At 40.4% G+C, this 283,231-nt stretch overlaps 7 protein-coding genes across 11 annotated transcripts; 2 read left to right on the top strand and 5 right to left on the bottom strand.

The window, feature by feature from the left end:
• Positions 1-3,276: 3,276 nt before the first annotated feature.
• Positions 3,277-16,971, bottom strand: LOC149067870 (docking protein 5-like). Its single transcript, XM_089252390.1, has 7 exons — positions 16,661-16,971; positions 12,295-12,436; positions 11,966-12,188; positions 11,766-11,882; positions 9,460-9,649; positions 9,170-9,320; positions 3,277-6,700 (listed from the first exon to the last, which is right to left on the bottom strand). Exons 2-7 carry the CDS (start codon positions 12,358-12,360, stop codon positions 6,413-6,415), a joined length of 1,035 nt encoding a protein of 344 aa, XP_089108516.1. The 5' UTR covers positions 12,361-12,436; positions 16,661-16,971; the 3' UTR covers positions 3,277-6,412.
• A 5,695-nt stretch (positions 16,972-22,666) lies between these two features.
• Tudor-SN (Staphylococcal nuclease domain-containing protein 1) lies at positions 22,667-39,528 on the bottom strand. Its single transcript, XM_089252397.1, has 16 exons — positions 39,103-39,528; positions 37,284-37,421; positions 37,052-37,196; positions 35,443-35,524; positions 33,581-33,830; positions 31,236-31,376; positions 31,024-31,130; positions 27,445-27,819; positions 27,158-27,341; positions 26,908-27,049; positions 26,710-26,822; positions 26,415-26,603; positions 23,821-23,953; positions 23,534-23,727; positions 23,333-23,440; positions 22,667-23,215 (listed from the first exon to the last, which is right to left on the bottom strand). The coding sequence occupies exons 1-16, from the start codon at positions 39,148-39,150 to the stop codon at positions 22,904-22,906; spliced, it is 2,661 nt and encodes an 886-aa protein (XP_089108523.1). The 5' UTR covers positions 39,151-39,528; the 3' UTR covers positions 22,667-22,903.
• Positions 39,529-51,793: 12,265 nt separating this feature from the next.
• LOC149067868 (uncharacterized) lies at positions 51,794-61,041 on the bottom strand. Its single transcript, XM_089252245.1, has 5 exons — positions 60,830-61,041; positions 58,305-58,549; positions 58,001-58,199; positions 55,592-55,738; positions 51,794-52,032 (listed from the first exon to the last, which is right to left on the bottom strand). Exons 1-5 carry the CDS (start codon positions 60,909-60,911, stop codon positions 51,836-51,838), a joined length of 870 nt encoding a protein of 289 aa, XP_089108371.1. The 5' UTR covers positions 60,912-61,041; the 3' UTR covers positions 51,794-51,835.
• Positions 61,042-63,680: 2,639 nt separating this feature from the next.
• Positions 63,681-80,790, top strand: LOC149067867 (astakine-like). Of its 2 annotated transcripts, none has more exons than XM_089252180.1 (4): positions 63,681-63,832; positions 75,166-75,302; positions 78,908-78,995; positions 80,469-80,790. In XM_089252180.1, the coding sequence occupies exons 2-4, from the start codon at positions 75,258-75,260 to the stop codon at positions 80,666-80,668; spliced, it is 333 nt and encodes a 110-aa protein (XP_089108306.1). In that variant the 5' UTR covers positions 63,681-63,832; positions 75,166-75,257; the 3' UTR covers positions 80,669-80,790. The 2 variants fall into 2 exon arrangements, with proteins under 2 accessions (XP_089108306.1, XP_089108307.1); XM_089252181.1 differs by having other exon boundaries at positions 63,696-63,832; positions 75,218-75,302.
• An 80-nt stretch (positions 80,791-80,870) lies between these two features.
• On the bottom strand, positions 80,871-89,106 carry LOC149067866 (metallophosphoesterase domain-containing protein 1). The gene is made up of 4 exons (XM_089252179.1): positions 88,691-89,106; positions 86,469-86,682; positions 84,760-84,986; positions 80,871-81,144 (listed from the first exon to the last, which is right to left on the bottom strand). Exons 1-4 carry the CDS (start codon positions 88,986-88,988, stop codon positions 81,017-81,019), a joined length of 867 nt encoding a protein of 288 aa, XP_089108305.1. The 5' UTR covers positions 88,989-89,106; the 3' UTR covers positions 80,871-81,016.
• A 796-nt stretch (positions 89,107-89,902) lies between these two features.
• Positions 89,903-215,995, top strand: LOC149067864 (tectonic-2-like). Of its 3 annotated transcripts, none has more exons than XM_089252216.1 (9): positions 89,903-90,034; positions 91,978-92,082; positions 106,924-107,024; positions 107,123-108,116; positions 212,148-212,262; positions 213,296-213,394; positions 215,178-215,363; positions 215,455-215,604; positions 215,690-215,994. In XM_089252216.1, the coding sequence occupies exons 2-9, from the start codon at positions 92,022-92,024 to the stop codon at positions 215,907-215,909; spliced, it is 1,926 nt and encodes a 641-aa protein (XP_089108342.1). In that variant the 5' UTR covers positions 89,903-90,034; positions 91,978-92,021; the 3' UTR covers positions 215,910-215,994. The 3 variants fall into 3 exon arrangements, with proteins under 3 accessions (XP_089108342.1, XP_089108344.1, XP_089108343.1); XM_089252218.1 differs by having other exon boundaries at positions 89,918-90,182; positions 215,690-215,995; XM_089252217.1 differs by having other exon boundaries at positions 89,947-90,095; positions 215,690-215,995.
• On the bottom strand, positions 112,131-210,878 carry LOC149067865 (uncharacterized). Of its 2 annotated transcripts, none has more exons than XM_089252184.1 (6): positions 210,771-210,878; positions 116,864-117,369; positions 116,395-116,773; positions 116,126-116,306; positions 115,885-116,024; positions 112,131-113,691 (listed from the first exon to the last, which is right to left on the bottom strand). In XM_089252184.1, exons 2-6 carry the CDS (start codon positions 117,350-117,352, stop codon positions 113,429-113,431), a joined length of 1,452 nt encoding a protein of 483 aa, XP_089108310.1. In that variant the 5' UTR covers positions 117,353-117,369; positions 210,771-210,878; the 3' UTR covers positions 112,131-113,428. The 2 variants fall into 2 exon arrangements, with proteins under 2 accessions (XP_089108310.1, XP_089108308.1); XM_089252182.1 differs by lacking the exon at positions 210,771-210,878 and adding an exon at positions 190,692-191,049.
• Positions 215,996-283,231: the final 67,236 nt, after the last annotated feature.

Genomic DNA, 283,231 nt, shown 5'->3' with positions numbered 1-283,231 from the left:
AAAAACAATTTGTGGCATGACGACAACTTTCAGTTCGAGAATATTCCCTCATTCACGGTGAGCAGTTTCAAAAGTTTTCGTTATGAAGAATTTGAAAACACATAAATATCAAAACCTTAAAAAATTATTTCAAAATTAGACAAATTTTTAGAAATAAAGTTCAAAGCAAAAAAATGAGAAACTAACGTTGATTTACAAAAAAGAAGTTCTTATATATAATCACCTTCATTCTAAGATGATGCATACAGAACTGTTATTTTCTGGAATGAACGTACCCTAAAATTATATATTTGCTTGTATTTTTTTTTCAAGTTGTCTAGTTGAGCCATGTTGGTTTTGTTTTCTTCATTTGTCAGGAATGAAGTTAATGGAAGCTTTTTAAGCTTTTGCTGATCAAAAAAAAAAAAAAAAATGCTTTGCTGATTTCCTTTCCAGTGCACAAATTCGATCTGACAGGCACAGCTCTACCATTTTTTCACCTCGCCCATTAAAATTTGTATTACTGGTTTCAAATACATTGCAGAAACATTGTTTTTTCTTCGTCTATTGGTACCCCCTAATAATGATGTTCATCACTTGACAGTTATAAAAATGAACCTAATTATGCAGGTGTTTATTGTGTTTGAATGTTTGCCCATCAAGCACATTGAGTGTGAACTCAGCAATCAACACATTGCACCCAACTGACGGTTAATTTAGACGGGATTAGAATTGATTACTATTGCGAACACAAAGATCATCATCATCAGGGTTTAAGCTAGATAAAAAATCCCTTTAGCAAAAGAGCAAAAATGGTAGGGGCGGGGGGGAGGAGCTTTAGCAAAATGCTACGATGCTAATTATTTATTGTTGGGTGTCTTCTCGTTTCGTACCTCCTGTATGCATTTTTGCGAAAGTGGCTACTTCTTTTGCATTTTGCAAAAAATGCAACCATAGCTTAAACCCTGAACAACATAGGCTATAGTTTATTTCACTAATTTATATACAGGGTGATTATAATTAAAATTGCCGTACTCTGAGTAGTTTTTCTTGAAAAACTGCTCATTTGAATACAGCCCAATTTTCAGGATATCTTAAGACGATGGGAGAAAAATTTGTGCAATGAAAAAAATATTTAAATTTTAGGCCAACTTGGTATATACACTATAAGTACCATGAAAAAAAAGAAGAGAGAGAAAATTTAATAACGCAATGTGCCACTTATTTACGTTTCTTTTCTTTCACACTCAGCCCAACTTGGGTCTATCACCATGGGCAATATACTACTTAGTGAGTTGTGCCAGAAGTGTGTGTGTGCCTAACAGTCTGAGTGTGTATCTAGTGTTGTGCTTGATTCTTCAATGCTGCCATTTATATTTCGCAAGTGAATTGATTGAATATTTGTATCATTTTTAGGGCTGTTGCTCTCTGTGGCGAGACTTTCTAACAAGATCGGCTCACATTCGCGTCTCAAAGTTGGGAACAACAGAAAACCAATTCAGCTGACCACCATTGTGGCGCACCAGTGGGGTTTGAGCCCAGGACCTCATGATGCGAGTCTGTCACTATGACCACTCGACCACCACAAAGACATCACTTATTCACCAGGTGGCCAAAAATTAAATTATGGTTCCTTTATTGCGTAAACCTCTCTCCCATGGTCTCATTATGATATATTGAAAATTTGGCTGTATTCGGATGAATTGTTTTTGAGAAAAGCTACCCAGAGTATGGCAACTTTAATTATAATCACTCTGTATACATATAATCAGATTATTATTTTTTTTTAAATCATTCCCAAACTTATCTATATTTTAATATTAATTCAAAAGTGAAATTCTCAAGATGGAAATATTTATTCTTGTAGCCAGAGGTTTTATGCAAGGGTTGCTCAAGGGGCCTGTGCCCCCCAAGTTGACCAAATATATGAAAAAAATTTAATATTTCAGTGACAAAAACGAAATATCAAAAGAAAATGCTCTTTATCTGATACATTAATCAATTTCTGTTGATTTAACACTTTAAGCAGTTTTTGAAATGTTCCTGTGATCCATATCATAACTGAAACAGTTACGATGGTATAGGGGCTTGTAAATGCCGAAATAAGAGGGTTTTAAGAACCCGAGATATTTCAGGATTTCCAAAATAAAGTGGATCGAGTTAGATGAAATATCTTGGGATTGCCACTGAAAGGGTTAGATACTTTTAGAAGGGTGGTAACTGAAAATTTCTCAGAAAGAACATTTTCATGCTCCCTCCAAAGGTCGATCCTGCGTATGCCCCTGCTTGTAGCCCTTCAAGAGATTATTCTCAATTAGAATATTCTCCAAAAGATTACACCACCAAGAATTTTTACATCACTATTCATTCTATTGTGAATAATTATAATCAGAGTACCGATTGATAACAGTTCTGTGCCTTCTGAGAATGGAGGTGTTAGACTTACATATTTTGGACAGTTATGTACTTTAAAGCTTGTAGAAGAATCAAACAAAATATAGCTCTATTTTCGTTTACTAATGTAATAAATTTACTATTAATTGTTTTTTTAAAACAGATGGTATTTTATTAGCATCTCTTAGGCTGAACATACAGTGAAGGGGGCGAGATAAGAGGGCGGCTAGCCTCGAGAAAATGCATAGGGTGTGTTGGTAGAGGTGCTCGTACATACTAGAGGTGGTGGCGGCGGAGAACGAAAATGACCGGAGGGGTATTGAAATAGAAGAACATTTTTTTTTTCGACTTTCTTACCTTGTTGAGTTGTCTTTTTATCTTCTTTGTCTCGATGCTCGAGTATGTGAGGGGTAGAACAAAATAGTAAAAAATTGTTTTCGCCTGTATCTCTTATCTTGCTGCTGCACTATGTGTTCAGCCTTAGACATTCACTCGCTAGTTGAATCCCTAAGATGAAGTTATTATTTTAGCCCCCTTCCCAGAGAATATTCTCCAAATGATTATTACTGATACTTTCACATCTCTACACCAGCGTTAACAGGAAAACATACAAGGGTAATTTACGAACAAAATCCAATCGTTATACAATCCACATAAAGTGCAATATAATATGTGAACAATAAATAACGATATTCTTCCTAAACACTTCAGGAACCAAATCGCAACATTAAAAAAAGAAATAAAATTTAACATACGAGCGGCATGAACTACAACTTTTCATGTTCTCTGTTGACATATAAATACATTTATATATAAAGCAGATTTCGATTCAGATTCATGAAACGAAACTTTTTTTTTCAAAGTTTTAAAAATATTGTGTGAAAAAACATTTTTTTTTGTTTTCTGCTCTAGCTACTAAACCGTTACAAAAAAACCGCTGTCTGCGCGAGTGTGTACATGTCGTGCGTTTCTGTTGCAACAAGACATGTGCAGTCGTCACAATTTAAAAAAGTATCGGTTCTTTTTTTTAGAAAAGAATTTGTGATGCGTTTTGGTAGCAAAAACAAAACGCCATCTTTGTTTTAAATGTGGATGCGTAAAGAGGCTATAATGCTCATCACACTTTTACGATTATGTATATATTTATATATGTGTGTTTGTGAGTATGTGCACATAGACTCCTTAGTGTGGTTTTTTCGGCTCCCTTTTAACCATGAACTCTTTCTATACTTGCACTCCGATCTTTCTCATCCACCAGTTAACGATAAGGTTTTAAACAATATAATGTGTTTTCTGCAATTGACACTACTGGTATTAAGTTCAACATTTTTGGCAAATGAAATGCTGCTGGACATTTTTTTTTCTGCCCAACAGTCAAATCAACTCACGCCCCATTGCCAAATTAATATCACACCTCAAAAGTGAGTCTGGCTTCACGAGCCATAGTAGGCTTTTTTTGTTTTGGCAAGAGTGTGAAACCGGCATGAAATTTTTAAACTCAACTACAAATCGAAGAGGCAACCGTATGCTATGAAGGTTAACTATATATTGGGAACAATGACAGATAAGGACCCTCTAAGTTCACAGAACCCCCAAAAATATTTCAAAGGACCCCCCAACTTGAAGCACACATCTTAAATTTGTTGTCTGTAATCACTGCTTCTTGAGGCTTCCAGGAGTATTTGCTTTCTTTTTTGTACTGTTGAAGATTTTCCAATAGTTTCACTATTTAAGGACTCGTCAATGGTTTCATTACTTAAGGATAGGTTAACGCTTTTATTACTTGAGGAGTTGGCATGTAAAGGAATCATTAATAGTATCAATACTGAAGGATTTGGCATGTTGACTTGCTAATGACTTCAATACTTTAGGGCTGGCATGTCGAGGGGACTCATAGATAGTTGCAGTACTTCAGGATTGACATGTTGATACATTGATAATTTTGAGAGGCTACTAATGCCTCTACTTCAGTGCCTTACACAACAGTGCGTGAAATAAGGAAGGCAGGGTCATGTCTCCAGTGGCATAGATGGTAGCATGCTTGCCTGGATTTGAGTCCCGGCAGAGACCAGATGATTTTTCTTTCAGAGATCACTTCGGCATAATATCCAGAAAATGTTTCGTTGATAATTTTGATACTTGAGGGCTGGCATGTTAAGGACCCATTAACAGTTTTATTACCCGAGGACTGACGCATCAAGGACTCGTAAATGTTTTATCATTTAAGGGCTTGTTAACAGTTTTATTACTCAAGGACTAACATGTGGAGGGCTCATTATAGTTCCAGTACTTAAGGACTACCACTTTACCAAACACCACCTCTGGTCATATTGCTATATTGCAATTTACTGCCATTAATGAGATGAGTTGGAAATGAAGGCACTGTCTAGAGGTGGTCGCCTCAAGCTTGTTAGGGAAAACATCTTATCAATATCCTCCCTCTGGTTTGAACCTGGGACTGTGACAGCAACCTTTACTGTGGTAGACAAGCATCTTAACACCATGCCACTCGGATGCAGTTTTAAAGGACTGGCACATTGAGGGCTCATTAATAGTTTCAGTATGGATTTCAGTAAGGACCAGCACATGTTAACTCAAAAATTTCAATACTTGAGGGTTAGCATGTTGATGACTTGTCAACAGTTTAATTTTTTTTAGTGCTGGTCTAATGAGGACTCGTCAACGGTTTCACCACACAAGGGTTCATCAACAATTTTACCACTGGGAAGCAGGCACATCGAGTCAACTGTGTCATTACTTATGGACTGGTGTGTTGAGGACTCACCGGTTTCATGGCTTAAGGGGACTCATTAATGGTTTTATTATTCGAGAGCTGACACCTCAGAGTTGCCATTTTATTACTCCGGGACTAATTAAGTGATTTTCTGTGTATGGTGATCAAAAAATGTCATGACTTTCTTTGGTTACCTAACACTGGGGAGTATGTCTTAACTGGGTGTCCACAAACCCCTTGGGAGTCTTTTGAAAATTTCCAAGGGTCTATGAACTGGGATGGGAAACAAATTAATTTGCTTTTATATCATTCTGAAAAGAGGTCAGTAGCACATCTTATTAGCATTAGAGGTCATTGGAGCTTGGAAAGTTAAGAACCTGCTGGCTTACACACATAAAAAAAAAACGAAACAACAAATGTAACACGTTTGCAGAGAATCGAACCTTCATCATCATAACATATTCCTGTCAATACATATATACATGCATATATTCACCACATGACCGATATTTTCTCCCCACCAACCTCCAGTCTATGATGTACTCTTCCAATCACAACTGTTCAATGATGAAGGAGGGGGGGGGGGAAAGATCATAAAAAAAACCAAAAACCAACAAGTTCCCAGCCTTGAACGCACAACAACTTTTCCACAGAACTATTGCACAGAAGAGAAACGCTGCTGCTTGCTGCCTCATACATACACACAACACGTGCACGTCAAGTGTCCTGCGAAGCTTTGAAAATGGACGGATATTTTAGCTATCATTTTCCGCCTTTGGAGGAGTCATCTTTTTTTTCTTCTTCTCTCTCCACACGTTATCAATTCTTTTCTTCGAACAGAGTGCTGGTGCAATACAATTGTGTGAGTGAGTGTTTTTATGACAAAATAAAGAGATAACAATCCTTGCTCTCCAATATACCATTAGCCATATAAAGCTACGTTTTTACATTCCACAGAAAGATGCGAGTTCAAATCCTGTCGCTGTTTATAAATTTGATGAGAAAGGGAAAACCAAAAACCAAAAAAAAAAAAAGAAAAAAGAAAACACACAAATAAACATTCCAGCAGCTTTCACAAAACACTCCGAAGACTCATCATCATCATCATCATCATCATCTGTTTTTTCCCCCCTTCAGAAATCACTCAAAAGGTGCAGAAGGCAAAAGAAGCAGAATTTTTCTGCACTGGAGTGAATGGGGAGAAATAAAGGTGAAAAAAAGAGTTGAGAGTTATCACAAAAGCCACTCGACTGACCCCAATGAACCGAGTCTGTTGTTTGCCATCAGCCGAGCGTTCCTCTTTCGTCACTGGCTGCCACCGCCAGCACCGCTGCTGTACTGCAGCAGGTGTGACCTGAGGCTGCACTTGGACCTGGGCCGCTGGGAACAGTGGAGGAGTGCCTCCTCACTCGCGACAAGACGAGACTGCTCCGAAACGGATTGGAGGTTTGATACGATGGCACCGATCTGCTGCTGGTCACTGTCGTCAGCACCGCCATCATCTGCAGGCATGTGGTACGAGGAGCTCGATTCCGGGAATCCGGATGGGTAAGAAAGGCTACGGGAGGATGTCCCTCTTTGCGATATGGAGTCCTAAAGAGGAAACAAAAACAAAATTAGATCATGAATGGAAAAATAAAATCATTTCAATAATACTGAATTTGTTAGTGATAGATAATTGACCACAAAAACAGTGATACTCCAAAATACATTACCATTAAGGAGCAGATATCTGTAGGAAAATTGCTCTACCGGAGCTGGTACAGTATGGTTTTGGTTTCTGAGTTCACAGCCCAACCCTTTCGAAGGGAAGATGAGAAAGATTTCCCACCAGGTTTCAGTAGATGCATGCGGGTATTTAACTCATTCCTACTACAGCATGATCAATGGCTTTGTTACAGTTCAGTCTAGCCTTCAATCAGAGTGCCCTAAACTGATCATGGCGATTTTTGGATAGTGATCAGGGCTATAGGCCCGGCTGTTTACCCAAAATCATCTGAAGTTGAAGCTTTATGTTCAGATTATTTGCTGGGAGTGGTTCCAATCATCCACAGCAGAGTGGGCAGCACAAAATTATCCAATATCTAGTTTAAGCTGCTTTAATACCTGTTCTTCAAATTTTACACCCATTTAAATTTACCACTCTGGCTATAGTCCCCCCCCCCCCTGAACTTACAAGTAAACCACTACCCTGGGAGCAATGTGTCCTGTATTACAGTAATTGATGGCGAACATTCAGCCTGTTGATTATTGTCAGGGAAGGGGAGTGTTACTGATTAGGCTGAACAAACCTCACACATTTCTTAGCTACATCTTAAAAAGGACTTCTAGCTATTCTCATGAAGATACTGGATATGTAGTGGGGAAGGAATAGCTGAAACAAGAGCATATGAGACCAGTGTTAGTCAAACCACCCAAAAACAGTAAAAATTGATATTTAAAGTCAGGTGGGAGATTTTATTAGCTCTCCCCCCCCCCCTCACATTTCCATTTTCATAGCTTCATAACCCATTGTTACATGTGGTGCAGAGGTTTCTCACAATTCGACACTATTATGTTGCTGAACTAATTTCAAATACAGGATAATATTTTCAAGTGTAAATCTATCCAGCGATTTCCATGCAGCATGTGCAGCTCCAAGGAATTTGCATGCCAAAACGCAAAGGCACCACTGTATCTGGTCATGGCAAGGGTCACCCATACTTCCCAGTAATCAAGTTTCATCCGCAGCTGAAGTACTATCAGCAACATTAGTGTCAGAGACGCTCTAGCATACTGCAGTATTTTGTATCATGGAGGTCAAAAATTAATTCAGAAACAAAAATCTCACATAAAACTCAAACTGAGCACCTACGTGTCTAAAACAATTCAGGGCACTTCTTTGCCGATTAATCAGTATGACTGAAAATTATTTAGAAATCAAAATTTCTTATATAAAACTCAAACCCATATGTAAAATAATTGCCAATCAGTAGCACCAAGAATTATTCACAAAAAAAAAACTGAAATCTCTCACATAATACTTGAACCGAGTACCCACATGTCTGTCTAAAACACAATGGCTTATATTGTTTGTATAGGCTCACGAAATTGGTTAGTTGGGCCAGGGATTTTACTAATAACTAGGATTTTTGTGGGTGGGAGGAACAAAACCACTGCATTTGATGGATTTATAATGGCATTTTTATTATTCCTAAAATTTTCTGCCTAGGGCAGTACAGTTCCTCCCTCCCTTCTAGTTCTGAACCACATCCAATCATTGATGGCACAATAAAGTATGCTCAAACATTTAAAACTACTGATAACTAATGGCAGATACAATTTTCACATAAGCTATAGTCAAATCTCTATAAGTAGAATGAGCAGCAGCCGACAAAAAACTTTGTTATCCTTAGTTCGACTTATTGGAAATTCTGATTTCAGAGTGGGGGAAAAGAAATATTTATTAAAAGAACGGTGGTACTTACAAATATTTTATTAGTAAAACACATCAAACTACTGGAAATTCGAAAAAAAAAATAAATGTAATTCTAACTTAATCATATTTTATTATTGAATGATAATGCTTAAAAATAAATTAGACATACATACTCTACTATGTATACCTGGAAACAGATGCATAACATAATACTTATATAAATGAAAGAATTATAAATAAAGTCTATACAAGATTATGCCAAAAAATGCAGTGATTTTTGACCGTTCTTCTCTTCCTTGTTCTTCTTTCATGAGAAAATCATTAACTTTTTGCAAGTAGAAAAATTAATCCACGAAATGAATTTGCCGAACTCCATTGTTAAATGCTAAATCATGTTGCTAATACTAAATTAAATTGATAAATGCAAAATTCTATTGATAAATTTGAAGTTCCGCTACTAAATTCTATGTTTACAATTTTTCTCAATTCTAAAAACTTCACCTTAACAAGAAGAAAACTTTAACACTGAAATTAGGGGAATATTCTGGAGGCGAGTGAAAATGCCCACAGATATTCAAGTTATCAGAGTTTGACTTATCACGAACTGATTGTATTATATTGTCACAGTTACACATGGAACTTACCGGCATGCAAGAAGACACTACTTTATCTGTGTGCTCTTTCATCCTGTGATGAGCTTCTGCGATTGCGAGGGTTGCCTGGTGCACTTTCCTGTAGATCTTATCGCCTTCCAGCGTGTGGAAAACAAACATCCCCTCTCCAGTGATGCACTGCCTGCAGCAAGACAAAAACAAACATTGAAATTAAAATTTAACAATAATATCGAGACATCTATTGAAACAGCGCATCGATAAAATCAGTAAACTTTGGTATAAAAAAATATAATCAAGTTGTTTTTTTCTTTTTTATTTACCTGCCAGCTTCAAACGTGAACTTGGACATGTCGCTCCCATATCTACGCAGCGCCGTCAGGGGCCAGGCGACTAGCTTCACCCTGGAGTTGTTGATGTCCCACAGGTAGATGTTCTCATGGGTCACTTGGAGCAGACACTCGCCAAAAACGTCTAGTTTTGGCGTCGGCATCAGGTAGACATGAAATTGTTCTGCTCGCAGAGGGAAGAGAGAGAAATTACAAATAAACCACTATAAATTACAGAACTTCCCAAATCGACACCAAAAAATTATGATTGTTATATTAGTTATAAGTAGGGCTCAGATTTTTATGACCTGAAACCTTGAAAATATGCAAGTGTTTACGACCCAAAAACCGCAAAAGTATGACCTTATAATTTTCTCGTTATTTCATCTATTCCTTTTCAGTTATTGCTTCTTATCTTAAGTTAAAAAAAAAAATCAGTTTACGTTTTTAATTAAAATTCTCTCACCAGGTTCAAATGAAAACCAAGCCTACCTCATGCACAAAACAAGAGTATAGTAGATTTCTCTTTTCCACCCTCACCCTACGTGTTCTCTTTTGTTCATACATGTATAGTAGCATTGTAAATGGGAGAAATCCTTAACAGGAGCATAGAAAAAATGAGGAGGAACAAAAAACAACTCTGGTTCATAGATTACAGTATAGATTTGGTATGATGACCAGAGGGGAAAGACAGCACAGAGAACTGGATTGAATTTATTCCACTGATGTTTGGATGAAATATTTTGTCCGTGATCGCAAAGCAGTTACAAAATAAAAACTGTTATTGTTTAGTTTCTTCTAAGAAATACATTGAAACCTATATGAAACGGAACGTCCACAGACTGAAATAATATTCCATTTTAGAGACATTTCCATTTCATAAAGGTGCAAATAAAAGCACTAAGTATTGAACTAACTATATTTTGATTCCATTTAAGACAGGTTCCCGTCTCATACAGTGTCCGCCTTAGACAGGTTTCACTGTATTTGAGGAAACTCGAAACTACTTTGCAAAGGCTTCAACTACTACATGCAAGCCCAAGTGAAATGAACGATCCTGATCGAAATTGCTATTTTGTATTTTTGCTGTTATACAGTATACTCTCGACTATATTGACTCCACACTATCAGGCCTAGTTAACCATTTGTTACCATGATAAAATGAGTAATAATTTATACTTTGCCATGACGTCCCACATGTTATCAATTTGTGTAATAATTTATCAATGAACAGTAAAATAAATTTGAATATTTTTTGTAGGAATAATATTTTGTTTATTTTAAAAGTTTACGTATTCATACTGTACAGTTTAACTTAACTGCAGGCAATTTAAAATCATGTAGACATTATCAAATTTATCTCAAAAAATATGTACAATATTTTTAGTCTTTGACTAATATTTTTTTCTGTTATAAGAATTTTTTAAAACGTACAATACTATAGGTGTACGCCAGGAGAAGAGGGGAGGGTGGGTTAGAAATTGTGCATTTTTGCAGTAAAAAAACGAAACAATTGAAAAAACATGAACCATCCCTCCCAAGAAAGTCCTACTTACGCTATTGTACAGTGGTGGTGGTGTGTGTACAGTACATAATAAACATTTATAAAGTACTGGCCTGTACTCGGAGGTTAGAAAATATGAATACATGGGTTTATATATGAGTGGGTTTTGTGGCTGTGCCCACAGCCTGGAGCCTCAAGAGGAGGAGGATGGGGGGGGGGGTCGCTAACAAAAATGAGAACCAACTGAAATTTGAGAATTTTCCGGGTAGGGCCTCATCCTGGCAGATGCAATGCTTTTACATCCTGCCTGCGCCATGCCTGGTTTTACAGATAGGGCCTCAGAAAAATCACTCGGTACAGAGACCCACAATGCTCTTGAGACAGCACTGGTTGTAACCCCCAAAGCAGAATATGCGAAATCTGTGATGTACATCGCAGAGCAATCAGTGCTACTGCAGAACAATGTGGAAGAATTTTTAGAAAAGTATAAAAAACATTATTATGGGAATTTTTATCGTAGATAATTTCCAGCCAGCCGAGGGTTCATTGCAAAACATTCCACTTTGAGGGTTGTAATCGTAATAATATGTTAATGAAACACTGCCATCTATTTCCTGATCTATAAATGAGATATCGGCAAATGAACAAATGTACGATGCTAAAACGTTGTTAAAATTCTTATGCTTGATCTAAATTCAGCAGTTTAAAGCACCTAGACTTTGATTCAATTTCATTCCAACACCTCCAAAAATCCATGTCATATGAACGAAAATAAGAAAAAGGAAATAGCACATACCCTGCAGTTCTTTCTGTATTCCAGGACTGAGTACATCCGGTTCACCAGTTGCTAGTCCAGGCTGGGGAACGAGTGATTCTTGGACGAGTAGCTTGACCCACGTGTCCGCATCCATATCTAAGATGAATATCAAGACATTAAAATGATATTAATCTACACGAAGACACCAAGAGAAACCAGCCATCGGAATTTCAACTCACCTGAATCGCATGCGAGACATTTCGTCGTGTTGTCCAAGAAACATATCGAGAAAGCATATTTCTTGACGCTGGTCGGGACCCTGCACACAGTGCTGACGGATGTCAGTATCGAGACCTTGTGGCCAGATCCGGATCGAGCCATCTTCTCATCCAGGTATTTCTCCAGGCGGCACGGCCCTTTACTCGAGGCTCTCCTCAATATTATCCATCGTCGTTGCCACAACTGGTAGAAAAACATGTAAGTCAAGGATTGCTTGATAGTTAGCAAAAAATATAAAAAATAAGTTGGAAATAACCTTGAGAAAAAATGAAATCATATTTTTACTTACCCCAAGCTTTCTGCTCCGAACTTTTATGTAACCTTGCTTCACTATATCACTTATATCTGTAGCCATGTTGTCCCTCCGTTATATTTCTGCTTCAAATCTTTTTTCCGACCATTTCTTTCGGCTCTCATTCAATGGACATTTGCTGTAAAACAGGAAGAGAACGGAAGATTAGAAACATGACACTTCATTGAAGGCAGATACTAGGAACAAATATACATTCTGTTGGACGCAAGGGGAAACATCAATTCCGTTTCACTTACCCATAAAATAGCTGTCAACTTTGGAGAATAAGAATTAGGAGAAGATTTTTGTGCAGATCCAAACATATAGAGAAAGATGTACTCTCTCCACTTGTTAATGTAAGATATACTGTAATGGAAAACTGGCAACTTGTGTAGACTGATTTTGGGAAAAGTCTGCTGCTACCAGGACTCGAGCCTGGGTCCCTCAAATGCTGGTCAAGTGCTATACCAACTAAGCTAGACATCTTCGACATGATGCTCTATAAAGCACCCAAAGTGCTTGATGCTCAAGTCAGATTTTGTGCTCGCGAGCACTTGATCAACACCCTCATTGAACACCCTGTACAAATTACATTAAAGAAATAAAGTTTATCCTGATTTCAGACATACTCATGTCAAACTTGCTGTAAAAATGTTTTTTATACAGTGGGCACAGGCAGCGCTTGCGACAAGAAAAAGATTGAAGACCTCTGAACTAAGCTGCAATGACAGAATATTCCTCTTTTGAAGCACACAGGATGCTAAAAATGGTACCATTCAGCACCTATATGTGCGCTTGAATTATTCCATTTAGTTCTTGATCAGTTTCTTTCAGTTGACCTGATTCAAATTTCTTCTTCCGAGCCCTAAAGTAGAATATGCCAAAATCTGGCGTACATCGCAGAACAATTAGCGCTACTGCAAAACAGTCTGGAACATTTTAAGGAAAAAGTGCAAAAAACACTATTACAGGGGTATGGGGATTCTTACCGCAGTATATTTCAAGTCAGCCAAGGGCTTGTCGCAGAACAATATAAAACATTCTGCTTTGGGGCTTCCCAGAGACTCTTGAGGGAATGTGTAGAATGTACAGTACAATATAAAAATACAGTGATTCACACATTAGACAGTTTCATTCTAATGGCTCACAATGGCTGAATAAAAAAATGCAACATTTTAACTTAAAGTAAAAAAAAAAGACCTGTTTTAGAATAAAATTGAATGATCGAACATTTTACAACAATTATGTATGTTATGTGGAAAAACAGCTGTCCCGTTTTACCAATACCCGTTCACCATACGGGTACCATATTTAGTGGAACAGGAAGTATGGTCACACTACTTGCGAACAGAACTTTTTTCCGGATATAGTTAAACCCAGAGTCCCAGAGTGTAATTTAATTAAGCGGCATGGACTGTATTTGGTTTTTTTTTAATAACACCCACAACTTCTATAAGAGAAACATTTCTACATACAGAAATATGTTTTTTGAATCAAAACATGTGAACATTATTTTTTCCTAAAAGAGGATATAGTTGGAGTTCGGTCATTTTCACGGTCTCTAGCATGCATTTGTTTAACACATCTCCAAACAGAACTATACTATAGATCAGCGGTTCTCAACCCTTTTTAAATAGCCAAGTGGTTATGACGGCGTTTGCCGTCGCTGCCATATGTAATGTTGGTGCCTACAACTGCATTTGCCGACGCGCAGATTGTCCGATCTTTTTCACAGATATGATGAAATAATTTGTCATACATGTGCTGCCATCTCTGTACAGCCATTCTTCTACTTTATTATCTCATCACTAGATGGAGTTGACAATTATATTTCAAGATCTGAGATTATTATTACTATTATCTTTGTCATGTTTTGTAAACCTGCATCCCCATCGGTTTTTTTTTCCCCGATTCCCTTACGAAGACGCATCTGTTTTATTACTCATATATCTTTTAGCAAAGGTTCAACTACTATGGTTTCACATAAATCCATCAACAGCATTTCTTTTAGTCACAGGAAATTATGACTGCCCCTCACCACTTTTGGGGTGCCATATTATGTCTCGACACATTCGAGCTATAAACAAATATTTTAATATTTCAAACTTCCAAGAAAAGGAAAAAAACGTGCGCCAAAGCGCTTGCAGAGAAAGCGTTCTCACTTCAATCTGGAAACCGGTCATAAGCATGCGTCAAAGCGGACGGGGTTAGAACTACTATAAGACGCACTGCGCATGTGCTGATTTTTTTTTTTTTTAATTTTTTGGATCCCCCATTACTTTTTTTACCCATTCCACGTGGTTGTTGGTGTTTTTCTTACGTCTCATTTCCACTTAGATTTTACCGTTTTTTTTTAACGAATTTGTCAAAAGGCCCTTATTAGGGCAAATGTTTTTTCTTTTTTCATTGATTTCTGTTCTCTAGCTTTTATTATTTTTGTTTTTATTTGTTTTTCTCCCATATTTCATCGTAATTCGAAATGTCGAATCACTGCAGCTTCCCAGGATGCGAGAGGGATTCGAAGTCTGAAGGAGTTCATATGTTTCGCTTTCTGAAAGACCAGATCAGGTTAGTATATAATGAATTTAAAGAATTCATTACCAACCTGATCTTGTCGTTGGAGGAAAAATAAATATTGCGGAGTGGAACTGTCAATCACAAATGGGTAAGGGCGTGGTCAAACCTAGGTGCTAACCCCGGTCGCCAGGTGGCGCTGTAGGCAAATTTGCGGCCTATCGCAATGCACACTGGGGACGCTTTCTCTTCAAGCGCTTTGATGTGCGCATCTTAAAAAAAAAGTGGGCACTGCGGGTAACGCTCGGGAAATTAATTAGACAGTTGACTGGTTAACTTGCAGAGTCCTTTTTTTTCTGATATATAATTTCTATGGCGGAGCCCCGTAGGCCCATGTTTTATTTATTCATCAAAGTACTGGTTGATATATATATTTTTGCTATTTAAAAATATTCACAATTATTATTTTCAAATTTAGTTGTTTTTTTAATTTCCCTCGAGCATCTATGGAACCCCTGGTGAGTGCACACGGGGCTCCACAGAGCATCGGTTGAGAACCACACTGCTGTAGATCATAGTTTAGTTTCCCAAACTTCTTGTTCCCCATTGCCTCTCCTCTTTCAGAAATATTTTTCTCTTATTCTCATTGTGGGGATCACACAAGCTAACCCATGGGATCCTATATTATACCCATAGCTTCTATTGCCCCCACCAGGGGGCAATATCGCCCACTTTAGGAAACACTGCTACAGATGTTCCTAATATGCAAATTTATGAGTGACCTAGAGTGTGCTCACGCATGTGTGTGACTAAAACAGTGTGTGCAAGTGTATGAATAACATGACCTAGAAATCTAAGAACCAAGTCAATCAGTGAGTGACCTAGAAATCTAAGAACCAAGTCAATCAGTGAGTGACCTAGAAATCTAAGAACCAAGTCAATCAGTGAGCGACCTAGAAATCTAAGAACCAAGTCAATCAGTGAGCGACCTAGAAATCTAAGAACCAAGTCAATCAGTGAGTGACCTAGAAATCTAAGAACCAAGTCAATCAGTGAGTGACCCAAAAGAATGCATTGGCATGAGACTGACAAAAAGAGTGATCTAGCGACTGTGTGAGTATGGGATCAACCAAAAAAGAATAACTTGGAGGCACAGGCGTTGAAGCCAAGTTCGGTTCCAGCACAGGGCGGGAAATTCGAGGAATTAATGCTTAAGAAAATTAAACTGGCATGTGAGAAGGGCAGCAAAAAGGGTGTAGCACACGTGCAGCATAACCATAAATCTGCCTGTATGTGGGAGAGGGGGAGGGGGGTGTACAGTTGAATCCCGTTTTAACGAATACCGTTACAGCGAAAATCTCGTTTTAACGAACACTTTTCTAATTCCCCTAGATAACTTTGCATAGGAACAATGCAAAAACCTGAAATTCCTTTATAACGAAGGGATTTCTCCGGTCTCTTGGAGTTCGTTATAACGGGATTCGACTGTATTAAAGCACCACTAATTTGCTCCATGATCTCAGCATCAATATCTAACCGACCTAAGAACACATAGTATTGACCACCCCCCATGGTACAATAAATAAATTCACATTACGGAATCTAAATTGTAAACTTACAATGACAGACATGCATTTGAAACCAATTTCATTTTTACAATTGTAGTCCCTAAACCATCATAAAGGAAATGTTTATGGCCATTACACAAGAGGAAAACAATAATAAGGTCATGGCCATTGCACGATCAAATTCTAGGGTTTATAAAACATGGAATCATGCGAGATATAATTGCCAACGTGAATGGAAAATTAATTAATTGATTAAGAAATTAGTGAAATTAAGAGCTCACCTCAACCCCTCGTGACACGGAAGGAGGATCCCACTTTTCTGATTTTAGCCTTAAGATGTCCTCCTCCTCTCTTTCCTTTTTTCAACAGAGGCAGACGACACAGAGACACTTGAAACGCTTCATCTCTCTTTCCGCTCGTCGTCTGAATTTCCTTTCCTGAATCAATTATTTAAAACCATTCGTGAATATTTTTACGGGAAAACTGAGATTATTATTAAATATATATGACTTTTTTTTTTTCCCCCCTTAACGATTTTTCCGATGTTGTCAGCAAACAAGACAACCTGGCGCTATAGGTGTTGCCGTTGCTTAACTACCAAAGAAAATTCTTCGTAATCTTTTAAAAATCGGTTTTCGTGACCGTTTACTGCTTAATTATGCGATGACCACATTTTAAGAAGAAAGATACGGGACATTGTCGAGTCTTAGAAGGAAAGATTGTGAAACGTGCAAAATAAATCGCCAATTCTTGCTTAAATTGTTTAAAAAATTGCCGAGAAATTAAGGGCTCTTGCGAATCAGTGAATTAAAATGCATTCCAGGTAAAAAAACGTTGAATGTGATAAAATACAAAAGACATCGTCTGATGAATGACCATATTCCGTCGAAAAAAACTACAAGAAATGACATAGCTATAAGGAAACTTATAATTCCGTGGGGGAATTGCCGAATATTCAAAAAATTATGCTAAGGGTAAGCAAAGTTACCAATTATTTACAAAAATCAACTTCGTTACCTACATAGGCGGAGATTGACTTGGATGTCTGGGGGGGGGGCGCGATGATGATGATGTCAATTCATATATATATATACACTGTATATACATTAGATCAGTCATCCAGGAGAAATAAAGATAAAGATTTATTTCTCCTTAAGAGATCAGTCGACTGACGCTGGCCCCCCCCCCTTATCTCCGCCCATGGTTACCTAGCACAGAAAACGAAGCACTACTGCTAATTGCAGTAAATTAAAATGAATTCTACGAAAAAGATGTTCACAGGGCATATCCTACTTTCCATGTAATTTATAACATTAGTTTCCCACCTTAAGGTGGGAAACTAATGTTAACCCTTTCGCTTACAAGGTATTGGTGAGAAATTAGGATAGTCTGTATTTGACGAATGGACGATAAATGTGGTAACCTTGTCCTAAACTAAACGCACGTAAGAAAAAGGGAAAGAAATTGAAGGGGGGGAAAAGAAAACGAAGGAAAAGAAAATGGGAAACCAGTGTAAGTGAGAGGATAGAGATACGAGAAAGTAGGTACACGAAGTAGATTTCTATTTTCACCCTCACCCAATCTGCTCTTTTTTTGCTCTCGTGTATACCCAAGTTGTCGCCTGACGTCAATAAAAACGTTTTTTGGAAGTCATAAAATGTCTCAAACATGACGTGATAAAATGGTCATAATGTCCATTTTGCAAACGTCAAAAAAAATGACCATTTGCAAATAGTTCGACTTTCAGAAGGTAGATGGCGCTATTTGAAGAGACGGGAGGGGGAAAAAAAGTACGACTTTCTGGCGTAGGTCGGACCTTGGTCTTCAGGTTCAGTCTCATGCAATATCACCTACACCGCTTCGGGTTACACGTAAGAGTAGGTAAAACTCTGCCTAACAATACTTAGAAGAAAAAAATCACCAACGAAAAGGCAAGTACAAGGAAAATATGCAAACTCCTTATGCATTTCGACACCCCGAAATGCATAAGGAGTTCGCGTATTTTCCTTGTACTTGCCTTTTTCGTTGGTTTATTTTTTCTTCTGAATATCTGTCATGTCCCACATTTTTCGGTTTTTGAATATTTTAGTCGTCAGAATGAAATGACCATGTGACCCACATTTTCCAACACATTGCTGTATTATCTCGAAAATCCCAGCTCTCTCTCCTTCCTTTTCATCTCATCTTTTCTTTCAAGCTTACTTAATTCTTATTCTTCACTGAAACCAAGGATCAGGACAATTTCATTTTCTTAAAAATTATGTTGAATATTTATTCATCTCGCATATTTCAGTTTTTTTTCGAGAAATACATTTTAATCAGTGAGTTTCAGTAACGCCCAATTACCTCGCCATCGGTTATTTTACCAATATGTAACACATTTTTTTCCTGCTCTCACCTTTTCCCTCCCACAAAAATTAGTTGTACAGTCGTCCCTCTGTTGTGACCACGAATAACCCAAATCCTAAAATTTTGTTCTTTATAAAATATTCATACAAAAAACAGAAAAAATTAGATTTAAAAAAAAAAAGTAATGAAAATTTCGAACTGAAGAAAATTTAAAATTGATCGGAGAAATAACTCCAAAACGAAATAAAATATTGTGACCTATTTAAAGCAATTTTCTGAAATTTAATGAAAATTCAGAATCGATGAATTGAAAATAAGACAAATGATTGACGAGGATAATTCCAGCACCCAAGAAAATTCAGGATAAATGAAATAATTCCAGAATTTATGAAATTAATATTACTAAGTACGGGGAGAGCCCGGTGCGACCGTACCTGTCACACACACCCTAATGCCGGCTGCTCTACGGCAGATACTCAGAAATCCTTTAACTTATTTTCTATTCATTCCCCCACTCAAAATTCTGAAATTTTGTTTTTGAGCTAATTCACACGTGATTTTCTGGGCTGAACATGCTATCAAATACATTATGAAATAAAATTACGAATAACTTACCCTTTTGTTGCCATTCTTTATTATTTACGGGTCAATTTTTATTTACTGCATTTCAATATTCTACTAGTCGGAGATTGTAATATGGATACTGGTAGGAGTGAAATTCTTTCCATTTCGCTTTCACTGGATGTTGAACTCTGTGATGGATTCATGGTTAACTCTACAACCGTCAGATCGACCTTAACGTCCAGAAGCCATAGCTTCTTCCTCCTCGATATTAGAAATCGCATTTCACCAATTTTCCGCTGTCACACCATCCATAGCAGTATCGCTAATAATTCAAGGACTCCTGGATATTTGAAAGTTTTGATCAAAAAATTAGGACTTAGTCCTAAATTAATTCTATTGGGTTCAGCATCCAATGGTATGGAGGTAACCGGAGGACTTCGTGATCTACCTGTTCCGCTAATTCATTTACTTATCACATTCACTTTTGTATTTTTCCACAAGCTGTAGCATTTCCATTTTGACGAGGGAGTCATCCAATATTTCGTTTCTTTACTTCAACCAGTTAATGATATCCTGTTTCTACAGGATGAATTCATTTTTTTCCCATGCGAACGTTGTGGTATGGGAGCGCTGTCCATCAGGTTGACACTATCTGGATGAAGTTTGGGCCGCACGCTCTCAAACCAAGTCTTGAAAACTTCACCATTCGTGCCATCGTGATAATCTCGACTTTTTGGACTCAAATAGAACAACAGTAGGCCGCCTTCGAGGAAGAAACCGCTTCCTATGTGGGCTATGTGATTAGCATTCTACTCTTCCCTACGGGGGACCTTCAACCCTGTCGATAAACCCTACGGGTACGCTTGTCGTTTGGTCTTTATTGTGCTGTCAGACCACGCTTGACTGGTTGTGCGCCTTTCATTGATCCAAGTCTCATATAAAAAGTAGATAGTTTTACATTCATCTCGGAAATGCTTCTGCCATAATATTGTCATCTCTTTCGACAATGATAAGCGTCTTGCTCCATTATACACAAATCCAAGACTTCTAATTAATCTGTAAAGCGTCGTTCTTCCCAAATTCAGCAAATCTAGATCGTCATTAACGCATTGCAGAATTTTAGGGAATGAAAAAAAATCACGATTTTTTAAATTCTAATTAACTCACTTATTAATTAAAACATATTGTTAATCATTAAGAATGCATATTTTCATATATCACCTTTTTTCTCCTAATCGCTCAAATTTAATTAAGAATTAATGAATAAACTACAAATGAACTATAAGCAGAAAATACTAACACCAAAAATCTGTGTTTATGTAACATGAAAAGTCATTGATCATGGATTAACTTTTTTTTTATAGAGAAAAGTGCTTTGTCATGAGACCCCGCCCTCCATTAGAGTGAATGAGTGGTGGCAACTCAGTATCTTACATAGGGTGCAGGTATCTCAATTCACTCGATGCACAACCAAAGGGCCATTCAGCATCAACAAATAAAACAAATTCCATTGATAAGATCGTTTCTTGCACAATAAATGGATATGTTCCCGACTTGCAGGATGTTGCTTAATAGTTTACACATTTTTATTCCTTCACAGATTTAATGGGTTTTGGTAAAAAAAATGAGCGAACTAAAAATTTTAATATAAAAAGAAAAGTTGAAAGCCCAACGATATTTATGTTGGTCCAACATCTAGCAACTAGGGCATAGAATTCAAGGCTTTTATACAAAAAATAATTCTTTTTTTAAATCAGGGGAATCCTTGTGCCACATTGCAATGCATTGAAAATACTTGAATTTGGCAATTAGCTTAACTGCACCAACTCCTTTTCTGCAATTTTTTTCCATGATCAAAATCTAGAAATAGAACAGTTTTCTTTCTAGATTGTATCTAGGGATATTAAGTTCAAGTCTACATTTACCCCTAAGACCTTCTATACTTCTTTTAATAATGAACGTTACCACATATCAATAACATGCTTACCATACCAGGTTACTCTTACCTCAATATCATTGAAGTTATGTAAAGAAAAAACCGAAATTTAAATTTTGTGATTTAAATCAATGACTAAAAAAAAATCAAGTGATTTAAATCGGCATACCCTGCAGGATTTTATTCAAAGTTGGAATTGCATTTCTTCTAAAATAATTGTGAATCATCACCCGAACTGCACTTTGCACAAACTAATCACATTTACCAAGCACAGCTTTTTTTCCCTTTCTTTTCTGGAGTAACAACTGTCCCGGTGTCCTGAAACTCTTTCCAAGCTTTTTGTATGCTGGTTCTTTGAACACCTATTGCTTTTATATTCTTCAAATCGTTCGCAGATGAAGTTGGATTTTTCTTTTGAGATCTCTTCAAAAACATGCAAAATGATTCTCTTTTCTACACTTTTTAGTGGCTTCCGTTAATGGTGTTTAAAGCCCAATGTGCCGGGAACAGATTCTGACATGTTAACTATTTAGAAAATTACATTGGTATCAGAAAAAAAAGGTTAAAATTATCTCGAGAAATGATTAGTAGAAATGTAATGGTCACAAATGTAGTCAAAAATAGATTTTTATATGTACGGAAAATAAAAAAAATATAGAATAGATTGTAAACAGAAAAACTGTGCTACTCAAAAAAGCTGTTGGAGCAGAACTGTGAAGTTTTTTGGAATGTACTCATTATGATAAGAACCCTGCCCATCCTCCCAGTTGCATAGCCCAGGGGTAGGAGAAAAAAATATCTTGTTTACCACAGAGAAATTGTAGCTGCTTGCAGATGCCTTCAACCCAGCCTGCAAATGATATTTCAACTGGTTTTGCGAAATCAGATATGCACATATATGATGGCGAAGCGGATATAATTTTATTTTATGACTATAGTGAGAAAACATGTCTCATGTTCTGTTGACAGTCAGAACAGCAGTGGAGAGAGAGAGAGAAGGGCATATCCTTCTGACACCCACCGTAAAGTCACAAGAGCAAAAATGCTTTGACCCATCTTTAACAAATATTTTTTTCCCCCTTTCTCCAGATAAATTCTACCACCAAAAAAAAAAAATTATACGAGATATTATATGAGGGGCAAATGACAAAGGAATATATTTTTGGCGGTATTGTACTTTAGGATAGGTGAAATGTTCAACCAATCATTTTGAGTACAGCACACATGCTTCTATTTACATTCAGATCCAAGTTAGAAGGAACAAAGTTTAGGAAGGCATAAACACATGGAAATTTTAACAAATTCCAGAAGTGATTGATCATACGCAAAACAATTATGAAAATAAACTGATTTTCAGAAACAAAAAGACCCGATATTTGAAAGTATTTCGCCCATATAATGTCACACTTCAAGAAATGAATTTTATCACATGACAGTATTTATAAATCAATCATTTTCTTTTATTATATAAACTCAAAAAAAAAAAAATAATAATTTCTTTCTTTTTTATACCTGGGCATAAATAAATTGCGATTATTTAAGAGGCACATCCCGATCACAATTAAGCAAGACACGCAAAAAACACGTCAAAATTTCTTTTAAAACAACCTGATGTTGAACCATTTTCTTCAGAGTAGTCCTCTGTGTTATTTATCATATTAAGAGAAAGGGTTATTCACATCCCCCATTCCTTTGCGTCGTCTTCGGTGATGTCGCCAAATTGCCATAGGTTCGCTCTGTTCTTCTTCGCAGTGTCCTGAGCTGTTAGGTACTCATTGACAATCTTCTGGAACTTCTTCTCTCTTCTCTTGTCGACGAGCAGATATCCGCTTTCGACAAGATTTTTTCCTATGTCCGTCTCTGCCTCGTCCGACGTCGTCAGCGTGACGTACTGCGTCGAACCAACTTTGAATTCTGGGTTGAGTAGTAATGGCACGCCGGTCGTTGCTTCATAGAACGCGTATTTCGCATCGTCCGCACTGTCTGGCTGTGATTAAAAAAATCAAACAATTAAATCGTCATTTCTATTAAGCTTAATGTTCAATTAAAATTAACAGAGGAACAAAAAAAAATATATATATAAAATAAAATTTAAAAAACTTACGTCTTTTGGAACATTAATGAATGCCAGCTGATACTCTCGAGCCATTGGCGGGAGACTCTGGTATGTCGATGGAAGAGCTGCCAATTGCGAAGACTGTGTGACCTCCGTCTGCGAGAAAGAAATTTGAGAAATAATAAGACCACCCAATTTTCGGAAAAAGCCTTAAACATATCACACGGTACTTAACACACATGCACTCACGTTTCCGTAGTCGATATAAGTAACTATAACAGATTTCCCATCGATTTTATCGACTTTCGCTCTGTACCACTGACCGTCATCGGAGAATATGGCGGCGCACTGCTCGTTCTTCCTTGGCATGTAGTTCCCAGGCACGGGAGGCTTTGTTGAGAACTCGTGTCTCAGCTGTTTCAGCATTTCAACCAGTTTAGGACCTGAAGACAGAGAGGGGCAGTGATAAAACCTCGAGTTAATACTTTGCTGTAACGCCTGAAGGGTGGTGTTGTGTTTTAGGTAAAGTTACTTACCATCTTCATCGAATTGCGCAAAGAACGAAAGATCAGATCGGACTTCTGTAACTTGAGCCGGTTTTGGATCGTATTTTCTATCGAGTTCCTCTTCCTTGACATCGTGTTCAACTGGAGTGAAATTTTCCCAGATCTGTGGAGAAGTTATAGAGATGAAAAAAAAAAAAAAACCCCAAAAAACATTGCGGAGAATAAAAAAGAACCAAATTTTCCAAAAGATATCAATAATATCAGGAATGATGTAAACAAAAGCTTTTCAGACTGTTTGGCCACCAAGATTACTTATTTTTGTATTTACAAAACATTTCAATCTTTGGCGATTGGCATTTTGAAGGAGAATCGTCAGTTCCTCTTAGATATTGTTTTATTCTTAAAAATGTGTGGGTTTTTTTTTGTATTGGCCTTACAAATCTAGTAGTTAAGTGTTTTAAAATTTTAACAAAAGGAAAAACTTTTTTTAAAGAAAGTTATCATATAAGTATATTTTTATATATGCCCCCCCCCTCCTACTTATGCCAGAAGCACGAATGTGAAATGTCCTTAGGAATAAAAAAGAACATAGGAAATGACATTTGGATGTCATTTCCTCTACCTATACTACTCTATGGAAATTTTCCTAAAATTTTTTGTAATGTGTTTCAATATAGATAGAAAAATAAGGTATCCAAACCAGCTGACCGAAAAAAAGGAAAATTTACACATTTGTGCTTCTGGCATGCGGGGGGGGGGGGGGGGGGGGGGGGGAGAGATGATATGACAATATGGTTCCCAGCTCAACTGGAGCAATGGCTTAAACTGACAACAGTGAATACAGCTGGGACAGTGCGCATGCTTAAAAGGTTGCTTGCTCACCCCATAATTTCCTTGATCACTGACAGTTTATCGTTCTATTCACTAATCAAAGCCTCATACACCATAGCACATGTTGTGAAGGGGGGTGAACTAGTCGAAACAGAAAATCAGAGAAACTAGCGCACATATTTGTTAACGTTAGAATGAAACAAAGACCACCACAGTAATGCATCACAAAAAAGTCTGTAGACTTTTTTCATACAGAAGTAAAAGGATTCATATTCGTGCACTCTTGCAAATTTTAAATGTCTCACAGTACCTCGGTTCGATCATGGTGCGATTCTACATCAATGAGTTCCATATAGTTTTATGCTTCAAGATATCTTACAGAAAAGCTATCTAAATTAGCTTCCCCACTCCACTCCATGGTAAAGAATTTTTTGACCCTTCGAACCGATTTAAATGTATAGAAAATTGCATACAGAGATGCTGCTGTACTCTAATTTTCCTTGTTCCTGAGACATGGTTTTTTTAAAAAATTTCAATAACAAAACAACCCCTTGCAATATGAATGGCATATCCTAAATCTACACATTGTTTGGATAGTTTTTCAACCGGTTCACCAGCAATTCACGGTCAAGGGACTCTCCCTACTACATTGTATATTTAAAGTGATAAAAATCTTCAATAAATTGAGGTTTGGGGGGGGGGGGGGCTCTGTTTGACAGAATGGGTCCTGTTGATCCAACTATTAAGATGCCATTGTCTTAAAACAAATTAGGACCGCACGTATGTTGAATATTTTTGAGATGAATGAACTTCCACAGAGAAGAAACAAAATAATCTTTCTGTACATTTCACATACATAAGGCCAAATGGCAAAACATGAAACACATGAAGCACAAAAAAAGAAAAAAATGTGGCTGGCACCTTCTAGCTCTATACACTACTCCCTATGCCAACATCACATATCTAAATTTTCCCCATATCTGCTGATGCCGTAATGGCATATATCAGTCAAAACTATAATGAAAATATTAATCTAGAGTGGAGGATGGTGCAGCTTGCCTCTTGAGAATCAATGCCATAAAAGTAATATGAAAGTGTGAAATAGTATAATAGGAAATAACAGAATTTTTCAGGTGAGATATCGGATGATTCTGAAACAGCAGTCTCACCAGAACTGTATGGTACCAGTCCTGCCTGTATCTTTGGGGATAAGAGGTTCTTATGACTGGGGGATGCACAACCTCAGCCCCCCCCCCACCAGAAGGTATTCTGGAAGAAACGTGACAATGCACACACAGAATATGCACCTTGGCTGACCATATTTAATTTGGCAATTACTCGAGATGAATAAATCACACGACTAATTTATAAGAAATGAAATCTTGATCTCTGAAATTAGGGAATAATAAAAATTCAAGTAAGCTTCAGTGAAAATACGGGTATAAAAATAATCAGAAATTTATTTTTAATAAAAGTTCGAACAGCCAAAATTACAGTAAAACATCAGATGACTCAGAAAATACAGGTCCCAGCACACACGTTTCTGGCCCGCAGAGTGAAAAGGTTATGCACCCCCAGTTCTTTGATATTTCAAATTGGAGGTCAGCATTTGAATGTTACTGTGCACCAGGCTTCATCTCGATAAAAGTAGGCACTATGAGCCCCCCCCCCCCTCCCGACTAAGAATCTTTGAAAAAAAAAAATATCCACTTAATACAAGTATTTTCTGAAGAATCACCACGACTGAGCAAAACTTATAAGCTTGACATTGAAATAAAATGTTACAAACTTACTTTAGATTTTTTACTTTTAGCATCTGTTTCTGCTTGCTGCAAGGCTCTGAAGTAGGCACTTCTTTCAGCAGTGACGTGAACTTCCGCGAATCCCTCCTGCACCAGCGACACTGAGAGATTGTTACTGTCAACCCAAAGCCATCCAATGAAATTCCCAGCCTTGTCCATGGCTTCGATTTCTATTTCAACCTATTTGGAATCGAAACAAGAAAAATGTTTTATTGGTCATCAGACTCACATTGCATGCCACAGCGAATTCAATCAACAGAGTACTATATATATTTTTAGAATTTACCTCTCTCTGCATGCACAGATCCTTAGTATAGGCAAGAGCTTCATCTCCCCAAGGTTCACCTTTCATCGGGCCACTCTTCAGGTCATTCCTGCTCGCCCTTGCACAATTTATACCTAAACCAGAAAAAAAAACATTACTGAAAAGAACACATTCATGGTCCGAAACACTTTAACGAAAGGAAGGACAGATTAAAGTCACCTGCGAGTAGGAATGTAATGAGGCAATTCTCTCTTGGCACGTAAAGTCTAAGGCGCGAACCACTGGCAATAAATTCAACGACGGCTTCCATGCGGCCTGCTCTTTGAAGGAATGGAAGAAACTGTTTCGATTTGTTTAGATCCTGTGAATGGATGGAATATTGTTGCATCACTGAGTTGAACATCAATAGATACTAGTGAGAGATGCAGCTAACAATATATACAATGAAACGAGAACTACTACTACCAACCCCGGAAAGATCAACAACACGATGGGGAGGAGAATCTTTTTTGCTGTGCAGCCCTTTACCAGACTTCTGGGCCTTCGTCTCAGCTGCGAGAAGCTCTTCGTAATGGGAAGACCTCTGGTGATCGTTCGCACCATACTTAACGACCGTCGCTAGACCTTTACTGACAAGTGCCTCTGCTACATTCCTGTAAAGTTTCAGAGAGGAAAATTAATGTTTGTCAGCAGAACATAAATTGCAAAAGCAAACTGAAACCTCTTGCAACTCGAGAGGAAGAAGGTACTACTCACACTCCTCCGACTAAGACAGTGCAGCAAACCTTCTCTGGAAAATTATCCCGGGCCGGTTGCGTGTAATCGATGGTGATGTTGACTTTCTTGCCGATCAGCTTCTTTCTCAGAAACTCCCTACCTTCGAACATGTATGGGATGTCGTACAGGGGACGGACCCTGCCTTTCTCTCGTGGGGCCTCGTTGTTCTTGTCGTCCAGCCTTGGGGGTCGGATGCTGGACAGGAATATCTTCTTGATGCTCCCGTCACCCAATTTAACCATGAGAGCATCAGCGTTGATGACCTCAACAACTTTACCTTGGCACTCACTGTCTTTTGTGTCTGTCACCTTCGTCACTTCCTTGAAGATTCTCAGACGCTTCTCTTTTGCTGTCCTGTAATAGAGAGCAAGAAAACGAGATATGATTAACAACAATTGTCATCAGGACTAGAACTTGCGGGGGGGGGGGGGGGCGGCGGCGACTGCTTGGGTGGCAAAATTTAAAGGAATAGTTTTAGGAAGGAACAAAAACACCATTATAAGATTTTCAAATTTTGAAGTTGTGGGGGCAGCAAAATAATGTTTCCCCCAGGTGGAAATCCTAGTTATGGCAACGATTTTCACCATCATTAAACTAAACTTGAAACAACATAGAGATCTTTTTCTGTCTCGATTGATTATCATGACATCATTAGGTTATCACATGCCTAATGTGTCATCAGAGTATCATTTTGTGTGGTAAAGAGCATCTGGGACATGACAATGTGTTGTTTGTTGCAATACAGAGTATTGGAAGCGGAATCTGGAACAATGGCAACAAGTCATTTTGTGCAATAGAGCATAATTTTTTTTTGAATCAAACACTGCGGTGTATTCTTTATTTTTCTAGATTGTCAGTTTATTTAGTTTGATTTTGTCACTGGATTTTTTAGGACTTCCATTGCTGGATTTGCAAGATAAATGTTTTTCTTATTGCTCTCAACTTTCTAATTTTCATTTAACTTAAGTTTTATTTTCTCGTTCTCATTTCATTTTCATTGTACTTTTGCCAGGTTTGTGATCCTTGTTTTTTTGTTGATAACCAATTTCTTTGCCACGTGCTCATATAGGAAGGAATAATTGGTTCATTGTTTGTTTCCCGCTATTTTTCATGTTTTTCCCGTTTCTTTAATATAATTTTGAGAGTTTTTTGGGCATTAGTTAGCAAACTTTTTCCCGGGTATCCTCAGTAATTTTTTTCTCTCATTTTGGGTTCTACTGTTTTAGTGTTAGTGAATACAGATAGTTAGCTAATACTAATAAGTATAAATTTTACTTTGTATCTTAATACTTTTTTCGGGGTATGTTTCATTGTTTATATAAATATTTCTTTCTCGTCATTTGGTGTTGAGCATTTCATTTTACTTAATTTTTTCGTACAATCTTTCACATATATTTTGCATTACAATGTAATTTAAGATATTTTAATTTCCTGTCAACGTTTCTCCTATTTTTAAGTGTTATCTAGTTTTTCGCAGTAGTGTTAGTATGCCTCGACTTAGATTAGTGATGTGTAGGGCTTGCGAAGGAAGGTTCCCTGATTTAGGGAGATAGTAGCTGATAGTTTCAACTGTAAGGGGTGTTTGGATAGGGCAAGGTTACACTCAAAGCTGCATTAAGAGTAAGCGTAAACAGTCCTATCGTTAAACTGATATCCAAACGGCATCAGCACCCTCTGTTTAGATGTGTGCCTGCTGGCCTGTGATTGGCTGCTAGCATAGGGTGGGAAAGCGTCATTTCCCATAATGCATTTCCCCATCGAAGCGCCATTTTGTTTACTTACTCACGTGAAGACTCTTGGCTAGGTTGGTTAGCTATTGCTCGTGGTTATTTTGGCAAATTTTTCATCTTTAAAATTATAAACACAGACTTTCTGAGGGCCAACTAAAATTATATTTATTGAATAAGTCAGCGTGCATTTGATGGGTGTAAAATGAACATGAATACAGGTGTTCACAAGTATAGATTTAGCTGTTGAAGTGTCAATAACATTGTTATTGTTACTGAGTGATTTATATTTTTATGCACAAGTACATCTCCTATAAAGTAGTAAAAAATGTACGCTTTAGCGGGAATTAAGATTTTTAGGTTCTGTAGCAACAGACTTTGAAAAATAAGTCAAGGTTGAAATCAGGATAACGCGATCAAGGGAAGGGGGGAAGGAAAGCGTGGGAGCCATGGCATCAATCCGCAAGTTTGACACATCAAACTTCAGATGGCGCTGCTATCAATTCCGCTGCCTTTAACATTGAGTAGGTACGCTTAACTTTCAAGTGGCTTTGGTTACACTCGAAGTCAAAGCATTAAGAGAGAGTTAGGGTTTTAGAGGGCCTTGGTTATTACAGAGCCACCTGTCGATGAAGAAGCAATCTCCATGAACAACAGTTTAGAGGGTGAATGGGTGGTTGTGGATGAGATGGGTAGGGGGGGGGGATAGTGATAGGGGTTTAATCATCGACGATTTTATGGTTAGGGAACGGGGAAACAGTGTGTAGGGATTTTTGGGGTTTTGCGTGCGGTTGTCTTCTTGCGGGGAAGATTAGCAATGTTCGAGATGTTTTTCATCACAGAAAGTTACCCTTGCGGGTAATCTTGTGGGTAGGGACAAATCAGGTAAGAGCAGAAATTAGTTAGACTGTCAGAGAACCAAGATTTAATATCTGCTGGGGGGGGGGGGGTTCAGATGTGGCAGTGATTACAGTACTGCTAAGGGGTAGTAGGGATATAGGACTGACTTAATACTAATCCACCAATTCAATTTAGACCTTAAGGACATTTTCTCCTCAGTTGGGTCATGTTCTTGGAGCTTCCCGCATTTACCGATAGGTGGCTTTTCTTTTCCTCAGCCACCTTGTTGGGCATTTTGCCTGTTGTGGCTTTGTATTTGTATAACATATGAAATTTGGAGGAATGGCAGCATGCTATTTTGGTAAAGGATCATGTGTCATTGAGAAGTGATCATGCATTATTTGGAACAATCATACAAATACAAACGCCATAATGGCAAATTGCCCAACGAAATGGCTGAAAAACATGCCCATGAATAATATGGATGTCAAATACAACTAAAATACAGCCACCCAATGTAAAAGCATAATTAAGGACAATTTTTCTAGAGAAAAGAAAAACATATTTGGCTCCTAAAAGATTTTGCCGGTGACTTAATTTCTTTTTCTATATTTGTCAAGTCTTGTTCTTAAGCGGTAAAAGCTGAACATGCTATGTGAATGTTTATTCACAATGCACTGAAGGGAATTTATTTTCCTGCTATGAACTTCTCATGAACTCGCTAAGACAGCACATACAAACTGAGGAGGTAAGCATCGAGCAAAAAACTTTCAATATCATAGATGGGCAATTAAATCACATGGAGGGGCAGTTAAATCACTCTTGCACATCATATACTCATACCAATCGGTGGTGGGAGTATAAATGTCTATTTTTTAGTATAAGCTTAGTCCAAGAGCTGAACAACAATCATCAAAACTTCCCAAATCGGATTTAATGTGACATTTCTAAAGCAAATCAATCAACAAGGCACTATATAATGTTTCTTCACCTTTCAGCCGCTTTTAACTTTTCTGGTCCACCGGTAACGAATGCCAGGCTCCAAGGGACACATTCGGCAAATCCTTCACTCACTAATAATTCAGCGATGTTACCATTCTGCATAAGTGAACAAAAAAAACAAAAAAAAACTAAGTATGAACTGGATATGTTTAATAAAAGAAATTGTTTTGAAGAAATGAAAAAAAAACAAAGTTTACTTACCGGATGCAAAACTGTACCATAGAAATTTTGATTGACAACACTTTCTAGTATGACTTCTACGTCCCGCTGCAATAATCTACACTCTGTGAAGAATTTGGCTTCTTCGCCATAAGGCTCAACTGGGTTGCTCGCTTGTGGACACTGCAATCATAATACGAAAGAAAAATAAAAAACAGATTCATAATACTAATGCGAGATCAGTACTGAACGCAATCACAGAAGTTACTTGAACAGCTGGAGCAAGCACAGATTTTAACATCCCCGTATAATATAGAAGTTAAAGGGTGAATTCTCGGCGCCTCCACTAGCCCAGTACTCATCAGCTCCCTCCTAGTTGCAGCCCTACTTTTACTGCCAGTGTCGTGACAAGATCCCTCCAGTGTCATGAGAATATCCCTCCAATATCAGCATGGATTTCATGATGAATAAATCCCATTAGCGTTATGTATCTCCAGATATTCGATCCACATATGCAAGAGGTATCAGAGACATCTTCATTGGTGACAAGAGTGGAATTGCTGAGATCATTTCCTACACCAGTGTTTCTCAAAGCAGACACCACCCCCCCCCTTACGGAGAGATAGAATAGTCTGGGGGGGGATAGAAGATATAGATATAGGTATAACATAGAATCCCATGGGTTTGTTTGACTTTCAGGAGGGGCGATTTAGAGCAAAAAGTTTGGGAACTGTTCTATACCAGCGGTTCTCAACCAGTGCTCTGTGGAGCCCTTGGGGCTTTGTGTGCACTTACTAGAGGCTCTGTACAATGCTCAAGGAAAATAAAATATGAATCAGTAAATTTGATTTTAAAAAAGGCCATGGGGACTCGACCATATAAATTATTGTTACGAACTATAAACGACAGATGGCGCAATTCTTTATCGCAGTCTTCTGTTGGCAACGAGAGTTGATACCAGTTTCGGTTTATCGGAAAAGGGTGCGATTGGTTAGAACATTCTAGAAGGTCCCGCCTCTCTAGACAGTGGTTCCCACACCTCTGTACGGTTGCGCCGCCAACTTGGAAACTGTAAAATAAAATTTTGTAGAACATTCTATTTCTTGAAGTTTCTACCAGGGTTATAAATAGTGTGGTGCTCACAAGGCTCGAATAATAATAAGAGAGAGACTGGATGAAAAGTCTGTTATGATTTAACTTTGCGAGAAAGTTGTTAGCTCTCTGATTAGCTTGTAAATACATGTAAATTGCTGTTCTGTAAATAAATCTGTGTTTGTCCGTTGAACTGCTTCTTGTTTTGCAATCTTGAAGACTTGTGAAAAAATTATCCAGAACATTATATATGAAAAAGGCTTTGAGAATAAAAAAGACGTTGAGAGAGCAGCTGTCTTAGACTATTTGTAGATTGTGAGATCAATGCTAGAGCTGTGTTGACATTTACAGGAAAGCAAGTTTAGACTGCATAGAGCTGGTAGACTAATTTCAATAAATTTGATTGGGTCAATCAGAGGGCTGTGTTCTCCCCATTTAGCTTTTAAGATATTACTAGCTAAATTACAAGTCTAAACCTAGCCTTCCCTATTTCTACCAGTACAGCTCTAGCCTTTGTTTTGATGGCTTCCAGGCAGCTAAGCTATATTTCCCTTTTCCATCGCCACTAATGATTTCTCTCGCAAATGTGGGAAAAAATTTCTGGAAGACAAAAAACTTCATCATAGCTTCTTAGCCAAGAGCTTGTAACGGGAGTTTTTTTGCCGAAGAATATTCTTAGGTGTTCTCAAACTTAGCGGGTCAATTTCATCAAGACTACCAAGGGTAAAAAACAGTGATAAAAATATTCTGTTTGATCCAAAAATAAATCCATAAAGTCTATAGTCAGTTTTGCCTGTTCATGCTTGTAGATCACACAGATAGGCTTGCTTTTCATGGACAGGCGATTTCAAAACACAAAGACTAGCAACATGCTTGGCCACTTTCTGCAGAGAGCACACACCTACAACCGATACTGACATAACGTGAAAATTCAAGCGATTCCATTTTTACTTCAGAAAATGGAAGATCGGTGGCAGCATGGACATGAAACAAGAGCAACTCAACAACATAAATGTGTTAGGGATACGCATAGAACAAATCATATTCAGGCATGTGATTTGTTAGAAATTCCATTGAGGTGCACGTATGATTAAGCAGTAGTAGCATGCTTGGTGAACAGCTCTGCAAGTAATAATCGACTAATAATTATGAAACACCTCAAACTTAAATGAAAGAATGTATAGACAGCAAATAAATCAGTTGAGGATAAAGCAAAATATGCAGTAAAAAGCAAAGCTTTGCAAAATAAACACATTGCAGAACACAGATGTCCTTTTCGTAAAAAAAGCACTTACTTTGATTCCGGACAACGACAGAGTTATGTAATGGAAGTCTGGCAGCAGCACCACCCGCATTGTACTGCCATTTCTGACCCATTCAACAATGGCCGGAACGGGCTTCTGATTCAGGGAGTCCATCAAGTACCTTGGATTTTCGACCGTCCATTTAACGTCCCTGACATGTAGGGCATTCGCAGATGTGTCATGCTTGCCCTTGCTGGCTGCTTTAGCAGAGTCTTCGAGTTCTATCAGCTTCTGATGAGCGCTATGAGAGGAGAGAGAAAGAGATAAATAATAAAACTCACTTCAGGTTCATGTTATTTTCACGAGATATTTTCATTTACACAGGATGCAAAGCTGCCAAATTCGGAGGATGAGAGGTTTTCCTTTGATCATTTCTGTTGTAGCACAGTAATTTTCTACACACGAGGGATAATTAGACCGAGACCTACAATTTATTGCAGATTACAAATAGCAGCCTTTTTTTTATACTCAGAAAGATTGGTGCGCTAACTCCTCAATGTGAGACTCCCTGTGGTGAAATTTTTTTTCTGTGGTCATGTTGCAGTTTCTGCGTTAGGATAGTTTCTAACAAAGATGAACCGGGTATCGAACTCGCAGCAGCTCTAAACATCCTTTGGTACTTCAAGCGAGTATCTTATCAGTAAATATCTTATCAATCTGGGCTACCACACTCTACGAATGAGAGGTTTTCGTGTAAATCGAATCCCATATAAGCAGATACAAGTCATCTTGCTAATTTCAGATGCTGAAAGGCCGAATTGATGCTGGCTGGATGGTGAATTTTATCTTTCGCCCCCTGAAAACAAATTCTTTTCATTTCTGATTTGAAGCAATGGTGACAATTTACATTATGCTTATTGCTTTTTTCGGGGATCAAAAATTAAGTATTTTTTCATAGAAAACTGTTTGGAAATAATTTTCCCCCCTAAAAGTAGAGATTTTTTACAAGCACAGTCAAAATTCAAAGTCATAAGAATTTTCACGACAGTCTGGTAGATTTGGCAGCTATGAAGATCATTCGAAATAATATTGCAGCCAGAACATGAAAGACGTAATTCAAGATGCTGTCTGCTTTGCAGGGACACGCAACGAGTGACCGCCCATTCAAAAATAAATGCTTTTATATTCATAAATTTGATATCTTTCATTGATTAATGAATTCACCAGTTATCCCAAGTCGAATCATCTGAGGTTGATTGGAGGTTATTATATGGAAGCCATATTGTGGACGGGAGACACCCACCTCATAGTTTATGTTAAACAACATGACATCATGTTGATGGAAGAGCTCCGGAGGATATGCTAATGAGATGCGACTATCGGTGATTCAACGTAACGTCAGCAGCTGGTTGCATATATAAGGTGACGGAGAGATTGTCTGGGGCCCATTCCAAGTTTACCTGCAGTCATATACTTCTCCATTCGTCAGTAGAGTCCACCTGGGAAGCCGAAGAGTCCACCTGGGAAGCCGAAGCCTCCACCTATGGGCTAATTCTGCTGTTGTCTGCCTTTCCACTCTAGCTGTTTACTGATCGTAAAGCTATAGGACACGAAGAATTGGTTGACCATCCAATGAATGATCAATTGGCTTCAGAATATATAGATCTGCAGAACACTGGACACGACTACACAATTCAATGATTTAGTCATGTTAAATTTCAATCAAAATTTGTCAAAATTTAAATGTTGAAATTCTTTCAATTAAAATTAATATTTTTGAGTTCTATCTTGACTCCAATTGCACTGGATTACATTCTGATACTCATCAAGATCCCGGTTGTGACAAGCGGTTTGTCATAGCTTGAGTAATGACTAGCTCTTCCCCCAATCAGAGTAAAAATGATTCAACTTACTCAGTCGGTCTGACTCTGTCTCTCCTAACTTCGACCAAACCTTCAGAGACCAAAGATTCAGTCACATTCTCGCCAGTCATATCTAAAAAAAATGTAAAATAACAATAACAACTGCACCAATAATCAAAGCAACTATAAGAGGGGCATGTACATGTTATGATAAATGTGATAAATTTGTTATTATGCATACTTACTAATCGTCTTGGTAAGTTTGTATAATACCTAAACGTCGTCAGTAAATTTGATAAATACTAAAAAAACTAACTTTTGTTGGAGGTTATGCATAATAACCACAAGTGAAGTTTGTGAATTAGATAAGTAATTAAAATTTATCACCTTTAACTGTGATTATTAGAGCCAGGAAATTTAGGCAAAATGCCATAAATGCCTAATTTAGCATAGTTTTAAGTTTATTAGTGAATTTCAATGGCCATAATCTATACAACTTGAAAAGTTTGAGCATTGAGAACAAAAGAATTGCTGTTTTTAAAATTTTCCAACTCTCTCTGTACTAATTATCAGAAAGCACCAGCACATTGGACTGCATTGTATGCGTATAGCTGACTGATGACTGTCCCAAGGGAGGTCATCAACAAACGTCATGGCTCACACAAGGCGAGGTAGGAGCAGACAGGGCTCTGGGTCCCATGTTGTTCTACTGATATTACCATTAATGTACTGCAAACAACCAAGGCTATTTATTTTACATACATATTTAGTATTCAATAAAATTGACCAGAATATATGAGTTTTTTGGGCACTGGTGTTAGCAAACTTTTTCCCGGGTATTCTCAGTAATTTTTTTTCTCTCGTTTTGGGTCCTATTGTTTTAGTGTTAGTAAATACAGATAGTTAGCTATCTGTATTTACTAACACTAATACTCACTATATTTAGTATTTACTTACTTTACTAATACAGCCCAGGGGTGTATGACAGATGCAACTACACAGGGTCCTGCGCTCGGAGTCGGGCTTGAAATTAGTTTGACTTGCATTATAATAGTTATTATAAACCATAATTAAAAGAGTAGACTGATTAAGTGCAACCAATTTTTCAGCTAGTTTTTGGGCACTTTATACCTGTTTTAGTTATTTTTTCCATAAATTATAAATGCCTTTTATAGTGCCTTTTTGCCTGCCTATTTCGACCATTTTTTAGTGCCTAAACTTCTGGGATCTAGCGATTATGCATTATACCCTAGTATAATTGGCAAATTTCATATAGATATGAAAAAAATTCCAAACGAGTCTAGTATATGTGATGAATATATAATCAGACCAAGATACAATAACAAATTTTACAATCATACCGATATAATGATACAACCCCATGTATGAATTATGATGCATAATTTAACATATAGTATGATTTATCATGTTTACCAGATGCCACGCTTGGGAATTTCGCATAATCGCCGATAAAAGTGACTTTCTTTAGCACTTACTAAATGTTCCAACAACACTTGGGTACTATGCATAATTGATAGTAAGTGATTTAGGGAAATTTATCTAACTTGCCAAAATGCTCAATGATTATGCATAATAAGTTATGTATAATAACCAGAAGTATCACATTACCGTACATATTATTAAATACAGAGATAATCACCTCGTCCAAGAAATAGAGTTCCGAATTCCCTGTCCTTGCTATCACTGCTGCTCTTCTCTGTGTTAATGCTCCTGTCAGGAACGAAGCAGACTTCTTTCCCAACCAACTTCTTTCTGAGGAATTCTCGAGCTTCCCAGGCATAAGGCTAGAGAGAAATTAACAAAAAAATTATATTGCTTAATTCAGCAAAAATGAAAACAAAACAGATTCAGAACCAAAATATTTTCGGTACCTCGTCCACTGGTTGAGGATTTTGAGGGGAATTATTCGCTAGTTTCGGAGCGATGACGCCAGAAAGTTTTATGGTCTTCTCTTGTGGAGGTTTTCCTCTTGGCTTGTCTCGGATGATGATGGTGTCGGCAGATTGGATCTAGGAACAATTAAAAAAAATACATATATTACTATACGTGTACGCAGTATTTATGGTTTTGCCACCTTTCTCTAACTACAGTCTATTGACCACTCATTTCTCAAATTTGCAACCCTAGGCTGTGAGCTGGCTCAGCCTGACCCTGTAATTCCACCAAGTCACTCTTTTTGTCCCTGCCATGCCCCAAAGTAGAATGTTTAGCACTATTCTGCGACGAGCCCTCAGCTGACTGGAAATGTTCTGCGGTAAAAATCCCCAAACATGTAATAGTGTTTTTTTACACTTTTTCTTAAAATTCTTCCAAATTGTGTTCTGCAGTAGCGCTAATTACTCTGTGACGTACGTGTCAGATTTTAGCACATTCATTGGGCCTTGCCATGCTTACACTCTCTCCAGAACACCGACTTGGTCCTTCGCTCTCTAGATCATTCCTTCAACCATTCACATGCTAGTACACTTTCCAGGTCACACCTATTCCCACATGTGGTTCTCAACCTTTGGAAGCCTGCAGCCCAGTAAATTTTTTTTGTGTAAGTGAAAAACTTGGTCAGGACCACAACTAACGGGAAATAAATGAAACTGAATTACTCATGGCCCGGCGGTTGAGAAACACTACCCTAGGTCGCTCTTTTGGTTGCTCACATGCTTGCACATCCTATAGGTCATTATTCTTTGATAACTCACTGACTGGACCCTCACTCTCTAGGTCACTCCTTTGGTCAATCATTCTTGCACATTCTATGGGTCACCTTTATTTTTACATGCTCTCTAGGTCATTCTGCTCCCATTTCCATATGCTCTTCTGGTCATTATTTTCATTACTTACCACCTAGGACCCTCTCTCCTTTGGTCATTCACATGTTTGCACATTTTCCAGGTCACTCTTCATATGCTTGCACATTCTATGGGTCACAACTATTTTTACATGCTCTTTAAGTCATTATTTCGGTTGCTCACTGACCTGGACCTTCACTCTATATGCCACTCTTGTGTTCATTCACATGCTTGCACTTTTTATAGGTCACTCCCATTTCCACACGATCTCTAGGTCACTTAGCTCCATTTCCACGTGCCTCTAGGTCATTTTTTTCGGTCTCCAATTAACCCAGTTCCCCTTCGCTCTCAAGGCCAAAATACGATCCTTAGGTCGCTCCTATTACTACATGCTCTCGAGGCCATTCTTTTGGTCTTTCATTGACCTGCCTCCCCCCCGCTCTATAGGTCACCCCTGTGGTCATTTATATGCCTGCAGGCTCTACGTCACACTCCCATTCTTACACGCTCTCTAGGCCACTCATGGGACCGCTAATAAATTTCGAACCCTTCGCCCTTTTGATTACATTTTCTTGACCCCCTCACTCCTCTCTCAAATTGCTGCCCTGAATTCAGCCCCCCCCACACTTGAAGTGAATATGTCTATTGTCAACCCTTCTTTTTGGGAGACGCTCAATCGGGGGGGGGGGGGGAACTTCAGTTTCCACCTAAGGGGCACCCCCCCCCCCCGAGTCCTAATTTCAAAATAATTTCTTACCAGGCATATGGTAACTTTTATTCTAATTCGAGATTCAATAGAGACAAAAGAAAATATCCATAATGACCATCTGTGGTCATTATGGCTATAACGACCATTGAAAGGTGTTTACTGGTGGGGGAAAAGAATGAGTGTAAACATCCAACTGACCTGTTTAACGACGCCGTGGATCAAACGTGGCTGCTGGGGAGTTGTCATTATTGGATTTGTTTCGATTAATTAATTGAAATAAGAAACAATTCAATCGATTAATTAATTTATTAATTTTCAATACCGAGGGGAAGGTTCTCGATCACGATATTTAAAATCTAACAGTTGTATATCAGACGACAAGGCAGGAATTATCGCCCTTATAAACCAGACGACATTGTCTCAAAATTAAATTCAGGTATATGGTTTTTTTATAAAATACTTCTGCTTTTATATATAAATGTAAAAATTCTATTCAAAGGGATAAAAAAAATAAAACAAAAAAGGATCAACAATAATAGAAAAGAAACAAATCCAAAGGAAGCAGTTGGTTTCTCAGCCCCAGCGGCATGGAAGAAGTAGCAGATGATGTGGCTACCGGGCTGACTGGATTCGATGAACGCTCACACGTGTGGTGTTCAACCACATCTAGTTGCTTTTCTATTTAGTAACCATACGTCCCGTTGTACTTATCCACTAGTTTTTAGACCATGTTTTTCTAGAAAAATACGGAAGTCAGGATTCCAAATACGGGACATTGCCGATTATCGCCATAAATGACTCTAAATATAAGTAAATTTGTCAATTATTGTAGAAATCACTGAAAAAACTCTAATGGCGGTAAACGAGGCATTAGTGGATAAAAATTATTCCACGAAATAGAACTTTTAACATAACAAAATAAGACGCTTAACATAGGCAGGGCCGGTCTCAAAAAAAGTAATGCCCCGTGCAAAATAAAAATTTGGCGCCCCCAATTCCAAATGTGTGGGGTGCGTGACATGAATAATAAAGGTAGTGCCCTACAGCAGTGTTTCTCAACCGCCGGGCCGCGGCCCAGGACCGGGCGGTGAGCGATTCGCAGTTTCATTTATCCCATTAATTTCTCGTTTATTTGTGGGTATGACCAAAGCCTCCTAGATACTACTAGGAGGCTTTGGTATGACCGGGCTTTTCACTTACACAAAAGAGATTTACACGGCCTTTTTTTCCCCCACCTCGCCGCCTCTTCTTCAGAAATTTTTTTCTCCCATCGCCCTCAACGTAATCTAACCCTATGTTATATCCATTATATATCCTATGCTATATCCGTAGCTTCTACCGCCCCCCGGAACATTCCATCACCCCTTGGGGATCGTTAACGCCCACGTTGGGAATCACTGCCCTACAGGCTCAAATCGTCTCAGCACACACTGATAAGACAGGGGTTCTTAACATTTCTGCAGTCACGACACAAAATCAACAACACGATCAACTTTGCTACCCATTGGTCAATTTTCGATTTGAAAAATGTTTATGAAATATTTCTGATTAATGTTCATTTTTCGAAATTAGTGAAATTGGTCTATGTCTTCATTCTTAAGAAGTGGGGCAACAGGGCCTGAACCCAGGGCCCCGAATAAGGGGCCGTTTACGTATTACGTAAGCAAATTTTTAGCCATTTTTGACCCCCCCCCCTTGTCAGCAAAAGTCAGCAAAATGCTGACCCCCTCGTCCCCTTGTCAGAAAAATTTCGTCATCAGCTCTGCCTCCTCTGAATCCTAACTCATATTTTCATAAAGGGTTGTTGATGACGTAAGCATTATCCAAACCCCCCCCCTCCCCAGGGCCGTCTTAAGAGTATCGTGGGCCCCCGGGCCAAATGTTTTTTTGGAGGCCCTACCTGGTAAATCCTATAAAATTTAAACCGCATCTCATTTTTATGAGGGCCCCTCTTCTCTTGAGGCCCCCGGGCCGTGCGTTAAGACGGCACTGCCCCTCCCCCCTTGTCATCAAAAGTCAGCAAATCGGAAAACCCCCTCCCCCCCCTATCGATGATGACGTAATACTTGAACGGCCCCCAAGACAGGGATCGCGAAAAATTAATGAAATTTTTCATCATTTCTGAAAATATTTCGCTTTCGTGAATTTATCATATATTTTGCGTAGTAATTGATAAAATAATAGTAATTTTTTTTTTCATTATTTCCTATAGTTCGTTTCAGGTAGGGTGACCATACGTCCCGTATTTCCCGGGACAGTCCCGGTATTTTCTCTTTTTTTTGTCGTCCCGACTTTTTGGCAAAAGTGTCCCGGTTTTTCCCGTATTTCACACGAAGCCTACTTGAATTTTTATTCTTTATTGAAGTCGAAGATTGAAATTATTTTTCAACTCGAATTATTTTATGATGGTTACAACTATATATGGGATATTAATCTCCCACATTTGCCTTGGTAAACGTTTTTTTTTCGTGGAATACATTTTAATCCACTGCAATTCGCAGTAATGCAACATTTCCCGCCATTGTGATTTTTTCGTAATTTCAACAATATTTGGCAACTTTGTTTGGTTTTGGCGTCGCTTTTGGTGATAATTGGCGATGTCCCGTATTTTCCCGTATTTGGAATCATGATGCCCCGTATTTCTCTAAAGAAAATATGGTCAGCCTAGTTTCAGGTTAACTTCGCAGTGAAGGGGAAGCTACGAGACAACCGCATCACTCGTTGCTGTGGAAACGAAAGCCTCTTAACCAATGTATCGATGCGCGGCCTTGGCAAGGTATGGCCGATTTTCTCGCCAATTTCTCTGAGGAAAATCTTTTTTTTTACGTGTAACGTAATGAGTGTAAAAAAATTGCACAGTAAATTAGTAATAATTATAGAATTTGAAAGAAACCAGTGCCGATACTTTGAGAAATTAAAGTGAGGTTTTTGAAATCATTTGTTTTGTTTTTTGATTAGAAAGTGCTTTAAAATGTAGAAAACAAAATTATCTTACATAAGCATGTCACTCTTCATTGATGTGCGTAAGTAACACTAAAAATTTCGAAAAACAATAGTATTTTTTGCAATATTTCATTTCCCATCAGCTGAAATTTATTTCAAAAAAAAATTTCAAACAATAATATGAAAGCAACGTATAATTTTAAAATACTGCATGTTAACCATAGCTCTCAAAAACTTGGACATGTTTTCCCATGTAAATGCAGGAATAGCACCAAATAATAATAATATGATACGGAAAAGTTTAGAATTTTTTTACTCACTTTTCTTGCCGAAATTTCCGTCGCTTGAGCTTCCCTTGAACGGTATACATCGATGCCACTTGTTGTTTTCACGACAGTTTTAGTCTTTTGTTGCGGTTGATGTGCTGCGCATGGTTATTACGGAGGATTCTTATCGAGTTTTGTTGACAGCGTGTATTCAAAAACCAAAAATATAGTATTCAGAAATGGAAGAGCAGAGAACTTTTTACGTGGCCATCTCCCGGTGAAAAGAAAGATACAACTGTCACATAAAAGATGAAAGCCTAAACCACTATGGGTCCCCCCACTGTCACTTATTTATCTGAAGAGACACTAAAAGGCAAGGGTTCATCTAGAGAAACGGGTCTCCCGTGAGTGGAAGACGCGACTCGTATCAACACTCTCCGTGATCGGAAACCACTACTGGAAACCGTAACATGGCAAAAAAATAAATAATGAAAAAAAAAGGAGGACCTTAAACCGAAACTGCTGCACCCATAAACAGCCTCTGACAATAGTATCGGCGCTCTCGTGGAAGAGAAACACTTCCTGTTATCTATGAGTGAATATCTGAACTCACTGAAGCCTATTTTCGGGTGAAAATAAAACTGATTGTGTGAATATTCGCGTTTATGTAAGCCTATAACTGCATGTGAAACTGAATGAAAAATTGTATCGTTATGGAAAATTCAACCAAATAACGATATGAAAAATATATATACGGTATATATATTAACGAAAAAAAACACGACAGTGATATTGGCGAGGAAAATTTCTAAGACATCGCGCCAGAATGCCGTTGCCGTTGCTATGGATTTCGAACCTGGATCCCTTTGCATACCGGGAGTGCGCTAACCAATGCTTCACCTCGGTGCTTCTCGCTACTAATGCGTGCTACAAGGAATTGAAAATTGTGTCTCTGGTCACAAGTAGATGGTCGAGCCCCAGAGACACAATTTTCAATTCCTTGTAGCACGCATTAATAGCGAGAAGCACTGAGGTGAAGCATTGGTTAGCGCACTCCCGGTATGCAAAGGGATCCGGTGTATTGGTTAGCGCACTTGCCTGGTATGCAAGGGGACCCGGTTTCGATTCCCGGAGGAGACAAATCACTGTTCCTTCCAAATACGTATTAGTTTAGGCATAACATCCAGAAAATTCAATTTCCTTACATTATTACGAGCCGAAAAAAATACCATCTCTTAATACAAAAGACAAGCAGATAGGAAAGAAATATCTTCAAAAATTTCACCTCACTTTTTCTCAGGGTCGGGCTTGAGAATTTCGCGGTGTGGTGCAAAGGAAATTTTGCGACCCCAAAATTTTGCGACCCAAATTTTGCTCCAAAAGAAATTTTTGTAGTAGCTCCCCGACTTACAAACTTTTCGAGTTACGAACACAAATCTTCAAGATTTGTGGAAAATATTGTTCAGAAAGAGAGAGAAATCTCATTACACTCATTTTTTCGTTATTTCCGGATCGCGTTCATGGTTTGGATCGTAATCAAACACGATCCACTGAGAGGAAATTTTTTATTAATTTGACAAAATTACAATTATTAATGATTAGAGTGGTCCACTTACTCAGGGCCGTCTTAAGAGCATCGTGGGCCCCCGGGCCAAGTGATTTTTCTGAGGCCCCACCTTAGAAATTCCTGAAAAATGTAACTACTTCTCATCTTTCTGAGGCCTCTCTCCTCGTGAGGTGCCCGGTTGGGCCCATCCGTTAAGACGGCACTGCCCGGCTGACCAAGCCTGTTGTAGCCCCGGACTTAATGATGCTCTTAAGGCGTTAAGGCGGCCTTAATGTACCCGTAGGCAAGGGAGGCTAGAGAAAGAAATCTCTACCAGTCCGGGATCTATTTTTGTGCCTCCGACGGCGTTTTTCAGGTCAACAGTTTTTTTTACCTTTCCACTCGGATTTGGCACGCCCCCTCCTAGACAGGTGCCCCATGATGCTTCAAAGGTCGCACGGCCTCTGGGGGGGGGGGGGCTGGAAGGCTCCAGCCTAGTGCGATTCTTCTAATTTTTTTTCTTTCATACTATAAATTCTTTATCGAGGGACCGGTGAAAAATCTGACCTAAGGCCTTCACCAAAGATTCCAGCCTAGGGGCCCTTCCAGGACCGGATCTCGAATCCTGTGAACTACGCGGCCGCAGAAGGTGCCAACTGATAGGGGGCTGATTTTCTAGGCCGCCAACCATTGAGCTTATATTACTGGAGAGAGTATGACGTCAGCGATCTCCGCCTTGGCAGTGCTAAGAACGGTGTCCCCAACTTCGTCGGAAGATCATGTGACTCGGTGAAAACACACACAATCCCCCATTATTTTCTTATGGCATCCACAGAAACTTAAAACAATAAATGAAAGAAATAATTTCAGCACCGATGAGATAATTCCAAAATTAATGAAAGAGATAATTCCAGAATTAATGAAAGAAAATATTCTAGAATTAATGTAAAAGAGAGAATTTCAGCAATGATGAAAGAGATAATAATAAAATTAATGAAAGATAATTCCAGAATGAAGAAAATAGATAATAATAAAATTAATGAAAGGTTATTCCAGAATGAAGGAAAGAGATAATTCCAAAATTAATGAAAGCGATAATTCCAGCATTAATGAAAGCGATAATTCCAGCATTAATGAAAGCGATAATTCCAGCATTAATGAAAGATAATTTCAGATTGATGAACGTGATAATTCTAAAATTAATGAAAGAAAAATTCTAGAATTAATGGAAGAAAAATTCTAGAATTAATGGAAGAGATAATTCCAAAACCAATGGAAGAGATAATTTCAAAACCAATGGAAGAGATAATTCCAAAACCAATGGAAGAGATAATTCCAAAACCAATGGAAGAGATAATTCCAAAACCAATGAAATAGGTAATTTCAGCATTAATGAAAAATAATTCCAAAATCACTGAAAGAGGTAATTTCAGCATTAATGAAAAATAATTCCAAAATCACTGAAAGAGGTAATTTCAGCATTAATGAAAAATAATTCCAAAATCACTGAAAGAGGTAATTTCAGCATTAATGAAAAATAATTCCAAAATTGAGGGAAGAGAATAATTCCAAAATTAATGAAAGCGATAAATACAGCATTAATGAAAGATAATTTCAAACTGATGAAAAAGTGATAATTAAAAAATTAATGAAAGAGATAATTCCAGAACTAATGAGATTTCAGAGTCAATGAAAGAAATAATTCCAACATTAATAAAGGAAATAATTCCAGAATTAATGAAAGAAATGATTTAATCATTTTTTTAGATGAGTGAGTTCTCCATCCTTTTTTTCCTAATCTTTAAAACGCAATGTTATAGAAAGCGAACCGTACATTTCAATGAGGAAATTGTCAGGCACGAACTGTGTTTCCCCTGAGTCACGTGATTTCTTTGCATTTGATGTCGCTGCCGTCGAGGCGACTGTGGCTGCCCTCCTGTAATATAAGCTCGATGGCGCCAACTGATGGGAGGGATGATTTTTTCATCACCAAAATATCTTTCGTTCACACTTGAAAAATGTCCAAAACTGTGCCTGAGCCAACATGTTCCATAGGTGGTGTTGCCTGGGTCCTGCTGCAGGATGTGGGTGCTTAAAAATGCACCCATTCTTCCCCACTACCTCCTATCATAGGCGTCCGCAGAATTTGGAGTTTTCAATTTTATTTTTTCTTCTCAAAGGGGGAGGGGGAATAACACTATAATCTCGGCTTGAGGGGGGATTAGAACCCCAACCCCTCCCCCCTTTGCGTACGCCAATGCCTCCTACAGATATTGTATCCAGGAAATAATGACAATTTAGTCCCTTATATACCAGGTGACACGAAACTTTATGCCCCCGCACGTAGCAGTTTTTTTTTTACTTTGCAGCATTTGCCGCAAAATCAAAATGGCACTAATAATTTTACGGGAATCCAATATTAATTTAATACTCTGGAATACTTTGACTACGGTTCTCAACATTTATCGACTCGCGGAGCCCTTTTTAGTATAAAATTTGCATGGCGGAGATATTATCTTTTATTTATAAAATTTACTTACTTATTTTATTTTCTTCGGATATCTCTGGAGCTACTGGGATGTCCACGCGGATCACCGGTTGAGAACCGCTGCTTTGTCTTTTTTTTTTTAAATATTTTGGTGCTGCCATCTCACGTCAAAATTAGAAGTGACTTTTTAGTGATGATGAAGTTCAGGTTAACAAACTATATTCTTCATTCCATTCAGTTCCTTATACACAAAGCTTATGAACTGAACTGAAAGTTCGAACTAACAGTTCAGTTATTTTTCCAGGAAACAAGGAGACGTCTAAAACAAAGATCTTTCCAACAAGTAGACAACAGGTAAGAAGCGAATTTCCTCACGTCAATTGATAGTGTAGGTGCTGCCATCTAACCTCAGACTTAAAAGTGACACATGTGGTGAAGATGAAGTATCATAAAAAAACTATATTCTTCATTCCGCTCAGTTCCTTACGAACAATGCTCATAAACTGAGCTGGAAATTTGAACTAAAAGTTCGGCTATTTTATGTGGGCATACGGAGACGGCCAAAACGAAGAATCTCTAAATGAGCAGACGACAGGCAAAAAGTAGATTTGTTTGGTTCCTTACAAACTGAAATCACAAACTGAACTGGAAATTCAAACTAAAAGTTCAGTTATTCTTTTATAACATAAGGAGACGTCTAAAACAGAGAACCTTGGGAGAAGCAGACGACTGAGCTTTAGAGGCTTGATTTATTTACGATTGGTGCTGCCATCTAATATCAAAATATCCTTCAACTCAAACGATGATGAAAAAAAGAGAAAGCGGTCGTGTTTCTTTAGAATAGCAACATCATCGACTTCGTAATCAATATGAACCTAAAAATTATTGATCAAAATGAAAAAAAAAACTTTTATGATAATTTACTTACTAAATTATCATAAAAGCTTGTAAAATATGATAAAATTTCTTTATGAAATGAAAATTTCGGTAACAAAATTCGTACATTTGTACTGTGACCATACGTCCCGTATTTTCCGGAAAGTCCTGGTATTCTCTGTTTTTTTGGCCGTCTCGACTTTTTGGCAAAAGTGACGTGGTTTTTCCCGTATTTTACACGAAGCCTACTTGAATTTTTATTCCTTATTTAAAGATTGAAATGATTTTTCTACTCATAAATTATATTATGATAATTACAACTATAAATGAGAATATTAATCTCCCACATTTGTCTTGGTGAACGTTTTTCTTCGTGGATTTCATTTTAATGCACTGCAATTTGCAGTAATGCTTCATTTCCCGCCATTGTGATTTTTCCGTAACTTCAACAATATTTGGCAACCTTTTTCGGTTTTAACGATGGCCCGTATTTTCCCGTATTTTTGCCGAGGAAATATGGTCAGCCTATACATTTGTAATAATCAATTATTTTTTTGTAGGAAAAATATAATTATTTCTTTCCACCCAAAAGTCCTGACAATATGGATGATCGAACAAATAAGTGAAAATACGGACTATGCGGTCGTCGATAGTATTACTAGATTCAAAACTGAGAAAGGAGGACGCCTTATGCTCACCTTAGGTAACGCCACTTTTCCGAATTCTTTCAACAGATGGCGCCACTATACTGACAGAAAAACCACAACAACCTACCATATAATAATTTTTCACAACTGAAACAGAACCGCTGAAAGAAAGCAAAACGGGAAAGAAAAAATGGGAACAAATAACGATCTCTCCGTCTCCCTCACGGTCTGGTCAGCTTTACTTCTTTGCGGTTTTCGCCTATAGCAGCGGTTCTCAACCGGTGCTCCGCGGAACCCTTAGGGGTCCTTGTGCACTCTCCATCAGTAACTTTGATGAATAATTAAAAAATTGGGTTATGGTTCTCCGCCATAGAATTTTTACTAAAAAGGGCTCCGCGAGTCAAGTAAGGTTGACAACCGCTGGCCTAGAGCATAGTTTCCCAACCTTTTTTCGCCCATCACCCCCAACGCAGTCTAACCCACAGGGTCCTATGTTGTGCCCGTAGCTTCTACCACCCACGTTGGGAATCACTGGCCTGGAGCATGGCGAGGTGTTTTTATGGCCAAGAACTTTTTTTTTTGCATTGATTGGCATTTCTGAAAGACTTCATAGCTCTACCCAGTGCCGTCTTAACGCATGGGCCCACCCTGGAGCCTCAAGAGAAGAGGAGGGCCTTAGAAAAATCACTTCGCCCTGGGTCCCATGATGCTCTTAAGACGGCCGTAGCTATAAATTAGTTACAGAAGAACCTATGAAAATCTGCCCGGGGGCCCCGCAAAAGATCCCAACCTAGACGCCCTGCTACAGGATGTGGGGGTCACGGGTCATGCTCTACCGTCGCACATGGGAGAGGGTGGTATTTGCTGAAGCTAAGAGAGACTATTGATGCGTCTATTTCAGTCAACACCACCTATAGAAGATCGTCTTTCCTTCTATCCTTCTATAAGTAAGGTGTTATCTCTCATCGCCTCACTCCATAGTCCATGAAATAAGGAAGGAAGAGCAGGGCCGTCTTAAGAGCACAATGGCCCTCGGGCCAAGTGATTTTTCTGAGGCCCTACGTAGAAAAGTTTTGAAAATTTCAATCAGTTCTATTTTTGTGAGGCCCCTCTTCCCTTGAGGTCCCCGGGCCGAGCCCGGGTGGGCCCATGCGTTCAGACGGCACTGGAAAGAATATACTCTCTACCTTTCTCTTCATTGCAAAGTTAATCTGACACCACTGAGCTATAAGTAAAGTATACTAGTATACATATAGCTAAGTTTACTTATAGCTCAGTGCCTGAAACGGACTATAGTTACGCGTAATTTTTCCAACTCGTGTCGGCGCGCCCCCTATTCTTTGACTGCCTGTGTGATTGCACAGGTAGCACGGCCCTAAGACGGCCTGTGGGTGCGATGGACGGCGACTGAAATCAGCCAATGGCTCGTAAATGACATCCAGGCCCGCAGATGGCGACAGAGGTGTAGAGAACGATAGATGTACTCTCCGTTTATATATAGGGCTACCATCCGTCCCCCTTTTTTGGTGAATCATGTCAAGCGTCCTTCTACGTTTTATAAAATTCGCCCTTTTGTCCTCCTTTTCCAGATTTCCGGAATTTTGGCTTTCTCCGCCACCTCGTTGGGCATTTTTCCTGTTGTGACCTTGTATTTGTGTAATATTTTTTTTTTCAGAGGAATTTTTTTTTTTTCACTCTAAAACATACATGTCTTCATTGGCACGAGTGTTTTTACGCGTATGTATTTTTTTCCCATACATTTATACACGCTTTGACTCTCGAAATTCCCTGAAGAATCCAAGTTTTGCCTCTGCAAGCCATTTCACAAACATCTACTATATCATTAATATTTGTTCTTCGCTTTGACAACTTATTGGGTGAGTTCGGATAAACCTTTTCGTAACTAGAGAACGGATTACACGCAAATGCATTTCGTGCATATGCGTTTGCACAAATTTTGACCTTTTCCCAGTATTAAGGAGCACAAATGCATAAAATTGCGTATTATTCTTCGCATTTAACAATATTTTTTGAACATAAGAAACATCACTGATCGAATCCATCATCTCAAGTTGAAATTTGAGCGAAATTACCAGAAAATCTGAATAATTTATTGACGATTTATCATATTTACCAATACGTGATGGGATTACATATAATTACCAATAACTGTGAGAAACAAAATTGATTAAACTTCCAAAAATGGTTGATGCTAATTATACATAATAGCTGGTAATTATGCGCAATAGCTGATAATTATGCACAATAGCTGGTAGTTACGCACAAAAGCTGGTAATTATGCATAATAGCTGGTAATTATGCATAGTAATCGAATTTATCATATTTCCGTGGCATATACAGAGTGATTCAAAGCTCAACGTGCAAACTTTTTGGGGAGGTAGGAAACATAAAAACACAACAGAATCATATAGGAATAAATCACAATTTTTTTTGTGCATAACAGTGGATAAGTAAGAACTTTGAGCACGTGTTGTTAAACTTAATGTGCTCACGTATTGTCCTCGTGTAAAGTATCGCTAAATAAAGAGTTTTGCCACCCATTATTGGCTTGTCATTTCTGCATCTTCATTTATCTTCCAGCTGATCGGGATGGGGTTTCCGGTCATATGTGATTCTGTTTCGTTTTTGTGTTTTCTACTTCCCCTAAAAGTTCATACGTTGAGTTATGAAGAATCACCCTGTGTAGCGGTTCTGTTTTAGCTGGGGGAAAAATTATTGCGGTGGTGGTTTCTTTTTTTTAATATAGAATTGGCGCCATCCGTTGCGAAAATTGGGGGGGGGGGGAAGGAGGAAATGTCATCCTCTTTTTTCTGTTTTCGAATCAGATAACCCTATTAACATAAGATATAGTGAAAATTGGCTGCGAAATGTAAGTAATTGAAGTTATAATTTTGAAATTTCTTTTACGTTTTTACATTTTCCCGCTGTTTCCAAAATATCTGGCGATTTCACCTGGTTTTTTGCCTAATCATAGCGAGGTTGAATGATGCATTTTTTTTGGCTTTTCAGCATAAAACCATTTTCGACAAGAAATTTCAACACGTCGAAATTAGATTTTCTCTACCGCTTTCTGATCAAGCTTCAGTTCTTTCGCAAAATCTTCAATTTTTCATACACATTTTTTTGTGATGCTTGCCTCGATAGCCGAGCTTGAGAAAATTCCATGCCCTTTGGCAATTTCAGTTAGTTTGCGTTTTTTAATTGTATATTAAAAGCAATGTTTCACAAACAGAAATTATTTCTCGCTCAATGTTTTTTCAACTATTTTAAGACATTGCACGAAGCCATGTCGTTCACTCAGATTTTTTCTTTTATTTGAAAAGTTAGCGAACTCTAAACCAGTGTTTCCCAAAGTGAGCAACATCGCCCCCGGTGGGCCATGGAATCGTCCAGGGGGCGATAGAAGATACGGGTATAACATAGGATCCTATGGGTACGCATGAGTTGGGTGGGGGGGGGGGTTATGAGAGGGAAAATTTTCTGAAGAAGGGGGTAATGGAACACAAATAGTTTGAGAAACTATATGGGCTAAACCAGCGTTTTCAACCTTTTGAAATTCATGGCATCCTTGGGAATAACATTCTTCTTTTGCATCCTCTTCCTTGGGCACAGAATACAGTTGACTATAACAAAAATCACTGAGTAAAAATACATCAGTAGAGTTTTGCTCGATTAATGCGAAACTTGCGATTGATGCTTAGAGAACAGAGGTACTTGAAATCAAGCCTTACAGTTGGCAACGAAACGAGGAAGGTTTTGGCAGCTGGCTGATGCGAAGATAAAACCAAGAAACTTGGCATTGCGGGGAATCGAACCCACGTCCTCTGAGCCTCATTGCCGTGCGAGCACATTATACCATTAAACCAGAAAGTGAATCCTCTTTCCTTAAAGCTCGAGTGCGCTGAACGAATGGGGCCGTATATGGACACCCAGGCCAAATCTCACATAGCTGAAACTGCCACCGGATGGCTACTTATCCGATAAATCTGTCATACACGAGAGTAATTGAATGGACTTGCAGGACGTACGGTCACCCATCGTATGATCATCCTAGCAGTTAGCAGTTCAGAAAATAAAGTAATTCCAAATAAGAAAAATCGAATTGAAATTTAAAAAATGATAATAATTTATTTGGCTTTTCAGTTCAAGATATTTGTGAGTGTTGTATGTTCGGGGAAGCCATTTCCTTTCGAGTCCTGATCAACGTTTTGAGCGTCTCTCGTCGTCGTCGCCTGCGCTTCGCATTCCTTTGGAGCACGAGCACTATGAGCCCGGCGATGAAGAAACATCCGGCCAAGACGCTTGCCACGACGATATACAACGTGTATCCTTTTGATATCTCTGTTATAATCGAATAAAAATATACAAATTCGACAATCAAAAAGAAAGTAATTATCTTAAGGAATGACATTCTATGAGTGCATCTCTAATTGTCTGAAATTTCGATCGGAGGAGGACGCTAGATCGGAACAATCAATAATAATGGTTATTTCGATCTAGCGTCCTTCCTCTGATTAGAATTTGGGCAATCAGGAAAGTTCTATGGCACTCTATATCCAACAGACTAATGATAGCTGTTTCGATCTAGTGTCCTTCCTCTGATCAGAATTTCGGCAATCAAGAAAGTTCTATGGCAATCTATCCAGCAGACTAATGATGGTTGTTTCAATCTGGTTGTCCTTCCTCTGATCAGAATTGCATCTCTGATTGTCTGAAATTTTGATCGAAGGAGGACACCAGATCGAAACAACCACTAATAATGGTTTTTAATGGAGATAATGATATTCGATATACGGGTGTTGCATGGAGTAATAAAACCCTCAACGATATTCAAGTAGAAGACGTGGAGGTCCTAAATCTTCTAAGAAATATATGTGCAAGCAAAGCACCAGGACCAGATGATATCTATCCCAGGGTCCTCAGGGAATGTGCTAATGAATTGTTGGGGCCAGTCGCACAGATATACAGGAGTAGTGTTGCTGAGGGGAATCGTCCCAAGGGATTGGAAACTTGCTAATGTTGTTCCGATATTTAAGAAGGGTAGCAGAGAAGCTGTGTCCAATTATCGTCCAGTGAGTTTGACGAGTTCCCTCTCGAAAATTTTGGAAATTATCATCAAAAGGCAGTTTGTGAAGTGGATAGACGAGAATAATGTATTGTCGGATAATCAGCATGGGTTCAGGAAGGGGAAGTCATGTGTAACTAACCTCCTTTGCTTCTATGATCACGTGACTAAGGCTTTGGCTAAGAGCAAAAATGTAGATGTTGTTTACCTTGATTTCCAGAAGGCATTCGATCGGGTCCAACATGGTAAACTCTTGAAGCGTTTACACGAGATTGGAATTGGGGGCAACTTGCTGAATTGGATAGAATCGTGGTTAAGACATAGGTCGCAACGAGTTATGGTGAACGGGGAATTCTCTGGTTGGACAGACGTCACAAGTGGAGTTCCTCAGGGAAGTGTCCTTGGCCCCATTCTTTTTCACTTTTTATCGATAAACTCGATTAGGGTGCCGATGGGATTACTAGAAAATTCGCAGATGATGTGAAGCTAATGGGGGCAATCGGGAATCAAAACGATAGGGAGTTGCTCCAGACCAACTTAAACAGGATTGCAGCATGGGCAAATGAATGGAGCATGACGTTTAGCGTTGATAAGTGCATGGTCACTCATTTTGGTTCGAACAACCCACGGTTCTCTTACGAGTTGAATGGTGTCACTATCCCGGATGCAACTAGGGTCACCGATTTTGGAATCCTCATTGACGAGCGGCTTAGGTTTTCTGAACATTGTTCAACAATAGAATGTCTCTTCGCGTTCTCCTAAAGTCATTCTTCCGCTTTTTCGAGGCTTAGTTCGTCCTGGACTGGAGTATGCTGTAAGGTTTTGGAGACCATACCTACAGAGGGACATAGACTTGGTTGAAGGGGTGCAGAGAAGAGCTACGCGTGTCCTTATTGGCACACGGGGTTTGAGTTATGAAGAGAGACTTCATTTTTTGAATATGTTTACATTGAATCAACGCGGGTGTCGAGGAGGTATGATCGAAGTGTTCAAAATTTTCAGTGGAATGGATAGGATGGACCATGAACTTTTAGTACACCGCCAATCGACTGCTTTTACAAGGGGACACCAGCATCGATTGGTGAGGGACAATGCAAGGTTATGGTGTCGCAGGGAATTTTTCTCTAATAGGGTTGTTAATAAATGGAATAGCTTACCCCCGGAGGTAGTAAATTTTTAACACAATTGACACGTTTAAAAAGAAATACGATAAACATGTTGGGGTAAATCGAGAAGCTCGATCCATTCTTAGAATAAGACAACCATAAGTATTCTTTATGGGCGGTGTATAATATTTTATCATGTGTATATACATTGTTTATAATTTCTGTGATGGTGTTTTTAATTGGGTTGCTGTATTTTTGAAATATATGACGTCCATATTTGTTATGGGCATCTTTTTCTCAGCCACCTCGTTGGGCATTTTGCCTGTTGTGGCGTTGTATTTGTATTTGTATAATAATGATTTCGATTTAGCGTCCTCCCTCTGATTGCCTGAAATTCTGATCGGAGGAAGACGCTAGATCGAAATAACCACTAATAATAATATCCAACAGACTAATGATGGTTGTTTCAATCTAGTTTCCTTCCTCTGATCAGAATTGCATCTCTGATTGTCTGAAATTTTGATCGAAGGAGGACACCAGATCGAAACAACCACTAATAATGATTTCGATTTAGCGTCCTCCCTCTGATTGCCTGAAATTCTGATCGGAGGGAGACGCTAGATCGAAACAACCACTAATAATAATAGTTATTTCGTTCTAGCGCCCTTCCTCTGATCAGAATTTCGGCAATCAGGAAAGTTCTATGGCACTCTATCCAACAGACTAATGATGGTTGTTTCAATCTAGTTTCCTTCCTCTGATCAGAATTGCATCTCTGATTGCCTGAAATTTTGATCGAAGGAGGACACCAGATCTAAACAACCACTAATAATGATTTCGATTTAGCGTCCTCCCTCTGATTGCCTGAAATTCTGATCGGAGGGAGACGCTAGATCGAAATAACCACTAATAATAATAGTTATTTCGTTCTAGCGTCCTTCCTCTGATCAGAATTTCGGCAATCAGGAAAGTTCTATGACACTCTATCCAACAGACTAATGATGGTTGTTTCAATCTATTGTCCTTTCTCTGATCAGAATTGCATCTCTGATTGTCTGAAATTCTGATCGGAGGAGGGTGCTAGATCGAAACAACCACTAATAATGGTTATTAGTGGTAATAGTACCACTGATCAGAATTTAGGCAATCGGGAAATTTCTATGGCCTTCGGTCCAACAAACTAATAATAGTTGTTGGATAGAGTGCCATAGAACTTTCCTGATTGCCTAAATTCTGATTAGAGGAAGTACGCTATATCTAAATAACCATTACTGGTTCCGTATTCGTTTTCACATGGAGTGTTATAAAACTCCTCTGATTACGAAGAGGACGCTAAATCGGAATAACCATTGTTAGTTCCGTTTTTGGTTGGATAGAGTGCTCTAAAACTTCTTTGATTGATTAAATTCTGATCATAGAAGAAGACTTGATCAATATGATCAAAAAGTATTATAGTTCCGTACTGGAGTGCTCTAGAATTTCTCTGATTGACTGAATTATGATAAGCGCTAGATCGGAATATTCATTATTAGTTTCGTTCTCGTTTGAAGAGAGTACTCTAGGACTTCCTTGATTGGCTGAAAAATGCTAGATAGAAACAACCATCGTTAGTCGTTGTTATAGAGTGCTTTAGAACTTTTCTGATTGGCTAAAGTCTAATCAGAAGAATCATCATCATTAGTTTCGTACTTGTTTGGATAGAAGTGCTCTAAAAAGTCAAACCACTTACTACACTGAGATGGGCCGTCCACACTCTCGTCGCTGAGGTCGCCGCAGTTGTTGTGTCCATCGCACGTCAGACCTAACCACACGTACTTGCCGTTGTCACATTTGAAATACGTGCTGCTGGTGTCGTTGTTCGCATCCGTATGCGGTTCTGTTTCAGAAACGAAAGAAAACTCGTTTTACGAATACTAAATTTTTTTAAATTTTCTTTAGTAGGGGGGGAACTAGAAAACGCGAAACTGAAAGACCGCTGAATGCTAGACAACATCTTTTTACGGCTATCATTTGATCATTCGGCTGTACAGAGTGTCCCATAAATTCGTAAACAGTGTAAAAAATTCATAAAAATTGAAGGAATTCAAATATATTTAAATGCGATTCACAAAAAAGTTATTCTCACGAAAAGGGGCTTTTTTGTTTTTGGTGCAGAAAAAATACTTCAAACTTTTGTCGATAGGGGGCGCTGCACGAAAGCAAGTCACGGGAAATACGCGAATCAGAGTCCTATAAAATACAGGGTGTACTATCAACAGCTCATTTCTGAATTTTCCTGTTACTGGCGCTTATATAAGGTTTTCATCGTGATTTCGATATTGGTGGATAAAGAATTATTGTTGGTGTAGTTTTTTTTTACTTCAGTCACGAATCGCCAGCTGACGCTTTACGAACGTTTCGGACTCAGAGGAGGTTGAAAAAGGTTCAACTCCTGCCACATTGGTTTTTCTCGCCCTCTGTCGACGCAAATTTGAACTATTTGAACTGTATTTTTTTTTCTGGAAAAAAATTCTCCTTCGCAAGAATAACTTTTTCGCAAACCGCATTCAAATACAGTAAAACCTCCCAACAACGGCCGGCCACTAACAGGACCATGGAAATGTGGCCGTTTTATCTTTAGAAAAAAAACAAACGAAATTTGCGAATTACGTAACATGTAAAATGATAATCCGTTCTGTGGTTACGATAATTATATAACTGATTATATTAGAAAGCATGATTATATTGACACTGTAATGGTGTTATAATAATTGATCAATCGACGGGGTAAGGGCTGCGACTAGGGGGATCAGATGGGTCTTGTGCCCCGGGCGCAGGACCAGAGTTCACAAATTTTACCCTTTAAACTCACCTTAACATTACAAGGGGGCGCCAAAATGGGCTCACTCCGGTTAATCAAGAAACTAGTTGCAGCCCTGTTAATCGATCTACAGCGCTATTTTGGCACCTTAAAATTCAGCCTTGAAGTGCTGAAGTATACAGAACACAACAGAAACGACTTGGCGAGAAACACTGATTCGAATAGTGATGGGCAAACTGCGTCCCACTTACAGGTTCTATCCTGCCCGCCAGAATTTGTTATTTATTCGTTTTTCGGTCCGCTCCTGAAAAAGAACTAGCCCCATCACTGAACTAGACCACACGCGCGGGGCAAATATGACCCTCGAAGTTATCTGATGTGACCCGCGATCTCAAACCTAATTTTGCGAGAATGAATTTAAGCTGCAAATTCTCAATTCACATCAGTGACCACCGGTACTTTACAGATCACTTAAGTGACCCGCGGTGCATTTAAATATTACTCAAGTGGCCCGCGCCGCAACTATAGATCACTTAAGTGGCTCTTTTTACCTCTCCATTGCCTTCAACGTACGTATCTAGCATTTATACTCAAGAAGAGAAAGCGCATACATAATTTATTTTTCCCCATAGAAATCAGGAGGGAAAAAATTCCCTCGGGAAAAATCAGCTTGAAAATTATTTTTCTCATAGAGATATGTGTATTTTTTTCCCCCCGACTCCATGTTCAAAGTGGCCCGTAGCCTTTGTTCGGAGGTTACCTGTAATTCTAAGTATATGGGTCGCGTTCGGTTCCACCAAAATATGGCCGTTAGAGGAGGTTTTACTGTATAGCAATTCCTTCAATTTATTCCGTGAACTTTTAAATTATTTAAAAGAATTTATGGGATACCCCTGTACTTAGGAGCCATTTTGTGAATTTCGAATAACAAATCTGATTAATCGATAACAAACATCTGCCAGCTGGATTCAAAACGGAAATCGATATGGCAATCCAAGATGTTTTAGCTTGCTGCAAAAATTTCTGGATGAGATTTAACCTTTTGCGGTCCTACGTCGAGGTGGACTAGACAGGAAACAACGGTACTTCATTGTTACAACGGCCCGTTACGATAAAAGGAAGACCCCGTGTGACTTCCGTCTCTCAGCAGAACTCGTATAAGCTATACAAAAACTGCTGAAAAGGACAAACAAACACCCAGGAACCTTCCTCATTGCTGGGATGCGCTGTAAAGAAAGTACGACGAACCTCTGTACAGCAAACAGTTAAAGCAAAGTCAGGCTTTAGCGACGGCATCATTAAAAAAAAGAAAAAGCAACCAATCACATGCAGACTTACTCCTGTGGAATGCGGTGATCGTGAACTGGAATCCAGCGTACCCCGTCATCGTCTTGTTGTCGAGACTGCCTTTGTCCGTTTCGTAAACGACGCTCATCGGCCCGTCTTCGGAATCGTACGACTCGCTCTCCGTCAGATCCTTATAGTTGACGCAACCAGCGTAGAGTTCGGACCCGGAGCCACCGAATCCCCTGTAGATCTACAAAAATAAAACAAGTACACACCGAGTGAATGACGTTCCTTCACCAATACACATCGACTCTGCAATAGGCATTCACACAAGTCCATGTATAAAAACGGTAACCTTGACGGAATCCTGGCAGATTCCTTCCATTCCGGGCATCAACTGGACCTGCATCAAGCTTATGGTCAATCCGCACCGATCAGTGGCGTCCTTGTCGTTATCGGGCACGAAGATCTCGACGATGCACCTCAGGGCGTAGCGGTACGACGTGTGCCTGGTGGAGCGGAGTATCGCGACCGAATCGATTCCTTCCTTGGACAGCTTGACCGCGAAGGTTCCCTTCGAGCACGAGTCCTCGATATCATCTGTATTTCAAAGGACATAAAAAGAATATCACCGCCATTGTCAGTGAACATCCGCTGATGCACAAGTCTACAAAGTCATTGGTGTCGACAGAGTCGTATTTATGGGTTTTGTCGCCTGTGGGCGCTACGCGGACTTTGCCACCCTTCTCCCTTTTCTAGTCTAATTTTCTCGACTATCTTTTCTTTCCTCGAATTCCTCACCCTGTGCTATGAGCCAGCTCCCCTCCTGCGAGTACACCTATGTCTCTAAGGTCACTCTTTTAATCACTCATATGCTTTCACATTGTTTTAGTCACTCAAATGCTTCCACACTGTTTTAGTCACTCACATGGTTGAACACTGTTTTGGTCACTCACATACTTGCACACTGTTTTACCACTCACATACTTGCACACTGTTTTACCACTCACATACTTGCACACTGTTTTACCACTCACATACTTGCACACTGTTTTACCACTCACATACTTGCACACTGTTTTACCACTCACATACTTGCACACTGTTTTACCACTCACATACTTGCACACGCTCTAGGTCACTCACGTGCTTGCACACTGTTTTGGTCACTCACATGCCTGCACACAGTTTTGGTCACTCTTACATGCTTGCACACAATTTTTGTCACTCACATGCCTGCACACAATTTTGGTCACTTACACGCTTGCACACTGTTTTGGTCAATCACATACTTGTACACTGTTTTGGCCACTCACATACTTGCACACGCTCTAGGTCACTCACATACTTGCACGCTGTTTTGGTCACTCACATGCTTGCACACTGTTTTGCCCACTCACATGCTTGCATACTGTTTTGCTCACTCCCATGCTTGCACATGCTCTAGGTCACTCACTGATCTAGATTTCTCGCTCTGCAGATCACTCGTTTGGTAATTCACATGCTTGTTCACACTGTAAGTCACTCTTTTGCTCACTCAAGTGCTCGCAAACTCTCTAAGTCACTCACTGACTTAGTCCCTTGCTGTCTGGACAGAGGCGGAATCATTGGGGGCTATACAAATTTCGTCGGCCTTCTGCCATTCTATTAATTTTCTTGGCCATTCATTCCTCAAATTTGCCACCCCTCTGAACTTGCCACTCAGGGCTAACAGTGTACAAAGCAGTTTAACGCAGGAAGAGATCCTGTGTAAAACTGCTTTGGGAAGCCGCGGGTAAGCGTTGATTGGGGTAAGGGGGGGAGGTACCGCGATTGAGAAGAGTTTGAAAACCCCTGTGTTCTAGATCAGTTTTTTTTGTCACTCTCATGCCTGCACACACTCTTGGTCACTCTTTCGGTAGTGCACTGGCCCAGTCCGTCGCTCTCTAAGACATTCGTTTGGTCACTCATACTTACACACGCCCTAGATCACTCTTCTTTTTGGTCAGTCCAATGCTTTGGTAACTCTCACAGGCTTTCCCATTCTCTAGAACACTCTTGTCACAAATTGACCCGGTTTCTCGCTCTATAGATAATATATATCTTTTGGTCACTCCCACGCTTACACACGGTTTTAGTCACTCTTTTGGTCGTTTCCATTCTCCGACAATGTTTGGGTAAATCACATGATTCCACAATCTGTAGGATACTCTTTCGGTGATCGCTCACTGACCTAGTCCCTTGATCTCTAGGCAGAAGCGGGTTTATGGTTTTGCCATCTTCTCCAATCCCACTTCAACTGTATTGATCACTCATTACCTAAGTTTGTTGCCTTTGGCTATAGCCCTGTTAGCACCTCCATAATTAATACGCCTTTGTCGCCAACTGTCGAATTTGACATTAGTTGGCATACCGTTACAAGTAGAGTTTTCGAGGGATCTCCTGGACAGAATGAAAGCTAGATCACGCCGCATGGTCCACAACCGCAGTGCTAAAAATCAATTTCTTCTCATTGAAGGCCAAACTAATCTTCCCATCGTCATATACCGGGTTGACCATTTGACCCGTATTTTACGGGAAAACATGCTGTTTTTTTTTTTCGAATTATTCTGCCACGCAGTAATTTTGAAGAAAGCGATCATTTCGTCAAGTTTTTTGGAGAAAGCTTTGAAGTTTTTTTAAACAGTTTATCCGTTATCATACCGCCAATCACGCGTCGATAAAATGCCCCGTTTTTCAAGAATATGGTCACCGCTAACAACTAATCAGTGGTCAGTTTGAATAGGACGTTTTCTTAAAGGCAATTAATGGGTAGATTTTGATATAAAAATAATGCACACAAAAATGACATAAAACCAAATCAAAAGGGGAGAAAAGAACATGATAAATTTCTTCACTTACATTCCGCGTAGGCGTTGCAGGTCCTTCCGAAGACCAAAAGTCCAAAAATCATAACACATTTGGCAGAATCGAGGAAATCCATAGTAACAAATGCTTGACGAAGTTGATGGCGTTCCCAGGAAGTTTTTAAAATGGAATAATATTTTTGGCGTGACGTATAGACGGAACTGATCGATTGATAATGGAACGAGAAATGGCATTTGATACGCAATGATACGCTTTTCGCGGATCTCTGTATTTACTATCATTCTATCGAGTAATCTTTGTATTTCCCGCAGATAAAAAGTGTTCGTCATTGTGTTTTATTTCTGTCTCCTCCCCTCCATTACTGAATATGACTTTTATTCTCCTCCCCTTGTGAAGATATGACAAGTGAACGCGTGGTTTGTTTGTTTTCTAAACGTTAGTTAAATGTGGTTTTCGGATTATCGAGAGACCTGCATCGGTACATATGAAATGGTTATCTTTTGCTTTCTTTTTTTAAGTGATGATATTTTCAGTGACCTCAAACGTAACATCCAGTGATTGTTGTCACAAACTCTTTCATTAGAATAAATATTTGATGATTTGATTTGATATAATGATTTGACGGTGAGGAAAGAAGAAAGTGCACCAAGGAGAGCGCATCTTTCCAAAGGATTGCAAGGTTCCGGCTCTTTTTTGGTAGAAAAAAGTGTTTCGTTCTGCTGTTTTAGGTAGAAAAAGTGTTTCGTTCTGCTGTTTTAGGTAGAAAAAGTGTTTCGTTCTGCTGTTTTAGGTAGAAAAAGTGTTTCGTTCTGCTGTTTTAGGTAGAAAAAGTGTTTCGTTCTGCTGTTTTAGGTAGAAAAAGTGTTTCGTTCTGCTGTTTTAGGTAGAAAAAGTGTTTCGTTCTGCTGTTTTAGGTAGAAAAAGTGTTTCGTTCTGGTATTCTTAGTATAGAAAACGTGTTTCGTTCTGCTGTTTTAGGTAGAAAAAGTGTTTCGTTCTGGTATTCTTAGTATAGAAAACGTGTTTCGTTCTGGTATTCTTAGTATAGAAAACGTGTTCCGTTTTGCTCTTCTAGGTGTAAAGAGTGTTTCGTTCTGCTATTCTTAGTATGGAAAGCATGTTTCGTTTCGATCTTTGTTGAAAGTGTGTTTCGTTTTGTTCGTCTTGGTAGAAAACTCGTTCAGTTTTGATTTTCTTGGTAGAAAACGTATTTCGTTTTGCTCTTTGTAGAAAACGTATTTCGTTTTGCTCTTTGTAGAAAACGTATTTCGTTTTGCTCTTTGTAGAAATCGTGTTCCGTTTTGTTATTTTTTGACAGAAAAGTGTTTTTATTCTTTTTGGTAGAAAAAATATTTCCTTAAGCTAGAAAGAAATATTTCCTTTTGCTCTTCTTTGTAGAAAACGTGTTTAGTTTAGCTCTCATTGGTAGAACAGGTGTTCCGTTTTGCTGTTTTTTGGCAGAAAAAAGTGTTTTATTTTTCTCTTTTTCGTTGGTAAATCATCACGGTGGTTGAAAACATGTTTTGTTTTAATCTCCTTTAGATTAAAAGGATCTCCTTAGATTTCCGCCGCGACGAGCGGCGGAAAACGGGTTTCATCCCCACCCTTTTTGGTTCATATCAGTGTTTCCCAAAGTGGGTAAGATTGCCCCACGATGGGTGATGGAATGGTCCGGGGGCGATAAAAAGCTACGGATAGGATCTTATGGATTCACTTGAGTTGGGGAAAAGATAAAAATGAGTGGAAAAAAATTTATGAAGAAGGGGGTGATGGAATAAAAAGTTTGACAGTTTGAGAAACTATGGCTCATATACAGTGGTTCGTCTCCCTGCTTTTGGCTCATTTGGTTTCTTGTTGGAACAGGGGTTTCTTATTCTTCATTTTAGATGTTACAGTGTTCTTTCCCTCCTTTTACAGAATATAGTGCCCCCCCCACCGCTTCACTCTTTGTTGATAGGCCTCAACTCTCTTTGGTAGAAAAAAGCGTTTCATTCTCTTTTACTTCGGATGATAGGCGTTTCTCGCTTTACTCACTTGATTGATGCGTTCGTTGTCTTGCGCTTATTTACTAATATTGTGTTTTATTTTATCTCATCGGACTGAGATAAAACCTATACTCCATTCCTCTTCAGACCAGACGCCTGAATATTTCTAACGTTTCTTCTCGACGGGATCGGTTATTAAAACTATTCTCCCGACGGCTGTCATGTACTTTGTGTGTACGTTATCGAAATAAATGACCAATATAATATTAGAACTCGATGTGGTCATTAAACATGAATCCTGACGTCCAATTTCATATTTTAAAACATTCCTGAAGAGAATTGTCGGAGAAAAAAAAGAAAACGCAAATTAATGTCAAGCTACGGCACGAAGAAGAAGCGGGGGGGGGGGGAAAACAATAAATATGAATGTATTCGTTCTCTTCTCCTTTATACTCAATTTACAAGTGTCGCGGTGGCCATTTAGAGCACGAATGACCAATAGCCCAGCCGTGGGTCACGGATTGTGTGTGTGTGTGTGTGTGTGTGTGTGTCTAGTTTCTTTCTTTTTGACAGAGGAATACTTTACGACCTTTCAAAAATAATAGAAAAACACACGATGCTACTTCTGACAACCGGTGGTATTGACGAGCATTGTGTGTAAGGGAAGAGAACAAAGGACATGTTATTTTCCCTCTATTATTTTGGAAAACGAATTACGTAGCACGTAAATTGCGCCTTTCGGTGGCAGTTTTCCTCCTCGTTTTTGACTTTTTTAAGTCAAAAACGTAGTATAAAACAAAAATTCTTGAAAAAAAAAAGGAAAAAGGTAGGGGCTTGTTCTGTGGTAAAAATAAAAGAATTACGTCTGAAGTTTCTTGTTGTTTTTGTGGCAGTGGTGTACATATATATGTGCAGTCGGATTGTGCGTGTCCGTGTCCTCTCTCCGTCTTTAAAAATATACCTAAACACAGTCAGTTTCGATTTTAAAGCCTTTATAAAGAGCCTTTGAAATTCAAGCGCTGGGACCTCCCGAGAAGTCGCTTCAATACGTGTGAGTACGATTTGAAACAATTATCACTCGTTTTAATTCAAGTCCTGGTCAGATTAAGATGCTCCAAAGAGCGTTTTCACCATCGTCGTTCGATGGATATCAAGTCAGAGAGTCATTTTTCCATGCTTTCCTTTGGATATTTATCCTCAATTGGTGTAGTGGTTAACGTAAGGGTTTCTTGCATTGAGGGTTCGAATGCCACTCAGTCACTTTTGTACGCAAATGATGACTACTACTCTGTCACTTTTCTATCAGCCACCTCATTGGGGATTTTTGCCTGTTGTGGCGTTGTTTTTGTATTTGAAGGTAAAACTTCAAGCCGATCTCCCCGGTTAAAAAGAGTATCGCGACAGACAGCAACACACCCGCAACAACAAAAAATATTCAATCATTACACTTCACTCATGTTTTGCGAAATAGATGGCAGCACCAAAATCAACGTCCAACACTACATGTACGCCCTCGGGCTGAAAGATACACACACTCCCACTTCTCACTCGGTAGTGAATTTCCCATGGTGATAGGAGCGGAGTTGTAATCGGTTTGAAAGACAGATACATAGGACGGCTTTATAGAGTTATGAGATCTGTTACAAAAGCGTCCTTACAGCGGTTTTCAACCTTTTTTGACTCGCGGAGCCCTTTTCAGTACATAATTTCTATGGCGGATCCCTGCTTGACTAGAGGAGCCCTTAATGTGCATAATTTTTATGGCGGACCCCTGTAGACCTTTTTTTTTAATTTATCTATCAAATTTACTGATTTATTTTATTTTTCTCGAATCGCCGTGGAGACCCTGGGAAGTGCACACGCAGCCCCAAGGGCAGGGCAGTCTTAAGAGTATCATGGGCCCCCGGGCCAAGTGGTTTCTTGGAGGCCCTACCTGGTAGATTTTTTCAACCGGATCTCATTTTTGTGAGGCCCCCTGGCCTTGCCCGGGTGGGCCCTTGCGTTAAAACGGCACTGCCCAAGGGCTCCGAGCAGCACCGGTCGAGAACTGCTGGACTAGAGCAACAAGTGCCGAGGATTGAAAAATTTTTGTGATCAAGAACATGAAATTGGAATGGAAGGAGGATGGGGCAAAATTTCGGAATTACCAGCAGGTGGCAGAGTCGTAAATCTACCTCAGAACCAGCCCTATGATTTTCATGAGGAGGGAGCGCTAACCAGGCTATAGCCTAGAGCAAGGGTTCCCAACCCTTTTCACCTCGCGTACCCCCGACCCCGAATCCTCCAGGCATCCATCCCCCCCCCCCAACCCAAACCAATCTGTTTCACACATTGCAGATTCTGAAAACTTTCCTAAAATAGGTATATGTTTGAATTAAATTAAATGGTCTATTGTTATTCAAGTTAACACAGAGATTGGAAAAAACTAATGTGATGTTTGGGACTGTATTGGAATCACAAAGTTTTGACAAATTAAGCTCAAAACAGGATCAATACAACCTCAAATCCGGAGCTCTGTGCTCAATTTTTGATTCTATATTCATTTTTCATATAAGTGTACGAAGAAAACGCCCGTTCAACAAGTTCCGTGATAACAGACGGATCCCGTTATAGCGAACTCCAAAAGACCGGAGAAATCACTTCGTTATAAAGGAATCCCAGGGTCATCATTCCTAATGTACGTAAACTTATCTAGGGGATTAGAAAAGTGTTCGTTAAAACGAGATTTTCGCTGTAACGGTATTCGTTAAAACGGGATTCGACTGTAAAAACATTATTGTCTTTTTAGAAGGTTCGCTGTATTTGACCGCTCGGCGAGCCCAAAAACTGACTAGGTTCACCATTCCGCCATTGAAGAGAATCTTCGGAGTGGTATCTGATGCGAGCTCTAGCAATTTCTCCTTTTCCGGAATCGACAATGAAGCCGGTTCAAAATAGTCTTCTTTGAAAGGATTAGATATCCACGGATCACCCATTTCCGGATCCGAAATATAAATCACACCCATTTCCGACTCTACAAAATAATTTTCAAACGAGGATTTCAATCCTTCCAAGTGACCGACTGTTATATTTAGCTTGGCTTGTGATAAGAAATCGTGAAGTGTCGAACACTTCCAAAAAAAGAGCTACTTCCTGCCGAAGCTCGAACAATGGACTAAACCCCGGGACAACCACCTGGCATCGGTGTCCAAAAGCAAAGCGTTGTGAAGTATGTCCATGTCTTCACACAACAATTCAAACAACCTGTAGTTGGTAGGATTCACCTTGACAAAGTTGACGACCTTGACCGCTTCATCAATAACGTTTCGCAAATTTGTCAAGGCAAAGGTTTGGATGCAGGGCTCTGTCTGTGAGTATAGCAATGAGTCCATTTCATTTTGGGGGGCGGCTTCTGCCACGCGAAGGCCTGAGTAGCAGCAACCTTCATCCGTGTTGAGCCCAATGCATTTTGACCTTTGAATTCCGTTTTCAATGAAATAATGATCAATTGCTTCAAATAAGTCTTTAACAGTCGGCCAACCCCCCCTTAGGTGACAAATGAAGGAAAATTCGAAGAAAATCTTATTAAGTACTAAGCTTTTACAAGTAGCACACAAAGAATGTTGCACAAAATGTCGGTACTTCCGTCGACTTGGATAGAAAAAAAAATCACTATCTTTGAAGTGACTTAATGACTGTGCTCTCAACAACGTCTGACATGTCCTGTATTTTTCGAGACACCGTGTTATTTGACAGAGGTGTATTAAACTCATTATATGAGGACTCTCCTCTGCAAACATGCATCTGACAGCATCTTTGATGCACGGTGAAAGGGGTGATTCAAGTATTACGTCAGCATCGAGGGGGGAGGGGGGTTTCGGATTTGCTGACTTTTGATGACAAGGGGGGGGGGGTGGTTTGAAGGTTGCTTACGTCATCAACCACCCCTTTTTGAAGATATGAAATATTCTAAGCTGCTGACGAAATTTTGCTGACAAAGGGTCAAACGGTCAAAAATGGCTGAAAATCTGCTTACGTAATATTTGAATGGCCCCAAATTCAATTTTCACCAATGGTGCGATTACTTTCCTCGTCTCGCAATACGATAGCTAATGCAGTAGGAGCCACCGGTAGCTTTGACAGATTCACTTTTGGCAGATTCAAAATATGTTTTAACGTTTACACAGAAATCTGGTGCCCGGTACTTCATTTCGGATTTTCAGTCAACCTCAGCTTCCTTACAGATCCAGTTGTTAGCCACAACTGTTCCAGACTCTGCCACGAAGCTGGGCTGGAAGAGATCTCGGCAACGGGATAGGTCCAGTCGCAAAGATCTGTCGTTCATTCATTCATTCATTCAGTTGTTAGCCACTGATCTATAGCGTAAATCACGTGAGTAGTAGGTGCTTGGTAGAAAAAGTTGACGTAAAAAATTGTTAACACGCACACGATTCAATACAAACACCCACAACGAAAGTTAAACACAAAAAGAATAAATTAATTCTTGGTTTTTACGCACAGCCCCGACATGCGTCAACAATCGAATCTAAAACGTCAAAGAAAAGTGAACCGAGAGAAAAGAGTGCGCGAATTTGGATCATAGGTTGGGCGCGAGCGGGAGCCGAACCCTCCGGTTATCCGAAAAAATAATTTTGACTTCAGCGAATTTTTCACTCCTCTCCAGAATTTCAAAGAGTAGTTTCGTGGGGAGGGGGCAATTATCAAAGAGGAGTATCTGTATTGAAAATTCTAAAATTTGAGGATTATTTTCACTCCTCGAAGAAATATGGAGGAGTAAAATTGAAAATTTGGGTGCGTAGCATCGAACACTGACCAGGGCCATGACCCATTCCAAATGGAGATTATTTAATTATTAATCTGCATTTGGGTCGGATTCAGGCTGAAAACTTGCTCAAAGAAAGGTGACAAAGGTGGGCGGAGATACTGATGTTGCGGAGGAGGGTCGTACAGGACCGACTAAAAAATACTCACAAAGAAAATCACAGTACCGGATCAGAAGTAGATTTATGGCTTTGTCACCGTTCTTGCGTTCTAACCGATGAAATTAGACTATCTTCTATATATTACTGGAGGGAGCATCCAGCCGCCGCGACGGCGTCTACATCAAATGCAATGAAACCACGTGACTCGGTGAAAACAAAGTTCGTTTGCCCATAGAAATGTACGATTCGGTGTCTAAATATTGCGTTTTAAAGGGGGGAAAAAAGGATAGACGACTCATCCAATGATGAAAAAAGATTTAATTATTTATTTTTCATTAATTCTGGAATCATTTATTTCATTAATGCTGGAATAATTTCTTTCGTCTATTCTTGAACTTTCCTTCATTAATTCTGGAGTTGTTTTCTTTGTTTCTTTCATTACTTCCGGAATAATTGCTTTCATCAATTCTGGATTTGTTTCTTTCATTAATATTGAAATTATTTTTTTCATTAATGTTGAAATTATTTCTTTCATTAACGCTTAAATTATTTTTTTTATTAATGCTGGAATTATTTCTTTCGTTAATACTGAAATTTTTTCTTTCATTGATTCTGAAATTATATCTCATTAATTCTGGATTTATCTTTCATTAATTTTGGAATTATCACTTTCCTTCTTTCTGGAATTATCTTTCATTAATTTTATTATCTTTCATTAATGACGAAATTATCTCTTTCATTAATGACGAAATTATCTCTTTCATTAATGACGAAATTATCTCTTTCATTAATGACGAAATTATCTCTTTCATTAATGACGAAATTATTTCTTACATTAATTCCAGAATATTTTTTTTCGTTTATTTTGGAATTATTTCTTTCATTAATTTTGGAATTATCACTTTTCATTAATGCTGAAATTATTTCTTTCATTGATTCTGAAATTATATCTCATTAATTTTGGAATTATCTCTTACATTAATTTTAGAATTATCTCTTACATTAATTTTGGAATTATAATTTTCTTTAATGCTGGAATTATCATTTTCTTGAATGCTGGAATTATTTCTTTCATTAATGCTGAAATTATTTCTTTCAATTACTTTAGAATTATCACTTCATTAACACTGAAATTACCTCTTTCATTGATTTTGGAATTATCTCTTCCATTAATTCCATAATTTTTTTTTTGTGGGAGCTAGATACTTCGAAATTTTGTTTTAAGTTCAAGTTAATAATTTGCCGGTTTCTGCTTCAAAAAATGTTTGATTAAAGCTGCGGAATTTCTTCAATCTAATTTATATGGGCCCATAATTAGTTTCAAAACATCCTAAACTATATGGATTGATGCAATTGGATAATATAAGACAATACCGAGACATTGATTCTCATTTTCGTGCTTGAGAAGATATAAATAAAAAGCTGAAATTAATGTTATTGCATGGGTATCCCCCCTCAGAAGTGGGGAGGGGGGTCTGGCTCATTATTTTATATTTAATATTCTAGGCTCCGTATCTCTAAGTGAACTGAATATTTCGAAAATCAAAAATTCAATTCAATTTTTAAAATTACCTTACTAAAAATTTTCGCATTTTCTATGCTAAAATCGGCAATTTTAACATTGATCTCTATGGGGGGAGGGATCGTGTTTGTTTGCACCGAGCCACGTGATCTTTCGACGGAGATGTTGGGACACTGTTCTCAGTCAGCACGGCCAAGGCGGAGACCGCTGACGTCATAATCCCTCCAGTTAAGACGCCTTCATATACGCCTTCGTGTATTAAGGAGTTCTACCTAAAGTAATATAAGCTCGATTCAACTCCAAACAAGCAGACGACAGGTGAGATCGTAAAGCCGGGTTTTCCAGGAGCAGGTTTTCTGTGCCGCGCGCAACGTGATTCGCCCAGCGCGACACGCCGTCCACTCACCAGTAAGAAAAGCAGCGTGACTGTTTTCCTACAGAGCGCAATACGCCTGACGACAGCGCTTTACGTCGGGCGTGATTGGCCGGCTGCTTCTGGAGGAGTCAAATGCGCCGCGGTTTTGCCGATCAATTCACACTTGTGTGTTTTCTTTTCCTTCCCTTCAAACCGGAGCATGCAGACGACAGAGTAGCTGATTCTAAAGCCATATACTTTATATAGCTGCCCTGATCTGATGCGCCTCGCTAGGAAAACACAAACGCGTAGCGTGATTATGTAACACGTTTCTGTCAGCGCGAAGTAGTCTAATTCGGTTCACGCTGCGCAACAAACCTATTCCTAGGAAAGCCCGGCTTAAGAAATGAATTTCCACACTCCACTTTATAGTAGGTGCTGCCATCTAATTTCAAATTTAAAAATGACTCATGTGGTGATGATGAAGTTTAAAGTAAAAAACTATATTCGTTATTCCGCTCAGTTCCTTATGAACAAAGCTCATAAACTGAACTGGAAATTTAAACTGAAAGTTCGGTTATTTTATTTGAGCATAAGGAGACATCCAAAACAAAGAACCTCTTAAGGAGCAGACGACAGACAAAAAGTCGGTTTGTTCGGTTCCGTAGAAGCTAAGCTCACAAACAGAACTGGCAGTTGAACTTCCAGTTCAGTAATTACTTCAGGACACAAGGAGACGTCCAAAACACATAATCTGGAGAGAAGCAGACGACAGAGATTCTGAGGAGAAGAAGCCCCGAGCTTAATTATTACTAGTGGGAGCATCCAGCCGCCACGACGGCAGCGACATCAAATGCAAGGGAATCACGTGACTCGGTGGAAACAAAGTTCCCACCAGTTGGCAATTTGCCCATAGAAATGTACCGTTCAGTCTTTAAATATTGTGTTTTAAAGATTAAAAAAGGACAGAGAAACACTCATCTAAGGATAAAAAAAGGTTAAATTTATTTCATTATTCATTACTGGAATCATTTCTTTCGTTAATGCTGAAAAATTTCTTTCATCAATTCTTGAATTTTCCTTCATTACTTCTAAAATTTTTCTTCATTACTTCTTGAATTCTCTTTCATTAATTCTGGAATTATTTCCTTTATTAATTGTTATTTCTTTCATTACTTCTCGAGTAATTGCTTTCATTACTGCTGAAATTATTTCTTTCATTAATGCTGAAATTATTTCTTTTATTAATGCTGGAATTATTTCTTTTATTGATTTTGAAATTATTTCTTTCATTGATTTTGAAATTATTTCTTTCATTGATTTTGAAATTATTTCTTTCATTGATTTTGAAATTATTTCTTTCATTGATTTTGAAATTATTTCTTTCATTGATTTTGAAATTATATCTCATTAAGGCTATATTTCCGTAATCGGGTTTCGTGCCAACTTGGCAAATTTTTTTTCTCGCCAATGTGTGATACTTGCTTATATGTGGTAGCTGTGTTAGAACAGCTCTATGTGACGTCATAGCATGTTGTGACGTCATGAATATGCAGAAAAGGTCGATTTTACAATTAAATGAGAACTAATGAATTGAAATTGATTTATTATGTCAGATAATTAATAATAATTTATATTTATTATAAATGTTATTATTAACAATTGTAATTAATAATTTATACTACAATAACAAGAAATACAAATTAATATAATAAAACTAAGTAATATTATTATAATAACTATTATTTTGATGTATATAACCTATGTTATATTTATAGTCAGTAATTATAAGTTATTATAGTTATTAATTACTTCATTGAACTGTCGGTACATTCCTTTCGTCTGATTTTATCCTTATTGGATTACAGATCTCTTGGTGCTGTTGGAACAAAGTCAATAGTTACCCAGGGCGACCGAGCGTAGCGAGGGAGCTGTGCCCCGCGACCCCCACGCCCGAAGGGCGGGTCGCCGCAGCCTGCTGCGGCGAGGGAGCGAGCGTAGCGAGCGGGAAGCGGATATATCCGCGGCGCAAGCGAAGCGCGCCGCGTTACTTGTTGGTAGATTTTCTTGCTTGATTGGTTCAAGCAAGATGGTCATTCTTGATAATATGACCATGATACCTGTAGAAAACCCCTGTAGCAAGTAAATCTACCTACAAGTAACGCGGCGCGCTTCGCTTGCGCCGCGGATATATCCGCTTCCCGCTCGCTCCCTCGCCGCAGCAGGCTGCGGCGACCCGCCCTTCGGGCGTGGGGGTCGCGGGGCACAGCTCCCTCGCTACGCTCGGTCGCACTGGGTAACTATTGACTTTGTTCCAACAGCACCAAGAGATCTGTAATCCAATAAGGATAAAATCAGACGAAAGGAGAAAATAATCTTTATAATCAGTATAATGACCTTTATACTGTTTTTTTAGAATATTTATTTCATTAAATAATAATTAATATTATTATGTAATAAATTAATGTTATTCATATTAATCAAGTGACGTCACAGTCTGGCCAATCGCTGTCATGGTTATAAATACCATTAAATACAGCGAAATTCAAGTATTTGATTCGTCAAAGCCGCACAGGTGGTCAAGGGCGTCCGAATTCCAGGTGTCAACAAAAAAACAAACATGGCGCCCCGGTGGAAGAATATATAGCCAGATTAAAACGCTCATATTACCTTTAGTTTAAATTCATCACTTCAATAAAAGATTATTTATCATAAAATTGATGAAAGGTAGTTATATATAACAATTAAAGTTAGTTTCAGTGTGTGGCATGATCAAAAATTAATAATTTAGGGAATATCATGGCTCCACGTCTTATTAGGGTTACCATAGCTATAATTCTTGAGGAATTATGGGTAATATGAAACTCGCCAAACTTCTTACAGAGATTTCGCCAAGTTGGCACGAAACCCGATTACGGAAATATAGCCCTCATTAATTTTGGAATTATATCTTTCCTTCATTCTGGAATTATATTTCATTAATTTTATTATTATCTCTTTCATTAATGTTGAAATTATCTTTCATTAATGTTGAAATGATCTCTTTCATTAATGTTGAAATGATCTCTTTCATTAATGTTGAAATGATCTCTTTCATTAATGTTGAAATGATCTCTTTCATTAATGTTGAAATGATCTCTTTCATTAATGTTGAAATGATCTCTTTCATTAATGTTGAAATTATCTCTTTCATTAATGTTGAAATTATCTCTTTCATTAATACTGAAATTATCTTTTTCATTATATTTTGGAATAATCACTTTTATCAACGCTGAAATCATGTCTTAAATTAATTCTGGAATATTTTCTTTCATTAATTCTGGAATTATCTCATTAATTCTGGAGTTATCTCTTTCATTAATTTTGGAATTATCTCACCGATGCTGAAATTATTTCTTCCATTTATTGTTTTAAATTCCTGTGGATGCCATAAGAAAATAACGGGAGATCGTGTTTGTTTGCACCGAGTCACGTGATCTTCCGACGAAAGGTGCTGGGGGCAACGTTCTCAGCACTACCAAGGCGGAGACTGCTGACGTCATACTCTTTCAAGGAATATGGGGGCCAGACCACATATATGATCCAGACCATCAACGTGTTCCTGAAATAATGCAAAAAAGAAATAAGTGTAATAAAATGCGTTTTCTCTCTGAAAAAAAAAAAATTTCCCTTCAAGATTTACGTTCGTAACTCGAAAAGTTTGTAAGTCGGGGAGCAACTACGTAAAATTTTTTTAGAGGGGCCAAAATTTTTTTTTTTTTGCATCGGGCGGCGAAATTCTCCTAAGCCCGGACCTGTCTCCGATTTTTGAATTTAAATATCTCAGGGAATAATGCCGTTAAAAAAAAAATGTAATTTGTTTGTTGGGCTCAGAAGGGAAAGAGCAACAACTGTGTGTAATTGGAAGTTACAGGACGGGGATCGTATAAAAATTTAGATTTTTTTTATTTTGTGTACACTGTATTTTCACCCTCAAAACTCATACAGGGTGATTTCTGGTCACATTTTGAGAATTTTTAAAATTAGAACCATACCACTGCGACGAACGGTCGATGAGATAAAGGCTGTAACAACACTCCAAGGAGAAACCATCGAATCTTAGAATGGCCCAGTGTCGTCTTAACGCATGGGCCTACCCGGGCACGGCCCGGGGACCTCAAGAGAGAAAGGGCCACGCAAAAATGAGATTTGGTTGAAATTTTCTATAATTTACTTGGTAGGGCCTCAGAAAAACCACTTGGCCCGGGGCCCATGGTGCTCTTAAGACGGCCCTGGAATGGCCATAATATTACCAATAGGCAGGAGAGCAACTAGTGGGGGGAACAGGCGGCCTGGTGCCCCGGGCGCAATTCAAAAGGGGGAGGAGGGGTGGGTGCAAATTTAACCATTTAACCTATCCTTCAGCATCACGGGGGGGGGGGTACCTAAATGAGTGGTTGCGGCCCTGGCAATAGGTATCTTATTTCTGATGAATCACCGTTACATTGGGTATTTTTTCTTTTACATACATTCACAAGTTTCTAATTTGCATACCTGGTAGCATTTCTTTTACTTCTATAGATCAAACTACTCAGTTGATCCACTAATGACCCACAAAAATCATGTCCTTATTCTGTAGAACTTGGGTTACTGCATGGGGCACTTCTGGCACCGGGGTGTCAAGTGACAATTAGATCTGGTTCCGATTTTCAAGAGTAAATATGCAAATAGGTAGGTAGGAATTTTTAGATAGGTAGTAGTGCCTCTCTCAGGAAAATCGCTTTGTATGTGGGCCTATGATAATGTTAAGACAGCCCTGGGCGTACTTTATGAAAAGCTAATCGAAAAACTCAGCAAAATAATGTGAAGTCTAGTTTGCAATATTATTAGTTTCTCGTCTTTTGTGCCATCCAATATGTGATAATGATCTTCAACTATAACAATCAAGTGTTCTTAAACTTTAGGATCTTCTATCGGATGATCGATGTTGAAAAACAAAAATTGTACATTAAAAAACAATACCATTTGATATCTTTTTGTGGTGCCCCCTTTTGTACTGACGCCCTAAGCACGTGCTTATTTTGTTTAATGGTTAATCCAGCCCTGCATCCCTCTAACAAGTCCTACCATTCTGTAGTAAATTTTTCCTGTAGAGAAGCGGCTACACATCTGGTTGAAAGTTTGAAATAACGAAAGGTAAAGTACCCTCAACGCAGCTTTGCGGGGGTTGTGTCGGAAGTGGAACCTAGCTTTGAGTCATTTAGTTGCAAAACTTGTTGATTGGTGCCATCTAGATTTTCTTTAGAGAACGCCAATTATAGAGTTTATTTTTCGAGTTGACCGCTTGTTAAAATCTCAATGTTATGCCGCTAAAATGTTATTCTGTAAAAAAAAAAAAAAAAATCTGTATAGCACTTAACGAGTTTTGCAACTGGACGACTCAGCTGTGTATTTCATGCAAGTTTCACGCACGTATGTATTCAGGTGCCGCCATCTGAAAACGAAACTGGGAATGAAAGAATGTGCCTATGATATTGTGACGAGATTTTTTATTTTTCACAAAAATGCTAAAAAACGCTGATTGTTGTTATCATTATCATTTCCAGCGTATCCATCGAAGAGAAAAGGACGATAAATTCTTCTCTTATTCCCCAAAAGGATCAGTATTCGATTCCGATTCGACAAAGAGGGAAACCAAATGCCTTTGCGAAGAATATCATCGGTGTTGTTGCTGTTGTCGTTGGTGAGTACTCATTTTTTTTTTTTGGCTACCTGGCGCAAGAATCCTTGATCATACTGCACCAAATAAGTCATTCCATGAAATTAAAATATTAGGGGCCGTTCAAGTATTACTTAAGCAAATTTTTAGCCATTTTTGACCCCCCCCCCCTTGTCAGCAAAATTTCGTCATCAGCTCTGCCCCTCTGAATCCTAACTCATATTTTCATAAAGGGTAGTTGATGACGTAAGCATTATCCAAACCCCCCTCGTCATCAAAAGTCAGCAAATCGTATAACCCCCCCCCCCCCATCGATGATGACGTAATACTTGAACGGCCCCTTATAAATAGGATGTCCCAAAAACTCAACCGCCAAAATGAAAGAGGGGAGCATGTGCACGATAAGACGAACAATTTTCGCAGTGGAACCTATGGTCGCAAATCCCTTTCTTCTTGTCAGCAGCCCCGTTTACATGTGCAAGATTGGGAGTCGCTTTGGTGATTATTACCAGCATGGCAAATTTTTTTCCTCATGGGGCAAAAAAAAAGGGGGGACGAAGATCCATCAAAAGAGTCCCATCTTTGTTGCGCAATAATGGTGGGTGACTCCGACCTCCTCTCCCATAATCCTTTGCGCCGCGAAAACTACTGTAAGCTCCTTCGTCAGCCATCTTGAACCACCCACTTCCGTTCAACCCAAGTAACCAGTGATGACGACTTTCGGAAAGAAGTGGGGGGGGGGGAATACTGGCATAAATTAAACGCCATGTAAACGGGTTGTAGCGAAAATCCCTGTTACCGGGATGTTTCATTGCACATGTAAACGGGGCTATCGTGCAATTTAAGCCACTGGCATCAAAAAATTAAGGGGGGGGGGGGGAGTCCCAAAGTAACCCTGCAAAGTGGGGAGAATATTTTTCCTACACGAAAATTACAAAGTTTTTTTGCTGTCGTTAATGATATGAGCAAGGTTGCCATATTTTGGCGACTTCTTCAGTGTGATAAATACAATTATCCTTTGAATAAGTGGTTTATGATCCTGAGTACCATTGCAAAAACTTTCTTGACGCGTAGTGTCACCCCCCCCCCCCCCAATTTTTGACGGTAGAATTCTTTCTGGGACATTGTGTATATGTTACAACCAAAGCCCGAAGTGCAGCCAATTCACGAATTGGACGAAGTCCGAATTGCAGAAATGATTCAGACTTTTGTCGGCCATTTAACGAAGTTGCTGGAGATACTCGGCCAAAGCTCGATGTGCTGATGTAAGACCGCCCGGTAGGAGCCAAATCCATTTTTCCTTTCAATCGCCAACGTGTCTATATAATATATAGCAGCTTTATTGGATTAAGTCTCGATGTGACGAGAGAAAAAAAAAAACTATAAAATAGCTTTTCCGCCAAATTTTGAAGAAAAATTATTACCGCATTCCGACTGCGGTTTGCCATAACTAACGTGGACATAATTATCACGAAAAAATATGTCAACTTGACGGTGATCCCGAATTATGTCTTTTGCTATCTGATTTTGGCCAGGAATCACCCACGGGCACTTCGCGAACTGGCCAACCAATGTCCGAAATTCGGGCATTGTCAGTAACAAATACATATTAATGTTTCTAATTCAACTTATGTCGAAGACAGTTTTTTCATTGCTATGTAATAAACGTTTTTTTATAGCTAACTCTGTACCTTCGTTGATGTGCACCTTGTTGCATTACACCCACAAGAATTATTTGTTATAAACTGAACTTTCATTAAAACGGCCAACCTTTAGCTCCTATTAATCCGTTATAATGAGGTTCTATTGTATGTTTGAAGGGTAATTTGTACCATGGTTTCGATGGTACTTTTTCAATGACACTGGTAATTTTTTACGGTTGCTTGTACCCAGGGCCGCAACTAGTGGGGGAGCAGATGGGTCTCGTGCCCCGGGCGCTAGACCCGAGGGGGCGCAAACTTCATTCCGAAACATCTCTTTCAACATTACAAGGGGGAGTCAAAATGCGCGCTTGTCCCAGGTGACCAAGCATCTAGTTGTGGCCCTGCTTGTACCATTCGAATCCAATGACATTCCGGATTATAAATTCAGGGAGATACAAGGTCTGTTCAAAAAGTATTCGATCATAATTTCTTGTTGCACGAACCAACTAAGCTAGGGAGGCGTGGTTTGGTACACGTATGTAGGCGATCCTAGTCAACACCCCCCCCCCTAAAGAATATCTTCTTCAGAGGGTGTTGTCCTAACGCGCGTGCTTGAATTATTTCCTGCCAGTCACCGGCAACCCAACTATGAGTGAGGAAAGGTAAGTCGCAACACCGTCGCATTTTCGTTTTTGAGAAAAACTCGAACGATGCAACTGCATTAATCGTGATGGAGTTGCCAATTGCGACGCAGAACACTGTTGGTACCAAGTACCCCTTGGTGATGTGGTTGTGTCGTGCGGTGCGTATTTGTGCTGAACCACACCACTGGAGTCAAAGACGGTTACAGCATGACTTTGGCATTTGCATCACTTGAAGACCAAATCGTCAGTCAAAATAGGAAAACGAATGGATCAACTGCAAGTTCTCTGTTTGTATAACAGAACGCCCTGTATGTTATATAGGTAGGCCGTCGTAAGAGCATCATGTGGGGGCCCCCTGGCCAAGTGATTTTTCTGAGGCCCTATCAGGCAAATTCTTGAAAATTTCAACCAAATCTTATTTTTGTGAGGGCCGGGTCGGCCCATGCCTTAAGACGGCACTGTATATAGGGTGTTCTGTTAATGGACCGACAAACTCGCAGGGCTGTTAGTACTTCATTCATATGTATGTTATACAGTATAAAGGGGTTCTTAATCTTTTTCAGCAACGACCCAAAACCAAAAGCAAGATCAGCTTCGTGACCCATGGGACAATTTGTTCGTGACCGGAAATTAGTGAAACCAATGACGCAATAAGTGATTTTTTTATAGTATAACAGGGCTGTAAGTGGTTTTGTATGACTTATCCAGGAAGTACCCGCGAGTCAACTTTGGGTCGTTGACCCATAGCTCAAGGATCCCTGGCATTAGGGGGGGGGGGTGGGGGTTTATGTGGCCCATCTCAAAAGCCTCGGTAGATTTAGTTTGGGTCGCGACACTTAGTTCAAAAGCCCCTGGCTGTAAGTGGATTTGAACAACTCATCTTGTAAGACCATGGAAAGAAAACGGAAAATTCAATTTAAAAAAAAAGCGCCACTTATTCACCTGGTGGTAAAACATTGAACTATTTTTCCGTTGAATAAATCTCTTCCCCATGGTCTCATCAAAATAGCCTGAAAATTTAGCTGCATTCTCAGATGAGTAGTTTTTGAGAAAAACTACACAGAGTACGGGAACTTGAATTATAATTACTCTATACAATTGTTTCGGTGTTGATTTGAACCATAACTTAGATGTCAGTTTTAACTAGAGTATTTCACAGGTATTTCATAAAATACTTTTACAGATAATTTGTTCTGCGATCCCAAAGATATTCTGCACTGTTACAAAAAAAAAACAACCTTATTCTGTATGAAGAACGAAACTTGCTCGTAAAATTCTAAACGAACAAACATTTTGTTTAATCGCAGTCATGCTCATGAAATTGAATTCTTTTCCATAATAGGTCAGTCTTCTCGTCTGCAAAGATGCGAAGGGAACGAGACTGTGCAAATCCGCAGAGGATTGTGGACCTGAAGAATGTTGCTCATTCGGTATAAAACTGTATTTCTTTAAAATAACTTTCCTGGTCAATCTGAATTTATCTTGTTCAAGCATATCCCCAGCAGCACCACATCGTTGAGGTCGAAATGCAAATAACGATCTTTTGGAATGGCAGCAACGAAGCATGGTGATGTTTCATTGTGGTGATCTCATGTTCTCATTCAGTTATGTTTTATTAATGATAAGTAAAAATTAGAATCCTGGCGGAGTCTCCCAGCACCGACTAGCCATCCACTGTCACATAGCCTTCTCTTCAAGAAAACTGTTGCCATTCCAAAGAAACACAATAGGATATAAAAAAAACCACATAAAAACATGCAACGTCACAGGTTAATGACTGCAGTGCAGAAAAAGAAAAACACAAGTCATTGCTTTCTCCTTGAGAGCTGTTCGACCTACCAACTTTGCAATTATCACGCTTCCTGGTCATTTTGAAAACATGGGAATATCCTCTGATCAACCAGAGATCATTGACTCACTCGCAGCCGCCCCCACCCCAATGTCAAATTTGAGCTTTGGTAGTACAGACTTCATATAGAGGTGTCCATTTCTTGTCCATACCATAACAGAGTAGGTTGAACGGTCTCTGCCAGGTCACACATTTTCAGATTCTGACCAAATGAATGGCTGTCTGAAGCCCCACCTTGGGCCTCCCCCTCCAACTCCGTCTTTGCCCAGGCCCTCTGTCAAAGTCAAGATCACGGATGGCTGTCTGAAGCCCCTTCTCTCAGATTGAAGGGGGGGGGGCAAATTTCTGCTTTGCTCAGGGTCAGGCCCATCACTCGGGTCCCGATGGGATGGAGTTCAAGGAAGAGCGTGCAGAGTCAGTGAGTATGTTCCTTGTTCATACCATGATGTTTGAAGGCCCCCTTCTGAGATTAATGATGTGCTTAATTCTTGCTTTACGCAGCGCCCCCCCCCCCCCATGCCGAATTTGCACCCTGGTAGGACAGACTTCATATAGGGCGTCCATTTCTCGTTCATACCATGACAAGGAAGGTTGAATGGCTTCAGCCAAGTCACACATTTTGAGACCCTCAGAGCCCATGGCCATCTCATGTCCAACTCAGGACCCTGATGGGACATACTTCGTGAATGTGTGTCAAGTCAGTGAGTCTGTTCCTCGTCCTTACCATAAGCAGGTAGGTTGATCAGCCTCTGCTGCATCCGTCACACATTTCGTGACTGACTAAATGGGCAGCTGTTTGAAGATCCGCCCTGGAATTAGATCCAGTTTTCTGCGCTGTTAAAATGGGAGTAAAGCAGCTGAAAAAAACTGTTATCTGACTGTACAGACAAGCCTAGTTGGCTCCTTCTACATGACTAGTAGCTTGTGGTCCGTTGTCGCTGGGCCATCTATTTGCCATTCTCTTATTAAATTGTTATAGGGAGAAAAATCATATTGTGGCAACATAGACTAATGACTGTTATTATAGTGTATAACCTAATAATCTCTTTTGCAGGAATTAACAAGTACTCCGTTCCGTATTGCAAACCCTTAGGCATGCTGGGTTCCCAATGCACGCCTGATGCAATTCCTATAAACCGTGACATGAAGTATCCAGACGGAACGAAAGAAACCTTCTTTGACATTTACAAGCGGAACTGCCCCTGTGCCTACGGGTTCCACTGCAAGAAAAGCATCAACATGTGCATGAAATGAATCGCAGCGTGAATGTTCTGGTTTCTTCGTTATGGTGTAGAGCTTTTAAAGAATGTAGCGCTTCCTGCTCCTCACAGAGGTTTTTAATGTAGCTTTTGAACCAATAAATCGTCGTCTCTGAGCATGATGGTGTGTTCTTCTAGTGTTTTTTCCATTCTAGTCATTATTCTGAAACCTGTCTGCATTTGTGCGACAGACATAATTAAAGGGCACCAACTTTAATTTTAACGACGAATAAATTATGTACATATGCTATAAAATCACCGGTAATCGCAATAAAAATCTAATACAAAAATATCACTCAAACATCACTCTCTGCTACGATTGCAACATATGATTCCAGTTCTATCAGAATTTCTTAAACCCGTTCTTCAGTGGCAAATCGAAAATGATGGGATGCTGGATCGCTTTGTAACACACATCGCAGACCGAACAATTAACATAAGTAGTTGTCTCATCCGTTCTGATGCCATGCCCTATAAGAAAAAAAGAGAGAGAGAGAATATAGTGTCGATGATGAAACATATCGATCGCAATGATGAATAAGGAATGCAACTACGGCAAAAATATATACACAGATCATGATACTGATCACGTCATACTGATCACGTCATTTGTACATACTGATCACGTCAAAATACGTAGATGCAACCTCTGTACTGATAATAATGAGCCCCCACCCCCATCATTTTACGAGACTGCTGAAGCGCAACATGTTAAACTCTTGAAGTGTTCACATGAGACTAGCATTGTAGGCAACTTGTTGAACTTGGATAAAATTGTGGCTGTGAGATAAGTCACAGCGGGTTATGATCAACGGGAGAATTTCCTGATTAAACAGATGTCACAAGCGGAGTCCCTCACGGAATTGTCCCCTGATACCATACTTTTTATCGATAAACTCTATCGCAGTAACGATGGGATTGTTAGCATATTTGCAGATGACGTGAAAGAATCAAAGCGATAGGGAGTTGCTCCTGATGAATTTGAATGGGATTGCGCAGCATGAGCTAATGAACGGAGTATGACCTTCAGTGTTGATAAGTGCATGACCGCTCATTTTTGCTCAAACAACCCAAGTTTCACTTACGAGTTGAATAGTATTACTATCCCATATGCAACTAGGATCACCGATTCGGGAATTCTTATTGACGAGCAGCTTAGGTTTTCTGAAAATTGCTCTGCGGTAGTCAAAAAAAGCTAACAGAAAATGCTCGGCTTCATTCTTTAAAAGGTTGTCTCTGCATTCTCCTAAAGTGATTCTTCCACTTTTCAGGGGCTCAATTCGCCCTGTACTGGAGTATGCCGTAAGGTTTTGGAGACCATGCCCAGGGCTATACATAAAGTAAATATAAAAAATATCTTAATATAAAATGTTTGAAGTTATTTATTTTCAATGCTATATCAAGAGTTTTCAACTGTACCAAGAGACATCACCAAGTAGCTCTGTGACCATGTCCACTGAGCCAAAGCGGCAGGCGTGACTTCAAAGGGATGAAACAGCCTTTACTACCGGGTGTTTCACAAAGGACCCCTAACTTTGAAAATAAATAACTTGGAAGCGGTGATAGATAGAAGCATGAAACTAGTGGTATGTTTATTTTAAAAAATGAAGAATCTGATACAGAAACACGAAAACTTTAGTTACAAATTGCACCAATAGATGGTGCCACGGGCGGTATTACCATAAGTAGCCTCCATATTCACCCGACCTCATCCTCTGCTACTACTTTCTGTGGGCCACACTGAAGGAAATTGTTGTCACTGCAACAATCCTTTAACACTCGACGAGCTGGAGGAGGCTATTTGTCAGGCTTGTGTGTCTATTTCCAGTAGCACATTACAGAGAGTCACTGACAATTTTATTCCTCGTTTGCGACATGTGTGCTGTGCGAAAGGTGCACATTTTGAATTGCTTCTGATGTGAAAGCAATGAGGGCTGTTTGCATCACGCGCTATGTACAGCATTATTATGGTAATGCCGCCTGCGGCGCCATCTATCAGCACAATTTGTAACTAAAATTTTGAGGTTTTTCTATCAGATTCTTACGTTTGTTTTAATAAACATACCACTGGTTTCATGCTTTTAATCTATCACCGTCTCCGAGTTACTTATTTTTAGGGGTCCTTCGTGATACACCCGGTTTACAGTCATTGTATTGTTTCGAGTGTAATAGACAGCCCCCGTGCAATTCATTTGAGTAGATATTCTTCACCATGAAAAGTGCAACGTAAGATAACGTGAACTGTTAACCAACTACTCATTAGGCTATGATAAATTTTGTGGTGCTCAGATATAATAACTATAGCTAGAGACAATGCATGCAAAAACTGTGGTGTGTGGTCCATATATAAATAGGGTTTACTTTTGCGGGCTTTGTAAACAAGCTGGATTACTTAATCAAGAGCACAAAGAAAGCTCAAATGCATCTTTTAGGGCCGTATAAGAGCTGAACAAGTTTCTTACGGATCATATTTAAGGCTGAATAAATTCTTTCAGGAGCATATCAAAGCAGACGTACTTCTTTCAGGATCATATTAAAGCTGAATCATTTCTGGAGGACAGCATAAAAGTTAAATTAACTTCACATAAAGCTGAATAACTTGACATAAAAGCTGAATAACTTGACATAAAAGCTGAATAACTTGACATAAAAGCTGAATAACTTGACATAAAAGCTGAATAACTTGACGTTATAACTTAACATCATAACTTGACATAAAAGCCGAATAACTTCTTTCAGGATCATGAATAAAAGCTGAATTACTTCATGGAGGGTAGCATAACCTCTTTTATGATCATATCCCTGCCGAATTACCTCACAGAAAGCATGATAAAAGCCGTGTCACTTCCAGGAGGGCTGAGTGGAGATAAAAGCTGAGTTGCTCCACAGAGGTCAGCATAAAAACCGAAAAACTTCTTTCATGATGACAAATTACAGCTGAATCACTTCAGAGAAAGCAGTATAAAAAGCTAAATTAATTTATGGAGAGCAGCATAGAAGCTGAATAACTTCTCTCATGATAATAACTGGAGCTGAATTACTTCATGGAAAAGCAGAATAACCTCTTTTATGATCATATTCCTGTTGAATTACTGGGAACGAAGTTGCCATCCATCGGTAGGTAAAGAATTTGTTTCTGATGTCTTTGCTCGGATTCGAACTCCCGGACCTTGATGGTAACCTTTGTAGTGGAAAATGAGCATCTTACGATTGTACCACTCAAGCACTCACAAAGATACTAGCATCCCTTACAGAGATATTGCTCTATCGCAGTGGACGGCAAATTTTAGGAATGAGTGGTTAAGAAAATTAATGCATAATGGGAGAAGGGGCGGGCAAAATTTTATAACCATGAATATGCTTCTGTCCAGAGAGCGAGAGATCAGGTCAGTGAGTGACCCAGAGAGTTTGCAAGCACGTGAGTAAACAAAAGAGTGCTCACGCACATGAGTGAGGAAAAGGGTGAAATAACCTAGAGCTACGCGATCATGTAAATGACCAAAAGAGTGAAGCAAAGCGTGTGCAAGCATGTGAATGGCTGAAAGAGTGGCCTAGAGCATATGCAAGCATGTGAATGGCTGAAAGAGTGGCCTAGAGCATATGCAAGCACGTGAATGACCATAACAGTGTGTAAGCATGTGAATGGCCAAAAGAGTAAGCGCATGAGAGTGACTTAGGGAATGTGTCAACAAGAGAGTGACTAAGAGAGTATGCAAGCATGTGAGTGACCAAAAGAAGGACTTAAGGACAAAGAAGAGACCCGGGCAGGTTATAGGACAGGACGGTGAATTCGGAGAATCAGTGGCCAAGAAAATTAGACCAGAATGAAAGAAGGGGAGCAAAATTTGTGTAGCCCACAGGTGCCAAAACCATAAATACACCCCTGATTGAAACAATATCCCATATACGCTCATAAACAATATCCCATGACGAATCTGTTTTGTTTCGTTATCGTGCTCACAAATACCAAGACCAGCCAATTTCGGCTGTATGCACTTAAATAGGTATTCTTTCCATTTCTCTCTTGTGACTCTGATCGATCGGCAAAATAACAGATTCCATCAAGGACGGTGGTTGGCTGCTTACCTTCGTGGATATGCCCATAGACGTGGTACTTTGGTTTTATTCTCTTCTGCACGCTGAGGAGCAACTCGACACAGCCGGCACGTACAGAAGATACAGTGAAGTCGCCGTACCCCAGTGGTGGACCGTGAGTGAGGAGCACATCCACGTTTTCGGGAATCGCGTTCCACTTCTTCAAGCAGGCTTCTCCTCTTGGCAGACTGAACGCCCAGTCCATATAAATGGGTGTCCTGGTGCAAAAAAAAAAAACCATGAATGATTTAGTGACATGAAATGGTATATATTTTTGACAGAATTCGGTTTTGATGGTCAAACCACTGCCTCGTGATATTACAAGAAGAAAAATATAGAATGATGCTCAACAGCGGCATATTTACGGGGGGGGGGGGGGCATTAGCGGGCTATAACAGGGGAAAGTTTGGAAGGGGAGGGGCAAATTTGAGAAATAAGTGGTCAAGAAAATTAAAGTAGAATGCAAAAAGGGCAGCATCATAACTACAAATCCACCGTTGCTTAAACAGTGAGTTACCAGGTCAGTGAAAGACCAGAAGAATGACCTTGAGAGCGAGTGAATAAAAGCGTGACCTAGATAGTATGACAATTGGAATGATCTAGAGAGCGGGGTGGCCAGATCAGTGAGTGTGTGTGAATAAGCATGGGAATGACCTATAGTGTGAATAAGCATAGGAGTAACCTAGAGTGTGTGTGTGTGTGTGAATGAGCATTGGAGTAACCTAGAGTGTGTGTGTGCGAATGAGCATTGGAATGACCTATAGAGCATGTGAGTGAGCATGGGAGTGACCTAGAGACTATGTGAGTAAGCATAAGAGTAACCTAGAGACTATGTGAGTAAGCATAAGAGTAACCTAGAGACTATGTGAGTAAGAATAAGAGTAACCTAGAGACTATGTGAGTAACCTATACGAAGAAAAACATAGAATGATGCTCAACAGCGGCATATTTACGGGGGGGGGGGGGGACATTAGCGGGCTATAAGGGACCTAAAGAATATGCTAGCATGTGAGTGACAAAGAGAGTGATCTAGAAAGCGAGAGACCAGGTCAGTGAGTGAACTAAAAAAAGTATGAGTGAGCATGGGAGTGACAAAAAGAGTCACCATGAGCATGTCCAAACATGTGAGTGACTTGAGCAGTGTGAAAGCATGTGAGTGATCTAAACAGTGTGAGAACATGTGAATGACCAAAAAAAAGAATCAGAGAGTGTGAAACCAGTTCGGTGACCAACTAAAAGAGTGACCTAGAGTACGTGAAAGCACTTGAGTGCCGAAAACAATGCGCAAACAAGTGAAAAACAGTGTGCAAGCATTTGAATGACCAAACGAGTGAAGTGCAGAGTGTTTGAGAATGGTACTGACCAAAAGATTTGCTTAGAGACACAGGTATATTTACTGTGGGCTACTGTACAGGGAGGCAAATTCGAGGAATGAGTGGTCACGAAAATCACAGTAGAATGGGGGACGGACAGCAAAACCATAAATCAGCCTCTGATGCTATAACATTTTCCAGCCCACTTATCGAAAGCATGGCCTGGGTTGCTTGACCTGAAGGTAGACAATGCTGTAAAAATGGTCCTAATCAAAAGCTAGATGGCATACATCACAAAATTCAGGTCATGTGTTGGACGCAAGTTGACGCTCAGTCTGCAATATGCTGATCAATAGTAATTAATGGGACGATAAGAGAAGAACTCACCAAGGTGATCCATAAATAGTGGTTCCGTGAATATCCGTAGACGAGTCTTCCAGGTATATGCAATTCGTCAAGAGCTCTCGTGGGTCTCGATACAAAGGAGGATTCGCCTTGCTTCCAGGCCTGTGGCAGATGCCAAATCTTTCTGCAGCATTGCGGTCGAAAGTGATCTCATGGTTCCCAGCAATGACAACTTTATAACGATGGGGCAAGGTACCTATAGAATAGAGACCAGTGATGAGCAATTGTCCCTTACATACAAAAGTCTGACGTTTAAATAGATTTAGTGAGGAGGAAACGACCTATGCAACTATAATCACCATAAAACATTACGGATAGCCGATTATAGCCCAAGCCTTCAACAGATTGATCATTAGTGAGTGAAATTGTTGAGTCTTTCTGATAGCTAATGTTACTGCCGAAAATTTCGCCTGATAAAATGTTTGATGCATCTTACATGCATTTACCACAAGAAACTTATATCTTTGATGTCCCCTTTAACCTGCACACTAATCAGGCGTGGATCTAGGGTATATATTTTGGAAAGAAAGAAAATTCAACTGCCCCTGCGGGGAATCGAACCAACACAACAGCCAGTTGTTAAAACCTTCGTATGGTAGCGGAGAGTGACGTCATCCTTGTATAAGTCGCCATCTGCTAGCAACGTCAGCAGTTGTGAGCTTGGCCTGAGTCTGGTCCAGCCGTCCATGTACGGTCCCTTTCAGTGTACACGAGCTCCAAGGAAAGATTGAGAGATTCTGTGCCTCTGTAGTCTAGTGGTCTAGGGCGTTCACCCGGAAAGTGAAAGGACGTGGGTTCGATTCCTCGCAGGGGCAGTTGAATTTTCTCTCTTTCCAAAATATATCTTCGCAACAGCCAGTTGTTAAAACCTTCGTATGGTAGCGGAGAGTGACGTCATCTTTGAACACTTATTATTACATAAGTACTAATTAGTTGCGGTTCACATTTATTTGCATGGTACAATGCACACCAGTCAGACAAATTTCAACTTCACACCCCGCAAATCCATGTGAACAACAACGATTTGCTCAGGTTCGAATACCACCGGTGGCGCAGTGATCCCCAGAACGTAACCTTATGTGAATACAGAGGGGTCAACTGTAATGAAAAGAAATTAAATGTCAATGGGTCTGCAGACTGCACATTGTTGACATAAAGTATACTTACTACATGCCCAACCCATGGGGAACATGGGCCAAATGTCACTGAAGGCATGGGTCCACCCGGCACGGCCTGGGGGGCCTCAAGAGAAAAGGGGGGGGGGGACTCACAAAAATGGGATCTGGTTGAGATTTTCGAAAATTTGCTTGGTAGGGCCTCAGAAAAATTATTTGGCCCGAGGCCTATGATGCTCTTAAGACGGCCCTGGATGTGGCCTGCAACCTCAAACATAATTTTGTAAAAATGAACCAAGTGACACATTTACAGATCACTAAAGTGACCCGCAACAAGTTTACAGATCGCTTAAGTGACCTGCGGTGTAGCTCCACACCACTTAAGTGACTCATAGTGCTTAAGCCGCCCACAGCGAAGTTCTAGAGCACTTGAGTGACTCATGGCATAATTTCACAGCACTTCAGAGGCCAGTGGTACAATTCTAGAGTGACACAGTTCCAGAGCATATAAGCGGCCCGAGGTACACTTCCACATCACTTAAGTGACGCGCAACATATTTACATTGATGCATGAAGAATATATTGGGGGGGGGGAGGGGGCTAAAAGGTGCTGGTCATCCCGTATATATATACAGGACTCAAGCATGTACGCACAAGAGAGAAAGAGCAAAGGTGCATTGCATTGCTTTTTCACAAATTATTGGAGGGGGGGGGGGGGGGGGCTCAAAGGGCCTCAACTCCTAGGTTTCAACGCATATGTGCTGGCGTATGGCTTAGTTTCAGAGATTTTAGCACTTCTATATCACTTAAGTTACCCGCGGCACAATCCCAAATTACTCAAGTGGCTCGCAACGCACTTACAAGTCACTTAAATGGCCAGTGATACATTTCCAAACCCATGAAGTGGCCCGTTTTCTAGTAAAGGGTTGCGCACCCCTGGCATAAAGGGTCCATGGGATAAGAAAGGTTAAGAACCCCCGCCTTGATTTCGGAATACCCCCTCTTTTCATAATCGGGGGGGGGGGGGGGAGAGAGAGAGGCAGCCTGCATTCAAGTTAACCCAGAATCCAGAGAAATGTTCATACGAACCCAGGAAGTCGTTGAACTGTCGGACCTCGAAGTAGTCCCCGAAGTTAGTGAAGTCCCCGGCGTGCAGCAGCACGTCGCCGTCCGGTATGACGTGCTTCAAGCGAGACGTCCTCGCGTGCGTGTCCGAGACGCAGACGAATCGCAACGAGTCCTCGCGGATGGGTGTGTCGACGGGAAGAGGATTCACCGATCGCACTCGGCAGGACAACTCCCTCCAGGCTTTGTCCGGGTACTTCGTCAGGGGATGACATTTCACGACGACACGCTCGTCGTCGTCACCCTTACCACCGGACGACATTTCTGATCGTTTTCCTTATATTAGACGCGCTGCCAGACGGCGGCCTTGAGCATACGAACTTGAACCCTCGCAAACATAAACATTGAAAAGAAGTCGAGTTGCAATACCGAATATTACTGACGGCTTTGACTGGAACAAAAGAAGTTCCGTAGCCAGCGTGACGATATGTCGATCATTTTTACAGTTCACTAGAGTATTTTTTTGGTGACCATACGGCCCGTATTTTTTTGTATTGAGAATCGCATACTTTTCTCGAGGAAATATGTCAGTTTGATCATACTTTGTTGTTTCGCTTACCTTTGCCACAATTGGAAACACTCTATGGGCCGTATTACCGACATGGTTTAAACCTGTAGTTACAATTTTTGGATAAGAGATCAACATAGATTGGTTAAAACTTTGGATTTAACCAATCGGTGTAGATCTCTTATCCAAAAATTGTGACTATAGCTTAAACCATGTCGGTGAATACCGCCCTAACGGCCATATTCACCAACACAGTTTCAACTGCAATCGCAGGTGGAAAGATTGAAGATCGAAACGGATTGATTAAATTAAAGATTTTAACCAATCCGTGTCGATCGCTGATCGTTTAACCTGCGATTGCAGTTGGAACTGTGTTGGTGAATATGGCCGTAAGTAAATCTGGTTTGTACGGGATGTATGGTCATTATATTTATACTCTTCTCTCACAAAAGCGGAAAGGCCGTAACAATTCAAGTGAACAAACACAAAGTAAAAGAGTTTGTCTGGCTAAAAGAGTTTTAGACTCGGTATAAACATTGGAAGACCATCTGACAGGGAAAAAACCGTGAATGACATGAAAGCACTGCTAATGCAGTGGCATAGCAAAAGAAATTAACTGCGATAAGAAGAGACACCGGTGCTGCGGTGCTAGCCGTTACAAAGGCAACGTTATCCTTATCCTTTGTTTACTGTTTACCATGGGCTAACTGTAAACGAATTTGAAATTGTTATCGTGTGCAGAATTTGTTTCCTTCTCAGTTACTTTCCACAATGCAACATGTTTGGTTTTATTCAACAGGGTAATTTTATCTTTTATTCAACAGGGTAGATTGGATCCATTTTTTTTCAAGACATTGTTCGGTAACCATGGTTACTCAAATCAAACAAAATTATTTTTGGTGGGAAGAAAATATCCTCTGACGAATTGTCAAAAATGTCATTAGATAGGTAGGCTTAATAGATTCCCTCTAAATTAGTTTTTCTTTTTTGAATTCCCAAAAATGTTCTTATTTTGAAAAACATGACTTCTTGAATAACTCACATTAAAGTCACTTTTTATGATAAGTAATACTTGAAAAAAAAAGCCATATTTCCTTTATAAATACTTCATATATTCTTCAAATATTCTCAAGGGTTCTTAATCAGTATCTCTGAGAGAGATTGTTAAAATATATTAAATATTAAATTAAATAATTAAATTAAATATTAAAAAATCCTGGTTTATAATGTGTTGGGAAGTATCGGCAATGAATCCACAAATTTGTTTAATCTTCCCATTTACGAACATTGCCGAAAAAGTTTTTTTTAGAAGTCTCTCCCGCCATTTAATCAGGTTGATTCAAGAACGAAACATGGTGGATACTACAAAATGGTACACAGTCATTGAAGATTCCACTTATAGACATTCAAACAGAATAGTTGCTTGGTGAGCATGACAGATACATACCGTCAACTAAGAGCTTAAAGTTTCTACAGAGAAATCACAATAATATCTTTCACATGCACATTAGCTTTTACCTCAGTCATGTGAAGTATTTATTTATTTGTTCAATATTGTTTGGGCCCATAGGCCTTGGCCTATAGCCAAAATTAGTGATTAGATGAGCTAGTGAGTAAGTCACTCACACAATCCCTCTATAACTCGCTTAGCCATTTGCACTGTCACTCAACCACTCACTAATATGGTTACTCACTCTAATGGTCATTGATTCGTTCACTCATCTGGTCACTGGTTTACTCACTCAGTCAATCATTTGGTCTCTGACTTGCTCATTTGCTGGCTCACTCACACTGTTACTCACTTGATCACTCACTCACTCACATGGTCACCAACGTGGTTACTCACTCACACGGTCACCGACTCGCTCTTTCATTTGGTCATCGATTTGCTCATTCACTTGTCCACTCATATTCTGACTCACTTGATCACTCATATGGATACTCACTCACTCACTTACTTGATCAATCATATGGTTACTCACACACTCGATTACTCATGATTACTCACTCTGTCACTGATGTCATAGGCAGAGATCGACTTGGAAGTCTGGGGGTGGGGGTTACGATGATGATTTCAATTCATATATACACATATACATTAGATCAGTCGACTCCACCTTTGACGCTGGGGGAAGGGGGCAATGCCCCCCCATATCTCCACTCATGACTGACTTTCTCATTCGCTGGTTCATTCATACTGTCATTCACTCAGTCACTCATATGGTTACTCGCTCACTGTGGTTCACTCGTACTGTCACTCACCCACCCGATCACTCATGGTTACTCACTCACTCTGTCACTGGCTTGGTCATTCTGCTGGTTCACACACTCAGTAACTTTTGTGTCCATGTCTTGTATACACCTATACCCCAAGGGAGTATTTTGATGGCTTGTAAAAAGTTGCTGCTTAAATTGCAAGTAGGAATAAGATTGCGAGGTTATCGAAAGTGCTCTGAATTACGTCGATTTGAAAAGAGTGTAAAGCCAGGTTTTCCTAGAAGCAGGTTTCTACAGTGCATGTAGAAACTGCTCCATGTAGAAACAGTGCGTCTACAAAAAAACCAGAAATTCAGGTTTTTAACCAATCAGCATTTTCACGCTGCACATGGCGCAGAAATTCTACTTCTAGGAAAACCTGTCTTAATGGAAATTGTTTTGATAACAGTACTGAAACCTGTTTCACTCAAATTATTGTTAGATCAACAATATACTAATTGAAATTGCCTTACTTCTCTGTCATAAGGTGAAACAGACATGATAAAGTCGATGGCATGAGACACTGATGTTATGGAGATCACTCATCATATCCAGAGCATTGTTTTGATAATGTTATTGTGCAGTCATTCATGTAAGTATGAAGCCTGTGTTATTTCATACAACTTTATACAATACTTGCCACAATATTTACTTGACCAATAACATTTATTACTATTATAAAGATCACTCATGCATATTCTGTCGAGGAACTTTCCTCTCGAAATGAGTCTGTACTGTAAATGACAATCAGTGGATGATCATGCGAACCTACACAGTCAGTTGCTCCTCCTGGCACAATGCCCTGGATGGTTTACGGATATTTCATCTCTGACATTTTGCTCCGACGTTTTGTCTCCGGACATTTTGCCCCTGACGATTCACCCCAGACATGTCGCCTGCCTTGACCATATAAGTGATGAAGTGAATGGCTGAGTGACCATAAAAGTGACCAAAAAAGTGTCTGAGTGACCATAAAAGTGACCAAAAAAGTGTCTGAGTGACCATAAAAGTGACCAAGCAAGTGTCTGAGTGATCATATGAGTGACTGAGTTGGTGAGTGACTGTATGGGTGAATGACAGTAGGGGACACAGAGTGTGGTCACTCATACCATCACTAACTTGATCATGAAAATAGTCATTCACACGGTCACTCCCTTGACTATTCATACAGTCATGCAGTTTGCCACTCATATGGTCACTAATTTGATCATTAATACAGTCAGGCACTTAGTCACTTATATGGTTACTCACTCACTCATACAATCACTCACAGTCACTTCATCATTCATATGGTTATTTGCTCAACCATGCAGTCACACTCAACCTAGCAGTCACTCACACTCAACCGTGCAGTCACTCACACTCAACCTAGCAGTCACTCACACTCAACCGTGCACTCACACTCACTCATTCGGCCACTCACCCACTTGTACACTCACTTGCCTACTCATGCAGACAGTGACTTACTTACTCATATGCTCAGGGCAGTCCAATGTCAGGAGTAAAATGCCAGAAGCGAAATGTACCACTGAAGAAACGTACCAGGGACAAAATTTCTGTAAACCATTTCGCTTGTGCTCACTTAGTGAAGATAGGATCACATTACCTCCAGGATGCTATTGGATGTATTTGTCGCCAATAATGCTGGGAGCACTATAAACCATCAGCTTATGGTATTAACTCTTTAACACGCTCAGATATTTCTTGTCGAAGTGGACTCATCCAAGTTTTGACTATTTCTTATCTCCTCATCCCTCTGTGCAACTTACACCTGTCTTTCCTTCCCCCCCCCCCCCGACGAGAGCTTTCATCTCGTGTGCGAGAAATTAATTCCCTGAAAACTCACTGACAAACAATTTGTTGACAAAGTGACATAACGGATGAAAAAATGGGGGGGGGGGGGGTGAGTGAGCAGATGAACAAATGAGCAAGTCAGTGAGTAGGTCAGTGAGGGAGTCACTCACACCATCAGTGCTGTCTTAACACATGGGTCCACCCTGGCCTCAAGTCCGAGAGGAGTCTCAGAAAAATAAGTAGTTGAATTTTTTGAGAATTTCCCAGGTAGGGCCTCAGCAAAATCACTTGGCCCGGGGACCCATGATGATCTTAAGACAGCCCTGCATACCATCAGTCACTCAATCACTCACTCACTTGGTCATTCGTACTGTCACTCACCTGCATAGTTACTTACTCATTCACACAGTCACTCAGGCAGTTACTCACTCACTGGTTTGTTCATACTGTAACTCACTCGGTCACTTATATGGTCACTCACTCACATTGTCACAAACTCACTCACTCACTCACTCACTCAGTCACTGACTTGGTCATTGAATGGTTTGCTCATACTGTAACTCGCTCAGCCACTTATGTGATCACTCACTCACACGATCACAGACTCACTCACTGACTTGGCCATTCATTCATTCACTCATACTGTAACTCAATCTCTGTCATTTATATGATCATTCACTCACTCACTCACTCACTCACTCACTAATTTGCTCATTCACTGGTGTTAACTCATACTGTTACTCACACTCCATTGCTTATATGGTAACTAACTCCGTCACTGATTTAGTCATTCACTGGTTTGCTCATACTGTCACTCACATGTTTACTCACTCGCTCCCCCAGTAGCACACCAATATACAACAACGTAGAGATTTCGATACTATACAACGTCGTTACTGATATCCTTCAATGTACAAATGGCATGCATTTTTCGACATAGTTCGACTATTAATTTAGATTATTTCAAAAGGGACCAATTTTCGTACAAGATTCTATTCTCCTTCGAAACGAATACTAAATACTTGAAAGCAAAACTATTATAGAGAAAAAAAGAAAATGTTTCAGAGTTTATTGAGCCAATATATTTTTATTATATTGTTTTTGATATCGGGCATGTAAAAATTTTCGACCTCTTTCCAATGTTCTGTATTCATTTGACACTTCGACGTCATACTGTCACTCACATGTTTACTCAATTACTTATTTGGTCACTTGCTCAATCACTCTGTCACTCACTCACTGGTGACAAAGTGTTGTCTGTGAATTTTCCCAGCAGTCACAGACTCCCTCAGTCATTCAGTCACTGATTTGGTCATTCACTGGTTTGATTATACTGCCACTCACTCAATCACTCATATGGTTACTCAGACATTCACTAGCTCATTCACTCATATGGTTACTCAGACATTCACTAGCTCATTCACCAACTCATTCAGTCACTTGAATAAACTAACGGACAATGCCTTTTTCTTCTTGTTTATGCTGTTCTTTCCTAACTTTTCTCAGATTAATTAATTTACAAATATGTCATCGAATATTGCACTTGGAAACAGGGAGTTGGTGCTGTGGGTGCAACCATTGTAATTTGTGTCATAGGGATGAGCTCCTACTGAATTGGTTCAGAAATCGAAATTTTTACACTTGAAGATGAAGACGAGCAATCACAGGTATACCAAACACTTCCGACGTCCCTGTACCCCAAAACATTTTTTCATGCAGTGGTGTCGGAGCCTAGAGTTCACTGGGTGCTTGAGCACAGGCGGTAATTTGTGGCATGAGTCAGAGCACTCCCAGAATCATTCAGAAATCAATTTCCTGTATAAAAATACCTATATAAATTCAAACCCCACCGGCGCCACAATGGTGGTCCTATGAAGTTCGTTTTCTGTGTTTTCCAACTTTGAGGTGCGAATGTGAGCCAATGTGCCTGTTAAAAAGTTTTACCACAAATGGTACAAATATTCAATCGCTACACTTCACTCACAGATGGCAGCACTGAAAATTCAAAACATGACACTAGATACCCACTAAGACTGTTAGGTACCTACACTCACGCACAATGTGTGCCAGTGGCATATTTATGGGAAGGGGGGGGGGGGTGCTTAGCAGTACTTTGTCCATAGCCAATAAACAGGGAAAAATAAAATTTTATCAACAAAAATATGCCTTCTAGAAGATATCGAAAACAATTATACAGTACATTATTATATTTATACATATGAGAAACGCATCAATGATTCAGAACCCCTTGCGCCACCTATCAAAGAAGACTTACAAGTCTTCGATTAAAATCAGCAATCAAATTTTGATGAGTTTACCGCAGACGGTTGTGATTTGTCAGAGGCAAAACAACATTAATAAAACTCTCAAACTGGAGCCGTCCTTGGCTTTCATGTTATGTTTGACTGTAATCACAAAAAGCCTGCGATAGCTACACTTTGCGAGTTTTACTAACAATGTTTTACCATGCACGAATAACAACTGTTAAAATTTCGAGGCAAACTTGATAATTTAACTAATATTATCGCTTATAAAATATTAGCTAATATCATATGATAGTGCTTTTTTTTTATATGGCACATTAATCAAAATCCGGTTACTAACTTCAATCGAAGAATTGTAACAGTTTTATTTGGTAAGTGGCGCAGGTGGTTCTAGTTCATTCATGTTTTTCGAACTGTAGAAATATACAGGGTGATACTTAATTCATTGGGAAAACTTTAAGAGGTGATACAAGACACATAAACACGCGTTTTTGATCGTAGAATGTGCTGTTGAATCGCAGTAGCAAAGGTGGTAGAGGGTGTTTTTGGAGAACGATTTTCTGATTTTTTCCGACAGATTTGCTGCGATATGTGCTATTATTCATTTGAGGGTGCATATGCATATTCGGATTGGATTGGAGTTTTTTTTATATAGGTGCAAGGACCATCAAGGTTATGCTGCGCCAAACAATGATTAATAGGTATAATGACTTGTGGTAGAATTTGCGTTACCATATTGCCATGTCCGGAAAATTTACAGATAACAATTCACTGCTAGGAAAATTCACTGACTAACAATTCACCGACAACAGTTCGATTAGAGTCAGCATGGGAGTGAGCGATTGAGTTACTGAGTCAGTGAGAGAGGAGTGAGTGAGTGACCTAGTGAGTATGTGAGTGAGTGACCTAGTGAGTATGTGAGTCAGTGAGTGACCTAGTGAGTAAGTGAGTGAGTGAATTAGTTTTAACCTATTAGTGTCACAAATGATTAAAAAATCTGTTATTAAATAAATTAAAACTTATTCACTGGGTCACTCACTTACTCACTAGATCACTCATCCATTCAGTAGCTCACTCACTCAGTAGCTTGTTCACTCACTCACTCAATCCCTCGCTCACTGACTCAGTAACTCAATCGCTCACTCCCTCTCATCGAACTGTTGTCGGTGAATTTTCTTAGCGGTGGATTTTCCTCGCGGTGAATTGCATGGCGGTGAGTTTTCCGTAAACCCCATATTGCACCATGGGAAAACCTACCACATCACAATATCCTGCGTCCCGGGTGGCAACAATCTTCGTTGCAGGTCCGACGCACATATTTATCCTGGAGAGCTGCGATTGGAAATTTTCAGGCAATTGCAACACTAAGCGCTAGTATGTCAAAAAAAATTTGAAGCAATGAATTTTTCCCAGAAAAAATAAGCAGATCTGTTTGGTTTTTTTTTTTGTCTCTCGCCTTGAGCTGCGTGGAGGGATGTATTATACAGAGCCTGTTGCTCCGTGGTGGAATCGAAAGTAACCCGGGTCCCAATGATCTACCGAAAGGTAAAAAATCTGAGTCAACCTTGAGTCGATGATATTTTCAGACCTAGCAACTACCTCGAAAGAACACCACCTTCTCCTCATGGTTTCGAAAAACGCCTCCGTCGTATTTCAGAGAATGGTGAATTTTCGGATCATTCGTGTTCGGGGGGGGGGGGGGGGGGCTTCCAAGGTATGAATCATCCTGCTGATTTATCTGAAATAAAGTCACTACTCATTCTCATTCATAACAACAATATGCTCAAGGCTTTACGGTATCTATCAGACTACGTTGAAAACTTCATTTTGGAAGAAAATATGGATTTTCATTTTTTTATTTCTTATAAAAGCCCTATTTGTTGTGATTCCAAAACGGGCCTTGTTTTGTTTATATGATGCTTAGAATCAAAGTTACGTTCACTTCAGTGTTGCGTTTTTACATACAAGTAATACGCGAATAAAGACTTTAAACATGCTTTACGAAGAATGTTATTTTTTTGACATTTTATTTGACTTTGTGACACGATTAGTAAAGATTGATGCATTGCATCCTTACGAAATTTTAATGTGATATTTTGCCATATATTGTTGAGGTTATGAACCAAAATCTAAGGTCTATCACATATATTTTTTGAATTACAGTGTGTTATAGACAAAATGTTGGATGAAATTTCAAAAAATTCACACGTACTTAAACATACACTGAAGAGCCAAAAAAACTGGTTCACCTGCCTAATATCGTGTAGGGCCCCCGCGAGCTTTGCAGAAGTGCCGCAACACGACGTAGCATGGACTCGACTAATGTCTGAAGTAGTGCTGGAGGTAATTGACACCATGAATCCTGCAGGGCTGTCCATAAATCCGTAGCAGTAAGAGGGGGGTGGAGATCTCTTCTGAACAGCACGTTGCAAGGCATCCCAGATATGTTCAATAATGTTCTTGTCTGGGGATTTTGGTGGCCAGCGGAAGTGTCTAAAGTCAGAAGAGTGTTCCTGGAGCCACTTTGTAGCAATTCTGGACGTGTCGCATTGTCCTGCTAAAATTGTCCAAGTCCGTCGGAATGCACAATGGACATGAATGGGTGCAGGTGATCAGACAGGATGCTTACGTACCTGTCACCTGTCAGAGTCGTATCTAGACGTATCAGGGGTCCCATATCATGCCAACTGCACACGCCCTATACCATCATAGAGCCTCCACCAGCTTGAACAGTCCCCTGTTGACATGTAGGGTCCATGGATTCATGAGGTTGTTTCTCTCCATACCCGTACACGTCCATCAGCTCGAAGCAATTGGAACCGAGACTCGTCAGACCAGACAACGTGTTTCTAGTCCTCAACAGTCCAGTGTCGGTGTTGTCGGGCCCAGGCGAGGCGTAAAGCTTTGTGTCGTGCAGTCATCAAGGGTACACGAGTGGGCCTTCGGCTCCGAAAGCCCATATCGATGATGTTTCGTTGAATGGTTCGCACGCTGACACTTGTTGATGGCCCAGCATTGAAATCTGCAGCAATTTGCGGAAAGGTTGCACGTCTGTCACGTTTAATGATTCTCGTCAGTCCCGTTCTTGCATGATCTTTTTCCGGCCGCAGCGATGTCGTAGATTTAATTTTTTTACCGGATTCCCGATATTCACGGTACACTCGTGAAATGGTCGTACGTGAAAATGCAAATTTCATCGCTACCTCGGAGATGCCATGTCCCATCTCTCGTGCGCCGACTATAACACCACGTTCAAACTCACTTAAATCTCGATAACCTGCCATTGTAGCAGCAGGAACTGATCTAACTATGCCAGACACTTGTTGTGTTATATAGGCGTTGCCGACCGCAGCGCCGTACTCTGATTGGTTCCATATCTCTTTATTTGCATACGCATGCCTGTACCAGTTTTTTTGGCTTTTCAGTTTTTTCGTGGTCTCTCTGTCTCGACGAAGTCTACTGCAACAGAGTGCATTAATTCTGCGATCAGTTTTATTCAAAATTCACGCGAACTTTCAGCAGATGACTTACTGATTGATACCGCTCATGTGATCCCGCCGAGATCCCGGAAAGGTTCGGACGACAACTCCTCCGATTCCCTCTGTCCTGTTATAGTGCGTTTTGTTCGGCGCGTTGATAGAGACAATGCGCTTAATTCTTTTCGAATCAGGAGAAATACAATCAATCGTGCTGATGATCGTCGGGGTAGGGATCTGGATTTTGTGCCAGTGGTGGACGGTGCCGCTATGGTGGTCGAGTGGTCATAGTGACGGACTCGCATCGCGGGGACCCGAGACCGACCATGGCCCCCGCTCTGTCCCCATAGGGGATATAAGCTGGTCACCCAGAGGGTTTGGGCCATGGTGGAAGAGCGATGCAATATCCGGAGCACTAAGCACAGCACCAAAAGACCACCAGCGGATAATAAGACAAAAAGTTGAGCATGGGCAGGTGCGTACGCACGTCGCCAGCAGGCCACGAAGGGGGGGGGGCCCACAAATAACTATAGACACACATATATAAGATATATAAACATATAAGCATATAAACACACATATATATATATAATATATACAAGACAGGCGACATTCTCCATTGACAGCAACGGGAATCAACGAACTTCATTGTCTATCAGAAATGGCGCACAAAGACACCGCGAGACAACCCCAAAATATCTCATCTCATGCCAGAGGATCATAGTCTGATTCTGATGAAGGGTTGTCATCACCTTGTGAGGTAACTGAAACATTCGTATTTTGGCATTGTTTCGTGACTTATTTTGTCTTCGTTCGAAATGACGTATCTAATAAGGCGCTTAATTCTTTCGATTCTGGAGTGTTTTCTCAGTAACTGTTTCTTCCAAGAAAACATTTTTCAGAAAATCGTATCTTAAGAGCTGCAAAATATTATTCGCGCCTTAGGCGGCAGCTATTTGTAAGACCGAGAGTGAGCAAAACAGTGACTTAGAGCGTGACTCATACGAATGACCAAAAGAGTCACCTAGAGTTTTAGGAGTTAACGTTGATACAGGTAATTTTCAACGGATTGATTTAATGCAATATTATCGTATAGAACTTACGAAAATTTCATGAATTGCGGGCAATATTGCATATTTCGGATCCCCCCCACTCCCCATAGATCCAAGCCTGCCCTCCAGGATCAGGGAAAAAATCATTTCGGTGGGCCGCAAAGCCTTTTTCTCATCGGGCCGCAAAATGCTTCCCTGGTCGTAACTCTGCTCATTTCATGTTCATGTCGATCATGGACAGATCTTTTTTTTTTTCTTTACAGCCGTCTATTATTGAATATTGCTCTTGGGATTGTAATTGTTGAGATCGCGCGTATTGCTCTTGTGAAAGACTTTTCATTTTCCCTGAACAAAACGAGGCAGAGACGTTGCACGTCTGAGCATCCAAACGAAAATCTAGACGTTCCAAAAACATTGGATAATATTTTTTCCCCCAATGTTCTTGAGCTGTCACCAAGCTGAGCCCGTTGTTTATTTGTTCCTTCTCTCGGCCCACTCCGTTTTGAACATTTAAGAAGCAATTAGAAACTGAAATGCATCAGGTGGTGAAATTCACTTTCTTCTACGCGCTCATTCAGGTGGCGAGGATCTTGATGTACAATGAGACGGCTGAGATGCGCGATCTGGAAACTAACAAAACCGCTCTGGACATCACCACCACCACTACCAAGAAAACTTGTGCCGAATACCAAGAGGAGCCCAAGGAACGGGACCAGCCTGACGGACTCATACGCCTCGCTGCGATGATATCACGCGAAGTCACCCCTCCGTTCTTGTACAAGTTGCCTTGGCATCACTTTTTTGGCTCGGCGATGTGCCTGTTCGTTTTCGCCTGGATCTTGAGGAAGATGGATGTTTCCAAGCGTCAAAAACGGGCGAACGCGACTCTCTTAGGCGGCACGCCGAATGCGATCCCGAACCGTGGGCACGAGTACCAGCTTCTCGACGACGAACTTGCCCGCACGCACCTCGGCGATGTACCGGGCGATGGATTAGACCCGCGAGGACAACGCGATGGAGTTCCTGCTTCCCTCGTCCGAGAAATGAAGGACATGCGACGCGCCATGCTCTTCGCGTGCCGCAAGCCCCACATCAACGGGAGCACCCTCGAAACTCCGCACATGAACCTCGGCAACGACCTCGGAAGTTCGCGCCAGAAACTCGGCAGCGACCTGGGAACTCTGCGTCACGAGGTGGATTGCCTGAACCAGAAACTCGGCAGCGACCTGGAAACTCTGCGTCGCGATACCAATCGCCTGAACCAGAAGCTCGACAACGACCTGGGAACTTTGAGCGACGAGATGAATTGCCTGAGAACGTTGGTCGTCCGGCGTATGGCGGAGAACCCCGCAAGAGAAATGTGCAGCGGGTCGTGGACCCTCGAGAACCCGGATATTGGAGTGGTGGAAGAGGATTCAAATCCGTAGAAAACTGATCAGACCACTCTATTTACATGAACTGGAAATTTACACTGGCGCAATATTAAAAAAACAATTGTGATAGTTAAGGTGATCCAGTCGTTGGTGATTTTATTTTATTTCTGTAATCACTAATGCGATACTACATCTTTTTTCTTTTATGTTGTTGCACATTATTCTTTATCGTTTACGTCACTAAAACACGTAATGCAAGAAGGGTCGTATGAATCGACGATCAGCCAGAGGCGCTGGAGCTTTGTGCCACTACCCAAACTTGATTTGCAGGGGCTTTCGAGATGAGCCGTAGAAATTCACTTACAGCCGGGGACTCTTGAGCTATCGGTCACGACCCAGACTTGATTCGCAGGGGCTGTCGAGATCGGTCGTAAAAATCCACTTACAGCCAGGGACTCTTGAGCTATGGGTCCTGATTCACACTTGATTCGCAGGGGCTTTCAAGATGAGCAGTAGAAATCGACTTACAGCCGGGGACTCTTGAGCTATCGGTTACGACCCAGACTTGATTCGCAGGGGCTTTCGAGATCGGTCGTAAAAATCCAATTACAGCCAGGGCCCCTTGAACTATGGGTCCTGATTCATACTTGATTCGCAGGGGCTTTCGAGATGAGCCATAGAAATCCACTTACAGCCGGGGACTCTTGAGCTATCGGTTACGATCCAGACTTGATTCGCAGGGGCTTTCGAGATCGGTCGTAAAAATCCACTTACAGCCAGGGACTCTTGAGCTATGGGTCCTGATTCACACTTGATTCGCAGGGGCTTTCGAGATGAGCCGTAGAAATCCACTTACAGCCGGGGACTCTTGAGCTATCGGTTACGACCCAGACTTGATTCGCAGGGGCTTTCGAGATCGGTCGTAAAAATCCACTTACAGCCAGGGACTCTTGAGCTATGGGTCCTGATTCAAACTTGATTCGCAGGGGCTTTCGAGATGAGCCGTAGAAATCCACTTACAGCCGGGGACTCTTGAGCTATCGGTCACGACCCAGACTTGATTCGCAGGGGCTTTCGAGATCGGTCGTAAAAATCCACTTACAGCCAGGGACCCTTGAACTATGGGTCCTGATTCACACTTGATTCGCAGGGGCTTTCGAGATGAGCCGTAGAAATCCACTTACAGCCAGGGACTCTTGAGCTATCGGTTACGACCCAGACTTGATTCGCAGGGGCTTCCCAGACGAGTCGTACAAACAAACTCTACAGTCTACTTATCGCATCACTGGTTTTACCAGTTTTGAAAAATAAATAGTCCCATGGGTCGCGAAGCTGATCTTGCTTTTGATTTCGGGTCGTGGCTGAAAAAGGTTAAGAACCCCCTGCTCTAATTCCATCAACAATGTGCAGGTTATACGTAGAAAAGTCACCTCGATCGCATCTTGTCTAAACCACGAGAGCCTAGGAGGAATACTATTTTACTGTTTGCCTTATTAGCGTACTTTAGAAGGTGGCTGGGAAAATCCTGGAATGGGGCCCGTCTGAACGCATGGTCAGAAAGGCGCATTTATAGTTTCGCCGCCCGTAGGTCACATGGATTTTGCCGCCCTTCTCCCATTCTCTAGTCTACTTTTCTTGACTATTCTTTCCTCGAATTCGCCACTTTGTGCCATAATTCGCTTGCACTTCCCCCCCCCCCCAACTTCTGCAAGTGCACCCGTTTCTCTAAGTCAGTCGCTCTTTAGGTCACTCCCATGCTCACACACCATCTGAGTCACTCTTTTAGTCATTCACATGTGTTTTCACGCTGTTTTGATCACTCACGTGCTTGCACATTGTTTTAGGCCCTCACATACTCTATGCCACTCTTTTGGTCGTTCACTGACATGGTTCCTTGCTTTATAGGTAACTCTTTTGATCATTTACACGTTTGCGTATGCTTTATGTCATTTATCCTCTGGTCATGCACACGCTCTTGGTCACTCTTTAGGTCATTCACATGCTTGCACACGCTCTAGGTCACTCTTTTGATCACTCACTGATCCAGTCCCTTTGTCTCGTCGGAGGCAGATTCTCCCATTCTATTAAAATTTTTTGCCACTCAATTAAATTTATCGCCTCTCTGAACTTTTCGCCCTGGGCTATAACCCGCTGTATGGTCCCACCCGGTCACGTCTAGGGGACCCTCACAAAAATGAGATCTGGTCAAAATGTTCGAGAGTAAGCGTGTAGATTGGTAGACAGACATTTCTTGCCAGGTGGGGGGTCCTTAGAAAAATAATCACAGCCCGGGATCCCACCGTCGCCATAGTGGTGGTCGGCTGAAGTTTGTTTTCTGTGGTTCCCAACTTCGAAGCGCGAACAGATGTGTATTTATGGGGGGGGGGAAGCTTTGCGGGCTGTAGCCCAAGGCGGTAAGTTCGGAGGGGCGGCAAATTTGAGAAATGAGTGTTAAAGAAAATTACAGTAAAACTCCCTCTTAACGGACACCCCCCTCAGATGCGGTCACCTCCTCTATTATTTCCCCCGTATAATAAAAGTTCAATTTCAAACTCCTGATTTAAGGTCACCCTTGTTTGTCCCACCGGTGCCCGCAAAAGAGTGGTTTTACTGTATTGGAATAGGAGAAGCGTGGTGAAATGTTTTAAACCCCACAAGTGGTAAAACCAGTGCGTCTTAAGGCATGGGCCCACACGGGTACTGCCCGGGGGACTAAAGGTAAGAGGGGCCTCAAAAAAATGAGATCTGGTTGAAATTTTCGAGAATTTGCCTTGTAGGGCCTCAGAAAAATCACTTTGCCCGGGGCCCATGATGCTCTTAAGACGGACCTAGGTAAAACGTCTGCCTCTGAGTAGAGTGTGTGACACTAAATCAGTGAGTGATCAAACGAGTGCCCTACAGGATTTGCAAGCATGTGAGTGAACTAAAGAAGGCGCAAGCATCTGAGGGATCAAAATAGTGACCAAGAGAGTAAAAAACTAGTCAGTCAGTAACCAAAAGAATGAACTAGAGAATGTCTAAGCGTGAGAGTGACCTGGAGATCAAGGGACTAGGGCAGTGAGTCACAAACGGAGTGACCGAAACCGTGTGTAAGCATGCGAATGACCAAAACAGTGACCTAGAGATCAAGGGCACAAGGTCAGTGAGTGGCCAAAAGATTGACCAAGAAAGTGTGCAAGCATGTGAGGGAGTAAGAGTCAGCTAGAGAGCGAGGGATTATGTCAGTTGAGTGACCAAAATAGTGACCCAGGGGAGTGAAGAAGAATGGGGGTTGACTTAACTCTACCAGACTGAGCATCAATACATCTGTTCAGAGGCGCATTTATGGTTTTGCCACCTGTGGGCTACACGCATTTTTGCCGCCCTTCTCCCATTGTAGTCTAATTTTCTCGACTGCTCTTTCCTCGAATTCGCCGCCCTGTGCTATAAACCGCTTGACTTCCCTCCCTCCCACTCCTGCAAGTAAGCCCGTGCCTCTAAAGTCACTCTTGTAGGGGTATGTAGCAGGCTAGCCAAGGCCCGGGCTCTGTCCCTCCCCTGATATTAGCCCTTCACCCCCGCGTGGCCATGCTCGAGAGGACCGGGGTTGTCGGGAGAGGGCACCCACTAGAGAATCGGAAGCGAGCACCCTGACACCCCCAGATCCTCTGTCTAAGTGCTAGCTGCAGGCGTGGAGCCTGATCCTTGGGTACTTGCTGCCCCTCTATTGCAGCGTTACCCCCATCCTGGGACAAGTCCAACACCGGCCCCAAAAAGTCCCCGGATCACTTTATTTGCAACCAAAATTTCAATTACATCATCTGTCAGACCTGACAAGACCCAGGCTCTGTTCCTTCCGGGATGTAAGCTCTTTACCCGTGTGGATTGGTTCATGCTGGGAAGGACCGGGAATGCGCCAGTGAGACACCAGCGAGCGCACCCTCCCGGCCCTTTGTCTAAAAGCCCTAGCTGCAGGAGCGGAGCCTGGTATTTTGGTTGTTGTTGTAGAGGTATCTGGCAACACTGGAGTTGACAACACAACATCATTACTCGGCAGACGATGGCAACACCCAGGCAGAAGGTAGATTGACAACAACGGGAACGAACACGCGGTCCCAGTCTCCAAGAACAAGAATGTTTCTATAAGTTTCTATTTTAGTGTCAAATTAATTGTACAATTTTAGTCTTTGCTCGCTCGGTGTTTCGGTCACTCACATGCCTGCACACTGTTTTGGTCACTCACATGTCTGCACACCGTTTTGGTTGCTGACGTGCTTACACACTGTTTTGGTCACTCACATGTCTGCACACCGTTTTGGTTGCTGACGTGCTTACACACTGTTTTGGTCACTCATATACTAGCAAACGCTTTATGTAACTCATTGACCTGATCGCGTAATTGCAATGCTTACATTCGTAGTTGTATCGGAGGAATTAATACACAGTGATTGGTAAAGAAGATAGCAAGACGTCACGAAGGGCGGAACTTTGGACGAATTTCCGCCAAATAACTCGCCATCTTTGATTCTGCGAAAATGAAAAATCTGGCTTATGAATGAATTTTTTTTTAACAATACGGTTATAATATCTTGTGCCTTTTCTCTCCAACGGGAATCGAATCCACGACCTATGCCTACCTAGCAAGCGCGCTTACCATTATGCATAGAGGCACGATCCCTTTTTTCTTTAAAACAACATGCACAGTAGCATGACTTGCTCTTTTTAACATCAGCTAATGGCCTCCAGGTGGCGACAGTAAAAAGCACCAATTAACTTCGTTCGCCAAATGTAAATTCTTCCAAGTACTTTTCTACAAGTGACGCATTGGTTCATTGCAACCAATCACGAGGCACTAAGGGCCGTATTCACCGACATGGTTTAAACTGTAGTCACAATTTTTTGATAAGAGATCAATATAGATTGGTTAAAAACCTGAATTTAACCAATCCGTGTCGATCTCTTATCAAAAAATTGTGACTACAGTTTAAACCATGTCGGTGAATACGGCCCTGAACCGCTCGTATTATACCTAGTATATTTTGGAATGCAAACTTTGTTTATACGTGACTTGGTCCCTCGCTCTGTAGGTCACACATTTGGTCATTCACATATGTGCTCATGCTGCGCTAAATCGCTCTTTTTGCTCACTCACGTGCTTGCAAACTCTCCGGGTCACTCACTGACCTAGTCCCTTGCTGTCTAAGCAGAGGTAGATTTATGAAGGGTTATACAAATTTTGCCACCCTTCTCCCATTCTACTTATTCTCTTGGCCACTCACCCCTCAAATTTACCGCCCTGGGCTATAGCCCGCTAGGGCCCCCCCCCCGTAAATACGCCACTGCATTTGTTAAGAGGCTTCCGGTGCCATAGAAACGAACGAAGTTCTTCACTCGTAGCTTTCCTTTCACTGTAAACTTAACCAGGAGCAGATGTCCTCCATTTTCAGGAAACATTAATTTCGCAATTCATTGGTTTCTTATCATTTTTTTTTCAGTATTCACAAGCGCAGAGGATAGCATCAACATAACACAGTTCGAGTCCTGCTCTTGCGATATGACTGGCGGGTCGTGCGATATTCGCTGCTGTTGCGATAAGGTATGTGTACGTCCTTTTTTGCAAATTAAATTCAACATTAGTGGTATTAGTTTATTGCGAAGGCTAAATGTTCCTCTAACATTTCCCTGTGATTCCAGGAATGCGACGAGTCCCAGAAAGAGAGTTTCTCTTGCGATCCGATGCCGGTGCGACGGAACCCCATCTACGACACGTGTTCCGATATTCGGGACGGTCCTGAACAAGGTTTCCACCGATTACTCTGCCTGCATAAGGAGAACAGCCCTTACCTAGGCCACCATTTTCATGATTACGGGATCGTCAACGACTTGCCTTCTTTGAACGACATACTCTCGAGAAGAATCGATCCGCGGATAGAAGAACAGAGCGGTTCCGTTACCGGAACCAGGTCCGGGAATTTGAACGTGGACATCGGAGGAGGGTATTATTACAGGCAAGAACTCGTCACGATATCGAGGAATTTCAGGACGTCTTCTTTGAAGCTGCCGTTCTCTGTATTCGGAGGCGTGTGCGATTCGTTTCACCCAGTACGGTATTTGGAAGACGTATCGTCCACTTGCTTGAGGGATGTACGAAGCGGGACTTTGTCCACGAAGGATTTCGAATCGCTTCTCATTGGGCCAGACGGGCAGAAACTGTTAGGCGATCCACACGACGAACTACCTTTACAAGATATAACCATGGAATACTTCTATATTCCACAACCCTGCTGTTATATAGACAGCACCGATTGCAGCAACGCCAGTGGAGGCGATTGCAGTGTAGTATCCATCAACTCAACCGAACACGATCTTGCAGAAAGTTTAGTTCTGAATGCTCGGTATGAATTCAGTTGGCGAGGGGGACGTATATACAGCGCAGACGTAAAAATCGTCTTTGGCAATGCCTCGGTGACAAACGGAGCGGTCAAACAGAAATTCTCTGCCATATTCAAGCACGTAAAGGGCAATCCTGCGAAGAATCGTAGCAACAACAAGACAGAACATCCCTCGTTCGGTTACAGGATTGGCGATTTCATCTTGAGTTACAACCAGAACGATTCAGTGAACGGCGGTTCGGATACTGACCAGAATGTGACTGATTCGTGGTCGTTGTTGAGCGTTTTGGACAGTGGTGAGTATGCCTCTAAAACCTTCCTACTTTAGTTTCTTTTTACACTGTAACAAATCTGCGCCGAAATGATGTAGAGAAGTTATTGGGGACCATACTGGACAATAGAGAGAGCTGGTTGTCTAGGGCAGTGGTTCTCAACCGGCCCCCTTGGTGGTACTGGGATACTTCAAGGGGGCCACACAAGAAAATTGAGAAAGGGGCCCATGAAAAGTGGTTTGGAGGGCTGCAGAGAGCTGAGAAGAAAAATTAAGGTGTGAAGAAATAAATCTTTTATATTAGTTACTATACACTTACAGAATCCAACAAAACAACCCATAAAACCAGGACCGTCTTAGGGCATGGACCCACCCGGGCCTCACCTCCTACATTTTGCAGCAGGTTCCCCAGGATGGGGGTTTTCACAGACCCCTCTATATTAAATTTATAGAGTGAAAAAAAAAACAAAAACCGATGAAAACCATATCAGGCCTCCAGGCTGCACCAGTCAGTCCCAATCTTGTGAGGGGTCATGCCCGGGGTTTCATGTCCATAAGTGACTCCACCTTATGATATTTTGTATATTACAATAAATTTTGATAATAAGTAGGGAATATGTAGGCTGTTTATTTCCAGCTAAGTATGGGACTACCATATCATCACTTTGCCTGGGGGGGGGGGGAAAGCTATGATGTTGAGACGGCCCTGAATAGAACTCCGACTAGCGGGGAGCTTAATAAATAATAGCCCAGTGGCCTGGGGGACAATCTTATTTGCAAAATGTTCGTTCAGTATGAATTCACTGAAAAAAATCAATTCAATACGTATAAAGGAGCTTGCTTCTAGATGAGGGCCGAAGACTCTGGGTAAGACTGGGGAGCCACGAGAAAAAAATACTGTTGAAAGGGGGCCCACGGGCAAAAAAATGTTAAGAAACACTTGTCGGGCACCTTGGAACAGCTGTGTCTGGTTTTCAATATAACATGGGGGGGGGGGCAGAGAACACGCAGAAATTGCAGAACTATACTGTGGACATGATATACGCAGGGGACATCTTAAAAAGTTTCGGGGACCCTGGATGCAGAGTTTTCTGTTAGGTCTCACTGTGAGGCCTCATTTATGAATAAAAAATTGGGGTATGGGAGGAGGGGGAGGCGGGCATACAGGATTTTATAAACATTTATAATTAGGGGAAAGTAAAAATTTCAGAATTATTGAAAATTCAAAATTAAATAAAGGGAATTTCAGATTTCTTGTGGGAAGTGTAATTTCAGAATTGATGAAGATCGAAATTTAATAGATTCAAAATTAAAGGAAGCGATAATTTTAGAGTTAAAAAAAGATATAATTTCAGAATTAATGAATATTGAGAATGAGGCCTCATTCAAGAAAAGAGGTATTGTTTCAAGAATAATGAAAATCTAGTATTGATTGAAGAAATAACTTCAAGATTAATAAAAATTGAGAATCAGTGAATGTAACAATTTCAGAATTGGTGAGGTAAACAATTTTAGATATTACTGAGAATTCAGAAACATATAACGGAAATCTCTTGAATATTGATGATAGAAATAATTTCATAATTAATCAAGATTCAGGATGAAAGGAAGAGAGAGTTTCAGAATTAATCAAGGTTCATGATGAAGGGAAGAGAGAGTTTCAGAATTAATCAAGATTCAGAATGAAGGGAAGAGAGAGTTTCAGAATTAATCAAGGTTCATGATGAAGGGAAGAGAGAATTTCAGAATTAATCAAGGTTCATGATGAAGGGAAGAGAGAATTTCAGAATTAACCAAGGTTCATGATGAAGGGAAGAGAGAATTTCAGAATTAATCAAGGTTCATGATGAAGGGAGGAGAGAGTTTCAGAATTACTCAAGATTCAGGATGAAAGGAGGAGAGAGTTTCAGAATTAATCAAGATTCAGAATGAAGGGAAGAGAGAGTTTCAGAATTAATCAAGATTCAGAATGAAGGGAAGAGAGAGTTTCAGAATTACTCAAGATTCAGGATGAAAGGAGGAGAGAGTTTCAGAATTAATCAAGATTCAGAATGAAAGGAAGAGAGAGTTTCAGAATTAATCAAGATTCAGAATGAAGGGAAGAGAGAATTTCAGAATTAATCAAGATTCAGAATGGAAAGAGGAGAGAATTTTGGAATTAATTAAGGTTTATGATGAAGGGAAGAGAGAGTTTCAGAATTAATCAAGATTCAGAATGGAAAGAGGAGAGAATTTCAGAATTAATCAAGATTCAGAATGAAAGGAAGAGAGAATTTCAGAATTAATCAAGATTCAGAATGAAAGGAAGAGAGAATTTCAGAATTAATCAAGATTCAGGATGAAAGAATTTCAGAATTAATCAAGATTCAGAATGAAGGGAAGAGAGAGTTTCAGAATTAATCAAGATTCAGAATGAAGGGAAGAGAGAATTTCAGAATTAATCAAGATTCAGAATGAAGGGAAGAGAGAATTTCAGAATTAATCAAGGTTCATGATGAAGGGAGGAGAGAGTTTCAGAATTAATCAAGATTCATGATGAAGGGAAGAGAGAATTTCAGAATTAATTAAGATTCAGAATGAAAGGAAGAGAGAATTTCAGAATTAATCAAGATTCAGAATGAAAGGAGGCAAGAGTTCCGGAATTAATCAAGATTCAGAATGAAAGGAAGAGAGAGTTTCAGAATTTATCAAGATTCAGAATGGAAAGAGGAGAGAATTTCAGAATTAATCAAGATTCAGAATGAAAGGAAGAGAGAATTTCAGAATTAATCAAGATTCAGAATGAAAGGAAGAGAGAATTTCAGAATTAATCAAGATTCAGGATGAAAGAATTTCAGAATTAATCAAGATTCAGAATGAAGGGAAGAGAGAGTTTCAGAATTAATCAAGATTCAGAATGAAGGGAAGAGAGAATTTCAGAATTAATCAAGATTCAGAATGAAGGGAAGAGAGAATTTCAGAATTAATCAAGGTTCATGATGAAGGGAGGAGAGAGTTTCAGAATTAATCAAGATTCATGATGAAGGGAAGAGAGAATTTCAGAATTAATTAAGATTCAGAATGAAAGGAAGAGAGAATTTCAGAATTAATCAAGATTCAGAATGAAAGGAGGCAAGAGTTCCGGAATTAATCAAGATTCAGAATGAAAGGAAGAGAGAGTTTCAGAATTTATCAAGATTCAGAATGAAAGGAAGAGAGAATTTGAGAATTAATCAAGGTTCATGATGAAGGGCAGAGGGAATTTCAGAATTAACCAAGATTCAGAATGAAAGAGGAAAGAGTTTCAGAATTAACCAACATTCAGAATGAAATGAAGAAATAATTTCAGAATTAGTGATGATTCAGAATTAAAGGAAAAAGGATATATAATTGCAGAGAGCTAATGAAAGGAGTAATTTTAGAAATATTGAAAATTTAGAAATTCTGAAAACAAAGTGCCTATGAAGGAATGACAGAATCAAAACTATTTCAGAATTACTGTAGGAAATGACCTGGGTGTAAGAATTTCTGATGTATGGACAATAGGTAAAGCCTGCCAAGCTACTAATTGGTCTGCAATAATTTTTCTCGTCCCACGCCTTGTCGTCGTCCCATCCGGAGTACTTACTCACAATCCTAGAAATCCCACTCACGAACAGCCAATCTGAATTATGAACTTTTCGAACACAAATTTTGATTCCATCAACAAACTATTCCGATTTCCACAGCAAATTTCTGGTAAGGAAAGTAAATAAAGCAATAAAAAAGAAAGGGGCAACGAAAGCCAGTGGAAATAACAAGAAATTTTTATTAAACTTCTTCGCTTTCTTCCAAATTAAAATTTTACAAATAACATCGAAACAGCTGCTGGTGACTTTTTTTTGGCACAGGGTAAATTACATCATTTTTCTTTTCAATTAATCATCAAGCGAAAACCAATTCATACATTGGAAAATTATATGTTGACGAATCGAGTGTAATTACAATAACATTTACGCTCTTGTTGATTGTCTATGAAAACACACATTAATATTTCTCTCCATTATTTTCTTGAAATTCCTTTTCTTTCCTGGAAATACGTGCACTACACTCTTGACGAAACTCAGTGAGTCTGTGCCCCGATATGTGAAAAGATATATGTATACAGAAATCTTTTTTTTCCTTGGTGAATTATAGATAACATTGAAATATTACTTGATGGTGGTTTGGAAAGGGGAAGTATTTACATAACGCTCTTCGTATTACCATTTTGCATGAAGTGGGACCTCCATGGTGAGGGGCTTCATCGCGCGGACATCACGTGATTCAGATTTAAATGACGTTTCTTTCATTCGAGTCTTCTTCCTTGCAAGTGCACGCCTCTTTAACGACCGAATCAGCTTCCAAGGATGTCGTCTTATGAGCTGAGCTGTGATTGGTCGATTCTGCCAGAGAGTCGCATCACATAAATCGCTATGAATGGTTTCTACTAGATTGGTTGTTTCGTTCACCGCCCCCCCAAATACTGTAGGGTTAAGTCGCATTCTGTCAAGTTCCGCAGAGGAATATGGACGAGGTACATGTATGGTTTAGTAGTAGTCGAATTTTGTCCCGCTCTGTACTCAGTTGGACATCTTTTGATTTCAGCTCTCATCATGGCGAGAAGCAAAAAAAAAAAAGATGCAGAAATTATTCGTCCACTATTAAGAACCCATTGAAGGCGGAACAGTGTTACCTACATGATTTTACGTTGGTAGAAAGATCAATTGACTGAAGCTTCCTGGCTGCCATCTACGAGGCAACAACCCGAAGCATTGATGCCGGTCAAATAAGCAACACCGAAGGCCATCACACGAAATCTTGACGCTCAAACGGATTTCGTGTCGAGACGCAGGGACCAGGACACCTCGATGAGTGTTTGACACGTATGAGTGAGTTTCGTTCTGTTGTTTCTGGTAGAAATCTTCAACCGACACGTGATAAGTCCTAGAAGCCAGCTTATCACAAGATCATCAGAATGTTTTTCCATGACTGTAATGTTTCACCAAACGAGCAGTCTTAGGCAAATATAAAAGTAGATTAAAGAAACCTGCAGGGACCAATCACAGCACAGCGAGCGAGAAATCCATTTAGATCTGCAATATCGTGAGCTGATGCAATCTATAAAGATGAATGCCCTCTACAAAATCTTGAATGTTGCACCCACTCAGCGAGGGAAGGTGATAAAAACACATTCTAAATATATATTTTAAAAAAGAGCCTGATAACACACTAATAACGTTCCTTTTTCCATATATGTATAATATGTATAAATAATGGGTGTCCTAAAAACTTTTTTTTTTTACACAAAAAAAAGTCACAGTTCTCGGAACCCATGTGCTATAAAATAGACAAAGATTCCATCGTCCATATTAAAATGGCGATGATATTCACTGCAGCGAAAGCGAAACCAGCTTCAAATGTCCTGGTGGTCGCATGGTTACACGGCAGTTGATTATCTGGTATCTCTTGAACCGCGATACCGTGGTATTCCTCTGGTCCTTCGCATCTTGTCTCTTGCGCTGTGGCGACTATTTCAGAACCCTTGCCGACTATCCAGTCCCTGAACCAGGCCACTTTGCAATCACATTCTATCGGGTTTCCTGTCAAAAAAACGATTATAAGGGATTACATGTCAGAATTATGGAATGTCAATTGATTCTACGGAGTAAAATTCTATTGAATTATAATTAAATTTTTAATTTATTATGATTGTTTATTGAGGTTTTTTTTGGCATTCATAATTTCATGGTGATATTCGTATATCCTCAATCACATTGAGTTTAATGGTCGAAAAGAAAGCAATCTCTAAACCAGAACTCAGCTGGAAATACTTCTGAAACGCAGTTTGCAGTCCATGCTTTTATGGCAATTCATTTTCCTAATTTATTAGAGCCCGGGTGTCCAGGGAAGCACCGCCCAGGACAGATATTGATGTGACCCAAAAAAAAGTGTTTTACAGCCTGCATAGTTATGCAAGTCAAAATAGCCCTATTTATGAATTTTCTGATGGATTTCAAGCATATTTTTGTCTCCAAAAAAGAATAAGCTTTGTTAATTTTTCAACACTGGCAAATGGCAAATTTAGCTTCAAAACGCTTCACATCAGCAATCATTTGGATTTCCAGCGCTGCCCATGAAGGTTTTCCCCAAATTTATGGCACGGAATAACTTTTTTTTCCTTCCACAGCACAAATATCTTTTGCGGCTGTATAAAGCTGAATCACATGTTACCGAAAGGAAAGCCGTATTACACATGTCACAGAAGCAAAAAGGGAAAGTCGCATTACACTTGTCACCAAAGCAAAAAAGGGAAAAGGCTGTATAACAACACATCACTGAAGCAATAATGGAAAGCCGTGTTACACGTCACCGAAGCAAAAAGGGAAAGCTGTGTCAAAGAAACTTGACACTCCTGCCTCAGACCTTGGACGTTATATTATATACCATTACATCACAGTTTCCCAAACTTTTTGTTCCACCATTCTTCTTCAGAAAATTTTTCTTCTCATCCCCCCGCCTCAAGTCAACCTATAGAATCCTATGTTATACAAATAGCTTCTATTGTCCCCGGACCATTCCATCACTCCTAGGGGGCGGTATTGACCACTTTCGGACACACTGCACTACATCTTTTCCGACTGGTACGCGCTCTGCAATAAACCAAAACTTTCCATGTAGTAGGTGAAATGTAGTGGTGCACTTATGATCCAATCTTTAACGCTAATTCGTTCCCACGTTCTCCAACACCAAAACTTGATACCATACGTATGAGCCGGAAAGGTTGCCGTTTTTTTCTCATATTTGTTCTTTGCTATCTCTATCGCATGCAATGCAGCTCATTTGACAATGTCGCTGTAAGTGTCAATTTATCGTCGAATCTTTTTTTAACGATTGTGGTAACAACGTCCACACCACTGGATGGCGCTGCCCGCGCGATAGAAAAAGAGCGTGCCTGCGCGATGAAAAAAACTTGACACATTTTGCCGCTTAAACGAGACACGGTTACGCGGTCCGCTTGTATTGACATGTTCTTGTAAGTGCGTTCGGTTTCGCCCGCGGATTGAAGTAGCGGTTTCGCAAGCTTCAGTTCGTCTGCACCAAGCGATCTGATGATGAGTAGGAACTTCGTGAGATTATCTTCGATCTTGTGAATGAAGAACAAGGACTCTGCTTTGCTGAAGAGCTGAAGAAGAGTTCAGGTTCACTGATCCAAAAAAGTGGAAGTTCCACTTCCGCGGTCATGACTATGTAATGGCGGAAGCGAAATGGAAATTGAGGCCGAAGAGCGTTCAGGATTGGTTCGGTCACTAATTATTGTAGGAGTGAGGCAGTTAAGGGCAAACGTTTCCTTCACAATTCAAAGGTAATTAAACATTTATTACACAACTAACGTTAACGTTACAGAACTTACAAGAACGTATCAATACAAGCGGGTTGCGTGACAGTCTCGTTTGAGTGGCAAAACGTGTCGAGTTCCTGCATAGCGCAGGCGCTCTATTTTTCTATCACATGGACAGCGCCATCTAAAGGTGGACGCTGTCACCACACAATATACAGTATTTGAAATCATGTTAACTGTAAACTGCAATGTGAACGCCTGTGTTAAATGCAGGAAATTCAATATTAAAAGGATATTAAAGTTGGCTCCTATTTTTGTCTTTACCGCTGTTTCGCGCTACTCTTGAAAAATTCGGCTTATTGTGAAGTGCTTGGATGAAACCAGGCTGTTTGGCCGAACAATTGAAAATTTTCTAATTGCCTTAAAGGTGCATGAGATTAGCAGTAGTACTTACCATGGAAGTCGAACACCTGCAATGTGTTGAGCACAGGAGAGTACGTTTCATACGGTATTGAAGTCAACTGGTTGTTTTGTAGGTACAGCCACTCAAGGGAGTCCAGGAGTAAGAAGGATGTTGGGTCGACAGCCATAAGCCTGAAACATAGATCATAAGTATCAAAATATCAGTCACGAACATAAATGCTGACACTTGGCGGCAGAAAAAGCTCTTCTCGTAATATAGTATACTAACTCACCAGTTATTCTGAAGGTAAACGAACTTGAGGTTCTTCCCGTACGGCATGAAATCGTCGTCTTTGATCCGACTGATGTTGTTGCCCCTCAAATCGAGTTGCCGAAGTCTGCTCAGATTCTTCAGCGATTGTGACGGGATGTCTTGCAGCCGATTCTCGCCAAGCTTCAACCATTCTAGTGAATCTACGAAGAATAGCCATTTTATATTAGTGGAAAGTCGTCAATAAATAGTACACATGGACACCCAAGATGCAGAAGGTTTCGTTCTTACCTTCGATGCCTTCGAAAGCGTTCACGTGTATGTTGGAAATCATGTTCTTCTCCAGGTCCAGTGAGTTGAGGACTCTTAGGGACACGAACGCCCTTCCTGGTAGTTCGGACACCATGTTGTTGGCCAGATCCAGGACGTCTAGTGATTCACCGCCCATGGCCACGAACTCCTCGGACATGAGCGCCGCGATCTGGTTCTCGTGCAACTGAAGCCTCTGCATATGGGTCAGGTTCCGCAATGGCCTGGAAGGTACGGAAGTCAGCCTGTTCCCTCCTAGATTAATCCTGGTCAGGTTCTCTCCTATGCCGATGAAGGCGAGATTGTCTATGAACTTTATCCTGTTGCCGTATAGGGACAGCCGCAGAAGTGAAGTTAGACCCTGTAGTTGAAAAAAAAGAAAAGAGTAGAAGAATTTATTGAAAGGGACAATGATTGTGGTGGACTATTTGCTTATAGGGAAGGATCTTACCTTGAAAGCCTCGGCATGGAGTATCTCGAGCTTATTGTAGTTGAGGTTCAGCGATACGAGGACGGCGAGTTCTCTCAGGGCGTGGCTCGGAACCTTCTCTAATGAGTTCTGAGCCAAGTCTAGTGACTCAAGCCTCTCGGAGACAGACTCGAACGCGTTCGTGTCCACCGACGACATGTTGCTGTGGTGCGCTATCAGGTGCCTCACGTCGAGTCCCTTCAGGACGTAAGATGCCATGTTTCCGAGCTTGTTGTTCCTCAGCTTAAGGTACCATATCGGCTGTTTGGTCCTAGCTATACTCGCCAGGGCTTCTCTGAGTTGGTTGAGATGAGCGTTCTCGCACGAGACGTCTAGGCCTCGCGATTTCTCCACGCAGACGCATGGTCTGATCTGGACGCGGGTCGGACATCCGTACCTTCCAGCTGCGACTAAAGTCGTTGCGATCAATAACAACGGCAAAAGTCCGGTGTATATTGTAGAGCAAGCCATAGCCGAATTATTTTTCCCTGGAAAAAAACAAAACAAAAAAACAACTCATTAGTTGTTGGTGCTTTTAATTGCTTTATAGAGCATCACTGAAAAGAAAGAAACTATATGATATGCCACTGGAACAAAAGTGAAAGCGATGAAACACGTCACCAAAGAAACAACGAAAAAATTATACAACACTTTAACTGAAACAAAAAAGAGAAAACAGTATCGCTCGTCACCAAAGCAAAGAAAAAGAAAAAAAGAAAAGCCATATGAAACGTCACCGAAGCAAAAAGTGAAGCAGTATTACGTCACCCAAGTAAAAAAGAAAAGCCGTATAACACACTACCGAAGCAGAAAAAAAAGGAAAGCAGTGTTACACGTCTCCGAACAACCCGTTACAGGAGCAAAAAGGGAAAGGCGTATAATACGTCACCAAAGCAAAAATTAGACTGTGTAACATGACGCTGAAACGGGAGTGGGCAAGCCTTTTCTTTTACGTCACTGGAGCAAAAAAAAAAAAAAGAAAAAGAAAAAAAAGCGGAGTAGCACGTCGCCGAAGCAAAAAGAAATCGGTGTTACACGTCACCAAATAACCTGCCGACGAAGTAAAAAGGGAAAGCCGTGTGATACGCCACTGAAGTAAAAAGGGAAAGCCGTGTAACACGTCACCGAAGTAAAAAGGGAAAGCCGTGTAACATGTCACCGAAGTAAAAAGGGAAAGCCGTGTAACACGTGACCGAAGTAGAAAGGGGAAAGGTTGTATGGCACTTTACCGGAGGAAAAAACAGTACATCACACGAAATTATAGCAAAAAGTGAAGACTAGAGGAGACGTGGGCATAGTTTTTTAGTTTTCGATTTTTCTATTAATTCTTGTAATACAGCAAATGTACCGATGCTGCGGATAGCGGTACTTATTGGCGACAAATTAATGATGAAAATATCACTTATTGTACTAAAAATTGTATGCTCAATTCGTCAAGAATTGAGTTTTTATTTCATTTACTTTCATTTTATAGAAAAATTGTTCAAACTACGCCAACTTATCCCAGGTGTGGCGCAAGTTGGCACAACCCCTGGGGTAAATTGGCATAGCGCGATAGCTTATAGCGTCTGAGGAATGAACGTAAGTTAGTAACCACAAAACTTTTATTTTACTACAAAAACACGGTTATGACAAATCGGTAAGTTGGTATATAGAACGTGTTTATGCCAACATGCCCTTCAGCTAAGATGCCAACTTGCCCCAACATGCCCTTCAGCTAAGATGCCAACTTGCTCCAACATGGCTCTCTAGACAAAAGGACTGCCTCACTGTTCTACAAGTTTTATGAAGTTTTCCAGCACTTGAAATGCAATCGTTATTGACCACCCTACCAATCACAACTGTTGAAAATGTCTCAACATATTCATGGGCTTTACAGATTAAAAAAAGGAAGCTTTTAATGAAAAAAATACTTGCCTAGCAGGAAATCAGGAAATTTTTTATCCCTTCTCTCTCTCTCTGGGAACTCCCACCACACTGAAACTACAATGGACGATGCAACACCCTCAGTTTCTTTGAAAGCGACGATACTAGCACGCATTGCGCTAGAAAAGAGATGCTGAATGTCAACTTACCCCCTTCCCCCGCCATGCCAACTAGCAGCGGGCTCCGAAAAGCAGTATTACACGTCACCGAAGCAAAAAGTGAAAGCCGTATAACCAGACCCCGAAGCAAAAAAAGAAAAAGGGCGGACCGTATAACACTTCATCGAAACAAAAATGGGAAAGCAGTACGTGAATTACACGTCACCGAAGCAAAAAGAAAATCGTATTACACGTCACCGAAGCAAAAAGAAAGTCTTATTACACGTCACTGAAGCAACACGTTACAGAATAAAGAGAAGAAAGCCATACATCACAACAAAGGAACAAAAAGGGGGTATCGTTTATCTGAAACAGCAGAAACGAATAACACTTCACCCGAACCATAAAATGCAAAGCCCTTTTCTCAATGGAATCCCAAAGAAACCTTTTAGCAAGCCGAGGAACTTCAGGCGTATTCAGCTTGCTGTTCAATAAAGCACTCACCAGTGCTCCGTGCTTGTTCCTGATTTAATGCTAGCTTGGTGTTGGTTTAAATGTTGATTTCAAAAGGTCACAACATGTTGGTCTGAGTATAAGAGTTGCCATTCTCGACATTGACGATGCTCGCGACTCGAAAAAATGTTATAGAATCTTATGTATGTGGTGTTTCTTAGACGTGACGAAAGGAGCTGAATCTAAAACTCCACAAAAACATACTCATCACGGACATTATTGTCTCCAAGAAGATTCCTGGTTGTTTCTATTCCAAGCTTTTAAAGATCGCACTGAAAGAAAGCTGAGGAATCCACATGGGGAAAGCGTGAGAGCCACTATTGGTTAGGAAAAACTTTCCTGAAGGCACTGAGGAAGGATGACTTAAGCGACGGGATTGTGTCCGAAGCCATTTCTCCTCGACTGAACTAGAAGCTCTTAAAAATCCGTAAGTTATCGAAAATGACTTAACGCCGCCCTCCGGAACGTTTCTTTCTTCGAGTAAAAGTGTAATAACAATCGATGGCCCTTTTTGTTTTGTCTTTAATTTCACGTGTTATTACACTCTGTAATCATCATCTCGCGTGTGTGGGTATCGGGTTGTCGTTGAGGAACACATAGCTACGTAGCCGGTCCCGGGTTTTTATCGGAATGTTTGGAACGCGCCATTAAACCCAGAAGTAGACAAAATTCGACCGCCGTTATACATTTTTTTTCATTATATGTAAGAGATTTATTCATCCATAAATCATATCCGGTGGAAAGTTTCTGAATTTATTGACCGGGGATATGTCCGTTTTTCCTTTTCCCTCCTGCACAACGTCGAGGTCAAGGAATCGAATGAGGTATGACCTAGTACTAAGGGATATCAGTCACCTTGGATGTCGTGTGAAGTATGTATCTCTAGAGGTTAGAATTTTTTGTGGCAAATGGCGTTCGTTTTTCTGATATCTATAACCGATTCAGTGTTTTTCTATTAAAAATTTTTGGCAATAGTGGCTCGTGACGCAACGAAGTACGTTTTCGTAAATTGTCGATATAATAATTTCCTGCTCTAAATACAAATACACAAATACAAATACCACGCCACAACAGGCAAATTGCCCAACGAGGTGGCTGACTTAAGAACATCATGGATCCCCGAGCCCTACCTACTACTGCTACACCACACATGCACCCCCCCCTACATCCCCCCCCCCCGCGGAACCCCCAACGAATCGGTACATGCGGGAATGTGGGGGTACGTGTAGTGAAACCTGACGTGAAGTTTTTTTGTTTCTCTGTAATGCTTGTTATGTGTAGTGCTGCCATCTGCCACCAGTTTTTCTAACTATGAGTGAAGTGTTATGATTGAATAATTTATCGTTGTAGGACTGTTGCTCTCTGTGCACGTCACTGAAACAAAATTGAGTATTTTTATGTAAACCAAAACAACAGGCAACTGCGTCATTGAAATGAACAAAATGGAGATGCGAGAGTAAGTTGATGTTTCTGAGCCCAATAAGCCGCGTTCACATGTACAATAAAACATCCCGGGAAGTTCCCGGTAACGGGGATTTTCGCTACAAACCGTTCACATGTCGTTAAGTTTATGCCGGTAATCCCCCCCCTCTTCTTTCCGGAAGTCGTCACTGGTTACGTAGGTTGAACGGAAGTGATTGATTCAAGATGGTTGACGAAGGAGCTTATAGCATTTTTCGCGGCGCAAAGGATTATGGGAGAGAAGGTTGGCTTTTTTTTGATGAGCTTCTCTCCCACTTTTTTCTTCCCTACTAGGGGAAAAAAGTTGTCATGCCGGTAATTACCACCAAAGCAACCCCCAATCTTGCACATGTGAACGGGGCTATAGATGAAGGAAACGGCTTCTCTCTCTCTCCTCACACTGGAATACTCAAATCGAATTCGAGTAGCCTCAACTTGAGAGAGTCGAGTTGCCCGTTCTCCCAGACACGACCCTACTAGAAAAAAGTCCTCAAAAGTCCTGCTCGAAAATGAGTAAAAACGAGGCAGTTCACCCTCCTTATTAGCCGGAGAAGGGAAAAAATGAAATTTCTAGTGATTCTAATAGCGATGAAGTTGATATTCTATTTATAATTATAAATAATTATCATCCTACACTATTATTTCCGCAAAAAAAAAGATAAATAGAAGAAAATTATGAGCACATCCATGCATTGAGAATAACTCGTCAACTATTCGTTACGACCAACGAGAATCGAATTTCTTGCATTCTGGGAATTAGAAAAGAGACTTATCCGGAATTAATAAATCAGCTGATTACCTGTGAACCCTGATAAGTGACTGCCAATAATCCTTGACGTAAGTCAAATTCATGTTGTAAATATCCATTATTTGGAGGGAAATGTGTGCACGACCTATACGTTACACGCATTCCATTCCAGAGGGATTTGGGGTTAGGGTTGCATCAGAGAACATTCTGTAGAAAATAAAAGTTATATAATATATAACTGTGTTTATCTTGTTACAAAATTCATCGTCGGATCACCCCTCTACAACCTCGACCGTGAAAATATGAAGTAATAGTTCGATATTCGCGTTACTTTTGTTGTGTTCGCAAGCACCACGCAATGTCGCCAGTGACTCCGTCGCGTGGGATATTTCGTCGCCAATACGCCAATCAATGTCCTCGCGTGAGGAGCTGTATGGAAATATACGTGTTCGATCCTCTGGATACTGAGTCTTATATCAGTCGTAAGACTACAGTATCCCCGTGTGAGGAGGCCCAAAGACATTTTTTCTTCTTCTGAATATTATGCTGAGGTGAACTCGGAAGGAAAAGTCAACTTGTCTCCGCTTGACCCATAAAACATACTATGTATAGTTTCTCGATTTATCGCACTATGTGTATCTTCTCTTTGAACGTGTCAATTGTGTTAGAATGCACGACTCCTGGAGGTAAGCTATTCCATTTATTAACAACCCTGTTACAGAAGAACTCCCTGCGGCACCACAACCTGCAATTACCCCCCTTACTAAACGATACTGGTATCCTCTTGTCGAAGTAGTTGATTGACTATTTTACTCTACTCCAACCGATGAATAAATTTACCTATTTCTGTAGACGCTGCCAGAGCTACCCATACGCCATTTTCATTCCCATCTCTACGAGCGCAGAATTTAATCACGTATCTCCCCCCCCCCCACCCCCGTCTTCAAAGTAAACGAAATTTCAATAAAATTTTGCACGGGTTTCGAAATTAAAAAACTGAAATAGAAACAACCAAAAAAACATAACTTCAACATAACAAAACTTTACATTGCGATCTTTTACGAGGGCTGCTTATCACTCAACAAACACACTTAAAAAAGAAAAAAAAGGAAGAGTAAAACTCTTCCCTGCATGTTTGAAGAGGAAACCATTTCCTGGCTGAAGATGATTGATTACTATTCTCTCTTCTCTCCATACCAAAAAAATATATCTCCGAACAACAATAAAACAAACAAAAACAAATTATTTCGCTCCGAAATTTTTCAATTTTTTTTTCGGTTTGTAATATCAATTCCTGTTCGAAAATCAAACAAATTCCTCCGGTAAAAATTATTTAAATATTTATTGTAAAAAATTTTTGTGTGTGTGTGTGTGTGTTATGGGGGGAAAAGATTTAATTTTCGATAGGTTTCTTTCTTTTTTCCCCCCCCCTGTTTCCTTCTCTTCAATCACTTTTCAACGGGATCTTTTTTTTCCATTTCATGCAAATTTCGGATTAAATTTTCTGACGTTCATTTATTTCTTTTTAAAAAAAAAATGATAAAATAAATATAATAAATATGGTCGCTTTGTATTTTTTTTTTTTTTTGCATGGGGATTTTTATCCGTGAAAAACTCATTATGATGTAAACAGAAACCTCTCTTGTTTTTTTTTAAATTTTGTTTACTATTGTTGTTGGCGAATTAAGGTATTTTATTTAAAATATACGTGGAAGGAATATCGAGCGGAGATGGTTATTATTTTATTTGTTGGCATTATTATGCTTGCTTTTTTTGTTTTTTCTTCGATCGTGATGATGGAGTACGTGGCGGGTCTTCCGCTGGTAGTAGAGTTTGAAAAATGTACAGGGTGTCTATAAGGTTCTTCCTGGTCTGAGCTGTCTATTTATTCACCAGCTTGCTTTGAAAAATTGGGGATGTATTTATCAAGATATCAAGAAAGAAACTTCAAGTACGTATTAGCTTCAACTCCACCTATATCTGGAGTTAAGACTCGATACCATGAAGCAACAACATCTGAAGTTAATATACGCTAAACGTTATCTGGAGTGAACAGCATCGGCAAATGCTCCGACGATATCTGGAGCAAGCATTACCCTATTGACAAATGTTGCAAAAGAGGGGGGAGAAAAAGTAACTTCAGCTGATAGGGTTGCTATAAATACAAATACAACGCCACAACAGGCAAATTGCCCAACGAGGCGGCTGACTTAAGAACATCATGGATACCCGAGCCATTTTTTGGAGGCTCTACCTACCTACTACTGCTACACCACACATGCACCCCCCCCCCCGGAACCCCCAATGAATCGGTACATGCGGGAATGTGCGTGTACGTGTAGTGAAACCTGACGTGAAGTGCTTTTTTTTGTTTCTCTGTAATGCTTGTTATGTGTAGTGCTGCCATCTGCCACCAGTTTTTCTAACTATGAGTGAAATATTATGATTGAATGATTTATCGTTGTAGGACTGTCGCTCTCTGTGGCGAGACTTTTTAACGTGGAGATCGGCTCGCATTTGCACCTTGAAGTTGGGAACCACTGTGGGGTTCGAACCCGGATCCTCGCATCTCGAGTCCGTCACTATAACCACTCGGCCACCACCGAGTGAGAGAGGAAAGAAAGTACAAAGAACTTATTTGAATTTTTTCCACTGGCGTTTGGACGCAATATTACCCCCGCGTTGGTAAAGGGGTTTAAATGTTTGCGATTACAGCAACGAGATCTGGAACGAACATTTTACTGCTTGGGCTGACAAGATAACGACATCTATTGGGGGAATTCGACATCTGGAATAAACATCATTCTATTTCCACTGATAAAACAACATTTTTTAGATTAAACGTTACACTATTGACTGATGTAAGATGCATTCTGGAGTCAGGATTGCGCTATCGGCAAATGCAATAACGAAAGGTTGAATAAGCATCATACTATTTGCAAATGCAGCAACATTGCCTGATGCATTCAAGATCGAAAATTGTGCTAGTTGCAATTTGCAAAAATTGAAGGTGGAATGAAAGTCGTACTATTGGCGATTCCAGCAACGACAGCTGGAGTGGCTATTGACGAGTTTAACAAAGGCATCTGAATGAACATTTTTACGTCTATTGCTATTATGACTGATAGGACATTTTTTTGTAGTGAACGTTACACTGTTACGGTTTCTTTGATATAAACTGTATTGGGCTGAGAAAAAGCCGTCTATCTCTATTTCTACCGTTCAACCTGGAGGGGGGGGGGCCATTTGCTGATATTTAGGGAGGCTACTAATGCTTCTACTTGAGCGCCTGACGCCACGGTGCGTGATATAGGGAAGGCAGGGTCGTGTCTTCAGTGGTGTAGATGGCAGCATGGGTTCGAGTCCCGGCGGAGACCCGATGACTTTCCTTTCGAGTTCACCCAGCAACTTCTGGAGATAGAAGGCCTCCCCACACGCTGCTCGTGACGTCACGCAAGTAGTCCATCCTCACTCAGAATATTCAGAGGAAAAAAAAAATTCCGCTGCACGTGCTAGTATCATCGTTTTGTTGAGAAGAAACTATCGGGCACAGAGTTGACGATTTATATGCCCCACATCCAATCACCGTGCTGTATTTGTGAGCCAACCCGGAAGATTCTATGCCAAAATAAGAAGAAACGAAATAGGTGAACAGGTGAACTTGGCAACCCGTCTAGGAGGTGCTGGTTCACCTCGGCCTAAAATCCAGGAAATATCTGCTCCCTTAAACGTTACGCTATTGGTTGATACACCAACGGCTTCTGGAGGGGGCATAGCGTTATCGCAAATGCGACAACGGCAGCTGGAATAAACACCATGGTATATTGGCAAATGCAGAAAAATATATCTGGAATGCATGTTATTTAGAAGACACCAACGAATAAGGCAAATACACAAAAAATAATAAAAGTCCTAATGCATTTCAACACCAATGGGTGCCGTCTTCAGAGGAAAAATTTAACCACTAGTTTCGCTGACCGAGTTTCCCACTTGGGTTGAATACCAAATCTTCACGCTCGGTTGCTCAGCGGAAGAAGTACGTCTGTTCACTTCAAACGTCGTGGTCAGAATGAAGCTGTGAGCCTGCGTGAGATACTAACTTCTTCCGCTGAGCAACCGAGCGTGAAGATTTGGTATTCAACCCAAATGGGAAACTCGGTCAGCGAAACTAGTGGTTAAAAATTTTTCCATTGAAGACGGCACCCATTGGTGTTGAAATGCATTAGGAATTTTATTATTTTTTGTGTATTTGCCTTATTCGTTGGTGTCTTCTAAATATTCTTGGGCAAAGTGGATCAACTCTTCAATGCATGTTATACTATTTTTGCGAATAGAACAACATCTGGAACGAACATTATACTGTTGGCGAATGCAGCATAGGTATCTTAAGTAAACATCATACTATTGGCGAATATACATGTAGAAAAAGGCGTATGGTTTATAGTTTAGATCACTTATTTTAGTTTTTTTTTTTGTCGTTTAACTGAGATAAAAGTCAAGACAAGGGATAAGAATGGAAAAAAGGGCACTGGGATATCGTGTCCCACCGGAGAAGTTACAAAGGACCAATTTTTTTTTTTTTTTTTAATGAGGGATATTTCAACTCGAGCAATCAAAAAACAAGAACCTCCGTGTTTAATTTTCGGATATCTGGCCGGTCCTGATAACGAGTGAAATTAATTCATGGACTATAAATAAATTTTCCCCCTTTCTTTTTTTTTTCGTCCTCTTTTGTTATTCAAGTCACGTGATTTATTTACTGGCTAGCCTTTCTGGGATTCCTATCTGCTAATTAATGACTCGCTCTCATTGAAATATATTCTGCAGGATGTTTTTTTTTTTCATTCAAGTGTTGTCGTTAATCACTGGTTTTAGAACTGAACTGGTTCGTTGGGCGTTCAGGTAGCGCACATCATGCAGTGACCATGGAATTCGAGGTGCTGAATAAGAGCTTCTTGATAAAAAAGATGAATATTGTTCCGGACAATTTCCACGAGAAGCGATTCGACGGACAAACACAGATTTATTTACAGAACAGCAATTTATACAAGTATTTCCAACCTAATCAGAGAGCTGACAACTTTCTCGCGAAGTTCGATCACTATTGACTTTTCATCCAGTCTATCCTCTTGTGATCGCCTCACTATTTGTAAGCTCTGGTCGAAACTTCGGGAAAAAGAATATTCCACAAATTTCTTTTTCGTAGTACCAGGTTTGCGGTGCCGGTGTCTGGAGGGGCGGAACTCTCTGTGATCTCTGCCAACTCTCCGCCAGTTCTCCGCCAATCGCACGTCTTTGCGCTGAACAGAAACCGGTATCAACTGCTGTTGCCAACAGATTTCGATATTTTTGAGAGCCATCGAACAAATCGCGCCAGCTATCATCTATAGATCGTAACAATATCATAATTTTCATTTTCGGACGAGCTACATTATCTGATCATTGATCATTTTTGTCGCACCACGGCCATTTTCTGCACACGAGGGCTATTTAGACCCGGACCTGCAATTTATTGCCGGTTCCGAAAAGCGGGCTTGTTTTTATACTCATCGAGAAGTTGGTGCGCTAACCCCTCGATGGGGGACTTCCTGCGGTAGCAATGTTGCCATTGAACATTCAGATGAATCATCATATCTAGTTCTAGAACTGAATCAAATCTGGTTTTTATTGAAAGTTTGGATAAATCACCTTATCTAGTTTCAAAAATGAATCGAATGTGTTTTCGTTGAGCTAGATGAGCCACTTGATCTGGTTTCAGAACTGGATAGAAACTGACGTTCAGATGAGTGACCTTATTTGGTTTTAGAACTGAACTCGTTTTCACCGAATAGTCAGATGAGACATCTTATTAGTATTCTTTCTTGAATTGTGTGAATCTGTTGCCATCGAACATTCAGATGAGTCGGTATATCTAGTTCTAGAACTGAATCAAATCTGGTTTTTATTGAACGTTTGGATAAATCACCTCAATCTAGTTTCAAAAATGAATCGAATGTGTTTTTGTTGAGCTAGATGAGCCACCTGATCTGGTTTCAGAACTGGATAGAAACTAACGTTCAGATGAGTCACCGTATCTTGTTCCGAAACAGAATTGAATGTGTTGTCGTTGAACGTTCGCTTCAAAACTGAATAGAATGTTCAGATATCAGTCTTGCTTATCAGGTACGCGTCAACTGAATAGAAGATGAGCTTAACTCATCTGGTTTCATTATCGAATAAAAAGTTTTGTCGTTGAACGTTCAGATGAGTTACTCTGTCTAGCTCCAGAACTGAATCAACCCTACTTTTGTTGAACCTAGGATGAACCGCATTATCTGATGTCAAAACTGAATCTAACATCGAATCAAATTAATCGTCGAATCAGATTAGCTACGTTATTGAATTACTATGATCGAATCCAACCCGAGTTCGTAAACTGTTCAGATAAGAACCCTTTTCCGTTTTCAAAACTGAATCGAACCTATTGTCGTCGATGAGGCACCTTATCTGGTTCCAAAATAAAATCGAATCTGGTGTCGTGAACAGAAGCCATCTTATCTGATTTCAAAACTGAAACCTGAATCGAACCTGTTTTTATTGAACGTTCTGATGAACCAACTCACCTTCTTTAAAATTCAATGTTTTCTCTCATCGGACGTTCAGGGGAGCTACCTTATCTCGCTTAAAAACAGAATCGAACTTATCATTGAACAACTTTATCTGATCTCAGAACTATGTCTAATGCGTTTTCGTCGAACCAGATGAGCCACAATATTCGGCTTAATGATTGGATCGAACATCGTTGAATGCTCAGATGAATCGTTCCATATCCTCAGCCAATGAAAGGGTCGTTCTCTGGATAGAAGACAGAGTACACTTGCCATTCCGCAAGGCTCACAGTTAGGCCTCATTCTTACCATAAACTCATTTCGGGTTGCTAAAAAAGAAACAAACTTCTTCAAAGAAATTTCGTTTCTCAAACACTAAGAACTAATAGACGCTTTTGCGTGGAAATACAAACCATGGGCTCATAAAACGACGGGTGTTTGTCCAGTCGCTTGATGTATCTTCGCTCTCTCTCTCTCAAGGTATTCCGAATTGTTATCCTTCCTCGACGCTTTAATAATGATAATAATAATAACAATAACGACATCAAACTCGGTACTTTGCACCGTCACCAAACGGGAGGAATGGCCGCTTAGTTCCCTCTCTTCACAGTTGGTTCTGGCGGTCATTGTGGAATTTCGGAGGAGTTGGGAAATTCCAGAGACACCCCCCCCCTCCCGTTATGACACAGTAATTAAACCTCACGCCAGCGACGATGATGGAAAGTGGGTTCCGGCCTCCAGAAACCTCTGGAATATTTCCCGATATAACCTCCTCCTTCTCCTGACGCCGTAAGAAAGGGTGGAGTGGGATTTTCGGGGCGTTGCTAAGATTCTTCTTCTCGAATTTGCCGGGACTTTGACGATGTCAAGCTCTGGAAATTTCTGTCGCGACGACGAGAGGGAGTACCTTGTGAGATATTGTTTTGGTGGTATGGGAAGGAGGGCTTCATTCCCTACACGGAGAATAGGAAACTAGACACTAGAATGAGATTCCGTGAAACGAGAAAAAAAAAAGGACATTTTCCGGAAAGTGTCGAGACTTTTTTGTTCTACACAGCTATACCCCGAATTTGCAAAACGTACAGTCGAATCCCGTTATAACGAACTCCGGGAGACCGTAGAAATCTCTCCGTTATAACGAAATTTCGTTGTAAAGGAATGCCAGGTTGTTTAAAAATGTCCCTACGTAAACTTATCTTGGGGATTATAGAAAAGTGTTCGTTAAAACGAGATTTTCGCTATAACTGTATTCGTTAAAGCGGGATTCGATTGTATTTTTATGGCCGTGGTATTCAACGTATTAAGCGGACAAGGATTGAAATTTATGTGATATGATCGATCAGGGAGGATCGTACATCCTCCTCGTCCTCAATGTCGGGAAACTGGTCTTTATTGGGTGGCCAGATGTCCCGGTTTTTAGCTATTTTTCGCCCCGGGATGCCCCGTTTGTCCTGGTTTTCGCTCGCGCAATGAAATAGAATTTATTTTCAGTATTTTTCCGATTCAACTTTTAGCTACGTTTTTGCCTACTATATTTGCTGATAGCTGTTATTGATATGGCAGTGTGCTCATCGATTATATTGATTATACTGATTGGAAGCAAGTGACTCTCACAGAAATATGAATTCAGGTTTTGAAGGAATCGTGACCAGATTGCTTAGCAGGCAGAAATTTCGAGAACTTTGACACTTTTTGTCCTTCCGGTGTCCACAAGAGAGATTTTTACTGTATTAAAGAAACCAGACATGGGCCCACTTTAGCTCTGATATGGGATATATAGACCGGAGTTGTGCTCAGTTTGAAAGTAAGAAAGATAATGGGATATAAGCCAGTTACCTCGTAAGGTTGGAATTCAATCTTCTAGGGAGAAGCTCACTAGGGTGACCATACGTCCCGTATTTGCCAGGACAGTCCCAGTTTTTTTTTCAGCTGTCCCGACTTTTTTTTTAAAAATGTCCCGGTTTTTAACGTATTTTCAGCCAATTTGACAAATCAATGATTGCAAGTATCTTCCCAACTCAGAAATCACATTACGATAATACGACTGATTACAAATACTAACAATATTTATTTCACATATTTGTCATTTTTTTTTATTCACTGCAATCTGAAGTGGCGCTTCATTTTCCTCGGCTGGCGACTTTTCCTTGAGTTTAGCATGAGTTGGTGACTTTGCTTACTTTTGGCATCATTTTTGGCAATGTCCCGTATTTCGAAGCCCAATTTTAAGTATTTTTCTCCAGCAAATGTAGTGAGTCTACATCTCAACCTTCATCGCATACGCCCTTCAATCAATCACGTATTCAGGGGACGTCTGGCAACCATGGCTCCCATCCCAATGTTTTACTCGTTTTTGTGCGCCTCTGTGTAGAAGTAGTGCGATAACATTTTCGTAATACATTGTTAGTTTGCAATTTTACACTGTTATGCCCACCAAGCGAGAGTTTTTAAACTGTCCCGGTCTTCAACATCGATTCCCCGGATTTGTCCCGATTTTGCAGGCACCTCATCTGATCAACCTAGGTCGGAGGTGTTCAACCTTTTTCCAGTCGCGAGCACTGCGTGTACCCATTATCAAAAGAAGAGCACCCTTACGCAGGACTGTCATTTCAACTTTTTCCTGGGAGGGCAAAGAACATATACTCCATGTATATAGCATGTCTGGTGTATTTTCTAAAGCTGGGAGGGGGGGGGCAACGGCCCTTTCCCCCACACCCCCAAATAACGGGCCTACCCTTACGGCAAGATTAACATACGAATGCATAAAATCAAAATTATTTCAATCCTTGAACGCAATTTAATTGGAACGTTGGCCAAGTAAGTGCTCGCGAGCAGGAAATCTGACACAAGCATCGAACATTCTGTGCAATTTAGGGAGCACCGCGTTGCTCGCGAGCAAAGGGTTTTGAAGATGCCTGCCCTAGGTCTTTCAGCTTTCTTTTTTTGACCCTAGCGAAGAACAGCGTTTTTTGTTTTTTTAGACCGCAACTGTATGGATAGTTTTAATTCAACATAGCGGGAAGCGGAAATAGCCAATCAAGAGTCTCTCTCTGTGTTTTGAGTGTGTGACGTCGTCGGAGATTTTATGGAAGGACACACATACAAAATTTTGTCTTGTTAAGGGTAACCGTCGTCATATGATACGAATGTAAATAACTCGGCATTGAATTGGTTTTCATCGTCACCAATTTGCGATGACTTATCACTTGGAAGGAGGTCGTTTGATTTGGTGGTTGTTCTGTTCTCAACTCCAATTTCTACACCCATTACCATCTCTTTCTGGAATCTGATTCTTGTTCCAAGAGCGAACTTCAGAAACAATTTAAGAATAGCTGTGCATTTGGAAATCGAAAACTTTTTTTTGGTGTAAAATTTCGTTTCCGATTTCCGAAGAGACTCATTCCTTCTTTACTTACTTTGTGGCTGACCATATTTCATGTAGAAAAATTGTAGTGGATTGAGAGAGATCCTTAATACGGGACATTGTCCATCTTCGCCGAATATGGGGAAATGAAATTCGCTAACTATGGCTAATAGGTGGGAAATAAAGGGCTGATGCAAATCGCAGTAAACCAATTTGGGCTTTGTTGGAAAACGGGACGCATGAAAACTGCAGAAAAATACGTGAAAATGCGAAAATGTTTCATAAAATGCGAGTCATGTAGACACCGTGTTCAATTTATTTGCGTAATGCCCTGCCTTGGCACCGAGTTTTACCTGTAGCCGCATTGAAAAACGTGTAAATATTTGTCCATAAAGTAACATCGAAGGTCTGCATTGTTTCGTCTGTGTATTCTCATTGAGAGATTGCAAAGTTTCGTCTGAGTAGCCGCATCATCAGGTTTGCAGAATCTCGTCTGTGTGGCTGAGTTATAAGTTTACATAGTTTTTACTGTTACAGTCGCATTGGAAGTCTGCAGAGTTTTGTGTGTATAACATCATCGACAATTTGCATAGTTTCGTTTGCATTTGTAACCTGCAGAGGTTCTTTTGCATAGTTGCATTGAAAGTCTGCAAGAGTTCTTTTGCATAGTTGCATTAAAAGTTTCCAAGTGTCCTTTTGCATAGTCGCATTAAAAGTCTGCAGAGTTTCCTTTGCATAGACACATTGAAAGTCTGCAAGGGTTCTTTTGCATAGTCACACTAAAAGTCTGCAAGGGTTCTTTTGCATAGTCGCATTAAAAGTCTGCAAGGGTTCTTTTACATAGTCGCATTTGTAACCTGCAGAGGTTCTTTTGCATAGTCGCATTTGTAACCTGCAGAGGTTCTTTTGCATAGTCGCATTTGTAACCTGCAGTTTCCTTTGCGTAGTCACATTGAAAGTCTGCAGAGTTTCCTCTGCATAGTCGCATTAAAAGTCTGCAAGGGTTCTTTTACATAGTCGCATTAAAAGTCTGCAAGGGTTCTTTTACATAGTCGCATTAAAAGTCTGCAAGGGTTCTTTTACATAGTCGCATTAAAAGTCTGCAAGGGTTCTTTTACATAGTCGCATTAAAAGTCTGCAAGGGTTCTTTTACATAGTCGCATTAAAAGTCTGCAAGGGTTCTTTTACATAGTCGCATTTGTAACCTGCAGAGGTTCTTTTGCATAGTCGCATTTGTAACCTGCAGAGGTTCTTTTGCATAGTCGCATTTGTAACCTGCAGAGGTTCTTTTGCATAGTCGCATTTGTAACCTGCAGTTTCCTTTGCGTAGTCACATTGAAAGTCTGCAGAGTTTCCTCTGCATAGTCGCATTAAAAGTCTGCAAGGGTTCTTTTACATAGTCGCATTAAAAGTCTGCAAGGGTTCTTTTACATAGTCGCATTAAAAGTCTGCAAGGGTTCTTTTACATAGTCGCATTAAAAGTCTGCAAGGGTTCTTTTACATAGTCGCATTAAAAGTCTGCAAGGGTTCTTTTACATAGTCGCATTAAAAGTCTGCAAGGGTTCTTTTACATAGTCGCATTTGTAACCTGCAGAGGTTCTTTTGCATAGTCGCATTTGTAACCTGCAGTTTCCTTTGCGTAGTCACATTGAAAGTCTGCAGAGTTTCCTCTGCATAGTCGCATTAAAAGTCTGCAAGGGTTCTTTTACATAGTCGCATTAAAAGTCTGCAAGGGTTCTTTTACATAGTCGCATTAAAAGTCTGCAAGGGTTCTTTTACATAGTCGCATTAAAAGTCTGCAAGGGTTCTTTTACATAGTCGCATTAAAAGTCTGCAAGGGTTCTTTTACATAGTCGCATTAAAAGTCTGCAAGGGTTCTTTTACATAGTCGCATTTGTAACCTGCAGAGGTTCTTTTGCATAGTCGCATTTGTAACCTGCAGAGGTTCTTTTGCATAGTCGCATTTGTAACCTGCAGAGGTTCTTTTGCATAGTCGCATTTGTAACCTGCAGTTTCCTTTGCGTAGTCACATTGAAAGTCTGCAGAGTTTCCTCTGCATAGTCGCATTAAAAGTCTGCAAGGGTTCTTTTACATAGTCGCATTAAAAGTCTGCAAGGGTTCTTTTACATAGTCGCATTAAAAGTCTGCAAGGGTTCTTTTACATAGTCGCATTAAAAGTCTGCAAGGGTTCTTTTACATAGTCGCATTAAAAGTCTGCAAGGGTTCTTTTACATAGTCGCATTAAAAGTCTGCAAGGGTTCTTTTACATAGTCGCATTTGTAACCTGCAGAGGTTCTTTTGCATAGTCGCATTTGTAACCTGCAGAGGTTCTTTTGCATAGTCGCATTTGTAACCTGCAGTTTCCTTTGCGTAGTCACATTGAAAGTCTGCAGAGTTTCCTCTGCATAGTCGCATTAAAAGTCTGCAAGGGTTCTTTTACATAGTCGCATTAAAAGTCTGCAAGGGTTCTTTTACATAGTCGCATTAAAAGTCTGCAAGGGTTCTTTTACATAGTCGCATTAAAAGTCTGCAAGGGTTCTTTTACATAGTCGCATTAAAAGTCTGCAAGGGTTCTTTTACATAGTCGCATTAAAAGTCTGCAAGGGTTCTTTTACATAGTCGCATTTGTAACCTGCAGAGGTTCTTTTGCATAGTCGCATTTGTAACCTGCAGAGGTTCTTTTGCATAGTCGCATTTGTAACCTGCAGAGGTTCTTTTGCATAGTCGCATTTGTAACCTGCAGTTTCCTTTGCGTAGTCACATTGAAAGTCTGCAGAGTTTCCTCTGCATAGTCGCATTAAAAGTCTGCAAGGGTTCTTTTACATAGTCGCATTAAAAGTCTGCAAGGGTTCTTTTACATAGTCGCATTAAAAGTCTGCAAGGGTTCTTTTACATAGTCGCATTAAAAGTCTGCAAGGGTTCTTTTACATAGTCGCATTAAAAGTCTGCAAGGGTTCTTTTACATAGTCGCATTAAAAGTCTGCAAGGGTTCTTTTACATAGTCGCATTTGTAACCTGCAGAGGTTCTTTTGCATAGTCGCATTTGTAACCTGCAGAGGTTCTTTTGCATAGTCGCATTTGTAACCTGCAGTTTCCTTTGCGTAGTCACATTGAAAGTCTGCAGAGTTTCCTCTGCATAGTCGCATTAAAAGTCTGCAAGGGTTCTTTTACATAGTCGCATTAAAAGTCTGCAAGGGTTCTTTTACATAGTCGCATTAAAAGTCTGCAAGGGTTCTTTTACATAGTCGCATTAAAAGTCTGCAAGGGTTCTTTTACATAGTCGCATTAAAAGTCTGCAAGGGTTCTTTTACATAGTCGCATTAAAAGTCTGCAAGGGTTCTTTTACATAGTCGCATTAAAAGTCTGCAAGGGTTCTTTTACATAGTCGCATTAAAAGTCTGCAAGGGTTCTTTTACATAGTCGCATTTGTAACCTGCAGAGGTTCTTTTGCATAGTCGCATTGAAAGTCTGCAGAGTTTCTTCTATTATTACTAACCGTACATGACCCTCGCACACATCTCTTTGCGGAGTTTCTAACGAATCGGTACAGACCGGAATGTGTGTTCTTAGTGTATGTATAATACTAACTACGCTCAAAGTTTCTTCTGCACATCACCATTCGAAGTCTGAAAGTTCCATCTGCATAACTGCGTTGGAAACTTGCAAAATTTTGACTGCACGACCACATAGGAAGTCCGTATAGTTTTTTTTTTGTCTGCATAGCTACACTGAAAGCTTGCAAAGTGTTGTATAGAGAGTCCCACTTAAAATCTAGCGGACTACTGAGTGCTTGTAAAAATTTCTGCATGGATCTTGGACACGTCTAACTAACGCTCGATCTAAACACGTTTGAATACAGTATTCAAAAGTTTATATATATATTGTTTTGGATAATGTCTCTCGCAAGCACCCGAGATGGTTAAAGACGAAGTAATTTCACTGACAACGCAAATGTATTGTACAAAACAGCTATGTACACATATTCACAAGCAGCGATTCAGAACACGACCTATAAGCAGAGAGAGAGCGATCTGAAAATACGCGACCTTGTCTTCCGACTAAAATTCTTCAAACTTCTCTTAGTTCGGCGGAAGCCGCGCCACTATACGAGGAAAAAAAGGAAACCTTCTAGAACAGGAATCTTCAACCCGTTGCTCGCGAGCACCAGGGTGCTCGATTCTCGTGTCCGATTTCGTGCTCGCGTGCACTTGACCAAAGCTCCAATCAAACACCTTTTAAAAAATTGCATTCTAGGATTGAAGTCCTCCTGATTTCATGCATTCGTAGGCCAAACTTGCCGTGAGGGTGCTCTTCTTTCGAGGATCGGTAAAAAGGTAGTGCTCGTGACTAGAAAAAGGTTGAAGATCTCGGTTCTAGAAAAATATCGTCGGTTCTCGCGTGATCCTTACACTTCTTTTGGCACTATGACATCGACAGTTCGCAAAATTTGCCAAGTTGTTGTGAATTAACGAGATTTGAAGAGAAACAGATTAATGATTATCTACAGTCGAAAAGTGACATAATACATGTTAAATATTGAATATTTACATAATTTTCGTAACAATGTGGTTCAGTCAGTTATCAATCGCCAAATTTGGAGCCAATGCAACGAGAAATTCAGCCAAAAGTTGACATAAAATAGACGATTCATAACAAAAGATGTAATGTTGTCGCGTCTCTTATTATTATTTACATAATTTTCGTAACAATATGGCTGTCAGTTATCAAACGCCAAATTTGGAGCCAATAGAACTATAAATTCAGCCAAAAGTTGACATAAGATAGGCGATTTATAACAAAAGATGTGATGATGTCGCGTCTCTTATTATTATTTACTTGATTTTCATTATATAACATGGTTCAGTCAGTTACCAATCGCCAAATTCGGAGCCAATGCAACTAGAAATTCAGCCAAAAGTTAACATAAGATAGATGATTCATAACAAAAGATGTGATGTTGTCGCGTTTCATGATTATTTACATAATTTTCATTATATAATATGGTTCAGCCAGTTACCAATCTGGAGCCAATGCAACTAGAAATTCAGCCAAAAGTTGACATAAGATAGACGATTTATAACAGTTCCAGACTCTGCCACGAAGCTGGGCTGGAAGAGATCTCAGCAACGGGATAAGTCCAGTGGTAAAGTTCTGGCGTTCATTCATTCAGACGATTTATAACAAAAGATGTGATGTTGTCGCGTCTCTTATTATTATTTACATGATTTTCGTAACAATATGGCTCAGTCAGTTATCAATCGCCAAATTTGGAGCCAATGCAACTAGAAATTCAGCCAAAAGTTGACATAAGATAGACGATTCATAACAAAAGATGTGATGTTGTATCGTCTCATGATTATTTACATAATTTTCGTAACAGTATAGTTCAGTCAGTTATCAATCACCCAATCTGGAGCCAATACAACTAGAAATTCAGCCAAAAGTTGACATAAGATAGACGATTTACAACAAAAGATGTGATGTTGTATCGTCTCTCATGACTTAGCAGCCAATTCCCCCCCACACACACACAAGACACCGTTCCGTAATACGCGGCCACCAATTCTATTATTTAACGTCTTAATCACCCTTTTGTGACCTTTCTTTCTTAATGACAAAGTTTCCATTTAATTTCTGGTTCTCGGTTGAAAGCGGGCCATAATAAATGCATATCATCACCAAAAAAAGGTAAAAAAAATAAAAAATGGCGGAAGAGAAACACTGTTTTTTTGCGCGCAGCCATTTTTTTTTTCGCCACACCTTTGTCGTGTCTATCCTTCATTAAAATTGCATCAACAAGTTCAAAGAAAGGAGGAAAGAGTTTCCATCTTCCTTTTATTATTTTTTTTTCGGCGTGGGTTAAATGAAGAAACGCGTCCCGTTTTTTTTTTATGGTTTTGTTTTGTATTTTCTTATAAGGGATGCGAGAAAAATGGCGGATGAAAGAAGAGTTACTTAAACACTTTTTTTTTGAAGGGTTGGAAGAGAGAGAGAGAGAGAGAGGGAGAAAAAAAAACTGGACACGGTATTGGGTGTGTTGAGAATACTTTGGACAATGGAAGGTGTGTTTGGGTGAGATATTGCGTCCCGTTTTTTTTCTAGAAGGTTCTAGAATGGAGCCTCTCTTTCTTAGAATAAAGATAAATTATCCTTAGCATCTATCTCCTCGTTGTATCCAATGAGAAATGAGGGATTGTTTCTCGAGAGAAAAGCTCGATATCGAACATCATGCCCCCCCCCCACAAGGGTAGGGCTGACAGGGATCCAGCCCTGGGGCCCGGGACAAATGCCATTATTTTTTTGATTTTTCGTGCTATAAATTCACTATGGAAGGGCCCGTGAAGGATCCTACCCCCAGGATGTAGGGGCCACGTCGAACACGTGCCGCGACCAACGGCATACGTTTGCCGTGGATTTTCCGATTCTGACATTTACCGTCGTATTACAGGCAGTATTGCTGTGAGTGCCTACGAAAATTCCGCAGGGGGAATGTGTACGAGGTGCATGTACGGTTAAGCAGTAGTATACAATCTTGTACGTAAGCGTACACGTGTGTGTAGGCGGAGCCAGTAGAGAAACAGGCTTTATAAGCGCGCGTAAGTTAAGACGCATTTCGTTCGCTAGCACACCTCGGCGAATTTCTTGGTGTTATTTTGCAGCAATCGGTTAATTTCAAATTGTAACAGTAAAAATGAGTAACCACCAACGTTTAGATGATGGAATGAGGTGGCGAATTGTGGGGAGGCTAGAAGCAGGCCAATCTCAAGTCCAGATTTGTAGAGAGTCCAATTTAACGCCCAGCGTCGTATGGAAACAGTTCCAGGATACCGGATCCATCGAGAGAAAGTCTGGGCAAGATCGTCCAAGAGCCACAACGGCCACAGAAAATCGCCATTTGCCGATTATAGCGAGGCGTAACAGGAGTGCTACAGCTTCTCAGATCTCTCGTGACTTGTATGCAGCCACAGGAACCCGTGTATCAAGGGTGACTGTTTCCAAAAGAATTCATGAGAGAGGGTTGTTTGCAAGAAGACCTGCTGTTTGCGTCCCGCTCACTTCTACGGACAGGAGAATCCGTTTATCATGGTGCAGAGAGATTGGAGTATGGATCAATGGGCGACCGTTCTCTTCACTGATGAGTCCCGGTTCAGCCTAAGCACCGATTCTCGCCGTACGTTCATATGGAGAGAACCAGGGACCCGCTACCTACCTTCCAATGTCCGCGAAATCGACCATTATGGCGGAGGAGGTTTAATGGTCTGGGCAGGCATTATGTTGGATCGTCGCATACCTCTCCATGTCTTTGAAAGAGGCACTGTGACTGGTGTGAGGTATAGGGATGAGGTCTTGGAGCCCTATGTTCGCCTTTTCAGGGGTGCAGTTGGCCCCGAGTTCATTTTAATGGACGATAACGCGAGGCCACATAGAGCTCTTCTGCTCGACGATTTTCTAGAGAGTGAGGATATTCGCCGGATGGATTGGCCAGCCAGACCTTAACCCTATAGAGCATGTCTGGGACGCTCTGGGGAGGGCAATTGCAACTCGCAACCCCCCCTTGGAATGAAAACAGCGTTGCTGAACGAGTGGGACGAATTGCCACAGGAAATGATAAACTGCCTTATTTCAAGTATGAAATCACGCTGCGAGACCTGTATATCTGTAAGAGGGGACCATACCCCCTATTAACCCATCTATTAGCCCATTTTTTTGTTTATTCTGCAACCGCTGTTTCATACCTTCCGACTCCAACGAGTGTTACGCACGATCATGCGTGTGTATTACAATTATTGAATGGTTATTTGTTTTGTATTGTATCAATGTATGTACATATCAAATTTCATTAAAATCGGTACTAAAAGTAGTTCTAGAGATAATCGACCAAGTCTGCAAATTCTCTTAATTTCTTACACCAGTGTATTATACATATAGTAACAGGATTAGAGAAGCGACAAACCATTGTAAAGGCATATACGCATCTGAAACGCATTGCTAGGAAAACCACGGTAACCAAAGTAAACATTGCGAAAGTGATTGTTGAGGCCCAGGAACTATTGTTGCCGACAGTTTTTTTTTTTTGCCCGAGTCTGACGAACTTTTAAAGTAGCCTATCGTTCAAGTCGGGTCCCGTTTGGTATATATATATATATATATATTTGGTATATTTGGTTTGGTATATATATATATATATATACCAAACGCCCCAAAAATTGCCGGGCAACAATGGTTTTTGGGCCTCAACAATCACTTTCGGAACGTTTACTTTGGTTACCGTGGTTCCCTAGCAATGCATTTCAGACGTGCATATGCCTTTACAATGGTTTGTCATTTCTTCAACGCTGTCAGTAAATGTATAATAGTTTATGCCTTTATAATGGTTTGCCACATTTTCAATACTCTCAGTAATGAGGCTTTTTGAATAGACGTCATAATCACCATCAGCATCGCTTTGAAGGTCAGGAAAAGGGTGATTCTCATAGAAATCAGTGTTAAAATTACCGATTTTACTGTAGAAATGCTGAAATTTGGTGGGGTTTTTTGTCACATCAATAATTTTAAAAATTGTATTGAATTCTCGATTTCTGAAATATATATATATCGAGTTCGCTTAGACATATACGAAGCTCAGGAGATTAAATATTAAGTATGACATGAATGACGCTCTCCACTTGTTAATACAAGATATACAGAAGACTGGATGTTGTGAAGATATTTTATTTTTAGAAGCTGAAACAGGCAGATGGATACCTTGAAGTTCAGGGGGGGGGGGAGAATCGAAATACTTAGCGCCCTTAAAAAAGGAAAAAAAGTATTCATTTCTATGTTTCTTTAAATCTAGATTTTTTTTGTTTATTTCATGATTCGCGCGGGAAGTCGCCATATTGGTTAACTTAGACAAGGTTTGCATGTCCCTCAAAGGAAGAGGGAGATATCACGTGATCCAAACAGCCTCATTGAAGAAAACCCGGGCAGCGCCGGGTATTATAGCTAGTGTCTGATATTTCTGTCCAACTGATCCTGCTTATAACCCGCAAGGGACAGAGCGGGGGGGGGGCATACACACATGTTTGGCGTCCAACTGATCTCTCACTGGAGAGAGAAAATTCACAAAAATATCAGAATATCAAAAACTATTTTTCGGACACGTTTCTTGCAATTTCACGCACAAATGTAAGAAAAAAAAAACCACGACCGATGCATGTATTCAATTTCCCATTTTTTCGTGGAAACATTCTTTCCATTTTTTTTCATCCCGTGAATATTCGCGTGGTGTCCTATAACAATTATGTCTCGCACTGCAGCTTTAAAAAACTACCAGAAACCTAGCCTCGGGGGAAGTATGGAGGGTCCTGCGTATTTGTGAAGATAAGTCTACCAAAGAGCCCGTTTCGGTCATTGGGTTGGGAAACGCAAGCCGAGGAAAATGCCTTATGGGAATGTGCGACTGAACCAAAAAAAACAAACGTCCAATAAGAATTATCCAACAGTCCCAGCTTCCGAACTCGCCACGGAAAAGTATGGAGGGAGATGAGAGTAAAGTCATCAGCTAATCGGGGGGGGGGGGGAGGATACTCCGAGAATCAAAAATCCTACAGAATCCTCGATTCCCTTCCTTTCCCAGCGAGTTAATGTCTCCCAAGGCGGCGGGTAGGATAATATGCAAATGATCTCCTACGTCAGCTGACGAGCATTTAATAAAGAGCCCTAACCTCTACCACTTCCATTACTCAAATCACTTGCCTTCTCTTATCCCCCCTTCCCTTGCTCAGCAACGGGCAAACGTGGCGCGAGAGAGAGAAGGTGATAACATATGCAAATGACGCCGACATGCAAATGAACTCGAGTTTCTCTCTCTCTCTGTCGCACATGAGGCTCTAGCCCCTCTTTCTCCTCTGCATCAAGAGAATTCTGGAGAGAATTCGAGAGAAGAGAGACTATATACATACTACTACCACCGCTACCCTTCAACTAGTTGGGAAAATTTTCGGGAATTAATGCGTTAGAAGTTAAGAAATTGGACATTTCGGAATCGATAATCGTCGAAACTTTTCTGTTGATGGGTTAATGAATGGAAAGGGTTCCCCCCCTCCTCCTCCTCGAGTGTGCCTGGATTTTCGATCGATGGATCTGTTGCCGCCGGTGGGGGTCAGACCTAGGGTTTTTTGAAAAGTCTGTTGTTAGACAGAGAAGCATCTTCGTGGGATGACACGATATGGTGATATTTATGGATGGGATGCGCAGATTCTCCAGTCTAGTTTGAGGTCACGTTCGAGACCCTGATATTGAGCAAGCGTTCTTTGGAAGTCGTGTCTTTGCCACGTGGATTTGTCGTCTTACTGCCCGTACCGACACATTCGACAATGAATGTGGAATTCCCATGGTGTTAAGGGTTCTGGAACACTCTGTGCAATTACGTTGGTAAATTTAGGCATAATGAAAATGCCGCATTGCATCTTGAGTAAACACAGTTTCTTCAGACCATATTCCACTGATTACATTGCGCAACGCCTAAATATTTCATCGATTTTTATGCGAAAGAAATTGTGGAAATTTAACGGGGCACCCTCTCATGTTAGTGGAACGCAAATGTTTACCTCGACATTCCCGCCGTGAACCAACTCCCTCACACGAGCTCCAAGGAAAGATTGAGTGATTCGTTGCCCCTGTAGTCTAGTGGTCTAGGGCAGTGGTTCTCAACCGGGAACCATATGGCCCCAAGGGGGGTCCAGGGGGGGGGGGCATGGAGGGAAATATCGCAAAAGGGGAGCCACGGCTGCTGATAAGGGGGGCGGCCATGAAGAAATTTATTAAAAGAGTGACCAAAAAAATTTAATTTCAAACAAAATGCGTAGAATATTTTATTTTCGCCATTTTTCCCCTATTTAACTAACACTATCATAAAGATTTGAGTCCTTGTCATAAGCTTGTGTTATCAATAATTATAAGGTTTCGAGATGAATGCATATATGCATACAGTGTCACTTTATCGGTAACATTTATTTGAAGACAACCAACCAAAAACACAACATTAAATGCGGATTAAACGGTTTTGTTGGCGTCAGTAGAGACGGGGCAACTTTGTGCCTCCCCAGCGCGACCCAACCCGCAAGGGTAAAAGGCTTATATCCCGGGAGGGACAGAGCCTGGGTCGTGACTGGTCTGTCGAGGCAACTTTGTAATTGAGTTTTTGATCATACGGGGGTGTCCGTATAAAATGTTAACATTTTTATTTTAATAACTATACAACCCCTAGCAACATGAATGGTATATCTGAGCACCACACGTTATTTGGATAATTTTTCCAATTGAAAGTATTCCTGTAGGGTGAACGCGGTTTGCCAGTAAAATACCATACGTCTTGTTACCTATGCACCCTGTACATTACATATAGTAGGTAGGAAATTGATCATGGTCGCAAGGGGGGGCCACAGGAATGAGAAATGGTTGAAAGGAGGTGTGGGGGGGGGCATGGGCAGAAAAGGTTGAGAACCGCTGGTCTAGGGCGTTCACCCGGAAAGTGAAAAAACGTGGGTTCCCCGCAGGGGCAATTGAATTTTTCCTCTCTTTTTCCAAAAGCATGTCTTCGCATCAACCAGCTGTTAAAAACCTTTGTATAGCAATTAGACATACTATATACTACTAAACCACACATGTACCTCGTCCATATTCCTCTGCGGAACCTCTAACGAATTGGTACATGCGGGAATGTGTGTGTACGTGTAGTGAAACCTGACGTAAAGTTTGTTTCTGTGTAATGCTTGTTATGTGTAGTGCTGCCATCTGCCACCAGTTTTTCTAAATATGAGTGAAGTGTTACGATTGAATAATTAATCGTTGTAGGCCTGTTGCTCTCTGTGGCGAGACTTCTTAATGGGGGAGATCGGCTCGAAGTTGGGAACCACAGCAAACCAACTTCAGCCGACCACCACTATGGTTACGGTGGGGGTTCGGACCCGGATCCTCGCGATGCGAGTCCGTCATTACGACCACTCGACCACCACAGCGGCAATTAGACATACTGCAAAAAAAAAAAAAAAAAGCAAGGTAAAGATTTCGGAGGACTGCTACGGATTCCAATGGCTACAGGTGAAGCGGACGACTTCAGTGACGTCGGAGGCTTTCCCCTACAGAAGGTGTTGGCCGAGCCGGGGATGCCGGCGGACCAGTCAGCGAATGAAGCCGGAACATACACGCTTCGGAAATTCAAATCACCCTTCTGAAAGCCGATAACAAACGATAACTTTCGACGCGATCGATAACAACAACGACGACAGAAAAGAATTCCAATTCCTATTTTTCCCCCAAAGAACGTAAAACTCAATGCAATTAACGAGATTATTATTATGATTATTTTTTAAACTTTTAATTCAAAACAAAAACTTTACATAAACCCTTCATCAAGACTCAATTATACAGAGAGGGAGTAAAAGAAAAAAAAAGTTATTGATTATAAACAAAAATAAACAAATTAATTTAATCCACTTGAAAGTGCTCTTAATTGAGTTTCTCTTCCCCCCCCCTTTTTTTTTCAACGCAACGACGAAAAGCGCTCTCTTTTCTCTTCTCTCTTCCGCCATTTTTTTTTTAGTTTTTCAGAAATAACTTCGCGATTTCATTCCTCGAGGCTTAAAATATGCCTTTTTTTTTTTGGAAACTATTAAAACGGTTTTTCTTTTTTCCCCTAAAAAGAACGTGTGCGTATTTAATATTATTTTGATTGGTTAAGTGCTCGATTTTTTTTTTTTTAATAAACGTTTTTATGATGTTAATGCCATTTTTGTATTTGTGTGCGTGTTCTTATATTTTGAGGAAATGATGGCGGATACAGAGAGAGAGAGAGGTTTATCTTCTGTAGTTTTTTCCTGTGTGTTTTGGTTTTTTTTGGTGATGACGAATTAGGTGTTCCGTTTTAGCTGCTGTGTCGTCGATTTTTATATATATATTGGTAATTTTTGCTCCGGAAAATACGCCTAAACGTACTATATCCGTTACGAAATATCTGAGGCGTGACCACGGTTACGGCGAGTGTGTGTGTAACCTTTAGGATCTCATTCGTTGCTTTCATGGAGTCGTAATGTTACCGATGCGTGTGTTCCGATGCACATAGTTTGTCTCACCATTGGAGGGTTGCTCCGAAAAATACGCCTAAACGTACAATATCCGTTACGAAACATCTGAGGCGTTACCACGGTCACGGCGAGTGTGTGTGTAACCTTTAGGATATCATTCGTTGCTTTCATGGTGTCGTAATGTTACCGATGCGTGTGTTCTGATGCACATAGTTTGTCTCACCATTGGAGGGTTGCTCCGAAAAATACGCCTAAACGTACAATATCCGTTACGAAACATCTACGGCGGGTCGTTATGAAACATCTGCGGCGTGACCACGGTCTAGGCGAGTGTGTGTGTAACCTTTAGGATATCATTCGTTGCTTTCATGGTGTCGTAATGTTACCGATGCGTGTGTTCAGATGCACATAGTTTGTCTCACCATTGGAGGGTTGCTCCGAAAAATACGCCTAAACGTACAATATCCGTTACGAAACATCTGAGGCGTTACCACGATCACGGCGAGTGTGTGTGTAACCTTTAGGATATCATTCGTTGCTTTCATGGTGTCGTAATGTTACCGATGCGTGTGTTCTGATGCACATAGTTTGTCTCACCATTGTAGGGTTGCTCCGAAAAATACGCCTAAACGTACAATATCCGTTACGAAACATCTACGGCGGGTCGTTATGAAACATCTGCGGCGTTACCACGGTCACGGCGAGTGTGTGTGTAACCTTTAGGATATCATTCGTTGCTTTCATGGTGTCGTAATGTTACCGATGCGTGTGTTCTGATGCACATAGTTTGTCTCACCATTGTAGGGTTGCTCCGAAAAATACGCCTAAACGTACAATATCCGTTACGAAACATCTACGGCGGGTCGTTATGAAACATCTGCGGCGTGACCACGGTCTAGGCGAGTGTAACTTTTAGGATCTCATCTGTTGCTTTCATGGTGTTATTAATGTTATCTATGAGTGTGTTCTGATGCGCATAGTTGGTCGCGCCATTATTTCATTGAGGGTTGCTCCGGAAAATACGCCTAAACGTACAATATCCGTTACGAAACATCTACGGTGGGTCGTTATGAAACATCTGCGGCGTGACCACTGTCTAGGCGAGTGTGTGTAACCTTTAGGATTTCATTCGTTGATTTTACGTTACCGACGAATGTGTCTAATGCACATAGTTTGTTTCACCATTATTTCATAGAGGAAACTGCGGGACATTTTCAGTTATCGCCAAATGAGAGCAAAATCGCTAATTATTGCTAAAATATAGTACCCAAAAAATCGCCAGTGGCGAGAAAGAGCTACTGCGAAATACAGGAAAATAAGGGGAATGTTGGTGAAAAAAGTCGCTAATCATGGAAAAAAAGTGGTAATTACGGCTAGAAAGATCTCCCAATGCGTGGGAAATAGAGGGGCCACTGTAAATCGCAGTAAATTAAATTGTATTTCACGAAATAAAACCCGTTATATTCCCGTATAACCCGTGTCCAAATTTTTGTTCAAATATTGTTTTGTTAAAGTATTTTAACATAAACTGCTGGCAGGCATTACACATGCAAATGTTTTTCACTAAAATGCGTTTATCTCAAAACCAAGTTTTTTGTCGGTTAAGGAAGGTTTTTTCGAACACTACTCATTCTAATGTCTTGAAAACGTGTGTGCCTCTCAACACTATGGCGTTACATACTATAACACGAGGATTTTTTTATTGAAATTATTAAAAAAAATTTTATGGCACAAAATATGGGTAAATATTGGTGATTTTGGAAAAAGTTGCATGTAGATGGAGTTAAAATCCAATAAAAAAAAAAAATAACCAACCATTATAATCCTAAAAGCTCGTGTTAAAGTATGTAACACTATGGTGTTGAGAGACGCACAAAGTTTCAAGACATTTGAATGAATGGTGTTCGAAAAAAGTGTTCCTTATCTAACAAAAAAACTTAGTTTTAAGGAGGAAGCATTTTAGTGAAAAACATTGGCATGTGTAATGCCTGCCAGCAGTTTATATTAATATATTTTTAGTACGGGCGCATAACAAAAACTTTAACACAGTTAGACGCAGAAAATTTCATAGTATTTAAAAATTGGAAAAATGTGGTTTTTTTTGAGGAAAATTTGCGTGCACCAACCCCCTACACATGCTGTATGCAACGCTCGAACCGCCCAAAAACCGGCTCTCGTGCTGCGGTTGAGGTGATTTCGCCGTTCGAAAACCGCTTTTTTGAGCGGTTCGGCGTAGCGCCGCCGCGGCTGGGAATCAGACTTTACACATATATGCTCTATTAGGTTCGACAAAAACCACGGATACCCGTTACGAGCACCTTCTCCGTAGGAAAAATGATAGTAAAATTACCTCTTTTTGGACGCTAAGCGCTGCATTCCTAGGTGTTTCCTCAGCAGTTTCCTCCGTTCGCCTCCCCCATTTTTGGAGATCGTCTTCCAGACACGTAACAAATCCATAAAAAATGAGACGGGGGAAAGAAAAAACGAGGCGACAATAGGGAACAGGAGAAAAAAAAAATGGCCAGAAGAGATTCCTGTTTGCACTTAACGAGTTTCGAGCATAATCTCTAAAGAAAACTATTTTTTCCGTTTTTTTTTTTAGCTGCCGTCCCTTTTTCCCCTACCCAAGGTGTAAAAAAATCCCTTTGATCAACAGATCAAAGCCGTTTAAGCCCTAAACAATCAAGAGATGAAAAACACGGCCGGGAAAATAAGTCGTAGGAACATCAGGAAAAAAGAAAGAAAAAAAAAAGGTTATTAATTTTGCTGCTGTTTTACTTGCAGATTGGAACGCCGTAGGTAGGTCCGTCGTTGCCCTCCCCCCGTCCCCCTTTTTCAGTCCTGGAACGTCATGCCACAATGACAGGTCCATTACAACAATGATTGATAGAAACTCCCCTTTTTCCTTAACGGTAACAATTGGGAGTTTGATTGATATTGCCGTTAGAAAAATCTCTTTCTCTCCTTTTTTTCCCCTCTTTGGGAATGAAAAGGGTCCCGGAATTCTCCGGGATGAGTGAACGAACGAATGAATGGACGGAACACCAGGTTCCACGTGATCTGGTGGACAAATACCTTCGTGTCGCTGTTGGCCATTGAAAAGAAAGAAACCTGTTATAGCGTTTGGTGAGAAGAAGAATGTCTTGTGTGTGGGGGGGAACAGCGATTGAACATCCTGCTTATTATTATTCTTTTGTGGTATTGTTGTTCTACTAATTTACTGGCATTTTTTTTTTGCATTCATTCTGGAATAAGCTGCCAGATCTCGCATCGGGTTGACAAAATATGCCAAAAGTTTTGCATCATTCTGTGATAAACCGTTAGATTTTGACATTATTCCGATATCAGCTGTTAAAATTTTGACATTATTCCGATATCAGCTGTTAAAATTTTGACATTATTCCGATATCAGCTGTTGGCAAAACGTGCCAAATGTTTTGCATCATTCTGTAATGAACTTTTAGATTTTTGCACTATTCTCACATAAATTGCCAGATTTTTGCATCATTCCCATATCAGTTGTTAGATTTTTGTATTATTCCGACATCAGCGCTTTTAGATGTTGGCATTATTCCAACACCAGCTGTTAGATTTTTGCATTATTCCAACACCAGATGTTAGATTTTTGCACTATTCTCACATAAATTGCCAGATTTTTGCATCTTTCTGACATGAACTGTTAGATTGTGCTTTGTGTAGCTTTCTAGCATAAGCTGCTGAACCCCATGCATTGTTCTGATATAAGCTGCTAGATTTTTGCATTGTTTATTACAAATTGTTGAATCTTTCGCATCATTCCGACTTAGCTGCTAAATTTCTCTCATCATTCTGGGATGAGTTGCTGAATCTCGTGCACCATTCCGGCATAAGCTGTTACATTTTTGCATCACCAGCAAACTGCATAATATACATCATATCATTCTGACGTAAGGTGTTAGTTTTTTGAATCGTTGCATCATTCTGGCATAAGCTGGAAGTTATGTTTAATAGCGCTGCTGAGTCAACAAGTCCTTAGTTTCCGTGGCCTAGTTCATCCTGGATTGGAGTATGCCGCCAGGTTTTGCAGACCATACTTACACAGGGACATTGGCTCTTGACAGAGGAAGGGGGGGGGTGCAGAGAAGAGCTACGCGTGCTCTTGTTGACACACAAGACTTGACCCATGAAGAAAGACTTGATTTCTTGAATATGTTTACATTGGAAGAACGCGGGTGTCGGGGAAGAGGGGTATGATTGAAGTGCTTAATATTTTCCACGGAATGGATAGGGTGGAACATGAGTCAACCAACTGCTTCGACAAGTGGACACCCAGTATCGATTGGTGAGGGGACAATTCTAGGTTGTGGTGTCGCAGGGATTTTTTCTGTAATAGGCTTGTGAATAAATGGAATAGCTTGCCTCTGGGAGTCGTTAATTCTAACATAATTGACACGTTTAAACGTACGGTAAACGACGTACAGTAAACATGTTTGGATAAGTCTAGAAACCATCCACACTTAGATGAGACAACCATAATTTTTTTATGGGCATCTTTTTTCAAACACCTCGTTGGGCATTTTGTCTGTTGCGGCCAGTGCCGTAACCAGCCATTCCTGTGCAAGAATTTTCATTAACTCCCCTTCTGGCCCATTCTTGGGCCCAGAATAGCCTATTTAGTCCCATTCTGGGCCAACGGTTATCCGTCTATGATTCCAGGATTACAAATACAAAGGCCGCAACTAGTGCCGTATTTAGGCTTGTGCAACAGGGCCCACTTGGAGGGGTGGGTCCAGAATGGTACTAAATAAGCTATTCTGGGCCCAAGAATGGGCCAGAAGGGGAGTTAATGAAAATTCTTGCTCAGGAATGGCTGGTTACGGCACTGGCAGCAACAGACGAAATCCCCAGCGAGGAGTTAACCTGTAGCTTAGATTCTAATGCTGTCCTGTGTCGGAATTGCGTACGTTCTACTCGCTCGACGATCGTCGTCAAAAAAAAATGAGATTCCACAAGGTGCAGTCTTTTCACCCATTCCTTCAGAATCAGGTGGTCTGATTGGGGGTCAAACTCGAAAAAGCTGAAATCTAACCAATTCATAGTCAGCCAAAAATTCGATCTAGAGAGTTTTAGTTAGTCAATTCCTCAGTTCGTATCATACATATCTCGGAAATAAGGATATTTCACCGAAGTATCAAAGTCTTGAAGATTTTCATACTTCAATACGTGAAGCGGGACGACGGGTTTTCTATTTCTCCATCTTTGGATTCATACCACGCTTCCTTAGCCCGGAGGAAAATTCCGTCTTCGTAGGAATGGGAGTGTAATCAATAACCTACGGGGGCGAAAGGAGGGTGGGAAGAGGACTCATTGATTGATTTTCGAGTCCAACGAGCATCATTCACCCTCCTTCTTCTCTCTCACTACACTCATTTTCTCTCTCTCTCAAGTAGATCAACATCATAATCAACATCTGGTTTGAAGACTTTTAACATAGGAAGTCAAGTGGGGGTTTATTGGGCGAACCGCTCCACCTTTCTCGCTCCACCCGTTAACCCTTTTCTCCCGTGACTTCCTCGCTCCCGACTCTCCGCGAAATATAAATTCATTTCGGATAGTTCGAACACATACTACATATAACCAAGCAACGCGTTTTCTTGGAAAGAGTTATATAAATCTCGAAACTTCTCGTCTCTCGAACGCATTCGTACGTCGAGGAGGGTTCCGTCGAAAATGAATCGAACCGGGTGGAAAATCTTGCTCCGAGGTGGACTGAGTCGAGGGAGAAGGCGGGGGGGGGGATGTGTAGATGTTTCCCAAATACACATCCGAACATCCATGTGAGTGGAGAGAGATTGTAAGCTATCCGTTTGGAAAAGGAATGACTCGAGAGATTTATCATGAAAACTAAGGTTCTTCCCCCCATTTTCTTAGTGATCTTGATGCGCTAATAAGTTCATGAAGGTTAATTGAGCCATTAAAAAACGGGCTTTGACTTGGTAAACGTCCGAAATGAAAACGTTTATAAGCGTATTTCGGATTTTTACCGACTCGCATTGGTAAAACCTGCGTCTAAGGCCGGTATTGCACTATAAAAGTTTGATAAAATCCCTTTTATAAAACTTAAAAAAATCCAACCAATAAAGCTCATAGGTTACATTCGAGCAAATGCAACAACACTACATAGTGTGTCCCAGAATTCTTTGTAGTAAAAGAAAAAAAAAAGGGGGTGGGGGGGGGGTTGTACGCATCAAGACAGACGTTGAAATGGCAGCGACGGACGCAAATCACTCTTTTAGTCAGCGAAGGTTGGCATTCAATTTAAGTCACTGGCTCCAATAAAAGAGGAAAGGGGAAAAAAAGCTTCCGTTTATATGTGCAAATATTGCGGTATCAATGGGACTTTTTTTCCCCTTCGTAGGGGAAAAACGGAGAACAGGTGCCTTTCACCCCTTTCTTGCGGATCCTTGAGGGTTGTAACTTCCTTTCCCATAATCCGTCGCGCGCGCGAACTTCTGACGACTTCAGTAAAGTTGGATTGAAATGCCGGTCCATGTAAACGGGTTTTAGCGAAAATCCTTGAACCCAGTTTTGAACAGGCTGTACCCATTCCCGGGTCTAAAAGGTCAAGCGATTTTTTTTCCCCAGAGTAGCAACAATCCCTCCGAAAAACAACCAAAGATGTGAGCAAGGTTGATTTTTTGTGTCATTCTGACACAACAGCTGTTAGATTTCTTCAACATTTTGGCACAAATTGCTGAATTTCTCGCATCATTTCGGCATCAGCTGTTAGATTTTTGCATTATTCTGGGTTAGACTGTTGATACACGCTAAGTACGCATCATTCTGACGTAATCCGTCAAATATTTTTTAAGGGGTCATTCAAGTATTACGTCAGCATCGGGGGGGGGGGGGTTCCGGATTTGCTGAATTTTGATGACGGGGGGGGGGGTTTGAAGGTTGCTTACGTCATCAACCACCCCTTTTTGAAGATATGAAATATTCTAAGCTGCTGACGAAATTTTGCTGACAAAGGGGGGGAGGGGGGGGGGTCAAAGATGGCTGAAAATCTGCTCACGTAATACGTGAATGGCCCCAAACCACATTTAGATGGTGACTGTCATAGTATGTTGCGACACTGACGGCCATTCACTCGGCTATTTTGGGATCCGGAAATTTCGCCCCTGGTGCATTTCGCTTGACCGTACCGTGTGAGTGATTAACTGTGTGTGTGACCTTATGAGTAAGTGAGTGTTAGTGACTGTATGGTTGAGTAAATGACCGTATTAATGATCAGTCAGTGACTGATTATACTGCATGGTTGAGTAAATGACCATATGAATTATGTGAGTGACTGTATGAGTAAGTGACCGGTAATCAAGTGAGTGACCGTGTGAGTGATTGTATGGTTGAGTAAATGACCGTATGAATGATCAAGTGAGCGACTGTATGAGTGAGTGATCGTCACTCACTTGGCCACTCATACGGTCAGGGGGGGGACGAAACGTAATATGAGAGAAATGTCGGGGGGGGGGGGAGACAAAGTTTCCGTAAACCGCTTGGACCGTTAACCGTTACTTTTAGTTGCGTCCGACTAGCATGCAATGTCGCCAGTAACTCCATCGCGTAGGATATTTTGTCGCCATTACGCCAATATCCTCGTGTGAGGAGCTTCATAGAAATAAATATACGTGTTCGATCCTATGGATACCGAGACTACTCAGCACCTCCTAGAGACAGCCTCCGCACTCTGCTCGTGACGTCACGCAAGTAGTCCATCCTCACCGAGAAATATTCAGAGGGAAAAAAAACAAAACCCGCTGCACGTGCTAGTGTCATCGTCGTGCGGAAAAGAAACGATCGGGAACAGAGTCGGCGATTTCTATGCCCCAGATCCAATCACCGTGCGGTATTTGTGAGCCAACCCGGAAGATTCTGCGCCAAAATGAGAAGAAACGAAATAGGAAGCTGTGGTTCAAAATATGGCAAACTTGGTAGGTGATCTTACAGGACTACTCTCATGACGTTCACGTGAACTTGGCAACCCGTGCGGAGGCCTTCTATCTCTGAAAGGTGCTGGTCTACCACCAATCGTAAGACTACAGCATCACCGTGTGAGGAGGCCCTTATTTTGAGGTATGACGATGTCCAATACCAAGAATTATTCAAAGCTGGTAACTAGTGCGCATGTTTTTGGACATGGACTACATACTCAATAGTTGCGAAGTTATCGGATATCACGTTCGAAACTTGGCAAAGACAACCGAAACCTAATGGTATGCATTAGCAGCCATTAACCATCGCAAATGACAGAAAATTCGCCAATTTCCTCGACTTTTGAAGTCGGAATCGCATAGACAAAGCTTATTACGCGAGAATAAAACAACTGAGAGTTTGCGGTGATGGATTCGAACCCATTTCCCGAGAATATTTCCATGTCCCGATTATTGCTATACCGATATATCGCTTTTTTTCCCGTTTCGATTACAATCGGAAATACATTATCGATGCAACAACGAGCTGCAATATCACACAGATCAGAGACTAAAGGGCTTTTCGGGAGACTCCGGGCCGAGCTGCTTCTTTTTCTTTTTCCTGTTTTTTGCTCCCTCTCTCTTGGGTCCGGGATTTGTGTCTTATTGAAGGAAGAGGAAACAGGAAGTTATTTCATCCGGGAGGAAAAAAAAAACGAGAGGATTTTCGAGTGCCGGAACGATATATATCGTCGTCATTCCGGGACAGTATTTTCCCATTTTCTTGCTCTCCTATAAGCAATTATATACTAAAGGTGTGGAAGGGGGGGAGTTTCTCCAAGTTATCTCGAGTGGGAACGGAGACGAAAAACGGGAATTCCAGTTTCCTGTTCTCGATGATGTTTCCAGTTTTTTTTTTTGGGAGAGAATCGAAGGCTATGACATGAACTGCTAATTTTTTTTGGTACTTATACGAAACTGAAAATTACGGGAAAAGTACGGGACATTTTTTATGAAAAAAGAAATATTCGGGATAGCCAAAATTACGGAAAAGGAACGGGATATTTTTATTAGAAAATATTCGGCGGCCAAAATCACGGGAAAAGTATGGGACACTTTTAGAAAAAAATTTCGGTATGACAAGAGTTACGGGACATTTTTGGGAAAAAAATTCGGGACATTTTTGGGAAAAAAATTCGGGACATTTTTGGGAAAAAAATTCGGGACAGGTAAAATTACGGAAATTATAAAAACCAGAATAAAAAACAGGAAGTTATATTTATTTCAGTCGGGAGAAAAAGAGAGGATTTTCGAGTGCCGGAACGATATATACTGTATATCGTCGTTCCGGGACAGTATTTTCCCATTTTCTTGCCCTTCTATAAGCAATTATATAATAAAGGTGGGGGGGGGTTTCCAAGTACTCTCGAGTGGGAACGGAGACAAATAAACGGGAATTCTAGTTTCCTTTCCACTATTATGTTTCCAGTTTTTTTTTAGGAGAGAATCACAGGAATTGTATGACATGTTTTGGTACTTATAAGAAACTGGATATGTAATCATGTCTCGATTTAGGTGATGTCTGCAATCATCATCGCGTGAATTCTCACTGAGATCGAGATTTTAATCAGAGGGTTTCTGATATGTTTAGTAATCGCAGTCAAACTCGCTTATAACGTCAAATAATTGGAGGTTTGGGCTGATCCCCCTTAGAGCACCTTTTTTCAATCTGGAATCTGTCAGTACTTTGTGATGGGCCCACGGGATCATTTTTTCATTTACTACCACTTTATTAATGCAGAAATGCGGCATTTTTAGAGGAAAATGTGGACGGCTGAAATCACGAGAAAAGTACGGGGCGTTCTTAGGGGGAAAAATGTGGACGGCTGAAATGACGAGAAAAGTACGGGGCATTCTTAGGGGGGAAAATGTGGACGGCTGAAATCACGAGAAAAGTACGTGGCATTCTTAGGGGGGAAAATGTGGACGGCTGAAATCACGAGAAAAGTACGTGGCGTTCTTAGGGGGGAAAATGTGGACGGCTGAAATCACGAGAAAAGTACGTGGCGTTCTTAGGGGGGAAAATGTGGACGGCTGAAATCACGAGAAAAGTACGGGGCGTTCTTAGGGGGGAAAATGTGGACGGCTGAAATCACGAGAAAAGTACGGGGCATTCTTAGGGGGGGGGGAAATGTGGACGGCTGAAATCACGAGAAAAGTACGGGGCATTCTTAGGGGGGGGAAATGTGGACGGCTGAAATCACGAGAAAAGTACGGGGCATTCTTAGGGGGGAAAATGTGGACGGCTGAAATCACGAGAAAAGTACGTGTCATTCTTAGGGGGGGGGAAATGTGGACGGCTGAAATCACGAGAAAAGTACGTGGCATTCTTAGGGGGGGGGAAATGTGGACGGCTGAAATCACGAGAAAAGTACGGGGCATTCTTAGGGGGGAAAATGTGGACGGCTGAAATCACGAGAAAAGTACGGGGCGTTCTTAGGGGGGAAAATGTGGACGGCTGAAATCACGAGAAAAGTACGTGGCATTCTTAGGGGGGAAAATGTGGACGGCTGAAATCACGAGAAAAGTACGTGGCGTTCTTAGGGGGGAAAATGTGGACGGCTGAAATCACGAGAAAAGTACGGGGCGTTCTTAGGGGGGAAAATGTGGACGGCTGAAATCACGAGAAAAGTACGTGGCGTTCTTAGGGGGGAAAATGTGGACGGCTGAAATCACGAGAAAAGTACGGGGCGTTCTTAGGGGGGAAAATGTGGACGGCTGAAATCACGAGAAAAGTACGTGGCATTCTTAGGGGGGAAAATGTGGACGGCTGAAATCACGAGAAAAGTACGGGGCATTCTTAGGGGGGAAAATGTGGACGGCTGAAATCACGAGAAAAGTACGGGGCGTTCTTAGGGGGGAAAATGTGGACGGCTGAAATCACGAGAAAAGTACGGGGCATTCTTAGGGGGAAAAATGTGGACGGCTGAAATCACGAGAAAAGTACGGGGCATTCTTAGAAGAAAAAAAACCGCGACGTCTAAAATCACGAGAAATCAAAAACAAAACTGAAAGTTATTCTAAATTAAACTATAATAATGTATATATATATTCGGGAGTTATTTCTAATCGAACTCACATCCTATCAATTACCGGAGTCCCCGCAGAGGCATTAATTCATTCGAACCGAGCACAGCTCTGGTCTATCGCCATTTGCAATTTACTACCGATTGAGTCGTGCCAGAAGTATGTGTATAGGTATCTAACAGTCTGAGTGCGTATCTAGTGTCATGTTTTGAATTTTCAGTTCCCGCAGAGGCAGTTGAATTTTCTTTCCAGAATTCATCTTCGCATCAGCCAGCTGTTGAAACCTTCGTATGAATAGCGGCGAGTGACATCTCACTCACTCACTCACACACACCATCGGTTTCTTGACATATCTTCACTGGTTACAATCAGGAACGACTAATTTCTCAGGCCATCAGTTTCTTGGCACATCTCATTTGATTATAATCAGCAGCATGTAAATTTTTAGGTCATCGGTCGTATTAGTGGGTCGGTCATTAGTTTCTCGACACTCTCATTTGATTATAATTAGTAGCTGCTAATTCCTAAGGCCATAATAGCAGAGAGTGACGTGTCACTCACTCACTCGCACACACACACACCCCATCGGTTTCTTGACAGTCTTCATTGGTTGCAATCGGGAATGGCTGATTCCTCAGGCCATCCGTTTCTTGACACATCTCATTTGATTATAATTAGTAGCTGGGCTACTAAATAAAACCTGAATAGTCCGCTATTCAGGCCTAATTCTTAAGGCCTGAATAGCGGAGAGTAGCATCTCACTCACTCGCACACACCATCGGTTTCTTGACAGATCACTGCTTACGACCAGGAGCGGCTAATTCCCCAGGCCATCAGTTTCTTTACACATCTAATTTGATAACAATCAGCAGCAGGTATATTTTTAGCTCATCGGTTTCTTTGTCGGTCGGTCATTAGTTTCTCGACACATCCCATTCAATTATAATTATAGTACCTGCTAATTCTTAAGGCCAGAATAGCGGAGATTGACATCTCACTCACACACACACACCATCAGTTTCTCGACAGATCTTCACTGGTTACAATCAGGAACGGCTAATTTCTCAGGCCATCAGTTTCTTGCCCCGTGCCATTTGATTACAATTAGCTGCTGGTAAATTTTTAGGTCATCGGTTTCTCAGTCGGTCATTAGTTTCTCGACACATCTCATTTCATTATAATTAGTAGCTGCTAATTTTTAAGGCCATCGGTTTCCTGACGCATCTCCACTGATTACAATCAGCAGCTGCTAATTTTTTCAGGTCATTACTTTCTTAACACATCTCCATGTGACAGAACAACTGCAACTGAATTTCGACAGCTCATCTCGAGAGTCACATACATTTCACGGACTGGCAACAGAGAGAGGTAGAAAATACTCGATAAAAAAAAGAACATAATGGAAATTCACACACACACATACACCAGGAGAATACCGGAATCGCCGAACGCCAAAAATCCATGGCGCAGCGATCAACATCAAAACAGGAGAAAATATATACATTCTTTAACCCACCAACCGTTCAAGAGAAAGCTTCCAGTAGAGAGGCAAAAAAGAAGCGAAACTTAAATCGAATTCCCGGACAGCTTCTCACGTACACACACACACCACACACACCTCTTTTGCAGGCGACAGGAAAACCTGTTATCGCCCGAGTCCCGGAGACATTTGTCTTTTCAGGAAAAACGGAGAGCTCTCCAGAATAAAATGAATAAAATTCACCGCCAAAAGACAGAGAGAGAGAGAGAGAGTAGCTACTTGCTTAGGTAAGGACCTTGCCATAAATCTCGTGGTTTCGGTTCCTCGGGATCCTGGAACAAAAAAACAACAACAACAACTATCCCGGACAGAATGTTGGTCGAGGGGAAGGAGGGAGATTGTGTTCCGGAATTTTCCTTTTTTTTTTCTTCGTTTCTTCGGGAAATGATATGTGGTTCTTTGAGTTTCTTCTCGTTCGATGTGTTGTTTTTTTTCCTTCTTTAGTTTCCTTTCTCCAGGACGGCTCAATTCGGAGATGTTCTTGCAGAAACTGCAAAAAACCAAAGGAGATGACTCTCGGTCGTGTTGAAAACGGGAAGAACAAATCCCAGGAGAGAGCGGCGTTCTTCAGCGGGGGGGGGGGGGGGATTCGTGTCCTCAAAAAGTGCGTCTAATTCAGGGGTTCTTAACCGGGGGCGCGTGAGGCAGAAGGGAGAAAAAAATACAGGACGTGTTGAACTGTTTATTCAGGAAAAGCAAAACGATGATAAGAATGGAATTTTTCGATTCTTAGAAAAAAATCATGAATTGCACCGGCATTTTTCGACGGTTTATCTTTTCACCCTTTAAGTTATCCCGACTACGTTCGAGAGAACTTTTCTATGAAATGGTGCTGTAAGACCAGTCCGAGGGATTGGACCACGCTAATGGTACTGGAGCGAACTTCACTAGCAGTTTGGACGGAAAATGTCCCGAAATGGTGGAAACAGTAACAAATTTCGGTCTAACTATGCCATTTTCTATGAAAAAAGTAAACATTTTAGGCACAATTTCGTAACTTTAACAATTATAAAGCAAAATATTGTTCCGTCAAACCAGACACACCCGGGCTCTGTCCCTTCTGGGGGTGTAAGTCCTTTATCCGTGTGGGTTGGATCGTGCTGGGGAGGGCCAGAGGTGCCGGTGAACCACCAACAAGCTCCCCTTCCCGACACCTCCGACTCTGTGTAAATCCTAGCTGTAACCCCTCAGTAGCAGCAGCTTCCCAGGCAAGCCTAGAACCCGAGCGACGGCCGAAGCCGGCCCAGTCACACCGCAGCAACCCGGTCCCAAAAGTTCCCCGGTTGTTTTATTTAAACAGAAATAAAAATTTAACATGGGCGACAGTGCCTTCGTGCGTTTGTTTCAGATTCGGGTGTGTACACTTTCAGTTTCTTAGCCGATATTCTTGTAACAGCAGTTTCTCGTCCTCGTCTAGATGGCTCGCGTGAGTCTCTCAGTAGTTTGTGGCCAGTCCGGATGCTGGGCCACTCCTTCACGGTCCGATTTTCGGCTAAGTGGCTCTGGTGAGGTGCTGGGCCAAATCTGCATGGTCTATTTTCCCGGCTAAGTGGCTTTGGTGAGCCCGTCGATGTTGATTGGCCAGCCCAGGTGCTGGGCATAGTCACTTTTCCGGCTAAAAGAACTTTCACGCTTTCACTTGTTCCGGAACACTTGGCAGGACGTTACAAATTCATTTGCAGAACAGCAATTTTTACATGTATTTACAGCCAGAGATACATGCTAACCAGATCAGAGTTCTCTTATTGAGCGTAAAGCCGGGTTTTCCTAGGAGCAGAACTTTTGCGCTGTGTGCAGCTTGAAAAATGCTGATTGGTTAAAAACTTGAAATTAAGGTTTTTTTCGACCAATCAGCGTTTTCACGCTGCAAATGTTGTAGAAACCTGCTCCTAGGAAAACCCGGCTTAAAGTCACTCTCTGTGACTCGTGTCTTGATCGCATCATTTTCATAGACTCGTCGAACGTTCGAGAAACAGGAGATTCCATCATCACTTCGTAGTTCTCGAAGAGTGGCGCTTCATGACGGTGGCCAGAATTTTCTCGACCAATAGAATGATCTCTTTCTTCTTTTCCTCGTGGCTTTGTGGACTTGAGGGGTCATCAACAAATTACGCTACCGATATTTTTCGTAACGATATCATATTAAAATTTCGCGATGGTACAATGAATAGATTTTTAGAAATCGTGTCACAAAACTCAAGTAAAATGTCAGAAATACCATTCTTCGTAGAACGCGTTTAAAGTTGTTATTCAGGGATTACTTGTATGCACAAACGCAACACTAAAGTGCGCGTAACTTCGGTTCTGAGCGTTATATATAAACAAAACAAGGGCTGTTTTGGTATCACAAAGAATAGGGCTTTCATAAAAATCGACATTTTCAATCTAGTCGGACGTACCTTAACGTACAACGTACTTTAAAGCGGTTTATAAAATTTTCGTACCGCATTATAACTGCCAAATTGGAAGTAAAAGCGTGTTAATAACCGGAATAAAGCGTATGAAGTTTGACGAGTTATCTCGGTATTGCCGCTGTAAGGGTTTGTTTTCGCTTGTAGAAATGTATCGCATGAAAATTCGCGTTGCAAATGTTTTTTTTTTTTCGGTTAGCGGTTGCACTTGCATAGGTGCCACAATGCTTCCGATTGCGGTCGGAAACCACATTCTTTCGATTTTTCGGTCATTATTACAGAAAAATCCCCGAATTGTAGTTAAATATAATGAAAAATCCCTAAAGAAAATCCCTCAGTCCGGTTTGATCATATTTCCTCGAGGAAAAATACGGGAAATCACTAGTGAATGAGAGTCATGATGAGTGACCCAGTGAACTGAGTTATCTACTGAATGAGTGACCCAGTGAACTGAGTTATCTACTGAATGAGTGACCTACTAAGTGCGTGACTTGGTGATTGAGTGCTTGTGAAAGAGCAAATGAGTGCCCTGGTGAGTTAGTGACAGAAAGCGAGCGACCTTGGGAGTTATTGAGTGATCTGCAGATCATGTGAGTGACCGGCCTGCTGAGAGTGATCGAATTACCTAGTGAGAAAGGGAGTGACACCGTGAGTGATAGAATTGAGTGATGGAATGAGCTACCTAGTGATTGACTGAGTGACCTTGTGAGTGAGTGAGCGAATTAGCTCTAGTGACAGGCCGGACTCATTCGCGCATTCACTTGCTCATGGGAAATGAAGGCTCCATCCATCCGCCCATTGGTGGTCGTGCCAGGTTCGGTAGGTAAGGAACTTGCTTCCGACGTTCAATGCCCGGATTCGGAACCATGGACCTTGATGGTAACCTTCATAGTGGAAGACTAGCATCTTACCACTGAGCCACTCGGGCTTAATATATACTTTAGGTTGACCATATGGGTCCGTATTTTGCGGGACATTACCATAATTTGTCGTTCCAACTTCTCTGGAAAATGTGAGACCTTTGACCATGATTAATAACACGTTGACAAATTTTTTGGCTTTTAATTGGCAACCTTACTGGCCTTAGTTAGACAATTTCTTTGGCTGTAATCAGCGACCTCACCTGTCTTGGAAAGGGGTTTTTTTTTTTAACTGCAAATGGCTGATTTACTTGCCTTCAGCAATTTTTTTGGCAAAAAATTTGCAACTTTATTTGCATTTGACTTCTTTTTTTGAGACAATTGGCTATATAATCATATGGGTACAGAGATTTCCTGCGTTTTTTATGAAGGCTCAGAATATGCTTGTATCATTTTGCGTGTATTGATAATTTTCCACCGTGAAACCGAATGGGTCGTCTTGGCGGGTCAGAGGGTCTCAGACCCTCTGACCAAGATGATACTACCCATACAGAGAGATCGCAGAACTCTCCTGATGATGTCGACCTCAGCGATTGAGGCAAAAACGTCGACGATAAATTCCTATCGATGGTGGTCCTTCAACTCCACGATTCTCTTCCCATCTTGGAATTAGATTCCCGATAACGCGATCTAATTTGTCAGTTAAGAAGTGTATTAGTATATAACACGTTTGTATGCAACCCCCGCCCCCCTCTCCAAACGCCTGAAACCCCCCCCCCCTCGTTCCCGATCTCCAACTCCACGATAACAACCGGAATCGACTTCGGACAACTTAATGAAACTGTTGAAGCTCGCCCCCCATTTCGCTCTCTCCCTATTGCCTCGCATCAAATCACTGCTTCATTAAATGGCAAAACAGTTTTAACTCCCCTCCCCCGCACCCTTCACAAGAAGGTGTTAGGCGTAGTAGACATTGGTGGCGGCGGCAACTGCTGGCGTGAATTTAATTAAACTTCTCAAGTATGGGAATGAGGTGCGTGCGTGTGTGTGTGCGCGGAACGGCGCTCTCTCCTCGCTCCAAAACCGTTTCTGGAACGTGTCAGTTGCTTCGATGCTCTTAACTTGACCCTCGAGTAATTGGAGCGTTTGGGTGAAATCATTAGAAATTCATTTGCTTTTTGATGATATCAGTATTTTTGGGGGCGGGGGCGTTATAAAAGGTCTTGTATATGGGAGATTGGTGGAAAGGTTGAACCTTGGGGTATACAGCAACACGAAAGCTTATGTTGAGTTCACTGTCGGTTTTTTTTTAATTTTGCTCCAAAAGTTTCGGGGAGATGTTTTCCAATACAATGAAAGTCCGTTATAACGACAGTTCACAATCAGAGGGAAAACTGTTGTTATAACGGACTTCTCGCTGTAAACGAATTTTAGGTTTTTTTCACTGTAGAGAAACATGCATATTTATATTGTTCCTTTGATTTTTTCTCGCAAGTCCTCGAAATGAACAAAATACGGTACGTCAAAGAACAGCTATTTACACGTAAAATGGCATCGGCAATTTGAACATTGATTTCTATGAGGATCATCCTTTGCCTGTCCCTCAAAGTGATGCTGATGATGATTCTGGCATCCATTCAGGAAGCCTCATTACTGGGAGCATTGAAAAAGTTGCTGACTATTATAAAGGCATAAACTATTATACATATGGTAACAGGATTAGAGAAGCAACAAACCATTGTAAAGGCATATACACGTCTCAAATGCATTGCCAGGGAACCACGGTAACCAAAGTAAACGTTCGGAAAGTGATTGTTGAGGTCCAAAAACCATTGTTGCCCGACAGTTTTTTCCGCCCATTTCGGGTATTTGCACAGCTCTAACGAACTTTTAATGTAGCCTATTGTTCAAGTCGGTATACATGCAAAATTTGGCGATGATAGATCTAAAATTGTAGATTTGTATAGAGATCATACACACACACAGACAGAGACCAAAAATCAATTATAAATACGTATAGATTCTTAAAAGGGAACTGAAAAGATAGTTTTCAAGAATTTCCGTTGTCGTTATAGCGAATGTGTTCTAATTATGAATCACGAATAACTCGCTATAAGCGAACACACGCACACACCTTCGTGTGCAATATATTTTTAGGCAGAGATACCTTAGGTATGGGTGACCATGTCCCGTTTTGAACATTGTTTCGTAGTTCGTTCAACTCATTTTCGCCCCGCGGAACATTGTTTGGGGAATTTAGTTGTGCGAACCCTTTATAGTGATATAGTAATCGGTCTTCGTCGATATAGTCGCTAGTTGGCGTGGCAGTTCACGCATAGTTGCCCCACGTACGTCGCCAATTTCTTCCCCTTCCGATCCGTAATAACATATTCGCAACAGAAAAATAAATTTGCTGTAGATTCTGACTGAAATGCCAATTTTCGGAAAAAACATCGTTGATACAGGACATAATATACAAGGTAGCAAGCAGCAACCTAGTCGCGATTAGCGACTTGATAGTTTCGACCGAAGTCAATGAGTAACTAAATCCATCTATCAACAACAACAAGAAATAATTGGCTCCTCGCCCAATTTTGGCGACTTCCCAAGTCTCTTAAGGGTTGTTTGGTTTCAAACTAATCAGCGGATGTGAATTTATGTTTCCTATAAGAACAACAATTTTTGGCGATTTTCCAGACAATCAGTAACTTGATCCTTCTTTCAAAAGATTTTTAAGTCCTTTCTTGCGTTCTAAGAATAATAAGCAGCCAAATCCCCAACAAGAACCACCATTATTGGCTATTCGAGCCTTTTTAACAGCTCTCCAGTCTCAACTGAAGACAATTTGAACGTGAATATCTCAATGAACGACAATTGGCAAGTATCAATGAACAAATCATTGGCTCCTCACCCATTATTGGCAACTTTTCGAGTTCCTTAAAGGGTTGTTCAGCAACAATTACTGGCTATTTATGCCCTCCTTTTGGCGACTTTTCAGACAAGTAGTAAAACCTTATGGTTCTTTTAACACTGAAAATTATTAGAGACTAGCTACAATACCCGGTGCTGCCCGGGTTTTCCTCAATTACTGGGGTAAGGGAGGGGGAGATTGAAAAACTGACAATCAATTATAAAGGAATAAACTATTATACATACACACTGGCAGCATTAAAGAAGTGATAAACCGTTCTAAAGGCATATGTATGTCTGAAAAGCATTGTTGGGGAACCGCAGTAACCAAACTAAGCATTCTAAAAGTCATCGTTGAGGCTCAGAATCCATTGTTGCCCATTTCAGGCATTTGCCCAGCTCTGACGAACTTTTAAAGTAGCCTATCGTTCAATCCGGGTCCTGTTTCGTATATATGCAAAATTTGGCGACGACTGATCTTGAAATAGTAGATTTGTATAGATGTTGTGAAGTCACACAACTTTCCCGCCTGCAAACCTGCGTGCCGTCGCCAAGAGGCTGGTTTGGCGCAAAAGAAAACCTGTTCCTGAGGAACGAGCAGGAAGAGTTTTCAGTCTTCTTTATTTTGCGCCAAACCAGCCTCTTGGCGACGGCGCAGGTTTGCTGGCGGGAAAATTGTGTGACTTCACAACATAGAGAAAACGCGCGCAAGCACACACACACACACAAAATCAATTTTATATACCTCATAGATTGGGGTATTTTCGATGTATTTTCACAAGTCCTTCTTGGTTTTGTAAGAATAATCAGCAGTGAAATTCATCCCCCTCACAACAACCACCATGCTGTAACCGTATTCAAGTTCCTCTGGAGCATCTCTCTCTATCTCTGTGATTCCCGACTATTCGCTTGACGCCAACAATGCCATCTATATCTTGATCGAGTTTATCAATGAAAAGTCAAAAAGTATAAGACCAAGGACACTTCCTTGACGGACACCCGTGAAATCAGAAAATTCGCCCGTTCACCATAACCCGTTGTGACCTAACCCCCGCCACCCCGATTCTATCCAATTCAAAAAGTCACACCCCCCCCCCCTCAATTCCATACGCTTCAAGTCTTTACCGTGTTGGACGCGATCGAATGTTTTTTGTAAATCAAGATAAACAACGTCGACGTTTTTTTCCATTTCCCAAAGCCTTAGTCACGTGATCGTAGAAGCAAACGAAACGTGACTTCCTCCTCCTGAACACATGCTGGTTTCCCGACACTACGTCTATTCACCCTTCACATTGACTTTTGATAATAATTTCCTGAATTTTCGAGAGGGTGCTCGTCAAACCAGCACCTTCTAGACATAGAAGGCAAGGGGGTTGCCAAGTTCATCTGTAACGTCATTAAGACTACCTAGCAAGTTTGCCACATTTTGAACCACAGCATCCTATTTCGTTTCTTCTTATTTTGGTGTAGAATCTTTACGGGTTGGCTCACAAATACCGCACGGTGATTGGATGTGATTGGGCATAGAAATCGCCAACTCTGTTCCCGATCGTTTCTCTACCGCACGACGATGACACTAGCACGTGCAGCGGGTTTTTTTCCCTCTGAATATTCTCGCTGAGGATGGACTACTTGCGTGACGTCACGAGCAGCGTGCGGAGGCCTTCTGTCTCTAGGAGGTGCTGAGTAGTCTCGGTATCCATAGGATCGAACACGTATATTTATTTCTATGGAGCTCCTCACACGAGGATATTGGAGTATCAGCGAGACAAAATATCCTACGCGATGGAGTCACTGGCGACATTGCATGCTAGTCGAATGCATACGATGATACTAGCACGTGCAGAGGAATTTTTTCTCTGAATATTCTGAGTGACGCACTCCTTTCGCACGCTACGGACTCGTCCGCACGGAGACATTGCATTGATGGCGTCCGAGCGATTGTATGGTGGCTTTCACGTGATACGGACGAGTCGCCGCCGTGCTGCCAATACAACACACGGCTGTAGTGCCGTTTCCAAGAACATAGGGGCCAACGTGACTAAATGCACGCTTTCACACGCTGCGGACGCTCAGTTGTACGGAGCTACTCTGTAATGAAGCAGAAAGCATTTACCCGACGGATCCGGAGCGTGAGGATGGACTACTTCCGTGAGGTCACGAGCAGCGTGCGGAGGCCTTCCATCACTAGGAGGTGCTGGACAAACTCACTGGACGATAATTATATATATACGGTTTCGTCTACAGCCATTTTTTCCCTTCAAATATCAGAACCACATTAGCCAAGCTTCCAATTCCCCCTGGGGCGATACCCTCAGCAACCCTACTTCTATAAATCTGTGCAACTGGCGCCAACAGTTCATTAGGGGGGGGGGGGGGTCATTCAAGTATTACGTCAGCATCGAGGGGGAGGAGGGGGATTCGGATTTGCTGACTTTTGATGATGAGGGGGGGGGGGTTGAAGGTTGCTTACGTCATCAACCACCCCTTTTTGAAGATATGAAACAGTCTAAGCTGCTGACGAAATTGTGCTGAAAGGGTGGGGGGGGGGAGGTGAGTGTTTTGCTGTCAAGGGGGGGGGGAGTCAAAAATTGCTGAAAATCTGCTTACGTAATACTTGAATGGCCCCTAAGTCTAGGGGTATTTGGCTACCAAAATACTTCACATTCGATTTTCTTGTGGATCTTGTTCAGAGCTAATTCCGTGGGTTCAGCTCATGGAAACGGGAAGATTTAAAACGCCACGATCTTCCTTATCAGAAAATTACTTCGGATCAGAACCGCCTTCGGATATAAAAATACCAGTTTCTCTGATATGCTAAAGTCACAGTTGGAGTATACTATGCCAATATAGGCTATTATAAACACTTATCCGTTTCTTGCGGCAAATATTCCCTCTGGGAGATGAAGGGGGAAAAAAGCCTCGGTTCCAAGAAGTAAAGAGGATGTGTTCCTCGGAACTTAAACCTCTTACATACATACTTGGAACGTGTTCCAACCGGAGAGGAAAAAAAAAAAAACCAGCTCGGACAACATGCCTAATCCTAGGCAACGCCGAGGAAAATACGGGGCGAGAAAATCCGGATTAAGTAAAATTCCGAGGGAAAACATGAGAGATTCGACTTGAGGAAAGGGATTTTTTTTCTTTTTCCCCATCCTTGTATACGTACATGTAAAGGATACTTATTTTGTATACATGGAGTTGGAAAGGGATTTATCAAAGGAATTTCATTCCTTTACTCGCCGAGTTTTCGGGGACGAAAAAATAAGATTATTTATTCTATACTATACGCCTATTTTTTATGGATGGGGGTAGAATCGACGGGGCCCACGGGCCGTGCCCGAGTGGACCCCCCATGCCTGAAGACGGTCCCGTATTAGCGTGAGGTTTAGGTGCCAAAAATATTTGTCGAAATCTCTAATTCATGGAGGTTGGTTGTTCATATTTTAGTAGAGTGTGGGGGCCACTTCATTCATTTGGAAACGTACCTCGGGCCACTTTCTTAAGCGATCTGTATATGTGGCGTGGGTTACATTAGTGATGTGTAACTGACACTTGAGTGATCTGGAACCTGTGCCACAGGGATTTGTAAATATCCCGCTGGCCCGTAAAAGTGCTTTGAAACTGCTTCGCTGGTTAGTTAAGTGAGCTGTAAATGCGGCGCGAGTCATCATAAGTCATCTGTAGAGGTGACGCGGGCCGCTTGGGTGATCTGGAAATGTGCCACGGGACACTTGAGTGATCTGGAACTGTGCCGATCGGTAAGGAGCAGATACATTTGCGTCTTATACATCTTTAACCTCTGGAACTGTGCCGCAGGTCACTCGAGTGACGTGTAAATATGACACGGGTCAATCAAGATTTCTGGGGATGTGCCGCGGGCCACTTAAGTGCTGTGGAACTGCTACGCGCGGTTCACCCAAGTCATCAGGAACTGTGCTGCGAGTCACTGAAGTGATCTGTAAATGGCCGCGGGTAACTTGAATGATCTGTAAATGACCCGCGGGTAACTCAAGTGGTCTGTAAATGTGCCGCGGGTCACTTAAGTCATCTGTAACTGTGCCGCGGATAATTAAAGTGATGTGGAACTGCTCCGTACGGGTCGCCCAAGAGATCCGGAAACTGCCGTGGGTAACTTAAATTATCTGTAAATTATGTGCCGCGGGTAACTCAAGTGGTGTGTAAATGCGCCGCGGGCCACTTAAGTGATCCGTAAATGTGCCATGGGTAACTTAAATGGTCCGTAAATGTGTCGCGGGTAGCTTAAATAATCTGTAAATGTGCCGCTGGTAGCTTAAATGATCTGTAAATGCGGGTGACTTAAGTGATCTATAAATGTGCCGCAGGTAACTTAAGTGATGTGGAACTGCTCCACGTGAGTCACCTAAGTGATCCAGAACTGTGCCGCGGGTAGCTGTAAATGAGCCGTGGTAACTCAAGTGGTCTGTAAATGTACCGCGGGCCGCCTAAATGCTCTGGAATTGTGCCGCGGGTAAGTTATTTGATGTGGAACTGCGCCACGTGGGTCTCCTAAGTGATCCGGAACTGTGCCGTGGGTAGCTTAAATGATCTGTAAATGAGCCGTGGTAACTCAAGTGGTCTGTAAATGTGCCGCGGGCCGCCTAAATGCTCTGGAATTGTGCCGCGGTCCACTCAAATGCTCTGGAATTGTGCCGGGGGTAAGTTATTTGATGTGGAACTGCGCCACGTGGGTCACCTAAGTGATCCGGAACTGTGCCGCGGGTAGCTTGAAAGATCTGTAAATGAGCCGTGGGTAACTCAAGTGATGTGTTTGAAATGTGCCGCGGGCCACTCAAGCGATGTAGAACTGCACCGCGGATGACTTAGATAATTATCCTAAAACACTCATGATTACAAATATGTAATTTTTCCCGTTTTCGACGGATTTCATTTCACAACGAGGGAAAAAAAAATGTCCCTCTTTTTCCCCTCAAAAATGGATGCTCTTCGCAATTTTTCCCCACTTTTAAAAAAAACCACGGGCATATCGTTTTCGTCCTGAAAAAAGAAAAAGAATTTTCTTCAAAAAAGATTAAGAATAGAAAATATTCGCACACAGGGTAGTGAAGAGGGGGGGGGGGAAACCCTGCGCAGACCATTTTTACGAAAGGTGGGGGAAAAAATTCGGGTACTTTCTTTACCCTTTTTTGCATGATACGTAACGAGAGATACCTTCTTTGAAGAAAGCGAAGATAAAGAGAGTTCCTTTTTTTTTGCAAAAAATGGCATTTTTTACGCTTTTTAGTAAAAATGTATGTGAACCCCTTTTTTAAAAACACTTTCTTTCATAATAAATGCGTGCGTATTTTTAAGGTGGTTTGTGTAATAGGAGGAAATGGAACAATTTCGGGAAGTAGTTTTGCGCCAAAAAAAGTGCATTTTTATATCGGGTTTTTGTTGCAAAAAAGGATTTTACTTTGGTTATTTCTTCTACCTTTTTGGAGTCGGATTTGGATCAATGGATCCGACCGATGTATTTGGAGACTTGTGGAGATTAGAATGTGCTTCGAGGGACCAATTTTTTCTGTTTGATTTAGGTTTGTTTGATTTTTGATTAGGCGTGATTTTTAGGAAATGTTTGGCTGAGTTTTGGCGAGCTTCTTGATTGCCTCTTTTTTTTGTTGCAATTATTGCTTGAAGGGGCTTTGAGGATCCTCAGCAATGTTTTACGAGGCTTTGAAGATCATCGACAGCCTCGAGGATCCTCGGCAATGTCTGACGGGCGCTGAGGATTCTCAGCAATGATTGATGTCGGTTTGAAGATTCTCGAAAGCGTTTGAATGAGCTCTGACGATCCTTAGCAATGTTTTACGAGGCTTTGAATATCATCGACAGCCTCGAGGATCTTCGGCAATGTTTGACGGGCGCTGAGGATTCTCAGCAATGATTGATGTCGGTTTGAAGATTCTCGAAAGCGTTTGAATGCGCTCTGACGATCCTCAGCAATGTTTTACGAGGCTTTAAAGATCATCGACAGCCTCGAGGATCCTCGGCAATGTTTGAAAGGCGCTGAGGATTCTCAGCAATGATTGATGTCGGTTTGAAGATTCTCAAAAGCGTTTGAATGAGCTCTGACGATCCCCCAGACATGTTTTACGAGGCTTTGCAATCACCAGTAATGTTCGATGGAGCCTCTAGGATCCTCAGCAATGTTTCATGTTGGTTTGAACATTCTCAAAAGCGTTTGAACGCGCTTTGAGGATCCTCAGCAATGTTTCACGGGGCTTTGAAAGTCATCAAAAGCTTCGAGGATCCTCACAGCAATGTTTGACGGACGCTAAGGTTTCTCAGTAATGCTTAATGTCGGTTTGAAGATTCTCAAAAGTGTTTGAATGAGCTTTGAGGATCCTCGGCGATGGTTTACGAGGAATTTGAAGATCATCAACAATGTTCGATGGTGACTCGAGGATTCTAAGCAATATTCGATGGAGACTCGAGGATTCTCGGCAATATTCGATGGAGACTCGAGGATTCTAAGCAATATTCGATGGAGACTCGAGGATTCTCGGCAATATTTGACGAGGCTTTGAGGATTCTCAGTAACGTTTGACGGGAGGCTTTAAGGCTCCTCAGAAAGACTTTGACAGCATCATCCAAATCCCCTTCCCCCCACCCTGTCATCAAAGTCAGCAAATCGGAAACCCTCCCATCGATGCTGACGTAATACTTTAATGGCCCCTATTCATATATTTACACCGAAGTCACTCGTACCAGCGCCACCTATCGGCTGTTTTTTTTCTTGTCTTAAAAAAAAATTCCTGTGACCTAGCGATGCTAGCCCTGCAAACCGTTTTTCATTTCGGTTATTTTCCCGGTTTTTATTCACTTTTAAAGTTTCTACGGACTTTTTGCCCACCCTGTACATCTTCAGTTTGCACGCCCATTTCCACGATTAACGTTAACAAATTAAAAATCTCCGATTTAAAAAAGCGATTTTTCTCCACGATTGAAAAATTTTACTGGTTGAAATTGTTAAAAGTCAACTTTTTAAAAAAATCGCGTTATAGTGAAACCGCGTAAAGCGAGGGGGATACCTGCATATATGAAGTCTGTCTGTGAACCGCACACTCGAAACTTTATCGAACCCACAAACAAACCATTGCTGATCGGCATTTCAACAGAAAGCCCACCCAACCCCGCATCTCATATTCGACCGATCATATTTATAAGACCGCCAAAAAAGCCTAAAAAGCCCCTTTTATTCTAAAAATATTTCCCCCACCCCCTTAATATATATTCAAAGGAATTATATACATAAGGAAATATATTAAAAATTTGAATTTCATAAGTTTTGACGTCCTCCTCGCGTCGTTCCAAACAACGACAACAAAATAGCAAATAATATTGAAAAAACGTCAGCCGCAGAACCCGGATCTTTTTTAGGAGAAGAATAGGTTTTTCCCCCCCCCCCCGTTTTTTTCGAAATGACAGGTGGCTTTTGTGTTTTTGTCATCCACCAGTTTTGGAGGTTCCCTCTCCACCCCGCATTCTACTCTGACAGAGGAGAATTTCCATGCGTGTAATTTCAATCGTATTTCTGATTTGACATGCATTTACGAAAGCCATTTTCCCCCCACCGTCCCACGTGAGCGAATCACGTGAGTCGCTGAACGCCAATCAACCAACCAACGCCGGCAAAATGAAGTATCAGACGACATTAATCTTTCTAACGCCGCAAGTGTTTGCTGGCGGTATCGAAGTCCGTAGAATTTCGGTTGTTCGGGGACATATGAGAGCGTGTCCACGCCCAACTCTTTTAATGACGACCAATCGCGTGTCCTCGTTCCACGTTAGTTACACTGAATACCATGTACTGTCGAATCCCGTTTTAACGAATACCGTTATAGTGAAAATCTCGTTTTAACGAATACCGTTATAGTGAAAATCTCGTTTTAACGAATACCGTTATAGTGAAAATCTCGTTTTAACGAACACTTTTTTGATTCCCCAGATAAGTTTTCATAGGAACAATGCAAAGATCTGGAATTTCTTTATAACGAAATTTCGTTATGACGAAGGGATTTCTCCGGTCTCTTGGAGTTCGTTATAACGGGATTCGACTGTATCTGTTCTCTTAGAAGTACAGTGGAACGAGCAATTCGAATAACGAGCAAAGATTTTGAATAAATTTTAACTCGGTTAACGAGTGATGATTCGCATTACGAGCAAAAAAATTTTGCGCTTTGTTAATCTATTTTCACGTAATCACTACGGAGTTGATGGTTTTTCCGCTTTCGTCCACACACGTAGTGTGGAATTGTGGGTATTATTCTCTCTTACAATCTCTGGTCAGCGTGCTTCATGCTCGAAAAATGAACACACGTGCGTGGGAGAGTGACTGTTTACGATACAAAAAAATAGATGTAGCATTTGTAACCACGCGTATGTGTGCTTGACGTTTTTTTAAATCTCGCTTGGGGAAAACTGTGGTCTGATTGCATTATTGAAGGTGACTGAGGGGCTAGCTCATGAATAGGAGCCAACATTTGTCGAGAGGATTGTGTCCTAGTAATAGTAGTAGGAAGTTTGATTCGAATAACGAGCACGTTGGCGGAACGAATTAAGCTCGTTAACCGAAAAGTTCCTCTGTATTACTATCCCTTTTCGGGAAACCTCAGAACGAGAATGTGCTTTCGATATCATTTTTTTCTGCGACAAAATGAGGTATCGGCGGCAGGTTAAAGCACGTGAGTGAACGAAAGAGAGTGCAAGTGCGAGACTCACCAAATGTGGAGCTAGGTCAGTGAGTGACTAAAAGATTGACCTAATGTGTGTGTGAGCATGAGGGTAACCAAAAGAATGACCTAGACCATAGTTTCCCAACCTTTCTTTTCCTATCGCCCTCTTTCTTCAGAAATTGTTTTCTTCCATCGCCCCCCCCCCTCCCAACGCAATCTAACCCATGGGATCCTATGTTATACCCGTAGCTTCTGCTGGAATGTTCCTCCCTGGAACATTCCATCGCCCACGTTGCAAATCACTGCCCTAGAACGTATGAAAGCGTAGGAATGACCAAAAGATTGGGCCTAAAGAGTGTGTCAGCACGGGGGGTAACCAAAAGAGTGAATTAAAGCGTGTGCAAGCATGTGAGTGACCAAAACAGTACAGAAGCACGTGAAAGACAAAAACTGTATGCAAGCATTTGAAAGCATAAAAGAGTGATCTGGAGGGCGAAGGACCAGAAGAGTGATCAGAGCACTGTGTTGTGAGCACGAGGGTGACTAAAAGAGTGTGTATGAGAAGAGGAGTGACCAAAAGAATGACTTGGACACGAGGCGTACTTACAGAGGGGTATGACAAAACGGGTTATAGCATAAGAGGGCGAATGCGAGGAATAAGTGGTTAAGATAATCAGACTAGAGTAGGAAAAGGGCGGTAAAGTTCGCGTAGCCCGCAGGCCGCAAAACATCATCCTCCTCTGAGATTATCAGACGACATTGATCTCTCTAAACGGCAAGCGTTTCTTCGCGATATCAGAGAACTACGTAGAATTTCAATTGTTCGAAGAGATATTGCAACGTGACCGCGCCCCGTACGATTCGACGACGACATCCAATCACACGTCCTCGTCACTGAATACCGTGTATTTGTCTGTTAGAAGTACCAGTGCTATTCCCCCTGCGGGAAACCTCAGAACGAGACATAAAAAATGTGCTTTGGATGCCATTTCTTTTCTGCGACATTCGACTGTCCGCTTGCTCCGGGACACGGACGCGTCAAACCGGAAAAAAAACGGGAACGAAAAATGGGAACAGCATATAAAACTGCTTCTTTTCTGACTTTACTTTCCTTATTTAGAAAAGTGTTGTTGGAACATTGCGTTTTCCGATCGAGTTCTGAATATTTCTTCCAGTCTCTTTGGGAGCATTAGAATCTGTACGTTTTCTTCTCGTTGTAATGTTTTGTTATGCGAGTTTATCGATCGATCGAAATTGACCGATGATAGACCGGTGTGTTCAGTAAAGTTGATCGATCGGAACCCCGATTGGGTCTTCAAATGAATCTTTACGAAATAGTTTCGATTCCATTCAGTGAAAATCTAAGTTTTTAAATTTTTATTGAGAACGGAGTTTTTTCCATGAAGTTCTAGATTTTATATATAGACGATATTTAATGGCGGTCGAGTTTTTGGATGTGAACGAACTCAGACGATTCGGATATGATCCAAAGTTAACAAACATTTTGGATCGTAAATGCGATTGAGTTTTGAATCTGAATGAATAACTTTTTGGATCTAAATAAATATTATTGCGTTTTGGATCTGTGTGAAGGTGATCGAGTTTTGGTTCTGAATAAATGAGTTTCCGGATCTGAGTAATCGAAGAATAATTGAGTTTCGGATCTGAGAAATGGAAGAATAATTGAGTTTCGGATCTGAGTAATCAAAAAGTAATTGAATTTTGGATCTGAGTGATCAAAGAATAGTTGAGTTTCGGATCTGAGTGATCATAAAGTCACAGCTGCCAAGTCTCCCGAATTTTATCTTCATCGCTCGATCTCCCGAAAAGTTCTTAAATCTCCCGAATTTTTACGAAAATCACAAAAATCCCTAATTGTCCCTAAACATTCCCTACTTCATTAAAAAAAATCCCCGCTTATGAAAACAATCTCTAAGAAATTTCTTGTGGGGCATGAAGCCTCTTTTTTTCCCCTTTCGAAATGACGTCACACGTCGAAAATGGGGAAATTCCCTTTTTAAGGAAGTTTTACAAACCCTCTGATGGTAACAAGAAAGTTGTTTGTCTTATCGTGCAGGGAAATGGCTTAGCAGCCAATAGTCCTGGATAATAATTGAAGATTATGGTGATGCACATGTGGTCAAAATTTCTTTTGTTGAAGTTACATACGTGCGATATAACAAAGCATGAATAATGATAAGCAAAAACATATTTAATCAATTTTAAAGATACTTATTCCGATGAATTTCCTTTCATCAAACGTTCCAGAAGAGGGCCGACTTTTCCTTTTTGTACAAGTTGTGTTACGGACATAAACATCGGTCATGGTGGAAAGAGTGACATCATTACTCATGTGAAATGAAAAAAAAACCATCAAGCAAGTGTCACAAAAAGTCAGTGTTCTTCAAAAATTGACGGTGTTTCCTTCATCTTCCGATGATTTTGGGGTCATTCGCGCAGAATGTTTGTTCACAGCGTTTCTGATTGAACACAATATTTATTTTTACATCATTGAAGTTTTGGTCCCCAATTTCACTTGTTTTTTGCGTAGGAATTTTATTCCCAAGGGTTTAACTTCTATGTTTGGAAAATCCCTATTTTATTTGGAAAAATCTCTATTGTATTTATTAGGGAGTGGTTTTAGCATAAAATACGGGTTTGCGCGAAAATCTCCCGAATTTTCATTTTCAAAAGTTGGCAGCTATGTAAAGTAATTCAGCTTCGGATATGAATAATCATAATGTAATCGAGTTTCGGATTTGAATAAGTATAAAGCAATTGAGTTTCGGATCTGTGCAATCAAAAAGTAATTGAATTTCGGATCTGAGTGGCCATAAAATAATTGCGTTTTGGATCCTGAATAAATATAATTGAGTTTTTTGGATCCGAGTCAAGGCGATCGGGTTCTGAATATAAAAAGTAGTTGAGTTTGTATCTGAATAAACAAATACTGTTTTTGAACCTGGGATAAATTCAATTGAGTTTTGGATCTTTTCAACAAAATTTATTTTCGTTAATGAACAAACTCAGGCGTGTTTCAGATCCGAATGAAAAAGAATCGAATTCCGTACGGTATCGGAGTCAATTTCAATAAGTGCTGCAACTGAATTGTGTGAATTTCGGATCTACATATAGATGAACTGGATTTGGAAAATTTTGCATTTGTGAATTAGTTGCATTTTGGATCTGAATTATGGGAATTCCGTATCCAAATCTATTATAGCACGTTTCAAATCGGAACGAAGATTATCTGAAGTCTAGATCTAAATAAATTTGCATCAATAAAATCCATAAACTGAGAACTTGAATCATTTTCGGTTCGACTGTGAATTGAGAATCTTTATCGCCAACTTATTTCACAAAATTTCACGGGCTCTGAGTTTTCTGAAACATTCGTTGATCGAACTCGTGGGTTTCGGATCCTCAAATGATCTCGATACGAAGTCGAATTTCATTTACAAGGGGCCGTTCAAGTATTACGTCATCATCGATGGGGGGGGGGGGTTTGGATAATGCTTACGTCATCAACCACCCTTTATGAAAATATGAGTTAGGATTCAGAGGGGGCAGAGCTGAGGACGAAATTATGATGACGGGGGGGGGGGGGTCAAAAATGGCGTGGGTTTCGGATCCTCAAATGATCTAAGTTGAATTTCGATTTTAATTTACAAGAAGCACTTCACATCATATGCGGATAGGATTTTCCGAAACGCTGAACTATCCTGAATGATGATGTTACAAAGATTCTGTAAATAAATCGATAGCGCATTTCGTTATGAGCCCCTCAAAATCTACAAACTTGGCAAATGTCTAGTTGCCAAAAGGAGAAATGCAAAGGTGCAATACGAAACATCCGGATTCTTCTGGAAGGTTGATTTTCTGTCCGTCCGGTGGCGCCGCCCGTTTGGTACTTATGAAATAGAATTTTATAGAAATTTCTGCGGTACCTATAAAAAGTGATGTCATCACAAGAGGGGGAGGAGTCACCTGTTGAACTTAATCCTCAATGCGAGGTTCTTATTTGTATTGCGCTCTTGCGAGTAAATCTGAGTCCTGCAAATTGTTTCCTCCTCTGCTCATTTCGAGGACTCGTGAGACATTATCCGGAACAATAACTTCCATGAACTGAATCGTTCAAGCCCCGGATCAGCGTTCGGACATTCTAGGACATGCAATGCTCAACCTATGGACCGCGGAGTCATCAGATGTGACCCGTGACCTCAAACCTAATTTTGTATAAGTGAACTAAACGGCACGTTTGTAGATCACGTGACCCGCGGCCGGGACATGTTCACAACTTGAACCATAGGCACATTCACAGATCACTTAAGTGACTTGCGGCACATTAGAGATCACTTAAGTTACCCCCGGTATATTCACAGGTCATTTGACTGCGGCACAGTTCCAAATCTCTCAACTGACCAGCGACATATTCACAGATTACTTAAGTGTGGCTCGCGGCACGTTTACAGATCGCTTAATTGCGACTCGCACTGATGTGCGGCACACATTCACTCATATTGATTCGCACTCACAGACTTGCGGCTCATTTACAGCTCACGTAAGTGATTGATCTCCGGTCACATTTAGGCCTACAGATATCCTAAATTTTTATTATTTGATCATTTTTTTGTCGCGCCACGGTCATTTTCAGCACACGAGGACTAGTTAGACCGGGACCTACAATTCATTGCCGATTCCGAACGGCAGCCTTTCTACACTCACTGCGCTAATCCCTCGTTGTGGTGGACTCACCGCGGGAATAATCCTTTTTTGCGGCCATGTCGCCGCAGATGTCTTAAATAACCCGCGGCATATCCGCAGCTCACTTCAATGACTTACGGCACAGTTCCGGAGCAGTCTCTTAAGCGGCCCGCGGTGCACTACCACGTTATTCGAGTTAACCTACGGCACGGTTCCGTATCATTCAGGTGATATCATTCACGGGTCCAGATTCATTACCGGATTGCTTAAGTCTCCCCGCACGATCCAACCCACACTTACATCCTGGACGGGACAGAGCCCCGGGTCGTGTCTGGTCTGACAGATTGCTTAAGTGGCCCGCATTCTCTTAAATATTGAGCACAAGTTGTTCTCTAGAACCTATAAGAAGTTATCGTTGAAGCATTATGCAAAGGTGAGGAACGAAATGAATCAAACCCCGATTCTCTCTCTCCCGCCGGTCCTACTTAAAGAAATGGTTGCGTGATTCACACCAACCGATAGGGAATCGCGTGTTACCGCCGCACATATCAACAATTCCCAGCAGCGTGTAATAATCTACAACAGCAGCAACAACAACAATCGTTATAATACAACTCCTCGTGGCATTCATCATTTTTCCCCTCGTACGGGAAAACAGGAGCGAGATTCTCACTCTCTCCTCCTCGTTTTGAATTCTGGCCACGGAAAGAAGGAAAAAAACAAGGAAATCACGTTCGTGACTTCAACTCGGATGTTGTTTGCTGTTTCCTTAATGAGTTATGATCGGTAGGATTATTATATGGCGTCTTGTTAGCGCTAATTACTCATCGGTAATTTGGTCGATTCCTTGAAAAGATGAAAAAACATAGGCAAGGGGAAAGTGCCCGAAATCCGTTCCCCTACCATAAATTCGCCCCCTCCCCGCTCTTAATTTTGCATGTGCAAAGCTGCAGAAATACCAGGAAATTCTCCATAACCATTCGGTTGACTATGGGGACCTTCCACTCGGCACGGCGTGATGCAGGGCACCTTAAACCACTCGTTTATGCGACGCCTGTGGACACACCTGGGGATCAAATAGCGCGGGTTATCGTCGCTGCGGCAAACCGCTATCTTCGAGCGCGTCCGGGGAAATCGGTTTTTTACGTCGTTGTAGACCGTGCAATGACGTCAGCGGCCTCCACTTACAACAACTGTTGTAATAATTAATCAAATAAATCTTTTCGTAGTTATTATTGCATTTTTTGCCGTTCCAGCGTGACGTTGAAACCTGCATGCACATACAATAATAACTACAAAAAGATCTATTTGATTAATTATTACAAGAGTTGTTGTAAGTGGAGGCCGCTGACGTCATTGCACAGTCTACAACGACGTAAAAAAACGATTCCCCGGACGCGCTACAGCATACCAGGTATGCTTTTGATGTCTGCCGCAGCGACAAAAATCTGGTGTGTCCACAGGCGTCGCATAAACGAGTGATTTAAGGTTCCCTGCATCACGCCGTGCCGGGTGGAAGGTCACCGTCTGCCGTAGTAGTCGATCGATCGTGGCGAAGCAGCACCTCCTAGAGATAGAAGGCCTCCGTAGTCTGCTTGTGACGTCAGTAAGTAGTACATTTTCCCCTCGGAATATTCGGGGGGGAAAAATTCCCCGCTTCTGCCAGTATCATCGTTGTGAGGAAATGATCGGGCTCAGAATTGGCGATTTCTATGCCGCACATAATATCACTATGCGGTATTTGTGAGCCAATCAGGAAGATTCTACGCCAAAATAAGAAGAAACGAAAATAGGATGCTGTGTTTGAAAATGTGGCAAACTTGCTAGGTAGTCTGAATGGCGTTTATGGCAAACAGTGCAGAGGCCTTCTATCTCTAGGAGGTACTGGGCGAAGGTAGTATGGCGCGGACAACGGCTCATCGGATATTGCTGTTTGTACATCCGCTGTGCTGAGCTCCGATTGCCATCTGCTCGACCGTAAATCAGATGCATATCAGCGTATTCCTCGTTCGTGTAGTCAGCCATCGCGATACTCATTGAAACAGACAACTAACGCGTGCTTACTACCGCAATAGCGCTCATTTACGCAGGCAGCGCGTGATACTACCCCAGCGCATGCGTTTCGCGACGCTGCTTACGTCAGATATGGTGAGCGAACTCACGAACGCATTGAGCGACCAAATGACATGCACCTTTCGTCCCCTCTGGACTCGGAGCCTGCGTGCGTTTTTCGTGATTTTCACCCTCTCAACGTGGTTTGCGGCACCATGCCCCATAGCAATTTTTGTTCCTCTTGATGCCAGCTAACAACCCTCTGAGTTTGTCGGTCCATTAACAGAACACCCTGTATATGATTAATAAATATAAGGAACTAAAATGTGTAGATGATGACTGGAAAGGAGGACGGAATACTATATCAGCTTACTTATATCAGCTGTTTACTTATTTTTAACCGTAAACAAATTTTCAGAATTAACGGTTTTACTTAGGGAGGGAACGGGACGGCATATAGACACCTTCCCTTAAAACAAGAATGGAGAAAGCTTGTGATCTATCTATCGATTGTTCGTCATCGGTAGGATGACCATATTTACTCTAGAAAAAAAAATACGGGACATTTGCCAGTTATCGCCAGAAATGATGCCGAAAGTATGCAAAGTTGCCAACTATTATTAAAATCGCAGAAACGTTACCAATCGCGGGAGACAAAGAAGAATGCAAATTGTAGTGAATTTAAAAAAAAAAAAAAGACATGGCAAATATGCAAGATGAATGTTCTTATTCAAAGTAGTAATGTAATTTCTGAGTTGTGAAGAAGATAATGTGAAGGGGTCATTCAAGTATTACGTCAGCATCGAGGGTGGGGGGAAGGGGGTTTCGGATTTGCTGACTTTTGATGACAAGGGGGGGGGGAGGGGGTTTGAAGGTTGCTTACGTCATCAACCACCCCTTTTTGAAGATATGAAATATTCTAAGCTGCTGACGAAATTTTGCTGGGGGGGGGGAGGGTGTCAGTGTTTTGCTGACTTTTGCTGACAGGGGGGAGGGGGTCAAAAATGGCCTAAAATCTGTTTACGTAATACTTGAATGGCCCCTAATCGTTGATTTGAAGAATAAAAAGCCAAGTTGTCTTCGATGAAAAATACGTGAAAAACCGGAGCATTTTTGCAAGAAAGTCGGGACGGCAAGAAAAATAGAGAAAACCGGGACTATCCCGGAAAATACGGGACGTATGGTCACCCTAGTCATCAAGCATTGCGCCTTCACGCATTATTATACCTCTAAAGTCTGTAAGAAAGATGACACGAAGATGCTGGGATGGGGGGAAACCATTAAAAGATGGATTACATGACAAGTTCGAAGGCGAACAAGAATATTAGGGGGAAGAGAATCTCACGCTGGGTCGATGACGGTGCCGCGTGTGGGAAGTGTACAGTGCCCAGACCCAGACACAATCTATCTTTGGTCCTCGGAAGTAGACAAAGATGTCCCCTTGGGGCCGTACTGTGCGGTCATCAGATTGTGCGTCATGAAATGGCGAACAGAATAAAGAAAATGTAGGTGATATATAGTAACTCACTGCAAAGCATAAATATCCTGATAAAATCGAACTCGTTTATAACGATTTCCATTGTGAATAACGTTAATGAGTCTTCCTTATAACCAGAGGCTCGGAAGTGTTTGAGACTTGTGGGTGCTCGAATTGGTCTTTACATAGGAGATTTCTGAATTAATTCTAGGGGGTGTTTAATCCGGTGCTACGCGTAGTCTTTGATACACCGAGCTCCGGTATAACGTGGACGAGATGGTAGGTTCCGATGACCAACGAAACGGGTGTTAGGGAGGATTCATTTTTTGCCGGTATATCAAAAGAGACTCGCTAATTTCTCATATGGTGAAAGGCTACAACGGCGCGGTGGCAACCGGTTTATGCGTAAACAGAAAAGAAAAGCTGAGTGTATTTATTTATCTCCCTCACATTGAACATTGAAGGACCGGACACACCCCCGCTTCCCATCTCAAGAAGAAGCCCTCGCAACAAAACACCCGTGTATTCGTGGTGTAGATACACTTTGAAATGAAAGAATTAGTAGCCGGTGAAACGTGACCTATGACAGTCGAATCCCGTTTTAACGAATACCGTTATAGCAAAAATCTCGTTTTAACGAACACTTTTCTAATCCCCCAAATAAGTTTACATAGGAACAATGCTAGGTGACCTGGAATTACTTTATAACGAAGTGATTCCTCCGGTCTCTTGGCGTTCGTTACAACGGGATTCGACTGTATTTGAAAAAGTGACTTGTTACAGACCTGGGTTGTGAATTTATCACTCGTTGTAAAATGGTGAAGCGAAACAGGAATAATTGGAGGTTTCCTCTGATCATTTTTGTCTCATCGCGGTCATTTTCTGGATCCTACATATTTTTTTTAACGGCAGCGTTCGACATTTTAATTTTTCTTATACTCACTGAGAGGTTGGTGCGCTAACTCATCGGTGTGAGACTTCCTACGATAGCAATCTCTTTCTACGGTGATGTTGTTGGAAGTTCTCCTTATTATCCCCCTTTTGACCTTCCTCTTCCTTCATGGAGCATCTTTTATTTCATGCCTTTCTTAATTATTTTAATTTCCTTCATTATTTCCTTTCCGTTCCTTTCATCACCGCTCCTTTACTTTTTAAATTCTTTTCCATTACTTGTTCTTTTTCTTTCCGTTCCTTTCATTTCCCAATTCTTTTCATTTTTTTTTACCGTGTACTTAACCTTCTCCGTTCTTTGCTGTTTTCTTTCTTTTCTCTCTCTCTCTAACGTTTCTTTCTCCTCCATTCCTTTACTGTTTCTTTTCCTTTCTTTTGTTGTTGTTTTTTTCGTTCCTCTGTTGTTTCTTTTCAAATTTTTCTCCATTCGTTGATTGTTTCTTTTTTCCTCCATTCCTTTATTGTTTCTTTTCCTTTCTTTTGTTGTTTTTTTCGTTCCTCTGTTGTTTCTTTTCAAATTTTTCTCCATTCGTTGATTGTTTCTTTTTTCCTCCATTCCTTTATTGTTTCTTTTCCTTTCTTTTGTTGTTTTTTTCGTTCCTCTGTTGTTTCTTTTCAAATTTTTCCCCATTCGTTCATTGTTTCTTTTTTCTCCATTCCTTTATTGTTTCTTTTTCCTCCATTCCTTTATTGTTTCTTTTCCTTTCTTTTGTTGTTTTTTTCGTTCCTCTGTTGTTTCTTTTCAAATTTTTCCCCATTCGTTCATTGTTTCTTTTTTCTCCATTCCTTTATTGTTTCTTTTTCCTCCATTCCTTTATTGTTTCTTTTCCTTTCTTTTGTTGTTTTTTTCGTTCCTCTGTTGTTTCTTTTCAAATTTTTCCCCATTCGTTGATTGTTTCTTTTTCCTTCATTCCTTTGTTGTTTCTTTTTCCTTCGTTCCTTTATTGTTTCTTTTTTTTCCTCCATTCCCTTATTGTTTCCTTTTCCTTCATTCCTTTATTGTTTCCTTTTCCTCCGTTCCTTTATTGTTTATTTTCTTTTGTTGTTGTTTTTTTCGTTCCTCTGTTGTTTCTTTTCAAATTTCCCCCCCATTCGTTCATTGTTTCTTTTCAAATTTTCCCCCACTCGTTTCTTCCTCTTCCATTCCTTTATTGTTTCTTTTCCTTCTTAGTTTCTTTTCTGTTCATTCGTTGTTTCCTTTCCGGCTTCTCCGTTGTTTCTATTTAAATTTGCCCCATTCGTTCATTGTCTCTTTTCCGTTCCTTTCATTCCTTTTAATTTTTCTCATTTTCGTTCTTTTTTCGATTCTTTTCCGTTCGTTCTTTACTCGATCGTTTTTCATTCATTTCATTTCCCCCTTTTCTTGCGTTCTTCGTATTCTTTATTTCTTCACTTTTACGTTCTTGTTTCGTTTTTTCTTTATTTTACCCTATTTTCTTTTTTTACAAAAATGTTCCCTCGTTTGCTTCGTATTTTTCTTTCTTCTTCTCTCGTTCACACTGATTCATTAGTGTTTCCTATTTACTTCCTTGTTATTTCTTCCTCACTTCATATTTTTTATTCTTTTACTTACTTGTGTTTAATTGCTCTTATCTGTTTTTGATTTCTTGATGAAAGCATTCTTGTTTTTTTCCCCCTGATAATTTCATATTCATCTTTTTTTCATTGCTTTGCCCGGATTTCTATCTTACGTTTGATGTTTTCCTATGAATTGGATTCCTCTCTCTATTACGGCAAGGCCACTTCTTTGCTTCCTTCCTTTTTTGATATTTTTAACCTATTTCGTTCCATTCGTTCTTTCGCCCCCCCCCCTGCCTCCTGTTCTGTATTCTTTTTTCTTTCTGCCTCATTTCCTTCATGAATGATTCTCGTTCCCCCGCACCATTCATTTCGTTCCTTAATTCCTCTTTAAACTCCTTTTCGTCTTTCCCTTCAATTCATCCATCCATTCCACTCACTAACAACATTTCGTATCTTGAAAATACCATCGCGAGACTGGAATCTGTTTCTTTCCCCCCCCCCCCTCCTATCGCCTACGTTGTTGAAAGAAAGGAAAAGTATAAAACGTTACGTGATTGGTTCCTTTGCTTTTGTTCTGTGAAGACTTCTGTTCGGAATGATGTGTTTTATTATTTCGTTCGCGGGATTTTGAAATTCGTTTCCCGTAGTCCCCCCCCCCCCCCATATCTTTTTCTCGCTGAATCGTCTGATTTTCTTTTTCAGCGTTGTTTCATTTTTGGTTCTTCTGCTCAGTTAGATCCGTTTCCGTCTCGGCCGCGAATCAAATCAGTCAATCAATCAATCAGCCACGTGATCGGGAGCCAATATAACAAAGAATGTTTTCCGGGCATCTCGCCAATTATGCAAAAATATTTCTTCCCTTCTCCCCCCCCCCCTCTCCGTGGGAAAAGTAATTAAGTCATTAATCAAACGACTTCTGCTGCAGAGAAGTGTGTCGGAACTTTCTAGAAATTTTCTCTCTCTCTCTCTCTCTCTCTCAATCTATACGTACACTTTAACCTCTCGCTCCTTCTTTTCGGCGTCACGTGACACCCCGAGGCTAGTTTCAGTTTTCATTTTTTTCTTCTCCCTCGTGTTTTCTGGAATGTTTCCGGATTTCTTTGCTTCTTCGATTATTATTATTATTATTATTTTTCGGTCGAATGAATTATTATTTATTTTTTGGTCGGATGTGTTGCCGCGGGCTGTTCGTTATGGAATAGAGATCGCCGATTTTTGATTAGTCTCTAATTCGAACCGAATTCTTTTAATGAAGAATTCGGATATGTGCAGAGCGATGTTTTTTTATTGTGTAGTGATCATACTACAGTCACGCTCGTCATAACGACCGTCCGTTATAACTACCATTCCATTATAACGGCCGCCCGTTACAACTATCATTCCATTATAACGACCTTCCGTTTATAACTACCATTCCGTTACAACTACCATTCCATTATAACGACCGTCAGTTACAACTACCATTCCATTATAACGACCGTCCGTTACAACTACCATTCCGTTATAACGACCGTCCGTTACAACTACCACTCCATTATAACGACCGTCAGTTACAACTACCACTCCATTATAACGACCGTCCGTTACAACTACCATTCCGTTATAACGACCGTCCGTTACAACTACCACTCCATTATAACGACCGTCCGTTACAACTGCCACTCCGTTATAACGACCGTCCGTTACAACTACCATTCCGTTATAACGACCGTCCGTTACAACTACCATTCCGTTATAACGACCGTCCGTTACAACTACCATTCCGATATAACGACCGTCCGTTATAACTACTATTCCATTATAATGACCGGTGCGGAAGGGTCCGAAATATTTCCCTGTTGCTCAGGTTTTTTTCCAAATGCTGAAACAGCATTGAATCATCATTGACAACAGCAATATCAAACTGTGTGTTCTAGTGATAAAATGAGTCTAAAAGGCCGGAACACACTGCACTGAGACGTTTTGATTCTGATTTGTGAAAATTCTGTGACATGGGAATTCCACGTCACAGAATTTCCACGAATCAGAATTCACAACTTCTCTGACGTGACGTGATTACTCCAGTGTGTTCAGTTACGTCATCGCTTGCAGTGTGTTTCGGCCTTAAGACAAGGGTGCTCAATCTTTACGAGAGTGTTGCGGGGTCACTTCATTGCTTTAAAAACGCATTGCTCGTCCCTCAAGCGATCTGTAAATGTGCCGCGGGCCACTTAAGTGCTCTGGAATTGTGCCCTGATTTAACTCCGGTGATCTGTAACTGTGCCGCAGGTATCCTGAGTGATCTGGAACTGCACCACGGGCAGCTTGGGCGCTCTTAAACTGTGCGTGCCGCAGGTAACATAAGTGATCTGGATCTGTCGCAGGCCACTTAAGTGGTGTCGAACTGCACTACGAGCCACTTATTTGCTCCGGTATTGTGCCGTGGGTCACTCCAATGATCTGGAACTGTGCCGCAGGTAATTCTAGTGATTTGGAACGGGCTGCTTGAGTGCCTTGGAACTGTGCGAGCCGCAAGTGACTTAAGCAATGTATAACTGTGCGTACCGCAGGTCACTTAAGCGGTGTCGAACTGAACTACGAGCCACTTAATTGCTCCGGGATTGTGCCGTGGGTCATTCCAGTGATCTGGAACTGTGCCGCAGGTAATTCTAGTGATTTGGAACGGGGCGCTTGAGTGACTTGGAACTGTGCGAGCCGCAAGTAACTTAAGTGATCTATAACTGCGCGAGCCGGCCGCAGGTAACTTGAGTGATGTGGAATTGCACCACGGGCCGCTTAAAAGCCCTGGGTGGGTCTTAAGGTCACTCCGGTGATCTTTAAATATACCGTGAGCCACTTGAGTGATGCGCAACTGCACCGCAGGTCACTTAAATGTTCACGTAAATGTTCCGCGTGTCACTTAAATTATCTGTAAATGTTCTACGCGGCCGTTCGGATGGTGTGTAAATAACCCCGCGGGTCTCCTTAAGTGATTTGGAAATGTGCCGAGGGTCAGTCAAGGGAACTGTGAATGCGCCAGTCAGTTGTTTTTTAACAATTAGATTTGAGGTCACGGGTGTTATAATCATATGACTCCGCGGGCCACGGGTTGAGCATGAATGGGTCAAAGAGAACGCTGTTCATTCTAAAACCTGTCCGCTTCCCCCCATGGCCACCTCGTTAGGCATTTTGCCTGTTGTGGCGCTGTATTTGTGTAAAAACTCATTCATAATCGTTGCTCATCCCTGGCTTTTCAAGAACTGTCAGGCTTAACCTTATTAACCGCGAATGGGTTAACGGAACTGCGTCTGACAGTTCTACGCCATTTTAGAGGGGCTGCTTAAACTTATGTACAATCCTTTCCGGGATTCGAACCTAGATCTGCTGAAATCGAAGGGTGATGAACGAACCATTCCACTACCGGCCATCATGTTGATTGAAGTTGGCTGCATAGCTATATTTTTCGCTATTGCGTTTGGGTGCGAACGCGTAGTGCGCGCTGGTTTCCAATTCTGCAAATCCTCGCCGTTGCGGATTGGTTAGAAACTTAAATTTCAGGTTTGTTAACCAATCCGTAACGCTGCGGACTTACAGAATCGGAAATCAACGCTCGCGCTACGTTCGTATCCTTGGATGATGATTATGAATTCGGAGTGTTTTTCTGCAGTATTCTACTTAACGCATCGCGAGCGGGGGGGAATGAAACCTCAGCGCAACCTCGTCTGAGTATTTCTCTTCTGGGGTCTATGTTACTGTCAAAGTCCGAAGTTGGCCAGTTCACGGACTGCCCGGCACCAATGTCCGAAATTCGGGCTTTCGCCGGCCCTCATATACCGATCCCTATAATTCGGGTTCATCGCCATGTTGCATTTTTTTTGCATCATTTATAGTTAGCTATAGCTAATTGTAACCATTATGGTCAGATATGGCAACCCTAACGATCAGAGGGATCTAAATATCGATATCGTAGCGATCCATATAATAGGGGCCGGCAAAAGCCCGAAATCGGGACATTCGCCGGATCAACTGGTTCAGTCAATTCGCGAAGAGGCCAACTTCATGCTTTGGCAGTAACATATACAGGGTGTCCTGTAAGTCCTAATTCGACCTTTTATCTCCAAATAGTGTCATAAAATAAAATATCTAAATTTTTATACGGCCCCCTTTCTTGTTCTCTAACTTACAATAAGAACGTTGTCCTGTCTCTCCCCCCCCCCCTCGCCCCAAAAAAGTTATTTTGGACCAATAAGGAAAAAGTTGCCATGTTTCTAAGTGCTGAGATATTCGAATTCGAAGAAACGGAGGAATCATGTCTAAATTATGCAGAGCACCAGAGATCTTTCAATGTTAATTATCATTTTTTATCTACATCTTTATCTTTGTCATCGCTGATGGCGTGATCGCTCACTGTTACTGAACCATTATACACTGAAGAGCCAAAGAAACTGGTATACCTGCCTGATATCGTGTAGGGCCCCCGCGAGCCCGCAGAAGTGCCGCCACACGACGTGGCACGGACTCGACTAATGTCTGAAGTAGTGCTGGAGGTAATTGACACCATGAATCCTGCAGGGCTGTCCATAAATCCGTAGGAGTAAGAGGGGGTGGAGAACTCTTCTGAACAGCACGTTGCAAGGCATCCCAGATATGTTCAATAATGTTCATGTCTGGGGATTTTGGTGGCCAGCGAAAGTGTCTAAAGTCAGAAGAGTGTTGCTGGAGCCACTTTGTAGCAATTCTGGACGTGTGGGGTGTCGCATTGTCCAAGTCCGTCGGAATGCACAATGGACATGAATGGGTTCAGACAGGATGCTTACGTACCTGTCACCTGTCAGAGTCGTATCTAGACGTATCAGGGGTCCCATATCACGCCAACTGCACACGCCCCATACCATCACAGAGCCTCCACCAGCTTGTTGACATGTAGTGTCCATGGATTCATGAGGTTGTCTCCATACCCGTACAAGTCCATCAGCTCGAAGCAATTGGAACCGAGACTCGTCAGACCAGGCAACGTGTTTCCAGTCCTCGACAGTCCAATGTCGGTGTTGTCGGGCCCAGGCGAGGCGTAAAGCTTCGTGTCGTGCAGTCATCAAGGGTACACGAGTGGGCCTTCGGCTCCGAAAGCCCATATCGATGATGTTTCGTTGAATGGTTCGCACGCTGACACTTGTTGATGGCCCAGCATTGAAATCTGCAGCAATTTGCGGAAGGGTTGCACGTCTGTCCCGTTCTTGCATGATCTTTTTCCGGCCGCAACGATGTCGTAGATTTAATTTTTTACCGGATTCCCGATATTCACGGTACACTCGTGAAATGGTCGTACCTGAAAATCCAAATTTCATCGCTACCTCGGAGATGCCATGTCCCATCTCTCGTGTGCCGACTATAACACCACGTTCAAACTCACTTAAATCTCGATAACCTGCCATTGTAGCAGCAGTAACCGATCTAACAATTATGCCAGACACTTGTTGTGTTATATAGGCGTTGCCGACCGCAGCGCCGTACTCTGATTGGTTCCATATCTCTTTATTTGCATACGCATGCCTGTACCAGTTTTTTTATCTCTTCAGTTTAGTTATTTCTATTTTTAAACTTGAAACTCTAGAAAAAGCTGTTGGTACCACCTAGTTGGTACACCAGTTGGTTCACTGTGCAGAACGGAGGAAAGTTTGGGGGGAAAACATCGTTAAATGCGGTTAAAACGGTTTATCCGCATTTAAAGCAGTTTTTTCCCAACTTTACAATGAATTCTGGGGGGAAAAACCTTTTGCATTCCCAGTAGCCATTTTTTGTTCTCGGAGGCAGTGTTGAAAACTTAATTATTTCCCAACTAGATATGGGGTTTTTTTCCCCCCGGCCATATAAGGGGTCATTCAAGTATTACGTCAGCATCGATTGAGGGGGGGGGCGTTTCCTATTTGCTGACTTTTGATGACGAGGGAGTTGGTGGGGAGTTTGGATAATGCTTACGTCATCAACCACCCTTTATGGAAATATGAAATACACTTAATGACATCTCACTCTGTGCGCCAAAAACCTTTCGATAGTTTGCGGGCACTTGAAGTGGCATTCTCCCCTATTGATAAGTGCCCTACAGAGAGTGATCTCTAAATGTTTCACGGATCCAAGTGCCCTGGAACTGTGGCACGCATCATTCAAGTGATCCGCGGCATAACTTGATGCCGCGGGTAACTTGAGTGATGTAGAACCGCACTGGGGGGCCACTTAAATGCTCTAAAACTACCTCACATGTCACTCAAGGGATCTCTAAAATGTGTCACGGATAACTCAAGTGTTCTGGAACTGTCCCGGGTCATTTAAGTGATCTGAAAACGTGCCACGGGCCGCTTAAATGCTCTGAAATTCTACCACGGGTCACTCAAGCCATCTGTTAAAAATGTGCCGCTTAGTTCATTTTTACAAAACTTATGTTTGAGGAGGGCAGGCCGCATCAGATAACCCCCGGGACCATATTTGGTCCGCGGGCCAAGGGCCTTCATGCGATTTATCATTACATGGCTTCGAGGGTGGGTCGCAATGAATTTATTAAAGATAAATTTTGAGTTCATAGCCTTCAAATAACATTGAAATTAGCACAGAAATCGATTATAATAACATATAAAAGTATTTTCTTCCGAAATTTCAATTAACAAAAAAGTTTTTCTTGCGTTAAAGAATTACATTTTTGATCGTGGGAGGGGGGGGGGCACGAGAGCCCCCTATGCCCCCCTGCGTGTACGTCTCTGATCCCCCACCAATACTCCGACCTCCTCTCTCATTCTCCTTTGTTCCGCGAAAACTACTGTAAGCTCCTTCGTCAGCCATCTTTAACCAACCGCTTCCGTTCAACCCCACGTAACCAGTGACTACTTCCGGAAAGAAAGAGGAGGAATACCGGCTTAATCTAAACGCCGTGTAAACTGGTTGTAGGGAAAATCCCTGTTACGGGTAACTTCCCGGGATATTTTATTGCACGTGTAAACGGGGCTTTAGTTGGGGGAAAAAATACCCATCTACTTGGTGCTTATAGTCTTTTGTTTTCCTGTGTACTAGAGTTGGCTTTCATTAAGTTGCGAGAAAAAAAAATACGGGACGTATGGTCATATAAATAATGACTAAAATCAATTCCGGTTGTTTTAAGCCCGGTTTCTAGATGTTTTTGATGAAGAATCAAGTTGTTAGATTTCTTGACTGTTGGCAACACTGCTCGGAGGATCCTTCTGCTATGTTCCCGAATGGCAGCCAAGCACTTGCGAAAGATGCTATTCGTTCGGATGTAAAGGTCCCGCGGGCTACTTTAGTGCTCTTGAATTATGCCGCGGGTCACTCAGATCATCTGTAAATATCTCGCCTCGCAGGCCACTTAAGTGTTTTGGAATTATGCAGCGGGCCACTTCAGTGATCTGAAAACATGATGCGGGTCACCAAAGCGAACTGTTAATATGCCGCGGGCCACTTAAGTGATCTGAAAACATGATGCGGGTCACCAAAGCGAACTGTTAATATGCCGCGGGGCACTTGAGTGATCCGTGAATGTCCTGCGGGCTTCTTCAGTGACGTGTAACTGCATTACGGATCACACAAGTGATGCGAAATGAAATTATGCTGGGGGTCGCCGAAGTGATCCTCAAACGGGCCACTTACATGGTCTGTAAATGTCCCGCGGGTCACGCAAGGGATCTGCTTTTGTGCCGTAGGTCATATAAGTGATGTAGAACTACACCGTGGGATCACTCTTGAATCTGGAAATGTGCCTCATTTTTACAAAATTAGATATGAGGTCCCGCGGGCCCGGGGTTGAGCAGGTGTGATGTAAATACTTCGGTCACTAAACGTAAGAGAAAAACCCCACAACGGGTGGGGTATTGCCACACTTATCTAGGAATGACCAGTCACTTACCTTCACTAAGAATCCTCAGCACTCTTATTTCTTCCCACGTTAAAATGTTCAGCGGCCTCCTTCAGGGAAGGGCCCTATCTCCTTGACCACAGGTATGCCATCATGTACGGTATGAAATCATTGTAAAAGTCCACCGTGTTGGGCATCACGATCCGTTCGTTCATGTCGACTTAATGTCCGGCAAAAGATATCATGATCATGTGACACACTGATAACGAAAAAAAAAAAACTGACCAGTGTCCGTGCCGTGCGTGAATTTATTGCTGGTGCCGCTCCGCGACGACGAAGTGCCACCGTCTCTGTCCCGTCAGCTGACAGACTGACTGGCCGCGCGCGAATGGCAGACAAAGGAAGAGGGAAAGAAAAAACGCGCAGCGGCTGCACGAAACGCGCGATTCAAAAACGCGCTAAATAATTTCCCGTCTCTCGCCAAATCGGAGCTCCGTCTGGCGATTATTGGCGAGTTTTCTTCCCCCACTTTCAAAAATTCTTCTTCGCATAATGGTGAGGAAGCTCTATTGTTTTTCGAATATTAAGGGCTTTTAAGACTTGATAGGCTTAACGCTTGATAGGAATACGGGGGGGGGGGGGAGGCGTGGGGGGCATTCCCCCCCCCCCACCAGCGTCAAAGGTGAAGTTGACTGATCTAATGTATATATGCATGTATGAATTGACATCATCATCATCATCGTGCCCCCCCCCAGACTTCCAAGTCTATCTCCGCCTATGTTGATAGGTTGCGTGAAAAAAGGCCAGAAATACCGGAATCTCCGTCCTGTTTGCTCGCGAGCTTCCCGTTGCTCACTGGAGCAACCAAGAGTTCTGACCTGATTTCATGCTCGCTAATTACTAGGGCTAGCTCGGATCAGGGCCGGACCCATAGGCGGTGATAGATGTGGAAGTCTGGGGGGGGGCACGGTAATGATGATGTCAATACATAAACCTTAACAAAGTCTTACCCCTTTGACGTTGGGGGGGGGGGCAATGTCCCCACGCCCCCCCCCCCTCTCCCGTATCTCCACCCATGGCAGGACCTGCTCATTTGGCGGTTCGGTGCGAAAACAGTTTTGCGACCCGTATTTGATAGTTATACGCATTATGATTGGGTAGGCTGTACACACATTCACCGAAAATAAATTTATGGGGGGGGGGGCCTCTTCAAAATACTCAGAATTTGGGTCCATCGGGGAATCAGAATGCAGGGCCGTCGTCTTAACGCGTGATCATAGGCCGACTGGAAGATTCGGGGATGGATAGAGAGCATCCCTTTAACGAGATGGGGGGAGACGGACGGTGGGCACTTTGGTAGATTGACGGTCTTGCTTCAGAGTCTACCTATCAGCCTGGGCCTACAAGGAGGCTCAGGGGCAGAGCCGTCTCAAGGGCATTACGAACCCCACTTAAAAAGATTTTTTTTAACCCCCCTACTTGGTTAAAAATGCCCACCTACTAATTCATTCTCAATCTCGCAAATTTTAACCAGACAATTTTTGCGAGGCCCCCTCTGTCGTTGAGGCCCCCGTACGTGCCCGGGTGGGCATATGTGTTAAGAGGACACTGCTCTCGAGGCCCCGTAGGTATTAGTCTTATATTTTGTCTAATATTTAAAGCTCTAAATTTTATCAAAGATGATGTGGGCGAAGGGGGCGGCACGGATTCACTGTGATAGGCCTACGTGTGTCTGTTAGTAAATAGACATATAGATCAACATCACAATAGATCGGCAGAACTTCAAGTCAGGGCCGTAACTAGGATTTTTGCTGCCCCCACAACATTAAAATTCGATAATTTCGTAATAGTGTTCTTCGTTCCCAGTTAATACTGCCGACCCTTAAATTTTTTCCCCCCGGAGCAGTTGTCCTCCACCCCCCCCCCCGCCCCCCTCTAGTTTTACGGCCCTGCTTCAAGTTCTTTCTTTTTAAAGCGTTGTAGTTTAAAAGTTCCGTTTTTTACGGCCCAGTGCGATCGCGCCCTTCGCACCTGCCGAGGTCCGGCCCTGGCTAGGATTTCTTTGCATATTTTTTACGATTTTTGCATATTTCGCTATTTTTACCTGATACATCATTTTTTCATGCTTTTCAGTAATTTCTGTGCATTTTTCACGATATTCAGAATTTCAGGGCATTTTTCACGATATATTCAGAATTTCTGGGCATTTTCCATGATATTCAGAATTTCTGGGCATTTTTCCATCATATTCAGAATTTCAGGGCAGTTTTCACGATATAATCCGAATTTCAGGGAATGTTTCCATGATATTCAGAATTTCAGGGCATTTTTCACGATATTCAGAATTTCCGGGCATTTTTCACGATATTCAGAGTTTCTGGGCATTTTTCCATGATATTCAGAATTTCAGGGCATTTTTCACGATATTCAGAGTTTCCGGGGCATTTTCCATGATATTCAGAATTTCTGGGCATTTTCCATGATATTCAGAATTTCAGGGCATTTTCCATGATATTCAGAATTTCTGGGCATTTTCCCATCATATTCAGAATTTCAGGGCAGTTTTCACGATATAATCCGAATTTCAGGGAATGTTTCCATGATATTCAGAATTTCAGGGCATTTTCCATGATATTCAGAATTTCTGGGCATTTTCCATGATATTCAGAATTTCTGGGCATTTTTCCATGATATTCAGAATTTCAGGGCATTTTTCACGATATTCAGAGTTTCCGGGGCATTTTCCATGATATTCAGAATTTCTGGGCATTTTCCATGATATTCAGAATTTCAGGGCATTTTTCACGATATTCAGAGTTTCCGGGGCATTTTCCACGATATTCAGAATTTCTGGGCATTTTCCATGATATTCAGAATTTCTGGGCATTTTTCACGATATAATCAGAATTTCAGGGCATTTTTCACGATATTCAGAGTTTCCGGTGCATTTTTCACGATATTCAGAATTTAAGGACATTTACATTAACTCAGACGTATGTCTAAGTAGTTCCAGTTAGTAGTGTCACTATACACCAGGTGAAAAAGTGGCGCTTTTCTGAGTAGTGTCACTTCAATTATACTGACACCACTCCGATCTATGTAGCGCCCGTTGTAGTGGACATATTTCAGTGAAACTTGGTATATCCGTTATTTGGACCATGGGGGAAAAGATAAGTGCGATAAAAACGCCACCTCTCCACCTGGTGATCAAAAATGTAATTTTTTTTTTATTGAACTACGCTACAACGATGCAATTACTCAATCATTACACTTCACTCATAGTTAGAAAAACTGATGGCAGATGGCGGCACTACACCTATAACAAACATTACACCGGAACAAACTTCCCTTCAGGTTCACAACGCGTACACGCACGTTCCAACATTCGTTCCGCAGAGGAATATGGACGACTTGGACGTTTAGTAGTAGAAGTAGTTTCTGCAACTGAAGTATTTGTTGCACTAGCACTATAAAAATGTCCAACATCACTTGAGGCAGCGAAAATTATTAAGCCGTTTACAGTTTTGGAACATTCCAGGCGGGAGGGGGGGTTTCCAAGGGAAATAACAATGATGTCAAAACCAGAGGTCGTGCCCTACCTTCCCAACCAACACACCTACAGATAAAAATGATATGTTTTTTCATGTCCTGTGTAGATAACAAGGAGATAAGATACAACACACGTGGTCTTATCTGTGGGGAAGTGCTGACATGCCCCCGTCTATAATGAATAGGGTAAAGAGATTTTAAAAAAAAATGCCATTGTTTCTGTTCACTTTATGTCAATTCTAAAAGAAAGGCAAACATGATTTTTCCGAGAATTCCGTTTGTTATAGCGAATGAGTTCTGGTGTCGATTCATAAATAACTTGCTGTAAGCGAAGTTTTTGTATCTTTAACATTAGCGCTTTGACAATCTCTTGCGAATTAGTGGCCGTTCAAGTATTGCGTAAGCAAATTTTTAGCCATTTTTGACCCCCCCCCCCTTGTCAGCTAAAGTCAGCAAAACGCTGACCCCCTCCCTCCCCCCCACCTTGTCAGCGAAATTTCCTCATCAGTTCTGCCCCTCTGAATCCTAACTCATATTTTCATAAATGGTGGTTGATGACGTAAGCATTATACAAACCTCCCCTCCCCCCTTGTGATCAAAAGTCAGCAAATCGGAAGCCCCCTTTCCCCCCCCCCCCATGGATGATTCAGCTCGATTCTAAAGATTCAGCTCGATTTTCATGGGGTTCCTCGCTTACCCACCTCCTCGTCATTCAAGGTTCTTTTCTTAAATACCTACCTCGGCATTCAAGAGCCTTTCTTAAGGTTCGGCTTGATTTGAAAAGGTTTCTTTCTCATTACCAATTTCGACATCATCATGGGGGAAGAGAGACTCGTACCCCCTGTATCTACCTATGCTGGACATTTAAAGGGTTAAGTCATCGCGAGTTCATCTCTTAAAAAAATTAAGCTCGACATTCGACTCCCTGAATAGAGATCTCGATATTTAGAGAGTTTCTGAAGGTTCAGTTCGATTTTCAAAGGGATTCTGAATAATCATATCGGCATTTAACAGGTTTGGAAATCTTGACATTGAAAGGGTTCAGTTTCTGTTTGATCACAACTTTTTGTTGATGTGGAACTTCTTTAGCCAGGGGAAGTGGGTTTTTGTGAGGGAAAGGAAATTCATCACAAAAAGTGAAACGCTTTCTTTTCCCTCAAAAACCCGTTTCCTTAGAGTAACTGATTGTGTGATGAAGTTCCGGAGAAGCAGATGGGTTGTGGTGGCCGGGTAAGAAAATAAATAATAATAATAAAGTTGGGGTGGGGGGTCGTTTGGATTGTTTGTGTCGGACAAAGATAGTTTATTACCTTTCCCCTACCCTCCTCGTCACGCCGCAACCCCTGGTCACGCTAGAGTACATCACGCAAGTTTAGTGACGTCACACTGCCAGCTCTTAACTGGCTGCGCTATCATACAATACATTTTGGATTTTATAGGGGCGACTGTTGAAATTCACTTTCGGACACTACGGGGGTACGCGAACCATTAACCGGCAGCTTAAAAGATCCGCAGTGAATTGGCCTTCACTAAAGGGTGTCCGCGACATGAACATGTTGGGAAACACTGATTTAAAGGGTTTCTTCGTAATCATCTCGTCATTTAAGAGGTTTCTGTATAAAGAAACTAGAGACATTCAAGGGATTTCCAACGACTCAGTTCGACTTTCAAGCATGGGTGAAGACTATGTGATTGTAGGGAGGAGAAGGGCGATGCCCTCTATAGCGCCAATGATGAAGCCGGTATATGCATGTAGGCCTATATGAACTGGCATCATCATCATCATGCCCTTCCCCCAGACTTTCATGTCTATCTCTGAATACGCATTCATTCATTAAAAGGTCTAGATTGACTTTTAAAGGAGTGTCTAAAAACTCACCTTGACTTTCAGGGAATCCTTTTAGGTCCATATTGACTTTCAATTTCAAGGAGGCTTCCACAAGACTCGGCTCGATTTTTAATAAATGTTTCTAAAGTTTCAGCTCGACACTTGAGTGGGGTTCTTCTCCATACCAAATTTCAACTTTCAAGGGGGTTTTCTGGAAATTCAGCTCGACTTTCAATGGGTTTTGTCATGATCGCATTCTTCCCCCCCCCCCCCAACATATTCAGAAACCCCATTTATACATGTATACATCAAGAAACAACACACTTTTTGTTCTTTCCCTGGCTTAGGAATTGTTACGACGAACTCTTGTTTTTATATCAGAAATACGTACATGAGTCGCAACGCAATCACATTTCTCTCAACACTCTAAAGCCGGGTTTTCCTAGGAGCAGGTTTCCTGTGCCGCGTGCAACGTGAATCCCCCAGCGCGACACGCCGTCCACTCACCAATAAGAAAATCAGTACGACTGTTTTCCTACAGAGCGCAACGCGGCTCACGACAGCGCTTTACGTCGGGCGTGATTGGCGGACTGCTTCTGGAGGAGTCAAAGGCGTCGTGCGCTGCGCGTTTTGCCGATGTTCTCTTCACTCTCTTGCGTGTTTTCTTTTCTTTCCCTTCAAACCGGAGCATGCAGGCGACACAGAGTAGCTGATGCCAACTTCACATATACTATAATATAACCGTCCTGATCTGATGCGCCACGCTAGGAAAACACAAACGCGTAGCGTGATTATGTAACGCGTTTCTGCCGGCGTAAAATGGTATAATTCGGTTCACGCGGCTCCAAAAAAAAACCTACTCCTAGGAAAAAGCGGCTTTACAGACAAAGGAACATCACGCCGCTGTACACGTGCCTGTTAGAACCAATGAAAAACGTTGTTGGTTGTCAGGCGATCGTACTCAACCAATGGGAGGAGTTTTCAACCGATGTAGAGTTAGTTAGCACTGGCTGTGCTTTTTGGCAGAGAGGGGAATAGGGCCGCTTAGGGAGAAAGTCGCGTAAAACGCTACTGAGAGGTGAGTGACCATCTTTTGTTCTTTTGTTTCTGTTCATTAACTGTGAGAGTAGCCAAATGGTTGATTTATCGTATTCAGTGGCGTGATGTGATAATCTTAAGAAGTAAACATGGAATAAAATAGGTGTTTAGGAAAATGCGGCGTATTCACCGACAGCGTTTAAATTACATTTGCAGGTTACAAGATCAGCGGTCGACACGGATTGGTTGAAATCCTCAATTTAACCAATCCATTTCGATCTTCAATCCTTTCACCTGCGATTGTGGTTTCAAACTGTGGGTGGTGAATACGGCCGTGTTAGAATGTTATTTACTCGTATTTCTAGTTGATTGCAATGCCTAGTAAGTTTATATATATTTTCTGTTCGGGAATTCAGTCACGCGACACTTTTTTTCAAGATTCGGCTTGATTTTCAAAGGAAAATACACAATTTCAAAGGAAAATCAATACCCGTCTCTACTTTCGGGTACTTTCCCTTTTTTTTAGGATTCTTTTTGCTTTTCGTGGGGGGGGCTCCTTCACCTCGAGATCCATATCGACTTTCAAGCGGTTTCCAAAGACTCAGCTCGATTCCCAAGAGATTCGGCACTACTTTCTATATACACTCTAGGAGTTTCCATATCGTGCACAACTCAAAGATTATTAGAATTTATTTTTGAAATACCTCCGAATTATGAAAGGCTCAACATCTCATAAATTTCGATGCTAGAGGAGATTAATGACATCAAAAATATTTTTCAGTGGCAAAAATTGAGATATAAATTAAATTTGGGGGAAAAAAATAGGGGAGAAACGTTTCAGACGTCTGACCTGTCAACCCCCACCACCACCACGAACCCCTGGTTCTTACTTATCCCACAAAAATATCGAATCTTTCCGCTCGAAAGAATCGATCGCAACGATCGATTTCGCGCTAACGTATGAATCAGTGATTAATTCTTGCAAGGCGGCGACATGATTAAACGCCATCCAACAAAGAAGACAAATCCCTTCTTCTTTGGAAAAATACTTAATTCGATCAGAAGGGAAAGAAAAAAAAAAAGAAGTCTTGAAAACTATCTATCTAACTTTGACGTTTCTTCCCGCGTATAATTCGTTTGTTTTTCTTCTTTCTTTTCAACGATTACTTGGAAATTCCTTCTGTTTTGCTTCGCCGCCATCTATTTTCCATCAGATTTCCGAAAATGATGTTTTTTGTACAGTTCTATCAGAGGGGAGATCTTTGTTTCGAGCGTTGTTTCGAACTTCTCAGGTTAGAATCACCGTTGCAGCCTGACGGCCCTATCACGACGCGATTCGACGGTAAAAAAAACTCGTTGAAACGGATCCCCGGAAGCTGATTCGATGCGAGAGAGTGGATGAAATACAAACTGGAATCCGATTGGCTCCATCGATGTGACGTGAGTCAGATGTCATTATGAATGCATTAATGGATTCAGATTCAGAGTTCCTATAAACGAATGAATTGAGGCAAATGATTGTCTGACGCCAGAATGACGACATTTCATCGATATCGATTATACGTACATCAATCACCAAATGACTGGCTAACGTAGACGATCATCTTACCACCACGCCACTCGGGCTCGTGACGTCCGTCGCTGAAGAAGGTCATCTCACCAATAGCCACTGGATATAGCAGGCCGACGCATGCGCCATCTTTACCCTTTTTTTGTAGTATATCCAAGGCTATTGGTGAGATGACCTTCTTCAGTCACGTAACGAGCTTCGCGAATTGGTTAAATCAATCAACATTATAATGTCAGACATCGGAATAAACAATATGTTGCCTTGTTTAAAATCGGGATATCGATGTGAGACCTAACATCGGTGATATATGTCAAATCGATGCATCGCCAACAATCTTAGTGGCCAAGCATAGCAAAACCCTTCCCTGATCTCATGTCACAGTTGAAAATTCTTCACCAAATATGTCTCCAAAAAATTGAAAAACCACCATCTACTTGGAACCAAAAAAATGTATTTCAGGGGATACCCCCCATTAGATCATTCATTATCAATTATTGTAAATTGATTATTATTATTTTCCAGTTATAAGATAGTGCTTTGCGCCAATTGGCTCGAAAGCTTGACGTCACGAATTTCGAAGTAACGAAATAATAACAGTTAGGATATTTGCACTCAAAGAGCACTTTAGAATAGGCCCGGGGTGCGATACCGAAACGGCTTTGACTGCTACCGTTCTAAAACGATTCATATCACGCACATTCTCGCGAGTTCTCGTCTTTTATCTCTTCCTCTCTCTCTACCCTCCAGCGGCTCCTTCTTCGCGCTAATCTCCGTTACGTGACACGCATCTCTGAACATTGAGAGGCCCCTTTTTTCTCACTTTCGTTATACCATCAAGGGGGTAACGGCTCGGCTATTAGGTGAGATAAGAGGAGGAGGTGGGGTCCTCCCTCATCCCCCACAAAAACCCACCGTTCTTATTTACTTACCATCTCTTTCCATGTGTTTCCCCATTGGCTGTTGGAGCGTTTCTTCTCCTTTGCGGTTTGCCCTGCTCAACCGGCATACTCTTGGAAGGAATGTTGGGGCGAGGGAAGATCCCCCCCCCCCAACCCCCACTCTGTGTATTTAATTGGCCGTTAGGTTTCAAGTTCTTATCTATGAACGAGGTTTTTTTACCTTCGCCCTTTTATTCTCCCCCCCCCCCAATGCCGATAGTGGGGGGGGGGGGGGTCGAGGGGCAAGAGTGTTTTGAATATAAAGTAGGCTCGAGCTAACTGTTATTGGCCTTCTGCTTTTCTTTGTTCCTAAACCGGTTTTTTATACTTGTTAGTGTCAAGGCCCTCTAAAAATAAATATGGCCGATCTGTGTGTATTACGGGGCCGTCGTTTGTTATATCCTGTTTTTGGGCGGAGGAAGTAAATAGTGGTTTTTCGTATCATTAGCCAATGATAAGATTAGGATTTGTTTGACTCCTATTGGTCGGATTTGGTTGCATTTTGCATTCGTTGCATTGGGTTGGTTGGTCAGTTGTATCAAAGATGACCTGTTTTGAGTTTGAGTTGGAGATGAGGCACCCACGATCTCAAACCTAATTTTATAAAAATAAACTATGCGATACATTTGCAGATCCTTAAGCGATCCGTGGCATACTTCAAAATCACTTTTGGCATCACACGTGGCATATTTGCCGATCACTTTTGACCCACGGCATATTTAAAGATTCGTGGCAAATACTGTAACATTTCTATAACACGCTGCATATTAGGCTACACATCACTTTTGACCAGCGGCATATTTGCAACACTTTCGATCCGTGGCATATTTAAAGATCGCTAACGGCCGTATTCACCGAAGATGAGTTTTGGAAATAGAAACGAATTGGTTAAATTCGGCAATTTTCAACTAATCCGAGTCGATCGCCAATCCTTTAACCTTTGACTCACTGTAGGTGTAGATTGTAGTGCGATTGTAGTTAAACTCTGTCTGCGTTTACGGGATGAGGTTCTCCCGATTCTGACCGACATACATGCATTTTCACTATACACATACACTCTTGTCTTTTTTTCTTCTCATGTCCCCCCCCCCCAAGGGGCCCGCTCTGAGGGCAGCAAGTGTCCGCAAACAGATAGGTACTGCCAGAAATTTTCCCTTCAGTTCAGGGATGAGGTTCGTGTTTTGATCGGTCGCATCATTTTTTGCTCTGTCATCGTTAGTAGTATAAAAGTGTCTACCGAGTACACAGCGATTCTCCGAGACTCTACGGTGTTCTGGGTGCTTCGTCTCCTTGCGTTGCCTGCGATTTTTTGTTCGCGTCATGATACCTCCTCGGAAATTCGCTGGATTCAATACCATTGATCTCAAGTGCTTATGTGTTGTGCTCGACCAGTGATTTTTCCTCTCCTCAGTGATACGCCTGCCCTATTTTTCAGGAATCATAGCAAAATTCAAGTTCTGTACTTAGTAATCAAAAATTCAGAAAAATTATTGAAAGGTTTTCTATATCTCTTTGGGTCGAAAAGTGTTTGTTTAATTTTTTTTTGTGTAAAAAAAAAAAAAAAAAAAAAAAAAAAAATGTCAATATTGACAAAAAAAAAAAAAAAATTCAGCAAATAATTACAGTTTTGATTACAATTATCACATCAACTGACAATAGCTCATCTAATTGATGCCTCTTATAGTTATGGCCTGGAACGCTAACAGCCTTAGAGGCTCCAAACATTTGTTTGCACAAGCGCTTTTTTTGATTATCAAGTTGACTTAGCTCTCATTAATGAAACTTGGTTCACGCCAAGTGCAGTTTTCAATGTGAACGGGTATCAATGTCTACGTCTGGATAGGGTACATAATAGAGGGGGTGGGGTATGTATGTTCATTAAGAACTGTATTCCTTTTCAACAAATTGTTCTTTCACATTCTAATGATCTAGAAGTTGTAGCAGTAACAATTCAATAAACATAATATTCTTGAACTTGTGCAATTTACAAACCGCCAAACAATTTCTTGGATATAAACTTATTAAAAGCAATCTTCAGCACTAAATCACCTGTTCTTGTCGCAGGGTGACTGAAATTGTAAGTCATCTCTATTTTTGTCTAAATCAACTAACAGGAATGGCAAAGTTCTGTAAAAGATAGTGTGGATAGAATTTGGTCTGGCTAAAAACTATTTATACGATATCCAGATGCACACAAAAGCAATATTAGATTCCCCACACAATCCCATTGTTTTTCAACATTGATTTTTTTAATATCCAGAAAAATACTTATGGTCGATAATATTGACTGGGAAGCATACACTGATATACTTTCATCATCGTCACTGACTATCACAGAAAGTCCTGGCAGTGATGAAATTGATCAAGCAGTCAATAATCCGACTCATCTTATCAAAAACACAACTGAAGTCTCTTCTACAGAACAAAATAAAAACTTGAAATCGCTGTGGGGTCTTCCCAAAGATATAATGGACGAAATACGACACAAAAACAGAGTTGGGAAAAACTGCCAGAGATGTAGAGGTGCATTGGACAGAATTGTTTTAAAATAGGGGCTCCAGAAGGAGACATAAAAAAAGAAGTAGCAGCACATATCAATGACCGTCTCTCTCACTTTGTGGGAAATGCCACTGCAGAGAACGGTAATTTATAGAGGGCTTGGAGGATAAACAAATTAAAGAAAGCTGATAACACTATTGTGTACACTGATCAAGAAATTGCAGAAGTTTATGCTGATGCTTACGAAAGACAATTTACCACAAATAGGAATCAACTCAACACTACTAAATTGCGACTTCAAAGGAAAGTTGCACAATTATGACACCAATAAAATTTATTAGTGTCATAATTGATAATTCAATTATTTAATAATTCCATGAACCATATGGAAATTACCGCGAATGATGAAGTCCGTTCCATTACCAACAAACTGGACTTACCGCAAAAAAAAACACCTGGTGCTGATGATATTAGTAAATCATAAATCGACATTAAAATCATGGGATGGGTAAATTCATGGAGTTAAAAGTGTCTTACCCGTATCGACCGACATCATGTCGGAGCCTATAAAGTTTTAAAAGGATTTGGACCATTCTTTCTAGGCCAAAACGTATGTATAGAAAAACTATTAAGCAGCAGCATTTGTAGATATCAACAAGGCTTTTGATTCGATCGTCCGCAAATTGTTGCGTAGTTACATTTTGGTATTTTTCTTCAGGTCCAAATAAGAAACGACACAATATCGCTTATAAGAATCAGTCAAGTATCGAATTTAGGTATAAAATAAACCGTAACATTTTCATGGATGATAATCCACATGATTCTCCGACGGCCACGTGAAAACTGAATAGTTTCTTCAATGGCCGTGTGAAAATTGAATTATTACTTCGACGGTCATGTGGAAGCTGAATAGTTTCTTTGGCAGCCATGTGAAAAAAAAAAAATCATCGACAACTCGAAATTCTAAGTAAAAGCTGAATAATTTCTTCGAAACGACCAGGGGAAAAATCTGAATAATTTCTTCGATGGTCATTTGGAAGCGGAGCAATTTTCTTAATGGGCACGTGAAGATGAGTTGTTACTGCGGCGGCCATGTGAAAGCTGAACAATCACTTTGATGCCACGTGGAAGCCAAATAACTCCATCGCGTCATAATTTATTTTTCGCGCCTTTGTAAAAGCTGAATGATTTCTTTGATAGTGTGGTGAAACCTGAACGACTTCCAGAGTTAGCTTAATTTCTTCGACGACGTAAAATCTGTATGTATTTTGTCCGTCAAAAATCTGAATAATTCCTCCATTGGTCATGTAAAAGCTGAATAGTTTTTTCAATATTCACGTAAAATCTGAAAATCTTCCACGCCCATAAAAGTCCGAATAATTTCTTCGACGGCCATTTGAAAGCTAAAGAAATGTTTCAATGGTCATGTAAAAGCTGAACAATTCCTTCAATGGTCATGTAAAAGCTGAATAATTTCTTCAATATCCACGTAAAATCTGAAAATCTTCCACGCCCATAAAAGTCTGAATAATTTCTTCGACGGCCATTTGAAAGCTAAAGAAATGTTTCAATGGTCACGTGAAAGCTGAACAATTCCTTCAATGGTCACGTGAAAGCTGAACAATTCCTTCAATGGTCACGTGAAAGCTGAACAATTCCTTCAATGGTCACGTGAAAGCTGAACAATTCCTTCAATGGTCATGTAAAAGCTGAATAATTTCTTCAATATCCAGTAAAATCTGAAAATCTTCCACGCCCATAAAAGTCCGAATAATTTCTTCGACGGCCATTTGAAAGCTAAAGAAATGTTTCAATGGTCACGTGAAAGCTGAACAATTTCTTCAATGGTCATGTAAAAGCAGAATAACTTCTTCAATAAATACGGAAAATCTGGATGTTTTTCTTCCACGCCCATAAAAGTCTGAATAATTCCTTCAATGGTCATGTGAAAGCTGAATAATTCCTTCAATGGTCATGTGAAAGCTGGATAATTTCTTCAACGGTCATGTGAAAGCTGGATAATTTCTTCAACGGCCGTGTGAAACGAGAAGTAAATTTCCTCATGGCCAGAATATCAGTGAAATCAATGATGAAATCAATTTTATCAGTTGAAATTGCTTTGCGGGACAGGTAAGATTTCCGAACGGGCCTCATTGTCCCGGATGGCCAGATTTTTTCGCCACCTTGTCACATCATTCAAAAAATCAGCCATAACTTCAAATTTTGAACATTACAGAGGGAAGGTATATTGGTTACGGCTGATCGATCATTCGGGGACATAGTTACAAAAATGGTTCTATTACGCGTATGACCGGGAGAAAATATAGAACTTTCTTGAACGAGCGGTTGCTCTCTTCCCCCAATCCAGCAATAGGGTTCGGGAGTGACTGAAGGGAACTGGATAAAGCAGGGAAGGTTTATCCCATTCTATATGTCCCGGAACAGCATCCAAAAGAGTAAAAGTAAGACGTTAACGCTGTAGTTTTTTTTTTTTTTTTGCTTTCTTACGGAGAAATGAATTGCCATCGTAAAAAAACGCAACCGTCCTGGAACGATAGAATATCATCCCGTTTTTTTCCCACTCCTTAATAAACGGCACTGACTCATCATTCAGGATCTCTTCGCTCTTGTTCACCCCCACTCCCCTGTTCCGGGGGAAAAAAATTTTCGCCATCGTCCACTTCGTCCGCTAATCCCGGAGACTCCAGGACAGATTTTTAAGCCCAGGGACTATTTTTATGGCCTCGCGATAGGTATCTTCTTCCCGAGGAAAATCCAGGCCCATCATTCACACGTCGTCAGGATCGTTCTTTCTTTCTGTTTGTGTGAAGGGAAAAAGTCCCTTCCCCCGGCCTCTTATCCAGGACAAGTATCAGTCTCTCTTGTCCAGAAGGAGAGAGAGAGAGATGGAAGCAGGAGAAAAGGTAAAACATCGATCTCTTTCTCCAGAAAACCGGAACGGATGACTTTGGTTTAGGAAAGAAAAAATATACTCGTGTAAGTATAAGGGGGAAGAAGGGAAGAATTGTAGGAGTTGAATCCAGGACAAACCGAATTTTTTTTTTTTTGGTGGAGAAAAAAAGGTGATATCTCTACGTGAAGGTGAATGCGAAGAATTTTTTTTTTTACTTTTTTCTATATATATATATATAGTAGGGTTTCAATATTTCTCCTGATCCAGAATAATATTATGAATACAGTATCTGAAATAATCCCCCCCCTTCCCTGTCGAAACATCAAACGTGAAAGCCTTTGTCCTGGACAGAAGTATTAATATGCTTGAAATGATAAGCAAACGAGTATTTAGCTTAGATCCAGGACTATAAATGAAATAGTTGCATCAACTGTATTTGTTTTTGATATTTTGTGAACATTTTTGATCCAGGACAATGTTATGAATACAGGATAAGGAATCATCCCCCCTCCCCTCTCCGGAGGCATCGAATATCAAAGAATTTGTTTGGGACAAAAATATTCAGGTGTCTGAAATCATAAGCACAAGAATAAGCTTCTGGTCTAGATCCAGGACCGAATGAATAAGTTGCCTCACAACTATTTGTTTTTGAGAACATTTCTGGTTCAGGACAATTATACGAATATAGTATGAGAAATAATTTTCCCCCACTCGGGAGGCATCGAATATCAAAGCTTTTGTCCCGGATAAAATATTCATATTTTTGAAATGATACGCAAACGAACGACGTTTTTTAAGTAGATCCATGACCAAATTAATTGATTACCTAAACTATTTGCTTTTTATGTTTGGTGAACATTTCTGATCCAGGACAATAGTATAGTATACTACAGTACTAGTATAGCGTTAGGAAAAATCTTGTTCCGCAGAGCTAACATTTTCTCTTTTACTGAGGTTGGATAACCAGCTTTGGTCCAGGACAAATCGCGAGGTTTTTTTTACATTCAAGAAGTACAAAAAAAACAGACAATTGATAATTTTTTGCACACGAGAGCTACAAACGACAAAAAGATAATAGGCTGGTGATCCAGGACAATAGCTATAGAAAAATTCGTATTTAGCTGAATTTACTTATTTTTTTGAAGTGAAATAGAGCCAGTTTTGATCCAGGACAAATCAAAATTTTCTTAAATTTCGAAAATTCATAGAAATGGATTCTGGTACAAACCAATACATTTGATAGGAGGAATGTTTTTTTTCCGGGACCGATATATTTTCAGATTACGAAATTGGAAATCAAGAAGTCCAATCCCGGCATATATCCTGTATCTGAATTGGTTCGCCTCGGATCCAGAGTGTTTCATCATTCAAGTCATGCATGAGAAATAGCTTTTGTCCTGGATTTTTGTAATGGAAATCACAAAAAGTGTCAAAATTCTGTCAAATTTTTTGTCCTGGAAGAGAGGATTCATAGTTGAAAACCGAAACAGCAATAATGAGTAGTTATTATTGTAAATAGTAAATAGTTCTCAATGTGTGTGTGCGGGTGGATTATTATTGCCGGAGATTAAATGTATGATGATCCAGGACAAAGTTGTAAAATTTCAACTTCTGATTTTAGAGAATTGGACGAGAAAATCTGGACCGAAAACCATCCATAATTCAATGTACTGGAACAGCCATAATCGTTCAAATTCGAAGACGAAAACCCATCTCGTATGTGTCGTCCTGGAAAACTTGTTCATCATTCTAAAATTGGGTTTAGAATCACAAAAAGTAAGACAAAATATCAAAAATATCCAGTTTTTCCCTTGGAGATACATAATTAAAGATCTCAATTTCTCGGACAAACCGGATTCCCATGGTACACACAAATCCAGGACATATCTCAAACACGTGCCCCATTACTGTGTATTCGTAAATATTCTCTCCCTGAATCCAAGGTTCGATATCGATTGAAACGGTAGAACGGGAGGGGGGGGGGCTCCGTAAGAAAAGCTCCCCCACCAACACTATTATTTTGCTTTCTCCAGGACATTGTTACAATCATTATTATTATTCAAACGAAGGCGAAGAGGGAGAAAAAGATCTCACTTCAACGATAACGAACTCCGGAATTGATTTTTTTTTTTTTGTCCCGGAGTTTTTCCTGCTTTTTATCTCCATATCTTATCTTCTCGGGCTCTTGTCCCGGATAAAGTTCGGGTGTGTGAGGGGGGGGGGGGATATCCATGATGAGGATACAAGGGAAAAAAAAGAGATCATCATCTCACTCCCGTTTCTCTAGTTACTTTATTATGTGTTTCTCCTTTTTTTTGTCCGGAAATTTTTCTTTCAACGGATCGTCCGGGAATGTGGAGAAAGATCGGGGTTTTTTTTTGTTTTTGTTTCTTTGTTTTGTCCTGGAAAGGAAGAGGTGGGCTTTGTTGTCTCGCTGCCACTTGTTCGTTGGAGTGGTTTTGCAATCACTCTCTTCCCCTCTCCACACATCACTCTCGTATATTGATGTTTACACGCGCTGATAGGTTTTTTTTTGTCCTGGATTGAACGTGAAAGGGGAGGATGAAATTCTATACATGGGCGATATCATAATTAGAAAGCGCATGCGCGTAGCAATACTTCAGCCGTACGATCTTGTATTTCCTATTGAAGGTTGGATCTGCGCTACTCGTGAACGCTGGTGTGGGGGGGGTCTGGTCTGGTTTTTCCTCTTGCGTGCGAAAGTTCCGAAATTTCATTTATTCTAATTTTTTTGCATTTTGAAATTATTTCTTAAAAAATTAATTCTGAAATTGGTTTTGAAATTCGTTCATTTATTCTTAAATAATTTCATTCTTTATTTAATTTGAATTTTGATTCCGAAATCGTTTCTCTGATTCATTTTAAATTTCTATTGATTCTGAATTTAGTTCATGAATCTTGAGTTTATTTCATTAATTCTGAAATTATTTCATTTTTCCACCAATTTTCATGAATCTTGAGTTTATTTCATTTTTTCCTGAATTTATATCACGAATGTTGAGTTTATTTCATGAATCTTGAGTTTATTTTATTAATTCTGAAATTATTTCATTTTTCCACCAATTTTCATGAATCTTGAGTTTATTTCATTAATTCTGAAATTATTTCATTTTTCCACCAATTTTCATGAATCTTGAGTTTATTTCATTTTTTCCTGAATTTATATCACGAATGTTGAGTTTATTTCATGAATCTTGAGTTTATTTCATTAATTCTGAAATTATTTCATTTTTCCACCAATTTTCATGAATCTTGAGTTTATTTCATTTTTTCCTGAATTTATATCACGAATGTTGAGTTTATTTCATGAATCTTGAGTTTATTTTATTAATTCTGAAATTGTTTCATGAATATTTAGTTTAATTCATTAATTTTGAAATACTTTTTTTTATCATTGTGTTTATTGAATTTTCATTAATTCTGCATTTATTTCATGAATTTTGAGTTTATTTCATTCCGAAATCTTTTTTTTTCATTATTGTGTTTATTCCGAGTTTTCATTATTTTGAATTCATTAATTTTATTCAATCATTTCATTAATTTTGAATTCATTAATTTTATTCAATCATTTCATTAATTCATTAATTTTGAATTCATTAATTTTATTCAATCATTTCATTAATTCATTAATTTCGAGTTTATTTCATTCCGAAATCATTTTTTTTCATTATTGTGTTTATTCCGAATTTTCATTAATTCTGAATTCATTAATGTTATTCAATCATTTCATTAATTTTGAATTCATTAATTTTATTCAATAATTTCATTAATTTTGAATTCATTAATTTTATTCAATAATTTCATTAATTTTGAATTCATTAATTTTATTCAATCATTTCATTAATTCATTAATTTCGAGTTTATTTCATTCCGAAATCATTTTTTTTCATTATTGTGTTTATTCCGAATTTTCATTAATTCTGAATTCATTAATTTTATTCAATCATTTCATTAATTCTGAATTAATTAATTTTATTCAATCATTTCATTAATTCTGAATTAATTAATTTTATTCAATCATTTCATTAATTTTATTCAATCATTTCATTAATTCATTAATTTCGAGTTTATTTCATTCCGAAATAATTTTGTTTTCATCATTGTGTTTATTCTGAATCTGAATCAATTCTGAATGTATTTCATGAATTTCATCAATTCTGAAATCATTTTTTTTTTCATTGACTCTGAAATTATTTCATTTATTCGGAACTTTTTCATGAATTCCGAAATCACTTGTATCATTAATTCTGAATTTATTTCACAAATTTCCAATGTATTTCATTAATTCTGGAGCAATTTCTTACGCTAACCGTGAGAATTCTCACCGCTTTCTCCCCGATCCCTTAACGGCCCTGTGCAGTGCGATTTTATCTCCCCGCATAATATGTTGCCTATTTTTTCAGAAAATTAATTTCCTTTTTCTAACTAATTAGAAAATTACATTGAAAAGTCTAAACATAATAGATAATTGCAAAAAAATCAATTCATTTTGTCATATTGATATCAGTACGAGGAAGTTGAATTTGAGTGACCAATTTGTTGTTGCTTTTAGGGCACTAAATAGTATTTCTCTTTGTGATCGAGATGGGAAACAAGTACTATAAGCGGCGCAATTACAGGAGGACTTGGCGGGCTATAGCAACACCACCTAGAGAAACAAAGCCCCCCCAGCACAAAGCTTGCGACGTCAGTGAAGAAGGCCATTTCTCCTATTGCTATCGGGTATACTGCAAAAAAAAAGGGTAAAGATATCGCATGCGTCGGCCTGCTATATCCAATGGCGATAGGCGAAATGGCCTTCTTCAGTGACGTCACGAGCTCCGTGCGGAGGCCTTGTTGTGTTGGTGGTGTTGGCTATAGCCCAGAGCGGCAAGTTTCGAGGTGCGGCAAATTTGATAAACGAGTTTCCAAAAAAATAAAATAAGTAGAATGTGATGGGGTGGGGGAGGGGGATTTGTGTAACCCTAAATAAATTCTCCTCTACAGAGAAGGTAAGGGACTAGGTCAGTGAGTGACCTGGAGAATTTGAAAGCACGTGAGTGAGCAAAAGGGGAAGGGGGTGACCTAGAGAGTTTGCAAGCAAGTGAGTATGTGAAGAGTGAGCTACAGCGTGCAAGCACTTGAGTGAGCAAAAGAGTGTCCTAGAGAGTTTGCAAGCACGTGAGTGAGCAAGAGACGTAACGAATTTGAAAGCATGTGAGTGGGCAAAAGAATGATACAGAGCGTGTGCAAGAGTATTGACCTAGAGAGTGTTAAAGCATTGGATTCAATAAAAAAAAATCCCCTCTTTACGTTGTACGCCATTCAGTCCCGTATATACGGGACGTCCGACATCCACAGACCTATAATGATGATGTTTTACCCATTTCAGCGCTTCGTGTGGAAGCAGTGGGATATATATATTTTCGTAATGCATTATAAGTTTGAAATTCATACTGTAACGTCCCGAAAAGCGCGTTTCTAAAATGTCCCGTTTTTTTAAATTTTTAAAGTCCGGGATTTGTCCCGGTTTCTCGGGCACCTCATCTTACCACCCTACCTTCATCGCATGGAGCCCACCCGGGCCCGAAGTGCATTTGTGCTCCCCGAAGATAATTATAAGTGCTGCCGAGACATTTTTCGAGAATAATTACGTAAATTTGCAGTCACTCGAACACGCGTTACACATCTCGACACATCATTAACATCGAGAATAAAAATGATAATTAATTATTCTAAAGAAAGAGAGGCTTCCGTATATGATAATCGCGGAGTAAATAATAGGGATGTTTACCTTTGTTTCGTTGTCTTCCAGGACGCGTGTCGTCTTTGAGGACGCGCGAATTATCGAATGATTAAGGGTTATTATGAGACGGCGTGTCATATACGTGTCACGCACTTGAAGGGATTTGTCACGTCGTTGAAGGGTTTCCCTCCATCCTTTGTGTGTTTAAGCACCTCTTTTCTTCTCCCGAGAGTGTTTATATGGGAAGCCTTTCATATTTTCAAGTGGCAAAAGTCATTAGAAACAGAGGCGATGGTTTATGTTCAGGGGAAAAGTAATGGCGAAGCACGAAGAAAACCTGAAATTGGAGGAAATTTGAAAAGAAAAATTGGAATTTTTTCTTTTAAAATGAAGGGGGAAAATTTTTTGAAAATGAAGGAAAAAAATTATTATGGAAATAAATGGAAGAGAAGTTTTTGAGTGAGGGGAAAAATAACAAACAACAATGAAGGGGAAAAAAGTTAGTAAGGGAAATTGAAAGAAAATTTAGAACGAAAGGGAAATCAAATTGGAAAAGAAAAATAGGAACGAAAGGAAAAAAAATTAGCTACAAAAATCTGAATGAAATTTTAAATTTAAAAAAAAGGACGAAGGGAGAAAATTGTAAATGAAAATTAAGAACGGAGAAAGAAAATTGAAAAATAAACAATTAAGAACGAAGGGGGCAAAATTATAAATGAAAATTGGACAAAAATTAGGAACAAAAAAGGGAAAATTTAAGAAGGAAGGGAAAAAAAATTTAGAAATGAAAATTGGAAGAAAATCAAGAACGAAGGGGAAAAAATCATTATAAATGAAAATTGAAAAAAAAAACGAAGAATGGAAGAAAAAATTTAATAATGAAAATTTCAAAAAAGGAGAAAATTAGGGAAAAAATGAAAACAAAGGGGAAAAACTGAAAATGAAAATAAGAAAAAGAGAAAGGAAAAAGAAAAACTAAAAAGGAAAAAATATTTCGGCAGAAAAAAAAGCAATTGTGAACAGAGAAAATAAATTATAAATTTAATAATGTAAATTATAAATTATAAATGAAAAATGGAGAATTTTCAAAAAAAATTTTTTCAATTCTTCTACAATGAATGAAAAATCAAGAAAAAAAAAGAGAAAAGTTTGAAAAAAAATTAGGACAGTGAAGTGATTAAAAAATTAATTAATTACAATTATTAGGAAAATTCATATGAGACAAAAAAAAACCACATAAAATAAAAATAAAAAACGTGTAAAAACTGGAAAAATTCGAAAACGAATGAAAAAAAAAATTCACAAAAATTTTGGACAAAAAAAAATTATTAGAAATTAAATTTGAATGAGATTTCTATTTGTGGTTTCCAATGAAACGTTTCTGTTGATGTGATTAACCACAGTTTTTGCTTTTCCCCCCCACAGATGGCGGTGGTGCTTGTGACGAGGGTTCGATTCCTGTCAAGTTTGGTCACACGACCTTGTCTGGTTGCTTTTACGTGGTAAGGAATTGGACAGCTATGGAATGCTGGGAAATAAGGTAGTACGATTCATTTGTTTGGCGATTTCTTTCATTTATACCGAGGGTGCTCAACCTTTTGGAGAGCGAGGGCCGTTTCATTGCTTCGAAAACATGGGGTGGGCCACGTATGTGAATCTTTAAATGTGCCGCGGATACTTGAATGGTCTAGGAATGCGACTCTGGTCACTTAAGTGATGTGGGAGTGTAACGCGGGGCACTTAAATGTGCCGTGGATCACTTAAATCATCTGGAAATGTACCGTGGGCCACACTAGGAGGTAAGAATGTGCCGCAAGCCGCTTAAGGGATCTAGAACAGTGCCCCAGGTCACTTGATTTGTAAATGTGCCGCTGCTCACTCACTTAATTGGCATGGTAATGCGCCACGTGTCACTTAAGCGATCTACAACATTGCTCCGGGTCACTTAAGTAATTTGTAAATGTATCGTGGGTCCCTTAAGTGAGGTAAGAACGAATATAGACTATTGAATCTTACGCCAAAAGAGGCAATGAAGAATCTATATCAGAATCCTCTCGCCAAGAGAATATGAAAAACCCGCTTTCATCAAGAGAGAATTAAACCACTATCGAGTTTTTCGCCAAGTGGCAATAAACACTTGAGTTTCTCGCCAAGAAGGCTATGGGGGAAATCAACTACGTATTTCACCGAAAGACAATGATGAACCCTGCCGGAGTCTCTTACCTACTGCATCAAACTCTGGCCATATCGCAATTTACTACCATTAATGAGATGGAGACGCTGTCTATCGGTGGTCTCGCCTCAAGTTCGTTAGGGAAAATACCTGATCTATATTCTCCCTCGGGTTAGAATCAGCAACATTCGCGGCGGTAGACAGGCATCTTACCACCACACCACTCGGGAGTTTGGAGTCTCTTGCCTACAGCCAATGAAGAATCCATTTTACTGCCAAAATAATGAAATATACATATTCTACTGACAAAATTGACTTTCTTTTTAGATCGCTCTTTTCAAACATATTTTGGAGCTTTTCTATAGATTTCTTCTGTGAATCGTTTCTTCTTAATTTTCAGGAAGACGGTCCAGGAGTTCCAATCACCGACTCTATCCGGTGTCTTCGGAATCAGCGCTACGGGACGTGGAGGAAACGAGGAGGACATGATCATTATAGAGTGAGTCATAATGTGTATATCGATCCATATGCAACCTCATACAGGGTGGGCAAAAGAAAGTCCGTAGAAACTTCAAAAATTCATAAAAAACCGGAAAAATAATCGAAATAAAAAACGGTTTGCAGGGTTAGCATCGCTAAAGGTCACTGGAATTTTTTTTTAAGACAGGAAAAAAAATATATAACTAAAAAAAAAACAGCCGATAGGTGGCGGTGGTACGAGCGACTTCGGTGGAAATAATGCAAATGCGACGGTTATAAGAGCTTGCGCTCCTAATCGACAAACAGTTCACCGTTGTAAACCGTGTATGTGAACAAGGATGCTGAATACGAGGGATAAAGCTTTGTTGGTTGAAGTTGTTTTACGTGAACCAGGGATCAGCGACCATTGAATCGCGTAAATTCCTAGTTCAGGATAATGTGAGAGCCTTTATAACAGCGACAGGCCTCATAAAGCTTCTTTAGCGGTTTGAGGAAACTGGAACGCTGGAGGATCGAGGAACGGCCATGTTTAAGGAAGGCACGTTCGCCATTTGTTGCAGCCGAAATGGAAGCGTTAGCGTCCGAATCAGCTGCAGGGACCAGCAGTGCTCGTGAAACTGCCAGACGCTTGGGATTACCACCATCCTCAATACGCAATATTCTTTCATGGAATCCTTGATCTGTACCCATGCAGACTGCAGTCGCGTCACGAACTTTTACCAGCGGATACCGTACAGAGGGAAGCATTTGCGAGGTGGGCTTTCTCCAAAATCGAACAGAATCCCACCTGGGTCTTTAACATCTTGTAGACAGATGAAGCTCATTTTTTCGCTTCCTAGCGAACGTTAATACCCATAACTGTCGCATCTGGGCGACGTCTAATACACGCAAAAACCATTGCATTCCCCGAAAGAGATAATGTGGTGTGGGTTCACACACAGATTTGTTTATTATAGGACCCTTCTTCTTTGAAACGCAGTACCCAGTAAATGGATAGAAAACGGCTACGGTGAATGCGCTATTATTTAACGTTTCCGCGTGAGAAGGTCGTGCCATGCTTGCGTGAACGAGATGCGCTTTCTGCCGTCACGTTTATGCGAGATAAAGCAACTAGTCACACTGCTACTCCGGTCAAGGCATTCCTGATACAGACGTTCGGGGAAGACAAAATCATTACAGGTTTCCATGGCGTCCTCGGTCCCCAGATTTGATACCGTCAAACCGAAAGATACCCAGGCCACATCGCCATATGGCAATATCGGCTCATTGTCCTCACGGACTGGATACCTGTGGCCCAGATTTGATACCGGCAGACTTCTGGTTATGGGGATATTTGAAATCCCGGGTGTATCGATCCGGTCCATCCAATCTGTCAGGACTGAAAAATGCGATCCGCCGAGAGGTGTCATGTATACATCCGGACCTGCTGCACACTGCCGTTGGTGAGTTTGTGACTCGCCTGCAATGTGTTATCCCCTGTGGTGGTGGTGGTCATGAGGAACACGTACTGCTGTAATAAACGATTTGGAGGCATTTTGTTCATTATTTGCGTATCTTTCCTTTGACTTGTGTTCGTCAGCGCCACCTATCGGCTGTTTTGAGGTTTTTTCTGTCTTAAAAAAAAATTTCTGTCACCTAGTGATGCTAACCCTGCAAACCGTTTTTTTATATTTCGGTTATTTTTCCGGTTTTTATGAAGTTTTAAAGTTTCTACGGACTTTTTGCCCACCCTGTATATAATCCTCATACACCTCCGAATAAATGATACCCTCCTTCACAACGAATCTAATGTCTTTCCGCAGAGATGATGGCGACGAACCGTCGCCAAACAACGCCACTGTCGGCGCCGGCGAAGAAGAACCGGTGGCACAAGGAACCCTATGTCAAGAAATGCCTCATCAAGTGACCCTCGAGCTGTTATATTCGGAATCTGGGGTTCGCACGCGCGACGGGGCCATCACGTATGTCATCGTGAAAGCCATCCGAAAGTAAGTATATACCTTGTTGTTTGGGGGTCAATGGCCATCTTGAGCACACAGGCCATCAGTAAGCACTCATTCAATCTCTTCTGATCGACAGATATAGGTGGGCATCATGGGGACCGTCGGCGAAGGACAACACCTGGCATAGTGATGCAATGACCACCACCACACGCCATCCAATGTACTCTTCGATACACTTCCGACATATTTCGATCCTGGACATGGAAAAGCGGGCTCGGACCAAAAAGTAAATGAAAACACGAATCTTTGGGTTGGAGTTGAACCTGTGATATCTATGGTTTCTTTTAATGCTCACGGTGCTTTTGTTGCAGGTCGAAGTTGTTGGAGTCTAAATCGTGTCGCTGTGATGGCGAGACGTGTTGGAGCGACGTCTTGTACTTCCTGCGTATGTACTCCGATGATGTCCATCAATTCCTCCCCGACGGGTACTTGTCTAGGATGTCATACGTCTTCTACCTCGTGTCCGTGGTTCTTGCTTCGTTGCTGGTCATAGTTCTTGGCTCTGGTTGGCGGAAGAATCAAAGACTTTGAAATTTCTAGTCCGAGCAATGTTTTTTTTCCTCCAAATATAATCTTGTCTGAATAAAACTTGTTTTTAAATCAAAATATCTCAGAGAAACATTTTTTCACGTCTAAATTTAGCGAGAGATGTTGCTGAGACAATATTTAGAGCAGATGCTTTTGGTGAAATATTTTTTGCAAGTGTTTAAAAAAACAAATATTTGAGATTTCTTTAAGGGGAAAATATGAATGTGAATGTTTTTAAGGCAAATATGTGACAGATGTTTCTAGAGGACAAATATGTATGATAGATATGGGTGAATATTGCAAGATGCAAGTGTTTGAAGAGCAAATATTCGTGACAAATGTTTTAGGGCAAACGTATATGGCTGATGTTTCAGGAAAAATATGTGTGACAGATGTATCAGGAAAAATATGTGTGACAGATGTATCAGAAAAAATATGTGACAGACGTTTCAGGAAAAATATGTGTGACAGATATTTTTAGGAAATATATGTATGATAGCTATTTATGGGCGAATATTGCAAGATGCAAGTGTTTGAAGAGCAAATATTTGTGACAAATGTTTTAGGGCAAACGTATATGACAGATGTTTCAGGAAAAATATGTGTGACAGATGTTTTTAGGAAATATATGTATGATAGCTATTTATGGGCGAATATTGCAAGATGCAAGTGTTTGAAGAGCAAATATTTGTGACAAATGTTTTAGGGCAAACGTATATGACAGATGTTTCAGGAAAAATATGTGTGACAGATGTTTTTAGGAAATATATGTATGATAGCTATTTATGGGCGAATATTGCAAGATGCAAGTGTTTGAAGAGCAAATATTTGTGACAAATGTTTTAGGGCAAACGTATATGACAGATGTTTCAGGAAAAATATGTGTGACAGATGTTTTTAGGAAATATATGTATGATAGCTATTTATGGGCGAATATTGCAAGATGCAAGTGTTTGAAGAGCAAATATTTGTGACAAATGTTTTAGGGCAAACGTATATGACAGATGTTTCAGGAAAAATATGTGTGACAGATGTTTTTAGGAAATATATGTATGATAGCTATTTATGGGCGAATATTGCAAGATGCAAGTGTTTGAAGAGCAAATATTTGTGACAAATGTTTTAGGGCAAACGTATATGACAGATGTTTCAGGAAAAATATGTGTGACAGATGTTTTTAGGAAATATATGTATGATAGCTATTTATGGGCGAATATTGCAAGATGCAAGTGTTTGAAGAGCAAATATTTGTGACAAATGTTTTAGGGCAAACGTATATGACAGATGTTTCAGGAAAAATATGTGTGACAGATGTTTTTAGGAAATATATGTATGATAGCTATTTATGGGCGAATATTGCAAGATGCAAGTGTTTGAAGAGCAAATATTTGTGACAAATGTTTTAGGGCAACGTATATGACAGATGTTTCAGGAAAAATATGTGTGACAGATGTTTTTAGGAAATATATGTATGATAGCTATTTATGGGCGAATATTGCAAGATGCAAGTGTTTGAAGAGCAAATATTTGTGACAAATGTTTTAGGGCAAACGTATATGACAGATGTTTCAGGAAAAATATGTGTGACAGATGTTTTTAGGAAATATATGTATGATAGCTATTTATGGGCGAATATTGCAAGATGCAAGTGTTTGAAGAGCAAATATTTGTGACAAATGTTTTAGGGCAAACGTATATGACAGATGTTTCAGGAAAAATATGTGTGACAGATGTTTTTAGGAAATATATGTATGATAGCTATTTATGGGCGAATATTGCAAGATGCAAGTGTTTGAAGAGCAAATATTTGTGACAAATGTTTTAGGGCAAACGTATATGACAGATGTTTCAGGAAAAATATGTGTGACAGATGTTTTAAGGAAATATATGTATGATAGCTATTTATGGGCGAATATTGCAAGATGCTAGTGTTTGAAGAGCAAATATTTGTGACAATGTTTTAGGGCAAACGTATATGACAGATGTTTCAGGAAAAATATGTGCGACAGATGTTTTTAGGAAATATATGTATGATAGCTATTTATGGGTGAATATTGCAAGATGCTAGTGTTTGAAGAGCAAATATTTGTGACAATGTTTTAGGGCAAACGTATATGACAGATGTTTCAGGAAAAATATGTGCGACAGATGTTTTTAGGAAATATATGTATGATAGCTATTTATGGGCGAATATTGCAAGATGCTAGTGTTTGAAGAGCAAATATTTGTGACAATGTTTTAGGGCAAACGTATATGACAGATGTTTCAGGAAAAATATGTGTGACAGATGTTTTTAGGAAATATATGTATGATAGCTTATTTATGGGTGAATATTGCAAGATGCTAGTGTTTGAAGAGCAAATATTTGTGACAATGTTTTAGGGCAAACGTATATGACAGATGTTTCAGGAAAAATATGTGTGACAGATGTTTTTAGGAAATATATGTATGATAGCTATTTATGGGCGAATATTGCAAGATGCTAGTGTTTGAAGAGCAAATATTTGTGACAATGTTTTAGGGCAAACGTATATGACAGATGTTTCAGGAAAAATATGTGCGACAGATGTTTTTAGGAAATATATGTATGATAGCTATTTATGGGCGAATATTGCAAGATGCTAGTGTTTGAAGAGCAAATATTTGTGACAATGTTTTAGGGCAAACGTATATGACAGATGTTTCAGGAAAAATATGTGTGACAGATGTTTTTAGGAAATATATGTATGATAGCTTATTTATGGGTGAATATTGCAAGATGCTAGTGTTTGAAGAGCAAATATTTGTGACAATGTTTTAGGGCAAACGTATATGACAGATGTTTCAGGAAAAATATGTGTGACAGGGGGTGAACTATCTCTGCGGTCCTTAGCCGAAAAAAAGTAGTTAAGCCCCGATTTGTCCTTAGATGGCCAGTAGTTCGACTTTTCGGTACTATCTCTAAGCTAAGGACTTTTTTTTAGTAGTTACTTAGGACCGCTGCTAAGGACTGCCTAGCACCAGTCCTAAAGCAGCAAGAAAAGTAGTTCACGGCGGCCATCTTGGAAAAGAGGAAATTTCGTCTCTCGCCGCGAGTTCTCGCTGTGATATTTAGCGATGAAATATGCTGTTTTTTTTTCGAATTAAAAATTTTTTTACGATAATAATGACAGATAAAACTTGGATTATATCTTCGGTGTCATCAAAGTTGAAGTGATTCATCGTTATATCCTCAAAAACCTGCTGTCGTATACGTGTATATTGACATCGGCGATCGAAGCCACGACGAAGTGCTAGCATGTTCATTACTGAGGTAAGAATTATTTTATTGCTATCGAACTATATAAGAAAAGTGTTAGAGATATTATTAATATTTTTTTGCTCGGTAAATGCGTTATTTAAAAATATAAATGGACATAATGTCACGCAATCAATAGGGCAATGGATGTCACTTGGTAATGCTGAAAAATATCAAATAGCCCATGTATATTTTGGGTTGTATTGAAAATATTTACATGGCGAATGAAAGATGAATCTTCAATTACGATAATATCAAATTGAAATTTTACATTCTATGTTTTCTGCTACATTAATTTTTTTTAATGAAAAATTATGTCTAAATGAATTGAGCACATGTGTAAATAAATAATTACAAATACAATTCATTGATAATAAATTATAGCACCTAAATGACAAAAATTTTAATTACTTTTTTTGTGATGAGTAATGGTGAAATTGAAATACCGCATGGTAAAAATTGGCAGTAATGTTAAATATTAAATTTTGTAAAACTCATGCACTAAATTTAGTGTAAAGGATTAAAATATAGATTTGATATTTTGAACTGTTCAAATGAACAATATTGTAATACTTAGTGAAAGTTAAATTTTCAGAAAAAAATCATATGCTACTACTTTAAAAATTGCACTCTGTAACTCGCTCTGAGATGAATATTTAATAAGGAATCATTATATATTTTTGTTGATAAAAAAATGAAATTCGTACAATGGGACTAAAAAACAAAGTTTTAATTTCAGGCACAGTTTTTAGTGCTGAGGTATATATATTATAATGAAAGGAAGCAGATTCGTGTTTGAAACATATTACTACTTCAGTATTTGGGTTATGGCCTTGCTGTGTGTGTTCAAATTGAATTTTTTGCCAAAAATTGTTTTTGATTTTGTGTGTATGGGTAACGACAGAAAAAAAATTTCCATGTCAAATACTTAAGAACTTTAAAATATAACATTTTGAGATGTTATGGAACTGAAACTTTTAACATTTAAACTTTAAACAAGCATTTATTTTTTAACGATGTTGTTAGTAAACAGCTGATATATATATTGTATATACATTTGTGAGACTTTTCTAACTCTTGAAAAATTTTGTTTCCCAGGAACTTGGCTGTAGGTAGCTACGAAGTTATGTGAAGGTTTTCAAAGTTACCAAACATTATACCAGAGCAAACAAAGGTAATTTTAATTCTTTGTATTTGACTTTGAGCAACAGTTTCCATTATTATTTTCATGTAAAATAAAATATTTCCATGCATGATTTAATGACATAAATTTTAACATTGTGTCGCATCATTTTCACTGATTTCATTTGTATCAACAACCCTAGTGGAACAAATACAGTCGAACCCCCGATTTAATGCCACCATCCCACCCAAAGAATTTTGGCGTTATATCAGATCGCAGACATAATAGCGTTTCGGAGAGGCTGTATTACATAAATTCACACGTTTATTAAGAAATGTATTTCAGTGTCTCATTTATGTTGCATGATGAATAAAATAACCTATTTTATACACATTCAATTTTAAGTTGAGAAAATTCATAAAAATTGTAAACTGTAAAATCACTTGAATATTTCTCAATATAAAACATACTTCCCTCTGAAATTATTGTAATTTCAGCAACACATTTTATATGTGCAAAAACAAAATAAGCAGGGGGGGGGGGGGAAGGTGGCATTGTTTTTAGTAAATACCATATTGGTTTTTCTCGAGAAATATCTTGCTATGAGTAATTTTCTTTATAATCATAATTTTTTCAGATACTATTGAAAGAACAACTCTTTTTGACATAATTGAATTGAGCAAATTAAGATAGATTTCTTAATGGCTACCTGTACCACTCAAAATTTGACCAGTGCAAGTAAAAACATGTACTGTTGAAAAACTTGTCTTGGCTATACGTATAAATGAGAGGAGAGGACATTAAAAAAAACCTTTAGAAGCTTTGCTAACTGAAAAGCAATATCAATTCTTTGAAAATGTTATTATCATATTTACTGATTAGCAAATTTTGTGAATGGAAATATTAAAACAATTAATATAGTTGACGACAAATAATATTATACTTTTTAACTAGCGAGACCATACAACACTGCAAAATTTGTATGTTAATTTAAATAGGGGTTCTCCGATCTACAAGAGGTTGCTAAGGATGTGTTCTAGAGCGAAGCTGAAAGGAGTGAAAATATTAAGTAAGCTGCGTGCCAATAGGTTTTTTCACTTCATCTGTCTGACCAAAATTTTAGGGTAGAAACATGGCTCGAAAAATTGAAAAACATTTTTGGCGCCGGCCAAATTTCTTCGCAGCCAAGCATATTTTTAGGAGAAATAATCCAAAGTAAAAAAAAATTATATTCAACTTTTTCAGCACTTAGTGATAATCTTCACATATTGGAAGATGCAGACATAAACTCCAAATATTTTGCGATCTGCATAGAAAATTTTAGGTGTCAGTATGATTTTCTTTTTTGCAATGTTGGCTCCTAAGATTTGTGAAGCCCTAGGTAAATACATCTAGACATGAACAAGTGCATCTGTGTGCAATGCCAGGCCTCTCTTGTAAAACACAGTTGATGTATTTTGGATCCTACTGTGATAAAATGGTGGCGAGTCGACAAAGTGCTATTGTGCACGAATTATCTCTACTTATGCAACTAAAGATTGTTATAATTTGAAATAAAATATACAGTACATTTAAAGATTGATAAGCATAATAAAAGTGTTTTTTTCTTCCTCTTTCTAATTTCAGGTAAATCAACATTTGAAGATGCAGATGAAAATTAATGAATCTCAAAAAATTATATTCTTGAAAGGTGCGATTTCTAAGAAAAGTACAACAAATAAATTGTGATTATGATAACTTTCTATGAATATATGTTTGAAATAAAATGTGTTTGTATGACAAATCATGTGTGTAAGTTGTTATTCAATTCATGTTTCTATTAATCAACTTCAATCAATCATTCATCTTCTAATGAACTGAAATGAAATATACGATCAAATGAAAGTTATCAGGTGAAGTTATTTGTTGGAAGCTAAATATGAGAACAGATAAATTGATGAAAGATCTTTAATATAGAAGTATATATCTTTTAAATATTGAAGTATTCACTTGCATTAACAGGTAAGTGCTCATTCATAGAGAATCATGTTCTGATAGTATTTTTTAATACTGAGGAGAAACCCATAGTTTAAAATACAGAACTACAATACGCAGCAAGGCAGTTAATTCTTTTAATTATAAAATTGAAAATAATTATCTTGTAAAATTATCAATAATTTATTATTTTAGTTGCTCCAGAAAGAATTTGCAATTCGTTGTTTCAATGAATTTAAAAGGAATAAAAATGGATTATAAAAAATCATTTAACAAATTGGTCTTTAAAAAAAAGTGACACTCAATATTAAAAATAGTATTCAGCTGGGTCCTCAAGTAGGGCTCCCGAGGTGAATAGGGGGCCCAAAAATTCTATAATTATTTTGCATAATAACCCTTTCAAGAAGAAGGCCCCCCCCCCAAAAAAAAGGGAAAGTCTGCCCCGAAAAGGCACATTACGGCCATAGGCTCAACTAGTGCCGGTAACCTTAATTTAAAATCTTACGTTTTGTTGTAAGAATTTTTTTTTTTCAAATTTTGATTTCATCAGTATGCGACCCACATATATGCAGCTGGGGTCCCATATACTCGCTTCTTCAATCATCTAAAAGTGGGGTCCATGAGCTTGGACAAGAAAAATACTTTGACTATTATTATATACTGAATCTTATTCTAAAAAGAAGTCGCAAGATGAAAAATGCAACGTCCTCATACGTTTACAAAATAATTAAACTAACCAGCGATATTAGAGCAAAAAAAATTGCAAAACACGGGTGACAAAAAATGTATGGCGAGTCCCTCGGAAAAAGTTTGTTTACAACATGTTTGTTTGTAAACATGAAATCGCTGCCACAACCCACTGCGGAAAAACGATTGTTAAATAATTAGTAGTAGTTGTAGGCTTCAAACAGCATCCCGATTGGTTAGAGATCTGTTACTCTCGAAACCAAAAATTTTCTCCCCCTCTAACTACTGTTTCACGTCACGTGACCTTAAGGACTGGTAGTACATAGTACCTCTCAACTACTAGTAGTTGAAGCGGTCCTTAGCTTCAGTCCTCCGACCGGTAGTTCATTAGGACTAGTAGTTACTAAGGACTGCAGAGATAGTTCACCCCCAGATGTTTTTAGGAAATATATGTATGATAGCTATTTATGGGCGAATATTGCAAGATGCTAGTGTTTGAAGAGCAAATATTTGTGACAATGTTTTAGGGCAAACGTATATGACAGATGTTTCAGGAAAAATATGTGTGACAGATGTTTTTAGGAAATATATGTATGATAGCTATTTATGGGTGAATATTGCAAGATGCTAGTGTTTGAAGAGCAAATATTTGTGACAATGTTTTAGGGCAAACGTATATGACAGATGTTTCAGGAAAAATATGTGTGACAGATGTTTCAGGAAAAATATGTGTGACAGATGTTTTTAGGAAATATATGTATGATAGCTATTTATGGGTGAATATTTCAAGATGCTAGTGTTTGAAGAGCAAATATTTGTGACAATGTTTTAGGGCAAACGTATATGACAGATGTTTCAGGAAAAATATGTGTGACAGATGTTTTTAGGAAATATATGTATGATAGCTATTTATGGGCGAATATTGCAAGATGCTAGTGTTTGAAGAGCAAATATTTGTGACAATGTTTTAGGGCAAACGTATATGACAGATGTTTCAGGAAAAATATGTGTGACAGATGTTTTTAGGAAAAATATGTATGATAGCTATTTATGGGTGAATATTGCAAGATGCTAGTGTTTGAAGAGCAAATATTTGTGACAATGTTTTAGGGCAAACGTATATGACAGATGTTTCAGGAAAAATATGTGCGACAGATGTTTTTAGGAAATATATGTATGATAGCTATTTATGGGCGAATATTGCAAGATGCTAGTGTTTGAAGAGCAAATATTTGTGACAATGTTTTAGGGCAAACGTATATGACAGATGTTTCAGGAAAAATATGTGTGACAGATGTTTTTAGGAAATATATGTATGATAGCTATTTATGGGTGAATGTTGCAAGATGCTAGTGTTTGAAGAGCAAATATTTGTGACAATGTTTTAGGGCAAACGTATATGACAGATGTTTCAGGAAAAATATGTGTGACAGATGTTTTTAGGAAATATATGTATGATAGCTATTTATGGGCGAATATTGCAAGATGCTAGTGTTTGAAGAGCAAATATTTGTGACAATGTTTTAGGGCAAACGTATATGACAGATGTTTCAGGAAAAATAGGTGTGACAGATGTTTTTAGGAAATATATGTATGATAGCTATTTATGGGTGAATATTGCAAGATGCTAGTGTTTGAAGAGCAAATATTTGTGACAATGTTTTAGGGCAAACGTATATGACAGATGTTTCAGGAAAAATAGGTGTGACAGATGTTTTTAGGAAATATATGTATGATAGCTATTTATGGGTGAATATTGCAAGATGCTAGTGTTTGAAGAGAAAATATTTGTGACAATGTTTTAGGGCAAACGTATATGACAGATGTTTCAGGAAAAATATGTGTGACAGATGTTTTTAGGAAATATATGTATGATAGCTATTTATGGGCGAATATTGCAAGATGCTAGTGTTTGAAGAGCAAATATTTGTGACAATGTTTTAGGGCAAACGTATATGACAGATGTTTCAGGAAAAATATGTGTGACAGATGTTTTTAGGAAATATATGTATGATAGCTATTTATGGGTGAATATTGCAAGATGCTAGTGTTTGAAGAGCAAATATTTGTGACAATGTTTTAGGGCAAACGTATATGACAGATGTTTCAGGAAAAATATGTGCGACAGATGTTTTTAGGAAATATATGTATGATAGCTATTTATGGGCGAATATTGCAAGATGCTAGTGTTTGAAGAGCAAATATTTGTGACAATGTTTTAGGGCAAACGTATATGACAGATGTTTCAGGAAAAATATGTGTGACAGATGTTTTTAGGAAATATATGTATGATAGCTATTTATGGGTGAATATTGCAAGATGCTAGTGTTTGAAGAGCAAATATTTGTGACAATGTTTTAGGGCAAACGTATATGACAGATGTTTCAGGAAAAATATGTGTGACAGATGTTTTTAGGAAATATATGTATGATAGCTATTTATGGGTGAATATTGCAAGATGCTAGTGTTTGAAGAGCAAATATTTGTGACAATGTTTTAGGGCAAACGTATATGACAGATGTTTCAGGAAAAATATGTGCGACAGATGTTTTTAGGAAATATATGTATGATAGCTATTTATGGGTGAATATTGCAAGATGCTAGTGTTTGAAGAGCAAATATTTGTGACAATGTTTTAGGGCAAACGTATATGACAGATGTTTCAGGAAAAATATGTGTGACAGATGTTTTTAGGAAATATATGTATGATAGCTATTTATGGGCGAATATTGCAAGATGCTAGTGTTTGAAGAGCAAATATTTGTGACAAATGTTTTAAGGCAAACGTATATGACAGATGTTTCAGGAAAAATATATGAAACATATTTTTAGGATAGTAGAGCCTTTTTTCAGCCTCCTCTATGTAAGGGCCATGGTAGTGGCAGATGTTTTTTCTCTCAATTGAAATAAATAAGAATATAGACGTCGGGTTTTTTCCCCAGCGGAGATATTGCATTCAAATATTTTTTCCCAGATAAGAAAATATATGGCTAATTTTTTTACCCTGAGATATATTTGAGGCAGATTTTTCGCATACTGTCAACACATACCAACGAAATCTTATATTTTTGGCCAAATTTACACTTAACAGATTTTTTTTTCCCCTTACAAACAATTAGAGCAGGTGTTTATGGAATAAGACATTCGACGCAACCCAGGGCCGTCTATGGAGCATCCTGGGACAACGGGAAAAGTGATAAGTTTCTGAGGCTCCCCACCCGCACCGTCCGCTTTTAACCCATAATCCTTTTTCAGGTATAGCGTTTTTGAGTTTAAGAACATTATTAGCGTAATTCTTTTTCAATGGTAACAGCTGAATTCGGGTCATCGGGTATGCCATTGTTCAGTTTAGATTTCTACAGAATATTATCTGTTGAGTTGCATGATTATGCTACGATGACCTTTTCCCTCTTTTCTAGTAACATCCATTGTTGAAACCACCATTGTTGAGATCACCTATCACCGAAAAACATCCTTCTGGAAGAATCGACACAAATTATTATTGATTCGTTTTCCCAGATTCTCATGGCTACATCGTTGAGATGGCCAGTACATCGACGGTTGCCATCCTTTACGAAAAATTGATCCCATTGTTGGATAATTCTCGCCCCCTTCCCCGCCACATAATTTCCCAGATTAATCATTATTATTACTCACCGATTCATCCATCCATTGCTCCTATTTATGTGTCCGTCCATCCGCATTCATTTAACGAAAGGGAATGGCACGTAACATTCGTCTCGTTACCTTTCCCAACAAGATGTCGCGCTGAAACAAATCGGATTTGTGCTCCCCCAAATAGTTTGGGAGAGAGATTATTTCCCTAAAGATTATCCCCCATTTTCCGGGACTGGCTTTCCTTGTGTCTTCACCAACAGCGCCCGTTCCTTCGCCCATCAATAATTACAGGGGGGCTTAACGGGTTTTAATGGCATCTGGATAAGAGAGAGGGAGTCTTTACCCTCTCTCTCTCTCTCTCTCTCTCTCACTGTCTCCTTTCGGTATCCAGGGGAGATATCATAAGCCGTGAGAGAGAGGAAAGTGACTCTGCATCAATTAAGAGAGAGAGAGAGACAAGGGAGAGTGGACGAGGGCTATCTCAAGTGGTCAATGCTTATATATTCGCTGTGAGTGTCTGCGTCGGATAATTGAAGCTGCTGATTAATTGTGTAATGATGGGCTTCCCCTCTCGCTCTCGCTTGCTTCGAGAGAGAAGGAGAAAGTGGAACTTTAGCACCAGTTAATGAGAGACAAACGCCGAAAACCCTCCCTTAATTACTTAATAACACCGTGCAATGACGTTATCCGTTGACATTTCCCTTCCACTTCTCCTCGTCTGTTTCGTGTTTAGACTTTAGAAGCGTCATCCTTATTGTTTCAGAGTCTTCATTTCTTTGTGTTGTTTTGTTCGCTTCTGGAATTCCGAAATCATGTCCGGAATGCTCGAATTATACACCAAGTGCTGAATTGCGACCACTTCTCAAAACTGCAATGGATAGCTTCCGCACCTGATTAGACGTTATGTAGCCTCTCCACAATGCGATCGATTGCTGCCTCACCTGCTTCAGTTATACTGCCATTTCAAGTTGCTACTGCACCTGCCTGAAAGCTATGCAGCTACTCCAAACTGCGATAGATTACTGCTTCAGTTATATCGCCATTCTCAGCTGCAACGGATAGCCACTTCCACCTGCTTGAAAGTTATGTAATCACTCCATACTGCGATAGATTACTGCTTCAGTTATATCGCCATTCTCAGCTGCAATGGATAGCCACTTCCACCTGCCTGAAAGTTGTGTAACAACTCCAAACTACGATAGATTACTGCTTCACCTGCTTCAGTTATATCGCCATTCTCAGCTGCAATGGATAGCTACTTCCACCTGCCTGAAAGTTATGTAACCACTCCATACTGCGATAGACTGCCGCCTCACCTGTTTCAGTAATACGGCCATTCTTTGTTGCAATGGATAACTACCGCACCTGCCTGAAAGTTACGTAGCCACTCCAAACTGATAGATTACGATAGATTTGCTTCACCTGTGCAAGTTATTCTAGTAATCCCATAAGTTGAGCAAAAAAAAAAAAGTTGCAAATCCAAATTGAATACACCGAGCACAACTTTGGTCTATCACCGTGGGCAAAATGTATAGCTACTGCACCTGCCTAGATCATTTGGTCATTCCAAACTGCAACGATTGTCAGCCATATCTGCCTAGAGGGTATGTAGCTACTTCAAACTGCTAATAGCTGGCTGTCAGAGTTAGTGCAACCACCGTAAACGGTACCAGTTTACTGCTTTACCTACTCAAACTAAAGAGTCATTTCAACGTAATCGTTTACTAATACCTATGGATAGTTTGAAACCAGCAAACCAAAAACTATACGTCGGAAGAAAGCAAATTTTTACATTAAAAGGGGGAGATGGAACCCATCACACAAAAGATGGAAATTAAATTATTAATATTGTTGAAAATTTTTATAACGGTTTCTACAAACATGAAGAAAAATGGTCAGAGCAGAAGAAAGGATGCAGAAAAAAAAAGGAAAATGAAACAAAATTTATATGTGTACAAGTAACGCCGGTGCTGAAAGAAGAAGTTTATCATGCCATAAGATGTAGAAAAAAAGGGAAATGTGCTCAGGTGAAGATGAGATCTCAATTAGCATTATTAAAGAAGCAGGAGAAGAATTTGCCAGCCTTCTTCCACCTGCCGCTGTGGTGGTCGAGTGGTCATAATGACGGACTCGCATCGCGGGGATCCGGGTTAGAACCCCACCGTCACCGCAGTGGTGGTCGGCTGGAGTTGGTTTCCTGTGGTTCCCAACTTCGAGGCGCAAATGCGAGCCGATCTCCCCATTAAAAAGTCTCGCCACAGAGAGCAACACGCATACAACGATAAATTATTCAATCATTACACTTCACTCACAGTTAAGAAAACCGGTGGCAGATGGCAGCACGACACATAGCAAGCATTACACAAAAACAAACTTGACGTCAGGTTTCACTACACGTACACACACATTCCCGCTTGTACCAATTCGTTAGAGGTTCCGCAGGGGAATATGGACGAGGTGCATGCGGGGTTTAGTAGTAGTAGTAGCGTTCTTCCACCTTGAAGGTTACCGTCAGGGTCCACGGGTGCGATCCGGGGAAGAAACGATGTTCTTTACCCACCGTGCTTGGGATGACCACCGATAGATGGCGCCTTCCTTTCCCCAACCGATGGAATCGGGTTGGAAATCACCGAACGGCGATTTGACTAACACCGTTGGTGTGCGTAAAGTAGTACTCCAACTGCTTTACATACAAATTGTGTTACGAAATCGACGTGCCAGAAGATTCGAATAACGCATTGGACCAAGGGAAGCAAGAAATGTTAATTATTCATTCCCAGTATATTCCGCTGTTCCATCCGTGAAGGAAATTTTCCTCGAGAGAGGAGGCGGGCATGCAACAGCTAGAGTAAACCACAGTGCAAACGAGCCTCAACAGACCATGATACTGCTGCTGTGTACGGTAAGAAAAAGCAAATTCAAACAACAATACGCACATTTCAAAAAGCTTCGCAAATCCATTACAAAACTTTAATGAGGTGTATTATGAAGGCATACGTGCATATCTCCAACTTTAAGCCAAATAAGGAAGAAAAAAAAAGATTAGGAATCGGATTATAGATAATTAATTTAAATAATCAATTTTTCAAAAAGAATATGAAGAAACTTCTGCATCTTCGAAAATGAAGAACAAGAGCGAATTCCCTCTTAATTCCGAGGGGGGGGGGGGAGCAAATAAATTATTGATAAAAGAAGAATTGAATAATTTTTAATTAAAAGATTTCCAAAAATCATCTTTTTTTTCACAAAAGTAATAAAAATCTGTTCATGAATGAAATATTTCCATTCAGTTACCGACCAATGACGATAATGAGCACCATCTCCAAAGGAACGCAGTCATGAATTAATTAATTTTTAGGACCAAAAATTTCATAAAAGATGGATTATTGGGAATGATAATTATTGTTTTTGAATCATATTTGTGTGCGAGAGATAATTCTGGGCAAAGAAATCTTTCGAGTGGAAACAAAAGGAAAGCTCTACCATTGGCTGATACCGCTGCGGCCACGCCCCTCATTCGTTGTTTTGGAGTCTTCAGAATGACGTCATGGGTTTTGAAGAGCCTACTGTGTCTTTGGTGGTCGGTTGAGGTTGTAGTTATTCCAACAGGTGGCATCTGGCAAAGCGATTGGTTTAAGAATCTATTGGTTAAGAATGGACCTAATACAGTAAAACCACTCTTTGGTGGACCAACGCGGGACAAAAAAAAATTCGTCCGGGCAAAAAATTGTTTTATGGGGATAATGTTCCCCCAGTGGCGTAATAACGGAGAGGTGGGGTTAGCGGGCTATGGCCGAGTGGCCATATGGCAAATTTTTGGAATGATTTGCTAAGAAAATTAGTACATTAGTGGGAGAAGGTCGGCAAAATTTTATAACAACCACGAATCCGCCTCTGCTCACAGAGCGAGAGACTAGGTGAATGCGTGACCTAGAATTTTTGCAAGCATGTGAATAAACAAAAGAGTGTGCAAGCATGTAAATAAACAAAAGAGTGTGCAAGCACATGAATTAACAAAAGAATGTGCAAGAATGTGAATACTCAAAAGAGTGTGCAAGCATATCAATGGCCAAAAGAGTAACCTAAAGAGTGTGTGAAAATGGGAGTAACCAAAAAAGTAACCTAGAGAGTGTGTGAAAATGAGAGTAACCAAAAGAGTAACCTAGAGAGTGTGTGAAAATGAGTGAGCAAAAGAGTATGCATAGCATGTGAGTGAGCAAAAGAGTATGCATAGCATGTGAGTGACCAGAGGGGTATGCAAGCACGTGAGTGACCAAAAGGATACGCAAGCATGTGAGCGACCAAAAGAGTATGCTAGCATTTGAGGGACCAAAAGAAGGACTTAGAGATACGGGCATATTTATGGGGGGGGGGGGAGGCTAAGTTAAAAGAAGGGCGGCTAAATTCGGGTAGAAGACGGCAAAACCGTAAATATGCTTCTGGTTGTGCCTGTCCGTCAAAGTGATGCTGATGATGTTTATGATGTCTATTCCTCATAGTGAAAGCCTCATAAGCCCCGTCCACACGTGCAATAAAATATAGCGGGAAGTTCCGGGTAACGGGGATTTTCACCACACACCATTCACATGACGTTTAGTTTATGCCGGTAATCCTCCCCCCCCCCTCCTTCTTTCCGGAAGTCGTCACTGGTTACGTGGGATGAACGGAAGTGCTTGATTCAAGATGGCTGACGAAGGAGCTTACAGTAGTTTCCGCGGCGCAAAGGATTATGGGAGAGAAGGTCGGTGTCGGCCACCAATCCACCCCAAGAAAGATAGGCTTTCTTGATGAGCTTCTCCCCCACCTTTTTTTCCCCTACGAGGGGAAAGAAGTTGCCATGCCGGTAATTATCACCAAAGTGGACCCCCAATCTTGCACATGTGAACGGGGCTATAGTGGATGATTCGAAAGTCGCTTTTGAAACTCCCAAGGCGGCATGGGAAATTTTTCCCCCACTGATCGTCCAGAAAAAAAGACAAGATTGCGGGTCAATGTATAGTATCATCCTCCGCGTGACTCGGACACGCAAACAAACAAATACTGACCAATAAAAATCATAAAGAAAACAAGAACGAAACTATAACATGACGAAAGAAAGTTCCAGAACGTCTTCGCGGAAAACGAAAAGGTCAATATTTACCTGTTCTTAATACGATTTATTCGGAACATTTCCCCCCTCTGTGTGAAAACACAGAAGGAAGAAAGACAAAATACTCTATAAGAAAAGTATGTTTTTATACTTCTTGTATTTTCTTACACAAGAATCGCCCACGACAATGGCCAGATGCGAATCGATCGCTTCCGACGATGAGTTGGAAAATACCTCGATTCATCCCGAAGTATAAAATGGTGACTCATTAGTTCAGGAACCATTCGAGTCAGCAGAATTTTTAGCCATTTTTGACCCCCCCCCATTGCCAGCAAAACTTTGATCCCCCCCCCCTCGTCAGCAAAATTTCGATTAGCGTTCTGCCACTCCACAATTAACCCATGTTGGGATCAGGGACGTACCCGGGGCAGGGAGGGGGGTAAGACCCGCCATGCACCCCCTTCCCCGATAAAAAAAAAAGAAATTCATTTTTTATGGGAAAATATTTTTGAAAAAAATTAAAATGGTTAGGGGTCATTAAGATATTACGTCGTCATCGATGGGGGGGGGGGGGGGGGTCCGATTTGCTGACTTTTGGGGGGGGGGGGTTTGGATAATGCTTACGTCGTCAACCACCCTTTATGAAAATATGAGTTAGGATTCAGAGGGGCAGAGCTGATGACGAAATTTTGCTAACAATGGGTGGTGGGAGGACGGGGTCAGCGTTTTGCTGACTTTTGCTCAAAAACGGCTAAAAATTTGCTTACGTAATACTTGAACGGCCCCTTATGTGTTACTATAATCAATTTCTGTTTATTTCAATGCTATTTGAATGCTAAGGGGTCATTCAAGTATCGATGGGAGGGGGGTGGGTTTGGATGATGCTTACGTCATCAACCACCCTTTATGAAGATATTAAATATTCTTAACGGCATCTCATTCGGTGCTGCAATAACGAGAAAAATCTTTCGCTAGTTTGTGGGAACCTTAACTGACATTCTCCCCAATGATAAATCCCTTACAGAGCCTCTTCATCGATCTCTAAATGTTTCACGGATCCTTCAAGTGCTCAGGAAATGTGTCGCGGGCTGCTTAAGTGCTATGCAGGGCCGCAACTAGGTACTTGGTCACCCGGGGTAAGCACGTATTTTGACGCTCCCCTTGTAATGTTGAAGGAGAGGTTTCAGAATGAAATTTGCGCCCCCCCTCGGGTCCAGCGCCCGGGGCACGAGAACCGCCTGCTCCCCCCCCCCCTTTCCTAGTTGCGGCCCTGGTGCTATGGAAATGTGTCGCGGGCCGCTTAAGTGCTGTGGAACCGCGCAACGCATCACTCAAGTAATCCGTAATTATGCCACGGATCACTTAAGTAATCAGTGAATGTGCCGCGGGTAACTCGATTGATGTAGAACCGCACTGGGGATGCCGCTTAAGTGCTCTAAAATTGTACCGCATGTCACTCAAGGAATCTCTAAATGTGCCACGGATCATTTGAGTGTTATGGAACTGTGTCGCGGGTTACTTAAGTGATCTTTGAATGTGCCACGGGGCCTACTTCAGTCATCTGAAAATGTGCCACGGGCCACTTAAATGCTCTTGAATTGTGCCACGGGTCATTTAAGCGATCTGTAAAATGCGCCGCTTAGTTCATTTTTACAAAATTGGGTTTGAGGGGGCAAGCCTCATCAGATAACCTTCAGGGCCACATTTGGTCCGTGGGTCAAAGGTTTACCATATATGGCTTAAACGGTGGATCGCAATGAATTTCTTAAAGAGAATTTTGAGTTCTCATCTTTCAAATAGCATTGAAATTAACGGGAGGAGGCGCACGTGCCGCCTATGCCCCCCCCCCCCCCGTCTCCCGCGTACGTTTCTTATCCCACCAATATGCGTTAGGAGAGGGGGGGGTAGTGCTGACGAAATTTTGCTGACAAGGGGGGGGGCGTCACAGTTTTGCGGACATGTGCTGGCAGGGGGGGGAAGGGGTCAAAAATGGCTAAAAATTTGCTGACGTAATACTTGAACGGCTCCTAAGAACTCAAAACCTCTCTTTAAAAAAATAGTTGTGACCAACTTTCCAAGTACTAACTTATTGCCCAAGGGCCAAATTGCACCGTCGGGGGTTTTCTAATGTGACCAGCCACCTCGAACCTAATTCTGTAAAAATGAACTAAGCGGCACATTTACATCTCTTTAAAATGACCAGTGGCGCAATTCCAGAGCATTTGAGCGGCCCGTGGCACATTTATAGATCACTCAAGTGACCAGCGGCGCAGTTGCGGAAGACTTAAACGGTCCGAGGCACTACTAGAGATCTATTAAGTGGCATGTGGCACAGTTTCAAAGCATTTAAGCGGCCCCCAGTGTAGTTCTACTTCACTCAAGTTAACCGCGACACATTGCCAGATTATTTGGTTGATCCGCAGAGAAGAATTGCGGATCACTTGAGTTACGCGCAGCACAGTTCCAGAGCACTTAAGCTGCCCGCGACCCGTTTCTAAAGTAATTGAGCTGCCCGCGCCGTTTTTACATAACTTAAAGCATTGCCGTGCGCAAAGGGGGAATCTGCGTACGGCTTTGCATAGGCGTACGCAGAATTTTCTCGAGGGGAGGGGGGGGGGGTTCAGATTTTCTTCCTTCTGAAGGGGGTGTTTTCACGTTTTTCCCTGCAAAATAACACTATAATCTTGGCTCAAGGGGAGGAGTTAGGACACCGGTCCCCCCCCCCTTGTATACGTCAATGCGCCTATGACTTAAAGGGTCCGCGGAACATTTAGAGATCATTAAAGTGGCTCTATAGAGAAATTATCAATATAGGGGGAATATTAGTTTAGTGCCTACAAACTAGGCAACGGTTTTTCCCGTTTTTTTTTTGGCACATCCAGTACAGATATTTTCATTTAAAACATTTTATATTTATATAAAGGGTGGTTGATGACATTAAGCGTCATGCAAACCCATGGCCCCCACAAGGGGTGGGCTGACAAGGCTCCAGCCCGGGGACCCGGTGTGATTTTAATCATTTTTTTGTTTTTTCACGCTATAAATTCATCATAAAGGGGCCCCGTGAAAGTCTGGTCCGGGGGGGGGGGTGGGGTGCCTGTAAAAGATCCCAGCCTAGGGGCCCTGTTTCAGGATGTGGGGGCCATGTGCAAACCTCCCTACCCCGTTCCACGTTGTCACCAAAAGTCTGCAAATCCGGACCTCCCCCACCCACAATCGATGCTGAGGTAATACTTGAATGACCCCCCAATCAATCGTTTCAGAAATTCCTCAACAGTGGAGGTATAAGAAAGGTATAACGTTGCATCGTCTGGGAACTTTCCGAATGGATGGCCCTTTCCGTTACTTCAGTGAAACCCCAGATGAGTTTCCTTTCGGAAACTAAATTGGAAATAAGAAACTTTCCACTTCTTATTTTTTTTTGCGCATGTGTATATATTCCATTCATTTAATTTTCGCCCCTGTTTTATATTCCATTTGCGAAAGGAATCGCCCCCGCCCCCCCCCCTTTTCTTCTTCCTTGGCTTTCTATTCCTTCTCTGGGCGAGGATTCGGAGATGGATTGATATCGCCTTCTAAATAATCTCGCCCGATCGATCTCCGTCCGAAGATTGAAGACCCCCTTTTTTTCCCCAAACGATGACGTCCATCTTCATTTGTGTTAAGAGATTTTCATCTAATTAGCCGTGGGTGAGAGAAAGAGAGGGAAAAAAACCCTTTATCTCTCGTTATCGTGACGGTGGCGCCATCTATTTGTGTGTCTAATTTCATGTATATATTTTTTTGTGCGAGGGAAAGAGATACTCAGTCGCACCCTGGCTGGAGTTTCGGTCTGTTGTGGAATTTGTGTTAAACATCGAACCCATTGGATAAGGTCTTGCATGTAGGACTACGCCTAGAACACTTCCGAGTGACGTCATGATTAGAGAGTGATGAATGACGCTGATTGGTCTACGTGACTCGTAAGCGCTGTATAATTAGGGTGACCATACGTCCCGTATTTCCCGGGACAGTCCCGGTGCTTTCTATTTTTCTGGTCGTCCCGGTTTTTCCCGTTTTTTACGCGAGCCCTACTTGAATTTTTATTCTTTATTGAAGTCAAAGACTGAAATTATATTTTTCAACTCATAAATTATATTATAATAATTAAAACTATAAATAAGAATATTAATTTCCCACATTTTTCTCGGTGACGTTTTTCCTTGTGGAATTCATTTTAATCCACTGCAATTTGCAGTATTTTTCCGCCATATTGTTTTTCCCTTAATTTCAGCAATATTTGGCAACTTAGTTCAGTATTGGCGACATTTTTGGCGATAATTAGCCATGTCCCGTATTTCCAATCCCAATTTCCCGTATTTCTCTCGAGGAAATATGGTCAGCCTATGAATAATACAAATGCTATGTCACAACAGGCAAAATGACCAACAAGGTGGCTGAATTCAAGTATTACGTCACCATTCAGGGGGAGAGGAGGAGTAATTCGGGTTTGCTGAGTTTCGATGACAAGGGGGGAGGGGGTTTTGAATGATGTGCTTACCACATCACCCATCTGTGTGCACCTGAACTAACATTCTCCAAACTGATAAGGCCTATATAGAGCCACTTTAGTGATCTCTATATGTTCCGTGGATCCTTCAAGTGCTCTAGAAATGGGTCGCGGGCCACTTTAGTGCTCTGGAACTGCACCGCGCGGCACTCAAGTCATCCGTAATTACGCCGCGGATCACTCAAGTAATCTGCGAATGTGCCGCGAGTAACTTGAGTGTTCTAAAAGTGCACCACATGCCACTAAAGGGATCTCTAAATGTGCCACGGACCGCTTAAATGCTCTGAAACTGCGTGGAGTCGATCTGCGAACGTGCCGTTTAGTTCATTTTCACAAAATTAGGTTTTGAGGTGGTAGGCCACATCAGATAACCCCGAGGGCCACATTTGGGCCGCGGGCCATGGGTTTAGCATGTATGGCTTCTTAAAGGGTGGATCGAAATGAAGGGGGGGGGGCCCACGAGCCCCCTATGCGCCCCCCAGGTTGCATCGCTGATCCCAATATGCGTTAGGAGCTGGGGGGGACAGAGATGACAGGGGGGGGGTCAAAAATTGCTGAAAATCTGCTGGCGTAATATTTGAACGGCCCCTAATTAGGACAACCATATTTCATTAAAAAAAATACGGATTATCGCCAATCCTCGCCAAAGAGTGGTCGAAAATTGTCAGTTACGGTTGTAATTGTTATAAAATTCCCAATGTGTCCACTATTGTACCAAGTGTTAAGTCATTTCTTTAAAAAAAAGTGACTTTGGTCATTTTGATTCTCAGTTCCCTCAACCGTATATATATATATCTTTTAAAAACATTCTAAACCAGAAAAATCACCAAAAATCAACGATAAATCGCCAATTATCGCGAAACAAACGAGAAACTAAGAAATTCTTCGATACTTGGAAGTCCCGTTATTTTTTTTTGTCCTTGTCCTGGCTTTTATTCATGATGATGATGATGATTCCCAGATGGAGGTAAGAAACGGGATTTCAAGAGCGATAACACAACAACAACAATGGCTAAAGAGATTGGTTCGTCCGGGAATCGTTGGAAAACACCAACACAAAGTAAATAAAATAGTTTTTGCTCTTTCGTAGAGAGAAAGTTTGCGCGTCTGTTGCTTATCTTCTTGTTCTTTGTGGCCGAAATTGTCCGGGAGATAAAGCTGTTAAAAAACAGGAGAATCGGGAGCAGGGAAAAGACGGTGTTGCTCCTTTTTTTTTTTACTTCAAAAACTGGAACAGATATTGTGTGCGAAGAAGAAGATTCGAGAAAGAGGATTCTATACATCGGAGATTCTTTTGTAAGGACAAATTCCGGGACACGCTCACTTTTCCAGGACAAAAAAAGAGAAAGTTTCTTTTTCTTTGTTGTTGCTTTGGGAAAAGGAAATGTTGAATAGGGGGAGGGTAGTTCACTCCAGGAATGTTCAAGCGGTAAAGGTTATGTTTCCAAGACATTGGCGATTTTTATTGGCATTTTTTGGCTTCTTTTACGCTTATAATATTACGCCAAGACAACTTCTGAATGTGTAGTCTTTAGTGGATTCCGTGTTTCTAAATATAGATTATATTTAATTCTTGCCTCTTGGCTACATCATAAGTTACGCCAAATTCGCCAAATTTCGATCGTGAGAGTCAAACTCAACGATGTCTTTAGAAAATGTTGGAATCACACGCAACAATGCCTTCCGAAAACGTTTGAAACGAACTGAACAATTTCTTTAAACAGATGTAAAACCGAACACAATAATGTCTTTCGTTTAACCGTACGAACCGAACTCAACAATATCTTTCAAAAAGGAATCAAATCCAACAGTGTCTTTCAAAAACGTGGAAACCGAACTCAATAATGTCTTTTAAAAACATGGGAACCGAACTGAACAATGTCTTTCGAAAACATGGGAACCGAACTCAACAATGTTCTCGAAAACATGGGAACCGAACTAAACAATGCCTTTCGAAAACATGGGAACCGAACTGAACAATGTCTTTCGAAAACATGGGAACCGAACTAAACAATGCCTTTCGAAAACATGGGAACCGAACTGAACAATGTCTTTCGAAAACATGGGAACCGAACTCAACAATGTTCTCGAAAACATGGGAACCGAACTAAACAATGCCTTTCGAAAACATGGGAACCGAACTAAACAATGCCTTTCGAAAACATGGGAACCGAACTAAACAATGCCTTTCGAAAACATGGGAACCGAACTAAACAATGCCTTTCGAAAACATGGGAACCGAACTAAACAATGTCTTTCGAAAACATGGGAACCGAACTGAACAATGTCTTTCGAAAACATGGGAACCGAACTCAACAATGTTCTCGAAAACATGGGAACCGAACTAAACAATGCCTTTCGAAAACATGGGAACCGAACTAAACAATGCCTTTCGAAAACATGGGAACCGAACTCAACAATGTTCTCGAAAACATGGGAACCGAACTAAACAATGCCTTTCGAAAACATAGGAACCGAACTCAACAATGTTCTCGAAAACGGTGGAACCGAACTAAACAATGTCTTTGGAAAACGGTGGAACCGAACTAAGCAATGTCTTTCGAAAACATGGGAACCGAACTCAACAATGTTCTCGAAAACGGTGGAACCGAACTAAACAATGTCTTTGGAAAACGGTGGAACCGAACTAAACAATGTCTTTGGAAAACGGTGGAACCGAACTAAACAATGTCTTTCGAAAACGGTGGAACCGAACTAAACAATGTCTTTGGAAAACGGTGGAACCGAACTAAACAATGTCTTTCGAAAACGGTGGAACCGAACTAAACAATGTCTTTCGAAAACATGGGAACCGAACTCAACAATGTTCTCGAAAACGGTGGAACCGAACTATACAATGTCTTTGGAAAACGGTGGAACCGAACTAAACAATGTCTTTGGAAAACGGTGGAACTGAACTAAACAATGTCTTTCGAAAACATGGGAACCGAACTAAACAATGTCTTTCGAAAACATGGGAACCGAACTAAACAATGTCTTTCGAAAACATGGGAACCGAACTCAACAATGTTCTCGAAAACATGGGAACCGAACTCAACAATGTTCTCGAAAACATGGGAACCGAACTCAACAATGTTCTCGAAAACATGGGAACCGAACTCAACAATGTTCTCGAAAACATGGGAACCGAACTCAACAATGTTCTCGAAAACATGGGAACCGAACGCAATAATGGCTTTCGAAAACGCAGGAACCAAATTCAAAATTGTGTTTTGAAAACATGGAAACAAAGAAAGAAAGATCCGGTTTCCTCTATCTTTGAAGAAAGTGGAAACCGAAATCACACACACACACGCGCAACAACGTCTTTCAAAAACGTGGTATCTGAACTCAACAATGCATTTCAAAAACATGAGAATCGAATGTCATTATGGTTTTCTTAAACACAGGAATAAAAATTTCAAGATGCCTTTGGAATGATTGAAATTAATTGCAAATAAATTCTAAAAACTGGGACAATAAATTCAACAATGCTTTCGAAGTGAGTAAGAGGGGGTTCTCGAACATTTTAACATGCAACAATGGCACAATCACCTCAGTGCCAAAAATTTAATAATGGTGTCCCTTGAATAAAGATCAATTAAGAATTAACATACTCCTGGAAGAAAGGTAATTTCAACAATGTAAAATAACAAGGGCCGTTTGATAAGTATGGTAAAAAGAAGGGTGTCTAAAAGGTCACGTGAGTGATCGGTAAACAATCGGTTCCCGTAACTAATCTAGAAATGGGCCATGGGTAACTTAAGTGATTTGTAAGTATGCCGCGGGCCACTTTGGGAATGTGCCGCGAACCGCGAACTGTGTCGAAGGTCACTCAAATTATCTGCATTTATATGCCGCGGGTCCTGTAAGTGATCTGGAACGGCATCGCGTGTCACTTGAGTGATGTGGGACTCCACCGCGGGCCGCGTAAGTACTCTGGAATTGTGTTAAGCGATGCGTAAATATGTCGTGTGTCACTAAAGTGATCTTGTATAAAGATGTTATCTATAAACGTGGCGCGGGTCACTTAAATTATCTGTAAACGTGCTGGGGATAACTTGAGTGATGTGGAACCGTGCCGTGGGTAACTTGAGTGACGTGGAACTGCACCACGTGTCGCTTCTTATGTGCTGCTCCACAACTGTGTAGCGGGTTACTCGATATAGCCTTTAAATATGCCGTGGGTCGCATAAGTGATTTGAAATTGTACCGCGGACCACTAAAGTGATTTGAAACTGCACCGCGGTTCATGTAAGTGATTTTTAAATGTACCCCGGGCCACTTAAGTGCTCTGCAGTTATGCCGCGGGTCCTGTAAAAGTGATCTGGAACAGCATAGTGTGTAACTTAAGTGATTTGAAACTGCACCGCGGTTCATTTAAGTGATTTTTAAATGTGCCCCGGGCCACTTAAGTGCTCTGTAGTTATGTCGCGGGTCCTGTAAAAGTGATCTGTAAAGATGCCGCGGGCGTAATTGTGTAACATGTCTGGAGCAACCTGGGCACTGCCTCATAGCCGAATAGGGGTGGGGGGGGGCTCCAAAAAAATTTACACTTATTTTGCATAATAATAATAATAACAACCCTTTCAAGAAGTACCCCGAAAAGGCACACTTGAGTTTTTTCAGCGATCTGTAAAGAGATCCCGTGGGTTCTTTCAGCGATCTGGAACTGTGCCATGGGTCATTCAAGTGATCCGTGAATATGCCGTTGTCCCTTAAGTGATTTCGAAATGTCCCCTGGGCCATTCGAGTGACGCGGAACTGCGCCGTGCGTCGCGCACAATGCTCCCCAAACGCGCCGCTGCGAGCTCATTCTCACAAAATGAGGTTTGAGGAGAGGTCGCGGGGCCACATCAGCTGACTCCGAGCGCCACTTTTGGCCCGCGGGCAATGTGGTTGATCATGTGTGTGTGTGTGCTACCTCATCGAGATTTACCTTGCTTATATCAAATGGCCTACGCCAATTATTAACTATACTAAACCGACGTGATTCCCAACGTGATCGTTAACGCCCCCTGGGGGTGGGGGGGTGGAAGCTACGGGTATAACATAGGATCCTATGGGTTAGATTACGTTGGGAGCGACAACATAGATGAAAAACATTTCTGAAGAAGGGGGCGACGGGACAACAAAGGGTTAGGATACTATGAACTAAACCCCCAAAACTTAACAATCGATTGATACCAGAGACAATAAATAATAAACAGTTGAAAGTCAGGAGAGAAATGTCCAAGAATATAAATATCACTTCTCTCAGCGATAAAAAGGGTGTCTCCGTTGACAGTTGGTCGAAACCGAATTTGGGATCCCTTTGATTGAACGAGATCCCGGAAACGTGACCTGTTTGAGAATCCCGGGATTTTTGCCTCTCGGACACGTCATTTATAAAAGTATTGAGCGGCGACACAGTCTTAGGTAGGTGTCCTCGAGTCACGATCTCTTTCCGTTTTGTTTGCCTTTTAAGAAACTGTTGGAAGCCATTTTGGAGATTGACAACAATGACGATTTTTGTTCTTGTTGTTGTTGGTGTAACGGATTGCCGTGGAAGTTTGTTCGAAGAATTGGCGCAATCTTTGTTGTCTTTAGGATTTAATTGTTCCTTCTTGTTGTTTGATTGGTTCGGTTTTGGCGGAAGCCGTTGTTGTAATGGCGGTCCACGATCGTCTTAGAAGCTTGATGGATTTATGATTGTTGAGGACAGGGAAATGAAGGATGTTATAATCCCTTCTTCACCAACAATACTGATGTCTTGAACGAGGTTTTTTTTTATTAATTGTTGCAATTGTGCTGACTAAAAAAAAAAAATTATAGCCAAATGGTTGATAAGATTAGCGAAATTTATTTTCTGTTTGGCGATGTTGGCGAATAGACGAAAGTTATTTGGTGAAATGGGTTTTCTATTTGTTAAATGAATTAAATAATTCGTTATGATAGGGTGAAATGGCGATCGGTTGGCAAATCAGGTGGAAAATGTAGCCAAATGGACGAATATCATTAAAATTAATAAGCTGTTTGGCGACATTGGTGAATAGGCAATCGTCAGTTTGTAAAGAGTTAGCCTTTTATTTATTCAATGAATCGAACAATCCATTATGATTTGGCGAGACGGCGAACAATCGTAGTAATTTGGCGTCTGACCAGACAGAAAATGTAGCCAACAGCCAAATGAGAGAAAGTGTTCTGCCAAATTCAATTGCTCGTTTGTAAAAATTCATTGTTGAATTCTCGTCGTTCATAAAAATCTATTGTTGAGTTCTTGTTCATAAAAAAAAATCCGTAGTTAAATTCTCTTTTGTAGAAATCCATTGTTGAGTTCTCGTTTATAAAAAAAAAAAAAAAATCTATTGCTGAATTATCTTCTTTTTAAAAATCCTTTGTTGTGCTCTCGTTCATAAAAAAAATCCATTGTTGAATTTTCGTTCATAAAAATCTATTCTTCAATTATCTTTTGGAAAAATCTATTGTTAAGAGTTTTCGTTCATACAAATCTAGTCTTGAATTCTCCTTTGCGAAATTACGTTGTTGAATTCTCGTTCATAAAAATCCGTTGTTGAGTTCCCTTTTGTAAAAATATATTGTTGTACTCTCGTTCCCTGAAATCCATTGTTGAGTTCTCATTCATGGAAATCCATTGTTGAGTTCTCATTCATGGAAATCCATTGTTGAGTTCTCATTCATGGAAATCCATTATTGAATTCTCAAGTAAAAATCCATTTTTTAGTTCTCGTTCATAGAAATCCATTGTTGAATTATGGTTTAAAAATTCATTGATAGCCAATAAAGAAATTTTGGCGACATTGCTAGACAATTGTTATTTGGTGAAATGGGTCTTAGGGGCCGTTCAAGTATTACGTAAGCAAAATTTTGTCATCACTGCCCCCCCCCTCCACCTCCTAACGCATATTGGTGGGATCAGAAACGTACGGGGGAGGGGGGGGGCATAGGGGGCTCGTGCGCCTCCCTCTCCCCAGACGAGAAAAAAAATCAATTTTTAATGCAAGAAATATTTTCTGAAAAATTGAAATTTCGAAAGAAAATACCTTTATATGTCATTATAATCGATTTCTGTTAATTTCAATGCTGTTTGAAGGGTAACCTAATTTTGTAAAAATGAACTATGCGGCACATTTACAAATCGCTTAAATGACCCGTGGCACAATTCCAGATCACTGAGATAGGCTTCAACGCAAAGATCACTTAAGTAACAGAACACTTAAGCGATCCGTGGCACATTTAGAGATCCCTTGAGTGACATATGGCACAGTTTTAGAGCACGCAAGCGGCCCCCAGTGCGGTTCTACGTATCTCTCAAGTTACCCGCGGAACATTCCCAGATTACGTAAGTGATCCGTGGCATAGTTAAGAATCACTTGAGTGATGCGTGGCACAGTTCCAGAGCACTTAAGCGCAAACATAATAGTTGCACTCCACGTCCAACTACTATCTGCTTTGCTCAGATATGGAAACTTTTTCAAAAAAGTGAAAAGTTACGGTTTTTTTTTTCCTTCAAATCTTCATGAATGAACGCCAGGGGCTCTGCCACCGGACTTATCCCGTTGCCGAGATCTCTTCCAGCCCAGCTTCGTGGCAGAGTCTGGGACAAAGTGAGTGCACCTAACAGTCTCGAGTGTGTAGCTAGCTAGTGTTGTGTTTGATATTTCAGTGCTGCCATCTATACTTCAGCCTTCAAATCTTCAGAAGAACAGTATAAGAATACTCAGGATTTAAGGAACGGTGATGAAATGCGAATTGGTTATTTAAGTAATTTATAATATTGTAAAATGCAATTGAAACCATTGAATGGTTTCGTGATATTTTCTGTGAGGTCTATGGGCCCTACAACGTTACAAATATTCAATCATTACACTTCACTCACAATTTGAAGTATAGATGGCAGCACTGAAATATCATACACAACACTAGCTACACACTCAGGCTGTTCGGTGTACACACTCACTTTGTTCCAGACTCTGCCACGAAGCTGGGCTGGAAGAGATCTCGGCAACGGGATAAGTCCGGTGGCAGAGACCCTGGCGTTCATTCATTCATTCATTGTGAGGTCTATGGGGAGGGGGGGTCATTTTCAAAGAAGTTTCAATTGTACGATTTTCACCCTTATACGACATTTTGACGTGGCCTCTTGAACGTTGTTTAAACGAGGTTCCATTTGTGGTAACGAATCTGTAGCATGGGAAAATCTTGTGGGGGGGGGGGGGTTGCACAGAATGCAAAGGAACAATTCAATACTTCCGAATCTTTGAAGGAAGACCGTCATAAAAATCCTCATGTAGGTCTCTCTCTCTTGAGAGTTTTGGGACTACCAATTCCCAGGAAGTCATCTTGACTGTTGTTGTCTGAAGGACTTGCGTGCGAGAATAGGAAGAAAGAAAGAAAGGAGTCACAACCCGAATATTGTTTGTCTCCTACTGGTCGATTATCCAATGTTTTCTCCGAATTACTTTGGAGCACCCGTTCTCAACAGAAATGAAAATAGAAAATTGCTTCAGGGAAAACAGTAACAAGAAAATTTTTCAAGCTACCAGGGTTCCGTCCCTCTCGATTCCGCGGAACCCTAAAAAAGCTCTCATGGAACCCAAGGGTTCCGCGGAACACCGGTTGGAAAACCCTTCTGTAGGGGACTTATCAATAGGTAGAATGTTAGTTCAGGTGCCCAATAACTATCGAAAGATTTTTCCCGTTTTTGGCGCACCGAATAAGATGTCATTAAAAATATTTCATATCTTCATAAAGGGGGAGTTGATTACGTACGTAAGCATCATCCAAACCCGCCCCCTCCTCCCTTGTCATCAAAAGTCAGCAAATCGGAAACCCCCTTCCCCCCCCCCCCCGATGCTGACGTAATACTTGAATGACCCCTTATGAGATGAATCAAACAATTCATTAAGATTTGGCGAAATGAAATGGTGATCAATTATAGCAATTTTGCGAATCCGATAAAAGATTTAGCCTAATGCAAAAGAAAGGGGTCAGTCAATTTTATTATATATTTGGTGACATTGGCGAATGAATAACTCTTATTTGGTGAAATAGGTCTTTTATTAAATCGCTAAACTGAACAATCCATTCCGATTTGGCGAGACGGTAAGCAATCGTAGTTATTTGGCGAACTGGACAAAAAATGCAACCCAATAGGAAAAGGGCGAATCAAATTTATGGTTCATTTTGGCGACACTGGCGAATATTTTGGCAACATTGGCGAGCCTGTTCCGCACCAACAGATCTTTAAAAGAATTCTGCAGCGCATAAACCGGTTTCGTGATGTGAATACGCTAAATCGACTATTCAAATCACCCGCGTAGAGCTTTCCACTCCTTGAAACTGGTTTTTGCGCTGCGGAATTCTGTAGAGCTCTGCTGTGTAGACCCGGATTTGGAAAAGTACCGTAGCACTGCGGATATAGATACGGCTTTAGAACAGCGGTTCTCAACTTTTTGTTTTTACTCGCGGAGCTCCTTTTTACTCTATAATTTCTATGGTGGAGCCCGTGGGCCTCTTTTTTAAATTTATTTTTGAAATCTACATTTATTTTATTGCCCTGGAGCCGGTGAGCCTTGGAAAAGCACACGGAGCACCGGTTGAGAACCCCCTGACGTAGAGAGTTTGCAAACATGTGAGTGACGAAAACAATGAGCATGCATGTGTATAATTAAAAGAGTGACCTAAAGCGAGTGGCTAGTTCGGTAAGTTACCAAAAGATTGACCAAGAAAGTGTGCAAGCATGTGACTGGCCAAGAAAGCGTGCAAGCTTGTGACTGACTAAGAAGGTGTGCAAGTACGTGACTGACCAAGAAGGTGTGCAAGTACGTGACTGACCAAGAAATTGTGCAGCCGTGTGACTTCCCAAGAAAATGTGCAACCGTGTGACTTGCCAAGAAAATGTGCAATGCAAGCACGTGACTGACCAAAAGAGTGTGCAAGCATGTGACTGGCCAAGAAAGTGTGCAAGCTTGTGACTGACTAAGAAGGTGTGCAAGTACGTGACTGGCCAAGAAGGTGTGCAAATACGTGACTGACCAAGAAGGTGTGCAAGTACGTGACTGACCAAGAAATTGTGCAACCGTGTGACTTGCCAAGAAAATGTGCAAGCACGTGACTGACCAAAAGAGTGTGCAAGAATGTGACTGACCAAGAAGGTGTGCAAGTATGTGACTGATCAAGAAAGTGTGCAACCATGTGGCTGATGAAGAAAGGGTGCAACCATGAGACTGACCAAGAAAGTGTGCAAGCACGTGACTGACCAAAAGAGTGTGCAAGAATGTGACTGACCAAGAAGGTGTGCAAGTATGTGACTGATCAAGAAAGTGTGCAACCATGTGGCTGATGAAGAAAGGGTGCAACCATGAGACTGACCAAGAAAGTGTGCAAGCACGTGACTGACCAAAAGAGTGACCAAGAAAGTGTGTAAGCATGTGACTGGCAAAACAGTCACCAATAAGTGTGCAAGCATGTGACTGACAAAAGAGTGACCAAGAAAGTGTGCAAGCGTGTGATTGATCAAGAAAGTGTGCAAGCGTGTGATTGACCAAGAAAGTGTGCAAGCATGTGACTGACCAAAAGAGTGACCAAGAAAGTGTTCAAGCGTGTGACTGACCATAAGAGTGCGCAACGTGTGATTGACCAAGAAAGTGTGCAACGTGTGATTGACCAAGAAAGTGTGCAAGCACGTGGCTGACCAAAAGAGTGACCAAGAAAGTGTGCAAGCTTGTGACTTACCAAAAGAGTGACCAAGAAAGTGTACAAGCATGTGACTGACCATATGAGTGATCTATAAAATGTGTTAGTGGTGGCGGTGGGGGTAGTGATCTAAAGAGTGAAGGACCGGTCATCGAGCGGCCGAAGGAGTGGCCAAGAAACTGTGCAAGCACGTGCGTAACCAACACAGCAGCGGTTCTCAATCTTTATTGACTCTCGAAGTACTTTTTGGTACATAATTTCTATGGCTGAGGCCCGTAAAAGGCTTTGCTTTAAAAATAAATTTACTGATTTATCTTCTAATTCCCCTCGAGCTGCCGCGGAGCCCGTGGGAAGTTCACACGGAGCACGTAAAGCACCGGTTGAGAACCGCTGCTTTAGAAGATTGAACCTCGAATTACAGCCGTACCGTAAATTTCGTGATCTGTGCGCTCACGAGTTTTTGGAAACGAACCTGAAAAATTGAATTCACGCCGCGCACTTACAGTCCAATGATTGTTGATTATCTCTATTGAATTTACCTAAAGCCACAACAAGATGTTCAACAACCCCGTACCAAGTTTCCTTTGAAGTTCCCTAACCCAATTGTTGGCCCCCCCAACCCCCCATTATTGACTTTCACAGTCAAAGTAGAAACCTGACTCAACAGTGTATAGATTGGAATTTTATACGAATCATAACCCTTTCATTAAAGATGGCCGCCGGAGTAATTGAATCATTGACTTGTATGGGATGGAAATGGCGTCTTTGGAAAGGGGGAAAATAGAAGATCATCGACCGATCAATTATTGTGTAGAATGTTCCAGAAAAGAAAAAAATCGCGGAATATCGCTGGTCTTTTGCGAGGAATATTCGCGTAACGAGATGATTCCTTTTTCGGGAACGATGGGGTCCTTATTGTGTTCCGGATACGAGACGTTTCCGGAGATGCAATCAAATATGCTAATTCGTTGGAACGGGAACAAAGATGGCCGCCACCGCATCGTCATCATCAAATATGCAAAACATGGCGTCGTTTTACGTTTCTTATCTTTTTGATTCGTTTTTTTTTTTTTTCAGGAATGATATCTCGTACGATTGATTTTTTTGAAGCGATATATTTCTGAATATACTGCTAGACGGTTGTCTTTGTAACCGTGCCTCCGATTTGTGAGAAAATTGGCTATTTATTTTCCGCTTCCTATTGTTCGCCAATGTCCGCCAAATAACTTCGGTTCTCGCGCGAGAAAATTTCGTGGCATCCGTTATTAAAGCCAAGTTGGCCTCTTCATTCTTCAGTTTAGTTAATAATACCTGCTCGATTTAGTTAATACATGCGGGCCAAATGTGGCCCACCGATGAGTTCCATCGGCCAACAAAATGCGTACTTCGGGAAAGTATCAATACAAACACGATTCATGCTTAAGGCTGACCATATTTCTTTCACAAAAATATGGGTAATCAGGATTTATGCATGATATCAACAATTATGTGAAAGTGTCGATTGCAGCCGCATAAATTTGTCAAAGGCAAGTAAACATTCATGTCCTACTGCCAGTCCATCCTGATCGACTGGAGCTGTGTCAGCGAGTCACCCCGTACCAAGCGGCGTCATCCAAGGATCTGTGCTGGGTCCTATTCTATTCACTTTGTTCACTGACGACATAGCTCAAGTCGTCTTTCCCATTCTACAATTCGCAGATGATATAAAGCTATTCTGAACGACGGACAACACAATGGGCCTCGAGACTGCCTGCTTCCGTCTATTCCGTTAGAGTAACCAGACCAATCTTCCTATTTCTATCGTCAAGAGTAGCTCTATGCGTCTAAGCAGACCCACCGACCCTTCCTGCTATCAGATGGGTCCTGTAGTTTTGCGACACTTGATCATATGCTCCGATCTGGGTATTTCGATATCCGGTTCTCTTGACTTCACTGATCATTACCGTAATATGGTCTGCAGGGCCAATAACATTTCACTTGAGTGACTTGGATGCAGTTCCAAATCCCTAGAGAAGGAGGTTCTTAATCTATTGATCACGACGCAAACTTCGAGAAGGTTCGCACTAATCCATTTACAGTCCTGTTATGAAATTCACTTATTACGTCACTGGTTCCACTAACAGTCCCATAGGTCGCGAAGCTGATCTTGTTGTTGATTCTGGGTCATCACTCGAAAAAGGATAAGAACTCTTGCCCTAGAGTGACCCACCGCATATTTAAATAGCACTTGAGGGTGGTTCCAGGGGAAAATGTGGCCTGCGACCAGAGGTGGTGAATTTAACGGCTTGAGCACCGGGCGCGCAACCGGAGTTTTAAAGGTTCCTTGAGGAATCCAAACTTCACAGTTTTTCTAATTTAATGGGCTCAATATTTTCTTTTACTGTCGGGGCCCCGACCAACATTAATCCGCCACTGATGGGACCATGCAGGGTTAACAACTAATCGGGTGCCGTTTGTCATTATTACAGCCAGGGTAATATGCAAACGCATAAATGCATATGCGATTGCATGTTATTTTCTAATGGCATAAATAGGAGTTCAAAACAATAAACGAAAGAAATAATTTCATCATCGATGAGATAATTCCAAAATCAATGAAAGAGATAATTCCAAAATCAATGAAAGAGATAATTCCAAAATCAATGAAAGAGATAATTCCAAAATCAATGAAAGAGATAATTCCAAAATCAATGAAAGAGATAATCCCAAAATCAATGAAAGAGATAATTCCAAAATCAATGAAAGAGATAATTCCAAAATCAATGAAAGAGATAATTCCAAAATCAATGAAAGAGATAATCCCAAAATCAATGAAAGAGATAATCCCAGAATTAATGAAAGAAAATATTCTAAAATTAATGTAAGAAATAATTTCAGCATTAATGAAAAAGATAATAAAATTAATGAAAGATAGTTTCAGAATGAAGGAAAGTGATAATTCCAAAATTAATGAAAGCGAGAATTCCAGAATTAATGACATATAATTCCAGCATTAATAAAAGAAATAATTTCAGCATTAATAAAAGAAATAATTTCAGCATTAATGAGATATAATTTCAGCATTAATGAGACATAATTTCAGCATTAATGAGGTATAATTTCAGAATCAATGAAAGAAATAATTTCAGCATTAATGAAAGAAACAAATCCAGAAATGATGAAAGAAATTATTCCAGAAGTAATGAAAGAAAATCCAGAGTCAATGAAGGAAAATTCAAGAATTGATGAAAAATTTTTTCAGCATTAATGAAAGAAATGATTCCAGTATTAATGAAATAAATAATTTAACCTTTTCCCGTTTTTAGATGAGTTCCCACACACAATCCCTTTTTTTTTTTAAATCTTTAAAACCCAATATTTAGAGACCGAACTGTACATTTCTATGGGCAAATAGCCAGGCACGAACTGCGTTAATCACCGAGTCACGTGATTCCCTTGCATTTGATGTCGCTGCCGTCGCGGTGTATGGATGCTTCCCCCCCAGTAATATAAGCTCGATGGTGAAACACGATAAGCGATAAGGGTGGCGGTCACGGTTACAAGTGATATAAGAAACACGCGTGCCATTTTGCACTACTCCCTTGCTTGGAATACGGGACGGATGGCCATCAACGGAACCTGCACTATGCGACCAGGGGAAGAGATCCTATGCGAATCGTTACGTATTTCGAGAATAGGGAAATCGGTTTGGTATTTAACCGAATATGTTCGCAAGCGACGTGGTGAATGGGTGGGTGATCCATCAGCCAAGGATAAATTAACTGATTCGGAAGGCGTTTTGCGACTGAGAGGGCGATCTAGGTGCCTGCGCCGGGCCATCTGATGAGTCATACAATCAAACAACATTTGATGGTGCCTTCTTTGAACCTTCCTCCTGAGATGAACGTGCGGGTTCCGGAGGAGCTGAGAGCGGGTTTCCCCACTCTGCGAACATACATTAAGGTACAAATACATAGGCAACTTGCCCAACGAGGTAGCGGAAAGAAATGACATAAAAATGCTTTTATCATTCTCTCTACTCCAGTGTGCATTTGCACGCATACTTCTATGTCTTAAATGAAAAAATAAAAATTTCATACTCTATGTGTATGTTACGGTAAATGTGATGGATGCGGTTATTGTGCATAATGAACGGTTATTATTTATATTTACCAAGCATTTTGGTGTGTTTGATAAATTTCCCTAAATGCATCACTTTTACCGGTGATTATGCATAGTACCCAAGTGGCGTTGGTAAATTTGATATATTTTCCTAAATTAATCACTTTCACTGGCGATTACGCGTAATCCAAACGTCGCATCGTCGGTAAACATGATAAATCACACCATATGATATAATATACATGGAAATTTGCACATGTACTGTGTAATTATATCGGGGTACGATCGCGAAGTTTGTTATCATTTCAAATATTGTTGGGTTTTTAAAAAGATTCCGTTTATCAATCTTACCCACAACGTTTGGATATTAGGGGACATTCAAGTATTACGTAAGCAGATTTTTCAGACATTTTTGACTCCCTCCTCCCTTGTCAGCAAAAGTCAGCAAAACACTGAAACCCCCTCCCCACGCTGTCAGCAAAATTTCGTCAGCAGCTTATAATATTTCACTTCTTTAAAAAGGTATGGTTGATGACGTAAGCAATCTTCAAACCCCCCTCTCCCCCCCCCCTTGTCATCAAAAGTCAGCAAATCCGAAACCCCCCCCCCCCCCTCGATGCTGACGTAATACTTGAATGACCCCCCTTATGCATATTCGCCGGTAAAAGGGATAATTTCATCGAACTTTTGGTAAGTATGCATAATAACTGGTTATTGTGTGTATAATAACCGATTTATCACATGTACCGCAATTTATATGTTTCGTAATTATGAAATTACGAATGTAATGAAGAGCAAAATAGTGTAATACCCGGATAATATTTTTCTGTTTTTTGGAGTAAAAAAAAAAATGTAAAGTAATTTTGCCTTTTTTTACCTCATCACTGTAATAAGTAATTAGCATTTAAATCCTCATCTGAAATCCTCTTTTGGAACTCTGCAGACGAAATCAGAGGCATTTCTTTCGATGGAGGCGAAGGGAGAAGAGCAAACGTTCTTTATAAGCCCCCCGCCCCTCCTATTTTCTATATATATTTTTCGAATTCAACAAATGTTTAATGATTCAAAATAAACAAAGATTAAACCGTTAAGAAGACGTTCTGAGCTCCTTTTCCTTTTTTTTAACCTTCCCGAGGAAAAAAAAAAAGGAATACTAACGTCGTTAAGCCTAATTAGGCTTAGCACCAACTCCACGCTAATAACTCCTTGAAAAAAAAAAAAAAATTGAAAAATAACATGAACATGAATTTCGTAAGTCTCTGGGATTCCGTTAACATTTGTTAATGAATAATTCACGATGTGGAAGGAGGCTGAAGAGAAATAAATATGTGCATGAGTATTAGCAGTAAGTTTGTTTTAAAGCTCTTAAGTACCGGCTTGTGTTCGCTTTTTTTTTTTTTTGTACTTCGTTGTTAATTAGAGGAAATGGCGGCGAGGGTTTTTGGCGTCAGCTTGATGACGTCATTTTTTGACTTTTTCTTACACGTTGAAACATCAACAAAAAAGATATGTAATCAGACGTTGCTTTTTTTTTTTTTCTAACGCGAATACGTCTTTCAAATCATCTGACGTAGGCTGCATACGGGATGCACCCTCAAAACGAAATGCTTTAAACGCTCATGTGTCGGGAAGTATTCAGACTATATCAGTGTTGTTTTTCCTTCATGTCTGCAGGTAGATCTTGCAACATAAATCCACGCTGCTCTGGTTTTAATATTTTTTCGAGTCTGGGCAAAAGACCAACACCGTTCATAGTGGAAGGCCCCCGCGCGAAGCTCGTGACGACACTGAAGAAGGTCATCTCGCCTATAGTACCGTACAACGTGAATCGCCCAGCGTGACACACCGTCCACTCACCAATAAGAGAAAAGCACTTGCTTAAATCACGAAGCCTCATTAAATTACAATGGATGGCCACTGCACCTGCCTAAATAATCAATCCACTTTGAATCACAATGATCGCTGCACTTGCTTAAATTTTGAACATAACCTAAATTGCAAAGGGTAGCCATTGCACCTGCCTAAATCACGAAGCTCCATTAAATTACAATGGATGGCCACTGCACCTGCCTAAATCACGAAGCCCCATTAAATTACAAAGGATGGCCACTGCACCTGCCTAAATAATCAATCCAATTTGAATCACAATGATCACTGCACTTAATTAAATTTTGAACATAACCTAAATTGCAAAGGGTAGCCACTGCACCTGCCTAAATCACGAAGCTCCATTAAATTACAATGGATGGCCACTGCACCTGCCTAAATCCCGAAGCCCCATTAAATTACAAAGGATGGCCACTGCACCTGCCTAAATAATCAATCCACTTTGAATCACAATGACCACTGCACTTAATTAAATTTTGAACAAAACCTAAATTGCAAAGGGTAGCCACTGCACCTGCCTAAATCACGAAGCTTCATTAAATTACAATGGATGGCCACTGCACCTGCCTAAATCACGAAGCTCCATTAAATTACAATGGATGGCCACTGCACCTGTCTAAATTATCAATCCAGTTTGAATCACAATGACCACTGCACTTGCTTAAATTTTGAACATAACCTAAATTACAAAGGGTAGCCACTGCACCTGCCTAAATCATGAAGCCTCATTAAATTACAATGGATGGCCACTGCACCTGCCTAAATAATCAATCCACTTTGAATCACAATGACCACTGCACTTAATTAAATTTTGAACAAAACCTAAATTGCAAAGGGTAGCCACTGCACCTGCCTAAATCACGAAGCTTCATTAAATTACAATGGATGGCCACTGCACCAGCTCCATTAAATTACAATGGATGGCCACTGCACCTGTCTAAATTATCAATCCACTTTGAATCACAATGACCACTGCACTTGCTTAAATTTTGAACATAACCTAAATTACAAAGGGTAGCCACTGCACCTGCCTAAATCATGAAGCCTCATTAAATTACAATGGATGGCCACTGCAACTGCCTAAATAATCAATCCACTTTGAATCACAATGACCACTGCACTTGCTTAAATTTTGAACATAACCTAAATTACAAAGGGTAGCCACTGCACCTGCCTAAATAATCAATCCACTTTGAATCACAATGACCACTGCACTTGCTTAAATTTTGAACATAACCTAAATTACAAAGGGTAGCCACTGCACCTGCCTAAATAATCAATCCACTTTGAATCACAATGACCACTGCACTTGCTTAAATTTTGAACATAACCTAAATTACAAAGGGTAGCCACTGCACCTGCCTAAATCACGAAGTCTCATTAAATTATAATGGATGGCCACTGCACCTGCCTAAATAATCAATCCACTTTGAATCACAATGACCACTGCACTTGCTTAAATTTTGAACATAACCTAAATTACAAAGGGTAGCCACTGCACCTGCCTAAATCACGAAGTCTCATTAAATTATAATGGATGGCCACTGCACCTGCCTAAATAATCAATCCACTTTGAATCACAATGACCACTGCACTTGCTTAAATTTTGAACATAACCTAAATTACAAAAGGTAGCCACTGCACCCGTCTGAATAACCAAACCCACTCCAAATTATAAGAGGTGACAGCTACACTTGTCTAAATAATGAAGTCTACAAAGTATCACAATGGATGGCTGCTGCACCTATCTATTTATATCGTCATTCAAATCTGCACGGGATAGGGCTGATGCACCTGCCTAGATTGTCACGTAGCACATTATGCGTACTCAGTTAAAGGCACTCACACTCACACTTCCAGCACAACTCACTTGGTAGTAGTAAATTGCCATTAAAATATAGAAAATATAATCATAAACGCATTGTCTTCGAAAAGTTTTCGCGATAAAAAAAAAACGATGCTTCATATCTTTGGATTGAAAGAGGAAAAAAAAAATGGCGCCAAAAAACAAATGAATGGGAGTGCAAAATTTGACACTTTGTTCGACGTCGAAGAAAAATTGGCGAATATATCTCCACGGAAGAAGGGCAAAGAAAGGGACCTTAAGTGGTTCGAACGCAGCCGAGCATTGATTCATCTCTTTCAACAAATTGCGCCAAAAACAAAACAAATGGCTCCTTTTTTTCATTCTATATATCTTTTTTTTTTCCGGCTGAAAAAGTGCCTATTGAGTCTTTCTTTTTTAAGGATAAGATTTGTGTTGGAGGTCAATTGAAAATTCCCGGATAAAAAAGGATTAAGGAAAGGAGAGTTCATTCTTGTTTTTTCCAGGAGAAAAAAAAGAGGATTTTTCATCTCTTTCTTAAAAGAACAACCTGTTAATGTCATCAGCAATATTAAGGCTACGGATTTTTTTCCTTTAAAATACGTAGTTTAGTGGCAAACCATACATGTTCTGAAAGAAACCTATAGTATGAAAAATAATGTTACTGTCCCGTAAAATACATGACGTATGGTTACCGTACAACGCTTGCTACACCGTGGATTGAACAATCTTTATTTCGATGAAGAGTAGATTAAACTTGTCACGTTCCACAGACAAAAATAAACTGTTTATCTTCGGTGGGGGGCGGGTATGAGTGCTTCCCTATATACTCCCACAAATAGCATGCCAAGTCGCCATTGAACCTGTCATGTAGTTTTTCTCGTTGCCAATACGCCAACATGGTCGTCTGAGAGGCGGCATACAAATACACGTGTTGCATCGCCTTGGATACCGGGACTTCTGGTATCTAGGCAACATCAGTATCTCCGTGTGAGAAAGGCCTAAGAATACATTTTAATCATGAGAAAACGATGAAGAATACAGTCATACCTCGGCTGACGAAGATGATTCGTTCCGGAATAGCATTCGTTAGCCAAAACTCGATTTGCCATAGGCTTCTATGGACAGTGCCGTCTTAACGCACGGGCCCACGCAGGGGACCTCAAGAGAAGTTGGAAATCACAAAAATCAGATCGGTTGAAATTTCTAGGATTTACCTGGTAGGGCCTCGGAAAACCACTTGGCCCGGGGGCCCATGATACTCTTAAGACGGCCCTATCTATGGAATATCGAAAGTGCAAAACTATGTGTACAATGAAAATATTTTACATTTTCAGTTTCAACAAAATGCTTCAAATGCTCAACATATTCTTTTCGAGAGCTTCGATTGAATGTTTTTAGTCTCAATTAGGAAGGGTTCAGAGCCTCAATGAGAAATTGTTCAGAGCCTCAATGAGAAATGGTTTTCCAGAGTGGTAATGAAATGTGTGTGTGGTTCAGTGTAAATGAAATATTTCAGAGTGTAAATGAAATGCTTTAGAGTGTAAATGAAATGCTTTAGAGTGTAAATGAAATGCTTTAGAGTGTAAATGAAATGCTTTAGAGTGTAAATGAAATGCTTTAGAGTGTAAATGAAATACTTTACAGTCTCAATGAGAGATGCTTCAGAGTGTTAATGAAACGGTTCAGAGTGTTAATGAAATGCTTCAGAGTGTTAATGAAATGGTTCATAGATTATTAATGAAATGGTTCATAGATTATTAATGAAATGGTTCAGAGTTTATTAATGAAATGGTTCAGAGATTATTAATGAAATGGTTCAGAGATTATTAATGAAATGGTTCAGAGATTATTAATGAAATGGTTCAGAGATTATTAATGAAATGGTTCAGAGATTATTAATGAAATGGTTCAGAGATTATTAATGGAATAGTGCAGAGCCTCAATGAGAAATGCTCCAGCTTCTCAATGAAAAACGCTTCAGAGCCTCAATGAGAAATGCTCCAGCTTCTCAATGAAAAACGCTTCAGAGCCTCAATGAGAAATGCTCCAGCTTCTCAATGAAAAACGCTTCAGAGCCTCAATGAGAAATACTTCAGAGTTTTAATGAAGTACTTCAGAGCCTCAATGAGAAATACTTCAGAGTTTTAATGAAGTGCTTCAGAGCCTCAATGAGAAATACTTCAGAGTTTTAATGAAGTGCTTCAGAACCTCAATGAGAAATACTTCAGAGTTTTAATGAAGTGCTTCAGAGCCTCAATGAGAAATGGTTTTTCAGAGTGGTAATGAGAGAGAGAGAAATGGTTCAGAGTGATAATGAAATATTTCAGAGTCTCAATGAGAAATGCTTCAGAGATTATTAATGAAATGGTTCAGAGATTATTAATGAAATGGTTCAGAGATTATTGATGAAATGGTTCAGAGATTATTAATGAAATGGTTCAGAGATTATTAATGAAATGGTTCAGAGATTATTGATGAAATGGTTCAGAGATTATTAATGAAATGGTTCAGAGATTATTAATGAAATGGTTCAGAGATTATTAATGAAATGGTTCAGAGATTATTAATGAAATGGTTCAGAGATTATTAATGAAATGGTTCAGAGATTATTAATGGAATAGTGCAGAGCCTCAATGAGAAATGCTCCAGCTTCTCAATGAAAAACGCTTCAGAGCCTCAATGAGAAATGCTCCAGCTTCTCAATGAAAAACGCTTCAGAGCCTCAATGAGAAATGCTCCAGCTTCTCAATGAAAAACGCTTCAGAGCCTCAATGAGAAATGCTCCAGCTTCTCAATGAAAAACGCTTCAGAGCCTCAATGAGAAATACTTCAGAGTTTTAATGAAGTACTTCAGAGCCTCAATGAGAAATACTTCAGAGTTTTAATGAAGTGCTTCAGAGCCTCAATGAGAAATACTTCAGAGTTTTAATGAAGTGCTTCAGAACCTCAATGAGAAATACTTCAGAGTTTTAATGAAGTGCTTCAGAGCCTCAATGAGAAATGGTTTTTCAGAGTGGTAATGAGAGAGAGAGAAATGGTTCAGAGTGATAATGAAATATTTCAGAGTCTCAATGAGAAATGCTTCAGAGATTATTAATGAAATGGTTCAGAGATTATTAATGAAATGGTTCAGAGATTATTGATGAAATGGTTCAGAGATTATTAATGAAATGGTTCAGAGATTATTAATGAAATGGTTCAGAGATTATTGATGAAATGGTTCAGAGATTATTAATGAAATGGTTCAGAGATTATTAATGAAATGGTTCAGAGATTATTAATGAAATGGTTCAGAGATTATTAATGAAATGGTTCAGAGATTATTAATGAAATGGTTCAGAGATTATTGATGAAATGGTTCAGAGATTATTAATGAAATGGTTCAGAGATTATTGCTCCAGATCTCAATGAAAAACGTTTCAGAGCCTCAATGAGAAATGGTTCGGTCTCGATGAAAAATGCTTCAGTCTCAATAAAATGTTTCAAAGTCTCAATAAAATGTTTCAAAGTCTCAATAAAATGTTTCAAAGTCTCAATAAAATGTTTCAAAGTCTCAATAAAATGTTTTTAAATTTCAATGGAATGTCTCAACGAGAATGAAATGGTTCAGAGTCTGAATAAAATATTTCGTAGTTTCTTCAAATGCCTAATAATACCAATAGAGCCATACCTAAAGCTTATCTTTGATTTCCGGTGCCAAACATCGCCAAACGAGCACCAACAATCACCAACCAATTGATAAAACAGTAATCATATCCCATTTCACTTTCCCTTCCAGAAACGTTTCATAAATAATTTTCACAAGGTTTTTTTTTTTTGAAGAGATCTTTCTCCCGGGTTTTTTTGAGATCTCTGCTAAAAAAAAGATCATCAAATCCTGGAAATTCTCCCGAAAACATTTCCCATAAAGATGTCAAAAACCCACCAATCGAAACTTTCGGGAGAATCTTTTCAGGAAAAATAAAACTGAACCAAGAGGTAACTATATATATATATACACATCAAACATACGGCTCCGAAAAACCGCATATCACGTCTCCGGGACATTTTTTCCCCCCGTTTTGGTCACCCGAAAATTCCCGAGTTTTGTCGCCATCTTGTTTAAAAGATATACTCCCGGAATATATTTTTTTTTTCATTTTCCTGGATACAGCGAAAGATGATAAATAAATATAAATACATATATATGTGTAAACATGTGTGTGTGTTGAAAGTTGTGTGTGAGAAATGGGATCGATTCCCGGACCAACTTTTTCCCGGTTAGTTTCTTTTTTTCCTTTTCCCTCGAGGGAAAGAGAAAGAGGAGAAACTGTCGCTTTTCCGTTTAAAAGACGGGGAGGAAAAAAGAGGAATTCGTTTATAAATGTTTGATGGTCTCGGCGAAGAAATAAAAAAAAGGAAAAATGGGAAAAGATCCTTGACGTGGTTTCACATCCGGAGAATCTCTCTCTCACACTTCCTAGGGTTCTGATAATGTGGTAAAATTTTCCTGATTTTATTCCTATTTTTATGCCCGTTTTGGCTTCTTTTGGATACTTTTTTTTGGGTTCATCTTGGCGATAAATTTGTTTCGAAATCTGATCTGTGGGAAACTTGTTTTCGGTTCGAGGTTTTATGCTCGTTTTGGCTCCGATTGGCTACTTTTTTGGTTCACCTCGGCAGGGCCAGAACTAAAGGGGGAGGGGGGAGGGTGAGCAACTGCCCCGGGTGGTAGAATATAGGGGTGGCAGTTCTAGGTGGGCGTCAGCTGTTGCTCTCTACCAACACCTTCTACAGTAGAATCCTTCTATTTCTATTCTGCTGTAGAAGGTGTTGTCTCTATGGTGGTTAGAGATGACGCAATAATGTTGTCTTGGTCTCCGCGGTTTCGAAAATGATTCCAAGGGTCCTGATTATTTCTCATATTTGTTTACAATATATTTACAGGATTTTTTCTTCATATCATTATTATAGCTCATGCCATTGAAGGTCCCTAATTTGTTGGGGCCTCCTGTATTTCTGCCTTTTCTTCTGTGGAATATATGACTATATAACTTAATAAGTTGGTACTGAGACCCTCCCTCCATACTGATAAACTGATGTTGATTGATTTCTTAGATGTGCATCCAGATGTGCGAAATCTGAAGGTCGCAAAGTGTGTTATATCACTTGATAAGTTTTTACTGAGACCCTCCCTCCATACTGATAAACTGATGTTGGTTGATTTCTTAGGTGTACATCCAGATGTGCGAAATCTGAAGGTCGCAAAGTGTGTTATATCACTTGATAAGTTTTTACTGAGACCCTCCCTCCATACTGATTTCTTAGATGTACATCCAGATGTGCGAAATCTGAAGGTCGCAAAGTGTGTTATATCACTTGATAAGTTTTTACTGAGACCCTCCCTCCATACTGATAAACTGATGTTGGTTGATTTCTTAGATGTGCGTCCAGATGTGAGAAATCTGAAGGTCGCAAAGTGTATTATATATCACTTGATAAGTTTTTACTGAGACCCTCCCTCCATACTGATAAACTGATGTTGGTTGATTTCTTACATGTACGTCCATCCAGATGTGTGAAATCTGAAGGTCGCAAAGTGTGTTATATCACTTGATAAGTTTTTACTGAGACCCTCCCTCCATACTGATTTCTTAGATGTACATCCAGATGTGCGAAATCTGAAGGTCGCAAAGTGTGTTATATCACTTGATAAGTTTTTACTGAGACCCTCCCTCCATACTGATAAACTGATGTTGATTGATTTCTTACATGTACATCCAGATGTGTGAAATCTGAAGGTCGCAAAGTGTGTTATATCACTTGATAAGTTTTTACTCAGGCCCTTCCTCCATACTGATAAACTGATGTTGGTTGATTTCTTAGGTGTACATCCAGATGTGCGAAATCTGAAGGTCGCAAAGTGTGTTATATCACTTGATAAGTTTTTACTGAGACCCTCCCTCCATACTGATAAACTGATGTTGGTTGATTTCTTAGGTGTGCATCCAGATGTGAGAAATCTGAAGGTCGCAAAGTGTATTATATATCACTTGATAAGTTTTTACTGAGACCCTCCCTCCATACTGATAAACTGATGTTGGTTGATTTCTTACATGTACATCCAGATGTGTGAAATCTGAAGGTCGCAAAGTGTATTATATATCACTTGATAAGTTTTTACTGAGACCCTCCCTCCATACTGATAAACTGATGTTGATTGATTTCTTAGGTGTACATCCAGATGTGCGAAATCTGAAGGTCGCAAAGTGTGTTATATCACTTGATAAGTTTTTACTGAGACCCTCCCTCCATACTGATAAACTGATGTTGGTTGATTTCTTACATGTACATCCAGATGTGTGAAATCTGAAGGTCGCAAAGTGTGTTATATCACCTGATAAGTTTTTACTGAGACCCTCCCTCCATACTGATAAACTGATGTTGATTGATTTCTTAGGTGTACATCCAGATGTGCGAAATCTGAAGGTCGCAAAGTGTGTTATATCACCTGATAAGTTTTTACTGAGACCCTCCCTCCATACTGATAAACTGATGTTGGTTGATTTCTTAGATGTGCGTCCAGATGTGAGAAATCTGAAGGTCGCAAAGTGTTTTATATATCACTTGATAAGTTTTATCATGCAAAAATAACGGTTCATTACTCAAGAATATGCTTGTAACAATTAGTTATTCAACAATGATTTTAACTGATTAAAACAATTTTTTAACAATGATTGTTAGCGGGTAAAGAATTGTTCACACAAAAATCATCTTCACGGTGATGTTCGGAAATAGCCCTATTAAAGATACATGTATTTTATCCAAGAATGTGGGGTCTTGACAGAAAATTTTACAAACAATAAGCTTAATAATGGGGTGGTGCGAAAATGTATCCCCGGCTGAAAAAGCACCTAATAACGGCTCTGGGTACAAATAATACAGAATCGATAACTGTGTTCATTGTCCATTATTCAAAAAAGGCCGAATTCAAAGGATTGAGAAAAAAAGTAATAGGTATGGAAACAGTCGAACACACACACGACAGTTCGGCTTTGTCACAACCAAATCCGCTTGAAAGTTTAATACACTATCTTAATTAGCTTTGGTCACAAAGTGGTTACCAGTTGAACCAAAAAAAGTGGATACCAGTTGACAATAAAAAGGGGTGAGGTAATTTCCATTACAATTTCTTATCCTTTAAATTTTTAATTAAAAAACTTTTCATGTGGCGATCTTGTTTTCCAGGGCCAAGTTCAGGTGATGTTTTGACGTGCGATGTTATGACGTGCGATGTTATGACGTACGATGTTTCGACGTATTTGGCGATGTTTTTATCACAGCAATTTTTTGACAAGCGATGTTTTTATCACAGCGATGTTTTGACGGCCGATGTTTCTGTTCCGTTTGTGAAGTAGAACCGTCATAATCAGCAAAAAGTAATACGTCGCTTCTACAGTTGTCAAGTTTATTTGATCGTCCATTGGTTAAATTTTCTTTTCATTCAGAATTTCCGACCAGGCGGAACGTGGAAGTAGGCTGATGACGGCCAAAAAGTCTTGCACTTTTGAACTGCAAGACTTTTTGCAAACTTTTGCGTCTCGACATTTTGACACACTTGTCTAGCACAGACATTAGGAGCTGGAGCAAAAAAAAAACCATTAATAACTGTCCCTCTCCCCTCGCTTTTAATGAATTGTGCCCACGGTTTGGTCAGTTTTATTACTTCGAGCCTGGAGCAAGGTGAGGGGTTTTCTTTCTATACCATGGGTTCTTAACCTTTTTCAGCCGCGACCCAAAACCAAACAACAAGACCAGCGTCGCGACCCATGGGACTACTTATTTTTCGATATTAGTGAAACAAGTGGCACAATAATTACATTTATAACGGGACTGTAAGGGTGTTTCTAGGGTCCATCTTGGAAGCTGCTGTGACCCATCCAAAGTAATACGTAGCGACCCACAGGTTAAGAACCCCTGTTCTATATACCCCCAAACGTTTTTCTTTAATCTTTTGGAAGAGTTTGCTTTTTTTTTCGCCGGTGGAATCAGCATTTTGAGTGTTGTTTGCATCTTATTTTCTTTATTTCTGAATGGATAATAGATACCTCCCCCCCCACTTCAGTCAGGGCCGTCTTTAGAGTGTCATGGGCCCCCGGGCCAAGTAATTTTTCTGAGATCCCACCTGGCAAATTCTCGAAAATTTTAACTGTGTCTCATTTTTGTGAGGCCCGCATTCTCTTGAGGCCCCCGGGGCGTTCCCGGGTGAGCCCATGCGTTAAGACTGCAATGACTTCAGTACATGGCATATGCTGTCAATGAGCAAACAATGGTATTCTCGAAATGGATATTGCGATTTTCTTCCTCCAGAGCTGTTTTCCCGACTGTCTTTTTCATTGCATCCTCGGGCAAGCTGGGGGCCGCAGTTACAATAACATCTGCCCCGCTTGAAAGCAACTTGGATTCGTCTGGGACCTGACACCAAAAAGGAGGACGGTTGGGTAACCCTTGGTGAGACTCACTCTCTAACATTGTTGTTTGGTGCCATCTATATAATTCATCAAAATAAAAAACAATTGTAGCATTAGATTAAAATTTCTTTATATAACAATTCTTCCTTTATATTCTTATAGCAGTTGTCTTTGCCAAAAAATTGCGTTAAAAATCATTCCCCGTTCGATATCCGGATTAACAATGGTTTTTTTTTCGCACATTCATCTTCCTAATGATTATTTATTCAATAATAGTTATAAGACGCTATTTTCAACAGACTTTTACAAATGTGATTTCCCGTTGTCAGTGTGGAACTGATTTTGAATCGAAGGTAATGTTCAACAATGGCTTTTCTGAAATAATTTTTTACAACAGTGTCATAATCAGAGATTTCGTCTAAAATAAAGTTTTCGTTAAATCCAAAAGGTAAAACAACAATGTAGTCTCTGAAAGAGATATTCTCAAAACAAAAAGTATTGTTTAATAAGAAAACAATGGAAAGTTATTTCACTACGAACTATTTTTAAAAACGTACTACCGATATATTTTGTATAATTAATAATTTTCCCATTATTTTGTGTGTTGACACTAACGAAATACAGATGGCGCTACTTTTAGGAATTGAAACCATAGAAAAAATAACAGTGGACAACATCCATACAACAAAGGTGATTGCTAGGCTGACCATATTTCCTCGAGAGAAATACGAGACATCGCCAAATTAATGTTCCCATATATAGTTGTAATTATCATAAAATAATTTATGAGTTGAAAAATAATTTCAATCTTTGACTTCAATAAAAAATAAAAATTCAAGTAGGCTTCATATGAAATACGGGAAAAACCGGGACCCTTTTGCCAAAAAAACAGAAAATACCGGGACTGTCCCGGGAAATACGGGACGTATGGTCACTTTAGCGATTAAGCAAGAAAGTCTATTCGGACATCACGTGACAAATCACCCTAAAAAGAAACAACAACAACAATCGAAACTCTCGGATGTCGACAACGTCATTAGGCGCTATTGGGGAAAAATGACTGTTTTGGCATGTTTTATTGGTCGGAATAGTGGTGCCACCTATCCTGAAATTCGGGATAAGTGATGCCTCCAGTCATTGGTGGTGAAACAGAGGGGGCCATGGCAATACCTTCTAAAGAAGGTGTTGACCATGGTGGAAGCATTCCGTCCAGAGCGTCAAGGGTGGAACCGACTGATCTAATGTATATGCGTAGGTGTAGTGACCATATGCCCCGTATTTCCCGAAACAGTCCCGGTTCTTTTTTGTTTTTCTGGCTGTCTCCGACTTTTATTGCAAAAATATCCCAGTTTCTCACGTATTTTCAACGAAGACGACTTTTTATTCTTGAAATCAACGATTAAAATTACCTTCGCGACTCGGAAATTGCATTTCGATTATTACGACTACAACTACGAAGATTCATCCCTCATATTTGTCATGTTTTTACTTAATTCATTGCAATTTGAAGTGGCACTTCATTCATACAGACAATTTTTTTTACTCACTTGATCACTCAAATAGTCAGTCATTCACACGGTCACTCATACATTGAGCAGGCGAAATGTCAAGGGTGAAATTTCAGGGGGCGAATTGTGACTAGGACAAAACGCTCCAGGGGCGAAATGCCGGAGGTGAAATTTCCGGACCTCTGTTCACTTATACTGTCGCTCACGCATTTGCTGACTAACGTGCTGTTTGATATGCTCACTAACCCTTAACTTGATAACATATTTGCTGAAGAACTCATTCACTCACTACCGTAATTCCCCAAATGCTCACAAAATCGCTAATTGGCATGTTCATTCCCTTATTGGCTCGCTCGCTCTCTAACGAGCCCACTCACTTTCTCTTCGCATGCTCAAGCATTCAACTGCTCACTCACCAGCTAACTAATCTACTCACTTGCACACTGGATTAGTCACCCCCTTGCCAACTAATGTGCTCACTCACTGCACGCTCAATACTTGCTCACCAATGTTCACTCATTTGCTCATCAACGCTCAATACTGGCTCATCAACGCTCAATACTTGCTCATCAACGCTCACTACTTGCTCATCAACGCTCAATACTTGCTCATCAACGCTCAATACTTGCTCATCAACGCTCAATACTTGCTCACCAATGTTCACTCCCTTGCTCACCAATGTTCACTCACTTGCTCACCAATGTTCACTCCCTTGCTCATCAACGCTCAATACTTGTTCACCAATGTTCACTCACTTGCTCATTAAAGCGTTCACTCATTTACTCAAACACTCGCTAATTCTCTCACTCACTCGTTCAATTAACGAAAAACACGTCGTTAACACGAACGAAAGACACAATTACGTAAACAATATTCGAAACACAATCGCGAAAACTTGACTTTTAACACGGTTATGAAAACTATTCTAGAACATGTTAAGGAAAACTTTACTTGAAACACAGGCACAAAAACTCTACTGCTAATACGGTTACGAAAACTGGCCTGAAACACGGTAACAAAAACTTTCCTTCGTACACGGTCACGAAAACTATACTCCAATCACGGTTACGAAAACATCACTCATAACACGGTTACAGATAACCACACTGGCTCTTGGTTACCGAGTACGATAATCAGAATACGATTTTGGTCACCACCGTCATCAAGACGACGTGAATTTTTAAATTCCATTTGGTAATTGATCATTACGGTCTATGCATACACATCCGTCACTCCAAGCTAGTGAGCATAGGAGTGACTGAATTATCAAATCATGAACAAGTGAGCATAGGAGTGAGTGAATGGGCAAACCATGAGCAGGTGATCATAGGAGTGAATAAATGAGCAAATCATGTGCAGGTAAGCATATAAGTGAATAAATGAGCAAATCATGAGCAGGTGAGCATATAAGTGAATAATTGAGCAGGTGAGCATAGAGGTGAGTGAATGAGCAAATCGGCGTGCAAGTGAACAAATAAGTGAATGAGCAAATCGGTGTGCAAGTGAACAAATAAGTGAATGAGCAAATCGGTGTGCAAGTGAACAAATAAGTGAATAGATGAGCAAATGAATGAGGGAATCAGCAAGTTTGTGAGCAAGTGGGGCATAGGAGTCAATAAATAAGCAAGTGAGCTCATGAGTGAGGGGACGATCAAATCAATGAGCAAGATGAGCACAGAAGTTGGTGAATAAGGGAATTAGTGAGCATGGGAGTGAGTGAATGAGTAAATCAGTATGCAAGCAAAGAAATGAGTGAGTGAATGAGCAAGTGAACAAATAAGTGGGGGAATGAGCACGTTTGTGAGCACAGAATTGAGTGAATGAGATAGTTAGTAAGCAAGTGAGCATAGGAGCGAGTGAATGAGTGAGGTAATGAGCAAGTGAGCATAGGAGTGAGGGAATGAGTGAGGTAATGAGCAAGTGAGCATAGGAGCGAGTGAATGAGTGAGGTAATGAGCAAGTGAGCATAGGAGTGAGTGAATGAGTGAGGTAATGAGCAAGTGAGCATAGGAGTAAATGAGTAAGGAAGTGAGGTAATGAGCAAGTGAGCATAGGAGTAAATGAGTAAGGAAGTGAGCAAAAGGTCATAGGAATGAGCTAGTAAACAAATAAGTGACCCAATGAGCGTAGGAGTGAGTGAATGAGCAAATCATGCGAGGTGAGCATAAGAGTGAATGACTGAGCAAATCATGCGAGGTGAGCATAAGAGTGAATGACTGAGCAAATCATGCGAGGTGAGAATAAGAGTGAATGACTGAGCAAATCGGTATGCAAGTGAACAAATAACTGAGTGGATGAGCAAATGAAAGAGGGAATGAGCACGTTTGTGAGCAAGTGTGGCATAATGAGTAAATGAGTTAGTGCATGAGCAAATCAATGAGCAAATGGGCACGGAAGTGAATGAATGAGGAAATCAGTGTACAAGTACGCAAGGGAGTGAGTGAATGAGAAAATCAGCGTCCAGTGAACAAATGAGTAAAATGAGCAACTGAATGAGGGAATTGGTCTTTGTGGTTACAATTTTTCCTACCGTATTTCCCGTAAAAGGTTTATTTCTTCACATCTGAATTTTTTTTACAGCTCTCTGTGGGGGAGGGGCTTAACTCTATTAGGTACTAGAATGACCCAGGGCAAATGCCCAACTTGCCCGTACGGAAATATCGTCTTGCCGTTCGGTAAAGTGATGTTCTGATGCGCCCCCCGTCACTTTAATGGAAGTACAACCCGTCCTACGCTATCTACTCCTAGTTGCAAATTTAATTATAACGAGGCCTCCTGTGTACTTAAGAGCCCTATTGCCATGGTTTTTTTTTCAAATGCCAATACCATATAACAGGTGTTTTTGAGCTTTTTCAGCATCGCGACCCATGGAACTGTCTGTTAAATTACTGTCTTTCCGAAATTAAAGAAACCAGTGGAAACAAGAAATGCATTTATAACAGGACTGCAAGTGGATTTGTACCTTCCGTCTCGGAAGCCCCTGCGAATCAGGCTTAGGTAGTGACCTGACCCATAGCTCAAAAATCCCTGGTTGTAAGTGGATCTGGGAATCTGGTTCAGGTGATGATCTCTAGCTCAAAAATCCCCCTGGCTGTAAGTGGATTTGGGAATCTATTTCAGATGAAATCTCTAGCTGTAAGTGGATTTGGGAATCTGGTTCAGGTGAAATCCCTGGCGGTAAGTGGATTTGGGAATCTGGTTCGGGTGATGACCCATAGCTCAAAAATCCCTGGTTGTAAGTGGATCTGGGAATCTGGTTCGGGTGATGACCCATAGCTCAAAAATCCCTGGTTGTAAGTGGATTTGGGAATCTATTTCAGGTGAAATCTCTAGCTGTAAGTGGATTTGGGAATCTGGTTCAGGTGAAATCCCTGGCGGTAAGTGGATTTGGGAATCTGGTTCAGGTGATGATCCCTAGCTCAAAAATCCCTGGTTGTAAGTGGATCTGGGAATCTGGTTCAGGTGATGATCCCTAGAGCTCAAAAATCCCCCTGGCTGTAAGTGGATTTGGGAATCTATTTCAGGTGAAATCTCTAGCTGTAAGTGGATTTGGGAATCTGGTTCAGGTGAAATCCCTGGCGGTAAGTGGATTTGGGAATCTGGTTCGGGTGATGACCCATAGCTCAAAAATCCCTGGTTGTAAGTGGATCTGGGAATCTGGTTCGGGTGATGACCCATAGCTCAAAAATCCCTGGTTGTAAGTGGATTTGGGAATCTATTTCAGGTGAAATCTCTAGCTGTAAGTGGATTTGGGAATCTGGTTCAGGTGAAATCCCTGGCGGTAAGTGGATTTGGGAATCTGGTTCAGGTGATGATCCCTAGCTCAAAAATCCCTGGTTGTAAGTGGATCTGGGAATCTGGTTCAGGTGATGATCCCTAGAGCTCAAAAATCCCCCTGGCTGTAAGTGGATTTGGGAATCTATTTCAGGTGAAATCTCTAGCTGTAAGTGGATTTGGGAATCTGGTTCAGGTGAAATCCCTGGCGGTAAGTGGATTTGGGAATCTGGTTCAGGTGATGATCCCTAGCTCAAAAATCCCTGGTTGTAAGTGGATCTGGGAATCTGGTTCAGGTGATGATCCCTAGCTCAAAAATCCCTGGTTGTAAGTGGATCTGGGAATCTGGTTCAGGTGATGATCCCTAGCTCAAAAATCCCCCTGGCTGTAAGTGGATTTGGGAATCTATTTCAGGTGAAATCTCTGGCTGTAAGTGGATTTGGGAATCTGGTTCAGGTGAAATCCCTGGTGGTAAGTGGATTTGGGAATCTGGTTCGGGTGATGACTCATAGCTCAAAAATCCCTGGCTGTAAGTGGATTTGGGAATCTGGTTCAAGTGATGACCCCATAGCTCAAAAATCCCTGGCTGTAAGTGGATTTGTACGCTCCATCTCGGAAGTCACTGTGAATCTTGTTTAGGTCGTGAGCATAGCTTGAGAAAATATGAGTTGATTTGTACGACCTTTCTCGCAATTCCCTCCGACCCAAAGGTTAAGAACCTCCAGGGGCGGCTCGAGCTTACCTGCCTCCCGGGTGCGAAGCCTCTATCATATGTCGCCGCTAAAGGCTATCACGGGGGAGGGGGGGGATGGCAGGACTTCAGTCTAGGCATAGATATATTGTAACCGTTTAATCTTGGTCTATGAGTTAATCTTATGTCTATGAGTCTAGGGCAGTGGTCGGCAAACTCATTAGTCAAACAGAGCTCTATCAACAGTATAACGATTGAAACTGCTTTTGAGAGCCGAATTTTTCAAACTTAAACTATACAGGTAGGTACATTGTTATTAACTTAATTAAGGTACTCCTAACCTGGCCTTTGCTAAAAACGTCCTCGATTTGATTTAGGTACATTCGCTGAGGTCGACCCCTTCCAGAGGAGAGAGTCGTCATGAGAGGTGGTGGCCCAGGAGCGTCGTCTTCAGAAGTGTGGTGCCTGGTGGATGGCTCCTAGCAGTGTTGACCGACGTTGGATGCGGATGGAGATAGGTGGCCACGGGACAGTCGTCATGAGAGGTGGTAAGGTGGTGGTGCAGGAGCGTCGTCTTCAGATGTGTGGCCCCTGGTGGATCGCTTCTAGCAGTGTTGACCGATGTTGGATGGAGAGAGGAGGCCTCGGAGACCCGTCATGAGAGGGTGGTGGCCCAGGAGCATCGTCTTCTCTGATCTGGCAGGGTAGAGGTTGGCGTTCCTTAGTATGGAAAACATTGCATGTTCTGAGAGGAGACTCGGCTTTTGCGTCTATCTACCCCGAGTACCTAAGGGAAAAAAGACTCGTTTTCGACAACTTTTTCCCCTAACTTCCCAGTTTCGACCCAAAATCTAATTTTGATTGGTCACGGAAGTGTCACGTGACAGTAGCGTCAGGCTTTCACTCTTTTTTTTTTTGGGCAAAAACCCGTGAAAAAGATGACTAAATTTTGAGGGGAGGGATCGAGAACAAAATGGCGAAAATGAGTGTCTAAACATGATTTTCCAAAAATCTGGAATTTTTGTGCGTCCGCACGTGGTATTTTGTGGAAGAGCCACACTCAAGAGGCCAAAGAGCCGCGGTTTGCCGACCACTGGTGTAGGGGACCTCGAGATAAACCTGATTTTTTTTCACAAGAAATCTGCGCACCATTTTTCAGCGTGCAAAATGTTCGTGACCATACGTCCCGCTTTTGAAATATATTTTTATGCTTTTTGATTCAGAATTATTCCACCATTCTTAATGACGCCAGATAACTAAATCCTCAAATCAGCCCTTATTTTCGTGAGCCATAACATGGTTAATTTTTATTAATGAATTTATCGCGAAGAAGTTTCTGGTACTCCAGGGACCAGACAAGTGAGAAGCCAAATTTTTCATTTGCTTTCATTTAATCGAAAAAAAAAATGCTAGGTGAGCGAACAAAAATGCGCACTTGCCGTTTTTGATAAAGTGCAGAGGCGGCTCTTAGCAGTGCCGTCTTAATGCGTGGGCCCGGGGGCCTCAAGGGAAGAGGGGCCTCACAAAAATGAGATTTGGTTGAAATTTTCTAGAATTTGCCTGGTAGGGCCTCAGGAAAACCACTTGGACCGGGGGCCGATGATGCTCTTAAGACGGCCCTGGCTCTTAGGCCATGCAACCCATTGCGGCCGGGTAGGGCGCCGCTGTATATGAGGTAAATGGGTGAAAAAAAAAAGGTCAAAGAAAATTATTTCTGTTCGCTGTGGAGGGGCGACAAATCTGAGATGAAAGGACGAAAAAAAAATGTTTCAGGAATTTGTGGGATAAGTTGTAAGGAGTTGTAAGTTGTTGCATGGTCCCCACATGGGTAGGGTTGACAAAGGTCCAGACCGGGGGCCAGGGACTCTCCTATCATTTTGCTCTTTTCACATAGAAATTAACTGAAATTTTTAAAAATTGTGGAGTCTTAAATAAAGTCTACGCTGCCGCTCCTTGCAATCTGCAATCTGCCACCCGGATGCACCGCCCCCCTGCACTCTCACTTTAGCCTCCCCTCTGCCGTATAACAGGGAATTCACGGACAGTACTTGTGTAGAAGGCCCCCCCCCCACAATTATCCCGACTGGCCCACGTCCTTCAAGGTCGGCCCTGGCCCGATAGTAGTAAAACAAATTGGGAAATGTTTGTGTTTCTACATTAATTACGCTATGAAATTCTTCGCCTTGGATTCGCAGGAGAGTCACGTGACTAGTACAGTATAAACAAACTAGTGGCCATCCCCGGATGTTGGCGAAACCCGATCCACCAATCAGAGGGCTTGAAATTACGCGCTCGTACGAGACAGATAGAGGGAGAGAGAGAGCTCAGACGATTTTCTCAAGTTCCTTCCTACTCCGTATAAAGATAAACAAATTCATGTCATAAACAAATTAGTTCGAGTCCCCGGATGTGAAGGAAAGCCTAACCACCAATGACGGGGCTTGAATCTCCCGCCAAAATACGAGAGGAGCAGACGATCGGCAATTCCACTGCGCACATCAACTTCAGTCGTCGTCAGTGATGGATGTGACAGTTTCCAGTTTATATTGTTTTCCGAATTTCAATTATGGATTTAATGTTTTTAATTTTTCAGGGAAAAATTAATTTTTAAGAAAAATCCTATTTTCTCATCGCCATGGGCGGAGATAGACTTGGAGGTCTGGGGGGGGGGGCATGATGATGATGATGTCAATTCATATATGCATATATACATTAGATCAGTTAACTTCACCTTGGACGCTGGGGGGGCAATGCCCCCACCCGTATCTCCGCCCATGCTCATCGCTCTTCTTTCTCTATATCAGGTGAGTTTCAATTTCCTTATTCATTAATTGCATTAAAAAAAAAAATGCTTGTACAGTCAAACCTCGTTAGTGCGTCACCCGGTTAACACGTCACTCCGCTTACCGCGACACCTTTTGGAAGTCCCAATTGTCCTCAGGCAGGAATTGGCACAGCTATGGCTTACTCCGTTTAACGAGTCACTCCGCTTGCTAAGTCATATTTTTGCTCTTCCAAGAGTGACTCATTAACGAGGTTTGACTGTATACATATAATATAGGCCTATTAATGCGGATATTTAAATAATTACGTACTTATTTTCTATTTTTACGTGTGTAGGAAATTGCGATTTGGAAAACCTCCACGTATGGTCTCAGGGCCGCAAACTAGATGCTTGGTCACCCGGGGCAAGCGCGCATTTTGACGCCCCCTCGGGGTCTAGCGTCCGGAGCACGAGACCCACCTGCTCCCCCCTAGTTGCGGCCCTGTATGGTCTCTCAGGCGTACTCCTTTCTCAGTTTTCGAATCTGGTAACGTTATCAAAAAGGAGGACGGTTCGTAACCCCAAGTGAGACTCACTCACTAGCATTGTTGTTTGGCGCCATCTACATAATTCATCAAAATAAAAAACAATTATAGCATTAGATTAAAATTTCTTCATAACAATAATCTTCCTTTATATTCTTATTGCAGTTGTCTTTGCAAGAAAATTGGATTAAAAAAATTATTCCTCGCTCAATATCCGGATCCAACACAATGGATTTTTTCGCACATTCATATTCTTAATGATTATTTATTCAATAATAATTTAAAAACACTATTTTCAGCAGACTTTTGCAATTATTAGAATAGAACTGATTTTGAATTGAAAGTGTCTTAAAAAAATGGATTTTGTTAAAAAAAAAAATTTGCAACAATGCGTTAATAATTTTGTCTAAAATTTTCGAGTCGTTTTCGTTAAATCCAAAAGGTGAACAACAATGTAGTCTCTGGAAAGAGATATTCTCAAGAAAAAAAAGTATTGTTTAATAACACATAGTGAAATAGCTTTCCGTTGTTGGTTTTATATACGAACTATTTGAAAATACCGATATTTTTATACATTATATTATCACATTATTTTGTGTGTCGACGCTAACGAAATACAGATGGCGCTACTGTTACGAAAACGAAACTAGAAAAAAGATGGGAGCAATGCACATTATCTAACGAAGGACATTACGCAAGCCTATCCGGATATCACGTGACAAATCACCCAAAAAGAAACCGCCAATCTACGAATTCGACAACGACATCAGGAGCGAAGTGATGCGTGGAGACAACAATGGCCATCTTTGAGAGGGACCAATGAAGGGTATCGTTTCGAAATTAGTGTCGAATGTGGTAACAAAAACATAACTCGTCAGTTGACCCACATGTGTTACGGCTACTGTTGTTCAATCGATTGTTCAACCCATTATAAGAAAAAGACTGTGTAATTTTGATATTAATTACGTATAACGTCAATTTAATATCATTTATAAAAATTATGCAAGAATTATATAAATTTTAACAATGGTTATTGATAAAGTGATTCAATAGAGTCACGTTCTCGTATATAAGAAATTTACAACAATGGTATTCGTGTATGGTAAAAAATAATTTGTCAAGAGGAATGTTTATTACATTGAATTTTTTCTATCCTGCAAAAATAGCGGTTCATTATTCAACAATTGGCTTGTAACAATTAGTTATTCAACAATGATCTTAACTATGATTCTTTTTTATACGATAGCCCATCTAACGAGAAAACAATTTATTCAACAATGATTGTTAGCAGGTAAAACATTGTTCGCACAACAATCATCTTGACGGTGATGTTTGGAAATAACTTTATTAAAGATATTTTCTCCAGCAATGGGGTCTTGACAGGAAATTTTCTAAAAATATAAACTTAATGATCTAACTAAAAGTCTAGAAAATAACAATGAGCCAACAATAAGCTTAATGATCAAACAGCGGTCATAAGAATAACAAAAGCCATAAGAATAACTATGATCAAACAACAGTCGATGAAAACAAGTGTTCCACCAACAGTCATGAAAACAACAATGATCCAACAACGGTATGAAAATAACAATCATCAAACAATAAGGTTAATGAACAAACAATAGTCCCGAAAATAACAATGCCCCAACAGCAATATGAAAATAATAGTGCTCAAACACGTCAGGAAAGTAACAATGCTCCAACAGCAATATGAAAAAAACTGCTCAAACAATACTCATGAAAGTAACAGTGATCCAACATTAGTCATGGAAACAACAACATGATCCAACAACAATTATGAAAATAACACTGATCAACCAACAGTTTCATAAAAATAAGAACGATCAAGCGACAGTCATAAAAGTAACAATGACCAACAATAAGCTTGAATAACAATCATCAAACAACAGTCATAAAAATGACAATTATCACAGGATAAGCTTAATGATGGAACAGCCATAAAAATAACAATAATCAAAGAACAGTCATAAAAATAACAATAATCAAAGAACAGTCATAAAAATAACAATAATCAAAGAACAGTCATAAAAATAACAATCATCAAAGAACAGTCATAAAAATAACAATGATCCAACAACAGCCATAAAAAATAACAATGATCCAACAACAGCTATAAAAATAACAATGATCAAACAACAGCCATAAAAATAACAATGATCAAACAACAGCCATAAAAATAACAATGATCAAACAACCATGGTCTGTTTTCTCATCTCTAACTGTTATCACATTAACAATGACACTATTCTGGCGAGCTTTTTATTATCTTAGCCAATATAATTTTGAAACAATCGACTCATATTTCAAATCAGAATTTTTAATAAAGCAAAAAAAACTCGCACGTGACCTTGCCAACAATCACGCCGTCTCTAAAGTCAACAGAGGAGGTGTGAAGCGGGTCAACGGCACATGCGCGTCACAGATTTGTCATTGCACGGCCTTCAAAGCCCTTTTGTTTTTTTTATGCAGTCGAGTGTGTCCTCGGATACCACTTGGTCACTCGCAACAATGGCACAAATAAAAAGGGTTATTCGCACATGCGTAATTAAAATTCTTAACAAAAGGCCACGAGAGTCATTTTCGAAGAAAGGTTAACGATCTGCCGACAATGGCGGAGTAAAGCGCAGTGTAACGCCGAGCTTATTAATTAACAATGTTATTTTTACGTCATTTGCATCGATTGTTACCTGGATTGGGTGATGAGTTGTAGCTTTTTGTGTTAGACTTAAATAATTAATGGTCGCAACAATGAGCTGAGAATCCTTTTTGAAATAACCAAAAATGACTTTAACAACGAACGGATTGGAGAAGTTACGTCTGGCATTTCGTTCTTAAACACAATTGTTGTGATATCAAAATTGCTTTTTTTATTTACTTTCCCGTTATCATCCGGAACGAGATGAGACGTTCCATAATTATCAGATTTATTTGTTCAAGAACAAAATTCAATTGTTGAATTTCTATAACACACACAACTGTGTCATTGTTGATCAAGGATTTGATCCGAAATAACAATGCTTAATCTTATTTTTTTAAAGGGAATGAGTTTCCCGTTTAGGGAATTTAATTGAAGAGTTTGGTGTTTGTAAGACTTCCATTGTTGAATTTCGTGTTATGGAAAACTAGCTCATTTGTTTGTTTTAAAAAACTCATTTTTTTTTTAATTTGCTGATTTTCAAGAACCAATTATTGAATGTGATGACTTTCAAGAATTCTATTATTGAGTGCGTTTATTTTCAAGAATGCTGTTGGTTAAATTTGTTGATTTCCGGGAATTCTATTGTTGCATTTAGGGATTTACAAGAATTCAATTGTTTCATTTAGGGATTTACAAGAATTCAATTGTTTCATTTGTGGATTTCCAAGAATTCAATTGCTGATGATGTGGCTCATCACACATCCTGTAGCAGGGCACCCAGGCTGGGATCTTTTGCGGGACCCCCTTTATAGTCAGGGTCGTCTTAAGAGCTTTACCAGGCAAATTCCCGAAAAATTCAATTACTTCTTATTTTTCTGAGACCCCTCTCGTCTTCAGGTGCCCGGGTGGACCCATGCGTTAAGACGGCACTGTTTATACTGAAGTTATATCGTGAAAAAAAATGATGAGAATTCGCCCGGGACCCAGGGCTGGAGCCTTGTCAGCCCCACTCTTGTTTTGGGCCATGTGCACAAGCTTTTTAGTCCAAGAGCCAGATATGTGGTATTTCTGCCACTCGTGGGCCAGAAACGAAAGAGTGACCATATAATCCGTATTTTACGGAATAGTCTCGTAATTTTTCCAACTTTCTCATAAATTGCCCCGGTTTTTCCTATACTTACAACAAGGCTTAGTTGAATTTTTAAAACCACGAATTGATTATTATTTGATTATGTCAACTTTTTTTCATGACTTATATTATGATAATAATTATGAACCCCATAATTAATTATAGTCATAAAAATATGTCCATATCCTATATTTATCGAACGTACACTTTTTTTCGTGAATTATATTTTGACTTACAGTACCAATCATTACAGTTTTACTCAAATTTGACAATTATTTGGCTGTAATTGGCAACTTCAATCGCCTTTGACAGTTTCTTTTCGGCTGCAGCTTTTGTAATTGACAACTTTACCTTCTTTTGACAGTTTTTCTGGCAGTAACTGGCAATTTTACTTTCCTCTGACACATTTTTCGGCTTTAGATGGCAACTTTACTTAAATTTGACAGTTTTACAATAAATTTTTTATGAAGAAAATATGGTCAGCTGAAGCATTCACAGTGTTGTGTTTATTGATAATTTTCTACCGAAGCAACAACTTCTGCGGGACGAATGCAGTAATACTACATTCGTAATATTTCTCTTATTTCATTATCGAATTCAATATTTCTTAATGGGGACACCTAATGCATGGAGTAAATTCTTCCAATTAAACTGTTGAAAGCATCACGAAAGGCGATTGTTGTCGTTTCAGAGCTTTCTAGTAAATGGACGAATTCCTTTTAGCTTTAAAAGAAGAAAAGAACATTGAGGAGCAGACGATAAACTCCAGGTGGTCATCGTCTCTAATACCGCGTTAAGAAGATTACAAAATGGCGTCCAGCGGTTGTACCAGTTTTTTTGTTGTTTTCCGTATAATCAAAAGCGATCTCAAAAAGCCATCCGAATAATTTATTAAATATGTCAGAAGGAAGAGCGAAACTGTTAACACCTGTAGTCTTAATTCGAGAAGATTCCAAATTAATTTTGCTAATGTGTGCTCGACTTCTTTAGTCGAATGTTTTGAATTCGGATTTTGAGTTTTTGGAGATGAAAAATTTTCAATAGCAGAATTGAATTTGGTAGGAAATCACGAAATCGTGATGTTCCCTTTTTAAATCCCGATTGTCCGACATTTGGAGTTTTTACAATCATGTCACAAAGAAATTCGATTAGGTCCATCGTATATAGTGGATTTTCTGCTTCAAATTCCAGGAAGTGGTGCGAGCTGCTGTCTCAACCGGATCGAATCGATTAGGGCACCGTTCATGCCCCCCTCCCCCACCACAAGGGCGGGGCTGACAGGGTTCTACCCTGGGACGACTCTCATAATTGTTTGCATTTTCACGCTATAAATTAACTATAGAAGGGCCCCCGTGAAAAGTCTGCCAGGGCCCCGCAAAAGTTCCCGGTCTAGGGGGCCCTTGCTCCAGGATGTGGAGGCTAATGGCAGCGTTTCTCAACCTATGGTCCGCGACGATGGCGTAGGTGGTCCGCAGGCACGCTTGATAAAATTATGCAACCGTTGTAATTGATGTTATGTGGGTTCAAATAAAAGTATACCTTCACATACTTAGATTTAGCATGCATCATCGAGGAGAATGTAGGAAACTGCGATCTATGGATATCACTAAATATTTTGCCAAAAATTGCAATTTATTGTTTTAAATGCAATTTGCTAATTGCTGATAAAATTTGCTGAAGGGTGTGGGAAATAAAGGGCTGCTACGAATCGCAGTTAGTTAACAAAAATGCGCTGAATCGTCGTTGCTGAATTGTCTGCGCCGAATCGTCGTTACTGAATTGTCTGCGCCGAATCGTCGTTACTGAATTGTCTGCGCCGAATCGTCGTTACTGAATTGTCTCTCGTTTAATTGTCTGCGCTGAATCGTCGTAGCTGAATTGTCTCGTGCTGAATCGTCGTTGCTGAATCGTCGTTGCTGAGTTATCTCGCGCTGAATCGTCGTTGCTGAATTGTCTGTACTGAACCGTCATTGCTGAATTGCCTCGCGCTGAATCGTCGTTGCTGAATCGTCTCATGCTGAATCGTCTGCACTGAATCGTCATTGCTGAATTGTCTCGCGCTGAATCGTCGTTGCTGAGTTGTCTCTCGCTGAATCGTCGTTGCTGAGTTGTCTCGCGCTGAATCGTCGTTGCTGAATCATCTCACGCTGAATAGTCGTTGCTGAACTGTCTGTATTGAATCGTCGTTGCTGAATTGTCTCGCGCTGAATCATCGTTGCTGAATTGTTTCGTTCTGAATTATTGGTCACTCACTTGATCACTAACTTGATCACTTACATGGTCACTAACTTGATTACTTACATGGTCACTAACTTGATTACTTACATGGTCACTAACTTGATTACTTACATGGTCACTAACTTGATTACTTACATGGTCACTAACTTGATTACTTACATGGTCACTAACTTGATTACTTACATGGTCACTAACTTGATTACTTACATGGTCATTAACACACCTGTACAGTCACTCGCACTCACTTACTTGGTCACTCGTACGGTCGAGGCAGGCGAAATTTCCGCTGATCCGGGGAATAATGATCATCTTTCTTAGAAATTATCGAAAAAGTTTACTTGATTCCCTTCACGCAAAAAAAAAACCCTCTTTTTTTTGAAAAATTCATAGTCATTTTATGACGACGTAAAGTATAATTGGTATAAATCAAATTAAATTTAATTGGTCGTAAGATGTGTCGAAGGTTATAATGAGCCAAGGAGAGAAGTAAGAAATTGCAAGACGATCTGGCAACTCACGTTCAAAAGACGAGAGAGAGAGAGAGTATGTGTGTTAACCGTAGTTATAGTATTTCATTCGCGAAATATCGTCTGCCCGCAAGGGGTTCTCCTAACACCTAGAGTTTTTAAAAAATAAAAAAAACCTTCTAGAATAAGAGTCTTTTTTGGCAAAGTTCCTACAAGGTTAAGAGATTAGGGGTTAATAACCGGGTTCGACAACCAACCGTGGCCCAATTGACGTGCGCAGAATCCCCCATAAGAATCCTTTCTCGAAGAAAGGAAAAAAAAAAACGCGTAAGGTAAAAAGCAGACGACAACGAAGCATTTTTATTTTCTTTCTCTAATTTTATTCGATCTATTTGGCAACACGAGATGACGTCGTCTGCTTTTTCGCGTTCTTGCTCGCAACAGGAAGGAAAACAAAAAACTATATTCGAAAGTTTTTGTGAGAGAGAGAGAGAGAGAAACGAGGATTTTATAAATAAAAATAATATTATAACCCGAAGCGCAAAGGAATCCTGTCAAGAACCGTTCATTGCTAAGTCCAAGGTTTCTATTTATTTCTTTTCTTGTGAAACCTTCTTAGTCTTGTCAAGTTCGTTGACATTCTCCAAAAGTGTTTGTCATACTTCCTGGACGATCAATTTTCATTTGTATTCGATATTAGCCATTATGTATTCTTTTTTTCTCCGTCTATCTTCTTGCAATATCAGGTAGACCATGCGTCCCGTTATTCCCGAGAAGTCCCGTTTTTTTTAACTGGCCGTCTCCACTGTTTTTTTGCAAAAAATGTTTCGGTTTTTCCCGCTATTTTTTTTAACATAGTCTACTTGAATGCAGTAAAACCTCTCTTTTGCGGACATCGGCGGGGCCAAAAAAAAATTCGACTGTAAAAAAGGAGTGACTTAATCGGGGGGTTTAAAAAAAATTCATACTTTTATTATACAAAGGGAAATTATTATTTTACCGTAAAAGAGGGGTGACCGCATCAGAAGCGTGTCCGTTAAGAGGAGCTTTACTATGCTTGAATTTTTGTTATTTTGATCAAAAATGTTGACACAGGTTCATGAATACGAGTTGACATTATTTCCAGTAATATATAGCTACTGTATTTGTATTTTCTGCATTTTCTCTGAATATTACATGTACGGGTATCCCTCATCGCTTTACGCGATTTTTAAGCGTTGATTTTAGGAATTCCAAGCTGAAAAATTTGGATTGGAGTTTAATTTCCCATCGTGGAAACGGACTTGCGAATTGAAGATATATAACACTAGCTATAATACCCGGCGCTGCCCGGGTTTTCTTTAATGAGGCTTTTTAGATCACGTGATATGCCCCTCTTTCTTTGAGGCACATGCAAACCTTGTCTAAGTTAACCAATATGGCGGCTTCCTGCGCGACTCATGAAATAAACAAATCTAGATTTAAAGAAACGTAGAAATGAATGTATATATTCTCCCCTTTTTTAAAGGTAAGTATTTCGATTCCCCCCTTTGAACTTCGAGTTATCTATTTCTGCCTGTTTCAGCTTTCAAAAATGTTTAGTTAAAGCTGCGGAATTTTTTCGATGTACTTTTTACGGGCCCATAATTAATTTTAAAATATCCTAACCCACATGGATTTATGCAGTTGAATATCAAAAGACAATACGGAGACATTAATTTTCATGCTTGAGAAGATATAAATGAAAAGTTGAAATCAATGTTATTGCATGAATGTCCAACTCAAGAGTAGGTTCGGGGCTAATTAATTACTTCATATTCAATTTCCTGGGCTTCGTATCTCAAAGCGAACTCAATATACATTTCAAAAATCAAGAATTCAATACAATTTTAAAAATTATTGATGTGGCAGGAAACCCCCCACCAAATTACCGTATTTCTGCAGTAAAATCGGCGATTTTAACACTGATTTCTATGGGGAATCACCCTTTGCCTGACCCTCAAAGCGATGCTGATGATTATTATGACGTCTATTCAAAAAGCCTCATTACTGGGAGTATTGAAAATGGGGCAAACCATTATAAAGGCATAAACTATTATACATATACTAACAGGATTAAAGAAGTGACAAACTGTTGTAAAGGCATGTACACGTCTGAAACTCATCGCTAGGGAACCACGGTAACCAAAGTAAACGTTCGGAAAGTGATTGTTAAGGCCCAAAAACCATTGTTGCCCAACCGTTTTTTTGCCCATTTGGGGCATTTGCCCTGCTCTGACGAAATTTTAAAGTAGCCTATCGTTCAAGTCGGGTCACATTTGGTATATATGCAAAATTTGGCGACGATCGATCTAAAATTGTAGATTTGTATCGAGAGCACACACACACACACAGACAGAAAATCAATTTTATATATAGAGATAGTTAACGACGAAATCCGTTGGATTTTTGATGTAACTGTGACACAAGTAATGAGAGAAATTCTCAGAATACAACCCATTGAAAATGCCATGAAAACTTCAATTTAAAAAAAAACTATTCCATTGTGTGTGTGAGAGAGAGAGAGAGAGAGAGAAACTATATAGAAATTTCATATGGGGTCATTCACGTATTACGTCAGCATCGATGGAGGTGGGGAGGTAGTTTGTGAGATTTGCTGACTTTTGATGACAAGGAGGGGGGGGGGTGTGTTTGGATGATGCTTACGTCATCAACCCCCCTTTATGAAAATATGAAATATTCTTAATGGCATCTTACCAGCACCTCCTGGAGATAGAAGGCCTGCGCAGTCTGCTTGTGACGTCAGTGGGTAGTCCATTTTCCATCTCAGAATATTTAGGGGAAAGAAAAATTCCCTGCTCGTGCCACCAGACCAGACCAGCATTAGATTTTCACCCCCATTCCCAGCCGTTGGGGCTGACTGTGGGGTTACAGACGGGTCCAGATAGACCTATGAAGAAGTTGAAAGAGGAGACTGTGTCTGGTGTGTGTTAGAAAATGAGTGAGTGATGTGTTGTGCGTGAGAAAGTAAGTCAACGTCTGGTCAAATAAAATGGTCATGGCTTCCCCAGAATTTAGCCTGATTTTGTAAGTCCTTTGCAATGCCGCCACACCTGAAATAAACATAAAGCCAAGAGAGCAAGTCCAAAAGCAGTACGCTCAGTATCCTAGGGACATTACAACAAAAGCAGTGATTAACTTTGTGTGCCAACAAGAAAATTTTTATCACAAGCATTCTTGCCATTCCTACCCAATATCAAAGGAAGTTCGATCCGCTCGGTGTGGGGGTTTTTTTTTCCCCCATTTTTATACGGGTAAATGTTGAGTAAATAGGTGTCAAGAGAGTAAATAGGTGCCAAAACGCAAAAAGAAAAAATACTGTACAAGTAACACGTACAGAAGTAACCAAAAGCATATAAGAAAAGAGGTTAAATAGATTCCAATAGAACAAAATGCAGTTTGGGATTTTCCCATGAAAAAAGGATAAATAGGAGCCAAGACATCATACAATACAGTGAAAAATCAAAGTGTGATGAGAGCTATGTACATATTTACACAAGGGAAGAGTAAGAAAGATGATTAAATGTTTCTCCAGGGGAGATGAAAGATCTGTTTTGGACGTCTGTAGATCTTCCTTCTGGAAGTCCTAGGTGGAGGGATTTCACTATAATTGACAATTTCATTGATATGAGAGTATGTGGAATTAGCCATACGTAAAAATTGATTTTTATTAAGCTTTTTAATGTATTTCCAGATGTGGTTAATTCTGAGATCTTTTCTTATGTTTTTTCCTCTTATAAACCATGGTGCCCCGGTGAACCTCCGAAGAGTCTTGTTTTGAGCAGTTTGTAATGATTTAATGTTAGCTTTATTAGCAAACGCCCAAGCTGGGGAGGCATACAGAAGGGTGGGCCTAATGATTGATTTGAAGAGCAAAATCTTGTTTTTAATAGAAAGTTTCGCTCTAGGAAACGTAATCTTGTTTAAAGCACCAAGTATCCCATTGGCTTTATTTCGCACATATCTGATATGTTGTTTGAATGTAAGAGCACTATTAAGAATTACACCCAGATATTTTATTTGGTCAACTGGAGCGAGGGAGCAGCTGTTAATATGTAATCGACGCAATCTGGGTATCTTTTTACATCGAGTAAACCAGATAAATTTACATTTATTGCTATTCAAGACTATGTCTGAGTCTTTACACCATTCAGTGATATCGTCTATTGAATCCTGAAGAAAGTCAACAGCATCACCTGGCTTTCTGTGTCTACAGAGTACTACCGCATC

This window comes from Pholcus phalangioides, unplaced genomic scaffold (genome assembly GCF_987345545.1).
Source record: "Pholcus phalangioides strain wild (caught in Gottingen) unplaced genomic scaffold, Ppha-v1.0 ptg000028l_1, whole genome shotgun sequence".
In the NCBI taxonomy this organism is placed as follows: Eukaryota; Metazoa; Arthropoda; class Arachnida; order Araneae; family Pholcidae; genus Pholcus; species Pholcus phalangioides.
This window is presented reverse-complemented; position numbering and strand designations above follow the sequence as displayed.

Excerpts from the sequence above, each read along its gene's own strand:
- LOC149067870 (XM_089252390.1), bottom strand. The coding sequence starts at position 12,360 with ATGGCTACAGATATAAGTGATATAGTGAAGCAAGGTTACATAAAAGTT. Across the intron at positions 9,650-11,765 it reads AATACAGAAAGAACTGCAGG|AACAATTTCATGTCTACCTG; the intron begins GTATGTGCTATT and ends CTCTGCGAGCAG. Across the intron at positions 6,701-9,169 it reads TAGTGTCTTCTTGCATGCCG|GACTCCATATCGCAAAGAGG; the intron begins GTAAGTTCCATG and ends TTTCCTCTTTAG.
- Tudor-SN (XM_089252397.1), bottom strand. The coding sequence starts at position 39,150 with ATGACAACTCCCCAGCAGCCACGTTTGATCCACGGCGTCGTTAAACAG. Across the intron at positions 35,525-37,051 it reads AACTCTATTTCTTGGACGAG|ATATGACTGGCGAGAATGTG; the intron begins GTGATTATCTCT and ends CATTTTTTTTAG. Across the intron at positions 23,216-23,332 it reads TCATTAATGTTCCAAAAGAC|CCAGACAGTGCGGACGATGC; the intron begins GTAAGTTTTTTA and ends TTTTAATCACAG.
- LOC149067868 (XM_089252245.1), bottom strand. The coding sequence starts at position 60,911 with ATGGATTTCCTCGATTCTGCCAAATGTGTTATGATTTTTGGACTTTTG. Across the intron at positions 58,200-58,304 it reads TCTGCCAGGATTCCGTCAAG|ATCTACAGGGGATTCGGTGG; the intron begins GTTACCGTTTTT and ends TTATTTTTGTAG. Across the intron at positions 52,033-55,591 it reads GGACGGCCCATCTCAGTGTA|AGATATCAAAAGGATACACG; the intron begins GTAAGTGGTTTG and ends CGATTATAACAG.
- LOC149067867 (XM_089252180.1), top strand. The coding sequence starts at position 75,258 with ATGCCTTTGCGAAGAATATCATCGGTGTTGTTGCTGTTGTCGTTG. Across the intron at positions 75,303-78,907 it reads TGTTGTTGCTGTTGTCGTTG|GTCAGTCTTCTCGTCTGCAA; the intron begins GTGAGTACTCAT and ends TTTCCATAATAG. Across the intron at positions 78,996-80,468 it reads TGAAGAATGTTGCTCATTCG|GAATTAACAAGTACTCCGTT; the intron begins GTATAAAACTGT and ends TCTCTTTTGCAG.
- LOC149067866 (XM_089252179.1), bottom strand. The coding sequence starts at position 88,988 with ATGTCGTCCGGTGGTAAGGGTGACGACGACGAGCGTGTCGTCGTGAAA. Across the intron at positions 84,987-86,468 it reads ACTATTTATGGATCACCTTG|GACACCCATTTATATGGACT; the intron begins GTGAGTTCTTCT and ends TTTTTGCACCAG. Across the intron at positions 81,145-84,759 it reads CTATGGGCATATCCACGAAG|GGCATGGCATCAGAACGGAT; the intron begins GTAAGCAGCCAA and ends TTTTTCTTATAG.
- LOC149067864 (XM_089252218.1), top strand. The coding sequence starts at position 92,022 with ATGGAGATCACTCATCATATCCAGAGCATTGTTTTGATAATGTTATTG. Across the intron at positions 108,117-212,147 it reads GTTGAGCGTTTTGGACAGTG|ATGGCGGTGGTGCTTGTGAC; the intron begins GTGAGTATGCCT and ends TCCCCCCCACAG. Across the intron at positions 213,395-215,177 it reads GAGGACATGATCATTATAGA|AGATGATGGCGACGAACCGT; the intron begins GTGAGTCATAAT and ends GTCTTTCCGCAG.
- LOC149067865 (XM_089252184.1), bottom strand. The coding sequence starts at position 117,352 with ATGGCTTGCTCTACAATATACACCGGACTTTTGCCGTTGTTATTGATC. Across the intron at positions 116,774-116,863 it reads TCCATGCCGAGGCTTTCAAG|GGTCTAACTTCACTTCTGCG; the intron begins GTAAGATCCTTC and ends TTTCAACTACAG. Across the intron at positions 113,692-115,884 it reads GCAGGTGTTCGACTTCCATG|GAAACCCGATAGAATGTGAT; the intron begins GTAAGTACTACT and ends TTTTTTTGACAG.